The sequence below is a fragment of the Anolis carolinensis genome, chromosome 2, assembly GCF_035594765.1.
Source record: "Anolis carolinensis isolate JA03-04 chromosome 2, rAnoCar3.1.pri, whole genome shotgun sequence".
NCBI classification, from domain to species: Eukaryota; Metazoa; Chordata; class Lepidosauria; order Squamata; family Dactyloidae; genus Anolis; species Anolis carolinensis.
In genome coordinates this window covers 1158069-1428797 of record NC_085842.1, presented here as the reverse complement: position 1 = coordinate 1428797, position 270729 = coordinate 1158069, and the positions used below count along the sequence as shown (strand labels likewise).

Sequence of the window (270729 nt, the reverse complement as noted above, 5' to 3'; positions counted from 1 at the left end):
CCGGACGGTAATTGTTTGGGTCGTTCTATTTTCCCTTTTTGAAGATAGGGACAACATTCGCCCTCCTCCAATCTTCTGGGACTTCTCCTGTTCTCCAAGAACTTTCGAAGATAATTGTCAGTGGTTCTGAAATAACCTCAGCTAGTTCCTTCAATACTCTTGGATGTAGCTGATCTGGCCCTGGGGACTTGAATTCGTTTAGAGAGGCCAAGTGTTCCTGGGCAACTTGTTTCCCTATTTGGAGTTGGATTTCCCCCAATCCTTCATCTTTTCCATGTTGCTGAGGTTGAGGATGGCTTTCTTTTTGTGAGAAGACCGAGGCAAAGAAGGCATTAAGTAGTTCTGCCTTTTCCCTGTCCCCTGTCGCCATCACCCCATCTTCTCCTTGCAGTGGCCCTATCGCCTCCTTGATCTTCCTTTTTCTACCAACATAAGCAAAAAAGCCTTTTTTGTTGTTTTTAATGTCCCTGGCAAGTCTAAGCTCATTTTGCGCTTTAGCCTTGCGAACCTTTTCCCTACAGGAGTTGGCTATACGTTTGAATTCTTCTTTGGTGATTTCTCCCCTTTTCCACTTCTTGCGCATGTCTCTTTTGAGTCCTAGCCTGGTTAGAAGTTCTTTGGACATGCATCCTGGCTTCTTTGCACTTGTCTTAATTTTTTTCTTTGTTGGCACTGTTTGCATTTGCGCCTTGAGTATTTCACTTTTTAAAAACTCCCATCCATCCTTAACTCCCTTGTCTTTTAATATTGGTGTCCATGGAATGCTGCACAGTATTTCCTTTATTTTTTGGAAGTCAGCTCTCTTAAAGTCCAGAATGCGTGTTTGACTTGTCTTAGTTTCAGCATTCCTTTGTATGGCAAACTGCAGGAGCACATGGTCACTTGCCCCTAAGGATCCAACCACTTCGACTGTATTGATCAGGTCTTCCACATTTGTTAAGATTAGATCTAGAGTAGCCAATCCCCTTGTTGCCTCTTCTACCTTCTGGACCATAAAATTGTCTGCAAGGCAAGTGAGGAATTTGTTGGACTTTGTACTCTTGGCCGAGTTTGTTTTCCAGCAGATATCGGGATAGTTGAAATCGCCCATGACTACTATATCTTTTCTTTGTGCCAGTTTGGTCAGCTGCTGACAGAAGGCTTCATCAAGTCCTTCATCCTGACTCGGAGGTCTGTAGTAGACACCCACGACGAGATCTTTTTGAGTCCCGGTTCCCTTGATTCTTATCCAGATGCTTTCAAGTATTACAGCCTTGCATTTCTTCTGCAACGTAACTGTTTTTGACATACAAAGCTATTTCCCCTACTTTCCCCTTTGTTCTATTTCTGTGAAAGAGGTTATAGCCCTCAATGGCTACATTCCAGAGATGGGAGTCATCCCACCAGGTTTCAGTGATGCCTATGACATCGTATGTGTGGTGCTGTGCTAAAAGTTGGAGTTCGTCTTGCTTATTTCCCATGCTCTGTGCATTAGTGTAAAGACATGTAAGCCCCTGTGACCTCCCCTCGAGCTGTTTATTTGTGATTATTGTGCTCTCCGTTCACTGTGCCAAATGCCTTTGGAAGGTCAATGAATGCCATGTACAGAGGTTGATTTTGTTCCCTGCATTTTTCTTGGAGCTGTCGTGCAGTGAAGATCATGTCCACTGTTCCTCTGGAGGGGCGGAAGCCATTCTGGGATTCTGGGAGGGTGTCTTGAGACAGGGAGAAGGCGGTTTGCAAGGATCCTTGCGAGGATTTTCCCAGCGGAGGTTAGAAGGGAGATACTGCGATAGTTCCCGCAGTCTGCTCTATCCCCTTTCTTGAAAATGGTGATGATGGTGGCATCCTTGAAGTCTGCTGGGATTTTCTTGGTCACCCACATCTTTTCATTGAGCTGGTGGAGTTGTTGTATCAGCTCAGGTCCACCCTCTTTGAAGATTTCAGCAGGGATCCCATCAGGTCCACTGGCTTTGTTGTTTTTTTGTTGGCTGATGGCATTGTTGTTGACTTCTTCCAAACTAGGCAGTGCTGCAAGCTCATCCCTTGTTTGTTGTTGCAGGATTTGTGAGAGGGCCTCTTCGGCCACATTGGAGCTGCGATTCAGCAGGTTTTGGTAGTGCTCTTTCCAACATAGTACAATTGATGTTTTGTCCTTTGGAAGTTTGGTTCCATCTGATGAGCGTAGAGGCTGTATGCCATGGTTTCTTGGTCTGTAGATTATCTTTGTGGCTTTGAAAAATCCCTGAGTATCATGGGTGTCTGCAAAGTGTTGGATTTCTTCAGCCTTCTTTGTCCAGCAGATGTTCTTGAGTTCTCTGGTCCTTCTTTGGACTTCAGCTTTTGCACTGGCATAGATCTTTTCGTAGCAGCACAGTTGGTGTCTCTCTGCCATGTTTGGAAGGCTTTCCTTTTGTTATCGATTGTTATCATTATCCAGACCAAGCACAGTCCGAAGACCCTAAGACCTCAACGGCGGAGCAGGCGGAGGATAACATGGTACATGTTACAACGGCTGTGAAGGCGGAAGAAGGCTGCAACACACTGAGAAGCCACTCTCGTTGTGTTAACCACACCACTGCTGGAACCTCACTCTGTGAAGACTGTGTGTTGACCGGCCGTGCACCGACCTCCACAAATTTAAAAAAATCACATACAGGCGTCTTCCAAGAAAAATAAAAACAAACCAACAAAAGTCCCATGGCGATCAGTGAATGTCTGAAATCTGGAAGCCACTAGTCACAGACTGACACATGGGCAGTGGATATGGACTCAGTCGTTCTACCTCAAGGACCGAGGCAGTTGAGTAGTCCGGCAGCTGTATCCATGACTGAGCAGCCCTTTTTAGGATCCGCTCTGCTCACCCCACACGGGGAAGGGGCTAGAAAAGGTGCCCTAAACATAGTCTGCCTCTCCTACCCTGACTGGGCTGCCGCGTCCAGAGGGGTCACCACTCTGTGGCCAAAAAAGAGAAATGAACTTTGGAACATGGAACGTACGGACACTGTTGGATAACTCTGACAGCGAACGCCCTGAACGCAGGACTGCTCTCATTGCAAGGGAGCTGGGACGCTTTAAGATCGACATAGCAGCCCTTCAGGAGACCCAGAGAGCAGGAGAGGGGCAGCTGAAGGAAGAAAAGGGAGGCTACACCTTCTTCTGGAAGGGACTGCCTGAGGAAGAGCGAAGAATACACGGAGTTGGCTTTGCTATCAGAAATGACCTGGTGAAGCACCTGACTGAAGCACCCACTGGCATTAATGAACGACTTTCAACCCTCCGAATTAACCTTGCCAAAAACCAACAGGCAACCATCATATGCGCCTATGCACCAACACTAGATGCTGACGAAGACATCAAGGAATTTTTTTTATTGTCATCTGGACACCATCCTATTGGAGATACCTAAGGAGGACAAAACCATCCTCCTGGGAGACTAATGCAAGGGTTGGATGGGACTCCAACCTGTGGCCAGGGATCATAGGAAAAGACGGGGTCAGAAACAGCAACTCAAATGGCATCTTGCTTCTCACCAAATGCGGAGAGCACAACCTTGTCATCACCAACACGCTCTTCCGCCAGAAAAACAAGCTCAAGACATCATGGAAGCACCCTCGGTCAAAGCATTGGCACCTCCTGGACTATGTTATCACACGTGCCAGAGACCGCCGCGATGTGCTTCTCACAAGAGCCATGACAGGTGCTGATGACTGCTGGACAGACCACAGGCTAATCTGATCCACGATGGCTATCAAGATCGTCCCCAAACGCAGACTCTGAGGAAGAAAAATAAGGTGCAAAATGAACACCTAAGCCCTTCAGGAGCCCTCCAAACAAGCCCTTCTCCAAACAACACTCAAGGATCATCTACCCACAGAACACCCCGAAAATGTTGAGGAACATTGGAACAAACTGAAGACCTCCATCATCATAGCCTGCGAAGAAAGCATTGGATACCTAACTAAGAAACATCAAGACTGGTTTGATGATAACGACAAAGAAATAGCAGTGAATAGCCTTTCAACCTCAAAGCCTGACCGTTTTCTTTATATGGGAATCCTTTTTTAGTGAGCTGGAATATAATGGAATAGGCTTGCTGCTTGGAAGGTTGGGTGCTTGCATTCTAGGGGAATGGTTGTTTGTGCTGCTAGAATTGCAATGAATAGCCTCGCTGCTTCAAAGCCTGGCTGCTTGCTACCTAGGGGAATCTTTAGTTGGTCAGCTTCAATAGTATAGAGTTGTATCGCTGTAGGGGAATCCTCCTTTGGCCTGTTTGAATTGCACAGAATAGTCTTGCAGCTTAAAAGAATCTCCTTTCCTGTACTTTGAAGCCATTGTTCCATTGCGTCCTGGTCCCCAGGGCAGCAGAAAACAAGCCTGCTTCCTCCTCCCTAGGACTTTCCCTCACATGTTTATACATGGCTAGCATGTCTCCTCTCAGCCTTCTCTTCTGCAGGCTCCTTTTAAGCCGCTCCTCATAGGGCTTGTTCTCCAGACCCTGGATCCTTTGAGTTGCCCTCCTCTGGACACATTCCAGCTTAGAGTCAACATCCCCCATCAGTTGTGGTGCCCAGACTGGGACAGAGTGTGATTCCAGGTAAAGTGGTCTCACCAAGGCAGAATAGAAGAGAGGGGGGCGGGGAGCAGGACTTCCCTGGATCTGGGCACTAGACTCCCCTTGATGCAGGCCAAAATCCCATTGACATGCATTCACTTTCACTTTATCCTAGCCGAGGTCCCCAGCGATGCTCGGGTTAGGTAATTTGTAATGCTATTCATCAGTCTTTGCTTATCTTTTTAATAAATACTCCCATTATAGAAAAGTGAGTGAACTACAAGTCCCAACATCATAGGTCAATTCCCCACAAACCCAGTCAAATTGGCCATGTTGGGTATGTGTGCCAAATTTGGTCCAGATTTATCGTTGGTTGGGTCCATAGTGCTCTCTCCTTGTGGGTGAATTACAGTTCCCAAAATCATGGGTCAATTCCCTCCACCCAAACCCAATCAGTATTCAAAGTTGGCCAGGCTGGGTCTATGTGCCAAGTTTGGTCTAGATCCATCATTGGTTGGGTTCAAAGTGCTCTTTGGATGCAGGGTGAACTACGACTTCCACTCTGGTGCCAGATTAGGTTCATATCGGTTATCAGTGGAATTCAGAGTGCTCCCTAGATGAGGGGTGAACTCAGGGCCGGCCCCACCATGGAGGCCACGTGAGGCGGCTGCCTCGGGCGCAGGTCCCCGGGGGGCGCCGTCAGGCTTTCCCCGCCCCAGCGGGGACCATGGGCTCGCTCGCCGGTGAACAAGAAGGCCTGTTCAGTGACGAGCAAGCTCCACATGGCTGCTGCCGGCTGGGCAAGGCCAGGGCGCATTGGGCGGGAGGCGGGGCACCATCAGGCCGGTGCCCCGCCTCCCGCCCAGCGTGCCCTGGCCCCGCCTCGCCCATCTGGCCTTTTCCAGCTGGAGGGACCTCCTGGAGGGACCTCCGCTGCAGACTGGCCAGCTGGAAAAGGCCAGCTGGGCGAGGGTGAGTAGCGCGGGAGGCGGGGTCAACCCTGGCCCCGCCTCCTGCGCTACTCACCCTGACCCCGCCTCCCACGCTGCAGCGTGGGAGGCGGGGCCCGCCGGCGCCGCGGGAGGCGTGGCCATGTTCCTCCTGCACATGGCCACGCCTCCTGCAGCGCCAGCGGGGGGGGGGCGCTTTCCCCCACCCCCGCTTAATATTTAAAATTATCTCCGTCTGGCCCTGGGTGAACTACTACTTCTACCATGATGTATCAGTGTCCCCCCCCCCCAAAAAAAACCCTCTATTACATTCTGTTGGGCATGTGGGGTCTGTGTGCCTTGTTTGGTCCAGATCTGTCAGTGGGGGGTCACAGAACCCCCACTGACAGTGCACTGTGGGTCTGGGTGAACCATAACTCCCAACTTCTAAGGCCAATCCCCTCCACACCCACTGGTATTCCAAGTTGGGCCTGTCAGGTCTGTGTGCCAAGACCCGTTACGTTGAGCCAGTCCTCCAAACCCCTCCAGTATGCTTTGTTGCTGATCAATTCCGGTCTGTTTAGGAAAGGGTTATGGAAGATGCAGTGGGTGGGATCATGCAAATTCCATTAAGGCAGGAATGAAGGGGTAGGAGGAAATGGCCATATAAGGAGGTACGAGCAGGCCAGGAACACAGCCGATGGGTTATCACATGATTTCCCCGAAATCATGTGTTTTGAGAGAAACGAAAGTAATGAAATGTAATACTGCACCACAAATATGCACCAATAGTTTGATATGTGGGCGGTCGTAAACTGAACCCACTGAATTGTATAAATAGACACTTGACCCTGTCTGCGGGGTTCTCCCTGTTCAGAAGCAATTCGGAAGCTGTAGATATTTTTTTTTTTGGAAAAAAAAATGGTCTTAGGCTTGAAGAAAAAAAAAATCCTTGTTTTGAAAGAACAATGCTTCAGTGTTTTTAGAGAACATGGTGATACAACAGATAAGAGCTGGACATCTGCCCAGAAATTGAATCTCAAAAAAATAAATAAAAAATGAGCCTGAACAAGTGCACTTTTGAAAACTCAAGCCTCTGTGGGCTACTCCCCTTTTTTTTCTGTTCTACAGATTTTAAACCCCTTACAGGTTATAGGGAAATGTTGGAGGTTCTTTTTTGCAGCACTTTGGAATACAGGTGATCTTGGTGAGTCAAGAAGAAGGAGAAGGAATGTGAATGAATGTTTTGGAAAGGAGATGGATGTTGAAGGGAGAGGACAAGGAGAGGAGTTATTGGATGTAGAGACTTTGTATGGAAAACTGTCACAAGGTGGCAGTGCAAAAAAAAATATTTTTGAAAAAAAAATAATAATATTTATTTTTGGAAAAAAAAAATTGATCCCATATTTCTGACACAGAAGGATTAAGAACTGACATTGATTTTTAAATTTTTGATTGACATTTTATTCAAAAAGGGAGCTAGTGCCCAAGTGATAAAAAGTTATCCTTTTGAGAACCAAAGACATGATATAATTGGCTACTTCTCATGTTGCTTCATAATAATTTTGTGAGATTTGGATTCTGGACTTTGTGATTTTGGCCCAACTCTTTCTAAAGGTTACGGAAAGGGAGGACTAAGACTTTTGTAAACGGGACATTAGATCATGCAAATAGGGGCATTTTTCCATCGCCCCCAGCCTGGATTTTGCCAGATTTGAGAAGCGGCAGGAGGCTTTTCAACGTGTGTTACTAACAAATTTTGATCTGTTCAACGAGTCGGTGTAAAAGGGGAATTGAGTAAGTTTAACACTGCAGCAGGACTGGAGTGGAAGATTGCATTGCAGCAAGTGGATAGACGATTGTTAAATCGTTTGCGGAAAAGAAAGAAAAAGATGTGGAGAAGAAAGATTTTGTTGGATTTCAAGACAGATGAGTGTGTTGTCAAAGGCACAACCTCTGAGGAGGCCTGCTGTGGATGTGAGCGAAACGACTAGAGAGAGTGCTTCAAGAGCCATACAGCCTGGAAGGATGAGTATTTCCCTCCCCTTCTTTTCCCTCTCATTGTTTTTTGCTACAGGTCCTGAACTCCTGTATGGGATAAACCCAGAAGTCTATGAGACATGTTTATTGAGAGGCCTGGGAGGGCCTATAGGTGTTGCTGAGTGCTAAGGCTGTGATGGAGTGTGGCATCAGGCTGGAGGCTGTAAGGGCTGACCAACTCAACAACATACAATTTTCTATTTTGACCCAACTCTCCTGGGTAGGACCGTTTGTAACGGGACATTGCAAATAATTCGGATTTTTGCCGGATTTGAGAGACAATGAGGGACTTTTTCATATGCCATCTAACAACCTTGCTTTTTAAGCCAAAAGGAGGATATAGCACGGAGGCAATGTGACAAAGAATAAAATAAGTTAACCATTGCAGCAGGACCAGAGTAAAAAGGATTACTGGATCGCGAAAGAAGGCCCATGGAGGAATCATTTCTCAAGAGGCCATGGAGGGGTCGTTTGGGAGCTGAATAGTGGCCTACCTGCCCCACCCGTGGAGAGACAAGGGATTTCAACAAGATTGGCTGAGACAAAAGTGATGCCGAACAGGATGATCGACAGATGGGTAATCCGTTCCCCCTCCCCCATTCTCTCTCACTGTCTTCCTGCTTTCTTTTTCAGCTTTTTGGACTCCTGTTCCTAAATTGGAGATCCATAAGGCATTGTTACTGAGAGGCCTGTTTTCCAAAATGGAGATCCATAAGGCATTATTACTGGAAGGCCTGTTTTGGAATCCAAAACAGTTTAAGTCTACCCCACGCCACACGCTGGGTATACTGGGTATGACAGCTAAAGCCCTGTGAGAGATGGAGATTTTCTTTACAGACTTTTCTTTACACAGAGACAATTCTTAGAGACTAGAGACTTGATTGGACAAAGAGACTTTCTTCAAATTAACTGAACATTATTCCTTTGATCAAGGAAGAGGAAACACACCCCCAGTTTGACTTTATGCCAAAGACTGAAAAGACCTGAAAGTTGGACATGTATGTGAATGGCCACCTCGGGCCATAGCAACAAATCCATCATCGGAAGAAGCCAAATGACTGGGCTAGATCAGAATTCTACTGTGGACTATGTCCTTTCTAAAACCTGATTAATATTTTTAATCCTCATGTGTTGTTTACCTCTGGTGATGAAACTATGTACAAATGCTATTCTGCGCTCATTTTCCACTGAAAAGATAGCTTGGCTGCAAGCTAGAAGGGATTGGAGGGACCCATAAGTCTGCTCATTTAGTTTGCTTCAGCTTTTGTATACACGCTTCGAAAAAAAAAAAATGGGGGAATAAGGCAGGAATGAAGGGGTAGGAGGAAATGGCCATATAAGGAGGTACGAGCAGGCCAGGAACACAGCCGATGGGTTATCACATGATTTCCCCGAAATCATGTGTTTTGAGAGAAACGAAAGTAATGAAATGTAATACTGCACCACAAATATGCACCAATGGTTTGATATGTGGGCGGTCGTAAACTGAACCCACTGAATTGTATAAATAGACACTTGACCCTGTCTGCGGGGTTCTCCCTTTTCAGCATCTAGTTGTGCGTGGGATGAACCTCTGCAGCTGCAGGAACTTTAGTAAACTGCTTTCTTTGGAAAAAAGCTCCAGTTGTCTGTCTCCTACTTCCACTGCGTCCGCTCAGACACACGACAAGCCGAGAAGAGGGGAAGTCTGGCTTCCGCTACATTTTCTGGTGACCCCGACGTGATTCCACAATAAGACGGGCCAGGAGATCGGAGACGGATCCCGTTGGCGGGACGGTCCCAACTCGGCGGTGGGGGCCAGAGGCAACTACCGTGAGACGAGAAGGGGCCCCTGAATATTGTAAGACCGGCTGCGGTACTTGCCTCTGATGCCAACGCCGGCCGACGGTGGGAGCCGCAACGACAGCGAGGTTCCAAAGAAACCAGCCAGGAGGAAAAGGATCCAGGGAAAAGTCCAGGGGCGAAGGTTGGTCCGACGTCTACAGCAATCTGGCAAGTATAGTGGTTAAATGAGACACTAAGGGAACACAGTTACCAGCGCCGGGAGGGACACAAAGGTTCCCAGGGAGGTATAAAGGGGTTCTGTCTTGTGATTCCTGACACACACCGTTGAGTGTCCAGGTGCCCAGTCCAAGGCAGTCCCCTCTATTAGGCAGGATGGGAGGCAGTGGGTTCAAATCCACCACCCCATTACAGTGTATGTTAGACAATTTCGGCTCAGTTGCAAGTAGAGCCGTAGAAGGAATTCCCCAGAGAACAAGACTTGTGAGGGTGCCCCAAGACCAAGTCGTGCAGGGCTCATGAGGAGTCGCAACTCCCGGGGAAAGGAAAAGAAAAAAAAAACTGTTTGATTTCTTTGTCATGTGTGGGGAATAATGAGTTTCAAGTTCTGCATGTTTCGTGGTAATATTGAAGTGAAAATGAAAAATGAGTCTATAGATTTACACAAAAAATGTTGAGCACAAATATCTAGAAATGTTTTATTACGGTTGAAAAAATCTGTCTGTGTTAGTTTGCTTTTGCTGACAAGCTGCAGAGAGGCGAGAAAAAGGGAGGGAGGCTGTTAAAGTGGTGTTGAGGCTCAGAAACTGTCTTTCAAAGGAGTTTTCCTTGTTATTTCTGAGGAACGAAGGCTGTTTTCTTAAAAAGTTTTCCTTTGCACCTGGGCCTCATGCCAAAAAAGATAGTGGGAAAATCTTGGCAGACAGTCCAAGGTAAAAACGCCCTGTCATTCTTGTTAAACTCAGGCGAAATGCCCAGAGAAAGATAATGGAATTCCAGTGGACAGCCAAGGTCAATGAAAGCCGCTGTGAACTAGTGAAGTTTTAAAAATGTAATGTGAATTTAATATGAAAAAAAAGAAAGAAAATGATGATGTAAATGTGTATATATATATATATTGGGGTTCTGTCTTTCACCTGGATCTTAAATCCTTGCTTTGGACTTATTTTGGGACAACTGGGTGAGAATGTTTCATGAGCTGAGAGAGAGTGTGTGACTTTATCTAAACAACTAACCACTAATCAGAATTCCTGTGGACCTTGTGTGAATGAGATGTATGTGTTGAATTCAAAATGCATAAAGAGTTATAAACAATGTTAGTAGATTTGTTCAGAAGCAATTCGGAAGCTGTAGATATTTTTTTTTTTGGAAAAAAAAATGGTCTTAGGCTTGAAGAAAAAAAAAATCCTTGTTTTGAAAGAACAATGCTTCAGTGTTTTTAGAGAACATGGTGATACAACAGATAAGAGCTGGACATCTGCCCAGAAATTGAATCTCAAAAAAAAAATAAAAAATGAGCCTGAACAAGTGCACTTTTGAAAACTCAAGCCTCTGTGGGCTACTCCCCTTTTTTTTCTGTTCTACAGATTTTAAACCCCTTACAGGTTATAGGGAAATGTTGGAGGTTCTTTTTTGCAGCACTTTGGAATACAGGTGATCTTGGTGAGTCAAGAAGAAGGAGAAGGAATGTGAATGAATGTTTTGGAAAGGAGATGGATGTTGAAGGGAGAGGACAAGGAGAGGAGTTATTGGATGTAGAGACTTTGTATGGAAAACTGTCACAAGGTGGCAGTGCAAAAAAAAATATTTTTGAAAAAAAAATAATAATATTTATTTTTGGAAAAAAAAAATTGATCCCATATTTCTGACACAGAAGGATTAAGAACTGACATTGATTTTTAAATTTTTGATTGACATTTTATTCAAAAAGGGAGCTAGTGCCCAAGTGATAAAAAGTTATCCTTTTGAGAACCAAAGACATGATATAATTGGCTACTTCTCATGTTGCTTCATAATAATTTTGTGAGATTTGGATTCTGGACTTTGTGATTTTGGCCCAACTCTTTCTAAAGGTTACGGAAAGGGAGGACTAAGACTTTTGTAAACAGGACATTAGATCATGCAAATAGGGGCATTTTTCCATCGCCCCCAGCCTGGATTTTGCCAGATTTGAGAAGCGGCAGGAGGCTTTTCAACGTGTGTTACTAACAAATTTTGATCTGTTCAACGAGTCGGTGTAAAAGGGGAATTGAGTAAGTTTAACACTGCAGCAGGACTGGAGTGGAAGATTGCATTGCAGCAAGTGGATAGACGATTGTTAAATCGTTTGCGGAAAAGAAAGAAAAAGATGTGGAGAAGAAAGATTTTGTTGGATTTCAAGACAGATGAGTGTGTTGTCAAAGGCACAACCTCTGAGGAGGCCTGCTGTGGATGTGAGCGAAACGACTAGAGAGAGTGCTTCAAGAGCCATACAGCCTGGAAGGATGAGTATTTCCCTCCCCTTCTTTTCCCTCTCATTGTTTTTTGCTACAGGTCCTGAACTCCTGTATGGGATAAACCCAGAAGTCTATGAGACATGTTTATTGAGAGGCCTGGGAGGGCCTATAGGTGTTGCTGAGTGCTAAGGCTGTGATGGAGTGTGGCATCAGGCTGGAGGCTGTAAGGGCTGACCAACTCAACAACATACAATTTTCTATTTTGACCCAACTCTCCTGGGTAGGACCGTTTGTAACGGGACATTGCAAATAATTCGGATTTTTGCCGGATTTGAGAGACAATGAGGGACTTTTTCATATGCCATCTAACAACCTTGCTTTTTAAGCCAAAAGGAGGATATAGCACGGAGGCAATGTGACAAAGAATAAAATAAGTTAACCATTGCAGCAGGACCAGAGTAAAAAGGATTACTGGATCGCGAAAGAAGGCCCATGGAGGAATCATTTCTCAAGAGGCCATGGAGGGGTCGTTTGGGAGCTGAATAGTGGCCTACCTGCCCCACCCGTGGAGAGACAAGGGATTTCAACAAGATTGGCTGAGACAAAAGTGATGCCGAACAGGATGATCGACAGATGGGTAATCCGTTCCCCCTCCCCCATTCTCTCTCACTGTCTTCCTGCTTTCTTTTTCAGCTTTTTGGACTCCTGTTCCTAAATTGGAGATCCATAAGGCATTGTTACTGAGAGGCCTGTTTTCCAAAATGGAGATCCATAAGGCATTATTACTGGAAGGCCTGTTTTGGAATCCAAAACAGTTTAAGTCTACCCCACGCCACACGCTGGGTATACTGGGTATGACAGCTAAAGCCCTGTGAGAGATGGAGATTTTCTTTACAGACTTTTCTTTACACAGAGACAATTCTTAGAGACTAGAGACTTGATTGGACAAAGAGACTTTCTTCAAATTAACTGAACATTATTCCTTTGATCAAGGAAGAGGAAACACACCCCCAGTTTGACTTTATGCCAAAGACTGAAAAGACCTGAAAGTTGGACATGTATGTGAATGGCCACCTCGGGCCATAGCAACAAATCCATCATCGGAAGAAGCCAAATGACTGGGCTAGATCAGAATTCTACTGTGGACTATGTCCTTTCTAAAACCTGATTAATATTTTTAATCCTCATGTGTTGTTTACCTCTGGTGATGAAACTATGTACAAATGCTATTCTGCGCTCATTTTCCACTGAAAAGATAGCTTGGCTGCAAGCTAGAAGGGATTGGAGGGACCCATAAGTCTGCTCATTTAGTTTGCTTCAGCTTTTGTATACACGCTTCGAAAAAAAAAAATGGGGGAATAAGGCAGGAATGAAGGGGTAGGAGGAAATGGCCATATAAGGAGGTACGAGCAGGCCAGGAACACAGCCGATGGGTTATCACATGATTTCCCCGAAATCATGTGTTTTGAGAGAAACGAAAGTAATGAAATGTAATACTGCACCACAAATATGCACCAATAGTTTGATATGTGGGCGGTCGTAAACTGAACCCACTGAATTGTATAAATAGACACTTGACCCTGTCTGCGGGGTTCTCCCTTTTCAGCATCTAGTTGTGCGTGGGATGAACCTCTGCAGCTGCAGGAACTTTAGTAAACTGCTTTCTTTGGAAAAAAGCTCCAGTTGTCTGTCTCCTACTTCCACTGCGTCCGCTCAGACACACGACAAGCCGAGAAGAGGGGAAGTCTGGCTTCCGCTACATTTTCTGGTGACCCCGACGTGATTCCACAATAAGACGGGCCAGGAGATCGGAGACGGATCCCGTTGGCGGGACGGTCCCAACTCGGCGGTGGGGGCCAGAGGCAACTACCGTGAGACGAGAAGGGGCCCCTGAATATTGTAAGACCGGCTGCGGTACTTGCCTCTGATGCCAACGCTGGCCGACGGTGGGAGCCGCAACGACAGCGAGGTTCCAAAGAAACCAGCCAGGAGGAAAAGGATCCAGGGAAAAGTCCAGGGGCGAAGGTTGGTCCGACGTCTACAGCAATCTGGCAAGTATAGTGGTTAAATGAGACACTAAGGGAACACAGTTACCAGCGCCGGGAGGGACACAAAGGTTCCCAGGGAGGTATAAAGGGGTTCTGTCTTGTGATTCCTGACACACACCGTTGAGTGTCCAGGTGCCCAGTCCAAGGCAGTCCCCTCTATTAGGCAGGATGGGAGGCAGTGGGTTCAAATCCACCACCCCATTACAGTGTATGTTAGACAATTTCGGCTCAGTTGCAAGTAGAGCCGTAGAAGGAATTCCCCAGAGAACAAGACTTGTGAGGGTGCCCCAAGACCAAGTCGTGCAGGGCTCATGAGGAGTCGCAACTCCCGGGGAAAGGAAAAGAAAAAAAAACTGTTTGATTTCTTTGTCATGTGTGGGGAATAATGAGTTTCAAGTTCTGCATGTTTCGTGGTAATATTGAAGTGAAAATGAAAAATGAGTCTATAGATTTACACAAAAAATGTTGAGCACAAATATCTAGAAATGTTTTATTACGGTTGAAAAAATCTGTCTGTGTTAGTTTGCTTTTGCTGACAAGCTGCAGAGAGGCGAGAAAAAGGGAGGGAGGCTGTTAAAGTGGTGTTGAGGCTCAGAAACTGTCTTTCAAAGGAGTTTTCCTTGTTATTTCTGAGGAACGAAGGCTGTTTTCTTAAAAAGTTTTCCTTTGCACCTGGGCCTCATGCCAAAAAAGATAGTGGGAAAATCTTGGCAGACAGTCCAAGGTAAAAACGCCCTGTCATTCTTGTTAAACTCAGGCGAAATGCCCAGAGAAAGATAATGGAATTCCAGTGGACAGCCAAGGTCAATGAAAGTCGCTGTGAACTAGTGAAGTTTTAAAAATGTAATGTGAATTTAATATGAAAAGAAAGAAAGAAAATGATGATGTAAATGTGTATATATATATATATTGGGGTTCTGTCTTTCACCTGGATCTTAAATCCTTGCTTTGGACTTATTTTGGGACAACTGGGTGAGAATGTTTCATGAGCTGAGAGAGAGTGTGTGACTTTATCTAAACAACTAACCACTAATCAGAATTCCTGTGGACCTTGTGTGAATGAGATGTATGTGTTGAATTCAAAATGCATAAAGAGTTATAAACAATGTTAGTAGATTTGTTCAGAAGCAATTCGGAAGCTGTAGATATTTTTTTTTTTGGAAAAAAAAATGGTCTTAGGCTTGAAGAAAAAAAAAATCCTTGTTTTGAAAGAACAATGCTTCAGTGTTTTTAGAGAACATGGTGATACAACAGATAAGAGCTGGACATCTGCCCAGAAATTGAATCTCAAAAAAAAAATAAAAAATGAGCCTGAACAAGTGCACTTTTGAAAACTCAAGCCTCTGTGGGCTACTCCCCTTTTTTTTCTGTTCTACAGATTTTAAACCCCTTACAGGTTATAGGGAAATGTTGGAGGTTCTTTTTTGCAGCACTTTGGAATACAGGTGATCTTGGTGAGTCAAGAAGAAGGAGAAGGAATGTGAATGAATGTTTTGGAAAGGAGATGGATGTTGAAGGGAGAGGACAAGGAGAGGAGTTATTGGATGTAGAGACTTTGTATGGAAAACTGTCACAAGGTGGCAGTGCAAAAAAAAATATTTTTGAAAAAAAAAATAATAATATTTATTTTTGGAAAAAAAAAAATTGATCCCATATTTCTGACACAGAAGGATTAAGAACTGACATTGATTTTTAAATTTTTGATTGACATTTTATTCAAAAAGGGAGCTAGTGCCCAAGTGATAAAAAGTTATCCTTTTGAGAACCAAAGACATGATATAATTGGCTACTTCTCATGTTGCTTCATAATAATTTTGTGAGATTTGGATTCTGGACTTTGTGATTTTGGCCCAACTCTTTCTAAAGGTTACGGAAAGGGAGGACTAAGACTTTTGTAAACAGGACATTAGATCATGCAAATAGGGGCATTTTTCCATCGCCCCCAGCCTGGATTTTGCCAGATTTGAGAAGCGGCAGGAGGCTTTTCAACGTGTGTTACTAACAAATTTTGATCTGTTCAACGAGTCGGTGTAAAAGGGGAATTGAGTAAGTTTAACACTGCAGCAGGACTGGAGTGGAAGATTGCATTGCAGCAAGTGGATAGACGATTGTTAAATCGTTTGCGGAAAAGAAAGAAAAAGATGTGGAGAAGAAAGATTTTGTTGGATTTCAAGACAGATGAGTGTGTTGTCAAAGGCACAACCTCTGAGGAGGCCTGCTGTGGATGTGAGCGAAACGACTAGAGAGAGTGCTTCAAGAGCCATACAGCCTGGAAGGATGAGTATTTCCCTCCCCTTCTTTTCCCTCTCATTGTTTTTTGCTACAGGTCCTGAACTCCTGTATGGGATAAACCCAGAAGTCTATGAGACATGTTTATTGAGAGGCCTGGGAGGGCCTATAGGTGTTGCTGAGTGCTAAGGCTGTGATGGAGTGTGGCATCAGGCTGGAGGCTGTAAGGGCTGACCAACTCAACAACATACAATTTTCTATTTTGACCCAACTCTCCTGGGTAGGACCGTTTGTAACGGGACATTGCAAATAATTCGGATTTTTGCCGGATTTGAGAGACAATGAGGGACTTTTTCATATGCCATCTAACAACCTTGCTTTTTAAGCCAAAAGGAGGATATAGCACGGAGGCAATGTGACAAAGAATAAAATAAGTTAACCATTGCAGCAGGACCAGAGTAAAAAGGATTACTGGATCGCGAAAGAAGGCCCATGGAGGAATCATTTCTCAAGAGGCCATGGAGGGGTCGTTTGGGAGCTGAATAGTGGCCTACCTGCCCCACCCGTGGAGAGACAAGGGATTTCAACAAGATTGGCTGAGACAAAAGTGATGCCGAACAGGATGATCGACAGATGGGTAATCCGTTCCCCCTCCCCCATTCTCTCTCACTGTCTTCCTGCTTTCTTTTTCAGCTTTTTGGACTCCTGTTCCTAAATTGGAGATCCATAAGGCATTGTTACTGAGAGGCCTGTTTTCCAAAATGGAGATCCATAAGGCATTATTACTGGAAGGCCTGTTTTGGAATCCAAAACAGTTTAAGTCTACCCCACGCCACACGCTGGGTATACTGGGTATGACAGCTAAAGCCCTGTGAGAGATGGAGATTTTCTTTACAGACTTTTCTTTACACAGAGACAATTCTTAGAGACTAGAGACTTGATTGGACAAAGAAACTTTCTTCAAATTAACTGAACATTATTCCTTTGATCAAGGAAGAGGAAACACACCCCCAGTTTGACTTTATGCCAAAGACTGAAAAGACCTGAAAGTTGGACATGTATGTGAATGGCCACCTCGGGCCATAGCAACAAATCCATCATCGGAAGAAGCCAAATGACTGGGCTAGATCAGAATTCTACTGTGGACTATGTCCTTTCTAAAACCTGATTAATATTTTTAATCCTCATGTGTTGTTTACCTCTGGTGATGAAACTATGTACAAATGCTATTCTGCGCTCATTTTCCACTGAAAAGATAGCTTGGCTGCAAGCTAGAAGGGATTGGAGGGACCCATAAGTCTGCTCATTTAGTTTGCTTCAGCTTTTGTATACACGCTTCGAAAAAAAAAAAATGGGGGAATAAGGCAGGAATGAAGGGGTAGGAGGAAATGGCCATATAAGGAGGTACGAGCAGGCCAGGAACACAGCCGATGGGTTATCACATGATTTCCCCGAAATCATGTGTTTTGAGAGAAACGAAAGTAATGAAATGTAATACTGCACCACAAATATGCACCAATAGTTTGATATGTGGGCGGTCGTAAACTGAACCCACTGAATTGTATAAATAGACACTTGACCCTGTCTGCGGGGTTCTCCCTTTTCAGCATCTAGTTGTGCGTGGGATGAACCTCTGCAGCTGCAGGAACTTTAGTAAACTGCTTTCTTTGGAAAAAAGCTCCAGTTGTCTGTCTCCTACTTCCACTGCGTCCGCTCAGACACACGACAAGCCGAGAAGAGGGGAAGTCTGGCTTCCGCTACACCATAGCAATTCAGAGAGTAAGAAACACTGGGATGTCTGTGGTGGAGGGAACACATAAACTCTAGGGTGAAATTGTCCCCATAGGAAAGCATTCCCTTGGATGGTGGGCAGAACTGTGTTTGTGGAGGACACGGGCCGGCTCTGGTACATGTTGGAGGCGCTCTCTATAACCTGCAATGGCATTAGAGGGAGGGAGGGCCTTTGGAGGCTCCCCATTGGTGGAAGTGGGAGACCCAGCAACATACATACATACATACAACTGCTCTGAGTCTCCTTGTGGAGATTGATGTGGGATAAAAATAAAGTTTTATTATATTATTATTACATAATTTCACTTTTATTATGGATAGGGAAGACAGATATAGGGACTAGCATAGGTACCCGGCGATGCCTGGGTTAGGACATTTGTGATGCTACTTATTAGAAAAAGCCTGCCTTTTATTTTCGATTCTATGCATGCTCTAAATGGAAAATGCATAATGATATGGGTGAACTACAATTCCCAAAATCGGGGGCCAATCCTCCCCAAAGCCTGCCAGTATTCAAAGATGGTCACATTGGGCCTCAATTTTGGTCTGGATCCATCGCCGGGTGGGTTCAGTGATCTCTGGATGCGGGTGAACTACAGCTCCCGGATTCCTAGGTCAATCACCCCCAAACTGCCATCAGTATTCAAAGTTGGATATGTTGGGTCTGTGTGTCATCATAGGCTGGGTTCACAGTGGTTTTTAGATGTAGAGAACTACAACTCCAAAAATCAAGGTCAATTCCCCCCCAAAAAACCCCGTCCAGTTTGCTGGTAATTACTATAGCACTGCAGACACTCTTGCAATGACTTCTGCACCTTCTGTCATGGGGTTGAATGTGGAACTCATAATAATACTAATAATAACCATAACTTCATTCTTCTATCCTGCCACCATCTCCCCAAAGGGACTCGGAGCACCTTACAAACGGCACAAAGTGCCTAAGGACATGCAAAAAAGTAAACACCATCTATATATATAAAAGAGTGATGGCATCAGGGCAGGGGACAAAACAACAAAACTACAGGCCCCCCAACCTCGAAATTTGACAACACAACCCATCATCCACGCCTCTAGGTTGATACAACAAAAAGAAAAGAAAAATAAAGTCCTAATTAGAGGGAGAGCAATAATTTTTTTTATCCAATTGCTGCCAGTTTAGAGGGCTAATCTCTGCCCACTTCGTTGCCTAGCAACCAAGGGACAGCCAGGGTTCAGTTAGGGGACAGGCTGATTTAGGCCTCACTGAGTCTTCTTCCACAGATTATCTAATTTGCACTGGATTATATGGCAGTGTAGACTCAAGGTCCTTCCACACAGCTATATAACCTATTTATAATCTTATATTATCTGCTTTGCACTGGATTATCTTGACTCCACACTGCCATATAATCCACTTCAGTGTGCATTTTATACAGCTGTGAAGAAGGGGCCTCATATAATCCAGTTCTGAGCAGATAATATAAGATTAGAAATATACACTAGAGTCTCACTTATCCAACGTAAACAGGCCGGCAGGATAAGTGAATATGTTGGATAATAAGAAGGGATTCAGGAAAAGCTGATTAAACATCAAATTAGGTAATCGTTATACAAATTAAGCACCAAAACATCATATTATACAACAAATTTGACAGAAAAGGTAGTTCCATGCGCAGTAATGCTATGTAGTAATTACAGTAGAGTCTCACTTATCCAACACTCGCTTATTCAATGTTCTGGATTATCCAACGCATTTTTGTAGTCAATGTTTTCAATATATCGTGATATTTTGGTGCTAAATTCATAAATACAGTAATTACTACATTGCATTACTGCGTATTGAACTACTTTTTCTGCCTAATTTGTTGTCTAACATGATGTTTTGGTGTTTCATTTGTAAAATCATAATTTGATATTTAATAGGCTTTTCCTTAACGCCTCCTTATTATCCAACATATTCGGTTATCCAACATTTTGCCAGCCCACTTATGTTGGATAAGTGAGACTCTACTGTACTGTATTTACAAATTTACCAGTAAAATATCACAATGAATTTGAAACACTGACTACAAAAACATTGATTATGAAAAGGCAGACTGTGTTGGATAATCCAGAACATTGTATAAGCGAATGTTGGATAAGTGAGATTCTACTTTGATATGAAATAATTTCTAGGATAGAATAATGCAGAACAATATAATCTCTAAAACCAGGACAGTAATAAAGAAATAAAGAAATAAAGAAAGTAGTCTGGCCAATCCTCTGTTTTCTCAGGGCCACAGACAGTAGAAGCATATAAAATATCGCAAACAACACCACTCTGAAAACAAGGTAATTCCAGACAGGAAACAATCAGGGCCAGCTAACACCTCCCAACAAACAAATCACTCAGGGAGGAAACAGCTAGGCTTTAAATCTGCAAGACCATTACATCCTAATCATTTTTCCTAATTGCAGCATTCATACTTGCCTCCAACAGACAAAAAAAAAACAATCAGAAATATTGCATATTCACAACCTTTAGGAAATAATGTCCCTTGATGGCACAGCATGTTAAAGCACTGCGCTGCTGAACTTCTGGACCGAAAGGCCGCAGGTTTGAATTGGGGGAACTGACAGAGCCCCCACTGTTAGCCCCAGCTTCTGCCAACCCAGAAGTTCAAAAACATGCAAATGTGAGTGCATCAATAGGTACTGCTCCGGTGGGAAGGTAACGCCGCTCCATGCAGTCATCCCACATGACCTTGGAGGAGTCTACGGACAACGCCGGCTCTTTGGCTTAGAAATGGAGATGAGCACCAACCTCCAGAGTCAGACACGACTGGACTTAATGTCTGGGGAAAACCTTTACCCTTGACCTTAACTACCACCAATTCCTCAATACTTTATTTCCCAGACCACCAGACTTCGCCACAGCAACGCGTGGCCGGGCACAGCTAGTAGAATATATAGTGAAATGAAACATACGTCTATATGAAAACATCAACTCAGACTCAGTCAAGCTGTGATCCTCTACCCGTGGCAGTACCTTATTTATTATTTATTTATTTCCATCATTTCTGTGCCGCCCTTCTCACCCGAAGGGACTCATTACTGGCACCACGGCCAGGCTGTAAACATAGGAGTAAAATCAGTGCCAGCATTTGTCGGCTGGGCTATTTGTTGGCTGAATTCAGAGCTCTCTGGTTAAGGGTGAACTACAACTCCTATATGCAAATGGCAGTCACCCCCAAACCCTGCCAGTATTCACAGTTGGCCATGTTGGGTCTGTGTGCCAATTTTGGTCGAGATCCAATGTCAGTGCTGTCTGGATAAGGGTGAGCTATGACTCCCCAAATCAAGGTCTATTCCCTCAAACCCCTGCAGTATGTTCAGTTGGTCATGGGGGTTCTGTGTGCCAAGTTGGTTCCAGGTCCATCGTTGGTGGAGCTCAGAATGCTCTTAGATTGCAGGTGGACTATACATCCCAGTCCCTAGAAGTCCTATAAATGATGGTGAATTCCCCCCCAAATCTCTCTCTCTAGTATGTTCAGTTGCTGATCCATTCCTCTGTTTGCTGTGTGCCATGGAAAAGAGTAGGAAAGGGTTAAGGGAGAGGAAGAGGGTGGGGTCATGCAAATTTCACACCAATGGAGAGTCAGAAAAACTGGGGTGTCTGGTGGAGCTAAAACAGAAGATCTAAGAGGAAATTGTCCTCGTATGAAAGCTTTCCCTTGGGTGGAGGGCAGGGTGGTGTTCGTGGAGGACATTGGCAGGGCGCTTGGACATGTTCATGGCGCTCGCTATAACCTGCAGTGTCATTGGAGGGAGGGCCACTGGTTTATCCTGCGTAGTGGGAGCTATAGCTATTTCTGGACGTGGGAGACTGTCTGTGTAAATGGGCGCCCCTGCCATATACATACATACATACATATATAGAGATGTTCACTTTTATTATGTGTATAGATAAGAAAAATAGTAACAATAACGACAACAACTTTATTCTTACATCCTGCCACCATCTCTCCGAAGAGACGGGGTGGCTTAAGTGGGGACTACGCCCAACAAAAAAGAATAAAATATAGCATAATGGATATACAATTGTATTTTCAATCATTAAACCATCATAACAACACCATAACAACATAAGACCAACAATAACCATCAACCAGTAGCTGAGAACTGTGGGCATGCTCACATCTAAGAGGGTGGGCAAGGGCTAGTCCAAGAACAGTTGGAAGGGAAGGGAAGAGAAAAAGGAAGGAAGGAAGGGCGTGAGAAAAGGCAAAGGAAGGAAAGAGAAGAGAAAAAGGAAGGAAGGAAGGGCAAGGGAAAAGAGGGTAAAGGAAAGGAAGGCAAGAGAAAAAGGAAGGGCAAGAGAAAAGAAGACAAAGGAAGGGAAGGAAGGAAGGGGAAGAGAAAATAAGGCAAAGGAAAATATGGGAAGAGAAGAGAAAAAGGAAGGAAGGACAAGAGAAAAGAAGACAAAGGTAGGGAAAGCAAAGAAAGAAGGAAGGAAAGGCAAGAGAAAAGAAGACAAGGGAAGGGAAGGAAGGAAGGGGAAGAGAAAAGAAGGCAAAGGAATATATGGGAAGAGAAGAGAAAAAGGAAGGAAGGACAAGAGAAAAGAAGGCAAAGGAAGGGAAGGAAGGGGAAGAGAAAATAAGGCAAAGGAAAATATGGGAAGAGAAGAGAAAAAGGAAGGAAGGACAAGAGAAAAGAAGACAAAGGAAGAGAAGGGAAGGAAGGAAGGGGAAGAGAAAATAAGGCAAAGGAAAATATGGGAAGAGAAGAGAAAAAGGAAGGAAGGACAAGAGAAAAGAAGACAAAGGAAGGGAAAGCAAAGAAAGAAGGAAGGAAAGGCAAGAGAAAAGAAGACAAGGGAAGGGAAGGAAGGAAGGGGAAGAGAAAATAAGGCAAAGGAAGGGAAGGGAAGGGAAGGAAGGAAAGGGAAGAGAAAAGAAGGCAAAGGAATATATGGGAAGAGAAGAGAAAAAGGAAGGAAGGACAAGAGAAAAGAAGGCAAAGGAAGGGAAGGAAGGAAGGGGAAGAGAAAATAAGGCAAAGGAAAATATGGGAAGAGAAGAGAAAAAGGAAGGAAGGACAAGAGAAAAGAAGGGAAGGAAGGGGAAGAGAAAATAAGGCAAAGGAAAATATGGGAAGAGAAGAGAAAAAGGAAGGAAGGACAAGAGAAAAGAAGACAAAGGAAGGGAAAGCAAAGAAAGAAGGAAGGAAAGGCAAGAGAAAAGAAGACAAGGGAAGGGAAGGAAGGAAGGGGAAGAGAAAATAAGGCAAAGGAAAATATGGGAAGAGAAGAGAAAAGGGAAGGAAGGGCAAGAGAAAAGAGGGTAAAGGAAAGGAAGGCAAGAGAAAAAGGAAGGGCAAGAGAAAAGAAGGCAAAGGAAGGGACAAGAAGACAAGGATAAAAGGAAAGAAGGAAAAGACAAGAATAGAAGGAAAGAAGGAAGAAAAGGGAAGGAAGGGCAAGAGGAAAGACAAAGGAAGGGAAGGAAGGAAGGGGAAGAGAAAATAAGGCAAAGGAAAATATGGGAAGAGAAGAGAAAAGGGAAGGAAGGGCAAGAGAAAAGAAGGCAAAGGAAGGGAAAGCAAAGAAAGAAGGAAGGAAAGGCAAGAGAAAAGAAGACAAAGGAAGGGAAGGAAGGAAGGGGAAGAGAAAATAAGGCAAAGGAAAATATGGGAAGGGAAGAGAAAAGAAGACAAAGGAAGGGAAGGTTAGAAGGCAGACCGTATTTTAGTTCCTGAAAACCACTGGTGGTTCATGGTTGGGAACCACTGTCTTAAAGGGAAGGGGCCAACTCTGGATCCCTCCCATAACGGCTATTTACAATATGCAAACTAACCACTCCCGACTAAAGAGGAAAACAGAGGATGTTTCTGTAGGGGCACAACGTTCACAAACTGGACATTTGCAACCAAGGTGGAAATGGAGCTGGAAACTAAGCCCAGAGGAACAACAGATGGAATTACATTTGGTTTATTTCTTTTCAGGCGAGGTGATAAGACAATCGTATTTAACCCTCTGAAGCAGTGGTCCTCAACCTGTGGGTCCCCAGTTGTTTTGGCCTACAACTCCCAGAAATCCCAGTCACTTTACCAGCTGTTAGGATTTATGGGAGTTGAAGGCCAAAACATCTGGGGACCCACAGGTTGAGGACCACTGCTCTGAAGGATTGTCACACACAGCTTGCTTTCTGCTGCTCCAGAGAACAGGACCTCCAACTTACAGGTTCAAATGACAAGAACGGGACTCCACCAAATCTGACGCAGAACTTCTCAAAGGGTCCTGTTTGAAATCAGACATTTACACACAATGGCTGTTTTTTAGCCTGTATGTGTTTTCTGGTGCCGGTCAAGGGACGAACTATGAGTAAAACATTTTCCACATGAATGGCATTACGGTTTCTCTCCTGTGTTGAATCTTTTGTGTCTCGCCAAGGCTGAACTGGAAGCAAAACATTTCCCACACTCCTGGCATTGGTATGGCTTCTCTCCTGTGTGGAGTCTTTTGTGCCTCGCCAAGTGTGAACTGTAAGCAAAACATTTCCCACACTCCTGGCATTTGTATGGCTTCTCTCCTGTGTGGAGTCTTTTGTGCCTCGCCAAGTGTGAACTGTAAGCAAAACATTTCCCACACTCCTGGCATTGGTATGGCTTCTCTCCTGTGTGGACTTTTTTGTGACTCACCAAGTATGAACTGGAAGTAAAACATTTCCCACACTCCTGGCATTGGTATGGCTTCTCTCCTGTGTGGACTTTTTTGTGACTCACCAAGTATGAACTGGAAGTAAAACATTTCCCACACTCCTGGCATTGGTGTGGCTTCTCTCCTGTGTGGACTTTTTTGTGACTCACCAAGTATGAACTGGAAGTAAAACATTTCCCACACTCCTGGCATTGGTATGGCTTCTCTCCTGTGTGGACTTTTTTGTGACTCACCAAGTATGAACTGGAAGTAAAACATTTCCCACACTCCTGGCATTGGTGTGGCTTCTCTCCTGTGTGGACTTTTTTGTGACTCACCAAGTATGAACTGGAAGTAAAACATTTCCCACACTCCTGGCATTGGTATGGCTTCTCTCCTGTGTGGACTTTTTTGTGACTCACCAAGGCTGAACTGTCAGCAAAACATTTCCCACACTCCTGGCATTTGTATGGCTTCTCCCTGGTGTGGAGTCTTTTGTGTTTCACCAAGGCTGAACTGTAAGCAAAACACTTCCCACACTCCTGGCATTGGTGTGGCTTCTCTACTGTGTGGAGTCTTTTGTGGCTCACCAAGGCTGACCTGGAAGCAAAACATTTCCCACACTCCTGGCATTGGTATGGCTTCTCTCCTGTGTGGACTTTTTTGTGACTCACCAAGTATGAACTGTAAGCAAAACATTTCCCACACTCCTGGCATTGGTATGGTTTCTCACCTGTGTGGACTTTTTTGTGACTCACCAAGTATGAACTGTAAGCAAAACATTTCCCACACTCCTGGCATTGGTATGGTTGCTCTCCTGTGTGGACTTTTTTGTGACTCACCACGTATGAACTGGAAGTAAAACATTTCCCACACTCCTGGCATTGGTATGGCTTCTCTCCTGTGTGGACTTTTTTGTGACTCACCAAGTATGAACTGGAAGTAAAACATTTCCCACACTCCTGACATTGGTATGGCTTCTCTCCTGTGTGGAGTCTTTTGTGCCTCGCCAAGTGTGAACTGGAGGCAAAACATTTCCCACAGTCCTGGCATTGGTATGGCTTCTCTCCTGTGTGGAGTCTTTTGTGTTTCACCAAGGCTGAACTGTCAGCAAAACATTTCCCACACTCCTGGCATTGGTATGGCTTCTCTCCTGTGTGGAGTCTTTTGTGGCTCACCAAGGTTGAACTGTAAGCAAAACACTTCCCACACTCCTGGCATTGATACGGCTTCTCTCCTGTGTGACATCTTTTGTGCCTCACCAATTGTGAACTGGAGGCAAAACATTTCCCACAGTCCTGGCATTGGTATGGCTTCTCTCCTGTGTGGACTTTTTTGTGACTCACCAAGTATGAACTGTAAGCAAAACATTTCCCACACTCCTGGCATTGGTATGGCTGCTCTCCTGTGTGGACTTTTTTGTGACTCACCAAGTATGAACTGGAAGTAAAACATTTCCCACACTCCTGGCATTGGTATGGCTTCTCTCCTGTGTGGACTTTTTTGTGACTCACCAAGTATGAACTGGAAGTAAAACATTTCCCACACTCCTGACATTGGTATGGCTTCTCTCCTGTGTGGAGTCTTTTGTGCCTCGCCAAGTGTGAACTGGAGGCAAAACATTTCCCACAGTCCTGGCATTGGTATGGCTTCTCTCCTGTGTGGAGTCTTTTGTGGCTCACCAAGGCTGAACTGTAAGCAAAACATTTCCCACACTCCTGGCATTGGTATGGCTGCTCTCCTGTGTGGACTTTTTTGTGACTCACCAAGTATGAACTGTAAGCAAAACATTTCCCACACTCCTGGCATTGGTATGGCTTCTCTCCTGTGTGGACTTTTTTGTGACTCACCAAGTATGAACTGTAAGCAAAACATTTCCCACACTCCTGGCATTGGTATGGTTGCTCTCCTGTGTGGACTTTTTTGTGACTCACCACGTATGAACTGGAAGTAAAACATTTCCCACACTCCTGGCATTGGTATGGCTTCTCTCCTGTGTGGACTTTTTTGTGACTCACCAAGTATGAACTGGAAGTAAAACATTTCCCACACTCCTGACATTGGTATGGCTTCTCTCCTGTGTGGAGTCTTTTGTGCCTCGCCAAGTGTGAACTGGAGGCAAAACATTTCCCACAGTCCTGGCATTGGTATGGCTGCTCTCCTGTGTGGACTTTTTTGTGACTCACCAAGTATGAACTGTAAGCAAAACATTTCCCACACTCCTGGCATTGGTATGGCTTCTCTCCTGTGTGGACTTTTTTGTGACTCACCAAGTATGAACTGTAAGCAAAACATTTCCCACACTCCTGGCATTGGTATGGCTTCTCTCCTGTGTGGAGTCTTTTGTGCCTCGCCAAGTGTGAACTGGAGGCAAAACATTTCCCACAGTCCTGGCATTGGTATGGCTTCTCTCCTGTGTGGAGTCTTTTGTGTTTCACCAAGGCTGAACTGTCAGCAAAACATTTCCCACACTCCTGGCATTGGTATGGCTTCTCTCCTGTGTGGAGTCTCTTGTGCCTCACCAATTGTGAACTGTAAGCAAAATACTTCCCACACTCCTGGCATCTGTATGGTTCCTGACCTGTGTGAAATTTCTCATGTTTCACTACACATTTTGCTGATACTTTCCCTTTAAGATGGCTTTTCCCAGCATCAAGTGTCTTGTGAAGCACAAGTGCCACATTTTGGGTAAAACAGTGCCCACATACATTGCATTTGTCTGGCCATTCTCTCACAGAACCTCCATCTTCTCTGTGGGCTTGCTGGTGTCGACGAAGTCCCCTGTTGTGTCCCAAATGCTTCCTGCACTTAGCGCATACATGGTTCTTCTCCCCGTTATCTACTGTGAAGAAGAAGAACAGAAACAATCATTCCTCAGCGTGCGTGATAAGGACTCTAAGGATGTGGAATAAGAAGCGGATTTAGATGATCATTAAAACAACATAGACATGGAGGAAAAGAAGAAATACATGTTGTCCTTTCCCCACCCCTTGTTCTGTAAAGATGGACCCTGGTTGACTGCCTGGAGCCTCTAAGAGAGAGATGAGTAACATACGCTCCAGAGGCTCCCTGTTGCTCATTCCAGCCCGGTTTTTTATTCCGTCTCCTTCTCTCTGGGGAATGGATGCCTTTTCCCTTCACATCCAAATGCTTGCCTTTTTCTCTAGCTTTAATAATGATAATAATAATAAAACTTTATTTATACCCCGCCACCATCTCCCCGCGGGAACTCGGGGCGGCTTACATGGGGCAGAGGCCCAAACAACATAGAACAAAACATAGGCAACATAATACAAATCACTTTACCTAGCTATCACCCATTTCACCATCGTTCCCTCCTTTTTATTTCTCTCCCCCAATCCCAGTTCTCTTTTCCCATGCTCCCTTAAGGTTGGATTTTTCCACTCCAACGTAGAAGTTTCCATACCTAATTTCAGAGTAAGGCAGAGTCTCACTTATCCAACATAAACTGGCTGGCTGATAAGCAGCAATAATAATAATAATAATAATAATAATAATAATAATAATATAAGGAGGAATTAAGGAAAAGCCTATTAAACATCAAATTAGGTTATGATTTTACAAATTAAGCACCAAAACATCATGTTTAAAACAAATAGAAAAAGCAGGTCAATACACGGTAACATTATGGAGTAATTACTGTATTTACGAATTTAGCACCAAAACATTGCAATGTATTGAAAACATTGACTTCAAAAACCACTGACTACTAAAATTTTGACTATAAATAAAGATAGAATTGCATAAAATGAACTTACAGTAACAACATTGTTGGAAGTTAAATACGTAAAAAGTTCAGTAATGTGAAGATTTTCCGCCGATTGCCGTTTCTTCACTGCCAAGTCTCGCCATCTTTGCAGCCTCATTATGTCGATCCCCGGAGCTTCTTCCTGTTGCTTGATGTGTGTGATTGCGGTTTCTAGAACCCTAACCCTATCCTTGAGCGAGATCCTGAGAGGCTCGACAGTTGGTGCTTGATCATCACTTTCATCGCCATCGTTATTGATCAGAGCGACAATTCCTTCATCCGTTATTTCATAATGATTGTCTTCGTTCATCCAACTTCCAACTTCTTGCGAAGTCGCATTCTCACACCCAGGGACACGCTGTACTAAGGGTAGAATGCTTTCTTTGGTTTCACCTGTGCTTTCCCTTCCCATAATCTCATCCTTACCTTCGCCTAACAACTTCTTCCAAGACCTGGCAATTGTTGGAGCCCTAATGTTAGTCCATGCCCTTGCAACCCAAGAGGCAACTTCCTTTACATGGATGCATTTCCATTTTTCAATCTTTTCTTGCCCTTATTCCATTTCTTCTATCATTGCCAACAATAGCTTCCTGCGATAGTTCCTTCTGATCATTTCCAAAATGCCCTGATCCATTGGTTGGCATATGGCGGTTACATTAGGTGGCAGAAACATCGCCTTCATCTCCTACCATAAACCTGCCCGAGCCCTTCGTTCATCTGGGGAGGCCCTCCTGTCTCCACTGCCTTTATCACAGGCCCGCCTTGTGGGAACAAGGGAGAGGGCCTTTTCTGCTGTGGCCCCCCGTTTGTGGAACTCACTGCCCATTGAGATCAGGCTAGCCCCCACTCTTTTAGCCTTTAGGAAAGTTTTAAAAACATGGCTCTTCCGGTGTGCTTTCGGAGAGTAATTGTATATACCTCCTGTGTTTCTCTCCCCAACATGTATTCTGTAGACCCTGTTCCCCATGGTTTTATTCTTATCTCTTCTTACCCCGAGTTTTTAACCTTGTGTCCATGCGGCCCGCCCTGCTTTTTTGTTCTGTATTGTGTAGTGTTATTGTTGCATTGTTTAATTGCATTCTGATATGTTGTTTTTATATTTTGTCTATTGTATTGTCTTGGGCATGGCCCCATGTGAGCCGCCCCGAGTCCCCGTTGGGGAGATGGTGGCGGGGTATAAATAAAGTTTTATTATTATTATTATTATTATTCATGTCCCCATCTTGAAGCTCCTCTGCATCAGGGTGCGTCGGGGGATTGTCTAGCAACAAAACCGCTTTTCTGGGCAGGTTATTTTCTTTCAGACATTTCTCCATAGAAGGAACAAATTTCTTAGGGCTGGGCTGTGGCACAGCTGGTAAATCACCAGCAGTAATAAGATCTACCAACTGAAAGGTGGCCAGTTTGAAGACCGGTCGGGGTGAACGCTCAACCTCAAGCCCAGCTCACTGTTTACCAAAAGCAGTTCGAAAACAGTTTATAACCTGTAAGTAGAGAAATTAGGTACCGCAAATTGCGGGGGAGATATTTTACGACACCGTAAATAATGCTGGGTGAGGTCATCCAGAATTTTGGAGTTGGGTGCCATCTCTACGCAGATGACACTTAACTCTACTACTCTTTTCCACTAACTCCAAGGAAGTTCCCCGGGTCCTGGACCAGTGTCTGGCAGCTGTGATGGACAGGATGAGGACCAACAAGCTGAAACATAATCCTGACAAGACAGAGATCCTCCAGGTCAGTCATGTTGCTGATCAGGGCATAAGGTGGCAACCTGTGCTCGACAGGGTTGCACTCCCACTGAGGACACAGGTCCGCAGTCCGTGGGTCCTCCTGGACTCAGCGCTGACGCTTGATGCTCAGGTGTCGGCGGGGGCCGGGAGGGCATCTGCACAGTTAAAGCTCATGCGCTAGCTGCAACCATACGTAGTGAAGTCTGACTTGGCCACGGTGGTCCACACCTTAGTTACCTCCACAGACTGGATTACTGCAATGCGCTCTACGTGGGGCTGCCTCGGAAACCACAGTTGGTACACAGATCAGCAGCCAGATTGATAACTGGAGCAGGCTACAGAGAGTGGTCAACCCAATTGTTCAAGAAGCTCCACTGGCTACTGATAAGTTTCCGGGCCCAATTCAAGGTGCAGGTTATCACCTATAAAGCCCTGAACGGTTCAGGTCCTGCTGATCTCCATGATCACCTCCTCCCTATGAACCCATGCGGGCCTTGAGATCTTCCGGGGAGGCCCTTCTCTCGCTCCCACCTCTGTCTCAGGCGCAGTTGGTGGGGACGAGGGAGAGGGCCTTCTCGGTGGTGGCCCCTCGGCTCTGGAACCCCCTCCCCAGGGAGATCAGACTGGCACCTTCCCTGCCCATCTTTCGTAAGGACCTTAAAATGTGGCTGTTCCGATGTGCTTTTGAATGAATAGTCCACTCACATACACAACTTGTTTATAATCATGGCACTTTATCATTGTGCCTCCTCCTTATTGGTTGTTAATATTTTTAATAAGACTTCTCCCTGCTTCTCCCGATTGCCCCTATATTATCCTCGAGCCACGCTCAGAGTTCTGCACAAGTACACCCCTGCTCACATTGTACTTATGCCCAGGTTTATAATAATATAAATATAATATAATAATACTGCATTTTGAAACAGAAATCCCCATCAATGAGGGAGCCTTACCAAGAGAGTCCACAATCCCATTCATCTCCTCCATGATCTGCTTGTGCAAGGCTTTCTGATCCGGATTCAGGAGAACCCACTCCTCCAGGGAGAAATCCACAGCCACATCCTCAAAGATGATTGGGCCCTGGCGGAAGAAGAAAAGATTCCCTTCCCACGTGAGAGCTAGCAAGAAAAATGATGACAATAAATTCTTTAAAATAGATTTATTTATTTATTTATGTATTTATTTATTTATTTATTTATTTATTATTTACTAGATTTATATCCTGCTCTTCTCACCCCGAAGGGGACTTACAAATCAAATGTACATACAATATTTTATTAGCATAGCACAATATAAACATTAATTTATTACATTGTACTATATCATTATACTGTAATATTACTAATATTACATGTAATATATAATATAAATTTACATAATATAGATTTACATTCCTGTTGATTGTTTGGAAGGGATAGGGCCAAGGCCTCCCTGCCACAGTTGTAAGCTTTGTAGAGACGACGGGTTGGTCACAGTCAGAACCATTTCTTAATTGATATGTAGAATCAGAAATGGAATCTGAGCATGTTCCAGCCTTTATTGTGGTGCCCAGAACTGGACACAGTGTTGTTCCAGGTGAGGTCTCCCCAAAGCAGAAAGAAGGTTGCCATGACTTCCCTTAAGCTAGACACGATATTCCTTGGGATGCAGCCCAAAATCCCATAGTCCTTTCAGCTGCTGCATCGCATTGTTGGCTCATGTTCAACTTGTAGTCCTCTAACACTCCAAGATCCCATCATATTAATTGTCAAGCCAGGTGTCGCTCACCCTGTACCCGTGCATGGCATTTTTCTCATAAGTGTACTACTCTACATATATTCTTGTTGACATTAATTGGGTTAGTTTTGGCCCAGCTCTCTATCATGTTCAGGCCATTTTGACTTCTGATCCTATCTTCTAGACTGTCAGCTATCCCTGCTAATTTGGTGTCATCTGAAAATATGATACGCATGTTGAGCAGTACTGGGCCCAGGACAGAACCCTGCGGCACTCCACCCTTTGTCTCCCAAACCATTTCAAATCCATCGAACAGGAGTATTATCCAGCCCACTTTTTACTAGTTGTTTGTACAACCATGGGAGGCCTTTCCAAAGGTTTTGCTGAAAGCAAGATGTGCTACATCCACTGCATTTCCTTCATCTACCAAGCATGGAACTCTACTGAAAAACAGATTATTCTGGCGTGACTTGTTTTGGAGAAACCCATTTTGCCCTTCAGTGATTACAGCATTTTTTCCAAGTAATTCCAGACTGCCTTCTTCATTATCTGCTTCAACATCTTCCCTGTTGTTTAGGTCAAGATAATGGGCGGCTTCAATGCAAGGGTAGGGTCTAGTTTGGTAAATGTGTTGAGAGAAGACGGCCTGGATGAAGATCCCTTCAAGTCTCTCTTGACACCAGAAGCCCGACACTCTTAAGGACCAAGCTGGAAAGTGACTGACCAAAATGGCCACGCAGCTCAACCTGTCCCAGCTAAATGGACTTATTCGGTTTCCCAACTCTGGAGAACATACATTGGTCTCATCAAGGGGCTCTAGTGTCATAGACTATCTTCTGACTTCACCCTCCATAGCTAGCGACATTGATTCATTTGCTAGAGACAATTCCTTGCTTAGAAATCATCTCCCACTTATCCTTACTCTAGTCTTGAAGAGAAGCAGCACTTCCCCACCTGGACAAGCCTACCCACAATACATTAGGCTGAAGTGGGACGTTAAGGCGAAGGGGGTGTGCCTAAATATCTTGACCTCTTATGAAGTGCTGTCCATGGAAGCTATGATAGTTGAAAACCTAGATTTCGAGGAGGCGATCACCAGGTTTGAATCCCTTATGTGATTGGCAAAGAACGCCGAGGCAGCCCAGGGTCAGATCCAAAAATTGGTTTGATAAAGAGTGCATAATACCCTGTTTCCCCTAAAATAAGACATCCCCTGAAAATAAGTCCTAGTAGAGGTTTTGCTGCACTGCAAAATATAAGGCCTCCCCTGAAAGTAAGACCTAGCAAAGTTTTTGTTTGGAAGCATGCCCGCCAAACAGAGCACCAGAGTCATAGAATCATAGAATCGTAGAGTTGGAAGTGACCTCATGGGCCATCCAGTCCAACCCCCTGCTAAGAAGCAGGAAATCGCATTCAAAGCACCCCCGACAGATGGCCATCCAGCCTCTGTTTAAAAGCCTCCAAGGAAGTAGCCTCCACCACAGCCCGGGGGAGAGAGTTCCACTGTCGAACAGCCCTCACTGTGAGGAAGTTCTTCCTAATGTTCAGGTGGAATCTCCTTTCCTGTAGTTTGAAGCCATTGTTCCGTGTCCTAGTCTGCAGGGTCGGTAAATGTATGTACCAGAGATTGTTGTACATAGAAATAATGGTAGTAGCAAGAAATTCTTGATAGGGTTGTTGTATGTCTTTCGGGCTGTGTGGCCATGTTCCAGAAGTATTCTCTCCTGACGTTTCGCCCACATCTATGGCAGGCATCCTCAGAGGTTGTGAGGTAGGGTGGGACACTGGATTCTATGAACAGAAGGATGGAGTGGCCATGGGGAGCCCTCTCAGCCCAGTAGTAGCAAATTTCTATATGGAATACTTTGAAAAACAGGCCCTAGAAACAGCACCAAAAAGCCAACTCTTTGGTTCAGATACGTAGATGACACCTTCACAATTTGGAGCCATGGAGAGGAAGAACTCAGCAAGTTCCTGGACCATCTTAACAGCATCCACCCAAACATCAAATTCACCATAGAAAAAGAAAAGGAAGGAAAACTGCCATTTCTAGATGTTCTGGTCATCCGCAAACCCCATCAACAATTGGGCCACACAGTTTACAGAAAACCTACACACACCGACAGATACCTTCATAAAAACTCCAGCCATCACCCAAGTCAAAAAAGGAGCACAATCAAAGCCCTGACAGACCGTGCACAAAGAATCTGCGAACCTCACCTCCTCCAAGGTGAACTCAACCACCTAAACTGGGCTCTACAGGCCAATGGAGACTCCACCACAGACATCAGAAGAGCTGCAAGGCCAAGAACAAGCCATAATAATAATAATAATAATAATAATAATAATAATAATAATAATAATAATAATAATAGAACTTTATTTATACCCCCCCACCATCTCCCCAACGGGGACTCGGGGTGGCTTACATGGGGCCATGCCCAAAACCATACAATATGACAAAATATAAAACAACATATCACAACACAATTTAACAATACAATAAATAATAACATACATTACAATCCAAAATTTAAAAAAAACAATAAAAACCAGGGCAGGCCACATGAACACTAAATTAAAACTTGGTGAGAAAGACATATGAATAAAAGCAGCCATGAGAGTCAAGACCCAGAGGAAAAGTGTTCTTACCATACATCAAGGGAACCACTGACCACATAGGCAAACTGATGAAGAATCACAACCTACAAACTATCTACACACCCACAAAGAAAATCCAACAAATGCTACAGTCAGCGAAGGACAAGGGGGATCCTCTCTCCTCTGCAGGAGTCTGTAGCTGTGGACAAGTCTACACAGGGACCACCAAACACGAGTCAAAGAACATGAAAGGCACTGCAGACTAATTCAACCAGAGAAATCAGCCATAGCAGAGCACTTGATGAACCAGCCTGGACACAGTATATTATTTGAGAACACAAAAATGCTGGACCATTCCAACAATGATCATGTCAGACTACACAGAGAAGCCATTGAAATCCACAAGCATGTGGACAACTTCAACAGAAAGGAAGAAACCATGAAAATGAACAAAATCTGGCTACCAGTATTACAAAACTTTAAAATCAAAACAGTAGATGGGAACCAACACTCTGAGGGCAGAGGACAGCTAATGACTGAAAAAAGGATGCCCCCAGGCAAGAGACAAAACCTTTCCAATGCTAATTAGGGTGATTAACTGAAACATTAATGCTGGCTTCCCAGTGACAAAGGACTCTTGCCACACCCTGGACTCTACAGAGATATATATTCTTTCCTTTCCTTACTTAGTTTATCCATACCTCACAACCTCTGAGGATGCCTGCCATAGATGTGGGCGAAACGTCAGGAAAGAATACTTCTGGAACAAGGCCACACAGCCCGAAAGACATACAACAATCCTGTGATCCCGGCCATGAAAGCCTTCGACAACAAATTCTTGATAGGATTCAGTTTGTCTGGTTATGCTGGTTTGTGATGATAACCACTGTACAGTATATAATAAATGTTCATTTTTTTGTTCAACAATAAATGTGAATTCTTCTTCATGGAAAAATAAGACATCCCCTGAAAATAAGACCTAGGGCATCTTTGGGAGCAAAAATTAATATAAGACACTGTCTTATTTTCGGGGAAACAACAAACAGATCAGCTCCTAGATTATCGATCCACATCAAACGATCTCCTCCTTTTAAAAATTCAAGAGTCTAAACAGCTGCTCCAACTGCTTACTGGCCAGGTCAAGGTAACTGGATGGTCATTGTTAGGGGACCTCTTTTTGGTCCATTCTTGGAGATAGAGACAACCTTTGCCTCCTCCAACCTGCTGAGATTTCTCCTGTTCCCAAAAATGAACAAAGATTATTGCCAGTGGTTCTGGGATTACTGCTGTTAGTTCAATACTCTTGGGTGTAGTTCATCTGGCCCAGGAGACATGGATTCATTGAGAGTGGCCAGGTATTCCTGGACTCCTTCTTTACCTATTTTGGGTTGCATTTCCCTGTTGCTCCATCTTGCTCAGGTAGAATACCCATTTCCTTTTGGGAAAAGACTGAGGCCATGTTCTACCTCTTCCCTATCCCTGGTTAGCATCTCACCACCTTCTCCAGGCACAGACCCTACTCTTGGCTCATTTCGTCTTCTGACCTCATTTTCTGATTTAGATTGTTAGACCTTTTCCCTACTTACGCTGGTTAGTCCTTTACATTCCTTGGTGATTCCCCCCCCCCCCTTTCCATTTCTTGAATCTTAACTCCGTTGAAAGTTCTTTGAACATCCATTCTGGTTTATTTAGGTTTCTCTTCATTTTTCCCCCCTCCTTGTTGCAAATGTTTGCAATTGTGCCTTCAATATTTCACTTCTAAGGAAACGCATTCAATCATGTCAGTTTCAACAAATGTTTGATAGTTAAGCCTGGAGCAAAAGGCACCCCGGCAGGCCCAGTCCTCCTCCCAGTCCTCCCCAGTCCTCCAGGAATCCTTCTGCTTACCTGACTCAGTCCCACTCCATCGCAAAGGGGGAGAAACGGCTGAGGATTCGGCAACAGCATCATTCCAGACCCTGGAGAGAGAGCAAGGGGTGGGAAGCTGGTCACATAAACAGGCCTCAGAGGTGACCATTGCAGTCCTATAAAGAGACCGATGAGGAAACAACCCTAAGAACACAAGCGCATTCAACAGCCCAAGAAGATGTACAATGTGAGGGTTTAGGACTTTATCTCGCAAGCAGTGCTATGAGGATGTTCGAGTGAAACTAACACTGGGCTTGGTGTTTCAATTGACTAAAGTGATTCTTTACTGTCTGTTTGTCTTCCAGCTCAGTTTCAGGACTCAGCTCAGCTTAGGGTCCCACCTGGGAAGACACTGAAGGGCTGAATATTCAGTCCTATTGCAAGAAAGAAACCTACAAACTGAAGTTACACCTCTAGCAACCCTATGCTTACATATAACAATAACAATACTAATAATGATAATAATAATAATAATCATAATCATAATCATAAACTGGACACAGGCGGAACTGGACAATTTGGACAGAAAAACAAGAAAACTCATGACCATTCATCATTCACTGCACCCTCGCAGTGATGTTGACCGGCTATATCTGCCTAGAAGATCAGGGGGCAGAGGACTCTTACAAGTAAAACAAGCAGTCAAAGAAGAACAACATGCCCTGGCAGAATATGTCAAGCAAAGTGAAGAACCTGCTTTGATTGAAGTCAAAAATCAGAAACTCCTCAAAGCACAGCGGACAAAGAATCAGTACAAGAAAACTGCACTACAAACTAGGGCTGACAGCTGGCACAACAAAACATTGCATGGAAAGTCCCTTGACAAAATTGAAGGAAAAGCTGATAAGGAGAAGACCTGGCTCTGGCTCACGAATGGGACCCTGAAGAAGGAGACAGAAGACCTGATCCTCGCAGCCCAGGAGCAAGCCATCAGGACAAAGGCAATTAAGGCCAAGATTGAAAAATCAGCCGCTGACCCAAAATACAGACTGTGCAAGGAAACTGATGAAATCATGGCTCATATCCTCAGCTGCTGTAAGAACAGACTGACTACAAACAGAGGCATAACTATGTGGCCCAAATGATTCATTGGAACTTATGCCTTAAGTACCACCTGCCAGCAGTAAAGAACTGGTGGGATCACAAACCTGCAAAAGTATTGGAAAATGAGCACGCAAAGATACTGTGGGACTTCCGAATCCAGACTGACAAAGTTCTGGAACACAACACACCAGACCTCACAGTTGTGGAAAAGAAAAAGGTTTGGATCATTGATGTTGCCATCCCAGGTGACAGTCGCATTGACGAAAAACAACAGGAAAAACTCAGCCGCTGTCAGGACCTCAAGACTGAACTTCAAAGACTCTGGCAGAAACCAGTGCAGGTGGTCCTGGTGGTGATCGGCACATTGAGTGAAATGCCAAAAGATCTCAGCCGGCATTTGAAAACAATAGACTTTGACAAAATTACGATCTGCCAACTGCAAAAAGCCACCCTACTGGGATCTGCACGCATCATCCGAAAATACATCACACAGTCCTAGACACTTGGGAAGTGTTCGACTTGTGATTTTGTGATACGAAATCCAGCATATCAAATAATAATAATAATTTTATTTTTTATTTGCCTTTCCTTGCAGTTCAAGGCGGGTTACCACACAATTTTAAAAGCAGAAACACTGTCCAAATTCAACAAAGATACATATTTCTATGAAAGATCCACATTGAAACTGTATTTCTATACATATCAAAGTATATAACACATCACACAAAGGACACGAGTTTAGGATATATACCCCTTTCAAAGCCAAATGATCCAGCATGTTCACCTTCTGAGGCTCAAACTGTGGGTGTGCAATCATCCCCCCAAAGCGGGATTTCCACTGGCACAAAACCCCAAAACTCCCAGAAGAGTTCCTTCTCACCCTGCAAGGCGGCAGCCCCGTCTCCTTCCCGCTTCAGCTCCTTCTGCCTGAGACTCTGAGTGGTGTCTGGTGGAGATTCCTCTGGTGCAGGGACTTCCATGGAGTTATTATTATGGGCCTGGAAGAGCACAGAGCATTCCAGAAGGAGTTTGGGAAAAGTTCAGAAATATCACAGACCTATAGACTTTCTTTTAGAAATAACTCTGAGATGGCAACCTAGTTTGGAACCAATGCCCCCCTCCCCCTCCCATCATTGTCTATGTTCTATCTTGAGCAGAGCATCAACCAAGCTGAGGGTAGAGATGGAGGGGCAGAGCAGGTGGGGAAAGAGGCTTAGGGAGCAGGGCCTTGCTTATCCCCCACATCGGTCCCATCTTGGAAGAAAGGCAGGATGCAAGCTTAACCTGTCCATCAGCCCCCAGGTTAGTGAAACCCAGAGGGAATGCTCTCACCTGTCCTTCCTGCTCCTTGTCCTCGGCCCGACTCAGGAGGAAGCCTTCCGCCAGGGCCACCGCCTGGGAACAGGTCTCTGCCCCACACTCTCGGACCCAGCTCCCCATCTCTGGGGGCAGGATGCTCAGGAACTGCTCCAGGGTCACCAGGTCCAGCACCTCGGCCTTGGTGTGCTGCTCTGGCTTCAGCCACTGGCGGCACAGATCGTGGAGACGACTGCAAACCCCTCTGGGTCCTTCACCCTCTTGGTAGGAGGACTGCCTGAAGCGCTGGCGCTGTGTGTCCGAGCTGTGAAGGTCCACACTCAGGGACTCATGTCTGGTTCTTTCCCAGGATTCCCCACTGCTCCCAGGTCCTGCTTCAGGTCCAGGTGAGTTGGGTCTCTCCATGTTGGAACCACTCTGGTGAAGAACCCAACCGTATCCAAGATGCTTTTCCTCCTCTTCTTTCTTTCAAGGGAAAGAAATCCCTCCACAGGCTCTACTCCGAAATTCTCAGCCCAAAATCACAGTTCCTCTGTGAAAGAAAGGCAGAATGAAACAAACAGGCTTTGGGAGGCTTTTTCTTGGGGGGTTAAGAAACAGTAAAGTACACAGAAATCTATAAGAAGTATAAAGATACAGTAGTCCTATTACTAATATACAGAATAAAACAATGCTAACAGACAAATTATAATCCTTACAGGCGCATGAGTAATACACAAATACAAACTGTTTATAACATTACATCAAACATTATATTCATGTTTGTATGTTTTTTCAGTAACCAATAAGTCTGTTCAATAACTGAGTACAACACTTTAAATTCCAGTATTGTCCCACGTAGATAAACGTCTTAGAAATGCTTGGTCAATGGAGTAAACAACTATGTATTGTGGTTCACACTTTAGATAACTTTATCATAGTCCCATGTAAATTAATGTTTTGGAGATGCGCAAAAGGAATATAAACCATAAAGGAATGTAGAGCAAAAGAATGTAGAAACAACAAGGATTCCTGGGTATTTTTTAACCCTTGTTTCTGGATCAAAATCCCTTCTTCAGGTAGCTTCTGAAGGTTCTTTCAAGCGTTTGTTGTAGACTTTTCTGCAGCTTTCATAAACTATATTTAAAAAAGACAACATAATAGATTTGCTGTTGCCAGCACCCAGTAACATTAAACAATTACTCATTGGTTTAACACTCATTTAAACAAAGAAAAACACTTACTTCCACTAAGGAGTTTGTGGCTCTGCTGTAGCACTTCAGTTGTGGATAATGATCCTACTGCCTTCCATTTGTGAGCAATTAGCTCATGGAGGTAGCTCCCTTTTTAAGGAATGCTAGCTACTTGGAGCACTCATTAAGGGTAATTACAAAAAACAAGAGAGATCTAATTTATCATTTAATCCATGTGGATGGACTGTATGTAATTTAAATATCCAAAAGGCTTCCCTCTGTAGTAAAATCCTTTTTATGTCCCCATGGGGTTTTATGGTGATCCGTTCTAGAGCACAGAATCTAAAGCTTGTATGGGAGTGCAATTTCTCTAAAAAATGTGAATACAGAATGGAATCTGAAGTAAGTGTTTTTCTTTGTTTAAATGAGTGTTAAACCAATGAGTAAAATATAGTTTTAAATATAGTTTATGAAAGCTGCAGAAAAGTCTACAACAAACGCTTGAAAGAACCTTCAGAAGCTACCTGAGGAAGGGATTTTGATCCAGAAACAAGGGTTAAAAAATACCCGGGAATCCTTGTTGTTTCTACATTCTTTTGCTCTACATTCCTTTATGGCAGGTGTCCCCAAACTTTTTAAGCCGAGGGCCGGTCCACAATCCTTCAGACTGTTGAGGGGCCGGATTATCATTTGAAAAAGAAATAAAAACAAATTCCGATGCACACTGCATATGTCTTATTTGTAGTGCAAAAACAACAACAACAACAACAATGAAAGAACAATACAATATTTAAAAATAAAAACAATTTTAACCACATACATTGATCAGGATTTCAATGGGAAGTGTGGTCCTGCTTCTGGCCAATGAGATAGTCAAGTTAATTAGGGTTGTTGTTGTTGTTGTTGTTGTTGTGTGCCTTCAAGTCATTTCAGACTTTGGGTGAGCCTAAGTCTAAAATTTATTTATTTATGTATTTATTTATTATTTACTACATTTATTTACTACATTTGTATCACACCCTTATCACTCCAAAGGGGACTCAAGAGTGGCTTACAAATTATATGTGCATACAATATATTATATTATTAGCATAGCACAATATTAGCATTATATATTACTATATTGAACTATACCACAATACTGTAATATTATTAGTAATATTATATGTAATATAGAATATATAATTAATATTATTATATGGTATTATTATTAGTGTTATATTGTATTACATTATAATATTATTATCAATATTATATGTACATACAATATATTATATTATTAGCATCGCACAATATTAGCATTATATATTACTATATTGAACTATACCACTATACTGTAATATTATTAGTAATATTACATGTAATGTAGAATATATAATTAATATTATTATATGGTATTATTATTAGTGTTACATTGTATTACATTATAATATTATTATCAATATTATATGTATATACAATATATTATATTATAAAACTGAGGGCGGGGGCCAGGTAAATGACCTCGGAGGGCCGCATCCGCCCCCCGGGCCTTAGTTTGGGGACCCCTGCTTTATGGTTTATATTCCTTTTGCGCATCTCCAAAACATTAATTTACATGGGACTATGATAAAGTTATCTAAAGTGTGAACCACAATACATAGTTGTTTACTCCACTGACCAAGCATTTCTGAGACGTTTATCTTCGTGGGACAATACTGGAATTTAAAGTGTTGTACTCAGTTATTGAACAGACTTATTGGTTACTGAAAAAACATACAAACATGAATATAATGTTTGATGTAATGCTATAAACAGTTTGTATTTGTGTATTACTCATGCGCCTGTAAGGATTATAATTTGTCTGTTAGCATTGTTTTATTCTGTATATTAGTTAGTAATAGGGTTAAGAAACAGGCCCTTGATGTATTCCCGAGCCCTCCTTTCCCCTGGGCCTCTGCTTCTGGAGCCTCCAAACCCACCTGGCCTCACCTGGCCTTCCATTGAGCTCTCATTCAGTCCCAGTCCACACTCTCCACAAAGGTGGAAGAATATTAATACAGTAGAGTCTCACTTATCCAACGTTCTGGATTATCCAACGCATTTTTGTAGTCAATATTTTCAATACATCGTGATATTTTGGTGCTAAATTCGTTAATATAGTAATTACAACATAACATTACTGTGTATTGAACTACTTTTTCCTGTCAAATTTGTTGTATGACATGATGTTTTGGTGCTTAATTTGTAAAATCATAGCCTAAGGCTTCTCCTTAACCCCTCCTTATTATCCAACATATTCGCTTATCCAACATTCTGCCGTGCCGTTTATGTTGGATAAGCGAGACTCTACTGTAATAATAATAATAATAATAATATTGTTTCCCTTCCTCGCCCCCTCCCCACTCAAGGCCCCGCCCCCTCCCCACTCAAGGCCCCGCCCCCTCCCCTCACCCGGATGAGGCCGCGACGCTCCCAACGGCCCCTCAGCCCGTCACGTGACCCGCAGCCCCTCCTTCCCACTGCTTTGAGTCTCGAGAGAGAGGAGGGAACTCCCGACCCCGTCAGACCTATACTTCAGGTTCTCAAGCGACACATTATGAAGTAGGGAAACCTCGCCGAGCGGAGGCGGAGAGAGGAGGCTGCTTCCCCGACACGACCCGTCCATCCAGAGGCGCCTCCCGCTCCTTCCTCCCTGGCCTGAGGCTCCCTTCGCCGCTTCAGCCCGGCGCTTCCTCGGGCAGCCTGCCTGCGATGAGGAGCGGGCCAGGAGAGTCCGACCCAGAGACGGGAAGGCGAGGGCGAGTCTGCCCGGAGACAGGTGACGCGGCGAGACGAGGCCGATTCCCATTGGCCGATTTCTGGAATGACCGTTAACGGCAGAAGGGCGAAGGCAAGGGCCGGGGCCGTTCCTGCCCGGAGACCGATGACGCCGCTCTGAGAGGAAGGCGGATTCTCATTGGCGGACGCTGGGCGTTGGGAAGAAAGGAAAGAAGGGGCGTGTCTGTCCGCTTCTGCCTCTCTCTCTCTCTCGGGCCCCGCCCCTCTATGGGTCTTCTGCCCGCGGCCGCCATGTTTCTTGAGGGCGGAAGTGCAGCGAGAGGCGGGGAGACTCAGGATGGGAGGGGCCGGGCGGCGCTCTTTCCTGTCAGCGCCTTCGAGGGAAGGAAGGAGGAGGAGGAGGCCTTTCGGAGAGAGAGAGAGAGAGAGAGGAGGAGGTAAGGGGGGGAGGGATGGGGGGCTCCCCCTCTGCCCTCAGGCCTTCCTTCTTCCCGGCCCGGCCTTTGGGGAGGGAGCGGCCTGTCTGTCTATCTGTCCAGGGGACTTTGCGGCCTGCTCTCTCCTCTGCGCATGCGCCTTCCCCTCTCTCTCCTCCTCATTTCTGCCCTGCCAGAGGAGACCCAGGTGACCCCCCCCCCCCTGAACTGGACACTCTCTGGCCCTCTGGGTGGAGTGGCCACGGTGGTCCTTGCCTTAGTTGCATCCCGCCTGGACGACTGTAACGCGCTCTTGGTGGGGCTGCCCCTGAAGAAGGCTGTTTTCATGTTTGTATTGTTACATATTTTAAATGGTATCCTAATGCTTTCATGCCAAGCTGCTTTGAGTCCCTTTTGGGGAGATAAAGCGGGGTATAAATATCACAACAACAACCACAAACAGCCCTAAGCAGTTTTGGTACTTGCTCAATGGACTGAGCAATTCAAGCCCAACCTTCACCCTCAGTCTTAAATTATATGTTGCTTTGTTTTTATACGCATTCAAGGCGTCAAATTGTGCCCTTGTTGTCAGCCGACCGAAAGGATGTAAATAAATCTCTCCCTCAAACGGATATACAGTAGAGTCTCACTTATCCAACATAAACGGCACGGCAGAATGTTGGATAAGCGAATATGTTGGATAATAAGGAGGCACTAAGGAAAAGCCTATTAAACATCAAATGATGTTATGATTTTACAAATTAAGCACCAAAGCATCATGTTATACAACAAATTTGACAGAAAAAGCAGTTCAATACGCAGTAATGCTACGTAGTAATTCCTGTATTTACGAATTTAGCACCAAAATATCACGATGTATTGAAAACATTGACTACAAAAATGCGTTGGATAATCCAGAATGTTGGATAAGCGAGTGTTGGATAAGTGAGAGTCTACTGTAGTAATTTTTTCCAACCTCTTTTGGGCTGATGACTTAGAAACCCAGAGCTCAGGGGTAGATTTTGGAGCCTCTGATGGCCTAGGGGATAAAAGCCTTGTGACTTGAAGGTTGGGTTGCTGACCTGAAGGCTGCCAGGTTCGAATCCCACCCGGGGAGAGCGCGGGTGAGCTCCCTCTCTCAGCTCCATGCGGGGACATGAGAGAAAACTTGGCTCTGCACCCAGGCATTCAGCGAATAAGCTCATTGGCTGATGTAATCGGGTCACAAATCTGTAATTGTAGCAGTAGTGAATGACTGAGGATGGTGCAATATCGCTGCCTTGCAGCGGTTTAATTTTTGTATACTTTTTATCATGTTTTTATCATGTTTTATCATGTTTTAATTGTTTTGTTTTATAGTATATTTGTTGCTGGCCCTCGTGGCAGAATGTAAGCCCCTCGAGGAGAAGGGCGGGGTATAAATGCATGTAATAAATAAATAAATAAATAAGCCTCCCACAAGGATGGTAAAACATCAGAACATCCGGGCAATGTCCCCTGGGCAACGTCCTTGCAGACGGCCAATTCTCTCACTCCAGAAGCAACTCAGGTTGCTCCTGACACGAAAAAAAGCGATAGATTCTCCCCAATTGACTGACTGGCCCCCTGTTTCAGTAGGGAAGTAGCAGACCTGACCGTTGGTCTTAAAAATGGAAAAGCAGTTGGATCGGATTTAATTATCCCGGAGATTTTGACATCGGATCCTGAGTGGTGGACCCTCTTCTTGGTGGCAGTCTTCACCATCATTAACAACACTGTCAATTACCGGGTTAATTTAAACCCAATTCAGACCCAAGATGGTTTAAAACAGTAGTTATTCATCTATACAGTATTTTATATATAAGTTGATGTTACAATCGCAACATATAAGTGATTACATTACAATAGAAGTGTATAAAAACAACATAACTTTGTATTATATTATATACCATACTTTTCTTTTCTTTTTTGCTAAGAATGCAGTATGTCAAGGAACTTTGTGGCCTAATGTGCTCTCAATGTCTCCAGGCGCCTTGCTTTAGAAATGTGGGGCAGGGATCATGCTGCAGGGAAAGAGAGGATCAGGAAAATATCCTTTTCCTGAGCTGGGAGAAATCTACACAAGAAAATGAAGTATTTTTCTCCCCAAGACTGATCACTTGGGATGGTCTGTCCATACAGGTGGTCACTCAAGTTTTGAGTGGAGATGTGAGGAAGTGGGATCTAGGGAGGAAATGCTTTGCAACCTTAGCCCCTTTCTGTGTTGACCACATTATTAGAGGCCTTCCTTTACCCAAGGTTGGATTACACACAGAATCTTGGGCCATTATCCCCTTTGCAGGGATTGTTCTTTGTTGGGCAAGTGTTAAAGTCCTTCTCAGCAGGCAACGGGCTCTTACCAGTTGGGCCAGTCTTTCTCCCCTCTTCCCCTGTGATTGCTACAGCACTAGGCTATTGTTCTTCATGTTCAATGAGATCTTTCTGTACTCTGCTCCTGATAAGATTTTCCTCTCATTCGTCTCCCAGGTAACCTCTAAATGAACCTTATGAAGAAAACATTGCCCTTTGTCTTACGTCTGAAATGAAAGTACACAGGACTAACAAGAACAAGAAATAAGTTGGAGAAATTATATTTCAAGCTACATACCTTTGAATGTAAGGAAAGGAAGGATTGTGCTGTAAAAAGAGGGGTTGGTAAAGAGAAAATAAGGCTACAGCAATACAGAGACTGGGAAGAGGAAATGTCCTATTCAGGAGTCCATATCTGTGAACTACAAGCCATAATATTTGAATAATAAATGTTAAAGAATGGAAAATTCCTTGTCAAAATCACACGCAGGGGAGAAGCTACATATTTGTAAGGACTGTGGGAAATGTTTCATTTGGAGAAGTTCTCTTGCTAAACATCAACGAACTCACACAGGAGAGAAGCCATATAAATGTGTGGAATGTGGAAAGAGCTTCAGTCAGAGTGGACATTTGCGTACCCATCAAAAGACCCACACAGGAGAGAAACCACATAAATGCATGGAATGTGGAAAAATCTTCAGTCAGAGTCAACATTTGCGTTCCCATCAAAGGGCTCACACAGGAGAGAAGCCATATAAATGTGTGGAATGTGGAAAGAGTTTCAGTCACAATGGACATCTGCGTATCCACCAAAGGATGCACACAGGAGAGAAGCCACATACATGCATGGAATGTGGAAAGAGCTTCAGTCAGAGTGTTAATCTACGCACCCATCAAAGGACTCACACAGGGGAGAAGCCACATAAATGCATGGAATGTGGAAAGAGCTTCAGTCAGAGTGGAGATCTCCATATCCATCAAAGGATGCACACAGGAGAGAGACCACATAAATGTGTGGAATGTGGAAAGAGCTTCAGTCGGAGTGGGCCTCTGCGTATCCATCAAAGGATGCACACAGGAGAGAAGCCACATACATGCATGGATTGTGGAAAGAGCTTCAGTCAGAGTGAATATCTGCGCAGCCATCAAAGGACTCACAGAGAGGATAAACCACATAAATGCATGGAATGTGGAAAGAGCTTCAGTCAGAGTGGAGATCTCCATAACCATCAAAGGATGCACACAGGAGAGAAGCCACATAAATGCATGGAATGTGGAAAAAGCTTCACTCTGAGTCAACATCTGCATTCCCATCGAAGGACCCACACAGGGGAGAAGCCACATAAGTGCGTGGAATGTGGAAAGAGCTTTAGTCAGAGTGGAAATCTGCGCATCCATCAAAGGACTCACACAGGGGAGAAGCCACATAAATGCATGGAATGTGGAAAGAGCTTCAGTCAGCGTGGAAATTTGTGTTCCCATCAAAGGATGCACACACGGGAGAACCTACATGCATGAATGGAATGTGGAAAGAGCTTCACACAATGTTCCACATACATCCGACATCAAAGTACTTTCACACAGCTAGAGACTTGTCTTTATGTTCCTAGTTCTCCTCAAAAATTTCCTTAGACAAGGTTCTCAGGCAGACAAAAAAAATGGAAGAATGGTCAAAAAAAGTCTGTCACCTTGCTCTGGATCTGTCATGTACAGCAGTTTGTGTGTTTTGGCTTGACTGATTCTGGGGACAGGTCTCCAACAGAGGAGGACCTTTCTCAGTATTGCAGATAGTTTGGAAGGGGTTAACCCGACCTTTTCCTCCTAAAGAAAATAACTGCAGGCTTCTGGGATGATCAGTGAAAGGTTTCTGAAATAAACGGCAATTGAGCTGTCATGACAAAAAGGTTATGGAAAAGAATAGCTCTTTTGTAACAGATAATATCATACATCTTGTTCTGGATCTTTCCTTTGCTGCCCCTCAGATAGAATTCTGGACTCTGGTTTTGTTCCTATAATCCTATTCTGGACTCTACCTTGAGTCAATGACTTTAAATTCTGGACTGACTACTTGGCTTGATTTATGGACTTGGACTTCAGTTTGCACCCCTGCCTCTCTGGCTTGACTTTGGAATTCTGACTTCTGTTTGTACACTTGCATTCATGGTTATTTTATGAACTGTGGTGAATACATTCCTGACATGTGATTGTTGGACTGTGACCTTGGCAAATTTCTGTAAATCTGGTGGTCATACTTTTAATTGTAAGAAGCTTAACATAATAAACATGATAATGATAATGATAATGTCTGCATAGAGTAACCCCCCCTGTAGTAAAAAAGAAGCACAATCAAAGCCCTGACAGACCGTGCACAAAGAATCCGCAAATCTCACCTCCTTCAAGGTGAACTAAACTACCTCAGCTGGGCTCTCCAGGCCAATGGAGATTCCACCACAGACATCAGAAGAGCTGTAAGGCCAAGAACAAGCCATGAGAGTCAAGACAAAGACCCACCCAGAGGAAAAGTGTTCTTACCAGACATCAAGGGAACCACTGACCGCATAGGCAAACTGATGAAGAAACACAACCTACAAACTATCTACAGACCCACTAAGAAAATCCAACAGATGATATATTCAGCGGACAAGAGGGATTCTTTCTCTTCTGTAGGAGTCTACCGTATACCATGCAGCTGTGGACAAGTCTACATAGGGACCACCAAACGCATCAACATTGCCCAGGCATGAGTCAAAGAACATGAAAGGCACTGCAGACTCACTCAACCAGAGAAATCAGCCATAGCAGAGCATTTGATGAATCAACCTGGACACAGCATATTATTTGAGAACACAGAAATGCTGGACCACTCCAACAACTATCATGTCAGGTGACACAGAGAAGCCACTGAAATACACCAGCATGTGGACAACTTCAACAGAAAGGAGGAAACCATGAAAATGAACAACATCTGGCTACCAGTATTAAAAAACTCCAAAATCAGAACAGTAAATAAGGAACAACACTCTGAAAACAGAAGAATTCAAAGTTAGTTCCAGGTCCATCATTGGTGGAGCTCAGTATGCTCTTAGATTGCAGGTGGACTATACATCCCAGTCCCTACAAGTCGTATAAATGATGGTGAAGTCTCCCCAAAGCTTTCTCTCTAGTATGTTCAGTTGCTGATCAATTCCTCTGTGTGCAGTGTGCCATGGAAAGGAATAGGAAAGGGTTATGGGAGAGATAATGGGCAGGGTCATGCAAATTCCACACCAATGGAGAGTCAGAAACAATGGGTGTCTGGTGGAGGAAAAACAGAAGAACTAAGAGGAAATTGTCCTCGCATGAAAGCCTTCACTTGGGTGGTGGGCAGGATGGTGTTTGTGGAGGACATTGGCAGGGCTCTTGGACATTTTCACAGCGCTCGCTATAACCTGCAATGTCATTGGACAGAGGGCCACTCGTTTCTCTTGCGTAGTGAAAGCTGTAGCTATTTGTGGAAGTGGGAGTACGTCTGTGTAAATGGACACCCCTGCCACATACACATATTTTCACTTTTATTATGTGTATAGATAGTAATAATAACTTTATTCTTATATCCCGCTACCATCTCCCTGAAGGAACTCAGTGCGGCTTATTTGGGGACTACACCCAGCAAAAACAATAAAATGTAACAAAATTAATATACAATTGCATTTCAATCATTCAAACAATAAAACCAATCAACAAACATCATAACAACGTAAGAACAACAATAACCATCAACCAGTAGCTGAGAACAGTGGGCATGTTCAGATCTAAGAGGGTGGGCAAGGGCTAGTGCAGGAACAGTTGTAAGGGCAGTGCTGCAAGGCCGGACAATGAGTTAGGGCGAGCGGGCCTAGTCGACAAAGGAACTGATTAATCAAAGGCACATGGAAGCATCCAAGTCTATACGGAAGATGGACAGGGTGGGTGCTAATCTGATCTCCCTAGGGAAGAGTTTTAGAGCTGGGGGGCCACCACTGAGAAGGAAGGCCCTCTCCCCCCTCGTCTCCACCAGCTGTGCTTGTGATGGAAGTGGGAGCGAGAGAAGATCTTGAGGCCAGCGCAGGTTCATAGGGCAAAATGCAATCGCAAAGATAGGCAGGACCCGAACTGTTGTTTTTTATTGTTGTTATTGTTATAGCTGTAACCTGTGGGCCCCTGTCCAAAATTGTGTGCCCTGGGCATCCATGCAGGCGATAAAGATGCTGCAACAACCATTCATCCAGCTGTGCATGAAGTAGCCTCTTGGGAGGGATAACGGGGGGTTATTTAGAGACAGATACCTGACAGTCCATACTGCGTCAGAGCCCTTGTTCTCTGGTCATTCCACTATGGAGTCCATGGTTCTCTGCTTCCAGGGCTGTTAGGGATCTGCTCCTGGCTGCAACAGCCTTGCAGGCTTGCCTACGCTTTGGTTTGCCCGCTCACATGTCGGGCATTCCTGATATCCCTGATATCCCTCTGGACTCCTGGCCCCCAGAATTTTCGCCTGAGCAATTTCAGGCTTTTTGTCTAGTCAAAGTGTCCAGCTTGTTTATGGCCATGGACCTGTCCCAAAACTTTCACCCTAGGTTTCTGGGGAACATACAGTTTGCCACAAAAGTACCACAAGCCGGTTTTCCTCACCAGACTCCTTCTCCAAAAGCCATGGGTCAGCCTTCTTTTCCTCTTGCAGTTCCCTGGCCAGCCCCACAGCTTCCCTGTCCTCTGCAGGCCCCTTGGGATCATCCAACCTGCCCTGTGCCTGAGTCTGGACCACTAAGCCCAAGGGTTGAGGGCCCAATGCAGTGTTACTCTCCGCTTTGGGGCATCTGAGGCAGTGCATCAGCTAGGAAAGATTCCTTCCCCGGAAAGGAATGTAAAGTGAATTTGCTCAAAACTGGGCCCACCTTAGTTGTCTGGCATTCAGCCGTTGCGGGATCTGCAGATTTCTGTGTCCACCTGCACCGCAAGGGACTCCTTCTCCCACACACGCCAACGCCTTCAGTCTTCAAAATCTTCTTGGATAAGTAAGTGCAGGAGACCAGCTTCCCTTGGGCTGTCTTTTTGTAATAATATCACCTCCTAGGCTGCATCAGATCAATCAATCAATCCATTGTATTGATATCCCCTGCCATCTCCCCTTAGGGGACTTGGGGCGGCTTACAACAGGGATGGCAACTATTCAATGCCACACAAATACATGTGGCGCAATTGATTAGTAGCCAGCTGCAATAAATCACTACTGACCCGAGAGGTCCTGAGTTTGAGCCAACCTGGGTCGGAGAAAGCTTCTGGCCATTTAATAGTCCAGCTTGCTGTTGAGCTATGGAGCTGAAAAACAGTTGCAACAGTCAAATAGGAATTTAGGTACTGCTTATGCAGGGAGGCTAATTTAAGTAATGTATGTTGCCATAAAACTTTCCAGCAGCGTGCAGAAGGAGGACTCAGTGTCAAAAGTGGACGGTGAAGCAGCAGCTCCCCCCGCGGCTGGAATCAAGCAGACTCTCAAGAAGCCGGAAGCTGGAAAATGTTGAATTGCCTCTGTGTCTGTCTCTATATGTCGTATGTCTAATAATGGCATTGAATGTTTGCCATGTACACGTGCATTGGGATCCGCCTTGAGTCCCCTTTGGGGTGAGAAGAAAGGGCGGAATATAAATACTGTAAATAAGTAAATACATCATAAAAATACAAATAAGTCATAAATTAAAGCTCAAATAATTAATATAAACCATTTGACATAACTAAACATAACAAATCAACAAAACATGATGTATCCCAGTGAAGGTTTGGTCCAGATGGGGTGTGCTGGGATCGGCTGGCTGGTGGACATCACTGTGAATGGTTGAAATGTCCACAGGCGCCCAGGAAGGGGTCCAGCCCAGCCTTGCCCTGGAGGTCTTGCCCGTCTGAGTCTCCCTTGCCTTTGGTTTCTGACACGTCTGTGAATCGCAGTGTTGTGTACGCAAGGCCTTCAATACATGGTCCCTAAAAGCGTGCACACCCAAGGCATCCCTACGCCTGCAGCCTCGCACGAGGGTCCCCATCCCCGCAGGCCTTGTCCTTTGCTGGGTGCACGCCCACCCCATCCTGGGAGAGACAGGACCCAAAGAGCCCGGTTCCCTTGGAGGAGATTCCCCCCCGGAAGCAGAGAGCCACAGGCCTCCTTTTGTGCCTGGGGATGCTGGGCCTTGTGATCCCCAAAGGTGGCCTCCCCTGAGGCATGGGGCTCAGGATGGAGCCCATGGAACTGGTGGAGGGACCCTTCCTCCCAGTGGCTCCCAGCACAGAAGGTGGGGCAGGGAGATGTGTGTCCATTGGTGGGGGAGGGGTTTCTCTGTGTGTGTGACCTGTCAGGGGTGCTTTGAATGAGATTTTCCTGCTTCTTCCAGGGAGTTGGACGCTGAGGTGGTCCAACCGCCCGGGGAGGGAGGCATTTTGCCTGTGGTGTCATGGTCCCGGGGGCGCTGTCGAGCCCTAGGAGGATGGTGCCACCCCCCCCCCGCCTCCTTCTCCTTTGTGCCTGGGCCTTCCCACCGTGGCGGGAAGGCCCATCCAGGCCCGAAGGAGAAGGCCCATGCAGGCTGGCTGGGATTCCCCACTGTAGCCCACGTGCCCTGGCCCCGCCTCCTGTGCAGCCCTGGCCCTTCCCTCCCTCCCGGGATCTGGCCCCACATCGCCTGCCTTGAACATGAGATAATCCGGGATCAGATCCTGGGATACAGGGCATGGGGGCCTTGCCCCAGAGGCTCAGAAGGGAAGCTCTGAAATACTACTTGAGAGATACTGCCATTACTAGTGAAGGTAACAAGTTCTGCCAAGTTTCAGCCTCCAAAAAAGCCCTTTGAAATGAAACTGGGGAAGTCCAGGTAGAAATGCATGACCTGAGAGGTGACAGGGGGCGACGGTGGGGTGAGACCCTGGTTGCTGTGCAGAGTGGGTTCCAAAAATCATCATCCGGTCTCACCTCCTTCTCCAGGCTGTCTTCCCATGCTGAGAATCAGCACTGGTCAACAAACACTCCAGCAGGCGAAGGGTCAGTTGAAATCCAACTGTTGTTTAACTTTATTTACATAACTATTTACAGTTGCAGTTATTCACAATAAATCCCAGACACATGGCTGTGTCTCCTCGGCTTCAGAGCATAGCATTCATAGTCCATCTCCAGCGAATGCTCACGCCAAACACACTAAAGGACACTCCCCTGCATTCCACAGACCATGAAGAAAGTCCCAGTCAAACAGACTTGACCCCATTGGTCCTGTGACACATCAATCAAAGCAGGTTCTTATTAACTCCATAGTCACTGAAATGCCTTGCCGAAACTCACACAGAAGGCATTTCTAACAGCCTAGATTGATTTTAACATTTCACACAATTCACAATACCCTGACAAAAGGGGCTTCTCATCTTTGCCTCCCTCCCTCCAGCTCACCCCTTTATAGATCCACCCCCAGAAATGCCTTCTTGCTTCTGGTGCAAACTCAAATCACACCTCACCCTCTCCTGCCTCCTCGGCCACTTTATCTGGCCCTGAGAGACACTCTACTCAAGCTTAACAACAAAAATCCCAAAAATGCATACATGACCTGGCCTTAACAGACTGGGACCACTTCGGCATTGTAGTATTCTTCGTATGAAGGAAGCTCAACAGCCAGCAGAGTCTTGTAGGAAATATTTTATTCCAAACATTAGGAAGGCTACTGAGGCTTTGGGTGCACAAAAGCTATATATCCCAGCAATCAGTAGTTCTTACATTACAGCTGTAACAACCAGAGAGTGTGGCTTAAAGGCACAGTATACCACATCTCCCCTTCATACATAATAACTACACATCTGACAAGACAAAACAAAATACATTTTATAAAAGTGTTTAAAAAAATCATACATCAAGATTACAAAAGTCTCTCATTAAAACTTGGCAGCTTCATTACATCACTAGACAGGTAAGAAAATATGTCTTCTATGGGGCCAGAGGTCACTAGTACTTAGCCCACCGTTGAGGATGGTCTTCAGCACCATCCTTCTAAGGAGTGTACCTTACAGGTTCAAACACAGGCCTGCCATGCGATGTCACATACGTTGGCTTTCTATCTGCTATTACATGTGCGTCACTTTTGTTCACAAACATCCCTTTAGAACCATTATATGTTGTATTTCCTTGAATTGTAGTTTCGGGTGTTTGGTTCCGTTGTTTTAATTGACGCCTATTACGCCGATATACGCGACCGTCCTGATTCTTTATTAGATATGACCGAGGCTGTTTACATTTTTCTATCACAACGGCAGGAAGCCATCTTTCTTTGCAATTATTGGATTGCATCCATACCAAATCTCCCTCTCTTAGTGGTTTGAGGGGTCTTGCTGTTCGATCATAAAAATGTTTCTGTCTTTCCTGAGCTCTTTGTAGATCTTGACGCACGTTAATAGGAATCCTAGGACATAATAAGTCAGTTGTTATGGGAAGTTTACTTCTCAGCATTCTGCCCATCAATATTTGTGCAGGTGAATATGATAGTCCTGTCACAGGTGTATTCCGGTACTCCAACAATGCTGCATACAGATCACCCCTTGCCTTTCCTACTTTATGTGTAAGTTGTTTTATAGACTGGATGGCTCGTTCTACCATACCATTAGATTGTGGATACCCCGGACTACTAAAGCATTGTTCAAATCCCCATTCTTTCGCAAATACTTTGAATTCTTGACTCGCAAATGGCATATTATCACTCACCACAATTAATGGAGTTCCATGTCTTGCAAACACAGATTTCATCTTGACAATTACTGTTCTTGCAGTTTTATCAGGTAAACTTACTACTTCTGGGTATTTTGAGAAATAGTCAATTACCAACAGAAAAGAGCGATTGTCCTGTTCAAATATATCCACTCCCACCTTCTGCCATGGCCCTTCTGGGATCTCATGGGGTTTAAGTGGTTCCTTTTGATTATTTGGGGCAAAACAAGCACACACAAAACAACTGCCAACAGCTGACTCAATATCTTTGGACATACCAGGCCAGTACATCAACTGTCTTGCTCTTTCTTTGGTTCTTTGAATCCCTTGATGGGACTCATGCAGCTGTGCAAGAACATTTTGTCTTTGGCTTGCCGGAATGATTATTCTTTCTCCCATGAAAAGAACCCCATCCCTATACCTTAGGTGATCTTTAACCGGCCAAAAATATTTTGCTATTGGAGCCACCTTTCTCATGTACTTTGGCCATCCTTGGTTTAGGTATGTTTGAATCATCCTAAGCTGGGGATCACGTTTTGTTGCTTCTTGTATTAAACCCATTTTATCTGGGTGCATGGCTAATGTATTCACTTCGTATATCACTTTCTCATCTCCTATTGGATTTTCCTGACTTCCAGGGGGATCAACAGTAGCTCTTGACAAGGTATCAGCCAGATACATAAGTTTACCTGGAGTATATACAAAGTTAAGTTGATACTTCTGAAGCTGCAACAACATTCTTTGCAGACGAGCCGGGGCACTGCCTATTGGTTTTTTATAAATTGATTCTAAGGGCTTGTGATCAGTTTGAACTAGAACCATTTTACCAAACACATACTGATGGAACTTTTGTACTGCATATACAACAGCAAGCAATTCTTTCTCTATTTGAGCATAATTTTTCTCTGCAGAACTGAGTGCCCTTGAAGCATAAGACACTGGCTTATTATCCTGTAGGAGACATGCTCCTAAGCCATCTTTTGAAGCATCTGCTTGGATAACAACTGGTTTTGTCACATCAAAATACTGCAGTACAGGTGCATCGCACAACTTTTGCTTGATCGCCTCAAAAGCTTTCTGATGTTCTGGCATCCATTGAAAACTCATATTTTTCTTTAACAGACTTCTCAATGGCGCTGTTAACTCTGCCTCTTTTGGGATGTATTTTGCCAAATACTGTACTGACCCTAGAAATCTAAGCACTCCCTGCCTGTCATTGGGAGGTTTCATTTCTTGAATTGCCTTTACTTTCTCAGTGTCTGGCCTGACTCCCTCTGCAGTCACAATATGGCCCATATATCTAACAGAGTTTACCCTGAACTGGATCTTTTCTTTGTTAAACTTGATGTTTTTGACACGTGCTGTTTCCATTACCTGATGTAAAATCTCATCATGTTGTTTACTTGTCTCAGCTGCTATAATCATATCATCAGCAATCATATATACACCTTTTATATGCCCAAATGTTTCTTGATTTTTCTGTTGAAAAACTTCACTTGAGGATTTAAGCCCAAATGGTAAACGATTAAAACAATACCTTCCCCACGGCGTATTGAATGTACATAATCTGGATGATGCTTTATCTAGTTTTACCTGCCAATAGCCATCTTTCTCATCTATTATTGTGAAGATTTTCTTTCCAGCTAGGTGACTTAAAACTTCCTCAACTGTTGGGATGGTATAATGTTGTCTCCGCACTGCCTTATTTAGATCTCGCGGATCAAGACATATACGCAGAGACCCATTCTTTTTTTCAGTGATAACAAAACTGCTCACCCAATCTGTGGGTCCTACAACTTTTGTTATAACTCCCATATTTTCCATCTGATCAAGGGTATCCTTTAGCCTATCATGTATGGCAAAGGGCACTCTCCTACATCCTTGGATCACGGGAACCACTGTTGGATCAGTGTGAATGTGGTGATGTCCTTGAAACTCACCGAGACCCTGGAATACTTCTGGATATAAGCTGAGCAATTTTTCTTGTGTTAATAACCCCTCTGCCTGTATCAGATCTACCCTATAAATTAAACCCAAATTCTCACAAGCTGGTCTGCCTAATAATGGGGTTGTCGAGCAATCTGTCACATAAAACAACAGATTATACACTCCTTTTGCTGTTATACAATCAAACTCAACTGCTCCCATTGGTTGTATTTTTGTTCCCCCATATGCAACCAGCACTACTTTACTCTTAGACATTTGTTTTGCACCAGGTATTCTAGAAAATATACTAAATGGTAACACATTTGCTTCAGCTCCAGTATCTAATTTAAACTTAATTATACAGTCTCTTATGGAAATATCAGCATACCATCCTGCCTTGTTTGTTATCTGTGTATCCTTCATTTCTTCATCCAGCTTTCCTATCATTAAATTACTTACATTCAACTCATGAATGTGTTGTCTGGCTTGTATATTCACAGGATTGGTCACCCTTGACCTGCATAACCTGGTATAATGATTTTTCTTGCCACACTTGTTGCAGGTCTTTCCAAATGCTGGACATCTCCGAGGTTCATGAGCTGTACCACAATAACCACACTTATTCTGATTTTTCCAATTGTCTCTGTGTCTTGACTCCCTGGTTCCCAGAGCTTGAGTTATAATCTCTTTGTTTTCTCCATGGCTGTCTTGTAATTCAAACACTCCTTCTTCCGATGTTATTGCCATGGTTCTCAGCTGAGCTCTCATTGTCTCATCAACCCGGCATATCTCCACGGCCTTCTCAAGTGTAAGATCGGCTTCTTGTAACAACTTTTGTTTCAGTTTCTCTTGCTGTAAACTAAAAACAACTTTATCTCTTATCATCTCATTAACTGCCATTCCAAATTCACAGCTGGCTGCTTTCAGTTTTAGCTCAGCAATAAATTGCACATTTGTAACTCCAGGACTCTGCATATGGTTCCAGAAACAAAACCTTTCAAACACAATGTTCTTCCGAGGTAAAAAATAAGTCCTAAACTGTTCCAGAACCTCTGCAATATCTTTCGGGTTCTCCTCGGCAAAAACAAATGTATTATATAAAGAAACTCCTTCCTCTCCCACACAATGTAGCAGGATAGCTATCTGCCGCTTCTTTGACACATTCTCAAGTCCCGCTGCAGCAAGATACAACTGAAAGGCCTGTTCCCACCGTCTCCAGTTCTCAGCCAAATTACCTTGCATAGCAAGGGGAGGAGGAGGACGAAATGACTCCATGTCTAAACACTCCTTTTTCGGGGGACGCCAGCTTCCAGGTTGTAGCACAGGAGAGGTTTGTATCCCACTTCTGACACCATGTAGTATTCTTCGTATGAAGGAAGCTCAACAGCCAGCAGAGTCTTGTAGGAAAGATTTTATTCCAAACATTAGGAAGGCTACTGAGGCTTTGGGTGCACAAAAGCTATATATCCCAGCAATCAGTAGTTCTTACATTACAGCTGTAACAACCAGAGAGTGTGGCTTAAAGGCACAGTATACCACAGGCATAGCCAGGTATTCCTGTGGTGCCTCTTTATGTCTTTTCTGCTGCCTTTCCCATTTTGGTCCAATATCTTGTTTATGAGACTAAGGTCCTTTTGGAATAGCCAGATATTCCTCTGCTGCCCCTTTACCTCTTCTGTGCTGCATTATTAGATTAGTAATAGGGTTTTTTTTTAAATTTCTTGCCCGCCTATCCTGATGGCTCAAGGCGGGTTACAACATTGCTAAAACACACATTCATCTAAAAGCATTCTTTAAAATATATACTTATTAAACACATTTCAACAAAATTCACATTAAATACATAAAACAGACATTAAACATAAAATGCAATTTTAAAATTCATTATTAAAACTGCCTGGGTAGGCCTGCTGGAAAAGATAGGTCTTTGCTTACATCTTAAATTGAGACAACTGATCTAGCTGTTGGAGCTCTTCCAGCAGGTCGTTCACTGTCTTGGGCAGCCAATGAAAAGGATAGTAAAGTTCTGGCAATCTGGAGCAGATGCCTCCCAGAGGACCTCAGTGTTGGGGGATGATTGTACAGGAGAGGGCAATCCTGTAATTAACCAGGACCCAAACCATGTTGGTCTAAACCAATACTTTATCCTTTGCCCCAGAAACTGATTGGCAGTCAGTGGATGACTTTAGGATAGGTGTAATAGGTTCACTCCTGGATGTGCCAAGGAAGCTGTCCTGAGCCTAAACCAGTGCCTGTCATCCATAATGGATTGGAGGAGTGCATTGTCACCTTGCCGTGGTGGTGGTGGTGGGGGGGGGGGGGGGGGCCTTGCATGTTCCAATGAACCTGAGGGCACAACCACTGTCATGCACTCCCAGGAGTGGCCACAGGGGAGGATCCAGACCAAGAACAATCCAAAGACCCAAAGAGCAGGCGGAGGATAACATGGTACATGTTACAACGGCTGTGAAGGCGGAAGAAGGCTGCAACAGACTGAGAAGCCACTCTTGTGTTAATCACACCACTGCTGGGACCTCAATCTGTGAAGACTGTGTGTTGACCGGCCTCCACACATTTAAAAAAATCACACACAGGCGTCTTCCAAGAAATGGAGGACCATCATCCTCGAACTACGAGGGATGACCTAAGTAAGTAAGGAGGAGTGCAAACAGGTTGATACTTAATCCAGACAAGACAAAGGTGCTCCTGGTCAGTTGGAAAGAGGATCAAGAAATAGGGATCCGGCCTGTGCTGGATGGGGTCACACTCCCCCTGAAAACACAGGTTCACAGTTGGGAGGGGGGGTCCTCCTGGACTTGGCGCTGAACCTGGAGGCCCAGGTGTTGGCAGTAGCCAGGAGGGCGTTTGCACAATTAAAACTTGTGTCCCAACTGCACCTGTTCCTTGAGAAGCCAGATCTGGCCACAGTGGTCCATGCCATAGTTACATCCTGCCTAGATGATTATAATGCACTCTACTTGGAGTTGCCTCTGAGGAATGCTCGGAAACTTCACCTGGTCCAAAGAACCGCTTGCCATTCTCCTTTTCCTCTTGTCTTCCAAAGCGACTGGCAGGGGCGGGATTTTAGGAGCCCACTCGACGTTCTCCTCCTATTCCTATTCTTCTCCTGCTTTCTTTTCCAAAGCAACGGGCGGAGGCTGCTTTGGAAGAAGAGGAAGGAAGGCGAGGAAAAGGAGAGCGAGCAGGTCCTAAAGTCCTTCCCCCGCTCGCCTGCTGCCGAGCCAGCCGAAGCAGCACTGCTTAAGAAGCAGTAGCAGCAGCAGCCTTCCTCCTCTTGGCTGTTCCTCCCTCCCGCCCAGGACCAGTCGGCTGCTTAGAGGACAGGCTGGGGGCCGGATAGATGGCCTCAGGGGCCCCATGTGGCCTGCGGGCCATAGTTTGGGGACCCCTGCCTTAGACAAATTGATTATACTAGTTGGGAGAGTAGAATGCGACAAGGAGCAGATGCCATGTCAATCCTGTCGATGTGAGAGGTCAATTGAGACATAATCACTTTCTTCGCCTCAATTGCTCTCCTTCCGAAGAGAGTTCAGTCCAGTCCCATGGAAAAATAAGCTGTCAGTCAATCTCGGCGGTTCAAAGCTTTTATTGACATTATCTACAGCTATATACATAAAGAGAAGATAACACACACATCTAATCTACAAGCAGAGCATAATGGCGACTGACAAAGCACACTATCAGTAAAGTTGTCTCCTCCCACATTCCAATCTAGTGATTTATTTCCTGCTATACAGAGGAAGCCGAAATATGTCACTCTAGGCAGTAAATCTACTTCTATGCACTTAACCATACCTCTGTTGGAATGCTTACCGGAACATTTCTCTACCTTTCACAATGAGTTAACATTTCACTACATTAACCATTACTCTGACAGATGCAGGGAAAGCAACCAAGCCTGGCACCCGGCAACAGCCCATTCCGGAGGAATATGCCGTTCTTCTCACCGGGGCAGATCGTCCAGCAGAGAGAGGAAGGGGAGATGGGGAGCGTGCTTCATGTAGAATCATAGAATAGTAGAGTTGGAAGAGACCTCATGGGCCATCCAGTCCAACCCCCCGCTAAGAAGCCGGAAATCGCATTCAAAGCACCCCCGGCAGATGGCCATCCAGCCTTTGCTTAAAAGCCTCCAAAGAAGGAGCCTCCACCACAGTCCGGGGGAGAGAGTTCCACTGTCGAACAGCCCTCACAGTGAGGAAGTTCTTCCTGATGTTCAGGTGGAATCTCCTTTCCTGTAGTTTGAAGCCATGTGTTGCCACCAGGAGCACCGAGCAGCTGATTGCCCAAAAAGAGTGAGCCAGCAGAAAGGAGACAAGCCTCCTCCTCAGAAAGCACCTCTTTCTCCAAAAGAGATCAAGGGGAAAGCATCCACAGCAACTGAGAGGGTGCTGGCCCCCGGCCAACTCCCTGCCGAAGAGGTAGAGTTGGAGGGGGAAGGAGAAGCTGTGTGGCTGCTGGGAAACAACAATCTGCTGTAGACGCCTGACGGCAGATCAGACACCCAGGGTGGAAAGACATCAGTGAGTCTCAATTGTGACATTGTGAGGATTAGAGTGGAGCTGCTAACCCTTGAGTAGAAGCAGGCGCTATGTGGATGTACCAGATGCCTGATCACTCCAACACTAGCAAATCAGTTGGGAGTAAAGCCCCAACTTTAAAAACGCCTGTTGCTTTTTCACAATTAGATGGGTCCACAGCTAGTGGAGCCCCAGTAAGAGAGAAGACATTTTCTAGAAATGAGAGTAGGGTCCCACAAGGAGTCATTACAATTTGTGATATCTTCCATGGCCCATTAGCCAGTCATATTGGGAGTCCCCTGGTTGAGATGGCAAAACCTCCAGATAAATGGCAAAGATGGGACGTTTACCTTCCATGATGGGAGCTGTAGTTTCAAGAAGGCTCCACAGCCAACACGCACAGTGGAAGAAGAGGGGGTGGTAGCCACAACGTCACAGGATGTCCCGTCACATAGCATACCTAGTGTCTATCATGATTTTGCGGAGGTGTTCAGTGAAAAAGAAAGTTACCAGTTGCCACCACATAGAAATGACTGTGCCATTAAAATTGAACCCAATGTTAAACTGCCAAACCCCAAGCTATATGCCATGCCAGAACCTGAAAAAGGAGCCCCGAGGGAATTTATTGACAAGAATCTAGCCAGAGGCTTTATTGAGCCAGCAAAGTTGCCGATGACCACCCCTGTTTTGTTCCATCCAAAGGCGGACAGTTCTCTGAGACTGTGTGTTGACTATTGGGGTCTGAACACAATTTGCACCTCCAACAAATATCCCCTCCCGTTAATATCCGACATGTTGGCTCAACTGGGGAAGGTACGGATATTTATCAAGTTGGGTCTTAGGGAAGCGTTTTTTAGAATATGGGTCCAGCCAGATCAGTGGAAGACAGCTTTCAATTGTCATCTAGGAACATACATTTTCCATGCCATGCCATTCGGTTTAAAAGGCTCACCAAGGGCTTTCATGCAATTTATCAATGAGATCTTCCATGAGTGGCTATATAGAGGTGTGATTGTTTACCTGGATGACATCCTGATTTCTTCGAAAGATACTGATGAATATATAAAAATGACCCGGAGGGTCCTGCAGATACTACAGAAGAATCAGCTATATGCAAAACTTTCAAAGTGTGAATTTCATAAGACTGAGTTACATTATTTGGGTTTCCACATCTCCCCTGGAAGCTTAGGCATGGACAAAGTCTCCTCTCCTGTATGAAGTCTTTTGTGGCTCACCAAGGCTGAACGGGAAGCAAAACATTTTTCACACTCCTGGCATTGGTATGGCTTCTCTCCTGTGTGGAGTCTTTTGTGGCTCACCAAGTTTGAACTGGAAGCAAAAGATTTCCCACACTCCTGGCATTGGTATGGCTTCTCTCCTGTGTGAAGTCGTTTGTGTCTCACCAAGACTGAACTCTCAGCAAAACATTTTCCACACTCCTGGCATCTGTATGGCTTCTCTCCTGTATGGTGTCTTTTGTGCTTCAACAAGTCTGAACTGGAAGCAAAACATTTTCCACACTCCTGGCATCTGTATGGCTTCTCCCCGGTGTGCAGTCTTTTGTGCCTCACCAAGGCTGAACTGGAAGCAAAACATTTCCCACACTGCTGGCATGGGTATGGTTTCTCTCCTGCGTGGAGTGTTTTGTGGCTCACCAAGGCTGAACAGGAAACAAAACATTTTCCACACTGCTCGCATGGGTATGGTTTCTCTCCTGTGTGGTGCCTTTTGTGGCTCACCAAAGCTGAACGGGAAGCAAAACTTTTCCCACACTCCTGGCATTGGTGTGGCTTCTCTCCTGTGTGAAGTCTTTTGTGGCTCACCAAGGCTGAACTGGAAGCAAAACATTTCCCACACTCCTGGCATTGGTATGGTTTCTCTCCTGTGTGCTGTCTTTGGTGCTTCAGCAAATCTGACCTGGAAGCAAAACATTTCCCACACTCCTGGCATTGGTATGGTTTCTCTCCTGTGTGGAGTCTTTTGTGCCTTACCAAGGCTGAATTGGAAGCAAAACGTTTTCCACACTCCTGGCATTGGTATGGCTTCTCTCCTGTGTGGAGCCTTTCGTGGCTCACCAAGCCTGAAGAGGAAGCAAAACATTTCCCACACTCCTGGCATTCGTATGGCTTCTCTCCTGTGTGGAGTCTCTTGTGCCTCACCAATTGTGAACTGTAAGCAAAATACTTCCCACACTCCTGGCATCTGTATGGTTCCTGACCTGTGTGAAATTTCTCATGTTTCACCACACATTTTGCAGATACGTTCCCTTTAAGATGGCTTTTCCCAACATCAAGTGTCCTGTGATGCATAAGTGCCAAATTATGGGTAAAACATTGCCCACATACATTGCATTTTTCGGGTCTTTCTCTGGCAGAACCTCCATCTTCTGTGTGGGCTTGCTGGTCTCGACAAAGGCCCGCGTTGTGCCCCAAATGCTTCCTGCATTCAGTGCATACTGGGCTCTTCTCCCCGTTATCTACTGTGAAGAAGAACAGAAAGAATCATTCCTCAGCGTGAGTGATAAGGACTCTAAGGAAGTGGGATAAGAAGTGGATTGAAATTATCCTCAAAACAACATAGACATGGAGGAAAAGAAGATATACATGTTGTCCTTTCCCCACCCCTTGTTCAGCAAAGATGCCTAGAGCCTCTAAGAGAGAGATGAGTAACATATGCTCCAGAGGCTTCCTATTGCTCATTCCAGCCCGGTTTTTTATTCCGTCTCCTTCTCTCTGGGGAATGGATGCCTTTTCCCTTCACATCCAAATGCTGGCCTTTTTCTCTGTCTTTAGACTTTACCTAGCTACCACCCATTTCATCATCGTTCCCTCCTTTTTCTTTCTCTCCCCCAATCCCAGTTCTCTCTCTCCATGATCCCTTAAGGCTGGATTTTTCCATTCCAACGTAGAAGGTCCCATACCTAATTTCAGAGTACAGCAGTCTCATTTATCCAACATAAACTGGCCAGCAGAATGTTCGATAATCAAAAATGTTGGATAATAAGGAGGGATTAAGGAAAAGCCTATTAAACATCAAATTACTTTATGATTTTACAAATTAAGCACCAAAGCATCATGTTTTACAACAAATCAATAGAAAAAGCAGTTCGATACACAGTAACATTATGGATTAATTACTGTATTTATGAATTTATCACCAAAACATCACAATGTATTGGAAACATTGACTTCAAAAACATTGACTACTAAAAATTGACTACAAATAAAGAATGAGTTGCATAAAACAACACTGTCGGAATTTAAGTACATAAAAAGTTCAGTCCTGGGAAGACTTTTACAGTCCTGTAAATATGAGTTCCAAAGGGATAGATTTGCCTGACAAAGTTGTGAATGTGCAAAACCGTGATTGTAAAGATAAAGTGGAGAACAATGATGAAGGTAGAGAAGGGAACAAAAAAGGGATGTCTGTAGGACTCAGCCAGATAGAGTGGAATCCGCATAACATCCCACGTGAGAGAGAAGAGACTGCCTCCACACCATCCCAGTTTGGGAGGAAGGACAAGACTGTGTCCCAGAGGAAAGAGCTGCTGATACATTTGTTGTGATTCAACCCCACGCTGCTCAAGTCTGCAGTCCCCAATGAGAAACAGTGAGCTAGTTTCACAATAGGCTGAGGGAATCCCTTCCCTTTGTCTCCTGATTGACAGTTGGGATGTGTTTTTACTTCTTGGGAGCAGAGCAAGGACCAATCTTGATGACAAAATGTGATGTCTCATGGGCCTTGTAGTCCCGCTCCTAGTGTCACTGTGGCAGATGAGGATGAAAACATAGGGTTTTCTCCGGATCAACAACAGCTGGAATCTTTCCAGATGCCTGATGTTGATGTTCTCGCCCCAGAACCAATTAAGACAGACCTTGAGCAGCTCTCACCTCCCTTCGCTAGGAGACAGTCCTTTGCTGCAGACAGGGGAGTGAAAGAGCGGGTTCGCAGGAGCTTGAGAACTGCAGCCAAACAAGACACTGATTATTTATTTACAGTATTTATATTCCGCCCTTCTCACCCCGAAGGGGACTCAGGGCGGATCACATTATAACACACATAGGGCAAACATTCAATGCCCATAAACACATCAAACAGAGACAGAGAGACACACGCAGAGGCAAGTTAACGTTCTTCTGAGGGGATGTTCGATTCTGGCCACAGGGGGGAGCAGCTGCTTCATCATCCACACTGACGGCACTTCCTCATTCCAGGTCGTAAATTAGTTAATCTTGCCTCCCCACTTTATAAGTGGTACCTTATCTCCTACTTGATAGATGCAACTATCTTTCAGGTTGCTAGGTCAGCAACGAGCAGGGGCTATTTTTTATTTTTAATTGACGGGTGCTCACCCCGCCACGGGCTGGCCTCGAACTCATGACCTCATGGTCAGAGTGATTTAAGGCAGCTGCTCAACAGCTGCGCCACAGCCTGATTAGCCATGTTTCCCCTGGGAAAATCCAGGGAGTCTCACATCTGGAGAAAGCTGGGTTTTGTTTCCCGTTCTCTAGGGAAAGAGAACGCTGGACACCTGCTTGGCGGGAAAACGAGACCCAGATATAGGTGCCTGGCACGGTTGGTCCGGTGCGGAGTCAACAGAGCAGCTTCAGGAGTGAAATCGTGTTCCAGCCTTGTGTGGACTTCGCAAAGTCTGCAAATCCAGTTTCCTTGCCTTGCTCATTCAAGTATTTCAAGATTTGCCTTGCCTCGTTCTTAGTCACGGACTTTATTCCTAGAACCAAGTTTTATTTCAGCTTGTTGTGAATCATACCTTGGACCTTTGAAAGACCCTGGACAATTCCCCACACTATTGCTTGGCAATAGTGTGTGTTTCGGTTTATTGGATTTTATCTTTGGACTCTAATATCATTTATTGGACAAACTATTTCTGGACTATATTTGACCTCCTTTGAAAGGTCTGCCTCTGGGCTATATTTTCTACTTGCTTTTATTATTCTTACATATTTCCTTAATAAAGATATTAGATAGTTTATTGGCCTCCGTGTATGGTTCTTGGTGCTCCGCTGCCTTGAGTGTGACACAAAACAGTAAAGAGTAGAGATGTCACACTGGCAATGAAGGTCCGCATGGTTAAAGCAATGGTACAGTAGAGTCTCACTTATCCAACGTTCTGGATTATCCAACGCATTTTTATAGTCAGTGTTTTCAAAACATCGTGATATTTTGGTGCTAAATTCATATATACACTAGTAATTACTACATAGCATTATTGCGTATTGAACTACTTTTTTGTCAGATTTGTTGTCTAACATGATATTTTGGTGCTTCATTTGTAAAATCATAATCTAACTTGATGTTTAATAGGCTTTTCCTTAATCTCTCCTTATTATCCAACATATTCGCTTATCCAACATTCTGCCGGCCCGTTTATGTTGGATAAGTGAGACTCTACTGTATATCCCATAGTAATTTATTTATTTATTTATTATTTATTTACAGCATTTATATTTCGCCCTTCTTTCTCACCCCGAAGGGGACTCAGGGCGGATCACATTACACATATAGGCAAACATGCAATGCCTTTTAACATAGAACAAAGACAGACAAACATAGGCTCCGAGCGGGCCTCGAACTCATGACCTCCTGATCAGAGTGATTCATTGCAGCTGCTCTCCAGCCTGCGCCACAGCCCGAGCCCTATGGATGTGTGAGAGAGCTGGACCATAAGGAAGGCTGAGCAAAGGAAGAGAGATACTTTTGAACTTTGGTGCTGGAGGAAAATCCTGAGAGTGCCTTGAGCCACAAGAAGCTCATACTCCAGGAAATAATGCCTGGCTGCTCACTGCAGGGAAGGATATGGTTGTGCATTTAAGTAAATCAGATCTAATTTGCCAAATAGTCACTGTTGAATGTTTTTATGTTGAATGTTTTTATATTGTGGAATGATATTTTAAATTGTAAGTCGCTCGGAGCACTCTGGTGGAGAACGACTAATTAAGAAATAAAGTGAAGTGAAGTGATATGAGGGGCAAAGAGGAACTATGTGTTGTCAAAGGCTTTCATGGCCGGAATCACAGGGTTGTTGTGTGTTTTCCAGGCTGTATGGCTATGTTCCAGAAGTATTCTATCCTGACCTTTCACCCACATCTGTGGCAGGCATCCTCAGAGGTTTATTTATTTATTTATTACATGCATTTATACCCCGCCCTTCTCCCCGAGGGGACTCAGAGCGGCTTACATTCTGCCACGAGGGCCAGCAACAAATATACTATAAAAACAGGTTGTCAGGTATGTGGGAAAGACAGATCTACAAACCTCACTAGCCTAGTTTCCAATATATCTCACACCTCTCAGGATGCCTGCCATAGATGTGGGTGAAACATCAAGAGAGAATACTTCTGGAAAAACAACCCCAAAGAGTACTTTGGCCACATTATGAGAAGACAGGAAAGCTTAGAGAAGAGAAAGATGCCGGGGAATAGGGAAGGCAAAAGGAAGGGGCCAAACAAAGGGCAAGATGGATGGATGGTATCCTTGAAGTGGCTGGCTTGACCTTGAAGGTGCTGAGGGAACTCTGGCATGGACTGGTCCATGAGGTCACAAAGAGTCAGAAGTGACTGAATGAATAAACAAAAACAGATTTCTGCCGATGTGAAACTACCATGAATGACACTCTTACTACTTGAAGGAAAGGGGCAGAGTGTTTGACGGCTGCTCTATGTCTCTCCCAGTGCACAAAAAACCCTGAGCCCCAATCATTCACAAGCACAGAACACATGATATTACAAGTCACCGAGTGAATGAGGCTAGGGCCTGTTTGTGTGCTGAGAGAGACAGCGTAGAGAGAGAGCTTAGTCTTCAGACACGCAAAGACTAGCCTGCCTGGTTGGGAGGAAAAACAAGGTTGAATACACCAATCGTAAGATGTATAGCTGCCTCTGCGTATCTGAAGCTAGGGGAAGTTTGTTTTTCTTCATGATCCATTCTCCGGCCCCTCTCCAGCCAATCTGCTCCTTCCCTCTCCTTGCCTCTCACACAAACACTCAGAGAGAGAGAGAGAGAGAGAGAGAGAGAGAGAGAGAGAGAGAGAGAGAGAGAATATGCTTCGACTTGATTCGTTATGGAAATCTTCCCACTTGAGTCTGAATTGGTACTAATGTTATTATTATTATTATTATTATTATTATTATTACGCTTATGTCATACATTCCTAACATAAGCCCTGCCTTGTGGACCCTCAGTGACTGTGATGATTTAGGATAATACTGCCTTTTGAAACAGAAATCCCCATCAGTGAGGGAGCCTTACCAAGAGAGTCCACAATCCCATTCATCTCCTCCATGATCTGCTTGTGCAAGGCTTTCTGATCCGGATTCAGGAGAACCCACTCCTCCAGGGAGAAATCCTTAGCCACGTCCACAAAGGCGATTGGGCCCTGGCGGAAGAAGAAAAGATTCCCTCCTCACATGAGAGCTGTCAAGAAAAATAATGAGAAAATCTTTAAAGCAGATTTACATTCCTGTTGGTTGTTTGAAAGGGAAAGGGCTAATAATAATAATAATAATAATAATAATAATAATAATAATAATAATAAAACTTTATTTATACCCCGCCACCATCTCCCCAATGGGGACTCGGGGCAGCTTACATGGGGCCATGCCCAGGACAATACAATATAACCATATCATAATGCAATTAAATAATACAATACATAAAATAAACAGTACAACATAAGGCCAAGGCCTCCATGCCACAGTTGTAAGCTTTGTAGAGACGTCCAGTTGGTCACAGGTAAGAACAATTTCTTAATTGATACGTAGAATCAGAAATGGAATCTGAGCATGTTCCCGCTTCTATCGTGGTGCCCAGAACTGGACACAGTGTTATTTCAGGTGAGGTCTCACCAAAGGAGAAAGGTGGTCGCCATGACTTCCCTGAATCTAGACACGATACTCCTTTGGATGCAGCCCAAAATCCCATAGTCTTTTCAGCTGCTGCCTCACATTGTTTATTTATTTATTTATTTACAGCATTTATACCCTGCCCTTCTCACCCGAGGGGACTCGGGGCTGCTTACAAAAATTGGCAAAATTTAATGCCCAAAATGCAATCATAAAAACAAAACAATATAAACAGATCTATTAATAACATTCGTAAAACACATTATAAAAACCTTAAAAACATATATATAATCAATTCCATTCGTCCAAGATCCTCATGCTTCATCCTTAATTGTTGGCTCATGTTCCACTTGTAGTCCTCTAACACTCCAAGACCCCATCATATGAATGATTGTCAAGCCAGGTATCGCCCACCCTGTTCCTGTGCATGGCATTTTTCTCCTGCCTAAGTGCACTACTCTACATATATTCTTGTTGACATTATTTGGGTTAGTTTTGGCCCAGCTCTCTACCATGTTCAGGCCATTTTGAATTCTGATCCTATCTTCTAGACTGTCAGCTATCCCTGCTAATTTGTTGTCATCTGAAAATATGATATGCATGTTGAGCAGTACTGGGCCCAGGACAGAACCCTGCGGCACTCTGGTCGCTCAAACCATTACAAATCCACTGAACAGGAGTATTATCCAGCCCACTTTTACTTGTTGTTTGTAAAACCATGGGAGGCCTTTCCAGAGGTCTTACTGAAAGCAAGATGTGCTACATCCTCTGCATTTACTTCATCTACCAAGCTTGGAACTCTGTTATTAGAATACTTTTTTCCTGTTTTGAAAACATACGGCACTTTATCATTGCTACTTATTTCCATGATACAGCACTTTATGAAACCTGTCCCCACTGGGTTGCTTTTAATATGACCCTGTTCGCTGTGGTTTTTATTTTTATGTCTTTCTCACCCCGAGATTTAACTTAATGTTCATGTGGTCTGCCCTTGTTTTCACTGTCTCCTTGTTTTATTTTGTAATGGATATTATTATTTATTGTATTGCTTATTGTATTGTGATGTGCTGTTCTTTTATATGCTGTTTACATTGTATTGTTTTGGGCATGGCCCCATGTAAGCCACCCAGAGTCCCCGTTGGGGAGATGGTGGTGGGGTATAAATAAAGTTTTATTATTATTATTATTAATGTATTTGTCTATTATTTTATTTTGTGTATTGTTGGAATGTTTTAGGTTATGTTAAATATGTTGTTGTTGTTCGGGCTTGTCCCTGTTGTGAGCCGCCCCGAGTCCCTTCGGGGAGATGGGGCGGGATATAAAAATAAAGTTTATTATTATTATTTATTATTGAAAAACAGATTATATATCCCATACCACCGTGCTGCCCCCCCCCCTCCCTGGCGGTGTTTTGGACTCCAACTCCCAGAATTCCTGGCCTCAGGCTCCTCCCTTTCTCCCCTCAGCCGCTTCATGGACTCTGGGAGTTGGAGTCCAAAACACCTGGAAGCCTCAGGCCCTTTCCTCAGTTGAAGTGGCTGAAGGGGAAAAGGAAGGGCTTGAGGGGAGGGATTCTGGCCCAGGCCTGGCTGAGGGAGCGGCGGTGGTGATTGAGGCCTGGTTTCCCAGGAAGAGGGCGGGAGAGAAAGGCCCGCCCGGGAGGGGAACAGGCCCGGGCCCTCTCCGGCCTTCCCTCCCTCCCTCCGGGGGGTTTGGAAACGAAACTCACCGGGAGAGAGAGGCAGGCAGGCAGCCCGGGCGGGCGGGCGGGCGGGAGAGAGAACCTTCACTGGGCCTCTTCACCGGCAGCAGCACCAGCAGCGAGGTTTAGGCCTCCACGTTCCCAACGGTCACTCAGCCAGTCATGCCAGGATCTGCCCGGAGACTGATGACGCCGCGAGCAGAGGACGATTCCTATTGGCCGGTCCCGGGAATGACCGTTAGTGGCAGAAGGGCGGAGGAAAGGGCCGGGGGAGATTCTGCCCGGAGACCGATGACGCCGCGAGCAGAGGACGATTCCCATTGGCCGGTCCCGGGAATGACCGTTAGTGGCAGAAGGGCGGAGGAAAGGGCCGGGGGAGATTCTGCCCGGAGACCGATGACGCCGCGAGCAGAGGACGATTCCTATTGGCCGGTCCCGGGAATGACCGTTAGTGGCAGAAGGGCGGAGGAAAGGGCCGGGGGAGATGCTGCCCGGAGACAGATGACGCCGGAGAGGAAGACGGGTTCCCATTGGCGGATCTTGGACCTTTGGAGGCAAAGAAAGGAGGAGCGTCAGTCTCTCGCTGGGGTCGCAGTGCCGTTGAACTACCGCGAAGCCCCGCCTCTCTATGGGTTTCCTGCCCGCAGCCGCCATTTTTGTTCCGGGCGGAAGTACAGCGAGAGGGGGAGGCCTCCGTTTCCTAGACGGTCGATTGCCGCCTATTCCTGTGAGCTCACTTGCGGAGGAGGAGGCGAAGGGTGAGAAAGAGAACGAACGTGGGAAGAAGGGAGAGGCAACGGGGGGGGGGGGGGTGCTGGTCCCCTTGGTTCGTGCCCCCCCCCGGCCGTGCTGACAGGCCTTCCTTCCTTCCTTACCGGTCCGGCCTTGAAAGGGAGCGGGAGACTCTGAGGCCTGTGGTGCCCTCAGGGACCATGGCAGCGGCGCCTCTGCGCATGCGCCTGACAGACAGACAACATATTCATTATGTTGTGGGCTAAGCTGTCGCCCCGAGCCTTTGTGCCGGGAGCCTTATATACCCTACTTGTTTATCACCTAAAGTTCCTCTTTTCTAGTACAAAGCCTTACAAAATTTAGCAAGCATCTCACCGCAAAGTTTCCAAAGTTTGAGCTATATCCTTTGGAGTAAACAACACCTGTAGCATAATGTATATTGCATATATTTTCCAGTAAGTAGCTGACCACATCGGCCAACCACAAATGTTCTCTGGAACTTCTTACCCTGTTTCCCCTAAAACAAGACATCCCCAGAAAATAAGACCTAGTAGAGGTTTTGCTGAATTGCTAAATATAAGGCCTCCCCCGAAAGTAAGACCTAGCAAAGTTTTTGTTTGGAAGCATGCCCAACAAACAGAACACCAGAACAGATCAGTAAATGTACGTACCATAGAGTGTTGTAAATGGAAATATCGGTAGTAACAAGAAATTCTTCATAGGATTCAGAGTTTGTCTGGTTATGCTGGTTTGTGATGACAACTACTGCACAGTATATAATAAATGTTCATTTTTTTGTTCAACAATAAATGTGAATTTTTCTTCATGGAAAAATAAGACATCCCCTGAAAATAAGACCTAGTGCATCTTTGGGAGCAAAAATTAATATAAGACACAGTCCTATTTTCGGGGAAACACGGTATGACACTTATTTGTTTGTTTATTTATTTACAGCATTTATATTCCGCCCTTCTCACCCCGAAGGGGACTCAGGGCAGATCACATTGCACACATAAAGGCAAACATTCAATGCCGTGACATAGAACAGACAGAGACAAGACGCAGGCACTGGGCTGGCCTTGAACTCATGACCTCTTTGGTCAGAGTGATTTGTTGATTTGTTGCAGCTGACTTGCTTTCCAGCCTGCGCCACAGCCCGGCACTTGCCTTTCCTCTGGAGAGGCAGGGTGCAACTTTTAATATCAGACTTTTAATATTAGTTAAAACAGACACTCTAATGTTCAAGCTGACAGCAATAGACAAAATGGAGACACTCTGGTTCACTGTTCCTCTCAGTTCCTTATTTTTTACTCCAGTCACTCCTTTTTAGATCCGCCCTCAACAACACCTTCTTGCTTCTGGGTCAGACTCACAGCAAACCTCACACCCAACTCGAGTTGATCCCCAATAATCTCAAAAAAAACTCCATCTCTTCTGTGCTTCTCTGCTCTTCTGTTCATCTTGAAAAATATATACATTACCTGGCCTGAACACACTGGGATCCCTTTGGCATAGCCAGGTATTCCTGTGTTATCTCTTGATGTTATTTCTGCTACCTTAATCCTTATGCTTCCTCATTCTGGTCCAATCTCTTCTTTATGAGACTTGGACCTTTTTGGAATAGCCACATATTCCTCTGCTGCCCCTTTATCTCTTCTGTGCTGCATTATTAGATTAGTAATACAGTAGAGTCTCACGTATCCAACATAAAAGGGCCGGCAGAACATTGGATAAGTGAATATGTTGGATAATAAGGAGGGATTAAGGAAAAGCCTATTAAACATCATTACAAATTAAGCACCAAAATATCATGTTATACAACAAATTTGACAGAAAAAGTAGTTCAATACGCAGTAATGCTATGTAGTAATTACTGTATTTACAAATTTAGCACCAAAATATCACGATGTTTTGAAAACATTGACTACTAAAAGGGAGCCTGTGTTGGATAATCCAGAATGTTGGATAAGCGAGTCTCTACTGTACAAGAATAAAGTTGTTTGTCATGCAGCCAGATCCCAGGGCTGAATTTCCAAGCCCTGAATCTGACTTCATAACATAAACATGCGAGCACCTGGCGGGAGAAGATAAAATGAGCCTGGGAACTCAGGGGTGAAAGTATAAACAATTATAATTGCTGTAGTGTGGGGGGGATAGAAACCTTGGTGGAAATGTGATCCAGAAGGTGGGGTTTGATGATGATATTTGCGTGTGATATTACGTTGCATCAGAAGTGATAAAATCAGATGTATGTAAACATTAGGTCATTCTCGACTTTTCCAAAGTCATGTATTCTTCAATAAAGATTGTGTTTGAGAGCAGCTGTCTTTGATCTGCGTTCAGACTGGTCCTTTGAAGTAAGCCTGACATTAAAGTCGAGAATGACCTAATGTTTACATACATCTGATTTTATCACTTCTGATGCAACGTAATATCACACGCAAATATCATCATCAAACCCCACCTTCTGGATCACATTTCCACCAAGGTTTCTATCCCCCCCCACACTACAGCAATTATAATTGTTTATACTTTCACCCCTGAGTTCCCAGGCTCATTTTATCTTCTCCCGCCAGGTGCTCGCATGTTTATGTTATGAAGTCAGATTCAGGGCTTGGAAATTCAGCCCTGGGATCTGGCTGCATGACATGAACATGCAGCCAGATCCCAGGGCTGAATTTCCAAGCCCTGAATCTGACTTCATAACATAAACATGCGAGCACCTGGCGGGAGAAGATAAAATGAGCCTGGGAACTCAGGGGTGAAAGTATAAACAATTATAATTGCTGTAGTGTGGGGGGGATAGAAACCTTGGTGGAAATGTGATCCAGAAGGTGGGGTTTGATGATGATATTTGCGTGTGATATTACGTTGCATCAGAAGTGATAAAATCAGATGTATGTAAACATTAGGTCATTCTCGACTTTTCCAAAGTCATGTATTCTTCAATAAAGATTGTGTTTGAGAGCAGCTGTCTTTGATCTGCGTTCAGACTGGTCCTTTGAAGTAAGCCTGACATTAAAGTCGAGAATCCCATTTCTCACCCTCCTGCGGAATTCGCAGTGAAGTGATAATGAGCGAGGAAGAAGATCAAAGCCCAAATGAGGCAGAGAGGCCTTTGCAAGGGGCCCGGCCGAAGAGAGAAGAGACGCTGCAAGCCATAGCTTCCTCTACGGGGTACCCCAAGCCGAACGGCGTGACCCAGAGAATTCCCAGGCTCGGAAGAGGCGTCTCTGCGGCTGCAGAAACCAGTTGGGGATCTGGAGGAAGTATGCCGGAGACCGTGGCCCTGCGGTTATCCATCCTGGAAACTAATTTATCCAGGCTATCGGAAACCGTGGAGAGATTGGTGCCATTATTGGAAGAGAATCTCCAGAAGGAGGCCAGCCGATATGGCGCCGAGAGAGAACCAAGCAAAGAAGGAGATTGGAGCCAGAGGGGCCAGCGGGCGTCAACGCAGAGCCCCGTGGCGGCAAGGGACGAGGGAGATGAGGAATACTGGCAGGAGCTGCAGTTCCGGGACAGAATGGCGCGAGAAGTGGAGCGTCAGCGAGCCCTGGGGACCCTGAGGCCGCCGTCTCCAACAGAGCTCCCAACCCCCAGAATGGGCGTCGGGGTGGAAAGGCCACTGGGGCCAGGGATCGGGTCCAGTGGATTCGCAGACGAAGGCGGAGAGGAGCGGGGGGTCCAGGAAGAGGAGGAGGATGTGCCGTACGACGAGGAAAGGCGAGATGAGGGGGCTACAGCTAGGCCAGTATGCGGATGGGCGGAAGAGCCGACAGCGGCGGCAGACTTCCAGGAGCCGCGCAGAATGACCACCGGAGTGGGGCGCGGCGTGTTCCAAGGAGCCGCCCGAGGAAACCTGATGCAACCCTTCCCCATGCCGCCCAGACAACATCAAAGGGCTGCGGAATGGATGCCTAGAAGGGAAGATCTCAAGCTGGAATACGGAGGGGAATCAGATGAACTGAACTTTTTTCTAATTAGCATTAGAGGATACATGGAAGACAACGCACACACATTTCCCTCCGAAGCAAGCAGGGTTCGAGCCATCGGCAACACACTAAAGCGAGGAGCGGCCAGCTGGTATGTGCAATTGCATGCCAGACGCGACCCATGCCTGAGGTCAGTGCCCCGCTTCCTCGCCGCACTGGAGAACCGGTTCAGAGACCGGCTAGAGCAATTGAGGGCTCGAGACCAGCTGAAAGGAATAAAACAAAGGGACAAAACGGTGCCCGAGTACGCAGAGGAATTCCTCCACCTCGCGGAAAGGGTACCGGAGTGGTCTGAAGTAACCAAAGTGGAACTATTTAAAGAGGGACTACGCCCCGAGATTTTCAGCTGGGCCGCGCACAGAGACGACCCCGAGACGCTCCAGGGATGGATTCAACTAGCGGGGCGCGTCGAATCCACCCTGGCCCAAGTAAAGCGCTTCAGGAGCAGCAGCGGCCAGCAAAGACCGGTGGCGAGAGGTCGAGGAGAAACGAGGAAGCAAGAAAGACCCGGAGGGAGGCCGGGGATTCCCTCCAGAGGAGACGACAACAAACCTAAACCAGGATGCTTTGTATGTGGGAAGACGGGCCACCGAGCAGCGGAATGCTGGGCCCGGAAGGGGGAGCCGCCAAAAGCCCCAAAGCCCTCGAAGGAAGCGGAATCCCATTCGAAATTTGGTCTGACCATAAGAATCTCCAGTATTTAAAGTCTCCTAGAAAATTGTCCCCCAAACAAATCAGATGGGCGCAATACTTCAGCAGATTCGATTTCCAATTAAAGTTTTTTCAAGGGAAACAGAATGTCTTGGCAGATGCTCTTTCACGCATGCCTCAACACGAAGGCCTAACCACAGCAAAGGAGGGGACAATATTCTCTGACAAACAATGGGGCTTAGCTGTCAGGACAAGAGCACAAACCCAAAAGGAGGACACGGCTTTTGTCGAACTCGGCGGGGAAGATAACTGGGGGAATGAACTAAAACAGTCTTATAAAGGAGATCAATGGATCGCGTCCAACGCAGAAAAGGGGGACCAGAAGGGGGGATTTTGGTTTGTAAACAAGAAACTGTATATCCCAGCGATATTAAGGATTAAGATTCTGCATCGTTTTCACAACAACCAGAGCGCTGGTCATACAGGAATTACCAAAACAACAAAGGCAATAGCAAAACATTGTTGGTGGCCAGGAATGAGGAAGGACATAAAGAATCATGTTGTCCAATGTGATGATTGTGCCAGAAATAAATCGGGAGGAGGGAAGCCTATGGGATTGTTACAGACAGTAGCGGAACCTACCAGGCCTTGGGAATGTGTAGCTATGGACTTTGTGGGAGAACTGCCAGTCAGCAAAGGACATCGTTATATTTGGACAGTATTAGACCTGTTTTCTAAACAGGCCCACTTTATAGCACTGACGAAGCTACCATCGGCTGAGAAACTAGCTGAATTGTACATAAACCATATTTACAAATTACATGGATGTCCAAGTAGAGTAGTCAGTGACAGAGGAGTACAATTCACAGCAAAATTTTGGGAAAAATTCTTGGAAATGCTAGGAGCAGAAAGGAGTTTAAGTTCTGCTTTTCACCCCATGACAAACGGGGCGGTAGAACGTACTCAGCAAACGCTTGGGCAGTTCCTTCGAATATACTCTAACATGAGACAAAATGACTGGTCTAGGTGGTTGGCATTTGCGGAACTAGCCTTTAATTCAACTATACATTCAGCAACAAATAAAACCCCCTTTGAAGTAGTTTACGGGTATGAAATACAACCTTTACCCCAATTGCCGAGGTGGACAGAAAATGAAGGAACAGAGGCAGGGAAATGGAAAACGCAAATGATGGAATGTTGGAATCAAGTGACTGCATCGTTAAAAGAAGCACACAAAAAGTATAAAACGTTCGCAGACAGAAAGAGGGTGGAAGGCGATAAATTAGATAAAGGAGATCTAGTGTGGTTAAGTACCCAAAACATCAAATTGGGGTTACCTTCAAGAAAACTGGGCCCCAAATATATTGGACCATTCAGAATACAGGGTGTTATCAATGAAGTGACTTTCCAATTGGCATTGCCAAAAAGTTTAGGGAAAATACACCCAGTCTTCCATCGCAGCTTGCTGAAAAAATATATGGGGACTTTAGACAAAATGGACCCATAGAGTTATTGTTTGATTTGTTTCAGGGCTATGGTGAAAGAAGAACCGAAGAGGAGGACGAAGAAAACGGGGGCGCCATGTCATGCAGCCAGATCCCAGGGCTGAATTTCCAAGCCCTGAATCTGACTTCATAACATAAACATGCGAGCACCTGGCGGGAGAAGATAAAATGAGCCTGGGAACTCAGGGGTGAAAGTATAAACAATTATAATTGCTGTAGTGTGGGGGGGATAGAAACCTTGGTGGAAATGTGATCCAGAAGGTGGGGTTTGATGATGATATTTGCGTGTGATATTACGTTGCATCAGAAGTGATAAAATCAGATGTATGTAAACATTAGGTCATTCTCGACTTTTCCAAAGTCATGTATTCTTCAATAAAGATTGTGTTTGAGAGCAGCTGTCTTTGATCTGCGTTCAGACTGGTCCTTTGAAGTAAGCCTGACAGTTGTTGTTATTATTATTAATATGTTCCATGAGATTTTTCTCTGTTCAACTCCTGGAGAGATTTTCCTCTCATTTCTCTGGCAGGCAACTTCTGAACAAGTTCTGTGAAGAATACCTTGTGAGAGGTTTGCCTGAAGAGTGCTGGAAGTCTATGAAGTGACTTCAAGATACACAGCAATGACAACAAGAAGAAATAAGTGGTAGAATAATATATTTCAAGCTGCGTACTAGTGCAATTATGGAGGGGGGGGGGAATAAGATTGTGTGGAAGAAAGAGGCTTTTGAAAGCGAGCAGAAGGCTACAGCAGTACAAAAACTTTGCTGTTCAGAAGGTTATATCTGTGAACCCCTGGCATGGTATTTGAATTATCATTGTAAAAGGATGGCAAGTCCTCTACCTCCCTATCCCAGATCACACACAGAGAAGTTACATCAGTGTATGGAATGTGGGAAACAATTTGATAGAAAAAGTTATCTTACTGTACATGAACGGACCCACACAGGGGAGAAGGCGTATCAATGCATGGAATGTGGGAAAAGCTTCAGTCAGAGTGCACATCTGCGTTCCCATCAAAGGACCCACACAGGGGAGAAGCCATACAAATGCATGGAATGTGGAGAAAGCTTCAGTCGGAGTGACAATCTACGTTCCCATCAAAGGACGCACACAGGGGAGAAGCCACATAAATGCTTAGAATGTGGAAAAAGCTTCAGTCGTAGTGGCACACTGCGTATCCATCAAAAGATCCACACAGGGGAGAAGCCACATAAATGCATGGAATGTGGTCAAAGCTTCAGTCGTAGTGGCACTCTGCGTATTCATCAAAGGACGCACACAGGGGAGAAGCCATACAAATGCATGGAATGTGGACAAAGCTTCAGCCAGAGTTGGAATCTGCGTTCCCATCAAAGGAAGCACACAGGGGAGAAGCCACATAAATGCCTAGAATGTGGAAAAAAGTTCCTTCAGAGTGGACATTTACGTTCCCATCAAAGGACCCACACAGGCGAGAAGCCACATAAATGCATGGAATGTGGACAAAGCTTCAGTCGTAGTGGCACTCTGCGTATCCATCAAAGGACCCACACAGGGGAGAAGCCACATAAATGCTTAGAATGTGGACAAAGCTTCAGTCGTAGTGGCACACTGCATATTCATCAAAAGATCCACACAGGGGAGAAGCCACATAAATGCTTAGAATGTGGAAAAAGCTTCAGTTGTAGTGGCACTCTGCGTATCCATCAAAAGATCCACACAGGGGAGAAGCCACATAAATGCATGGAATGTGGAAAAACCTTCCTTCAGAGTGGACATTTACGTTCCCATCAAAGGACCCACACAGGGGAGAAGCCATATAAATGCATGGAATGTGGACAAAGCTTCAGTCGTAGTGGCAATCTACATTCCCATCAAAGGACCCACACAGGGGAGAAGCCACATAAATGCATAGAATGTGGAAAAAGCTTCAGTCTCAGTGACCGTCTACGTTCCCATCAAAGGACCCACCCAGAGATGCAGTATTTCCAATAGTCTGAGCCCAAAACGCTTAGGGCTTTATAGGTAACTAGCTGTGCCCGGCCACGCGTTGCTGTGGCTTAGTCTGGTGGTGTTGGTCAGTCTACATTAGGTTGTATTGATGCTGTGACCTCCACCTTCTTTATACTCACATTAGTCGTAGTATTTGAAGTCTGTTACCTTCTTCTATTTTTGTGTTGATTGATAATTGCTTGAGATCCCTGTTGTCTTTGGTTTGTTGTTAGTTGTAATGTCTGATTCTGCTGAGTGCGGTTTATATTTTCATTGTGCTACAATAGTCTTTTTTTTGTTTTGCCTGTGTAGGTGTTTATTATTATTGTTGTTGTTGTGGTCATGAAGGTTGGATAAGTTAGATGCTACTGTATTGTTTTTTGGAGGCCCAGTTTAGCACTGACTGGCCTCTCAGCCTCAGTGCCTGGCTGTTTCTTGCCTGTGATGGTGTTGATTCTTATTGTTGTTGTTGTTGTCATTGTTATTATTGTAATTGTTTTTTGGAGGCCAAGTGTGAATGTAGGGATTTGGGAGGTGGATGAGTTGTGTTGTCAAATTTTGTATTTGTTATAGTCACAATGCGTTGTTGTGAGTTTTGTGGGTCTGGATTGTGGTTTTGTGGTGTGGTTGTGTTGTTACAACCGGGAGGGAAGGTTTTTGCGTTGTGTTGTCAAGTTTTATATTTCTGGGGCGTTTAGTTGTGTGCCACGTTTCGTATTTCTGGGGCATTTAGTTGTGTTGTTATAGTCACGATGCGTTGTTGTGAGTTTTATGGGTCCGGATTGTGGTTTTGTGGTGTGGTTGTGTTGTTACAACCTGGAGGGAAGGCTTTTGCGTTGTGTTGCCAAGTTTCGTATTTCTGGGGCGTTTAGTTGTGTTGTTATAGTCACGATGTGTTGTTGTGAGTTTTGTGGGTCCTGTGTGATTTTGTGGTGTGGCTGTGTTGTTACAACTGGGAGACAAGGCTTTTGCATTGTGTTGCCAAGTTTTGTATTTCTGGGACGTTTAGTTGTGTTGTTATCGCATGATGCGTTGTTGTGAGTTTTGTGGGTCTGGATTGTGGTTTTGTGGTGTGGTTGTGTTGTTGTAACCTGGAGGCAAGCCTTTTTCATTGTGTTGCCAAATTTCGTATTTCTGGGATGTTTAGTTTTGTTGTTATAGTCACTGCGCAAACAACTTTATCATTTTATATATATAGATAATCAGCAATTTGTATTTAGCCCAGGAGCGGACTGGCAGCCAGTGGTTCTCTCCCTTTCCGGTGCTCCAATAATTAACCTGGCTGCTGATCTCTGGACCAACTGAAGCTTCCAAACGTATCTTCAAAGGCAGCCCCACATAAAAAGCCCTGGCCTTCCACCTCCTGGGAACTCCATGTCCCAGAATCCCTGATCTTGGGCCAGGGCAGCTGAGGCTTCTGGGTGTTGAAGTCCAAGAAATCCCGGAGGAATCGAGATTGAAAATCCCTGCTCCAGAAGTGTGGAGGGAAGGCCTCTCTTGGACTGCAATCACCCCTACAGAAAGGCCTGGCATAAACATTGGAGGAGTCTGGGAGTTGTAGTCCATGAGAAATATGTCTCACAAGATCTTTAAAGTAAAGGCTTTTTTACTCATGGGATCGCATGTGTTTGTGTTCATCCATGTAGATGAGGATTTAGAAAGAAATAAGGAGAATGTGCATTGATTATCTGCCACCTCTTTAATGTTTACTTGCCTTTTCTGGTGGCAGTGGTTGATCAGGTATATATTAATCCAAAGTTCTAAATGAAATAAAGATTCCTGCATTATTACATGATTAGTCCAAAGGCACTTATTTGGACTCCAACTCCCATCATCTTTCTCCTCAGAAAGACCTAAAAGTCTTGGAGGGAGGCCAGGTAAAGAGAGACCCTGGTTATTTATAGATTTGGGGAATTGGGGATGTTTTGGGTCTTAGGGCTCCTGAGAAGGGAGGGCCCCAGATACCCTTCTCATCGGATTCCCAGCCTCCTCTCCTTTTGCAGTGATTTCAGAAATAGATCCTCTTCCTTGTCCAAATGTGCCTGTTTTTATGTACTTTTATGCCTCACCCCATACGTCTCACATACCTTCCCCTTTATGCCTATGCCTATATGCCTATCCATATCTGCTTCTCAATAAAATATAACTAATATGATCTGCTTCCACTGTACCCTATCCCTCCCCATATCCCTGTTTATGAAATGTATTAATGGGATAGGATTTCTGCACAGAGCCAGCTACAGAGGTCATCGCCACTAGTGGACCTTGCTGAGGAATTTCCTGGGAAATCGAGGATGGGCTGGACGCGAGACAACGGTGACCATCAAGATCCATTGTGCACATATGCTGGACAACAGGTGGTTTCTTTTGCAAGATTAGGTAATCGCCAGCTGACACTCTTTTAGCTGATTGTTTCCATTGAGCTGACCCTGGAAACAGGAACTTCAAATGTACTTACTTAGGCGATCCCTCCTTGTCTGAGTATGATGGCCTTCCAAGTGTAGTGTCTTGGTGGTGGTTACGTAGGTGACTGTGGAGCCCTATTTTTGACCCGCATGTTCTTCCACAGTGAAGACATAGGTTTCCAGGAGGAAAGCGGTCCTGGGCAGGATTGGCTTGATGTGCCTTCCTCTTGGAACGTTCTTCCCTTTCGCCCTCCATTTGTGCTTCAAACTCCACAGCACTGCAGGTCACAGTTGACCTCAAGCTAGAACGCTCAAAGGCCAGGGCTTTGCAGTTCTCAGTGTCTATGCCACATCTTTTAAGGTTAGCTTTGAGCCCATCTTTAAATCTCTTTTTTCTGTCCACCAGCATTCCATTTTCCATTCTTGAAATGGGAATAGAGAGACTGCTTTGGGAGACAGCATTCAGTCCACATTATATTTGTCACGTATTGACCCAACTGGGGTGATGTGATGATTCTCCTGGGTGTCCTTTTAACTGGCAAGGAGAAGTGTAGGAGGCGATGAGGGGGAATCCCAAGGGAGGAACAGATACTGTAGTGCCACGTTGTCCGAATGCCCAATCACCGTCTCCCAAAGCAGCTACTCTACTCTGAACTCAAGAACGGGAAACGTAATGTTGGTGGGCAGGAAAAGAGATTTAAAGATGGGCTTAAAGTCAACCTTAAAAACTGTGGCAAAGACACTGAGAACTGGGAAGCCCTGACCCTTGAGCACTCTTAATTGGAGGTCAGCTGTGACCAGCAGTGCTGCGGAGTTCGAAGAGGCACGAATGGAGGGCTTAAGGGAGAAACGTGCCAACAGGAAGGCCCATCAAGCCAACCCTGACCGAGACTGCCTTCCACCTGCGGGAGAACATGCAAATCAAGAATAGGTATCTTTAGCCATCTACGGATCCATCCCCAAGACAGCGAAGATGGAGGACCATCATCCTCGAACTATGAGGGGTCGCCTAAGTAAAGGCCTTGGATTGGGATTCCAACTCCAAGTCGGGGAATTTAGCCCTGGGTGGCTTCTGGAGGGCAATCCTAGCCAGCTTTCCTTGTGTCTACCCTAGAGCACTTTATCTTAACAAGCTCTATGAGGTCCAACAGGAGCCCAATGAGAGCCCAGCTGGGTTCTACGAGAGGATCTGCCACGTTGCCCACCAGTGGACTGCCCTTGACCCTGCTTCCCCAGATAACCAGAAGATGTTATCTTCATAGGAAGGTCCACTGTGGACATCTAGACCAAGTTCCAGAAGCTTGATGGGGCTGAGGACATGCCCAACTCCCAGCTAAATGATGTTGCCTTTGAGGTCTACAATAACAGAGAAACCACCAAGGAAGAGGAGCAACCAAAGGAGAAAGCTTGCTCACAGTTCTATACCCCAGTCTTGGCTGGGCCTTATTAATAGGGAGAGAGAAGGGAACAACTGGAAAGAGGGACAAGGAGAGACAGCAGAAGGGAGAGGAGAGGGTGAGAGAGGGAAGAGAAGGAATGACAGGGAAAAGGCAGAGGGGTTGAAAAGAGAGAAAGGGAATGGGAAGAGGGAGAAAGGAAAAGAGAACGGCAAGAAAAAGAGAGACAGTGAGAGAACAGAGGGAGAGGGACAGACACAGGTGGCAACCAGAAAGATCTCGGGAGCGGGGACCCCTCAGCCGAGACCAATGTGTCCTGTGCCGCAAGCCTGGGCATAAGAAGAAAGATTGCCCCAGAGAAAGGAGACCGGGGGTTGGGGGTTCCAGAGAATGGGATTGCAGGCCAAACCGGGGGAAGTTCATGTGTGAGGACTCAGACTGACTGGGCTCAGGGCAAGCTGTAGAGCTGCCCCCCTTGGATCCCATGGTACCAATGAAGTTGGGTGGGAAAACCACTGACTTCTTGCTGGACAGTGGTGTTATTCTCTTGGTGGTCACTGAGGGATTCCAGGGAGTTTTGTGAGAGGTGTGGTTGCCAATTGTGGGGCTCTTGGGTCAGAGAGCTGTCAGCATGGAAGGTCAGGGTGCGAGTTGAGGGTGGAGAATCGTCTTCTCCAGCACCCTGATGAATTGGTTGCAATCGTCTGCCTCACCAATTCCTGTTCAATGTCAGACTCAAACACATCTGTAGTCTGAAGTCCAAACATTTATTTAATATCTACAAACATATTTACAAAGCATAACAAAAGCCATCGCTCTGAGCTGGCATTTTCTCTATTACCTCTTCGCTCCGGCAAGCACAGCTCAACACTCAGAGATAAGAAGCACATTCCTCAGTTCGAAGGAAGTTCCCAGCTGAAGAACAAGAGCAGCGAGACAGAGCCTTTTGCAAGTAGGAAGGTCTCAGCTACCTGGGGGTGTCTGGGAGGAGAATGTGACAAGAGTCTTCTGAGAGACTGTAAATATTCCTTGTATAGAGCCTTATCATACTACGAAGACAAGTTGTGAATGTATTCTCCTTAACCAGAGGGGGAGTCACTCTGGGGTTGGTGCTCATCTCCATTTCTCAGCTGAAGAGCCTGTGTTGTTCATAGAAACCTCCAAGGCCATGTGGCCCCTGGCATGACTGCATGGAGCGCTGTTACCTTCCCACCGGAGTGGTACCTATTGATCTACTCACTTTTGCATGTTTTCGAATTGCAGAAGCTGGGGCTAACAACGGTAGCTCACCTAGCTTCCTGGATTCAAACCACCGACCTTTTGGTTAGCAAGTTCAGCAGCTCAGTGGTTTAACCCGCTGCGTTACTGGAGGCTCCAAATTAAACCTAAACATCAATAAATTAAAACTACGCCTAGTCAAATAAAATTATGTAACAACATAAAATCTAAACAAACATCCGCATTAATTTACAACAGCCAACTAGAGTTCACAAAACAGTGTGGCTTGGTTGTATATGCAAACGATGGTGATTGGGCTGGCGTGGATGAGGAGAGTCCAAACACGACATGGTTCCCAACCAAGGGCTCAGGACTGACCTCTCATTAACTAATCCTCCTCCTCCTCTCCATATGCTAGTGAGCATAAGTTGAAGGAGAGGAGGGAGGGGCCAGCTTCATTTCTTGAGGGAGGGGGTTCCAGAGGTGGGGGCGGCCACAGAGAAGGCCCTCTCTTCTCTCTCTCTCTTGTTCCCACCAGCCGTACTTGGGATGGGGTGGGACTGAGAGCAGGACCTCCTCCTCTGCTGACCGCACTTCCCGGCCTGGTTTGTAAGAGGAGATGCAATCGGTCAAGTAACCTCGACCCAAACCATTTAGGGCTTTAAAGGGAATGACCAGGACTTTGTATTTAGCCCGGAAGCAGACCATCAGCCAGTGGAGCTGCCACAACATGGGAGTGGATCTCTTAGAATCATAGAATAGTAGAGTTGGAAGAGACCTCAGGGGCCATCCAGTCCAACCCCATTCTGCCAAGAAGCAGGAAATTGCATTCAAAGCACCCCCGACAGATGGCCATCCAGCCTCTGCTTAAAAGCCTCCAAGGAAGAAGCCTCCACCACAGTCTGGGGGAGAGAGTTCCACTGCCAAACAGCCCTTCTCACCGTGAGGAAGTTCTTCCTGATGTTCAGGTCGAATCTCCTTTCTTTCCTGTAGTTTGAAGCCATTGTTCCGCGTCCTAGTCTGCAGGGCAGCAGAAACAAGCTTGCTCCCTCCTCCCTATGACTTGAAACTCACATATTTATACATGGCTATCATGTCTCCTCTCAGCCTTCTCTTTTGCAGGCTAAACATGCCCAGCTCTTTAAGCCGCTCCTCATAGGGCTTCCTGAACGGGGTTCTTGTTAGCAGTCTGGCCTCCAATGGAAGGCTCTGAACTGTCTCCAAAGGCAACCCCCGGGGGGGAGCGTGGCAGTAGTCCAAGCGGGGTGCAACTGAGGCGTGGACGCCCATGGCCGGATCTGGCGTCTCAAGGTATGGGCGCAGAAGTTTCAATGATGGGAGTTGTAGTCCGCAACCCTGGTGCTAGGCCCTTCTGCAGGAATCATGGTGGGAGTTGTAGACGGCCTTGAAACTACAATTGGTCCAACGCTCGGCTGCCAGATTAATAACGGGGGCAAGTTACAGGGAGAGATCCACTCCCTTGTTTAAGGAGCTCCACTGGCTGCCGTTCATTTTCCGGTCCCAATTCAAGGTGCAGACCATCATCTATAAAGCCCTAAACGGATTGGGACCCACCTACCCTGTTTCCCTGAAAATAAGACATCCCCAGAAAATAAGACCTAGTAGAGATTTTGCTGAGTTGCTAAATATAAGTCCTCCCCCGAAAGTAAGACCTAGTAAAGTTTTTGTTTGGAAGCATGCAGGATCGGTAAATGTACATACCATAGATCGTTGTACATGGAAATAAAGGTAGTAACAAGAAATAATAATAATAATGTAATAATAACTTTATTGTTGTATTCCACCTCCATCTCCCAGAAGGGACTCAGGGCAGCTTGCACAGGGACAAGCCCAACAACAACATAAATTTACATGCGAACAGAAATTTAAAACAGTAATTAACATCTTGGGAAACCTTTACCTTTACCTTTTAATTTAAAAACAGTATAGCAATATAGCAATAAAATCTATATATATAAAAGAGTGATGGCATCACGGCAACCCACAAAACAACAAAACTACAGGCCCCCCAACCTTGACATTTGACGACACAACCCATCATCCACGGCTCTAGGTTGATACAACAAAAAGAAAAGAAAAATAAAGTCCTAATTAGAGAGAGAAGAATAATTGCTTTTATCCAATTGCTGCCAGTTAGAAGGCTAAGCTCCTCCAACTTGGTCTCCTAGCAACCCAATAAAAAATAATAAAAAACACTAAAAAATAATTAAAAACACTAAAAAAATTAATACAATAAAATACTATAATAACAGAAAATAACTAAAAATAATACAAGAAAATAATAAAATATAATAAATGAAAAGATAACTTACAATAAAACTAATTTAAAAATACAAATAACGTCAAATAAAAATTACACAACAATTTTTAACCAATATCACCACCACTTTGCCACAGCAACGCGTGGCCGGGCACAGCCAGTAAAATATAATATAGAAATTCTTGAAAGGATTCACAGTTTGGTTATTCTGGTTTGTGATGACAACTACTGTACAGTAGATAATAAATTTTAATTTTTTAAAAATTCAACCATAAATGAGAATTCTTCTTTGTGGAAAAATAAGACATCCCCTGAAAATAAGACCTGGCGCATCTTTGGCAGCAAAAATTAATATAAGACACTGTCTTATTTTCGGGGAAACAGGGTACCTCCGTGACCGTATCTCCTACCATAAACCTGCCCGATCTTTATGATAATCCGGGGAGGCCCTTTTATCACCACTGTCTATATCCCAGGCCCGCCTTGTGAGTACAAGGGAGAGGGCCTTTTCCGCTGTGGCCCCCCGACTATGGAACTCACTACCTACTGAGATCAGGCAAGCTCCCACTCTTTTAGCTTTTAGGAAAGACCTGAAAACATGGCTCTTCCGCTGTGCTTTCGGTGAGTAATTTCTGTTATATATTTCTGTGTTACTCCCCCCTCAGCATTTATCCTCTAGACTGCCCCACTTTCATGTGTCCCTGCCCACAATGGAGTATCCCCTCTGTCCCTCTCACTCCGAGTTTTATCCTTGTGTCCATGCGGCCTGCCCTTGTTTTACTGGGGGGTTTTTTATTATTATTTCTTGATGTAATGTCTATTATCATCTATTTTTATTGCTTTTAATTGTGTTATGATATGTTGTTTTTATATGTTGTTATATTGTATTGCTCTGGGCGTGGCCCCATGTTAGCCGCCCCGAGTCCCCGTTGGGGAGATGGTGGCGGGGTATAAATAAAGTTTTATTATTATTATTATTATTATCAACACAACGACGTTGTATGGCACAGCAAACAAGATAGATATGCTGGATTTCGTTTCGCAAAACCACAAGTCAAGCACTTCCCAAGTGTCTAGGACTGTGTGATGTATTTTCTGATGATGTGTGCAGATCCCAGTAGGGTGGCCTTTTGCAGTTGGCAGATGGTGATTTTGTCAATGTCTATTGTTTCCAAATGCCGGCTGAGATCTTTTGGCACGGCACCCAGTGTGCCCATCACCACCGGGACCACCTGTACTGGTTTCTGCCAGAGTCTTTGAAGTTCAATCTTGAGGTCCTGATAGCGGCTGAGTTTTTCCTGTTGTTTTTCATCTATGCGACTGTCACCTGGGATGGCAACATCAATGATCCAAACCTTGTTCTTTTCCACAACTGTGATGTCTGGTGTGTTGTGTTCCAGAACTTTGTCAGTCTGGATTCGGAAGTCCCACAGTATCTTTGCATGTTCATTTTCCAATACTTTTGCAGGTTTGTGATCCCACCAGTTCTTTGCTGCTGGGAGGTGGTACTTGAGGCATAAGTTCCAATGAATCATTTGGGCCACATAGTTGTGCCTCTGTTTGTAGTCTGTCTGTGCGATTTTCTTACAGCAGCTGAGGATATGATCCATGGTTTTGTCGGTTTCCTTGCACAGCCTGCATTATTATTATTATTATTATTATTATTATTATTATTATTATTATTATTATAGACCAAGGGAGGCCTTCCCTCCACTCTTTTCAGCAGGGACTCCCAGGCTCCACTCCTTACCATTTCTAGCTTCAACTCCCAGAAGCCTCTGCTGCCTTGAGCCAAGGGCGGGGGTTCTGGGTGATGGAGTCCCAGGAGATGGGAGGGAAGGAAGCCAGCCCAAGAAGCCTCTTCTCCGTCTGCCTGTTTGGCTCTCCCTTTGCAGCCTCAGCCCTGTTCTTTGGAGGCTCAGCCCCAGTCCTTTCTAAGGGCGCCTCCTCGTGGCCGCCATGTTCAGTCCGGGCGGAAGTAGAGCGAGAGGGAGGCTTCTGCTTCCCAGAGAGGCCGGAGGAAGTGCTCAGGAGGGGAGGATATGGTGACGCCCTTCCCTCTGAGCTCACTTCCGGAGGAGTGGGGCCTTGTCTTGGGCGTCCTCTATTCCAGGCCTGGGCCTCGCGTGGGCCTCCTCTCCCGCCCTGCCTGCCTTCATCCGGGTGTTTGGGCCTGGCCTCCCTCAGGGACTCCGGTGAGTGTGGCCAGGCCTGGGGCGGAGGGGAGTGGGGTCTCCCGGGGGTCTTCCTCCCCCTCCCCCCTCCACAAATAATTGTGACCACTCCATTTCATTGATTTTCATTCCTACATCTTCCAAAATCCCCTTGTTATTTACTTTTTCTTCATTTATTTCGATTAATATTTTATATATTTTACTTATTCCTTTCACATTTTTTGTTCCTCTCTATCCCTTCCATTTTGTATTATTTGTTCAAACTGATTAAGCTTACTTCTATGTTTATTATTCTTCACCCACTTTTTGAAACATTGTTCTAATTGTATATAATGGAACCATGTCAATTTTATTTCTCTAAATTCATCCATAATCCTTTCCTTCTTCATTCCAACCTTTGTCCAATTCCCTATTTTATCTAAGTTTTTTCCCCTTAATTTTTTATCCATTACAGTAGAGTCTCACTCATCCAAGCCTCACTTATCCAAGCATCTGGATAATCCAAGTAAACATTCCTCTTATCAGTCACAGTTCTTATCACAGTTTACCAGGCAGGTCAACTATTTCAGCTCTCATTAGCAGGTTTTATTTACAATGGAGCAAACAGGTAGTTTGAATGGTGTCTTCAAAATTCAGCTGTCATTCATTCATCTTCCATTCAATTCATTCATACCCACACATAATATATTCATATTTTTGTCACAAGATCTTTCTCTGTTCAACTCCTGAAGAGATTTTCCTCTCTTTCTCTGGCAGGTAACTTCTGAACAAGTTCTGTGAAGAACACTGCGTGAGAGCTTTGCCCGAGGAGTGCCCTAACTCTAAAGTGACTTCAAGATACACAGCAATGACAACAAGAAAAAAAGTAGTAGAAAAATATATTTCAAGCTACAAACCTATGCAGTTGGGAGAAGGAAATAAGATTGTGCTGAAAAAAGAGAGGCTTGGGAAAGCGAGCAGAAGGCTACAGCAATACAAAGACTGTGCTATTCAGGAGGTTATATCTGTGAACCCCTGGCGTAATATTTGAATTATAAATATAAAAGAATGGCAAATCCTGTACCTCCCTATCCTAGATCACACACAGGGGAGAAGTCACATCAGTGTATGGAATTGAGGAGAGAATTTGATAGGAAACGCTTTCTTAATGTACATGAACGGACCCACACAGGAGAGAAGCCCTATAAATGCATAGAATGTGGAGAAAGCTTCAGCTGCAGTGGCAGTCTACGTTCCCATCAAAGCACCCACACAGGGGAGAAACCATATAAATGTATGGAATGTGGAAAAAGCTTCAGACTCAGTGGCAATCTACATTCCCATCAAAGGACCCACACAGGGGAGAAGCCACATAAATGCATGGAATGTGGACAAAGCTTCAGTCACAGCGGCAATCTACGTTCCCATCAAAGGAAGCACACAGGGGAGAAGCCATACAAATGCATGGCATGTGGAGAAAGCTTCAGTCGGAATGGAAGTCTGCAGTCCCATGAAAGGACCCACACAGGGGGAAAGCCATATAAATGCATAGAATGTGGAAAATTCTTCAATCAGAGTGGTAATCTACGTTCCCATCAAAGGACCCACACAGGGGAGAAGCCACATAAATGCATGAATTGTGGAAAGAGCTTCAGTCGCAGTGACAGTCTACGTTACCATCAAAGGACCCACACAGGTGAAAAGCCATATACATGTGTGGAATGTGGAAAGAGCTTCAGTCAGAGTGGAAATCTGAAGGCCCATCAAAGGAGCCACACAGGGGAGAAGCCACATAAATGCATAGAATGTGGAAAGAGCTTCAGTCACAGTAACGCTCTACGTTCCCATCAAAAGACCCACACAGGGGAGAAGTCACATAAATGCATGGAATGTGGAAAGAGCTTCAGTGAGAGAAGCAATCTGTGTACCCATCAAAGGACCCATACAGGGGAGAAGCCCTATAAATGCGTGGAATGTGGAAAGAGCTTCAGGTATAGTAAAAATCTGCGTAACCATCAAAAGACCCACACAGGGGAGAAGCCATAGAAATGCATAGAATATGGAGAAAGTTTCAGTCAGAGTAACAATCTGCATTCCTATCAAAGGACCCAAATAGGGAAGAAGCCATAGAAATTCATGGAATGGGGAAAGAGCTTCAGTCACAGTGGAAATTCGCATTCCCATCAGAGGACCCACACGGGGGAAGCCACATAAATACACGGAATATGGAAAGAGCTTTAGAGAGTTCAGCATACATTAGACATCACAGAACTCATGCGCCGCTCGAGGGTACGTGCCTTTGAATTTCCAAGCTTTCTCCAAAAAAAAATTGGGTGGAAAGAGGAAGGCCAGCACCTTGCTCTCTCTCTCCACCATGATTCGCAGTTTGTGGCCTTGGTCGAAGGCTACTGGGAGCAGATGTCACTCAGAGGGGCGCTTTTCACCTTACCCAGTTCGTTCTATCCTCTTTTCTTGGGTGCCAAATCCATGTTTTTCTGATGTTTATTATTTTTATATTTTAAAATGTTCATTTTAATTCTTGTGTTTTGTATTTTCTGATGTTATTTTATTTTGGTTTGTTTGTTTTATCCGGGCTTGGCCCCATGTAAGCCGCCCCGAGTCCCCTCGGGGAGATGGAGTCAGGGTATAAAAATAAAGTATTATTATTATTATTATTATTATTATTATTATTATTATTATTATTTTCTCATCTCTGGATAAAAGGGTTCTGAAAAAAGAATAGCTCTTTGATAACAGATAGCGTCATATCTTCATACTCCTGTCTCTACTGCATTCAACGGCATTGTATGTTTGCCCTGTATGTGTATTGTGTGTACTGTGATCCGTCCTGAGTCCCTTTGGGGAGATAGGGCGGAATATAAAGTGTTATTATTATTACTGCCCCTTGGTTAACATTTTGGACTCTACCCCTGCACCCGTAACCCTCTTCTGGATTTTGTTGTATCCTGAATCGTTGCCTTTAAGTTCTGGACTGATGTGCTGGTTTCGTTTATGGACTTGGACTTTGTTTGTATCCCTGACTTTCTGGCTTGACTTTGGGACTCTACATTCGGTTTGTACTTTTGATTTTTTGGTTGTTATAATAAATAATAATAATAATAATAATAATAATAATAATAATAATAATAATAAAATAATATTTGATGGATTCTGCTGAATGAACTCCTGGCATGTGACTATTGGACTGTAACCTTGGCCCTTGTTTATTTTTGCTCCTGACCTGGATTTGCAGAATTGTCTGCATTAATTGGACTCTTGACCTGCACTTGTGTTCATTGTTCCTTTGACTGTGTCGCTCCAATTGTATTATTTTAGCTCAGTGGTTCCCAACATTTTTTAAACTAGGGATCAGTTGAACAGGGACCACTTTGACCAGGGACCACTCTCCAAAATTAGTACCAAAAGGGTTACGAATCAATTTTTGGTCAACTTTAGATTTTTTTAAAAATAGTTTTTATTGTGATTATTCTGATAATTACAGCGAAAGTGGGGGAAAATATTGGTTGTGGAGGTATAAGAAAGTAGGAAAAAATAGGTTTTTTAAAAAAGGAACCCACATACATCCCGTGAGTTAAAACTATGACTTCCCATTGTCCTCTTTAGGGTAATTGTTTTTCCTTGCATTTTTCAACTGTTGTTTGTTCCAGTTTTTATTCCATTATTACCGTTTATACATCAGATAGATTTATAATGAGTGGTGTTCCTCTACTCTGAATAAATTCTTTAAAGCCCGACCAGTCTGTTTTGTTTTTGTTTTGTTTTGTTTTTTGCATTTCTTAGTTTTTGTGTCAGACAGCCCATCTGTATTAAGTCAAACATTTTCAAGGTCCAGTCATTTGGGAATGGTATTTTCTCCAGTTTCCACACTTTGGCTAAGACAAGTCTTGCCGCCGTACACATAAGGAAAAACATTTTGTCTTGATTTACATTTAGTTTTACATTTGTTAAGCCGAGCAGGTACATGTCTGGCGTTAAGGCGAAATTGACTTTTAATATTTTTGTGAAATCTTCTGTATGTCTTTCCAGAACTTTTTAACTATTTTACATGTCCACCATTGATGGAAGAAAGTGCCAATTTCCTTTTTGCATTTCCAACATTTATTGGACATTATTTTGTTAAATTCTGCAATCTTGGCAGGTGTATGGTACCACCGAAATTGCATTTTGTACCAAGTTTCACATATGTCAATTGCTGTGGAGAATTTTAGTTTTTTGTTCCAGATTTCTTCCCACTGATTTATTCTAATATTGTGTCCAAAGTCCTGTGCCCATTTTATTTGACAGTCTTTGATCTGTTCATCTTCTGTGTTCCATTGAAGTAGTTGTTGGTATATTGTTCTTATAATTTTTTTTCCTTTTTTATTACTAGTTCCCATAGACTTTGTTCTTGTTTAAAGCCTGTTTTTGCATCTTCTTTATAACATTGTTTTATTTGGAAGTATTGGAACCATGTTAATTTTTTTAATTCCTGCATCATTTCTTCTTGTGATTTGATTACTAATTCTTGATTATCGGGTTTTTTAAGTAATTGTTGGTAAGTAAGCCAATTTTCCGTGGCCAATTCTCTTTTGTGTCTCGCCTCTATAGGAGAAATCCATAATGGGGTTTTGTATTTTTCCCATATTCTAATTAGGGAGGCCCTAATAAAATGACTTCCGAAATCTTTTTCGATTTTCCTTTTGTTATACCATAGATAGTCATGCTACCCAGATCTTAAATCATGGCCTTCTAGTATTAATAATTTAGTTTGGTTCAAAGTAGTCCAATCCTTCAACCATACCAGACTACAGGCTTTATAGTACAACTTGAGATCAGGTAAACCGAGTCCTCCTCTCTTTTTGTCATCCATTAGTATCTTTAGTTTTATCCTTGGTTTTTTGTTTTTCCATATAAATTTCGTTGTGTCCTGTGAACTGGCCTTAAAATATGGAGGGAAAATATGTCTGGAGGGAGTATATATATCAGGAGGATTTGGAGGATAAGGAAGGATAACAGAACTGAGGAATTTATATGAATAAATATGGTAACTTATATAAGAAGGTAAGGTAACTGCCACCAACATGAGGTAATGTCTTTTAACGTAAATGATAAATGGTAAATGGTAATGGCTTTCCCTTAGGCACAGAGTGAGGCAAGGAGACTGATCTTTATGAACAACAACGAAGTTCAAGTTTATTTGTACATAAGCTTGTGGTTGCAATATATAGACGTTTCAGGATCTTGAGTTATAGTGCAATCTTATTTGTATGAATACTTCTTAAACAACTTCTCTTCAAAGAGCAGTGATCTAACTATCACTTTAACAATCAAGCCGTGGATTGATCTTTTTTTTTTTTTTAATTGACCAAATCCCTCTTGACTAAACTCCCGGTCAGCTTATATCCTCAGCCTTTCCCTGAATGACAATAAGCTGCCGTCTGCTTGTGTGAACAAGCCTCAATTTCCCAGCTTTTCTAAGCTGTCAAAGAGCAACCTCTCTTCAGCTGATTCAAACAGCCACTAACTTCTTCAAAAGTCGAACAGCAACAACTTTTTAAAAGGGTTTAAGCTTTAACTGCCAACTAAGCCACACCCCCTTCTCCTCCAGAGAGAGGCTATGTTGCTATGGCAACCTGTTGTATACTGTTTCCAGCTGGCTTCTATGCGAGGCCTGCCTTCATTAATATATAACTCCTTCCTTTTTTTTAACAAACAAATAAAATCATATTAATAATAATTTCTGTTAACTCATAACATCCTTACATGTCCGAATTCCATTTTTTGAAGAGATGCTCATTTCTAATTATTGGCAACGTTTGGAATAGAAATAGTAACTGAGATAAGATGGCCATTTTAATTATCGCAATGCGTCTTAGAAGGGAGAAATTTTGGTATTTCCATTTTTCTAAATCTCTTTGTATCTTTGTCCACAATTGTTCATAGTTATTTTTCAACAACTTAGCATTACTAGAGATCAATATCACTTCCAGATATTTTATTTTATTCTCTGTTTTGATCTCTAGCTGCTCCTTTGCCTTACCATCCATATTTTTAGTTAATATTTTGGTTTTTTGTTTGTTTAATTTGAAGCCCGCTATTTTCCCAAATTTTTCAATTTTTTCCAGCCAAGCGTTAATATTTTTAAGCGGGTTTTCAACAATGCAGACCACATCGTCTGCATATACTCTCAATTTAAATTTATAATTCCTTATTTTCAATCCTTCCAAGATTTGTTCTTCATTTATGTCTCTTACCAAAGTTTCCATCATTAGAATGAACAGTAATGGCGATAGTGGACATCCCTGTCTCGTTCCTCGGTTGATTTGGATAGGTTTTTTGCATTCTTGTCTATTACTAATGTTGCTTCTTGGTTGGTGTAGATGGCTTCTATCGCATTTTTAAATTTGTATCCTATATCCAATTCTTTCAACAACAATTTTAGATAGTCCCAATTAATTTTGTCAAATGCCTTTTCAGCGTCTATAAATAATAAGGCCAGTTGTTTTTCATTATGTTTTTCATAATAATCAATCGTGTTAATTAAAATTCTGATGTTATCTTTGATTTGCCTATTAGTTTTTGGTCAACTTTAGATTTCGTTTGGTTATTTGGGGTGATGATTCAGAAAACTGCATTGGAGAGACCACATCAGCTCTAGTTCCTGATACAGAACATATGCCACCCAGTAGTCGCCATCTGCTCGCCCACAGAAAACCATATTCAATAAGCCTCGGCACTATAAGAGGGTTTTGCGAGACTACTCGCTCTCATTGCAACAGTGCAGTAACGGTGAGGCCGTGGACCCTATTTTAGTTCTTGTGGACCACTGGCGGTCCACGGACCAAAGTTTGAGAATCACTGTTTTAGCCGGACTGAAGATTTTAGTTTTCCTATAAGTTAATATGGTCTTGGCTTGACTTGTGTTTGTTTAATAAACCTCAGACTTTATACCAAGAGAGCCCTAGAACAGGAGGCCATTAGAGTGAAACCCTTTCTGGATATGAGACTGTTTAATCCCCACCTTTGGCAAAGGGTCCATTAGGATACACAGCATATCTCCCCAACTGCAGAGAATGGAAGACAATGATGGCAATGACTGATGAAGATTCATGAATCCGTTGATTCATGAATCATATACTTCATCACATTAACTACATTGATGAAGTATAGAGTATAGAACAGCATTGAAAGGAAATCGAGTAAATAGAGCTACAAATCATATAGTGAGCGAGAGTTTCGTAGACTAGTATTTGTTGTCAGTTTTGTTCTTATTCTGCAGGTGTGTGTCCTTGTTCCCTTTATAATTATTATGTAGTTGCTTTTTTAAAAAATGTACCAAAATTATTATTTGTTTAAAAATACTGTTTTTAAATACCAAAATTGTAATTTGTGTAAACATGCTTGGGTTTGTTTTTCTTTTCTTTTTTTTGTATTTCAATAAATATATTTTTTAAAAAGAATGTGATACAGCAGCTTTAAAAAGCCAATGTGATTTTAGCCTGTACCAACGGGAGCATGATGTTTAGATCCCAGTAAGTTTTAGTTGACTCTCTTCTACACTTTGATCAGACCTCCCCTGGGATAATGCTACAAGAATGGTATCAACAGAGAAAACTTAAATATATATGTTCTCATACAGATTTAAGTGTGTATATTCATAAGACAGTATGCTTGTATTGCTGAGTATTTTCTTTACAGTCCCAACTGGGTACTATCTTATTATGTACGCATAAAGCAAAACATACATCAATCTCAAATGGAAAACAGTCCAAGAATATGGTGTATATATAAACACAACTATACAACAAGTCATCCCGGGTACAATGTCTCGTTCCGAGGGATCCTTCTTCAGGTGGTGTATATTTGTAATAGATCTTTAACAGTCTTTTGATGTATGATTATAGTCCTATTCAAACTGTGTTCTCTGAATCTTCTCATAGTTGACTACGGTAAGTTGTGGATACAGTACTGTCTCTCTTAATCTTAATTACACTTGCTCAGTCTTGCTTAAATTCAAGGCCTTTCCATGTTAATATTCTAAACATAGGCACATACTTATAGTAACTGTAATTGTTGTACCTAAATAGATATGTGTAAACACCCCATATGTTGTTCAATTCTTAGTCTAGTATATACAGAAATATAAAGGCGCTCCATGCAGTCATGCCGGCCACATGACCTTGGAGGTGTCTACGGACAACGCCGGCTCTTCGGCTTAGAAATGGAGATGAGCACCAACCCCCAGAGTCGGTCACGACTGGACTTAACGTCAGGGGAAACCTTTACCTTTTATACAGAAATGTACAGAAATAAAATTGACTTTCATGTTGTTGCGCATGCAGGGCTCTATGCGTTTTTTCAAGTTGCAAGTGCCGTCTGGCTTGCGTCATGACCTAAAATACTCTGCTTAACTACAGATAGCAGGTGAAGTCAAGCCTCTCATTCAGTCCTTTAGGGAATACAGAATTTAATATAAAGGTCCAGAAAGTCTCCTTTGTACAAGAAGTCTTTTTCTATCTCCAGTAGGTTTTACTTTCTCTATTGCAAAGAATGTAAAACTCTCATCAGAACGAGAGTTTTCTTGAAAGTGGGTATATAAAGTGGAGTCTGTGTATCAGTGTTCCTGTATCTGTGTTCGCGATGCCCTAGAAGTCATACCCGCATATAACAATTTACATGGACATACATTACATTTTTGGATGCACATGTAGTGAAATGTCTCAATGTGATGTGAAGATGTAATTCAGGGTATGTATCTTGTTGAATTCTTAAGAATCGTGTACAACAATTACAATGGGATAACCCTGTGTCCAGTTATGGGCAGCACAATTCAAGCAAAAATTTGAGATGCTAGAATGTGTGCAGAGAAGGGCTCTAGGGAATGGCTGAGGGAGTGGGGTGTGTTTAATTCGGAGGAGGAAAAAGGCCAGGGGACAAGAGAGCCAATATTTGAAAGGATGTCCCATTGAGGAGAAAAGAGCATTTTTTTCCTGCTTCTCTGGAGACTAAAATACAAAGCAACTGATTCACATTGCGGGAAAGAAGCTTCCACCTAAACATTAGGAATCATTTCCGGATGGTAAGAGCTGTTTAGCCGTGGAAGCCTTGTCCCTTCTCGGGAGCCTCCCTTCCCAAGCCCTGGCCTTCCACCTCCTGGGGACTCCATGTCCCAGAATCCCTGACCTTGGACCAAGGCAGCTGGGAGTTCTGGGTGAGTTCTGGAGGAATAGAGTTTGGGAGTCCCTGCTCCAGAGAGTGGAGGGAAGGCCTCTCTTGGACTATTGTGCATGTTTAAACGGGAGCCCCGGTGGTGACGTGTGTTAAAGTACTGAGCTGCTGAACTTTCAGACCGAAAGGTCCCAGGTTCAAATCCCGGGAGCGGAGTGAGCACCCGCTGTTGCTCCAGCTTCTGCCAACCTAGCATTTCGAAAACATGTCAATGTGAGTAGATCAATAGGTGGGAAGGTAATGGCGCTCCATGCAGTCATGCCGGCCACATGACCTTGGAGGTGTCTACGGACAACGCCGGCTCTTCAGGTCAGAGTCGGACATTTCAGGGGAAACCTTTACCTATTGTGCCAAGGGGAGAAATCGATAGATGTGTTCTGTGGAAATGTACAAGGGAAAACAGCTTTGAAGCAGTGCTTTCTGATCAAGGTATTTTAGAATCTTTATAATTCTAATTTTGATCTTAATTGTGAAATTAATATTATATTTTCCCAACTGCCCTCACACTTCATGGCAGGAAGAAGAGCCAATTTTTGGAGGGTTTGAGGGTCCATTCAGTTGCGAAGAGACCCTGCGGAGGGCACAGAACTGATGAGGGCGATGGCGTGGGAAGGCAGGTGAGTCCTTGGCTGACTTAAAGTCTAAATCTGAAGAAGACAAAAGTGCCGGGCACGGAAGACACAAGGTGATGATGCTACATATCCCGAGGGTCGGGTACGCATTCGAAAGGCTAATTTATTTATCCTTACTTGGCCATGCCTTTCGTGGGAATCATAAACCACTCGACACATCTGGCTAGGTAAACAGTGCCAAAGAGCCCTCCTGATGAAAGGATTGTCTGCCTGTCACTCTCACACAGAAGGGATCGGAGCCTCCGGTGGCTTAGGGGATAAAAGCCTCCTGACTTGAAGGTTGGGTTGCTGACCTGAACACTGCCAGGTTCGAATCCCACCCGGGGAGAGTGCGGATGAGCTCCCTCTCTCAGCTCCAGCTCCATGCGGGGACATGAGAGAAGCCTCCCACAAGGATGGTAAAACATCAAAACATCCGGGCAATGTCCCCTGGGCAACGTCCTTGCAGATGGCTAATTCTCTCACTCCAGAAGCAACTCTGGTTTCTCCTGACACAAAAAAAAAACCACCCCCCCCCAAAAAAAAACCCCAGAAAGGATTACATGTCCAGGTTTGGGAGATCGCTAGAGGGACATTTGCGATTGGTTTTTTTATTGTTGTATTGGGCCTGGCCCCATGTGAGCCGCCCCGAGTCCCTTTGGGGAGATGGGGCGGGGTATAAAAATAAAGTTATTATTATTATTATTATTATTATTTACAAAGGGCACAGAAAGCCCTTCCTTCCTTCCTCCAACTACAGGTCTTATTTGCACTTTATTGAGAAACTACCTCTCCCATTTGATATACTTTGCACTTTGGCCCAGATCCTTGTTTTACTCTTCTGCTTTTAATATTTTATGCTATATGTTGATTACTATGATGGTTTTATTGATATTGATGTTTTATTTTTGGTATAACTGTTTCAGCATTTTATTGTTGTATGTTTTCGGGCTTGGTCCCCATGTAAGCCGCTCCGAGTCCCCATTGGGGAGATGGGGCCGGGTATAAAAATAAAGTTATTATTATTATTATTATTATTCCTCTCTCTTCCTCTTCCCCTTCCTTCCTTCCTTCCTTCCTTCCTTCCTTCCTTCCTTCCTTCCTTCCTTCCTTCCTTCCTTCCTTCCTTCCTTCCTTCCTTCCTTCCTTCCTTCCTTCCTTCCTTCCTTCCTTCTATTCCCTTGTGTCTCCCGCTCTCTCTCTCTGTCTCCTTGCTGCGCTCCTGCTCCTTTAAGGCCAAGCCCCGCCTCTCTTTGGGCGCCTGCCTCCGCCCGCCATGACGGGGCCGGGCGGAAGTAGGCCTACGGGGTGACGTCACGGCCAGGCCGGCCGCGCCCCGTTCCCTTGGAGACAGGCAGACAGACAGGCCGAGGGCGGGAAGGCCTCCGCGGGCTTCAGGTTGGGCCCTGTCGTGGGAGAGGCGCCGACCCTGCCCAGGTTCGTGACTGGAGGGAGGCCTTGTGGGCGGAGTGCGTGTGAGGGCGTGAGGAGAGTCGGAAGAAGGCCTTCATCCATGACTGTGAGGAGATCGAGATCGATCTCCACACGCACACCCCCTGCCCGCTTCTCCGGGCCTTCGGTGTGGCTCACGCCTCCAACCCCCACCTGGGCTCAAAGGGGGTCCCGAAGGGGTCTCCTAGGCTTGGAAGAGACCTCGCGGCCATCCAGCCCAACCCCATTCTGGCCACATTCAAAGCACCCCCGACAGATGGCCATCCAGAGAAGGAGCCTCCGCCGCACTCCCTCCGCCGGGGCAGAGAGTTCCACTGCTGAACAGCTCGCACAGTCAGGAAGTTCTTCCTCAGGTTCAGGTGGCATCTCCTTTCTTTCCTGTATCATTTATTTATTTTATTTGCAGTACTAGCTGTGCCCGGCCATGCGTTGCTGTGGCGAAGTATGAGGCCCCTTCTACACAGCTGGATAAAATGCACACTGAAGTGGATGATATGGCAGTGTGGAGTCAAGATAATCCAGTGCAAAGCAGATAATATAAGATTATAAATGGGTTATAGAGCTGTGTGGAAAGGCCTTGAGTCTACACTGCCGTATAATCCAGTTAAAATCTGATAATCTGTATTTTATAGGCAGTGTGGAAGAGGCCATAGTGAGGCCTAACTCTGCCTGTCCCCTGGGCTGAGTGGGTTGCTAGGAGACCAAGTTGGCGGAGCTTAGCCTCCTGTCAGCAATTGGATAAAAACAATTATTCCTCTCCCTCTAATTAGGACTTTATTTTTCTTTTCTTTTTGTTGTATGAACGTAGAGGCATGAATGAGGGGTTGTGCTGCCAAGTTTAGTGTTTCTGGGATGTGTAGTTTTGTTGTTTTGTCCTAGGCCGAAATTTCATTACCCTTTTATATATATAGATTTATATTCCGCCCTTCTTTCTCACCCTGAAGGGGACTCAGGGCGGATCCCATTGTACACATACAGTAGAGTCTCACTTATCCAACGTTCTGGATTATCCAACTCATTTTTGTAGTCAGTGTTTTCAATACATCGTGATATTTTGTTGCTAAATTCGTAAATACAGTAATTACTACATAGCATTAATGTGTAATGAACTACACATTCGTGGCCCCCCCGGCTCTGGAACTCGGTCCCCGGGGAGATTAGGCAGGCCCCTACGCTCCTCTCCTTTCAGACGAGCCTGAAGACTTGGCTTTTCCGGGAGGCTTTTGGTGACTGATCTCTGTATCATCGACCGGTTGTCCATTTCAGTGAATGCCTTCTCCAGCATTATAATGGCACTTTATAGCCATTATAGCTGAGTAACCTCTTTCCCTTGATGATATGATTTATTTGCACTCTTAGCACTTTGGCCTAGATTCTTTGAACCTAATCCATGATTTTAACATTTTATCTTGTATGTGGTTTTTATGACTTGTTTTTATGGTTTGATTATTGGTTTCATTGGTTTTCTTGTCTTGTTTTTATTGTTCTGTTTGGGCTTGGCCCCATGTAAGCCACCCCAAGTCCCTTCGGGGAGATGGGGTATAAGAATAAAATTATAATAATAAAATTATTATTATTATTATTATTCTGTCAAATTTGTTGTATAACATGATGTTTTGGTGCTTAATTTGTAAAATCATAGCCTATTTTGATGTTTAATAGGCTTTTTCTTAATCTCTCCTTATTAGCCACCATATTCACTTATCCAACATTCTGCCGGCCTGTTTATGTTGGATAAGTGAGACTCTGCTGTACAAGGCAAACATTTAACCAATAATGTACTAATTATATTTAATGGGCCCCTGGTGGTGGCGCAGTGCTGAGCTGCTGAACTTGCAGACTGAAAGGTCCCAGGTTCAAATTCCGGAAGCAGTGTGAGCGCCCGCTGTTAGCCCCAGCTCCTGCCAACCTAGCAGTTCGAAAACATGCAAATGTGAGTAGATCAATAGGTACCTCTCCGGCAGGAAGGTAACAGCGCTCCAAGCAGTCATGCCCATGGCCACATGACCTTGGAGGTGTCTACAGATAGCTCTTCGGCTTAGAAATGGAGATGAGCACCAACCCCCAGAGTCGGTCACAACTGGACTTAACGTCAGGGGAAAACCTTTACCTTTACCTATCTTTAATATTATCTATTAATACTAATATTATTATATTTAATATTATTTATTTATTGTAAATACATAATATAAAATATAATAATACAATAATTAATACGCTCACGACCTATACTACACGGGGTCCCCCTCCCCCTGAAGGCGCAGGTCCATGGCAGTCTGGAAGTCCTCCTCAGCTCATCACTGCACCTCAACCCCAGGTCTCCACACAACACGGAGGTCCACAATTTGCCACAACATCGCATGGCTGGGCACAGCTAGTGCCTTATAACATACGTAGGACAGAGACAGACACAGAGGCAATTTAAACCTTCTCCAGCTTCCTGAGGGTATGCTTGATTCCGGCCACAGGGGGAGCAGCTGCTTCATCACCCACTGCGATGGCAACTTCCTCATGGCAACTTCCTCATTCCAACGGCCGCTGGATGATTTTTATGGTGTTGTAAATTAGCCTCACCACATCTAAGTGGTACCTAAATTTCCTACTTGATAGATGCAACTATCTTTCGGGTTGCTTAGGTCAGCAACAAGCAGGGGTTATATTTTATTTTTAATTGTCAGGTGCTCACCCTGACACGGGCTGGCCTTGAACTCATGACCTCTTGGTCAGAGTGATTTATTGCAGCTGGCTGGCTGGCTGCTAACCAGCCTGCGCCACAGCCCGGCCCCCTGTAGTTCCTGTAGTTCGAGGCCATTGTTCCATTGCGTCCTAGTCTCCAGGGCAGCAGAAAGGAAGCTTGCTCCCTCCTCCCTAGGACTTCCCCTCACATATTTATACATGGCTATCATGTATATCCCTCGCCCACAAACACACCCAGACATATATGCATACAAACATATACATGGATGGATGGATGTGCCAAGGAAGACAGATAGATAGATGTGTGTGTCAAGGAAAATCAGGGCACTTGGTGGGGCTGGTCACACCTATGTTTTGTTTCTTGTTTAGATTCATGATTTGGTTTTATTTATTAATTAATTATTTTTAAAGCATTTATATTCCACCCGCCCTTCTCACCCCAAAGGGGACTCAAGATGGAGCGCAACATATATACGGCAAACATTTAAAGGCCGGAACATAAAGTAACTATAAATGCACAAACACTAAAATCAGATTATTTAGACTTTAAAATCAGTTGTTTAAAACCATCTCAGATCAGCCTTGTTGTTGTCTTATTTTATATGTATGTTAGGCATTGAATTTTTCCCATTATTGTGTTGTAAACCGCTTTGAGTCCCGTTCCCCCCTGGTGAGAAGTGTGGGACATAAATACAGTAAATAAATAAATACAGACAGACAGACAGAGGGATACATAGATAGAAAGATGTGTGTGTAAAGGAAAATCGGGGCACTTGGATGGGGCTGGTCACACGCTATGTTTTGAAATGTGCTTGTTTCCTTCATAAGCGTGCTTTAGGGATGCCGGCTGCACTGGGAGTGAGGCTTGCGCTGCTCATATCATTAGCATCTCCCTTCACACCTCCTTTCCTTCATCCATGGGGGTCGCAGTGATCTCTGGATGGGGGTGAAGGCACTGCAGATCCCATCCTCTCGGGCTCACGCCTCCAAACCCAACCCGGGCACAAAGAGGGTCCCAAGGGGTCTGTGTGTCAGACTGGGTCCAGGTCCGTCATCAGTGGGGGTCACAGTGGTCTCTGCAAGAGGCGGCCAAGAGGGAATCCGTCACCCACAAACACAGATACATACATATGCATACAATGTAATGCAGTGCAAGAAATAAATATGGAATATGTGCAAGTGACCATTGGAATGGCCCCGGTCTATGACTTTGAATCATGTGATCCATGTTTGGATCATGTGATCCATGTTTATATGTAGTGTTTATAATTCTATGCCCTCATGTCTAAATGTGGTTTATATCTTATGTGTAATGGTCCTATTGATTTTCATGCATAGTTACTGTATTTTTCGCTTTATAAGACGCACCTGATGATAAGACGCAGATCGCCAGGAAGGGAGAATGGGGCGATCTGTGCCGTCCGCGCGTGCGCACGGCACAGATCGCCCCATTCTCCCTTCCTGGACGCAGATCGCTAGGAAGGGAGAATAGAGCGATCTGGTAAACAGCTGGTAAACAGCTGCTGCAATAAATTACTCTGACCATGAGGTCATGAGTTCAAGGCCAGCCCGTGGTGGGGTGAGCACCCGTCAATTAAAAATAAAATATAGCCCCTGCTCGTTGCTGACCTAGCAACCTGAAAGATAGTTGCATCTATCAAGTAGGAAATAAGGTACCACTTATAAAAGTGGGGAGGCAAGTTTAACTAATTTACAACATTGGAGTGAGGAAGTGAGGAAGTGCCATCAGAGTGGATGATGAAGCAGCTGCTCCCCCCTGTGGCCAGAATCGAACATCCCCTCAGGAGAAGGTTAAATTGCCTCTGCGTCTGTCTGTCTGTTGTCTCTGTCTCGGTTCGATGTGTTTATGGGCATTGAATGTTTGCCCTATATGTACGTAATGTGATCCACCCTGAGTCCCCTTCAGGGTGAGAAGGGTGGAATATAAATACTGTAAATAAAATAAATAAATAAATCATATGGTGTCATGGTTTGCAAAGGCATTGTGCTGTGTGTGTTAACTGGAAAATGAAGTGCATGAAGCCGTGGTATAACATGATTTTTTGGTGCTTAATTTGTAAAATCATAATCTAATTTGATGTTTAATAGGCTTTTCCTTAATCCCTCCTTATTATCCAACATATTTGCTTATCCAGCGTTCTGCCAGCACGTTTATGTTGGATAAGTGAGACTCTATTGTACTACTGTTTTTTGATCTTTTGGAATCAGTAAAGTTCCTGTATTTTGGCTCTGCAAACCTGAGTAGCATGTTATTGTTCTGAAGGACTCTGGATCATGGGTAGACGTAAGAGCTTCAATTTATCATCATCAGTCTGGTACACATGGTACCAATGAAGTTGGGTGGAAAAACCACAGACTTCTTGCTGGAGAGTGTTGCCATTCACTTAGTGGTCATTGATGGATTCCAGGGAGTTTTGTTAAAGGTGTGGGTGCCAATTGTGGGCCTCTTGCATCAGAGGACTCACAGTTGTTTCCTGCAGCGGATGGGTTGCACCTTAAAGACAAAACATTAACTTACTAGTTCCTTTACATGCCAGAGTGCCCTGTTGCCTTGCTGGGCAGAGACCTTCTCTGCAAATTGTGGGCCCAGGTCTCCTTTGGGGAGGATAAGTTCATCCTCCCCGTCCCTCCCAAGGAGAGTTGGAGGACAGAAGCCTTACTTTTATTCCAACAGGCAGAAGCAGCTGATCTCATCCCAGCTGCGACCCTGAGATCAGTGAATCTCCAGTTCTGGACAGAGTTGTGTCCAAACGCATCTCCCTCTATGAGCCAGCTAGGAGGTTAAGATCTTCGGGCAAGGCCCTGCTCTCGATCCCGCCTCCTTTGCAGGTTAGGTTCGTGGGGACGAGAGACAGGGCCTTCTCTGTAATGGCCCCTTAGGCTTTGGAACTCCCTAGTTAAATTAGTTCAGCGCCCTCCCTCCTGACCTTCAGGAAAAGGCTAAGGACGTGGATGTGGGACCAAGTGTTTGATTAGTAACCCATCAGTGCAATAAGAGAATATGGAATAGTGCAATGATAGTGGACTATGATATTGGATTGCGTGATTTTAAATACCGTACATACTCGAGTGTAAGCCGACCCAAATATAAGCTGAGGTACCTAATTTTACCACAAAAACAGGGAAAACTTACTGACTCGGGTATAAGACGAGGGTGGGAAATACAGCGGCTATGGGTAAATTTCAAAAATAAAAATAGATACCAATACAATTACATTAATTAAGGCATCAGTAGGTTAAATGTTGTAAAGAATTAATAACGCTGCCACCAAATTTGTAAGGAATTAATAACCACTGCCACCAATTTGGAAAGATGTAAACATCAAAGACTCAGAGAGGAGACCTTTTAAATTTTTTCTTTCTTTCTCCTTCTTATTCACTTTAGATGGTAACGCAACTTGGTTTATAATACATGCGACAGAGGCTTAGATGTTGGAGGAACAATAACAAGTTTATTCAGGCACAGAGCTTAGTGGTTGCAAAAGATGTTTCTCAGAGGCACTTTTATTAACAGTTACAATACTAGAATGAAGTGAGTCAAACTCCCTAAAATTTCACTTCTTTTACTTAAATTAGTTAGAACTTCTTCCTCTGCTACTTTTAAACCACAGTCACCCTGTGATACACGATCACAGATTCTCTGTTCCTTACCAGACACAGACTACATCAAATAAGTCACCAAACTTATTTTAAACCGACTCAAAATGAACAATTGAGTCTCCCTGATCCCCTCAGCCTAGGATCAGTCTTCCCTGTGCCTCATCAGAGCACAGACTGAACAGCAGTTGGCTCTGCCTACTTCTCCATGGCAACCAGCCTCTGAGTGCTGAGATGCAATAACTGTAATTCTTACCCTTTTAAAACACAAACACACAATTAAACATAACATCTGTAAACCAAAAATTCATACTTCATTACAAATGTGTTTGAATATTTACATAAAACTGTAAATTAAGATAATAAGACTTTAATAAGATAAGACTGTCCAGCTCTGATTACCTATATCCTTGAGAATAAGCCGACCCAAATATAAGCCGACCAGGACCCTCACTTGAGTATAAGCCGAGAAGGGGGGGGGCTTTTGCATCCCTTAAAAAAGGCTGAAAAACTCGGCTTATACATGAGTATATACAGTAGTGGTTTTAAGGTTTGATATTTTTTAATATTTTTTAAAATATATATTTATTTTTATGTGTGTTCGCATAACATCAAATCACTGCATATATCTGTAAGCCACCTTGAGTCCCCAATGGGATGAGAAGGGTGAGGTATAAATATGGTAAATATATAAACATACGCACATAAATGGGAAAGTACAACAATACCAACAACGGAAGAACGGATGATAAAAACAATAGACTTGGCTGAAATGGACAAATTAACATGTCTACTAAATGAAGGGACATTGAAAACATTTTAGAAAGACTTGAAACCTTTTATTCCCTTTTGGCATGAAGAGGAGCAATTCTGGCCAATTCTGAGTTTGGAAGAATAAATTTAAGTTTTTTGTTGATGTGGTTATGTAAGTAAGGAGTTAGGATTTCTAGAAGTTGAAGGCCAAAACATCTGGGGATCCACAGGTTGAGAATCACTGGTCTAGAGCATGAAGCATATGATATTAGCTTTCTTTCTGACCAGATTGGGATAGATCGGAGGTCACCTATCTCACTCCCCCCACTTCCCCTTCTATTTTTCTTTTTCCCTCCCCCCCTTTTTTAAAAAAGGGATGTATAAAAAGAGAGGGTTCCGATAAAAGCAACGTTACATGGAAATGAAACAGAGACATCACACTGCGGAGCTGAAGGTAACATGTGAAGCCTGGGTTGGCTGCAGCACGTCTACTGCTTCCCATTCCTGAGCAAAGAAGGGGACGGGAAGGATGTAAGCCCCTCTGGAGGCAGGAAGAGGAGGGCAGAGGGGCCTGCAAAGAAAGGAGAAGAGGGTAGACTCAAAAGGAGAAGACTCAAAAAGCCACACAGAGGAAGAATCCCTGAAGACTCAGAAAAGTTCATGCCTGGCCTTCCAAGTAGAAGAGCATGCATCCCCTTTAAAATCCTGTGGCTGTTTCCGGACTTCTGGTGTGCGAGCATGGTGGAGAGACAGGCACACTAGAGAGCTCTTAAGTGTCTCAGCCTTTACCGAGCAACAGGGAAGAGCAAAAGCTCCCTTCCCCACACGGATCGAAGTGAGAGGAACCGCAAAATCAGGGGTGCCAGCCGATGGTCTGAAAGGGGATCCCTTAAGAGCAAAAGCTCCCTTTTTCACATGGATCAAAGTGAGAGGAACTGCGAAATCAGGGGTGCCAGCCGATGGTCTGAAAGGGGATCCCTTAAGAGCAAAAGCTCCCTTTTCCACATGGATCAAAGTGAGAGGCACCGTGAAATCAGGGGTGCCAGCCGATGGTCTGAAAGGGGATGCCTTAAGAGCAAAAGCTCCCTTTTCCACATGGATCAAAATGAGAGGAACCGCGAAATCAGGGGTGCCAGCCGATGGTCTGAAAGAGGAGCCCTTAAGAGCAAAAGCTCCCTTTTCCACATGGATCAAAGTGAGAGGAACCGCAAAATCAGGGGTGCCAGCCGATGGTCTGAAAGGGGATCCCTTAAGAGCAAAAGCTCCCTTTTCCACATGGATCGAAGTGAGAGGAACTGCGAAATCAGGGGTGCCAGCCGATGGTCTGAAAGGGGATCCCTTAAGAGCAAAAGCTCCCTTTTCCACATGGATCAAAGTGAGAGGAACCGCGAAATCAGGGGTGCCAGCCGATGGTCCGAAAGGGGATCCCTTAAAGGGGATCCATTGAAGATCACTTGAACAATATTAAGCTTTGGCTGCAAAAACTTGAAGAATTTGGGAAAATATCAGGATTTAAAATAAATAAGGAAAAATCGATGATTCTAACTAAAAATATTACGAGAACAAAACAAGAAAAACTTCAAGAACTCACTGGACTGCAAATTGTAAAGAAAATCCATTACCTAGGGATAAATATAACACCTAAAAATTCACAATTACTACAAAATAATTATGAAAGTAAATGGAAAGAAATAAGTACAATGTTCCCTCACTTATCGTGGGGGTTACGTTCCAGGACCACCCACAGTAAGTGAAAATCTGTGAAGTAGGGGCACTATTTTTATTTTAATATTTATGCATTTTAATATTTATGCAATGGAAAACATATAGAGAACCCTAGCTTCCAAGCCAAGACAGCTGACATACATAGAGAGACCACAAAGCCCAGATATACATAAAGACAAAAGGGAAGAAGAGAAAAGGACAGAAGAAGTCAGAAAGAATGAGTGAGCCCAAAAATAAGATGAAAGGTAAACAAATAAATAAAAGGAGAAATACAAATATAAGAGGGACATTATAAATAACAAACAAATACAAAAGGTGAGGGAAAGAGAATGGAAGAGGGCTGTTAGAAAAAAAATTAAGGTGGGGGAGACTCTAAAGAAACAGAAAGAAAGAACTACAAAATGGGAAAAGACAGGATGGCAGCCTTCAAAATAAAAAAAATGTCAGAGAGAGCAAAGACACAAGAAGCCTAACAAGAAGATGGTGTACAGGTGGTACATGATGCCACATAAATTGGGAAAAGTTATAAAGATACAAACTCAAAGTGTTGGAAATGTGGAGAAGTGGAAGGAACATTCTGCCACATGTGGTGGTCGTGAAAGAATCAAAAGCTTTTTGGAACAAAATACACAAGGAGCCACAAAAGATATTGAAGATAAAAATACCATTTAAACCAGAAATATTTTTATTAGGCATGGTTGAACAAAAACTTCACATAAATACAGACAAATTACTTTTCTTGCTGACTACAGCTGCAAGGATATGTTTTGCGAGACTATGGAGGAAAGCTGAAACCATGAAAATGGAAGACTAATTAAGGACGATTAAGGAAATAAGAAATATGGACAGACTAAACTATTTGATATCAAAAGTTAACGAGAAGACAAAGAAAGAAACAGACTGATAACAAAGTATTTGAAACAGAAAAATAATAGCATAATAATATGACTGATAGAACATATCCCAAAACCATTGGATAATAGAAGAAAGGGAGAAATAAAAGGAAAGGGAAAAACTACAAATGAAAAGGAAGAAAGGGTTGTGGTGTATTTTGCGGGCTGTATGGCCATGTTCCAGAAGTATTCTCTCCTGACGTTTCGCCCACATAGAATACTTCTAGAAAATGGCCATACAGCCCGGAAAACGCACAACCCTGTGATCCCGGCCATGAAAGCCTTTGACAAAACAAAAGGAAAAAACCTCAAGGAAGTGGCCCGGGAGCCAACTTAAAATCAAGGACATTTTTTTTTCAAACCAGCATTATCTTATGCTTTCTCTCTTCCTTTTGCTTCTCCCTTTCATCATCTCTTACCCGTTCTCTCTTTCTCCCTTCTCTCTCTCTCTCTCTCTTTCCCTCTTTCTCTTCTCTTCTGCTTTCCCCTGTCTTCTTGATATTTTTCTACTCTTCTTGACATGTTTCTACTCTTTTTATTTCAAAATGTATGATTTATAAGATTTTAGAAAATATTCAATCTTTATATATAAAAGAGTGATGGAATCCTGGCGACCAACAAAACAAAACTAAACACCCCACAACCTCGAAAATTGATAGCACAACCTCTCATCCATGCCTCTAGGTTGATACAACAAAAAGAAAAGAAAAATAAAGTCCTAATTAGAGGGAGAGGAATAATTGTTTTTATCCAATTGCTGCCAGTTAGAAGGCTAAGCTCTGCCCACTTGGTCTCCTAGCAACCCACTCAGCCCAGGGGACAGGCAAAGTTAGGCCTCACTTAGGCCTCTTCCACACTGCCTATAAAATACAGACACCACCAGACAACGCCGCAGCAACGCGTGGCCGGGCACAGCTAGTAAAGATTATATTTTTAAAATCCTGTGGCTGTTTCCTGCAGGATTCTAGAGTTTGTAGTTTAGAGAGGCCCAGGACTTCCCTGGCTGAGAACTATATAGGGCCCTCCCTAAACACCTTGCAGTGTAAGAAATTATACACAGCGAATCTTTCGGTCCCGTCCCCTTTGTACCTGAGGAGAGATTGTTCGTTGCTGGGCAAGTGTTAAAGTATTTGTCACCATGCCGTGGGCACCTTCCCTCTTCCCCTGGGTTTGTTACAGCGCTGGACGTGTTCTTCATGTTCCACGAGATTGTCATGAATACTTTTAAAACAAAGGTTAAAACATCCTGCTCAGACTGAACAGAATATCCCACTTCTGATACCAAAAATGTTATGAATAACTTTTCAATAACTTTAAAGCAGGGGTCCCTAAACTAAGGCCCGGGGCCACATGCGGCCCACTGAAGCCATTTATCCTGCCCCTGTGGCAGCAGCTCCATCCTCCTCCGGCGAGGAAGGTGTGTGCGGTGCGAGGTAGGAGGGAAGGGCGCGCACCTTCCCCGTCTCCTCCCTCGCCCAGTGCGTGCCTTCCAAAGCTTTGCTTGTTTATAATGGTATTTTAATTATTATTTAATTAATAATTAATTATTAAGGGGTGCTTTGCTAGTGCTTTTGGTGCACAAAGGCAGAAGCAGGTTGGACTAAATGTCCCATGGGGTCTCATCCAACACTCTTTATTATTTTTATTATGATTATGATTAACATTGAGGCTGTATTTATTCCTGTGTTTTTTTTTTACTTCCAAATGAGATACGTGCAGTGTTCACTGCATAGGAATTTTTTCATAGTTTTTTAAAAAAAAATTGTCCGGCCCTCCAATGGTCTAGGGCAGGGGTCCCCAAACTAAGGCCCGGGGGCCGGATGCGGCCCATCGAAGCCATTTATCCGGCCCCCACGGCACAAGGGCAGAAGGGGGTTGGGCTAAATGACCCAAGAGGCCCCTTCTTCTCTTACAACCATTATTATTATTATTATTAGTATTATTATTAGTATTATTAACAACATTGAGGCTGGGTGGCCATCTGTCAGGGATGCTTTGCTTGTGCTTATGGTGCACAGAGGCAGAAGGGGGTTGGACTAAATGGCCCAAGAGGTCTCTTCCAACCCTCTTTACTATTATTATTATTATTATTATTATTATTATTATCATCATCATCATCATCATTGATTCTGGGTGGCCATCTGTCAGGGGTGCTTTGCTTGTGCTTTCGGTGCACAAAGGCAAAGGGGAATTGGACTCAATAGCCCAAAGGGTCTCTTCCAACCCTCTTATTTATTGTTATTGTTGTTGTTGTTGTTGTTGTTATTATTATCATTATTGCTCCAGCCCTCCAATGATCCGAAGGATCGTGAACTGGCCCCCTGTTTAAAAAGTTTGGGGACCCCTGCTTTAAAGCATCAGTTCTTTTACTGCAATTTCAGTGTGAGAGGTATATCAGAACTTTTACAGAACAACAAAGAATGACGTTAGACATACAGACATATAGATTCTAGGCAATTACATTGGATTCACAAACAACCTACAGTTACATTGGCTAACAAACAAACAAAGGGGGGGGGGGTTACATTTTCACTCAGCATTCACACGCATGTACATGTCTCCATCTTCATGCATGACTCCTTAAGATTTCCCAAGGGAAACAGGCTTAATCAGCTAATTGTCTGGCAGCAATCCTGGCGCTTCTGCGAATCACCTCCCTAGCGCCTCTATCTTGATTATAATAATCCCGGCGAGAAAATGGGGGAGATTTCTGCTCAAGGCTTGTTTGGCTGACTTCTTGTGGGCAAACATCTTGCAGGTGCAAGGGCTCCAATTCTGGCTGAAACGGTGGAAAACCCAAGTTTTCCTCTTCATCTGCCACAATAGTACTAGGAATGGGACTACATGGCCCATGAGTCATCACATGACGTTTCGCCCACATCTATGGCAGGCATCATCAGAGGTTGTGAGGTATTGCTTAGTTTTCTCCATACCTCACAACCTCTGAGGATGCCTGCCATAGATGTGGGCGAAACGTCAGGAGAGAATACTTCTGGAACATGGCCACACAGCCCGAAAGACATACAATAACCCTGTGATCCCGGCCATGAAAGCCTTCGACAACACTGTGATAAGAACTGTGACTGATAAGAGGAATGTTTACAGCAAGTAAACATTCCTCTTATCAGTCACAGTTCTTATCACAGTTTACCAGGCAGGTCAACTATTTCAACTCTCATTAGCAGGTTTTATTTACAATAGAGCAAACAGGTAGTTTGAATGGTGTCTTCAAAATTCAGCTGTCATTCATTCATCTTCCATTCAATTCATTCGTACCCACACATAATATATTCATATTTTTGTCACAAGATCTTTCTCTGTTCAACTCCTGAAGAGATTGTCCTCTCTTTCTCTGGCAGGTGACTTCTGAACAAGTTATATGAAGAACACCTTGTGAGACCTTTGCCCGAGGAGTGCTCTAAGTCTAAAGTGACGTCAAATTACTCAGCAATGACAACAAGAAGAAATAAGTAGTAGAAAGATATATTTCAAGCGACATACCAGTGGAATTAACGGGGAGATAAGATTGTGCTAAAGAAAGAGAGGCTTGGGAAAGCGAGCAGAAGGCTACAGCAATACAAACACTGTTCAGGAGGTTATATCTGTGAACCTCTGGCATAATATTTGAATTATAATTGTAAAAGAATGGCAAGTCCTCCACCTCCCTATCCTAGATCACACACAGGGGAGAAGTTACATCAGTGTACGGAATGTGGAAAACAATTTGTTAGGAAAAGTTCCCTTACTGTACATGAACGGACCCACACAGGGGAGAAGCCGTATAAATGCATGGAATGTGGAGAAAGCTTCAGTCAGAGTAGCAGTCTACGTTCCCATGAACGGGCTCATACAGGGGAGAAGCCATATAAATGCATGGAATGTGGAGAAAGCTTCAGTCAGAGTGGAAATCTGCATTCCCATCAAAGGACCCACACAGGGGAGCATCCCTATAAATGCATGGAATGTGGAAAAAGCTTCAGTCTGAAAAGAAATCTGGAATCCCATCTAAGGACCCACACAGGGGAGAAGCCATATGAATGCATGGAATGTGGAAAGAGCTTCAGTAACAGTAATAATCTGCGTTCCCATCAAAAGATCCACACAGGGGAGAAGCCACATAAATGCGTGGAATGTGGAGAAAGCTTCAGTCGGAGTGGCAGCCTACGTTCCCATTTAAGGAACCATACAGGGGAGAAGCCATATACATGCATGGAATGTGGAAAGAGCTTCAGGCAGAGTAGCAATCTGCGTACCCATCAAAGGACCCACACAGGGGAGAAGCCACATGAGTGCTTGGAATGTGGGGAGAGCTTCCGTCAGATTGGACATTTGCGTTCGCATGAAAGGACCCACACTGGGGAGAAGCCATATAAATGCATGGGATGTGGAGAAGGCTTCTGTCAGAGTGGCACTCTACGTTCCCATCAAAGGACCCACATAGGGGAGAAGCCATATACATGCATAAAATGTGGGGAAAGTTTCAGTCAGAGTAACAATCTGCATTCATAGAATCATAAAATTGGAAGTGACCTCATGGGCCAAGAAGCAGGAAATTCACATCTAAGTCATAAAGATGTTAAACAGAACTAGGCCCAGGACGGTACCCTGCTGATGGCACTCCGCTCGTCACTTCTTTCCAGGATGAAGAGGCAACATTGGGGAGCACCCTTTGGGTTCATTGTTTAACCAGTTATAGATCCACCCAACCATAATTTTGCCTCACCCACATTGGACTAGTTTCCTTGCCACGAAGTCATAGGGACCTTGTCAGACGCCTTACTGAAATCCACGGCGTTCCCCGCATCTACCCAGCTCGTAACTCTATCAAAAAAAAAGATCAGATTAGTCTGGCATGATTTGTTTTTTATAAATCCATGTTGACTATTAGCAATGACCACATTTGTTTCTAAGTGTTTGCAGACCACTTCCTTAATGATCTTTTCCAGAATCTTGCCTGGTATCGACGTGAGGCTGAATGGACGGTAATTGTTCGGGTCATCCTTTTTTCCCTTCTTGAAGATAGGGACCACATTTGGCCTCCTCCAATCTGCTGGGGCTTCACCTGTTCTCCACGAACTCTCAAAGAAGATTGCCAGGGGTTCCGAAATAACTTCTGCTAGTTCCTTCAATACTCTTGTATGTAGTTGATCTGGCCCTGGGGACTTAAATTCGTTTAAAGCGGCCAGGTATTCCTGGGTGACTTGTTTCCCTATTTGGGGTCCTCCTCTGCAGGAGTCTACCGGATACCATGCAGCTGTGGACAAGTATACATAGGGACCACCAAACGCAGCATTGCCCAAACACGAGTCAAAGAACATGAAAGGCACTGCAGACTCACTCAACCAGAGAAATCAGCCATAGCAGAGCACCTGATGAACCAACCTGGACACAGCATATTATTTGAGAACACAAAAATGCTGGACCATTCCAACAACTATCATGTCAGACTACACAGAGAAGCCATTGAAATCCACAAGCATGTGGACAATTTCAACAGAAAGGAAGAAACCATGAAAATGAACAAAATCTGGCTACCAGTATTACAAAACTCCAAAATCAAAACAGTAGATGGGAACCAAAACTCTGAGGGCTTGACTGACAAAGGATGCCCCCAGGCAAGAGACAAAAAACATCTCCAATGCTGATTAGGGTGATTAACTGAAACATTAATGCTGGCTCCCAGTGACAAAGGACCCTTGCCACACCCCAGACTCTACACAGATATATATATTCTTTCCTTTCCTTACTTAGTTTATCCATACCTCACATCCTCTGAGGATGCCTGCCATAGATGTGGGCGAAACGTCAGGAGAGAATGCTTCTGGAACATGGCCACACAGCCCGAAAGACATACAACAACTCTGTGATCCCGGCCATGAAAGCCTTCGACAACACATGTGTTCATGTAATTACAGTATATTATTTTAGCAGGACTCAAGACTTTAAAGGTAAAGGATGTAAGGTTTAAAGGTAAAGGACTCAATACTTTAAAGGTATGGTCTTGGCTTATCTTGTGTTCCTCCGACTTTATACGGGCTTAGGGCTTTATAGGTAATAACCAGCACTTTGTGTTTAGCCCAGGAGCGGATGGACAGACAGTGGTTCTCTGCCTTTATGGTGCTCCAGAAATTAACTTGGCTGCGGATCTCTGAACAGTTGAAGCTTCCGAACTATCTTCAAAGGCAGCCCCACGTAGAGAGCGTGGCAGTGGTCCAGGCTGGATGTAACCGGACTCATTAATCAGTTGAGATGGACAAATTAACTAAGTTGATGAAGAATAAAACAGCATTTAGAGGAATAGAGGTAAAAATCATATAGTGAATGAGATGTTTATAGACTAGTGTTCATTGTCCGTTAGTTTTGATCTTATTGTACAAGACGTGTGTCCTTGTTCGCTTTATATTTGTTAAGTAGTACTTCTAAAATTGGACCAAAATGATAATTTGTGTAAAAAAATTCAATACCAAAATTGTAATTTACATAAGCATGCTTTATTTTGTTTCTGTTGTTTTTTTGTCTTTGAATAAAAATGGTTTATTCTATGAAGTGTGATACATCAGCTTTAAAAAGCCAATGTGATTCTAGGCTGTACCAATGGGAGGGTGATGTCTAGATCCGGGTCAGTTTTAGTCGACTCTCTTCTACACTTTGGTCAGACCTGCCCTGGAATAACCCTGTGTCCAGATCTGAGCAGCGCAATTCAAGCAAGAGTTCGAGATGCTAGAATGTCTCCAGAGAAGGGCTCCAGGGAATGGCCGAGGGTGATGAGTGTGTTTAGTGCGGAGGGGGAAAAAGGCCGAGGGAACAAGAGAGCCAACATTTGGAAGGATGTCCCATTGAGGAGAAAAGGGCAAGGTTTTCCTGCTCCTCTGGGATCGCTTGTGTTTGTGTGAATCCATGTAGACAAGGATTTAGAAAGAAACAAGGGAAATGTGCCTTGATTATCTCCCACCGCTTTAACATTTACTGGTCACTTCTGATGGCAGTGGTTGATCAGGTATATATTAATCCAATGTCCAAAATGCAAAAAAGATTCCTGTGTTATTACATTATTCATCCAAAGCTACTTATTTGGACTCTAGCTCCCATAATCCTTCCCTTGCTCACCAGAAACAGCCATTGATATTATGCATTGTGTTGTCGAAGGCTTTCATCACTGGGTTGCTGTGAGTTTTCTGGGCTGTCCGGACATGTTCCAGAAGCATTCTCTCCTGACGTTTCGCCCACATTTATGGCAGGCATCCTCAGAGGTTGGGAGGTGTATTTGAAACTAGGCAAGAGGGGATTATCTATCTGCGGAAAGTCAGGCAGGAAGCAGCCAGGCTTTGAATCTGCAAGGCCATTCAATGCTATTCTCAGGATTACACTTAGCACTTTAAGTACTACACCTGCTGTGTAAACCCCTCCCTGATGACTTGACATTTTTACTGCACCTTGGCCCAGATCTTTTGATCCAACTCATGATTTTAACGTTGTTTTGTATATTGACTTTTTACGATTGTTTTTATCCATGTTGATGTTTTATTGTTGCTGATTTGTTTATTGTTTTTGTTTTGATTTTGTGCTGTTGTGTCCGGGCATGGCCCCATGTAAGCCGCCCCGAGTCCCTTCGGGGCGGTAGGGCGGGTTATAAGAATAAAGTTATTATTATTACAGTAGAGTCTCACTTATCCAACACTCGCTTATCCAACATTCTGGATTATCCAACGCATTTTTGTAGTCAATGTTTTCAATATACAGTAGAGTCTCACTTATCCAACATAAACTGGCCAGCAGAAGCTTGGATAAGCGAATATCTTGGATAATAAGGAGGGATTAAGGAAAAGCCTATTAAACATCAAATTAGGTTATGATTTTACAAATTAAGCACCAATATGTCATGTTATACAACAAATTTGACAGAAAAAGTAGTTCAATACGCAGTAATGCTATGTAGTAATTACTGTATTTACGAATTTAGCACCAAAATATCATGATATATTGAAAACATTGACTACAAAAATGCGTTGGATAATCCAGAATGTTGGCTAAGCGAGTGTTGGATAAGTGAGACTCTACTGTATTGTGATATTTTGGTGCTAAATTCGTAACGTCAGGAGAGAGTGCTTCTGGAACATGGCCAGGCAGCTGGAAAACACAGCAACCCAATATGATGCATTTTGTTCCTAGGATAGTTTCTTAGCCCTCTCTTCGTCTCCTTCCCGCGGTCCTGCTCCTTTAAGGCCAAGCCCCGCCTCTCTTTGGGCGCCTGCCTCCGCCCGCCATGACGGGGCCGGGCGGAAGTAGGGCTCCAGGGTGACGTCACGGCATGGCCAGCCCCGCCCCGTTCCCTTGGAGACAGACAGACAGGGGGCGGAAGTGAGGTGGCGCTTCCGGTGGGGCCCAGCCGAGGGAGAGGCGCCAGCCCTTGGCGTGTTCGTCGGAATCTTCGCGCGCGTGAGTGGAAGGAGAGTCCTAATGAGGCCTAGTTCCGTGATGGTGAGGAGACGGAGACACACACGGGCCCGTCTAGTCAGACTTCCACGCCCCGCCTGTCCCTCCGAGGGAGACGAGGGGGACCAGTCCCCGCCCACAGACACGCCCACGGACAGACACGGGTGCACACAACAGGAGGCGGGCAAGGAGTAAACACGGGAGACCGGCCAGGGACCATGGCTTTGGCCCCGGCCTACGAATTTGGACCACGTGATTCTAATATTTCTTGCAGGTGGTTTCAGTTCTGTCTCCTCTTGTCTAAGTGTTGTTTACGTTTCGTGCCTTATCGATTTTAATGCATAGTTACGTGTTTCTTGTTTAGATTTTACGATTTGGTTTTACAGTCGAGTCTCACTTATCCAACGTGGCCTTTAGGGGTCTCTCCTAACTGTCTGGTGCTATGATTCGATGTGTATTATTATTGTGCAGATCTTGGATGGCCATCTGTCAGGAGTGGTTGGATTGTGTCCTCCTGCACGATATAAGGAAGTTGAACTGGATGATCCTTAGTTATTACAGTAGAGTCTCACTTATAATAATAATAATAAAACTTTATTTATACCCCGCCACCATCTCCCCAACGGGGACTCGGGGTGGCTTACACGGGGCCATGCCCAAGACAGTACAATATAACAAAATATAAAAACAACATATCAAAATACAATTAAACAATACAAGAATAACAATGCACAGTACAGAACAAAATCAAAGCAAAAGCAACATAACAAGGGCGGGCCGCATGGACACAAAGTTAAAACTCGGGGTAAGAAGAGATAAGAATAAAACCATGGGGAACAGGGACATGAGATAGTGAAAACAGTCTAGAGGATAGATGTTGGGGGGAGTAACAAAGGAGGGACAAACTTATCCAAGCTAAACGGGCCAGCAGAAGCTTCGATAAGCGAATATCTTGGATAATAAGGCGGGATTAAGGAAAAGCCTATTAAACATCAAAATAGGTTATGATTTTACAAATTAAGCACCAAAACATCATGTTATACAACAAATTTGACAGAAAGGGTAGTTCAATACACAGTAATGTTATATTGTAATTACTGTATTTATGAATTTAGCACCAAAATATCACGATTTATTGAAAACATTGACTACAAGGCTTGGATTAGTGAGACCCTACTGTATTATTATTGAGAGGCTGGCTGACCATCTATTGGGAGTGCTTGGATTGTGTCCTGCATGGCAGAATTGGGTTGGACTGGATGGCCTTTAGGGACGTCTCCTAACTGTCTGATGCTATGATTCGATGTGTATTATTATTGTGCAGATATTGGATGACAATCTGTCAGGAGTGGTTGGATTGTGTCCTCCTGCATGATATAAGGAAGTTGAACTGGATGATCCTTAGGGGTATCTGCTAACCTTAGGATTGTATATTATTATTATTTTAACCGCTGCCACCAATTGTGGAGATGTCAGGCAGAGGGGAATTTATTTTCTTTATTCTTCTTATTTACTTTAGATGGTATCGTAACTTAGTTTTGAATATATGTGACAGAGACTTGGATATGGAAAGAACAAAAAAAAATAAGTTTATTTCAGGCACAGAGCTTGGTGGTTACAATATTGCTTCTCAGAATTAAACTTTCTTAATCAGTTGCAAATATAACTTATGATGAATACTCTTTCAAATACTTTCCCCTTTCCTTTCCCAACCAAAACTACTAACTGATCACTTTGGATCTAACTGGGATTACTTCCCCTTACTACTCAGACTCTACCAATAAACCTAAACAAGTTCCTAACTTTCTTAATTCAACACCACTAGAGATCTGAGTTTCCCTGGTATCCCTAACCTGGAACCAGTGTCTTCCCTGTGACTAAAATCACAGACTAAACTGTTTTTTAAAACATTCCCTCCTTTTCCTTCAAACGGCGGTTGGCTCCGCCCTCGTTTCTATGGTAACCTGCCTCAGAATGCTGAGCTGGTTACCATCCCCCCACACACTGGTAACTAATACCCTTTTAAACATAGCCAAACATGACTTTTAAAACGAAATTAAACATGACATCTATAAATCAAAATAAAAACACACTTCTTTACAGACTGGATGGCCTTTAGAGGTGTCTCCTAACTGTCTGATTCTATGATTCAATTTGTATTATTATTGTGCAGATCTTGGATGGCCATCTGTCAAGAGTCCTTGGTTTGTGTCGTCCTGCATGATATAAGGAAGTAGAACTGGATGATCCTTAGGGGTGTCTGCTAACCTTATGATTGTATGATCTTCTTATTCTTATTATTGAGAGGCTGGGTGGCCATCTGTTGGGCGTGCTTGGATTGTGTCCTCCATGGCAGAATTGGGTTGGACTGGATTACCACAGTAATTATTTCATATTACATTACAGTAGAATCTCACTTATCCAACATTCTCTTATCCAGTGTTCTGGATTATCCAACGCAGTCTGCCTTTTAGTAGTCAATGTTTTAAATTCACTGTGATATTTTGGTGCTAAATTTGTAAATACAGTAATTACAACATAGCATTACTGAGCACTGAACTACTTTTTCTGTCAAATTTGTTGTATAACATGATGTTTGGTGCTTAATTTGTATAATCATTACCTAATTTGATGTTTAGTAGGCTTTTTCTGAATCCCTTCTTATTATCCAACATATTCACTTATCCAACATTTTGCCAGCCTGTTTATGTTGGATAAGAGTGACTCTGCTGTATATTTATAATCTTATATTATCTGTTTAGAACTGGATTATATGAGGCCCCTTCTACACAGCTGTATAAAATGCACACTGAAGTGAATTATCTGGCAGTGTGGATTCAAGATAATCCAGTTGAAAGCAGATAATTTAAGATTATAAGTGGGTAATATAGCTGTGTGGAAGGGCCTTGAGTCTACACTGCCATATAATCCAGTTCAAATCAGATAATCTGTAATTTATAGGCAGTTTGGAAGAGGCCTAATTCTGCCTTTCTCCTGGGCTGATAGGTTGCTAGGAGACCAAGTTGGCAGAGCTTAGCCTTCTAACTGGCAGCAATTGGATAAAAAACAATTATTCCTCTCCCTCTAATTAGGACTTTATTTTTCTTTTCTTTTTGTTGTATGAACCTAGAGGCATGAATGAGGGCTTGTGCTGCCAAGTTTAGTTTTTCTGGGATGTGTAGTTTTGTTGTTTTGTCCTAGGCTGAAATTTCATTACCTTTATATATATATAGATATAGATTATTTTCTTAAAAACCTCTATATTTGAATATACCATATACATGAGGGTCCACAAAGGTTGGGGTTTTTCCGTCTGAGCGGAGGCCCGCCTTTGTGGAGATCTGGGGTACATGTACGCAAATAGCCCCATCGACAGTCTGGGAACCCATGCTTCACGAAAGTCAGACTGCTCACAGAGGAAAAGAGGATTTTTTTGGGGTACCCCATGGCTCCTTGTAAGGAAGGAGCTTCTGGGGACCCCTGACACTTAAGGAGAGAGGCCCAAGGATGATTTTGGGGTGCATACAGGGTGGGGGAAGGGAGTCCCAAGGACAGGAAATTCATGAAAGACATTTGTGGTTCAGCAAGGCAAAAGATCTGCTAATGTCCATTCATAAAAAGCCAGAGTTCATTCATAAAAAAGGGGATCCAATTCATAAAAATAGTAAAAACAACTCGCTGAAAGTCGGGGTCAAAAGAGGAAGCACAAAGGAAGGTCTCAAGGGTCCATGGTGCCATTCAGGCACCCCCCCCCCCCCCCCGGATGATCCTTCCATTGACAGAAAAAGAGGCACCAAAAAGAATCACAGAACCTCAAAGCGTTCCTTCAGTTTGAATAGGGGTTTCCAATTGAACGAAAATGTGGATTTGAGAGGGTTAGAAGCAAAAGCAGCAAAATCCGAGATAGCAGTTAGTCTTACAATTAGCATCGGGTTAGAATGTCGTTGGTCCGATGAAGATTGGCGAACCCCGGTTACAGAAGTTCAAAGCAGAGAACCGGAATACGCAATTTGAAAGACTGCATTTCCCCGCTCCGGGGATACTAGTCCCCGAGGAGCCTGCGGGGATCCGCGGAGTCAGGAAAGATACAGTGTTGCCAGATAGGATTAGGAAAGGTAGATACACTTCGTTAGGGGGTTTGTTACAAAGTGGCCAAGGGAAGTTAGAGGAGTGAGAGTTAGCGATCTGTGCTTCTGCTGGGGCTGTTGCTGGCATCCCTCAGCCCAGTACCAATTCCAAGTTGAGGCTGTTACTGTGGGATCTGTGAAACGCCTTGCTGCAGCATGCTGTGTCAAATGAATATGAAAATGTGTGATGGCACACCAGGGTTAAAAGGAAAACTATGATATCTGCCTGTACCCGGTGGCTATCGGTTTACCCTCTGATGTACTTCAGTTCTTTAAAATAAAGACTCTTGAGGCAGGGTAAAGTTAGCCAAAATAAGTTTACTGGGAACAAAAAGCAAAGTTAACTTCAGTCAGGGTTCTTGAAAGACGAATCAAAATAATATATTACAAAGACGAAGTTTGTTGGTTGAACTTAGTTACACTGGTAATAAATACTTGACTATACTTGGTAAAATACTCGGCTATTGAAGGTAAAATACTGGATTATATTGTTGGTAAATACTTGTTTATATTGATATAATACAGAACTAAGATGGTAAAGTACAAAACTATGGTGAAGTACACTATGCTATAATAGTAAATACTAGGCTATGCTGATGGTATAGTACTAGGCTATAGGTAAAGTACTAGCTATAATGGTTAATACTAGCTTTAGTGTCTATATGGTAAATACTAGACTATGGGTAAATACTACACTATGGGTAAATACTTGCTATAGAATGCCTGTCTGGATTGCCAAGGCCAAGGAACCCAGACAATTTCTGGCCTTCTCCTCTAAAACTCTGACACAGAATAAAAAGGAGGGAAAAGCCTTTGAGGCAAGCTCTGGGTCAAAAGGGCTAAACCAACTGAGCCAGGCCTCTGGGGGGTTTTAAGCTCCACCCCTAAAACTAAGTACAAATGGAAAATTCCACACAAGGGAGAACTAAACAAGAAAGTGAAGCAGAAGAGGGAAAAAGCTAGGCCAAAACATCACAACATGGTTTTCATTTCTGCCATCAGAGAGAGACAAGATGTCTGCAGTTACTTAGATAGCCAGGTTCTGCTAACTTTCCTGTCTAGTTGCAGTAGAGTTCCGATAATCTGACATAAACGGGTGGGTGGAATGTCGGATAACTGGAAATTTCGGATAATAGTCTCGTCCCTCTGGCAAGCACCCGCGCTTTAGGGAAGCCAGGTGTGTGATGCTAGGCTTCTCCACAGTGCGGGTGCTTGCCGGATGGATGGGCCTCATTCCTCCGGTGAGCACCCAGTTTAGGGAAGTCCAGTGCGTGTTGCTGCCTAACAACACACACCAGGCTTCCCCAAACCGGGTGCTTGCTGAAGGGAAGAGTCTCATTCCGCCGGCAAGCATGTCAGATAATACGGTAGGTCGGATAACTGGAATTCGGATAACTAGAACTCTACTGTATATAGCTCTTTGAATAAAGTCTTGTGGAACTTTTCAGGCTGGACTCTGCTCCCTGAATTGCAGAAACATCATTGTTCCACTGCTGGCATTAGCAGTTCCTATTTGCTGAACTGCTATTGTGTGCTGCTTTCCCTTTTTGAAAATGGCCCCAGACCCATAACTCGGATTCTTCCCTCGGCAGAGAAGGCCGTCCTGTGGCGGAGGCCCTGCAGAAGGAGAAGGACCAGCAGGTGCAGAAAGGTGAGGCGGACTTGAGAGTATGAGTATGTTTAGCTTTGAGAGAAAGAAAGGCTGAGGGGACAGGAGAGCCGACATTTGGAAGGATGTCCCACTGAGGAGAAAAGGGCAAGTTATTCCTGCTGTTCTGGAGACTAAGATATAAGAGACTAAGATTTTCCTGCTTCTCTAGCAACTAAAATATAAAGCCATTGATTCACATCGCGGGAAAGAAGCTTCCAACTAAACATTGGGAATCATTTCTGGATGGTAAGAGCTGTTCAGCCGTGGAAGCCTTGTCCCCTCTCAGGAGCCTCCCTTCCCAAGCCCTGGCCTTCCACCTCCTGGGGACTCCATGTCCCAGAATCCCTGATCTTGGGCCAAGGCAGCTGAGGCTTCTGGGTGTTGAAGCCCAAGAAATCCCAGAGGAATAGAGTTTGGGAGTCCCTGCTCCAGAGAGTGGAGGGAATAATGATTATAATTAAATAGTAATAGTAATAACTTTATTTTTAACCCTGCCTCTCTCCCTGAAGGGAATTTCTCTCTTGGACTACAACTCCCATAAACCCTACAAAAGGTCTTGGCATGAGTGCTGGAGGAACCTGGGAGTTGTATTCCAAGACAAATATGTCTCCCAAGTCCTGGAGGAGGAGGAGGAGGAGGAGGAGGAGGAGGCGGCGGCAGCCTTGGCCTAGGACTGAGACACGAGGAATCCCAGAAGCCAGAGAGTTGAGAGAGGCCCCAAGGGCCACCCAGCCCCACCCCCTTCTGCCAGGCAGGGAAACACAGGCAGAGCCCTCCCGACAGATGGCCATCCAGCCTCTGACTAAATCCTCCGGACTCAGAGCCAGAGAGTTCCCCTGCCAAACGGCTCTTCCTCTTACCCTCAGGAAGTCCTTCCTCATGTTTAGGAGGAATCCTTTTTCCTGTCCTGCTGACAGAGCCCAGCTGAGAGCCAAATGAGGATGCCTGCCATAGATGTGGGCAAAACGTCAGGAGATAATGCTTCTGGACCATGGCCATACAGCCCGGAAAACTCACAGCAACAAAGTTATCAGACCTCCATGATGAAAACTGGTGCCTTATGGGAGATTGGAATGGAGTGACTTCACCAAAGAAAGACAAACTCTTGGGTGGGATGCTAAAGAATATAAAGAATGCCCTCCCCCCCCCCCCCAGCTTATACTCGGGTGAGGGTCACGCTGGGAAAGTATTGGGCTGAAAGAAGGTCTTCATCTTTCCGCACAGCAACCCAGCTCCTTCCTGTCCTGCACCTTCCTCTCCTCCTTTCTCATGCAGCACACGCCTTCCTCTCCTCCTCTCTCGCCACAGTGCACACCTTCCTCTCCTGGGACCTCGTCTTTCCCACTTTTCTTTATTCATACACACACTGCATTTCCCTCAAAATGTATAGTTAAAATAAACTACGGTGATTAATGGAAGGATATGTAAGCACATTTACATTAAAGAAGGTTAGAATAATGATTTAATCAGAGTTGGACAGTCTAAAAGCTAAATTACAGTTGTATGTAAATATTCAAAACATTTAACCTACTGATGCCTCAATTAATATAATTGTATTGCTATCTATTTTTATTTTGAAATTTACCAGTAGCTGCTGCATTTCTCACCCTTTCCTTATACTCGAGTGAATAATTTTTTCCAGTTTTTTTGTGGTAAAATTAGGTGCCTCAGCTTTTACTCGAGTATATACGGTACACATTTTTCAGAAAGACAAAAGACTTTCTCTAGAATTGATATGATACGGATATCTGCCAAACTTACAACCTATGTTCAAAAGACAGAAATCCTACTCAAAACTATCTCAGATCATAATCCTGTGACTCTAGTAATTACACTTAGATGGCAACTGAATGAATCACTACTGCAAAAAGAGGACATAATTGAGAATTGTAAAGAAAAACTGAAAGAAAAAGGAATTTAATTTAAATTAAGTTACAGATTTTCGAACAGTATGGGATGCCAGTACGGCTTATATTAGAGGATACTTTATAAAACGCAACACTGAAATGAGAAAGAATAGACAGGAAAATGTTCCGATAATTTCAGATGAAATTAAAAATAAAGAAGAGGAGTTAAAGAAAAATCCTTTGAATTCAAACATTCTAACTCAGATATAACTCGTACAAATGCCATTATCGATGTTACTAGTTAATGAATTGGAAACTAAAATGAAGAATGCAAAACAAAAATACTTTGAATCAGCTAACAAACCAGGGAAATGGTTAGCATATACATTGAGGAAAGAAATGCCAAATAATGTGTTAATTTATTATTTATTTATTCACGACATTTCTACCCCGCCTTTCTCTACCCCAAAAGGGACTCATTGTTAAGATACAACATGAGGATAAAATATTAACGGATGGTATCAATATTCAGGCTTTTAAATATTATTATAGTAATTTATATAAGCCAGACCATATATGAGAATCATTTAATTCAGCGAAAGATGCCAAAATAAATGTTCACAGTTCACAGCCTGTTATACCTGCACTTTTGCTGCAGTTTTGGATTTTAATTTGTAGGGTTGTATTTTATTTTGTGCAGAGAACCTTTGTGCACCGTCCCCTTTGTCCCTGAGGAGGGATTGTTTGTTGTTGGGCAAGTATTGAAGCATTTCTCACCAGGCAATGGGCACCTTCCCTCTTCCCCTGGGTTTGCTACAACACGAGACTTGTTTTTCATGTTCCATGAGATCTTTCTCTGTTCAACTCCTGAAGAGATTTTCCCCTCATTTGTCTGCAGGTAACTTCTGAAAAATCTCTGCGAAGAACACGTGAGAGCTTTGCCCGAGGAGTGCTCTAAGTCTAAAGTGACTTCAAGATACACAGCAATGAAAACAAGAAAAAATAAGTAGTAAAAAATATATTTCAAGCTACAAACCTATGCAGTTAAGAGGAGGAAATAAGATTATGCTGAAAAAAGACAGTCTTGGGAAAGCGAGCAGAAGGCTACAGCAATACAAAGACTGCTGTTCAGGAGGTTATATCTGTGAACCCCTGGCATAATATTTGAATTATAAATATAAAAGAATGGCAAGTCCTCTACCTCCCTATCCTAGATCACACACAGGGGAGAAGTTACATCAGTGTGTGGAATGTGGGAAACAATTTGATTGGAAAAGTTCTCTTACTCTACATGAACGGACCCACACAGGGGAGAAGCCCTATAAATGCATGGAATGTGGAGAAAGCTTCAGTCACAGTGGCAATCTACATTCCCATGAACGGACTCATACAGGGAAGAAGCCATATGAATGCATAGAATGTGGAGAAAGCTTCAGTCAGAGTGGCAATCTACGTTCCCATCAAAGGACCCACACAGGGGAGAAGCCCTATAAATGCATGGAATGTGGAAAGAGCTTCAGTCGGAGTGACAGTCTACGTACCCATCAAAGGACCCACACAGGGGAGAAGCCACATAAATGCATAGAATGTGGAGGAAGCTTCAGTCAGAGTGGCCGTCTACGTTCCCATCAAAGGACCCACACAGGGGAGAAGCCATATAAATGCATAGAATGTGGAGAAAGCTTCAGTTGCAGTGGCAATCTACGTACCCATCAAAGGACCCACACAGGGGAGAAGCCCTATAAATGCATGGAATGTGGGAAGAGCTTCAGTCGGAGTGACAGTCTACGTACCCATCAAAGGACCCACACAGGGGAGAAGCCACATAAATGCATAGAATGTGGAGGAAGCTTCAGTCAGAGTGGCCGTCTACGTTCCCATCAAAGGACCCACACAGGGGAGAAGCCACATAAATGCATAGAATGTGGAGAAAGCTTCAGTTGCAGTGGCAATCTACGTACCCATCAAAGGACCCACACAGGGGAGAAGCCCTATAAATGCATGGAATGTGGGAAGAGCTTCAGTCGGAGTGACAAATTACGTTCCCATCAAAGGACCCACACAGGGGAGAAGCCATATAAATGCATGGAATGTGGGAAGAGCTTCAGTCACAGTGATAAACTACGTTCCCATCAAAGGACCCACACAGGGAAGAAGCCACATAAATGCATGGAATGTGGGAAGAGCTTCAGTCACAGTGATAAACTACGTTCCCATCAAAGGACCCACACTGGGGAGAAGCCACATAAATGCATGGAATGTGGAAAGAGCTTCAGTCGGAGTCACCATCTACGTTCCCATCAAAGGACCCACACAGGGGAGAAGCCCTATAAATGCATGGACTGTGGAAAGAGCTTCAGTCGGAGTGACAGTCTACGTACCCATCAAAGGACCCACACAGGGGAGAAGCCACTTAAATGCATAGAATGTGGAAAGAGCTTCAGTCGGAGTGACAGTCTACGTAGCCATCAAAGGACGCACACAGGGGAGAAGCCACATAAATGCATAGAATGTGGAAAAAGCTTCAGTCAGAGTGGACATCTACGTTCCCATCAAAGGACCCACACAGGAGAAACCACATAAATGCATAGAATGTGGAGAAAGCTTCAGTCGGAGTGGCAGTCTACGTTCCCATGAAAGAATTCATACAGGGGAGAAGCCACATAAATGCATGGAATGTGGAAAGAGCTTCAGTCAGAGTGGACATCTACGGTCCCATCAAAGGACCCACACGGGGGAGAAGCCACATGAATGCATGGAATGTGGAAAGAGCTTCAATCACAGTAAAAGTCTGCGTATCCATCAAAAGCCCCATGCCTGGCCAGCCACCAGAGTTAACCCAGTCACTGCCTGATCTCGATGGGGAAGTTCTGGTTCCGTCTGCTACTGTTAAATGCCTTGGGGTTGTGTTGGACTCATCGCTGACGATGGAGGCCCAGATCACTGCCATAAGTAAGCAGGCCTTTTTTCATCTTCGCCAGGCAAGGAAATTGGCATCCTAACTCTTGACAGAAGCATTGGCAACGGTCATCCATGTAACAGTCACCATAGAATCATAGAATCATAGAATCATAGAATCATAGAATAGTAGAGTTGGAAGAGACCTCAAGGGCCATCTAGTCCAACCCCCCGCTAAGAAGCAGGAAATCGCATTCAAAGCACCCCCGACAGATGGCCATCCAGCCTCTGCTTAAAAGCCTCCAAAGAAGGAGCCTCCACCACGGCCCGGGGGAGAGAGTTCCACTGCCGAACAGCCCTCACAGTGAGGAAGTTCTTCCTGATGTTCAGGTGGAATCTCCTTTCCTGTAGTTTGAAGCCATTGTTCCGTGTCCTAGTCTGCAGGGCAGCAGAAAATAAGCTTGCTCCCTCCTCCCTATGACTTCCCCTCACATATTTGTACATGGCTATCATGTCTCCTCTCAGCCTTCTCTTCTGCAGGCTAAACATGCCCAGCTCTTTAAGCCTCTCCTCATAGGGCTTGTTCTCCAGACCCTTAATCATTTTAGTTGCCCTCCTCTGGACGCTTTCCAGCTTGTCAGCATCTCCCTTCATCTGCGGTGCCCAAAACTGGACACAGTATTCCAGGTGTGGTCTGACCAAGGCAGAATAGAGGGGGAGCATGACTTCCCTGGATCTAGACGTTATTCCCCTATTGATGCAGGCCAAAATCCCATTGGCTTTTTTAGCTGCCGCATCACATTGTAGGCTCATGTTTAACTTGTTGTCCACGAGGACTCCAAGATCTTTTTCGCACACACTGCTGTCAAGCCAGGCGTCCCCCATTCTGTATCTTTGATTTCCATTTTTTCTGCCGAAGTGAAGTATCTTGCATTTGTCCCTGTTGAACTTCATTTTGTTAGTTTCGGCCCATCTCTCTAGTCTGTCAAGATCGTTTTGAATTCTGCTCCTGTCTTCTGGAGTGTTAGCTATCCCTCCGAGTTTGGTGTCATCTGCAAACTTGATGATCGTGCCTTCTAACCCTTCGTCTAAGTCGTTAATAAAGATGTTGAACAGAACCGGGCCCAGGACGGAGCCCTGCGGCACTCCACTTGTCACTTCTTTCCATGATGAAGACGACGCATTGGTGAGCACCCTTTGGGTTCGTTCGCTTAGCCAATTACAGATCCACCTAACCGTAGTTTTGTCTAGCCCACATTTTACTAGTTTGTTTGCCAGAAGGTCGTGGGGGACTTTGTCGAAGGCCTTACTGAAATCTAGATATGCTACATCCACGGCATTCCCTGTATCGACCCAACTCGTAACTCTATCGAAAAAAGAGATCAGATTAGTCTGGCATGACTTGTTTTTGGTAAATCCGTGTTGGATTATTGTAACGCCTTATATGCCGGCCTTCCGAAGATAAAAACCCAGAAGATCCGAATGGTCCAAAATGCGGCGGCCAGGCTGCTAGCGGGATCATCTATAAGATCCCATATTACACCGATTCTGAAACAACTGCATTGGCTACCAATAGAACATCGGATCTCTTACAAGATACTGATCCTGACATTTAGAGCTCGAAATGGCCAAGGACCATTATATCTTAGGGACCGCCTCCTTCCTTTCTTCCATCAGTGGTCACTCCGATCCTCCCAGAAAAATCTCCTATACGTACTGGGCCCTAGGGAGGTACACCTGGAAGCTACAAGGCGTAGAGCCTTTTCGGCCTCTGCTCCAATTCTGTGGAACTCATGGCCTCCATATCTTACAGCAATGTTGGAGTTGCGACCTTTTGGAAAAGCGCTCAAGACTTGGCTGTTTGGTTGTGCATTTAAGTAAATCAGATCTAATTTGCCAAATAGTCACTGCTGAATGTTTTTAGGTTGAATGTTTTTATGATGAATGTTTTTTATATTGTGGAATGATATTTTAAATTGTAAGTCGCTCGGAGCACTCTGGTGGAGAGTGACTAATTAAGAAATAAAGTGAAGTGAAGTGAAGTGAAAAGGAGGGGGGCCTAGGAAAAGAAAAGATAGTTAATGGTTTAAATAAAATAAAAATAGGCAAATATAAGGAATTAGAACTGAAAATAATTACGAAATGGTACAGAACACCAATTCAGCTGGCACACATGATTCAGGGGTTAAATCCCAAATGTTGGCATTGTGGGAGTCGGGAGTCATGGTACTCTCATCTATGGTGGGAGTGTGAAGAGATAAAAAATAAATTGGAACCAAACTCTAACCCAGATTGAATTACATACTAAAACCAAATTTGATATAAATATGCAAATTCTGTTAATAGGGATATATGGAGACAGAAGAATTAAGGACCAAGACCAGAATTAATGATGATAATGTTTAGAGCCGTACATGCAGTAATAGTGTGGGGGTGGAAGGATAAAAAGAAATGGACACTTGAAAAATGGTATGAATATATGTGGGATCAAATACAACTGGATATTATGGACATTATAAGAAGCAAAAAAAACCATGGTCAGACAAAGAGAAGAAAATTAAAGAAATATGGAATCCATTTAGCAGATGGCTACAGATTGTTAAACCATATGACGAAAGTTCGAAGAAAAAATTGGAAAGAATGGAAAGAAGGCTCATGTAACAAGAAAATAAGGTTTAAGTTGTCAACAGGGAAGAGGGTGGGGTGGGAGAAGGGAATGGAAAAGGAAAATGTAACTATGATTATGTATTATAAAATAATGATTAATAAAAATTCCCTTTGGGGAGGAAAAAAACAGAAAAAAAACTTAAAATATACATGTTCTCATACAAATTTAAATGTATGTATTCATAAGACAGTATGCTTGTACAGTAGAGTCTCACTTATCCAAGCCTCGTTTATCCAAGCCTCTGGATAATCCAAGCCATTTTTGTAGTTCATGTTTTCAATATATCGTAATATTTTGGTGCTAAATTCATAAATACAGTAATTACAACATAACATTACTGCGTATTGAACTACTTTTTCTGTCAAATTTGTTGTATAACATGAAGTTTTGGTGCTTAATTTGTAAAATCATAACCTAATTTGATGTTTAATAAGCTTTTTCTTAATCCTTCCTTATTATCCAACATATTCACTTATCCAAGCTTCTGCCGGCCCGTTTAGCTTGGATAAGTGAGACTCTACTGTATTGATAAGTATTTTATTTACAGTCCCAACTGGGTACTATCTTATTATGTAACACATGAAACAAAACATACATCAATCTCAAATGGAAAACAGTCCAAGGATATGGTGTATATACATGACTATGCAACAACAAGTAAACCTGGTTACAATGTCAAAAAAATATATAGAACAGCATTGAAAGGAAATAGAGTAGAGATACAAATCATATAGCGAGTGAGAGTTTTGGTGACTAGTGTTTGTTGTCAGTTTTGTTCTTATTGTGCAGGTGTGTGCCTTTGTTCCCTTTATATTTGTTAAGAAGTTCTTTAAAAAAATATTAGTGTAAAAATATTGTTTTTAAATACCAAAACTGTAATTTGTGTAAACAGACTTGGGTTTCTTTTTCTTTTCTTTTTTTGTCTTTGAATAAATAAAAGAGTGTGATACAGCAGCTTTGAAAAGCCAATGTGATTCTAGGTTGTACGGATGGGAGGGTGATGTCTAGATCCAGGTCAGTTTTAGTCGACTCTCTTCTACGCTTTGATCAGACCTGACCTGGAATAACCCTGTGTCCACTTCTGGGCAGCACAATTCAAGCAAGAGTTTGAGGTGCTAGAATGTCTCCGAGGGAGCTGGGTGTGTTTAGTTCGGAGGGGGAAAAAGGCCGAGGGGACAAGAGAGCCAATATTTGGAAGGATGTCCCTTTGAGGAGAACAGGGAAAGGTTTTCCTGCTGTTCTGGAGACTGAAATATAAAGCAACAGATTCACCTTGCGGGAAAGAAGCTTCCACCTAAACATTAGGAAGCATTTCCTGATGGTAAGAGCTGTTCAGCCGTGGAAGCCTGGTCCCTTCTCAGGAGGCTTCCTTCCCAAGTCCTGGCCTTCCACCTCCTGGGGACTCCATGTCCCAGAATCCCTGATCTTGGACCAAGGTAGCTGAAGCTTCTGGGTGTTGAAGTCCACGGGTTGTGGCGCAACTGGTTATGTAGCCAGCTGCAGTAAATCACTATGACCAAGTGGTCATAAGTTCGAGGCCAGCCCATGCCGGAGTGAGCACCCAACCACTAAGAAATAGCCCCTGCTCGTTGTTGACCCAAACAACCGAAAGATAGGAATTTAGATACCTCTTATGCACGGAGGCTAATTTATGACACCATAAAAATCGTCCAGCAGCCTTTTGGAATGAGGAAGTATCCATCAAGGTGTCACAGTGGATGATGAAGCAGCTGTTCCCGCCGTGGCCAAAATCGAGCATCTCTGGAAGTTGGAGAAGGTTAAATTGCCTCTGCTTCTCTGTCTCTATGTTCATATGGCATGGAATGTTTGCCATGTATGTGCACATTGTGATCCACCCTGAGTCCCCTTCCGGGTGAGAAAGAAGGGCGGAATAGAAATACTGTAAATAAATAAATGTCCCAGAATCCCTGATCTTGGGCCAAGGCAGCTGGGGCTTCTGGGTGTTGAAGTCCAGGAAATCCCGGAGGAATAGAGTTTGGGAATCCTTGCTCCCGAGAGTGGAGGGAAGGCCTCTCTTGGACTACAATTCCCATAAATGCTATAAAAAGTCCTGGGAGTTGTAGTCCTAGTCAAAGATGTCTCCCAAGTCCTTGCAATTAAAGGCTTTCTTCTGTCAGAGTATTAGCAGCGCAGCAGTAGTTGGATGGAATCAGTGGAACGCAGAACGAAGAGACAATCAGAGACGTTGGTAAAACTATATACAAGTTTTACTGTAAGCAGTAATAATCAAGATAAACAGACTTACAGACAATAGACGAACACAGGACTTGACTCTCACTCTAGGCAGACAGAACTCAACTCAACGGACACAATCAGTAATGCACAAACACTTGTGTCTGGATACTCCCTGGTTCCAGCCGCACATCAAGGTCATCATAGCTTCTTGGCAATTAACTCTTTCCACACTATGGAACACTCTGGATGATGCAATCAGTATGCAATACAGGCAAGACACAAATTGCATTTAAATTAAGGCTCTTGTATAAGGTCTGGTGGATGAATGGCATAAGCACTTTGCATTGTTTCAAACTTTGTATATTGTATTTTATGACTCCTTTAACTGTTTTAACGTTTTAGTTTATTGTATATCAGTGTAACGGCATCAATTGCCACTTGCAAGCCGCCCTGAGTCCCCTTGGGTGAGAAGGGCGGGGTATAAATAATTGAAATAAATAAAGAAATAAAACACTATCAATACACAAATCCCACATTAACATCTTCCTCGTGGGACCTCATGCGTTTGTGTTCATCCATGTGGACAAGGGTTTAGAAAGAAAGCAGGACAATGTGCCTTGATTATCTGCCCCTGCTTTAACATCTATTTACTGGTCACTTCTGATGGCAGCGGTTGATCCAAGTATATACGAGGGCTATCCAGAAAGTACATGACGTTTTGGAATTAAAAAAGAACAAAATATAGGATAAACCACTTACGATATGCAGTTGAAAGCCACACTGAAATAGTACATTTCAACATAGTTCTCATTCAGATTTAGGCACTTATCACAGTGAGAATGACTTTGGAAGTTTCATAGCCTCTGTGACCCGCATTATTGCAACGCTGAAACTCAGCCAGGTGAGTCCATACCTGGTGAGGTTCCATTAAAGCAGATCGGTCAGGACAGAGAACAAAGTTATCTGAGTTTGAAAGCAAACAACCGAGATGTGTTGCAATTTGTCCAAAAGGGATGCAAGTGCCGAGTTACCACTTGAAGATGTCCCAGCATACCTTGGCTGAAAAAACCATGACTTTCAAGACACTTTGACAGCGATTCAGACCTCCTGTGCCTCCCTCCTGATTGGCTGAAATGAGGGAGATCATGAGGAGAGGGATCTTGACTAAGGGTACATCAATCTCCATTCCCGGGGGTGGTGGTGGTGGTGTAAATAGAGAGGGTGGGAAGAGGGGCCTTCCCAAGACATTTCATTCTAACCACCCACAATATGGATGAACACCGCATACCCCAAAATATCAATCAATACATTAATTACAGGGTTTAGTTTGATAAAGTTTGGGGTAGACTTGCTAGGTCCTCCTGAGGCTTTGAGCTGCTTCGAAATACAGTAGAGTCTCACTTATCCAACACTCACTTATCCAACGTTCTGGATTATCCTGTCAGGGGTGACGAGGCTGGGGTGAGACCCTGGTAGCCGTGCAGAGTGGGTTCCAAAAACATCATCCCGGTCTCACCTCCTTCTCCAGACTGTCTTCCCATGTGGAGAAACAGCACTGGTCAAGAAACACTTCAGCAGGCGAAGGGTTCAGTTAAAATCCAACTGTTGTAAAGCTTTGTTTACATAACTATTTACAGTTTCATTTCTCGGCTTCAGAGCATGGCATTCATAGTCCATCTCCAGAGAATGCTCACGCTGAACACACTCTAACAGACGACACTCCCCTGCATTCCACAGACCAAGAAGGAAGTCCCGGTCAAACAAACTTGACCCCATTGGTCTTGTGATACGTCAATCATAGCAGATTCTTATTAACTCCATAACTACTGAAATGCCTTGCCAAAAACTAACACAGAAGGCATTTCTAACAACCCAGATTGATTTTAACATTTCACAATACACAATACCCTGACATATCCAACGTATTTTTGTAGTCAATGTTTTCAATGCATCGTGATATTTTGGTGCTAAATTCATAAATACAGTAATTACTACATAGCATTACTGTGTATTGAACTACTTTTTCTGTCAAATTTGTTGTATAACATGATGTTTTGGTGCTTAGTTTGTAAAATCATAACCTAATTTGATGTTTAATAGGCTGTTCCTTAGTCTCTCCTTTATTATCCAACATATTCGCTTATCCAACATTCTGCCGGCCCGTTTACGTTGGATAAGTGAGACTCTACTGTAGCCAAACTCCACTTCAGTGGAAAGGTAAATAAGAATTATAAAATCAATATCTATTTATTTATTTCTTTATTTGCGCCATTTATATCCCGCCTTTCTCACCCCGAAGGGGACTCGGGGCGGTTTACAAGTATATATACATACAATATATTATATTATACGACTATACTGCAATATTATTAGTAATACTGCATGTAATATAAATATACAATTATAATAGTGAATTATAATTATTATTACATTGTATTACATCATAATATCTTTATTAATATTGCATGCATATACAGTAGAGTCTCGCTTATCCAAGCTAAACGGGCTGGCAGAAGCTTGGATAAGCGAATATCTTGGATAATAAGGAGGGATTAAGGAAAAGCCTATTAAACATCAAATTAGGTTATGATTTTACAAATTAAGCACCAAAACATCATGTTATACAACAAATTTGACAGAAAAAGTAGTTCAATACACAGTAATGCTATGTAGAAATTACTGTATTTACGAATTGAGCACCAAAATATATTGAAAACATTGACTACAAAAATGCATTGGATAATCCAGAAACTTGGATAAGCGAGTCTTGGACAAGTGAGACTCTACTGTACAATATATTATAATATTAGCATAGTATATTATTATTATTATTATTATTATTATTATACAGGAGACACGGAGGAGTGTTCTTTTGGTCCTGATTGACTTGCGACACTTCCACTCCCTTGAGCCGCATTTCCATCCACTGTTCATTTATTGCAGTTAAGCTCTATGTGTGGTCGAAGGCTTTCATGGCTGGAATCACTGGGCTGCGGTGAGTTTTCCGGGCTGCCTGGCCATGTCCCAGAAGCATTCTCTCCTGACGTTTCCCCCACATCTATGGCAGGCATCCTCAGAGGTTGGAAAGGAGGCAAGTGAGGTTTCTGTATCTGTGGGATAATGTCCAGGGTGGGAGAAAGAACTGGGTTGTTGTATGTCTTTCGGGCTGCCTGGCCATGTCCCAGAAGCATTCTCTCCTGACGTTTCCCCCACATCTATGGCAGGCATCCTCAGAGGTTGGAAAGGAGGCAAGTGAGGTTTCTGTATCTGTGGGATGATGTCAAAGGTGGGAGAAAGAACTGGGTTGTTGTATGTCTTTCGGGCTGCCTGGCCATGTCCCAGAAGCATTCTCTCCTGACGTTTCCCCCACATCTATGGCAGGCATCCTCAGAGGTTGGAAAGGAGGCAAGTGAGGTTTCTGTATCTGTGGGATGATGTCAAAGGTGGGAGAAAGAACTGGGTTGTTGTATGTCTTTTGGGCTGCCTGGCCATGTCCCAGAAGCATTCTCTCCTGACGTTTCCCCCACATCTATGGCAGGCATCCTCAGAGGTTGGAAAGGAGGCAAGTGAGGTTTCTGTATCTGTGGGATGATGTCAAAGGTGGGAGAAAGAACTGGGTTGTTGTATGTCTTTTGGGCTGCCTGGCCATGTCCCAGAAGCATTCTCTCCTGACGTTTCCCCCACATCTATGGCAGGCATCCTCAGAGGTTGGAAAGGAGGCAAGTGAGGTTTCTGTATCTGTGGGATGATGTCAAAGGTGGGAGAAAGAACTGGGTTGTTGTATGTCTTTCGGGCTGCCTGGCCATGTCCCAGAAGCATTCTCTCCTGACGTTTCCCCCACATCTATGGCAGGCATCCTCAGAGGTTGGAAAGGAGGCAAGTGAGGTTTCTGTATCTGTGGGATGATGTCAAAGGTGGGAGAAAGAACTGGGTTGTTGTATGTCTTTCGGGCTGCCTGGCCATGTCCCAGAAGCATTCTCTCCTGACGTTTCCCCCACATCTATGGCAGGCATCCTCAGAGGTTGGAAAGGAGGCAAGTGAGGTTTCTGTATCTGTGGGATGATGTCAAAGGTGGGAGAAAGAACTGGGTTGTTGTATGTCTTTTGGGCTGCCTGGCCATGTCCCAGAAGCATTCTCTCCTGACGTTTCCCCCACATCTATGGCAGGCATCCTCAGAGGTTGGAAAGGAGGCAAGTGAGGTTTCTGTATCTGTGGGATGATGTCAAAGGTGGGAGAAAGAACTGGGTTGTTGTATGTCTTTCGGGCTGCCTGGCCATGTCCCAGAAGCATTCTCTCCTGACGTTTCCCCCACATCTATGGCAGGCATCCTCAGAGGTTGTGGGGTATGGAGAAAACAAAGAGGTTAATATATATCTGTGGAAAGTCTAGGGTGAGAGAGGTCAGTGTGAATCTTGCAGTTAATCACCTTAATTAGCATTGAAAAGCTTATCTGCTGTCTCCTTCCTGCGTCTGGGGCATCCTTTGTTTAGAGTCGTTAGCTGCCCCTGGTTGATTCATGTCTGGAACTCCTCTGTTTGCAGAGTGTTGCTTCTTATTTACTGTTCTGATTTTGGAGTTTCTTTTTTTTAATACTGGCAGCCAGATTTTGTTCATTTCCATGGTTTCCTCCTTTCTATTGAAGTTGTCCACATGCTTGTGGATTTCAATGGCTTCAATGATAGTTGTTGGAGTGGTCCAGCATTTTTGTGTTCTCAAATAATAATATCCTGTGTCCAGGCTGGTTCCTCAGGTGCTCTGCTGTGGCTGACTTCTCTGGCTGAGCCAGTCTGCAGAGCCTCTCATGTGCTTTGACTCGTGTCTGGGCATCGCTGCTGCTGCGTTTGGGGGTCCCCGTGTAGACTTCGTGTCCACAGCTGCATGCCCGGCCACTCAGACTCAGCCAGAAAGCCTCTTTCTTCCGCAGCAGCGGGGATTCCCAACTGGGAAAGGGGGCTCTGTCCCTTTAAGGCCAAGCCCCGCCTCCCTTTGGGCGCCTCTCTGCCTGCGCCGGCCATGATGGCACCGGGCGGAAGGAGGGCTCCGGGTGACGTCACGGCAGGGCCGCCCCGCCCCGTTCCCTTGGAGACAGGCGGGCGCTTCCGGTTGGGCCTAGCCGAGGACGAGGCCTTTCAGCGCGTGAGTGGGAGAAGGGAGGGAAGGCGGCGGGAGCGAGGCCGGGGCCGGGGCGCCTGGAGGGAGGGAGGGAGGGAGAGGCAGGGGCGGCGTGCTTGTTGTCCCAGGGCCCCCGTGTTCTCCTCCACCCCGGTTCCCCCCGTGTTGCCCGAGAGAGGCCTGAGGGAATCCCCCGCCCACAAACACGCATGCGTACAATATCATACAGCGAGAGAGAGAGAGAGAGATAAATTGGCTTAAAGGCTTAAAGAACCCAGATTGAAAATAGTGGAGAACATGTAGAAAGAGCCATTCTATACGTTTTGAGTTACTGATAATAAGGTGTACCCAGTGTTAGAATTGTGTTGTCGAAGGCTTTCATGGCCGGGATCACAGGGTTGTTGTATGTTTTCCGGGCTGTGTGGCCATGTCCCAGAAGCATTCTCTCCTGACGTTTCGCCCACATCTATGGCAGGCAACATCTATGGCCTCACCACCTCTGAGGATGCCTGCCACAGATGTGGGCGAAACATCATGTTTGACAAGAAATGGACAGGAAAAGGAGTTCAGTGTTATGTAGTAATGACTGCATTTATGAATTTAGCACCAAAACATGGCAACATGGACTACAAAAACACCCGGGCTGTGGCGCAGGCGGGAGAGCAAGCCAGCTGCAACTAGCTGCAATGAATCACTCTGACCAGGAGGTCATGAGTTCGAGGCCCGCTCGGAGCCTATGTTTGTCTTGTCTTTGTTCTATGTTAAAAGGCATTGAATGTTTGCCTATATGTGTCATGTGATCCGCCCTGAGTCCCCTTCGGGGTGAGAAAGAAGGGCAGGATAGAAATCATAGAATCATAGAATCATAGAATAGTAGAGTTGGAAGAGACCTCATGGGCCATCCAGTCCAACCCCCCGCTAAGAAGCAGGAAATCGCATTCAAAGCACCCCCGACAGATGGCCATCCAGCCTCTGCTTAAAAGCCTCCGAGGAAGGAGCCTCCACCACGGCCCCGGGGAGAGAGTTCCACTGCCGAACAGCCTTTTTCACAGTGAGGAAGTTCTTCCTGATGTTCAGGTGGAATCTCCTTTCCTGTAGTTTGAAGCCATTGTTCCGTGTCCTAGTCTGCAGGGCAGCAGAAAACAAGCTTGCTCCCTCCTCCCTATGACTTCCCTTCACATATTTGTACAAATGCTGTAAGTAAATAAATAAATAAATAAATAAACAAAAACGATGACTACTAAAAGGCAGACTGCCATGGGATAATACAGAACCTTGGTTAAGTGAAGCTTGGATAAGTGAGACTCTGAGCACTCTGGTGGAGAGCGACTAATTAAGAAATAAAGTGAAGTGAAGTGAAGTACTGTATGTGTGTCAGGGAAAGTCGGCACTGGGATGGGGCTGTCACACGCTATGTTTTGAAATGTGCTCTTCCTTCAAAAGTGTGCTTCAGGGATGCCGGCTGCACCGGGAGGGAGGCTGGCCCTGGTTGTGTCACTGGCACCTCCCTCCCTCCATCCCTTCATCCCTTCTCTCCTTCCTCCCTTCACCCTTTCCTTCTTCATCCCTTTCTTCCTTCTCTCCTTCCTCTCTCCCTTCTTCCTTCCTTCCTTTCTTCTATCCTTTACAGCAGGGGTCCCCAAACTTTTTAAACAGGGGGCCAGTTCACGATCCTTCAGACCATTGGAGGGCCGGACTATAGTTGGCCACCGAGCAATAAATAATAATAATAATAACAACAATAATAATAAATAAGAGGCCCTTTGGGCCATTGAGTCCAATCCCCCTTTGCCTTTGTGCACCGAAAGCACAGGCAAAGCACCCCTGACAGATGGCCACCCAGCCTCAATGTTACTAATAATAATAAGGGTTGTAAGAGAAGAAGAGACCCCTTGGGTCATTTAGCCCAACCCCCTTCTGCCCTTGTGCCGTGGGGGCCGGATAAATGGCTTCAATGGGCCGCATTCGGCCCCCGGGCCTTAGTTTGGGGACCCCTGCTTTACAGCCTGTTCCCCGGTCGGTGCTTTGGATCCGATGTGTGTCGTGCGTCTTGTGCCTGTGTGAAACTGACCTCTGCAACATTCTCTCTAATCATGAATAATCATTAATAATTACTCTCTCTAACAATAAGAGCCGGTTTCCCAACACAAACAGCCTCAACGTGGGACCCAGGACCCCTTCCAGGGCAGGCTCAGCAAGGCCTCTCCGCTCTGATTCAAGCCAGTGCCTTCTATTTATTTCTCTGAGGTTGCAGCCCTCATCAATGGCTTACATAGGCAGGTGGGTTAATAGGAAGGGAAAGCCTTGGTCGACGGCTACCGGGAGCAGGTGTCACTCAGAGGGGCTCTTTTCTCAGGTTTGCAGCAAGCTTGGAAGGGGTTCACCTAACCTCCTCCCCAAGGAGACCCTTCGCAGGCTTCTAGGATGATCTGTGAATGTTTGCTGAAATGAGCAGCAGCTGAGATCTCGGGATAAAAGGTTCTGAAAAAGAATAGCTCTTTGGAAGCAGAAAACGTTATATCTTCATACTCCTGCCTTGGCTCTTCTGCATTCAATGGCGGTGAAACATCAGGAGAGAATGCTTTTGGAACATGGCCACACAGCCCGCAAAACACACAACAACCCATTGGTCTCTCTGTGTGCCTGCCTTCCTTTCTCCCCTCCTGTCCCCTTCCTTCTTAGACTGATACATCCCAGGGACACACTGCATTTTTGAGCACATGGCAAGCCCCTGCGTCCTCCTCCATATTTTTCTCCTATGAGTATGGAGAAAGACGTGATGCCTGCAGTTCCTTAGATCTACCAGGGAAGCCCTCCTCTCGGTCCCAAGTGTGCTTGGTGGGAATGAGAGAGGGGGCCTTCTCGGTGGTGGCCCCCGACCTTGGAATGCCCTCCCGAGGGAGATTGGGCATTGAAGGCGTGGCTTTTCCCACAAGCCTTGGACCATGTTCAGAATCCCTTCATGAATATATTTCAGGACCTAGAGATTATTTCACTGTGCACTTTATGAGACTGATATTGATTGTAGTTGTTTTATTCCTGCTGCTATTGTTGCATTTTACTGATCTTAACCAAAGGGTTTTGTGATGTTTATGTTGGTTATTATTGCTTTTGTGTTACTGTCTTTACATTTTGTGTATTTGTACCTTGAGTGCTTTGTGAGCTGCCCCAAGTACCTCTGGCGGGGTATCAATAACATTTTATTATTTACTAGCTGTGCCCGGCCACGCGTTGCTGTGGCTTTTTTTTTAGTGATGTTGGTCAATCTACATTGGGTTTTATTTTTGTTGTGACCGTCAACAAAAATTATACAGTATTATTTATTCATTTATTACATTAAAGACATGATAGGATATTACACTATAACATATAATAGTATACGACTATTTCACAATATTAGTAGTAATATATATATATATATATATATATATATATATATATATAATTATATAATTATATAATTATATTGTTTTGTTATTAGTATTATATTGTAGTGTATTATAATATTATTAGCAGTATTATATGTATATACAATGTATTGTATTATTATATATATTAATATATTGCAAATTGGCCCCAGAGTACGGAATGGCCTTGTAGTTTCAAAGCCTGGGTGGTTCCATGTGTTAGAGGGGGGGAATGCTTTTTTGGGAGGTGCTAGGTGGTCCTGATTGTTTCCTGGATGGAATTCCAGTGTTTTCAGAGTGTTGCTCTTTATTTACTGCCCTGAGATGAGAGAGTGATGAGTACGGAATGGCCTTGTACCTTCAAAGCCTGGCGGCTTCCATGCCTTGGGGGGGGGGGGGGAGAGAATCGTTTGGTGGGAGGTGTTAGCTGGGTGTGATTGTTTCCTGGATGGAATTTGTGTGTTTTCAGACGGTTGTTGTTTATTTACTGTGCTGAGATGAGAGAGTGATGAGTACGGAATGGCCTTGTAGGTTCAAAGCGTGGGTGGTTTCCTGTGTGAAGGGGGGAATCCTTTGGTGGGAGGTGTTAGATGGCCCTGATTGTTTCCTGGATGGAATAGCTGTGTTTTTAGAGTGTTGATCTTTATTTACTGTCCTGAGATGATATTGTTGTGTATTATTGTACCACAGTAATTATTTCATATTACAGTAGAATCTCACTTATCCAACATTTGTTTATGCATGTGAGCCGCCCCGAGTCCCTTCGGGGAGATGGGGCGGGATATAAAAATAAAGTTGTTTATTATTATTATTATTATTATTATTATTATTATTATTATTATTATTATTATGCAGTGTTCTGGATTATGCAGTGGAGTCTGCCTTTTAATAGTCAAATGTTTTTGGAGTGAGTGTTTTTAATGTATTGTGATATTTTGGTGGTAAATTTGTAAATACAGTAATTACTACATAGCATTACTGTGCATGGAACTACTTTTTGTTTCAAATTTGTTGTATAACATGATGTTTTGGTGTTTAATTTGTATAATGATTACCTAATTCGATGTGTAATTGCTTTTCCTGAATCCATACTTATTATCCAACATATTTACTTATGCAACGTTGTGCCGGCTTGTTTATGTTGGATAAGTGAGATTCTAGCGTATATTTATAATGTGATATTATTTGTTTAGAAGTGGATTATATGAGGCGCCTTCTGTTATAACAATAATAATTATTATAGTCTTGAATGATTATCATTGTGATAAAAATAATAACTTACCACTTATTATTAGTTGTTATTATATTGTTGAATGATTATCAATGTTATAATAATAATTATTAATTTGTGAATGATTATTACTATAATAATAATAATAATTTTCTATTATTACGATTTGTTAATACATTGTTGAATGATTGTCAGTGTTATAATAATAAGAATTGACTATTATTATGAATTATTATGTTTTCCAATGATTATCAGTATTATAATAATAATAAATTAGTATTATTATTGGTGATTATTACATGATCAGTTATTATTATATTAATAATTATTACAGGGAAGGGAAAGGTGAGGGCGATAGTGTTTGAGAGGGAAAAAAGGGGGGCTTCTGAGGCATTGGAGGGGTTCTAATTTGTAGGTGAGAACAACAACAACAACAACAACAGAAAAGGGGGAAGCTCAGCCTGGGCCAACTTGGGCCTTCCCTTGACTTGTTTTGGGCGCCAACTTCCACCCTTCCTGGCCTGAGGCTCTTGACTTTTCCCCCCGTCAGCCGTTTAACCGGGTGAGGGGGAAAAGGAAGGGTCCTGAGGCCGGGAAGGGCGGGGGTTGGCGCCCCAAACAACTTGAGGGGAGGTCCAGGCCTGCTCGAGGGCCATGCCCCCCTCTTCCCCCCTCACCTTGAAGAGCTTGAAGACCTCCGAGAAGAACCGAGAAGGGATAAGGAGAGAGCTTGAGGCGGGGGCTCTGCGGGGCCTTCCTCGTGCTGAGGGAGGGGGGGGAGGGGCGGGAGGAGGGGGCCTGAACGGCAACCGGGGCCCTCCATGGGCCCTGAGGGGGGAGGAGATCGAGGGGGAGAGGGCAGAGAGCGACGTGAGGCCCGCACGCCTCCCAGCGCGGCCTCCTCCATCCCGCGCCCAGCAAGGAATCGGCCTCCCTGCCTTCCTTCCTTCAGCTCTGAGGCGAGGTGTGTGTGTGCGCGCAGGAAAGGATGGGAGGGGTGAGCGCAGGCGCACATCGCCTGTTGCGGTTTTTGGCCGTTTGTGGCCCTGTGATTGTGTTTGTCATATAAATGTGTTGTATCTTACTGGAGCCGTGGAGGATGGGTTGTGTTGTCAAATTTCGAGGTTGGGGGGCCTGTAGTTTTGTTGTTTTGTGGGTCGCCGTGATGCCATCACTCTTTTATATATATAGATTGTTACTTAGATGGCCAGGTCCTGTTGACTTTCCTGCCTAGTTATGTAGCTCTTTGAATGAAGTTTTGTGTAACTTGCCAAAGACTGGCTCTGCTCCCTGAATTGCAGAAGCACCATTGTTCCCTTGCCGGTACCAGGAGCTCCTGTTCTGCTGAACTGCGGTTGTTGCTGCCTTCCCCCTTTGACTGCCTTTTCCTTTCCTGGGAAAGACCCCAGACCCATAACCCAGGTCCTGCGGAAAGAGAGAGGCTCCCGGGCGGGAATGGCGGAGCCCCTGCAGAAGAAGCTCCAGGCCGAAGTGGAGAAGTACCAGCAGCTGCAGAAAGGTGAGGCCGAGGGAGGAAGACGAGGAGGAGGAGGAGGCCTTGGCCTAGGACTGAGACACGAGGAGTCCCAGAAGCCACAGGGTTGGGAGGGACCCCAAGGGCCACCCAGGGCCACCTCCTTCTGCCAGGCAAGGAGACACAACCCAAGCCCTCACAACAGATGGCCATCCAGCCTCTGACCAAATCCTCCAAAGAAGGAGTTCCCACCGGACTCCGAGGCAGAGAGTTCCCCTGCTGAACAGCTCTTCTTCTTAACCCCAGGAAGTCCTTCCTCATGTTTAGGAGGAATCCCGTTCCCTGCCGTTTCACCTCCTGGCTCCATTGTCTCTTAGTCTCCAGAGCAGCAGGAAGGAAGCCTTTCCCCCTCCTCTTCCTTACCAATGGGACGTCTTTTCGGATATTGAAACATGGCTGCAGTACAGCCTTTAAAGCCCTAAACAGCTCTGGTCCAGACTATTTGACAAACCCCATCTTTCACTATAGACCAACTCGGACACTATGGTTATCAGGGGAGGCCCTGCTCTCAATCCCACCCCGTCCCAAGCGTGGTTGGTGGGAACGAGGGAAAGGACCTTTTCCATGGCCGCCCCTCACCTCTGGAGCCCCGTTCCTAAGGAGGTAAAGGTGGCCCCCTCCCTCCCCGCCTTCAAGAAACAGGTGAACAGGTATTAAATCATATTAAGACGTACCTTTGCTCACTGGCTTATGAGGAGGAGGACTAGATGGCAATGCCCCCATTATACCTCGGATTAATAGCAACCATCCGTATCCGTGCCCTGATCGACCAACCAGCTCAATAGACATCTTGAGCAATGATCAATCAATTTGCCCCCAAGGAACTGGGAAGGCTTCTGTTCCATGTTCAATGTTTTGTTTTATATCTGAAATAACAGGCTGCATTTCTAATTAAATTTTAGCTAAGTCATAATTTGTTTTTATATATTGGGTTGTCAATTTTCGTTATTATGGGTGTATTGTTGTTGTGTTTGAGCATTGAATATTTCCCTTTTATGTTTGGAACCCGCCCTGAGTCCCTCCAGGGAGATAGATAGGGTGGAATATAAATATTATTATTATTATTATTATCATTACAGCCTGAATGATTGATAGAGCTTGGAGGACGTTTGGGCTGTAAATTGCATAAACAACATGCAGAATAATTTCTTGCATGTTTCAATATCCAAACAAAGGCAGTAAGCCTGGTTTGCAGTCTGCTCTGGGAAAAAACTCCTTTCCTTGAGTTCCTTAAATTTGTAAACAATTCTGAGCCATTTGATGAGGGGAGAGACCCATGTTCAACCGATTTGTATTTCACAATTCTGTGTCTAATTCAGTTTAGTATTTATATCTTGTGAGTTTTTAAAATGGTTTTTTTTTTTGCTGTTGAGAGCCACCTTGAGCCTCGTTTTAAGAGGGGAAATTGGGATATCACTATAGTAGTAGTAGTAGTAGTAGTAGTAATAATAAATGCATTAAAGTAGCTGCAATATGGGAAAAAACTGTTTCCATCCCAGGCCAGGGATAAGATTGTTTCTGCCCTCATTAGATATTTGTAATGATGGGAACTGTTTTGAGAAGTTAGCAGCTTTGCTGGCACTTAAGAAACAAAACTGGAGCATATGATTAGAATAGATGAAGATATCTCTCAAAGCAAAGGCAGAGAGATGCAGTGGGTTGGACTGGGTGGCCATTGGGGTCCCTTCCAGCCGAGGTCCCACAGAACCGGGCTTTGGGTTGTCCCAAGGGGTCTTTGGGGTCCCTCCTGACCCATTTCCTGGGCCGCCCTCTCCTCTTCCAGATATCAGCAAATGCATGTCATCCCGGCAGAAGCTGGAGGCCCAGCTGACCGAGAACAACATTGTGCAGGAGGTGAGTCCGGAGGTCTCCTGGGCCTCTCTCTGCGCTTCTTTGCGGAAACAGTTCTATCCCGAGTCCCCAGGGTGGCCGGCAAAGGCACCCGTTTCCAACATCAAAGGACAAAATGACCATGGGTTGTTTCTTGCTTAAGACCAGGGCTGAAACCTGGGCCCAGAGGCCTCCCTTGGTGCCCCAAAGGTCCCAGTGGCCAAGGCTCTGTGCGGAAGGAAGGAGCCCTCTCGCACAATGGGGCACGGAGGAGGGCTGCTCTCACACACCACGCTTCCTTTGTGGTGGTGGTGTTGTTGCTGGTGTGTGCCTTCAACTTGTTTCCTTTGATGTTTCTTGCCTCCAAGAGGTTCCCGACTTCTCCTTCCTGGGGTTTCCTTGGCCAATCTTCCTCTGGGGCTCAGAGAGAGGGGCGTCTCCCCCAGGACCCCCACCCCAGGGCCCCTGAGTCCCAACCCCATGCCCAGGCCTGACCCTCCCCTTCCTTCTCTAGGAGCTGGGCTTCCTGGACGCCTCGAACTCCGTCTTCAAGCTGATTGGGCCCGTCTTGGTGAAGCAGGACATGGAGGAGGCAAAGGCCACGGTGGGGAAGAGGCTGGAGTACATTGCGGGGGAGATGTGAGTGAATCTGGGAAGGCAGGTGGGGGGGGGGGCAGAGGTGGAGGGAGGGGCCCTGGCCGCAGACACAGCCCCTTTCCTTGGGCCCCCCAGGGTCAGCATCAGAGGAACGGAGGGAGGGAGGGAAGGAATGGAGGGAGGGCAGAGGGAGCTCCGGACTGGCTCAGGGGGTCCTGCACCACCTTCACTCCCTTCCGCTCAAGGAGAGGCTTCCCTGCCCCACAGACTCTGCTCCTGAGGCAAAGATGGGGCAGCACCACGCTCTGGCCACTCCAGTCCCTTCCTCCATTAAGCTCTGCAGTGGAGCCCACAGTCCAAAGGGCCAAGAGACGAGGAAAGACCTCTCTGACCACTGGTCCCTCGCAGTTGGAAGGGACCCCAAGGGACATCTAGTCCAGCCCTGACGTATGGCCCCCCCGTTATTGCTGAAAGGCCTCCAGAGGAGACCCCACCGGACTCCCAGGCTGTCCATGTCCCACTAGATTGGGAAGGGACCCCAAGGGATGTCCAGTCCATCCCCTCTGGCCAGGCAGGAAAGGCACAATCCAAGCCCTGCTGTCTCTGAGTCGGAGAGAGGCCTCGTGGTGCTCCTTTCTCAATTGAAAGGGAATAAGGTGCACAAAAGACTTCTGGGAAGAAGGAGGAGAAGGAGAAAGGGCAGGAAGCAGAGACACCTTGAGCTACACAGATCTGGGAAACGGGTGCAAAACAAGGCAGCAGGCGTGCGCCCCACGGCTCCCTTCATCCCATACATACAAGTGTTGAGGCCTCTTCCCTTCTGGGACGCAGAGACATGGAGCTCTGGTTTCAAACCCCAGGAAAGAGAGACTCCGTCTCAGTGTATTAGGAAGGCCTTCCTGGCACTCAGAGCTGTCCTGCGGGGGAATCTGCTGCAGGGGAATCAAGCGGAGCCTCCTTTTGAGCAGAGGCAGGATGGCCCTCTGTCGGGAGGGCTTGGGTTGTGTTCTCCTGAGGGGGTGGGCTGGCTGTTCCCTGGGATCCCCGCTGGAGGGAGGACTTGGGAGCAATGCACCCCCCCCCTCCCCTTGACTGGCTCTTCTCTTGCAGCAAGCGCTATGAGGCCCAGATGCAGGACCTGGAGAGGAAGTCGGAGCAGCAGCGGGACCTGCTGGGGAGGCTGCAGCAGGACTTCCAGAAGGCCCAGGCCCCGGGCAAGGCAGCCGCCCTCAAGGCCTGAAGGAGGAAGGAAGGAGAGAAGGAAAGAAAAGAAACGGAGGGCCAGCTGCTGGCTCCTCCGGTCACAATAAAACCAAGCCACACCTGTGTCCCTCCCTCTCTCAGTCTCTTACTGTTGCACCCAGGGGTGATTTGTGTTACCCAGGAGGGTTTGTGTCTGTAGGATCCTTGCTGTCTGCAGCAGAGCAGCCGGTGCTGGAGTATGAGCAGGTGGCAGGGAACAGGAGAGAAACACACAGGGAAGGTTTTTGTAAAAAGGTAGAAACTCACTTTTATTGTTGCAGGTGGTGCATCTCTGATAAAAGAGGAGACAGACAAAAAGAGAAGTTGCCTAACTTTGCTGGAAGTGCCCCTCATGTTGCCTCTTCTATATCTCAAGTGCTAAGGCTTCTCTGCTTGCAACTAGGCCGAGTCCCGAAACCCCTTGAAATGGGCACAAGCGGTTGGGGAAACAAAGGCACGCGGAGGAGACGTGTTCCTTGGTGTCGTCTTGTAGGGCTTCCCCCTGGAACGAGGTTCAGTCCCTTTCTCTAAGTGTTGCCTATTTCTCTATTTCTGTCTCCCTCCCTCTTTTGCTTTGGAGACCACCTGCCAGGCCACCAATCCCATCCTCATAATGAAATAAATGGATTGAATGAATTATACGTCTGGGGTCTGACTATGGAAGCTACCATCCTGAAAATGGTGACCTGAAAGCCGCATTACGGGAAAGCAATGAGGTGAAGAATTATGAAGTCCAGACACTTTTAGCAAGAAAGGTGCTGATCAGAACTGAGCAAAACACATTTACAGGGTCAAAGACAATGACTCTTTACGTGAAATTAAAATTAAAAGGAACCCATGAGGTTCCAGCAGGTCTGAGCTGAATGATGGAGATGATCTAAACAACCAAATACCCTGTTTCCCCCCAAAATAAGACCTACCCTGAAAATAAGACCTATCGTGATTTTTCAGCATTTCCGAGGATGATAGAAAAATAAGCCCTATTTCAAAAATAAGCTGTATATAGAGTTCATTTAAACGCTCAATTTGGAAAAATAAGACTGCCCCTGAAAACAAGCTCTTAAAGCATCTTTTGTAGCAAAAATTAATATAAGACCCTTTCTTATTTTGGGGAAAACAGGGTAACAGATAACCAAAAGCTCACTTTCTTATTGACCGTGTGCCAGATCTGCAAGAGAGCAACGTCTGTCCACCCGCCTCTCTTCTCCCAGCAGCATTCGGCCTGAGAGGAGGAGGGATGGTGAGTATGAATTATGAATGTATGTGAGTGAGTGAGTGAGTGAGTGAGTGAGTGAGGTCCAACCAGGCCATGGATTGAACTGTTTCTGTTAGGGAAGAAACTAGGGATACACATCCAAGAAAGAAGGGAGGGAGGGAAGCCCTGGCTGCACCCCTGGCTCCTTTAAAGGTTGCCTGCAGTTGTGAATGCCCTCTACATGTTCTCAGAGGCACTCTTAGCCCTGCAGTAAGAGTTAAGGGATGCTACCCATTGGGCCAGAAAGCAAGAGAACAGCTTCTCAGAACCCCCTTTGTGTCACAAAGCTACTTTCTTTGGATTGCGGTGAAATTTCCGGGCTGTATGGCCATGCTCCAGAAGCATTCTCTCCTGACGTTTCGCCCACATCTATGGCAGGCATCCCCAGAGGTTGTGAGGTCTGCTGGAAGCTAGGTGTTTTTTGTGTCAGGAGCAACTTGAGAAACTGCAAACCCAGGGGACATTGCCTGGATGTTTTGATGTTTTGTGGGAGGCTTCTCTCATGTCCCCGCATGGAGCTGGAGCTGGTAGAGGGAGCTCATCCACGCTCTCCCCGGCTGAATTCAAACCGGCAACCTTCAGGTCAGCAACCTAACGTTCAAGTCAGCAGTCCTGCCAGCACAAGGGTTTAACCCACTGTGCCACACTGGGGGGAATAAGTGAGGTTTATAGTTCCCAAGAGACCTCACAACCTCTGAGGATGCCTGCCATAGATGTGGGTGAAATGTCAGGAGACAATACTTCTGGAACATGGCCACACAGCCCAGAAAACTCACAGCAACCCAGTGATTCTGGCCATGAAAGCCTTCGACAAGTTATTTCTTTGTTTCCTATAAATAGGATTCATTCCCACTCTCTTCTTACAAAAGGAGGTAGCCACAGAATGCCCTCCTCCATTCCCTTGGCCCTGAGTTGGCTTCCCAGTCTTTGTCCCTCTGAATTAATAGCTCCCAAACAGTGCATTTGGACTCCCGCTCCCATAATCCCTGATCACTGGACAAAGCTGGCTGGGGCTTCTGGGAATCGGAATCCAAAAGCCTGGCAGACCCCCATGGACTGATGCCTTTCCCCGTCCGGCAGCCTCTCTTTTCCCACACACGTACAGTAGTGTCTTTCTTTTAATTAAAAAAATAGTGTGTAATTGCACCAAGGAGCAAAGAGAAGCTGAGGCCGAGTTTGGCATAATAAGGACTTTGGCTGAGACTCCCTGAGAAAAGGCTCCCATCCTCTTCCGATCCAGTTTTGGTTTTGCATTAGCTTCAAAGGCAAAAGGGTGGCAGCTCTTGCTTTGCAAAAAGAAATGCCAACACGCAAAGATTCTGAGCAAGGCGGCCGCCTCCGTAAACAGCTGCGATGGCACTCCCTGTCCGCAAGAAGCGGGGTCCCCGGGCAGCACCGTCGTTCGGCCAGTACAGTCCAGACAGTCACTCCATTAAGGCACGGGCCATGCAAAAGCAGAGATGAACTCGGTAGCAATGCTGAAGTGCATAGCAGGCGCTGCAAACGGAATTTGGCTCTGAACCCCAAATGCATCTGGTTCCTCGATACTCATCCGGTGTCGGCACAGTCGACTTCTCCTTCGGCCAGAGCAGATGCCCGATTTGGGGTCTTGGCAGAGCCCTCTTCGGCCCGTTAGGAGCAGGTCCCGGCTCCCGGCTGCCCTTCCTTCCAAGGTGGATCAGAAGAGGGCCCTGGCGATCTTGCGCCCGGTGGCCTTGATCTTTGGGAAGGTGGCGCTGATTTCCATGCGCCTGGGGGTGGGGCTCTTGGGGGGCGGCGGAGGGGGGGGAGGCGGCAGCACCGGAGTCCCAGGGAGAGGCTTCTCGTGCACCCCCTTCGCCCGGAGCATGAAGTCCTGGCAGGCGCCGTTCATGGCGTAGAAGACGTTGGCCGTCGGAGGGAAGGCCAGCTCTGCAGGGAGAGAACGACAAAGAGTAAATAAAGGGGCCTGGAAACACTCCCTGGGACACGGACCTGGGAGTCTCATAAGCTGGACATAAGTCAGGAGTGCGCTGCGGCAGCTAAAAAGGCCAATGCGATTCTAAGGAGGCCGGGCTGTGGCGCAGGCTGGTGAGCAGCCTGCTGCAATAAATCACTCTGACCATGAGGTCATGAGTTCGAGGCCAGCCCATGGCAGGGTGAGCACCCGTCAATTAAAAATAAAAAATAGCCCCTGCTCGTTGCTGACCTAGTAACCCGAAAGATAGTTGCATCTATCAAGTAGGAAATAAGGTACCACTTATAAAAGTGGGGAGGCAAGTTTAACTAATTTACGATGTTGGAATGAGGAAGTGCCGTCAGAGTGGATGATGAAGCAGCTGCTCCCCCCTGTGGCCAGAATCGAACATACCATCAGGAGAAGGTTAAATTGCCTCTGCGTCTGTCTCGGTCTCAGTTCTATGTGTATATGGGCATTGAATGTTTGCCCTGTGTGTGTATAATGTGATCTGCCCTGAGTCCCCTTTGGGGTGAGAAAGAAGGGTGGAATATAAATACTGTAAATAAATAAATAAGCTGCATCAAGAAGATTGTGTCCAGATCAAGGGAAGTCTAGGACGAGATCACACTGACGTTAAAGGACTGAGGCCTTCATCTCGCAATCTCCTAGTTTGCTCCTGCAGAATTCTGCAAAATTTATTATTATTTATTATCTACAGTATTTACCATATATACTCGAGTATAAGCCTTAGGGCTGAAAAAGCTCCCCATGGCTTATACTCGAGAGGGTCCTGGCCGGCTTATATTCAGGTTGGCTTATACTCGAGTATATAGGTAATCAGAGCTGGACAGTCTTATCTTATTAAAGCCTTTTTGTTATCTTAAATTACGGTTTTATATAAATATTCAAAAACATTTAACCTACTGATGCCTCAATTAATGTAATTTTATGAATATCTATTTTTATTTTTGAAATGTACCAGTAGCGAGAATTGTCTTTGCAAGAAATTGGGGACAAGAAAAGATACCTGACGTAGATCACTGGATAACAAAATTAATGGAAATTAAGAATATGGATAAACTTTCATACTTACTTTCTAAACAACAAAGATTACCAAAAAAAGTACGGATTGGCAACCAGTACTAGACTTTTTGGTAAAGGAAAAGTATATAAAAACAACATAACTATAGAAGGAATGGGGTATGTTATTAAGAACAAAAAAAGGAATATAGGGAAGCTACGACAACAATGAACACGAGAAAGACCGGGGAAGACACCCCGAATAACTATTTTCCAATACAGAGAAAGATGGAAGTCAAGGAAACTTCACAACCTATTTTTATTTTTTATTATTATTATCTTTTTTCTCCTTTTTCTTCTTTTTCTCTCTCTTTATTTTCCTACTTTACTTTAACCCTATTGTTCCCCCACTTTCAATGTTTTTTCTTTTCAAAAAAGCACATAAATAAAATTAAAAAAAGAAAAAGAAATGTACCAGTAGCTGCTGCATTTCCCACCCTTGTCTTATACTCGAGTCAATAAGTTTTCCCAGCTTTTGTGGTAAAATTAGGTGCCTCAGCTTACTGCCAAAGTCAATGGAGCTTGCTCAAAACGCAGCAGGGCAGACTGCTATGGGTCGTATACGTCATTTCCCTCCAACTCCCCGACTCAGCAGGCACAGCCTCAGTGGATCTTTCACAGCAGTTTTAACAATGCCCCAATTTCTGGTCATCCGCAAACCCAATCAACAATTGGGCCACACAGTTTACAGAAAACCTACACACACAGATAGATACCTTCATAAAAACTCCAACCATCACCCAAGTCAAAAAAGGAGCACAATCAAAGCCCTGACAGACCGTGCACAAAGAATCTGCGAACCTCACCTCCTCCAAGGTGAACTCAACCACCTAAACTGGGCTCTCCAGGCCAATGGAGACTCCACCACAGACACCAGAAGAGAAGCAAGGCCAAGAACAAGCCATGAGAGTCAAGACAAAGATCCACCCAGAGGAAAGGTGTTCTTACCATACATCAAGGGAACTACTGACCGCATAGGGAAGCTGATGAAGAAGCACAACCTACAAACTATCTACAGACCCACAAAGAAAAAACAACAAATGCTACGGTCAGCGAAGGACAAGAGGGATCCTCTCTCCTCTGCAGGAGTCTACCGGATACCATGCAGCTGTGGACAAGTCTCCATAGGGACCACCAAACGCAGCACCCAAACAAGAGTCAAAGAACATGAAAGGCACTGCAGACTAATTCAACCAGAGAAATCAGCCACAGCAGAGCATTTGATGAACCAGCCTGGACACAGAATACTATTTGAGAACACAAAAATGCTGGACCATTCTAACAACTATCATGTCAGACTACACAGAGAAGCCATTGAAATCCACAAGCATGTGGACAACTTCAACAGAAAGGAAGAAACCATGAAAATGAACAAAATCTGGCTACCAGTATTACAAAACTCAAAAATCAGAACAGTAAATAAAAAGCAATACCCTGAAAACAGAGGATTTCCAGACATGAATCAACCAAGGGCAGTTAACGACTCTAAACAAAGGATGCCCCAGAGGCAGGAAGAAGACAGCAGATAAGCTTTTCAATGCTAATTAAAGTGATTAACTACACAACATTCACACTGACCTCTCTCACCCTAGACTTTCCACAGATATATATTAACCTCTTTGCTTAGTTTTCTCCATACCTCACAACCTCTGAGGATGCCTGCCATAGATGTGGGCGAAACGTCAGGAGAGAATGCTTCTGGAACATGGCCACACAGCCCGAAAGACATACAACAACTCTGTGATCCCGGCCATGAAAGCCTTCGACAACACAATGCCCCAATTTCCTCCCTCCTCCTCCTCCCTCCCTTTGTCCTGAAATGACTTTGGTTGCTGCTGCAAATGGCCTCTCCTGACCTTTCTGCCGGTCTCAGTTTTATGGGGCTGGCTCTTGATCTGTAAAGCTATTTATGTTTCACGCTTGGGATCCGCTGACGGGCAGCTTCTCCGGCGTGCAGTGCATTAAGGTCAGCATCAAGAGCGAGCGCTGTCCCCTATTTCTCTTATAGGCTCAGTTGTTGTGAGTTTTCTAGGCTGTCTGGACACGTTCCAGAAGCATTCTCTCCTGACTTTTTGCCTACACCTATGGCAGGCATTCTCAAGGGTGGTGAGGTCTGTTGGAAACTAGGCAAGGGAGGTTTAGATATCCCTGTGGAATGAGAAAGAAAGAACTCTTGTCTGCTTGAGGCAAGTGTGGAGCCATGGAGAAAAAGAATTCAACACGTTCCTGGACCACCTCAACAGCATCCACCCAAATATCAGAACAAGCCCTATGAGGAGCGGCTTAAAGAACTGGGCATGTTTAGCCTGCAGAAGAGAAGGCTGAGAGGAGACACGATAGCCATGTACAAATACGTGAAGGGAAGTCATAGGGAGGAGGGAGGGAGCTTGTTTTCTGCTGCCCTGCAGACTAGGACGCAAGGGAACAATGGCTTCAAACTACAGGAAAGGAGATTCCACCTGAACATCAGGAAGAACTTCCTCACTGTGAGAAGGGCTGTTCGACAGTGGAACTCTCTGCCGCAGAGTGTGGTGGAGGCTCCTTCTTTGGAGGCTTTTAAACAGAGGCTGGATGGCCATCTGTCAGGGATGCTTTGAATGCGATTTCCTGCTTCTTGGCAGGGGGTTGGACTGGATGGCCCATGAGGTCTCTTCCAAGTCTACTATTCTATGATTCTATGATCCAACTCACCATGGGGAAAGAAAACAAAGGGAAACTGCCATTTCTAGATGTTCTGGTCATCTGCAAACCCAATCCACAATTGGGCCACATAGTTGACAGAAAACCTACACAAATGGGTAGATATCTTCATAAAAACTCCAACCATCACTCCAGTCAAAAAAGAAGCACAATCAAAGCCCTGGAAGACCGTGCACAAAGAATCTGCGGAGCCCACCTCCTCCAAGGGGAACAGAACCACCTCAACTGGGCTCTCCAGGCCAATGGAGACTCCACCACAGACATCAGAAGAGCTGCAAGGCCAAGAACAAGCCAGGAGAGTCAAGACAAAGATCCACCCAGAGGAAAAGGGTTCGTATCAGACATCAAGGGAAGCACAGACTGCACAGGGAAGCTGATGAGGAAACACAACCTACAAACTATCTATTGATTCAGTAAGCAAATCCAACCAATGCTCCGTTCAGCAAAGGACAAGAAGGATCCTCTCACCTCTGCAGAAGTCTACCGTATCCCAGGCAGCTGTGGACAAGAAGTCTGCATAGGGACAAAATGCCCAGGCACGAATCAAGGAACACGAAAGGCATGCAGGCTGATTCAACCAGAGAAGTCAACCATAGCAGAGCACCTGGTGAACCAACCTGGACACAGAATATTATTGGAGAACAAGGAGCCCCCAATGGCGTAGTGGACTAAGTGACTTGAAGGTTGGGTTGCTGACCTGAAGGCTGCCGGGTTCGAATCCCACCCGGGGAGAGCGCGGATGAGCTCCCTCTATCAGCTCCAGCTCCATGCGGGGACATTTATTTATTTCTTTACAGTATTTATATTCCGCCCTTCTTTCTCACCCCGAAGGGGACTCAGGGCAGATCACATTATATACATATAGGGCAAACATTCAATGCCCATAAACACATCGAACCGAGACAGAGACAGACGCAGAGGCAATTTAACCTTCTCCTGGGGGGATGTTCGATTCTGGCCACAGGGGGGAGCAGCTGCTTCATCATCCACTCTGACCGCACTTCCTCATTCCGATGTCCCCACTTTTATGAATGGTACCTTATCTCCTACTTGATAGATGCAACTATCTTTCAGGTTGCTAGGTCAGCAACGAGCATGGGCTATTTTTTATTTTTTATTGACAGGTGCTCACCCCGCCACGGGCTGGCCTCGAACTCATGGCCTCATGGTCAGAGTGATTTATTGCAGCAGCTGCTCACCAGCCTGCGCCACAGCACGACCCGACATGACAGAAGCCTCCCACAAGGATGGTAAAAACATCAAAACATCCGGGCAATGTCCCCTGGGCAACGTCCTTGCAGACGGCCAATTCTCTCACTCCAGAAGAAACTCAAGTTGCTCCTGACATGAAAAAAAAATTGGAGAACACAGCAATGCCGGACCATTCTGGCAACCACTATGTCAGACGACACAGAAAAGCTATTGAAATCCACATGAAGCTTGTGGACAATTTTAACAGAAATGAGGAAACCATGAAAAGGAACACAATCTGGCTCCCAGTATTACAAAAAAAAAAAACCCTCTAAAATCAGGAGAGTAAATAAAGAGCAACACTCTGAAAATAGGAGAATTCCAGACAGGAAACAATCAGGGCCAACTAACACCATCCAACCAAGGATTCCCCCAGGCAGGAAGCAGCCAGGCTTTGAGGCTGTACGGCTATTCAATGCTAATCAAGGTGATTAACTGCAACATTCACACTTTCCTCAAGAAGATAAGAGTTCTTGCTTACTCCTACCCTGGGCATTCCACAGATATATAAACTCTGCTTGCCTCGTCCCCAACAGACCTCACGATCTCTGAGGATGCCTGCCATAGATGTGTGTGAAACATCAGGAGAGAATGCTTCTGGAACATGGCCAGACAGCCCAGAAAACTCACAGCAACCCAGTGATTCCAGCCATGGAAGCCTTTGACAACACATTCAATAGGCTCGTTATCAGGGAAGTGTGGTCATTCTCGCAGAGACCCAAAGGCTGCCATGTTCCAGCCCCCCAAATCCAGCATTGGCCCACCTGGTGAAGCCCCAAACGGGGCCACTTTTCGACACCCCGATAAGCCCTCCTGGACCCACCTCTTCCGCCCGGGAGGAGCTGCACCAGTTGGTACTGGGGGGCCAGGCCCCGGTCCTGGTTGTGCTTCTCCAGCGCCTTGGCAATGACGACAGGAGCCTTGTCTTGGCTGGTGACCTGCGGGAAGGAAGGAGACTCCGTCGGACCCCGTTGCCAACACTGGGAGACCCATAAGCCCCAGGCACGGATGGGGTGAAGCAATTTAATTCATTCAGGTGGAATCCTAAAGGACATCCAGCCACATCTAAACCACCATACTCAGTACACAGACATACAAATATAAAATATATAACATAGGTATAAAAATATTATATTAAATATATAAGAATGATAAAATTCCTAAAATGCAATAAAACCCGTGAATAAGTTAACTATCTAAATCTAATCTATCTAATCTAAATCTAATCTAAATCCATAATAAAAGTGAAAACCTGTATGTGTGTATGTGGCACACATGTCCGCTCACACAGACAGCCTCCGGCCTCCACAAACAGGCTACACTTCCCACTTGCTGAGAAGCCAGCAAGTCACTCCTTTGCACTGACATTGCGATTAGAGCGAGCACCTTGAACATGTAGCCCAACCCCTGCCAATGTCCTCCCCAAAACACTACAAACCACCACCCAAGGAATGCTTTCATTTGGGGACCATTTCATCCTACATTTTGCTTTTTCTTCCACCACAGGCAGGCATCCCAGGGTTCTCCATTGCTGTGGAATTTGCATGACCCCGCTGTAGAGAAGTTGTGTGTTAAACAGAGATTATTGATATGATTTTATTTGTTTGTTTGTTAAGGGAAAAGGGAGTTATATATTAGCAAGGAAAAGCCTAACATGGAAACTAGCTGGAAGCAGCATTTGGTAGGTTGCCATGGTAACACAGCTTCCCTTGGGAGAAAAGGGGGCGTGGCTAAGATGACAGTTGGAGGATATTCCCTTTTAAAAAGTTGAGTTGCTGTGAGGGTTTTAAAAGGAGTGGCTGTTAGGGGTTTGAGAAGAAGAGTTGCGGTTAGGTTTTGGAAAGATTAGGAGCTGGGGAAATCAGCTAAGGACGGCAGCTTATGGTCACTCAGGGGAAAGGCTGGGAATATAAGCTGACCAGGGGAGTTTAGTATACTGTGTTGAAGAGAAGTTATTTAAGAAATATCCATTCAAGAAAGACTACATTGTAACTTAAGATCCGGAACGTTTACTGATTGAAACCATACGCTTATGTACCAAAAATAAACTTGAATTTTGTTATTGTTCATAAAGATAAGTCTCCTTGCCTCTCTGTAAGCCTGTTACCTCGCGTTGGTGGCAGTTACCGTACCTATCTATATAAGTTACCGTACTTTCCTATATAAGTTACCATCTTTACTCATTTAAACCCAATCAGTTCTGTTATCCTTCCTTATCCACTAAATCATCCCTGTCATACATTCACACATCCTCCACCCCTCCCTCTCATACGCGCGCACATCACCTCAGTTCTCCTCAATTGGTGGCAGCGGTGGGATCAAAAGAGATTCCTTCCCTGCCTCACCTCTCTTCAATTGGTGGCAGCGGTGGGATCAAAAGGGATTCCTCCCTGCCACAGTATTCTTCAATTGGTGCCAAGCGGTGGGATACGTTTAACATCTCAAACTAAGTGCCTTGAGACCGCATAGGAAGAAATCGTGAGGTAAAATTTAAGGAAAATGGCTACTAGACTACAAAAGAAATTAGCAGGAGAGGCTGGTGAATACCAAGGAGATAGTTCGGACTCTGAGCAAACCCCTGAGACAAGGGAAACCCTTAAATATAAAATTGAATTGAGAAAATTAGAATTGGAGGATAAACAAAGAGAAAGGGAGGATAAGCAAAGAGAGAGAGAATGGGAGGAAAAACGATGGGAACAAGAGAAGGAATTGAAAATAATGCAGCTAGAGAAGGATAAGGAAATAGAACTGAGACGATTGGAATTGGAAAAAGAGAAATTGGCACTGTCTCAACCACACATTATTAACCAAGAAGGGAATGGTAGGACTGAAGCGTCTGATCTACTTCTGAAGAGATTCCCAAAGTTTAATAAAGATGATGATGTGGAAAAGTTTTTGATTTCTTTTGAGAGGTGCTGCAGAGATTTTGAAATTGATGAGGGAAAATGGATGCTTTATTTAAGACCCCAGATTTGTGGTAAATTGTTAGAAATATATGGTGATGTACCTGAAGAGTTACACCGAGATTATAACTTCTTTAAAAAACAGGTACAACAGAAATTGCAACTCACACCTGAATTTTATCGTTTAAAATTCAGATCCCTGAGGAAAGAAAAGGCCCAGAGCTTCTCAGAAGTAGCCTCAAAACAAGCCCAATTATTTGATAGTTGGCTCAGAACCTCAGAAGTGGAAACTTTTCAACAGCTGAGGGAATTAATTAAGTTGGAACAACTGTTTCAATTAGTGCCCTCAGATTATCGGTGGTTAGTTCAAGACAGAAAGCCATCAACTGCCAATGAAGCGGCTTCAATGACAGACCAATTAATCACTCTGAGGGAAGGATTTAGGAACGATGAGGGACTAAGTGAGAGAAGGCAGAATAAACCGCCATTTTACAATTATCAAACACACACACAATACAAAAAGACGCCTGCCATAGAAAACACCGCCTACAGGAGGCCTGAGGTAATTAATCAGACCAAACCTGAGGTAAAAGCAAGGTGCTATCAGTGTGGGAAGTCTGATCATCTAAAATACCAATGTCCTCTTTTAAGAAGAGATAAAACATCCTTCTTTATGAATAAAGAGCCCAAAGAAAATACTCTTAATAGGGATATTAAGTTGCTAAGCAGTACTGAAACAGTTCCTAGGGAGAAACAATGTTTATTTATTTTATCCGATGATTTTTCTGAAGATTATTTTGAGCCTATCACTATTGTGAACCAACAAAAACAAGGTTGGAGGGATACAGGATCCCAGGTGTGTGTTATCCACCCAAAATCGGTACCTCAGAAATATCAAAAGCCCACCTCTGAGATAAATCTAAAGGGTTTGGGACCAGCTGTACCAGCTGAGGTAGTATCTCTCCCAATTGAATACAATGGATGGAAAGGGATCTGGGACTTTGCAATTAGTTCAGATATCCCTCATGAATGTTTAATCGGCAATGACCTAGCTAGACAAGTTAAGAACTGGAAAAAGTTGTGTGAGGAGAAGGAAAATTACAACAGAAGCCCTATTCAGGAAGCAGTGTGCTTACCTATTCAGCCAGAATCTGAACAGGGTCCAGAATCCAGTTCCGCCATGATCGAAATTGTTAGTAAAACAGGGGGAGTGCAAGAAATTAAACAAGCTCAGGAGGAAGATGAATCCCTGAAGCCTTTGTTTAAGCAAGCCAAAAATATTCCGGAATCAGCAGAAGAACTACCCAATAAATTTGTCACAAAAGATGGTGTGCTTTACAGAGAAAGCAAAAGTTTGAAATCAGAAGAAAGGTCAGAAATACATAGTCAGAGTTTCACTGAAATTGAAAGGCAAGCGCAGGTGGCTGAGAAACTGAAGGAGCAACAGGCAGAGCAGTTGGGCATGGGCTTGGTGTCCAGGAGCTCTATTTCTCACTCTGTCCTCTCTGAGATGCAAGTGATAGAACAAGAAACGCCAGTGACTACAAAGTCCACACGGTCCCAGCTAGATCTCTTTGAAGACATCGGAAGCTTCGCATCTGGACCACCAAAGTACAAAGATAATCCTTTTTCATTAGGCGATGCCTTCAGCTCACAGTGGGAGACAGACAACTCCTCTTGGGAAATGGACAAAGGGGAAGAGGAGGCAGACATTGCCATCTCCAACATCCGGCCTATTGGTGACAGACCCATTAACAGAAGAGAGACAGAGAGCAAGATATCAGTAGTGGAGTCCAATGAAGCTCAGCAGAAGTTTGCAGGGGCCAAAGTCATCTCATCTGATATGTTCTTTGGACGGGAAGCTGATACAGTTCCAGTGGCTGAATATTTGACCGATCTTCAGTCAACAATGAGAGTGGCAAGAGACATTGCACAAGAACATCTAGCTGTAGCCCAGCAGAGACAGAAGAGCTACTATGACAGGTCAGCCAAACCAAGAAGCAAGCGGAGGTTATTTTTCGATGGAGAGAGTGGTAAAGACCCTGACGTGATGGGGATTGGTAGTTTTAACCATCAGCAGTTTACTTTCAAGATTTTACAAAAATGCTTGGACTATGTATCGCAAGACTTCTTAAATGACTCTTGGAAGTTTCGCAAAAAGACATTTTGGGACAGAGAGAGTTCATTGGGTTGCTGGGAAGGACGAGTGTAATTATCCCCAACAACATGTTAACCTCTGGAATGCTCCGCAGAGTGAAACATCGATGAATTGTGCCAGGTGGCATGAAGAAGATCCCTATGAAATGTACTGAGTATCGGAAGATGTTTGGTCCAGTGTATAAATAAAGACTTGGGGAATAACCCTGAATGAAAATTAAACTGTTAGAAAGATGATTTATGGAAAATGTGTTTTAAAATGTCTTTTAATTTAGGTTTGTGAATCTTAACACTGGGAAAGATGACCAATGGATTTAAGGTATATGTTGAATAGTAACAATCTCATAACTGAATGGTGAGATATGAATATGCTATGCGTATATACAACAGTGAAGGTTTGTATTTATGGTTTGTGCAATGTATTTAATCATAATAAGTTTGTGTTACAGTGATGTGTTTATGTATATGTATTGTATCTAACTTTGTGTTTTATTTCAGGAATACTGTTATATATGTATATATGTATATACTAATTATTTTTGCCATTCTAGGCATAGAAAATGCAAAAATAATCTTTCTAAGGGGGGAGGTGTAGAGAAGTTGTGTGTTAAACAGAGATTATTGATATGATTTTATTTGTTTGTTTGTTAAGGGAAAAGGGAGTTATATATTAGCAAGGAAAAGCCTAACATGGAAACTAGCTGGAAGCAGCATTTGGTAGGTTGCCATGGTAACACAGCTTCCCTTGGGAGAAAAGGGGGCGTGGCTAAGATGACAGTTGGAGGATATTCCCTTTTAAAAAGTTGAGTTGCTGTGAGGGTTTTAAAAGGAGTGGCTGTTAGGGGTTTGAGAAGAAGAGTTGCGGTTAGGTTTTGGAAAGATTAGGAGCTGGGGAAATCAGCTAAGGACGGCAGCTTATGGTCACTCAGGGGAAAGGCTGGGAATATAAGCTGACCAGGGGAGTTTAGTATACTGTGTTGAAGAGAAGTTATTTAAGAAATATCCATTCAAGAAAGACTACATTGTAACTTAAGATCCGGAACGTTTACTGATTGAAACCATACGCTTATGTACCAAAAATAAACTTGAATTTTGTTATTGTTCATAAAGATAAGTCTCCTTGCCTCTCTGTAAGCCTGTTACCTCACGTTGGTGGCAGTTACCGTACCTATCTATATAAGTTACCGTACTTTCCTATATAAGTTACCATCTTTACTCATTTAAACCCAATCAGTTCTGTTATCCTTCCTTATCCACTAAATCATCCCTGTCATACATTCACACATCCTCCACCCCTCCCTCTCATACGCGCGCACATCACCTCAGTTCTCCTCAATTGGTGGCAGCGGTGGGATCAAAAGAGATTCCTTCCCTGCCTCACCTCTCTTCAATTGGTGGCAGCGGTGGGATCAAAAGGGATTCCTCCCTGCCACAGTATTCTTCACCCGCCTACTCCCCTTCCCTTTCCAATCTGTCTGTATAGCAAACAGCAAAACTGAGCTGCAACTAAACTTACTGGAGGAGTTTGGGAGATTGAAGTTGTAGTTTACCCTGCATCAAGTCAGAGCATTGTGACTCTTACTGGGGAATTTATGGGAGTTGTAGTTCACCTACGCCCAGAACACAATGAAGCCAAACAATGATGGCTCTGGGCCAAATTTGCCATGCATACCTGATATGCCCAGCTTTGAACACTGGTGGGTTTGCAGGGGAATTGGCCTGGACATTTGGGAGCAGTAGGTACTAGGATTTATAGTTCACCTGCAATGAATGAGCACTTCGAACCCCACTGATGATAGACCAGGAACAAACGTGCCACACAGAGCCCCCATAACCAATACAATGTATTGAACAAGTTGGGGGAAAAGGGAGTTATAGTTCAGCTGCATTTGGCTCTGGGAGTTGTAGTTCACCCTTATCCAAACAACACTGAACCCAGCCAATGACGGATCTTGACCAAACTTGGCACACCGCCTCATCGTACCCAACTATGTATACAGGCAGGGTATCGGGGGGGGGGGGGGGGGGGTTGACCTTTCCTCTGTGAGTTGTAGTTCACCCTTATACAGACAACACTGAACCCAGACAACTTCGGATCTGGACTAAACTTGCCACACAAATTTCTCAAATGACCCGGGCACCGCCGGGTCCCCAAGCTAGTCAGCAATAAAGTGCAGAGTGGCACAATTGGGTCATCGGGTTCAAAGGCCTGCCAGAAGAGCCATGTTTTTAAACTTGTCTGAAAGGCTTGAAGGGTGGGGGCAAGTCTCATTTCATTATGGTAGGGAACTTCAGAGCCCTCTTGTCCGCACCAACTATATTTGAGGTGGAACCGAGAGGAGGGCCTCTCCAGCAGATTTCAATGCCTGTGCTGGTTCATTTGAGGAGAAGCAGTCTTGAGGATAGGTTGGACACGAGGCCTATATGGCTTTATATATAATCTCCTGCACTTGGGCCTGGAAACTTGTTAGAAGCCAGTGGAGCTGCTTGAGGAGGGGCAGAGTATGCTCTCTAAAGCTCGCCCCAGTTAAGAATCGGACCTTTGCCAACCTTGGCACTAACTGCAGTTTTTGAGTCATCTTCAGAGGCAGCCCCACGTAGAATGCATTACAGTAGTCCATTCTGGATGTAACTAAGGCGTGGACCACTGTGGCAAATTTAAGCTTCTCAAGGTACGGTCGCAGCTGCTGCCACATTTAACTGTGCAAAGGCCCTCTCGGCCACCACCGACACCCGAGCCTCAAGCGTCAGCACTGAATCCAGGGTGACCCCCAGACTGCGGACCTGTGTCCTCAGGGGGAATGGCCCAGGTTGCCACCCTAGGCCCTGATCGGCCTCGTGACTGACCAGGAGGACCTCTGTCTTGTGTGGATTCGGTCTCAGCTTGTTAGCCCTCAGTCAGCCCATCACACTGGTTTAGGATCCAGGGAGCTTCCTTGGAATTTGGTGGGAAAGAGTCGTAGAGTTGGGTGTCATCTGCGTAGAGATTGCATCCAACTCCAAAACTCCAATGACCTCGCCCAGCGGTTTCATGTAGATACTAAACAGTATATCCTGGACTCTCTGCTTTTAATGTTTTGAACTTCTGGTTTTAATATTTAACGTTTCATTGATGTTTGATTATTGTATATACTCGAGTATAAGCCGACCCGAATATACGCCGAGGCACCTAATTTTACCACAAAAAACTGGGATAACTTATTGACTCGAGTATAAGCCGAGGGTGGGAAATGCAGCAGCTATGGGTAAATTTCAAAATAAAAATAGATACCAATAAAATTTCATTAATCGAGGCATCAGTAGGTTAAATGTTTTTGGAAGATTTACCGTATTTCAAAGAAAAACAATAAACTAGCTCTATAAGTGGAAAAATAGGGGCAACAAAAACAATATGGTATCAACAATAACATAATAATACTAATAATACTAATAATAATAATAAAACTTCATTTGGATCCCACCCTATCTCCCCATGGGGACTCAGGCCGGTTTCCAACATAGTAACAGGCAAACATTCAATGCTTATGTAAACAATGCAGAGCTAGATATAGATCTATAATTATAGGCACTAATTTCACATATGCATTTCCCCCTGAAACGTTTGCAAATCCCTCTGTGTGTGTGTGTGCATTTCCCCAACAATATTTGCAAGCCATATATATATATATTCATATCTATCTAGACATGTCGATATATATTTGTGTATTCATTTCCCCCTGTAATATTTGCAAGCCCTACATATAGGTAGGTAAGAATATATTCATATCTATCCAGACATCTCTCTTTATATAGATAATTATATCTATATAGAATTTGCAGAGACTTGCAAACATATGAGGGTAAATTCATATATAAAAATAATGTGTATGTATGGCTAGATACACAGGTACATGGATCTATATGTATAAAGGATTTGCAAAGACCTGCAAACATATGAGGGGAAATTCATATATAAAATTAATGTATATAGTATATAGATAGATACACATATAATGGTACATAGATATGGCAAAAGCTTACAAGGGGTTAATGCCTATATATCTGTAGGAGAGTTTAATAAATATTTCAGGGGAAAATGCTTTCATAAGATTAATGAATATATATTTTTCTTGTTCCTGACTTGCAAGGGTATCTTTCTCTTATCAAAACATTCCCTTGATTAAGAGCGAGGGAGGCTTTGCAAAAGAAAACACACTGATAAGGGAGGAGAAGAGAGAAATAGATCACATATTGCAAGCTCATGTAACAAGTGCATACCTCAACACTAGGAAGAACTTCCTCATGGGAAGAGCTGTTTACAGCGGACTACGCTGCTGCCTGGGAGTCCAGAGCAGCCTCCTTCCCTGGAGGTTATTACGCAGAGGCTGGGTGGCCATCTGTGTCTCCCTGTCTGGCAGGAGGAGGTGGGACTGGATGGCCCTTGGAGTCCCTCCCAACTCTATGGTTCTAACACTCCTGACCTCTGGAAAATTGGGGAGAGGGTACATAGATATGTGTTTCCCCCCCTGCACTTGCCCCCCATTGCTGCTCACCAGGATGCTCTTGTAGAGGGTGCCGTCCTGCAGGGCCATGCTCACACGGATGATGCGGCACTCGGAGGCGGAAGCGCCCCCCAGCGCCTGTCCCGCAGGGTAGGCCGACCCACAGGACGCGGAGCGGCGGTGGCCCTTGACGAAGGTCCCCCCTTGGGGCGGCGGAGGGGCCAGACCCCCCAGGGAAGTGGGTGTGGTGCTTTCAGGGGCCGAGTCCAAGGCGGAGACGGAGGGCCACTTGGTGTGCTGGGGGAGGAAAGAGACGGTCAGCCGAGGAAGGGTTGTAGAGGCCATCCAGTCCAGCCCCCTTCTGCTAGGAAGGACACCACCCTCCTGACAGGGTTTGAATCCATGCTCAGCCATGGAAGGTGCACACACTCTCAACTCCAGAAACCCCATGATATATCCACCTTAGGGTCACCATAAGTCAGAAATGAGTTGAGAGCCACACAACAACAAAGGTAGAAGGGGTGGGCTCAGCTAAGGAAGCCATAGCTGCCCTGGCGTTGCAGTATTCCTGAGGGAGGATGGCTTGGAGGTCCCTCTTTCATGGGTTCTAAGACCTAAACTGGTCTGTGGATGATGGGATGTGATTTATATGACGGAATGAGACAAGACCTAAGCAGGTCTGTGGATGATGGGATGTGACTTGGAGGTCTCCCTTTCATAGGGTCACCATAAGATAAAGCCAACGTGAAGGCCCACCCAACCAAGAAGGTGGAGCATGAGGAGTCCAGCACCTATTTACATGATGGAATAAGACAAGACATAAGCAGGGTTGTGGATAATGGGAGGTCTCCCATTCATAGGGTCACCATAAGATAAAGCCAACTTGAAGGCCCACCCAACCAAGAAGGTGGAGCATGAGGAGTCATATTTATATGACGGAATGAGACAAGACCTAAGCAGGGCCTTGGATGATGGGATGTGACTTGGAGGTCTCCCATTCATGGGGTCACCATAAGATAAAGCCAACATGAAGGCCCATTCAACCAATTAGGTGGAGAATTAGGAGTCCCATCTATATTTATATGACGGAATGAGACAAGACCTAAGCAGGTCTGTGGATGATGGGATGTGACTTGGAGGTCTCCCTTTCATAGGGTCACCATAAGATAAAGCCAACGTGAAGGCCCACCCAACCAAGAAGGTGGAGCATGAGGAGTCCAGCACCTATTTACATGATGGAATAAGACAAGACATAAGCAGGGTTGTGGATAATGGGAGGTCTCCCATTCATAGGGTCACCATAAGATAAAGCCAACTTGAAGGCCCACCCAACCAAGAAGGTGGAGCATGAGGAGTCATATTTATATGACGGAATGAGACAAGACCTAAGCAGGGCCTTGGATGATGGGATGTGACTTGGAGGTCTCCCATTCATGGGGTCACCATAAGATAAAGCCAACTTGAAGGCTCATCCTATCAAGAAAGTGTAGCATGAGGAGTCTCACACATATTTATATGACAGAATAAGACAAGACCTAAGCAGGGTTTTGGATGATGGGATGTGACTTGGAGGTCTCCCTTTCATAGGGTCACCATAAGATAAAGCCAACATGAAGGCCCATTCAACCAATTAGGTGGAGAATTAGGAGTCCCATCTATATTTATATGACGGAATGAGACAAGACCTAAGCAGGTCTGTGGATGATGGGATGTGACTTGGAGGTCTCCCACTGATAGGATCTCCATAAGATAAAGCCAACTTGAAGGCTCATCCTATCAAGAAAGTGTAGCATGAGGAGTCTCACACATATTTATATGACAGAATAAGACAAGACCTAAGCAGGGTTTTGGATGATGGGATGTGACTTGGAGGTCTCTCATTCATAGGGTCTCCATAAGCCAACGTGACGGCCCATCTGACCAAGAAAGTCAGGCTTATATTTAGACAATAGAATGAGACAAGGTCTAAACAGGGCTTTGGATGATGGGATGTGACTTGGAGGTCTCCCATTCATAGGGTCTCCAGAAGTCAAGACCAACTTCAAGGCCCATCATCCCAATGAAGCTGAGGATTATGGATTGGGCTGATATGTCTATGTCAGATGGATCCAAGCTCTAACTTGGCAAGACCTGGGCAGGGCTGCAGATGATGATTGGATGTGACTTAGTCTAATCTTCAAAGGTTTGCCGTAAGTTAACTTGATGCCAGCTAAGAACAACAATAACAACACCACCACCAACCCCTCATTTCACCTGGTTGAGGCGCGTTTGTCCCTGGTCGGGCGAAGCAGGAGGCAGAAGCAGGTCCGGAGGCGGGTTCGAGGAGCAGGACCGGTCCCAGGGGACGAGGGTGTTCATGCTGAGGGAGGTGAGGAGGCTGCACCCCCAAAAGAGAGATGGAGAAGGCCTGTCAAATGGGGGCACCCCATAGCGCACCCCTCAACCCCAACGCTAGGACTCTCAAAGAGGTCCACTGCACTCCCATCTGCACTCCCATTGTGCCCAGAACCCAGTGGCCCCTCACTCGGTGCAGTGGGTGATGAGCACGGTGGGCTTCCCGGCCTTGGCGGGGGTCCCTCCTTCCACCGGCGGCTCGATGGCGCAGGAGAGCAGGTAGCTGGGGACAGGAAGGGAGAGTCACCATTTGATGATGTCATCACCATCCTACAGATCGTCCTTTATCCGAATTAGAAGTGGTGAGGATTTTGGAACATCTCCATATACATCATGAGACACATTGCAGAAGGGACACCCATGTCTCTAAACATGGGAGTCACCTCTGTTTCATAGGCACTTCATCTATATACCGTATTGATTCCAGTGCTCCATGGAAGCACATTTTCAAAACAGTGAAACCAAAACACATATTTACTGGTGAATGCAATGTGCAGCTGCAGAAAAGTGTCACTCTATTTATGTATGCAGTACACAGAATTGGCCACAAGAAGGAAGTATAGAGATAGAAAGGATCAGCTGCCGGCCTCTATGTTTCTATATAAGCAGTACTCAGAAGCAGCCACAAGAGGGAAGTATAGAGATAGAAAGGATCAGCCGCCGGCCTCTAGGGATGTATGTGTGCAGTGCTTGGCAGCAACCATAAGAGGGCAGTGTAGAGACAGTAAGGATCAGCTGCTGGCCTCTATGTTTCTATATAAGCAGTACTCAGAAGCAGCCACAAGAGGGAAATATGGAGATAGAAAGGATCAGCTGCTGGCCTCTATGTTTCTATATAAGCAGTACTCTGAAGCAGTCACAAGAGGGAAATATGGAGATAGAAAGGATCAGCTGCTGGCCTCTATGTTTCTATATAAGCAGTACTCTGAAGCAGCCACAAGAGGGAAATATGGAGATAAAAAGGATCAGCTGCTGGCCTCTATGTTTCTATATAAGCAGTACTCTGAAGCAGCCACAAGAGGGAAATATGGAGATAAAGAGGATCAGCTGCTGGCCTCTATGTTTCTATATAAGCAGTACTCAGAAGCAGCCACAAGAGGGAAATATGGAGATAAAAAGGATCAGCTGCCGGCCTCTAGGGATGTATGTGTGCAGTGCTTGGCAGCAACCATAAGAGGGCAGTATAGAGACAGTAAGGATCAGCTGCTGGCCTCTATGTTTCTATATAAGCAGTACTCAGAAGCAGCCACAAGAGGGAAATATGGAGATAAAAAGGATCAGCTGCTGGCCTCTATGTTTCTATATAAGCAGTACTCTGAAGCAGCCACAAGAGGGAAATATGGAGATAAAAAGGATCAGCTGCTGGCCTCTATGTTTCTATATAAGCAGTACTCAGAAGCAGCCACAAGAGGGAAATATGGAGATAGAAAGGATCAGCTGCTGGCCTCTATGTTTCTATATAAGCAGTACTCAGAAGCAGCCACAAGAGGGAAGTATAGAGATAGAAAGGATCAGCTGCTGGCCTCTATGTTTCTGTACAAGCAGTACTCAGAAGCAGCCACAAGAGGGAAATATGGAGATAGAAAGGATCAGCTGCTGGCCTCTATGTTTCTATATAAGCAGTGCTCAGAAGCAGCCACAAGAAGGAAATATGGAGATAGAAAGGATCAGCTGCTGGCCTTTATGTTTCTGTACAAGCAGTACTCAGAAGCAGCCACAAGAGGGAAATATGGAGATAGAAATGATCAGCTGCTGGCCTCTATGTTTCTGTACAAGCAGTACTCAGAAGCAGCCACAAGAGGGAAATATGGAGATAGAAAGGATCAGCTGCTGGCCTCTATGTTTCTATATAAGCAGTACTCAGAAGCAGCCACAAGAAGGAAATATGGAGATAGAAAGGATCAGCTGCTGGCCTTTATGTTTCTGTACAAGCAGTACTCAGAAGAAGCCACAAGAGGGAAATATGGAGATAGAAAGGATCAGCTGCTGGCCTCTATGTTTCTATATAAGCAGTACTCAGAAGCAGCCACAAGAAGGAAATATGGAGATAGAAAGGATCAGCTGCTGGCCTTTATGTTTCTGTACAAGCAGTACTCAGAAGCAACCACAAGAGGGAAATATGGAGATAGAAAGGATCAGCTGCTGGCCTCTATGTTTCTATATAAGCAGTACTCAGAAGCAGCCACAAGAGGGAAATATGGAGATAGAAAGGATCAGCTGCTGGCCTCTATGTTTCTATATAAGCAGTACTCAGAAGCAGCCACAAGAGGGAAATATGGAGATAGAAAGGATCAGCTGCTGGCCTCTATGTTTCTATATAAGCAGTACTCAGAAGCAGCCACAAGAGGGAAATATGGAGATAGAAAGGATCAGCTGCTGGCCTCTATGTTTCTATATAAGCAGTACTCAGAAGCAGCCACAAGAGGGAAATATGGAGATAGAAAGGATTAGTTGCTGGCCTCTATGTTTCTATATAAGCAGTACTTAGAAGCAGCCACAAGAGGGAAGTATAGAGATAGAAAGGATCAGCTGCTGGCCTCCACAGATGTATATATGCAGTAGAGTAGGGCCCGAATCCAGGTTCAGCTATTTCTTTTGTGGTTTTATATCGTTTCGTCCATCTGGATTTAACGGAATGGTACAACCCCATGGGAACAAAAGAAACAGTGAAACGAAAGGCAGAGGGAAACAGTTGCAATTTGGTCGACTGATTTTTGGCTCTTGGCTGTAGGCCCCGGCTTGTAGGACCTTCAGCTAAGCGCTGGGCGCCTGATGCTCATAGGCCCTGCCTGCCGGGCCTACGAGCACCGAGCACTCAATGTCTTATAGGCCTGACTCAATTGTAGGCCCTGCAAGCCAGGCCTATGAGCCATCAAGCGCTCAATTGCAGCATCAAGTGCTCGATGGCTCATAGTCCTGGCTCACAGGACCTGGCGCTTTGCCACCCAATGCCTGGAACGTTTTTGTTTTTTTCGGACCTTGGACGGAAAAGCCCATTTGTGTAGGCGCCTATTTCCATAAGTGTTGGATGGCACAGGAAATGGGGCCATATGAATGAAACAAACAGAAACAGTAAGTCATTCCATGCAAATGCACAAGTCCAATATTCAGTGCTTGGAAGCAACCATAACAGGGCTGTATAGAGATAGAAAGGATCAGCTGCTGGCCTCTATGTTTCTATGTATGCAGAGCTTGGAAGCAACCACAAGAGGGCAGTATGTAGTTTTCAAAACTGTGAAACCAAAAAACCCTGTATTTGCTGGCAAATATAATGCACAGCAGCAAAAAGTGCACTCTGTAATTTGGCCAAAAATGGTGAGCATTACAATAGCTGCCTGCTTAGGATTCCTACTTTGAAAACCAAAGCGTTAAGACAACAAATCTTCCATCTTTGGAGGTTGAACAGAATCTCTGATGATGCCAGCCACAGATGCAGGTGAAACGTTAGGAAAGAACATGGCCATACAGCCCAATAACCTCCCACCAACTATATGTATATAAGCATCGCTCAGAAGTAACAACAAAAGGGCAGTGTATAGACAACAAGGATCATCTGCTGGCCTCTAGGTATGTATGCATCGCTCAGAAGCAGTCACAAGAGGGCAGTATATAGAAAGGATCAGCTGCTTGGCCTCTATGTTTCTATGAATGCAGTGCTCAGATGTAACCACAAGAGGGCAGTGTATAGATAGAAAGGAATAGCTGATATAAATATGGGCCAGAGAGGAATTGCTTCAATCCCAAATGCATTATTGTTGTTATTTTCCATGTGATGACGCACCTTTGGGTCTCGCTGAGGCTGGGCAGGCCCTGGAACCAGCGCTGGAGAGAAGGGTCCGGGCTCAAGGCGTAGTTGCGGCAGTTGGCCTGCAGCAGGCGCAGCTGGGTCATGATCTCAAACTCCTGGGAGAAGGCATTTGGGGAAGAAGGGGAGAGGTTGGCCTTCTTGGCAGGAGCCCCACAGGAGGGTCAGGGGCTCCGAGTTCCCCCCGCTTTTCCCTTTACCTTTCGGTGCTTCTCAAAGTTGATGTAGCCGTTCTGAAGCAGAAAGAGAGAGACGGGCTTAGTAGGAGGGAAGGACACACGGAGATTCTGCATCCTGACCTCCCTTCTTGTCAAACTCCCACCTTGTATGCAATGGGACTTCTAAGAATAGTCTACAAAGATTTTAATGCATGACTTTGACCCTTGATAGTGATTGTCCTTCAATATCTTATTTTAGCTCTTACTGCTCTATTTAATCCATAGACTCTATACATTATTATTTATAGAAATAAAAATGTAATGTCCCTTTGTGAGGGACCTCATATCTCCCAAACTACTTCACCGATTGCGTCGAAATTTGGACACAACGTAGCATTCAAACTCGCGAGTGTTTTAAGGTATTCACATACCTACTATTACACACCTGTCAGACCTGAGATAGGTAAAACTATGCATTGGCTCACAAACAGTACCATCTGGTGGACAAATGAGCAATAGCAGCTGTACTACAAACTGTTTAAGGAAGGAGGAGAAGGGAGTGGGGAGATGGCGAGGGTTGAGGCAAAGCTAGAAGTGGTGGGGGAAAGGGAAGGGAGGAAGGTGGGGGGGGGGGGGGGGGAAGAAGGGCCTTTCCTTCCGCCTTGGAGACTGGCCCCAACGGGAATTGCTTCTGAAACAATGGCAAAGGCGGAAGAGGCCTCCAGGGAGGCTTGAGGATGAGTGACTGAGAGGAAAGGGAAGGGAAGTGAGGCGTTTAGGAGGACCCTCCTTACGCTTAGGGAGGGGGGCGTCTTTGGGGCCCCACCCACCCACTAACAAGACCTACAGCAGCAATAATAGAGAGGAGGGGGCATTTGGGTCGCTCTCTGGGAGGGACCTAGGGCCTCTCCCTTAGGGAGGGCAAAGAAAGAAAGAGGTCTATATCCATCCATCCATCCATCCATCTAATCACATATATGTGAAAAACCTGCTCTTTCTCAATCCTTTCTTTCCCATTAACCAGACTGGGCCACAGCAATGCGTGCCTGGGTACAGCTAGTCTAAATCATCATCATGATGACAGTAGAGTCTCAGTTAATGGGCACTGATGGGGATGGATAGATGCTGGATAAATGCAGTTTCTGGTTGCTTGAGACTTGCTATGAAAGACAGGCCTAACTCACATTGTATGTATCCCATTATCAACAACTATATGGACCTGATATTAATATCAAAACACAGCCATTAAAAGTAAATAGAGGCAGATAAAGACAAACTTAACAGAACACAGTTTCATTACAAACACAGCATTGTGGTGTCGTTTGTATTTAAAGTATTGTTTCTTTGGAGTTTTCTAGTTACAACAAATGTCTTTTGGTCCCCTCAAATCCTGATCTGTGTGTATATATTTTGTTCACAGAGCAATGAGTCAAGATTAAAAGCCTCCTGTGAGTTTGGATGAAAACTGACTCAGAGAGTTTTCCTAACAACGTCAGACAGCGCAGTTATGCACTGCAGACAACTGAAAAGCACTCTGCTGTGTAGGAGTTCATTTTCGCTGCTTGCCTTTGAGACGTTCAGTCTATTGAACTGAACGGGGCTGTGGTGCAGACGGGAGAGCAAGCCAGTGCAATTAAGTGCAATGAATCACTGACCAGGAGGTCATAAGTTCGAGGCCCGCTCGGAGCTATGTTGTTGTTTGTCTTTGTCCTGTGTTAAAAGGCATTGAATGTTTGCCTAATATGTGTAATGTGATCCGCCCTGAGTCCCCTTCGGGGTGAGAAAGAAGGGCAGAATATAAATGCTATAAATAAATAATTGTGCAGCAAACCCGGGAGGGGATGGAAAACTATAAATCATGACCTATCCCGCCTCAACAACCCTCTTTGGCAGAGAAGGCAGAAGACCTCGCAATGTAGTGTCTCCCAGGACCCCCAAGCATTGAGCCTGTCGCTACTAACAGTTTACTAAAACCTTTTTGCTAAATAACCATTTTATTACAGCAGGAAAACAGCTGTTATGGCTTAGCTGGGTGTGCTATCTGCTGACTGCATAAAACAAAGCCTTGCGTCTGCAGGTGGCTGCTTTGTTGCTGGGAGCTGACCTGCGGCGTTCAGAAGCTGGAAACAGAAGCTACAGTCAATGCCAAGAAAGGCTGCTTCTCTAAACTACAACTCAAGAGCATCTTATTTTCAACAAAGAAGACATACACTGAACTGTGTACTATTCTTGCTTCCTGCCATAGAAGGAGGAAGACTCCCTGAAGAAAGTGTTTGTTGTTCTACTCTGGTGAGATCAACTATTCTGATTTGCTTTGTATTATTGTTGAACTAAAGTGAATAAACTATTGTATTTTCTATTCAAAGCCATAACTGACTCATGTGTATTTTTGAGTTCAGGGTTGCACTGTATTAAAATGGGCTGAAATGTAACAGAATATGTGCTTGTTTCTGCGATCTGCTATCATGGGGTCAACCTGCATTAATTCTGCAGTGTGGATGCAGCACCCCATTTTGGGTGGGGGTCCTGCCCGTCAATCCAACCACCAACCCCCTCCCTTTCTGCTCACCTTCAGCCGGTTCTTTGTGGCCGCATCCAGCATCACCAGGTCCTTCAGGAATGTGCCCAGGTAAGGGACCACTCCCTGTGTGGTTGGGGGGAGAGAGAAAGAGGAGGGGTCAGCAGTGGAGGAAGCCACGCCCACTACGTCCCCTCCCCAGAATAGCATCCGAGTGTCTATAGCTCCCATTGTCCTTGGTTAGAAAGCCCCAAGGCTACCCCATGCTGTGGGGCGCTGTACCGTGGGGCGCTGCTCCAGGGACCGCCGGTGATGGTGATGGTGGTGCCGCCGCTGGGTGGGCTCCATGCCGGGGGATCCTCGGGGGGCTCCTTCCTGCAAGAGAAGCACAGAGAGGAAGATTAGACTCATAACAACAACAACATTTTATTTATATTCCACTCTACCTCCCCAAGGGGACTCAGCTTAAGCGGCTGAGGGGGAAAAGGAAAGGGCCTGAGGCCAGGAATGATGGGAGTTGAAGTCCAAAACACCTGCAGGGAGAGCCCAAGTTTGCCCATACTTGATCTATACGGTAGAACGAATGTTGTTGTTATTGGGCTTGGACTACCCGGGCTTAATGGGATCCTGGGAGTCGCAGTTCAGTGAGGCCCAAGCACCGTTTGCTAAAGGACTTGTGAAACTGCAACTCCCAGGACTGCATAGCATTGAATCAATGCTGCACTTGTTCTCAGCGCAGATGCACACAGATCTGGCCTGGGTTCCTCCCTCAAGTGGAGACTCCCTCTTCCAGACAAGGCCCGGTGGGACTCTGTAAAGGAGCTAATCACGACTGCCACCAATTGTGAAGATGTAACCACCAAAGACTCAGGGAGGAGACCTTTTACTTTTTATCTTTCTCGGGATAGAAAAATAAAATATTATTATTATTATTATTATTCACTTTAGATGGTAGCGTAACTTGGTTTATAATATATATGACAGAGGCTTCTATGTTGGAAAAACTAGAACAAGTTTATTCAGGCACAGAGCTTAGTGGTTACAATGATGTTTCTCACTTAGAGGTATTTTATTAACAGTTACAATACTAGAATGAGATGAGTCAAACTCTCTAAAGTGTCACTTCTTTTTCTGCTACTTTTAAACCACAGTCACTCCTGTGATATACGATCACAGATTCTTTGTTCCTTACCAGGACACAGACTACATTAAATAAGTCACCAAACTTATTTTAAAATGAACAATTGAGTCTCCCTGATCCCATCAACCTAGGATCAATCTTCCCTGTGCCTCATCGGAGCACAGACTGACTCTCTTTTTTAAACTCTGCACTTCTTCAACTAAACGGCAGTTGGCTCCACCTACTTCTCCATGGCAACCAGCCTCTGAGTGCTGAGATGCAATAACTGTAATACTTACCCCTTTAAAGCACAAACACACAATTAAACATAACATCTGTAAACCAAAAATTCGTACTTCATTACAGACTCCCTGTCACAAGAACCGAGGGCAACGTGGCCATGGAACAGCTCTGCACAAACCTGGAAGAGGAGCCTCCGGCTTTGGCTGTAGTTGTCCTCCTCGGAGCAGACAGCGCTCAGCTCCTCGTAGCAGCGAAGGCAGTCCCTGTAGATAAGGAGAATGGATCAAATGTATTATTATTATTATTACCTGCTCAGTTTCCAACAGTGGAAGCCAGCTAGGGACAAAGGGGGAGGAAAAGAGAGAAACCAAGACGTTGTAAAAGTAGCTCAAAAAGTGGGAAGGATTGTTAGTCCAACCAGTGGGTCGTCTAAAATCAGGACATTAAATAAAGAACAACATCCAGGAATTCCAGACAAGAAACATTCAGGGCCAGCTAATACCTCCTAACAAAGGATCCCCCCAGGCAGGAAGCAGCCAGGCCTTGAAGCTGCAAGGCTATTCAATGCTAATCAAGGTGGCCAATGGCAACATTCACACTTGCCTTCAACGGAAAAGGGTTATTTCTCCCACCCTGGACTTTCCGCAGATATTCAAACCCCACTTGACTGGTTTCCAACAGATGTCACAACCTCAGAGGATGCCTCCCATAGATGTAGGAGAAATGTCAGGAGAGAATGCTTCTGGAACATGGCCAGACAGCCTGGAAAACTCACAGCAACCAAGTGATTCTGGCCATGAAAGCCTTCGACAACACAATTCCCTATTTTTTTAGAAGGACGGAAGCTAAGGAATCTGTCCAAAACAGCGTGTCGGCAGCAGCAAAAGTGGTGAAGATAGAATCAGAGTTTGGAGGGACCCCCAAAGGCCATCTAGTGACAAAAATATGAATATATTATATGTGGGCATGAATGAATTGAATGGAAGATGAATGAATGAGAGTTAATAATTCTGGAGACACCGTTCAAAAATATTAAGGCCTACAATGATTAACTACCTACTTGCTGAATTGTAATTAAAAGTTCAATGTGTTGTCGAAGGCTTTCATGGCTGGGATCTTCTGGAACATGGCCATACAGCCCGGAAAACATACAACAACCCTGTAATTAAAAGTTGTTAATGAGATCTGAAATAGTTGACCTGCCTGGTAATCTGTGATAAGAACTGTGACAGTGATAAGAGAAATGTTTACATCAAGTTAAGGAAATGTTTGCAACTGTTAAGAAGGAAGTCAACACAAGGCCAACACCAATCAAGAAGAGTCAAGGAAGCTGAGATAGAGCCAAAATGGAAGATGTCTCTCATTCATGACAACTTTGGGACAGCATCAGCAAAATATTGCTCTATAAGTGACATTACGACAATCCAGAAATTGTGACAGACAGAGACGCTGTTCACCCGCCATGCTCAGTGGAGATGGTGTATGGGAGTGTCAGATCCGCAATGGAGCACAGAGTCTGGCCACTTTTGGGGCCTCCTTTTCTCAAGGGAAGAGGAAGGAGTGCATTTTGGAGTCATGGTATGTGTTGCAGGGAGTCCGTTCTGTTGTATGGAAACAGGAGTCTGATCCTTGGCATTGTTCTTGGGGAAAAATGGATGCATTTTGGAGTTTTGGCATTTTGTGTTGGCAGGCTGCAGAGGAAGCAGGGCCTGGCCTGAGCAGGTGCTTCTCCAAGGAGGGAGAAAAGATATGATAATCTTTGGATGCATGATGAATGTATGTACATGTGTGTGAATGTGGAGTGAAAATGTAATCCCCCCTTTGTTTGTTTGTTAGCCAATTTAACTGTAGAAATGCTGGACCATTCCAACAACTATCATGTCAGACTACACAGAGAAGCCATAGAAATCCACAAGCATGTGGACAATTTCAACAGAAAGGAGGAAACCATGGAAATGAACAAAATCTGGCTATCAGTATTTAAAAAACTCAAAAATCAGAATAGTAGATGGGAAACAACACTCTGAGGGCAGAGGAGCCCCAAGGACGGCTAATGACTCTGAACAAAGGATGCCCTCGAGGCAAGAGACAAACCTTTCCAATGCTAATTAGGGTGATTAATTGCAACATTAACTGGCTTCCAACTGACAAAGGACTCTTGTCACACCCTGGACTCTCCACAGATATATATTTACCTTCCTTGCTTAGTTTATCTATGCCTCACAACTTCTGAGGATGCCTGCCATAGATGTGGGTGAAACGTCAGGAGAGAATACTTCTGGAATATGGCCACACAACCCGAAAGACATACAACAACCCTGTGATCCCGGCCATGAAAGCCTTCGACAACACATCTAACTGTAGGTTGTTTGTGAATCCAATGTAGTTGCATAGAATCTGTATGTCTGTATGTCCAATGTTGTTCTTTGTTGTTCTGTAAAAGTTATTATCTACCTCTCACACTGAAACTGCAATAAAAAGAACAGATGCTTTTAAGTTATTGAAAAGTTATTCATAACAATCTAGTCTAACCTAATATAAATAATATAATAATACATAAATCTTTATTTATATCCCGCCACCATCTCCCAGAAGGGACTCGGAGAGGCTTATAAAAGCACTAGTAGTGCAGCAATTACACAAAATGCAATAAAGTAATTCTACCATCCAAGTCTTCTTGACAGATGGCCTTCCAGCCGCTGTTTGAAAACCTCCAGAGAAGGAAGGAGACTCTATTGTGGGTTCAGGAGAAAAATCTTGCTCTGGTTGAGCAGATCGGAGAAGGAAGTTCACAAGACTAAATTCTTCGCTTCCAGATAGATAGTTGTTATTAACACTGGTTGACACTGTGGGCATCAGCCAAGAAGACACCCCACTGAAGCTGAAGGCTGCAAATCAGCACAAACATCGCCCATTGTTATTTGTTTTATAACAAAGCTTATCTGGCAGCTGTCTGTTGTGTGTCAGAAGTCATTCCCTCCCAACAGCCCAAGAGGAAGTGCTTCCTAATCCTGAGCGGGAGCCTCTTTTCCTGCCATTTCAATCCACATTGTGTCCCAGCAGCGGAAACGAAGCTTGGCCTTCCTTCAACGTGACATCCGTTCCAAGATCTGCGTCTCTCTCAGCCTTCTCTTCCCTGAGATAAACATCCACAGCTCCTTAAGGAGCTCTTCAGAGGGATTCACAGATGAGAACTTTTACAGGACATTTAGACATACAGACATACAGATCCTATGTAACTATACTGAACTCCACAAACAACCTATTACATTGGCTAACAAACAGACAAAAGAGTTTACATTTTTACTCAGCATGCATGCACATGTTCATACATTTATCCTCATGCATACAGTATCATTTTTCCTTCGTCACCTCCTGGAGAAGAACACCTGTTAGGCCAGACCCTGCTTCAGCAGTTATATAATAATAATAATAATAATAATAATAATAATAATAATAATAATAATAATAATTTGGAAACAATAGACATTGATAAAATCACAATCTGCCAACTGCAAAAGGCCACCCAACTGGGATCTGCGTGCATCATCCGAAAATACATCACACAGTCCTAGACACTTGGGAAGTGTTCGACTTGTGATTTTGTGATACGAAATCCAGCATATCTATCTTGTTTGCTGTGTCATAATAAAATAATAATAATAATAATAATTTATTTTTCTATATTGCCTCCATCTCCCCAAGGGGACTTGGGGCGGCTAACATGGGGCCAAGCCCAAAAGACAAAACATGAACAAGATTAAAAGCATATATAAACAACTGTCTTAATGCCACGACCCCTTCACACAGCTCCTTATGTTGTGGAGACCCCCAACCATACAATTGTTTTCGTTGCTATTTCATTACTGTCATTTTGCTACTGTTATGAATCGTAATATCTGATATGCAGGATATATTTTCATTCATCTGGACCAAATTTGGCACAAATACCCAATAAGCCCAAATTTGAATACTGAGAGGGGGGAGGGGTTGATTTTGCCATTTGGGAGTTGTAGTTGCTGGGATTTATAGTTTACCTACAATCAAAGTGCATTCTGAACTCCACCAACGATGGAATTGAACCAATCTGGCACACAGAACTCCCATGACCAAATATTGGGAGGGTTTGGTGGGCACTGACCTTGAGTTTTGGAGTTGTAGTTCACCTACATCCAGAGAGCACTGTGGACTCCAAACTATGATGGATCTGGACCAAACTTGGCACCAATACTCAATGTGCCAAAATTTGAACACTGGTGGAGTTTGGAGAAAACAGACCTTGACATTTGGGAGTTGTAGTTGCTGGGATGTATAGTTCACCTACTATAGCCCCTTGAACCCCACCAACAATAGAATAGATAGAACTTCCCACACAGAACCCCCCAGGACCAACAGAAAATACTGGTCTTTGCAGAACCCCCCCCCCCCCCCCCACACACACACAAGGGGTCCCGACCCCCAGGTTGAGAAACGCTGCCCTGCTTCCTTGCAGCCTGCCACACATAATTCCAAAACTTCCAAAACTCAAAATGCATCTTTTCCCCCTAAGAACAATGCTAAGGATCAGAATCCCTGTTTCCTCTATAGCAGAACCTGACTCCGTGCAACATAAAATGACTCCAAAACGCACTCCTTCCTCTTCCCTTGAGAAAAGGAGGCAAAGTGACCAGATGCTTCTTTGCAAATCTGACACTCTCCAAAGTACTCCATCTCTTTCCATAGAGCATGGCGGCTGGACCAGACTCCTCCAATCTGCCACACTTTTTGAATTGTCATAAGGTCACTTATTATAGCAATATGTTGCAAAGCTGCAAATTAATGACATCCTGGAACACGTTGATTCCATATCAGTTTCCTGGCAGATGTTGACTCTTCTGGATTGGTGTTAGCAAACCAAGGCTTGTGTTGACTTCCTTCTAAATGTAAGGAATCTTGTAAACAGTTTCTTAATTTAAAAGAAAATGTCTCTGTCTTTGATTAATGTGAACATGTTATTTTTCCCCAAAAGTTTATCAAGTCAGTAATGTCAACAGTTAATCATTTGTCACAGTTGTTATCAGCAAAGGACCAGGCTGTGGTGCAGCTGATTAATCACCAGCAGCAATAGATCACTGCTGACCGAAAGGTCTACAGATCGAAGCCTGAGTCGGATTGAGCGCGCTACTGTTTAATAGCCTAGCTTACTGTCCACCTAAGCAGTTCAAAAACAGCTGTTGCTGTGAGTAGATAAATTAAAGGTAAAGGTTTCCCCTGATGTTAAGTCCAGTCGTGACCGACTCTGGGGGTTGGTGCTCATCTCCATTTCTAAGCCGAAGAGCCGGTGTTGTCCGTAGACACCTCCAAGGTCATGTGGCCACTGGCATGACTGCATGGAATGCCGTTACCTTCCTGCTGGAGCGGTATCTACTCACATTTGCATGTTTTGGAACTGCTAGGTTGGCAGGAGCTGGGGCTAACAGCGGGCACTCACTCCGATCCCGGGATTTGAACCTGGGACCTTTTGGTCTACAAGTTCAGCAGCTCAGCGCTTTAACACACTGTGCCATCAGGGCCCCCATAGATAAATTAGGGACCACTTAATGCGGGGAGGTTAATTTAATTTACGACACCATAAAACTGTCGGCGATCAAAGAGCAAGGAGGAAATATTACGATCAAAAGGACTCAGCGTCATAGTGGATGAAGCGACAGCTCCCCATGTGGCCGGAATCAAGCATAACCTCCTGAAGCCAGAAGTTGGAAAATGCTGAATTGTCTCTATTTGTGTTGTATGTCTAAGAATGGCATTGAATGTTTGCCATGTATATGTGCATTGTGATCCGCCCTGAGTCCCCTTTGGGGTGAGAAAGAAGGGCAGAACATAAATACAGTAGAGTCTCACTTATCCAATATTCTGGATTATCCAACGCATTTTTGTAGTCAATGTTTTCAATACATCGTGATATTTTGGTGCTAAATTCATAAATACAGTAATTACTACATAGCATTACTGCGTATTGAACTACTTTTTTCTGTCAAATTTGTTGTATAACATGATGTTTTGTTGCTTAGTTTGTAAAATCATAACCTAATTTGATGTTTAATAGGCTTTTCCTAAATCTCTCCTTATAATAATAATAATAATAATAATAATAATAATAATAATAATAATAATATTTTTGTATCCCGCCACCATCTCCCCAGAGGGACTCGGGGCGGCTTACAGATATAAAACCAGCATACAGTATACGGTTTTACAAAAACACACAAGTAAATTTAAAAGGCATTAAAAATCACGATCATTATAAAACACATGACAAACACAGCAATAAAAACATTATTATCCAACATATTCGCTTATCCAACGTTCTGCCGGCCCGTTTATGTTGGATAAGTGAGACTCTACTGTACTATAAATTTTAATTACAGCCCATGAATTGTAGTTGTTTTCCAGGCCTTGTTCCTTAGGATGATATCTTCAAAATTATGAGCTCTCACTTATTCATTCCTTTCATACAACATCACTGAAACCATACATCATAGATTTAAAAGGGTGGGGGGCATTTAAAGGGAAGGGGCTGTGTGTTCCCACCTGGAGGTCTCCTCCCACGTCCTCTTGAGCCGGTGGATGGGAGTCGAATGGAGAGCGGAGACCACAGCGTACAGGGAGGAGAAGTTCCGGAGGAGGAAGCACTCCTGAGGAGGAGAGAGAGGAAGCAAACGAGGGTGAGACTGACCAGTCCTGGACTCCACTTGCTGCACTGCAATTCAACTGCAAGGGGTGGCTGTGTCACACGGGCTCACCTCGGCCACGCGGATCCACTTCTCGAGGAGGCGAGCGCGCTGGGCGGCCCTCAGGGCGGTGTCGGCCAGGCAGGAGAAGACCACGGCCGTGGCCACGCGGTTGAACTGGGCCACCGTGGCCCGGACGGAGGGGCAGTCCCGCTCGTGGCCCTTCTTGTCCCGGCGCGACCACAGCGAGCCCAGGCACTCCTGCGGGACCACGCCCAGGAAGAGCGCCTGCGAGGAGAATAATAATAAGCACTTCATTTGTATTCTGCCCTATCACCCCGAAGGGACTCAGGGCGCATTCCAGCACACACAAACACCAAGGCAAACATTCAATGCCTGGAAACAACCATAACACAGATAAAGGTAAAGGCTTCCCCTTCTGGCTCTGAGGGATGGTGCTCAACTCTGGAGGTTGGTGCTCGACTCCATTTCTAAGATGCACTGTCCATAGACACCTCCTAGGTTATGTAGCCACAGGCATGACTGCATGGAGTGTTGTTACCTTCCTGCCAAAGTGGTACCTACTGATTTACTTGTCCTATTTTGTCTTTCAAGAACAGCCTTAGCACACTGTGGTAAGAATATGAAAACTGCTTTACTTCAGCAAAACATAAAGTACAGCTCACTCAGTGGAATAATGCCAAAGGAAGCAAGGAAGTCTTATGGCAAACACAATTCTTAGTCTCTGATAAATTCCCAAATCAAATAACAGTCTTACTTCAGACAAAGGAACAGCAATAAATCCTTAGGAGCAGTTTCCCAGATGCAGGCTCGAAGCAGGCACAAGGGGAGTGAAGACATTAGAGTCAGTTTGTTCCCAGCAAGAGCTGGCTGCACCTGCTTCTGCTTTATAGCCCTGACTCCCCTCACAGCTGCTAGGGCAGTTCCTAATTACTCAGCTGCATTTCTGGCAGCTAATCTAGCTGAACGACGTCTCTGCTCTGTTTCCTTTCGCCTCTCCTGAAAAGTGGGTACTTGTAAAATCTCCTCCTCAGATTCCAACTCACCCTCAGATTCATGAACACTTTCCTGCTCCCTTTCCTCTTCTGAAGAAGAGGAATCCCTAACACTACTCAAGATTGAACTTCAAAGACTGGCTGTTGGGAATTGTGGGAGTTGGAGTCCAAAACACCTGGAGGACCCAAGTTGGCCCATGCCTGATCTAGATTGAAAACATTAGAGAAAGGGGAGGACTGTATAGGTTGGTGGTGGTGCTGTAGGGGCCCCTTGGGGCCATCTAGACCACCCTGTTTGCTGGATCCGGAAGCAAAGGGGAGGGACTCACGGCATCGGTGGCGGTGAGGTGGGCGGCCACGTCCTCGGCCTGCAGCCCCAGGATGAAGTGGGGGTCCGGCTCCTCCCCTGCGTCGTCCTCCCTCGTGGGGGTCCCTGTGGGCGGAGGCCCCTTGTTGGGCCCCTCAGGGGCCGGGAGGAGCAGCAGGGCCTTCTCGGGGCCGGAGCCCCTGCCCAGGGCCCAGCGCAGCCAGGAGAGCAGCCGCCCTTGCAAGGCGGGCTCCAGGCGGGCAAAGTCCTCCGGGAAGCCCTCCAGCCAGGAGCAGAGCAGGGAGGCCAGGGAGCTGCAATGGGAAGGGGGAAGGAAGGAAGGAAAGAGGGGAAGAAGGGAGTGAGAGGGAGGGAGGAAAGGGAGAGAGGGAGGGTGGAAAAGAGAGGAAGGAAGAGGGAAAAAGAAGGAGGGAAGGAGGGAGAAAGATAAGAAGGGTGGGAAGGGAGAAAGGGAGGGAGGAAGAGAGAGAGAAGAGGAAGGACGAGAACAAAAAAGGAGGGAGGAAGAGGAGAATGAGAGAACAGAAGGGTGGGGAGGAGGAGGGAGAAAGGATGAGAGCAAAAGAAGAGGGGAGGGAGAGAGGAAGAGAGGAAGGGAGAGAGGGAAGGGGAGAGGGCAAAAGAAAAAGGGAAGGAGGGAGGGAGGAAAGGAAGAAGGAAGGGAGAGAGAGACAGAGAATGAAAGAGAGGAAGGGAAAGAGGGAGGGAATGAAAGGAAGGCAGAGTGGGAAGGAAGGAAGAAAAGAAGGGAGGGAGGAAGAGAGAGAGAAGGGAAGAGAGCAAAAAAAAGAAGGGAAGGAGGGAAGGAAGAAAAGAAGGAAAGGAAGAGGAAGGGAGGGAAGGGGAAGAGGGAGGAAAGAGGAAGGAAGAGAGCAAAAATGAGGGAGGGAGTGGGAGACAGAGAATGGAAGAGAGGAAGAAAAGGAGGGAGGAAAGAAAGAAAGGAAGGAAGGAAGAAAGAGGAGAATGACAGAAGGAAGGGAGGGAGAAGAAGGAAGGGTGGGAAAGAAGGAAGAAATGGAGGGAGCAAGACAGGGAAGGGAAGAGAGCAAAAAAAGAAGGGAGGGATGGAGGCAGAGAGGAAGGGGAAAAGGAAGAGAGGAAGGAAGGGTGAGAGCGAGAGAGGAAAAGAAAAGAAAGGGGAAAGGAAAGAGGTTAGGATGGGAGCAAGGAGGGAAGGGAAGAAGGAAAGGAAGAGGAAGGGAGGAGGGAGGGAGGGGGGGGAGAGAGAAAGTAAGAAAGAAAATGAAAGAAGGAGGAAGAGAGGAAGGAAGGAAGGAAGGAAGGAAGGAAGGAAGGAAGGAAGGAAGGAAGGAAGGAAGGGAGGAAGGAAAAAGGAAGAAAGGGAGTGAAGGAGAGAGGGAGGGGAGATGGAAGGAAGGACAGGAAGGGAGAGAGCAAAAAAGGAGGGAGGGGAAAAAAGGAGAGAGAGAATGGAAGAGAGGAAGAAATTGAGGGACGGAGGTAAGAAAGGAAGTGGGGAATGGAGGAGGAGAGGGAGCAAGAGGAAGGAAGGGTGGAGAGGAAGGAAGAGAGAGAGAAAGGAAGGAAGAAAGAACAAAGGAAGGGAGGGTGGGAAGGGACGGAGGGAGAGAAAAAGAAAAGAAAGAGGAAGGAAGGAAGGAAGGAAGGAAGGAAGGAAGGAAGGAAGGAAGGAAGGAAGGAAGGAAGGAAGGAAGGAAGAGAAGGAAGGAAGGAAGGAAGGAAGGAAGGAAGGAAGGAAGGAAGGAAGGAAGGAAGAGGTTAGGATGGGAGCAAGGAAGGAAGAGAAGAAGGAAAGGAAGGAAGGTCCATGATTCCGGAAGAGACACTGAGGCACACACACACTTTTTGCCCCAAATGCCGGGACATCAGGAAGCTTCTGGAAGGAGCCCTGTTCCAAGACGGGCTGCCCCTGGAGCTGGAGGCTCAGCTGAGGCCCAACCTCCTCCGTGGCCAAGGCAGCCTCCTTCGGGGAGTCAGCCCTCTTGAATGGGCAGCAATGCCCAGAATGCAGAGAGCGATGCCTCTGAGCATGCAAAGAGTGCACCCTGATCCCGCCCCATTCACTCACTCACTCACCGCTGGAGCCTGGCGTCTGCTGCTGTTTCCGGGGGAAGGCCATTTGGACCCGGAGCAGCACCGGTCACTTCCTCGAGCCTTCAGGGCAGATCGCATAGCGGGGAGAAGAACAGGATGAATTGAAATTGAAATAAATAAATAACATAATAATCCAGAAATAAACATCCTAAAATAACATAAAATAAACAGAATAAATAAATAACATAATAATAATAATAATAATACAGAAATAAACGTCCAAATTAACATAAAACAAATAGATTTTTAAAAAAACCAAAAAAAAAGTGACAGAAAAATGTAAACAAAGTAAATAAAAAAGATTTTTTTATTGTGTCAGTCACTGCAAGTCACTTTTGGTGTGAGAGAATTGGCAGTCTACAGAGACGTTGCCCAAAGGACATTGCCCAGATGGGTTGCTAAGAAGCTTCTCTCCTATCCCCACAAGCTAGAGCTGACAGACAGGAGCTCACCCCGTCTCGCGGATTCGAACTGCTAACCTTCAAGTCAGTCCTTCAGCCGGCACAAAGGTTAAACCACCGCGGCTCCAATAAAAATGATGTTAAACCACAAGTACCATAAGCAACACAGAGAATAAATAAATAAAAAATATAAATGATACATAATAAGTAAATAAAATTAAAAATAACATAAAATAAAATATGAAATATAATACAAATATGATAGAATATAATTAATATAAAATATAAATACAATATAATAAATTAAAGTAATAAGCAACACTATAATAAATCAGTGCCATAAACAACACAAACAAAGTAAATAAAAATATTAAACAAAACATACCATATGCAACATAAGTCAGGAGGATAAATAAATAATTAAATAAAATCAATGATATAAATGATAATATTATAAGTAAATAAGATAATAAAATAGAAAATAAAACAGAAAACAGAATATAATATTAATATAATTTTTTAAAATGTCCCTCTTCTGCCTTACATACAAATTCAACTTAAGAACAATCCTACAGAACTGATCTTGTCTTTAATGCCTTTTAGTCTAAGAATTCATCATGTGGTAAATGTGTGTGACATGTTATATTATGTTTATTTAATGTTTAACTTTCGGGGGGGGGGGGTTGTTAGTTTATTATTTTATATTGAGGTTGTTTTATCCACTGTTTTGGTTTGTTGTTTGTTTGTTTTCGGCACTGAAAACTTTGTCACTGTAATTGGAGTCCCCTTGGGGAGAGAGGTTATAAATAAAGTACTGTTGTTGTTGTTTTTCATAACTTGGGGGTTGCCTGTCATATGGTGTGATATACGAGATTTTTTTTCCATGTCAGGAGCGACTTGAGAAACTGCAAGTTGCTTCTGGTGTGAGAGAATTGGCCGTCTGCGAGGACGTTGCCCAGGGGACATCCGGATGTGTTACCATCCTGTGGGAGGCGTCTCTCATGTCCCTGCATGAGAAGCCGGAGCTGACAGACGGGAGCTCATCCCACTCCCTGGATTTGAACCGCTGACCTTTCAGTCAGCAGTCCTGCCAGCACAAGGGTTGAACCCATTGCGCCACCAGGGGCTCCACGATGTACAAGATGATACGATATACATATATATATATATATATATATGTGTGTGTGTGTATCTCTCTCTATGTAAATATAATGTGCATAATTAGGACCAAGTTAACAACAAAACTACTGGGCCAAATCACACCAAATTTGGCCAAAATACTCATTGCTTTCCAAGGAGTTATCTTATAGCTTCAAAGCCTGGCTGCTTCATACCTAGGGGACTCCATTGTTACCCGACTTGAATACCATTGAATACCCTTCCAGCTTCAAAGCCTGGCTGCTTCATACCTAGGAGACTCCATTGTTGTCCAACTTGAATACCATTGAATAGCCTTGCAGCTTCGAAGCCTGGCTGCTTCATACCTAGGGGAATCCTTTCTAGGCCACCTTGAATGCCACAAAGAAAACCCCACTTAGGACTATGCCACAGCAACGTGTTGCCGGGCACAGCTAGTACTGTATATGTATATAAATGTACTGTCCACTGCCTGACTCCTTCCAAGGGGAATCCTTTGCTGGTCAACTACAATAGTACAGAACAGCCATGCTGTTATGATTGAGCCTCATGGCTCTGTTACTGACAGACGTGGGCGTAAGACTCCTCGAGAGTCAGATACTCTCGAGGAGCGAGAGAGAAAAAGACTGCGAGACATATTTGCAGCACCATCTGACGAGGAGTCTTTCGAAGGGTTTACGGAGAGAATGGAGGAGGGGCTGGTTAGCTCAGAGGAGGATGAGATGGATTGGACTCGGGTAAGGGAGGAAGTGGGTGCCACTGGCCATGATGGGACAGAAGATGAATGGGGACCTTCAGGATTAGACCCATGGTTTAGCTGGAGGGATGGGACGGGATCCACAGCTGGAGATGCTGTTGGGCGTAGTCAGAGGTGTTCCAGCTCTGACGAGGAAAGTGATGAGGAAACGCCCGGGTTAAGGAGGACAGCTGACAGTGATGAAGATTTGTAACTGGCATAAAATGGGGCTTGAGAGCAATTGCAAATTGCGTTGGGCAAGGTAATCTGGGCAAACGCTTGGGATCCGTGTGTGTGTGGGACGCTTCCCTGAAGACTTGTGTGCTTTCCTGTGCTGTGACGTAAGTTGATTGGAATCCAGGGTCAGACGGCGGGAGGGATTGTGTGGGCATTTGTTTGTGCAAACCTGTGCTTACTCTTATTAGCTTGACCTTCCGTCGTCTTCTTGACGGACGCCATCTCCTGCTTTGAGAACTTGGACTGAACTGACCACGGCTTGTCTTCCCCCCTTCTTGGACTTGGAAAAACTACAAACGTCTGCTTCTGGCTTTGATCTACGGAACGGAACTGGTCTACTCAACTGCTACAATCCTTGGCTGATTTACTCGTGTTGGAGATCCTGTCTGCTGTGTGTGTGGGGGAGCGACGCAAGTTACTCTAAGCACAGTGTTGGCAGCAGAGAGGAATCTGCTGCCAATTAGTTGCATTCTTTGTATCTTTTGTTCCTTGGCTTTCGTTTCGTTTATACCCAGGCTGAAGCAAGCAGTTTGTTTTTACCCGGATTAAACTCCGGTTTAATCCGGTTTATCTTTTGAACATTTACTTTTGCCCCTTTTTGCTCCTAAAGGCAAAAACTGCCTGGCCCTTGTGTTTTACGGGCATTTTTGAGTTCTGTAATCTAATAAACTCTGTTACTTTGAATCTTGTGGCGTTCTGTCCTTGACAGATTGCCCAACGCCATTAAAAAGTTTATTGCAGCAATAAACCCGTCAGGAAGACGATGGATGAGTTAAGGGCCAAAGTAGACCAATTGCAAACGGCTTGTACCGTTATCCAAACAGCTCAGGCTGTGAAAGGACATGTTTTGACTCCTGAACGCTTTGACGGAACCAGGTGCAAGTTGCCAACCTTTTTGGCACAAGTGGAGCTTTATTTTTCTCAGCTCAGTGCTCATGCTTTTCCTACAGACACTAGCAAGGTGGCCTTTATTTTGAGTTTGTTGACCGGTCCCGCAGGACAATGGGCCACTAATTTAATTTTGGGAAATGACCCAGTCAAGGACAATTTGAATAATTTCAAAAAGTTGTTAACTGATACTTTTGGGGATCCTCTCCGCACGGAGAACGCTGGGTGGGCTCTGTATCGGTTGAAACAGGGAAAGGGGACTGTTTTGGATTACTTAAATAAGTTTAACCTGTATCGCCACCAGCTGGATTGGGGGGAAAATGCATTCATGCTTTTATTTACTGCCGGGTTAAGTGATATGCTCCAGGATGAATTAGCACGCTTGGAGCCGGCTGAAAGCTGGGACGCCTTAGTAGCTAAGGTGCTGCGTTTAGACGCAAGGTTCGAGGCTCGTAAACACTCAAAAGCAATGTGTGCGCCACCCATGCATGTAACCAGGGCACCTGTGGTGATGGGGGAAGAGCCCATGGAGCTTGGGGTCTTTAAAAAGCTGTCTACAGAGGAAAAGAGCCGTAGGAGGCAGCTGGGCTTGTGTTTGTACTGTGGGAATGCTGGGCATTTTGCCAAAAATTGTAATGTGAAACCTTCCCAGCTTTCGGGAAAAGGCCAGCCCTAGTGCGACGTGAGTCCAACGCACTAGGGCTCCTCAAGCAGTCAACTGAGGGGAGGAAGCATGTTTTCGTACCCATTACATTATCTGTTGGGGGAAGGGAACTTGTTTCTACTTTGGCACTGCTGGACTCAGGGGCTACGGTCTCCTATGTAGATATTGAGTTTGCTAAGAAGCATGGCATTCCTAGAGTGCGCAAGGCATGCGACGTGTGGGTGGAAGGAGCAGATGGGAGACTGCTGGAGACTGGGGTGGTTAACCATGAAACCTCAGCAGTAACGTGGGAGGTGCAGGGAGTAACGGGAACGTTTGTGTGGGATATTACGAGCTTGCCTAGATATGATGTGATCCTGGGGATGGATTGGCTAGCTGTAGTAAACCCACATGTAGATTGGGCAACACGTAAAGTGATCTTAAAGAGGCAGGATTGTTGCACTCTAAATGTTACTCATTCTGATATGGAGGGAGTGCCTGCTGAGTATGGGGAGTTCTCTGATGTATTTTGTAAAAGAGAAGCGGACAAATTACCACCGCACAGGCCATATGATTGCGCCATCAAGTTGGCAGAAGGTGCGAAACTGCCAGCAGGGAGGCTGTATGCCTTGACTGTACCGGAAAGGCAAGCTTTGCGGGAGTTTCTAGATGAAAATTTAGCCAAGGGGTTTATTCGCCCATCTAGTTCTCCAACTGCGGCACCGGTATTCTTTGTAGCCAAAAAGACTGGGGAACTTAGGTTGGTCTGCGATTATCGGATCCTAAACAAATACACCATTCGGGATAGGTACCCGCTGCCTTTAATCTCGGAACTGTTATCAAGGGTGCAAGGGGCTAAGGTCTTTACCAAGCTTGACCTGCGGGGGGCCTATAACTTAATCCGTATACGGGAAGGGGATGAATGGAAGACGGCATTTAACACGTGTTTCGGATGCCACGAGTTCCGAGTCATGCCTTTTGGGCTTTGTAATGCTCCTGCGGTATTCCAGAGGTTCATGAACGATGTGTTCAGGGACCTAATTGACCAATTTTTAGTGATTTATTTGGATGATATCTTGATTTTTTCTAAGGACGAGAAAGAACATCGTCAACATGTCAAGCAGGTTCTGCACCGACTGCGGGCTAATGGGCTTTTCGCCAAGGCTTCCAAGTGCGTCTTTCATGTGCCTGAAGTGGAGTTCCTAGGTCATGTAGTGTCAGGTAGGGAACTTAAAATGGACCCACATAAGGTTGACGCCGTCAACTCATGGCAGGAGCTGAAGACTAAGAAGGATGTACAAAGGTTCTTGGGTTTCGCTAATTACTACCGGGAGTTTATTCCGAATTTTGCAAAGCTCACGGTACCTTTGACGCAGCTTCTGCGCAAGAAACAGCCATTTGTGTGGGGGCGGGAAGCTCACGAGGCGTTTCTACAACTAAAGTCTAGTTTTCAATCGGACAACATACTAACCCATCCTGATGTTGACAGACCGTTCGTGGTAGAAGCGGACGCTTCTAGCTACGCGTTGGGGGCTGTATTGTCTCAGAAGGATTCCTCAGGGACCTTGCGTCCCTGTGGATTTTACTCGCGGCAACTAACACCCTTCGAGCAGAACTATACCATATGGGAGAAGGAGTTGTTGGCGATTAAGGTGGCGTTTGAGGTGTGGCGGCACTGGCTTGAAGGGGCACGGCACCAGATCGTGGTCAGATCTGATCACAAGAACTTAGAGCACTTGCAAACAGCAAAGAAGTTAAACCAGCGTCAAATCCGCTGGGCTTTGTTTTTCTCCAGGTTTAACTTCAAGGTGCAGTTCGTGGAGGGGAAGGCAAACTTGCGGGCCGATGCTTTATCCCGCAAGCCGGAATTTAAGACCAATGAGCAGGTAGTATGTCAGACCATCTTGCCTACTGCCTCTCTGTGTGTTGTAGATAATGAGCTTGGGTTACATGACCAGATCCTTGAGGCTCAGAAGGATGATGTGTGGACTCAGGAGCAACTGATGCTGCTCTCTGCAGGTAACCGTACCATACTGCCGCATCTCCAGGATCAAGACGGGGTATTGGTGCGTAGGGGGCAGGTTTACGTACCAGTAGGGACCCTCAGGTTGGAGGTGATTAGAGCCCACCATGACGAACCCATGGCTGGGCACTTTGGCAGGTTCAAGACCGTACAGCTTATCACCAGGAGCTACTGGTGGCCAAAGATGCGGCAAGACATTCTGCGCTTTTGTGACAGCTGCGCCGTTTGTCAGCAGAGTAAGACGCCTGTTGGGCGCCCTAGAGGGTTGTTATCGTCTTTACCTGTTCCGGAGAGGCCATGGCAAATCATTTCCATGGATTTTATTTCAGATTTGCCTAAGTCTGGGGGTTATACTTGTATTTGGGTGGTGGTGGATTTATTTAGTAAACTGGCTCATTTTATTCCTTGTTCAACCATTCCGGCGGCCCCTACGTTGGCCTTACTATTTACAAAGCACATCTATCGTTTGCACGGAGCACCCGAGGTGATTATTTCAGATAGGGCTCCGCAATTTGTGTCACGCTTTTGGAAACACTTCCATGAGTGTTTGGGGACTAAGTTAAACGTGTCTTCAGCTTTCCATCCGCAAACGGATGGACAGTCGGAACGGGTTAATGGGCTCTTAGAGCAGTATCTGCGTTGTTTTTGTTTAGATCAACCCACGGCTTGGGTAAAGTGGTTACCGGTGGCGGAATTTGCTTACAACAATGCGGTGCACACGTCTAGTCAGCATACGCCATTTGAGCTAACTTATGGTTTTCACCCACGGGGAGGTGTGGCGCCGTCGACCAATGTGGTCTCTTCGGACCCTGTGTACCGCTCTTCGGAAATGGCTGCATTGCATGATGTTGCCCGTCGCTTACTGTTGGAAGCTAAGGCAACGCAGAAGACTCAGGCTGACCGCCACAGGCAGGCAGGGGAGGAGTTGGAAGAAGGGGATTTGGTGTGGTTATCTTCCAAACATATTAAACAGGCTGGGGGAAAGTTTGCGCCTCGGTATTTGGGTCCCTTTCCTATCGTTAAAAAGATTTCTTCTGTTGCGTTTCGTTTGCGTTTACCGTCTAGTTTAAAGGTCCATCCAGTCTTTCATCGTTCGCTGTTGAAACTTGATACCTCTAGTCGTCGTGGTGCTATAGCGGAGGGTATCACTGCCACTTCTCCGCCATCGGGGGAGGAGGCCTTTGTGAGAGGGGATAGTGTTATGATTGAGCCTCATGGCTCTGTTACTGACAGACGTGGGCGTAAGACTCCTCGAGAGTCAGATACTCTCGAGGAGCGAGAGAGAAAAAGACTGCGAGACATATTTGCAGCACCATCTGACGAGGAGTCTTTCGAAGGGTTTACGGAGAGAATGGAGGAGGGGCTGGTTAGCTCAGAGGAGGATGAGATGGATTGGACTCGGGTAAGGGAGGAAGTGGGTGCCACTGGCCATGATGGGACAGAAGATGAATGGGGACCTTCAGGATTAGACCCATGGTTTAGCTGGAGGGATGGGACGGGATCCACAGCTGGAGATGCTGTTGGGCGTAGTCAGAGGTGTTCCAGCTCTGACGAGGAAAGTGATGAGGAAACGCCCGGGTTAAGGAGGACAGCTGACAGTGATGAAGATTTGTAACTGGCATAAAATGGGGCTTGAGAGCAATTGCAAATTGCGTTGGGCAAGGTAATCTGGGCAAACGCTTGGGATCCGTGTGTGTGTGGGACGCTTCCCTGAAGACTTGTGTGCTTTCCTGTGCTGTGACGTAAGTTGATTGGAATCCAGGGTCAGACGGCGGGAGGGATTGTGTGGGCATTTGTTTGTGCAAACCTGTGCTTACTCTTATTAGCTTGACCTTCCGTCGTCTTCTTGACGGACGCCATCTCCTGCTTTGAGAACTTGGACTGAACTGACCACGGCTTGTCTTCCCCCCTTCTTGGACTTGGAAAAACTACAAACGTCTGCTTCTGGCTTTGATCTACGGAACGGAACTGGTCTACTCAACTGCTACAATCCTTGGCTGATTTACTCGTGTTGGAGATCCTGTCTGCTGTGTGTGTGGGGGAGCGACGCAAGTTACTCTAAGCACAGTGTTGGCAGCAGAGAGGAATCTGCTGCCAATTAGTTGCATTCTTTGTATCTTTTGTTCCTTGGCTTTCGTTTCGTTTATACCCAGGCTGAAGCAAGCAGTTTGTTTTTACCCGGATTAAACTCCGGTTTAATCCGGTTTATCTTTTGAACATTTACTTTTGCCCCTTTTTGCTCCTAAAGGCAAAAACTGCCTGGCCCTTGTGTTTTACGGGCATTTTTGAGTTCTGTAATCTAATAAACTCTGTTACTTTGAATCTTGTGGCGTTCTGTCCTTGACACATGCAGATTCAAAGCCTGGCTGCTTCCTGCCTAAGGGAATCCTCTGTTGGCCAGGTTGAATAGTACATACTAAATACCAAAACTTTCTCATTACTTTATTTTCCATATCACCAGACTAGGCCACAGCAACGCGTGGTCGGGTACAGCTAGTACAATATAATATAATAAAATATAAATATGATATGATATAACATAACACTATGTAACAATAATGTTCTGTTCCTGGTTTGAAAGTATTATTTCCTTTTTAATTGTGCGGCCCTGACTTCGAAAGTTGACCAACTCCACAAAAATTGTTTTAGTGGCTGTCACAAACCAGGTTGAATTGGTTGAGACTCAGTGATGGGACATTCATTGAGTGCTGCAGGATAATATCCCTCCCTTCTGCAAAGACAAGGCACTTGCAAGTTTAATAAACTTTCCCCATGTTTTTATGATAAAACCAATTAGGATAGCGGTTCTCAATCTTCCTAATGCTGCGACCCCTTAAGCCAGTTCCTCTTGTTGTGACGACCCCCAACCATAACATGGTTTTTGTTGCTACAGTTCATAACTCTAGTTTTGCTACTGTTACGGATCATAATGTAAATATCTGATCTGCAGGATGTATTTTCATTCTCTGGACCACATTTGGCACAAATATCCGATACACCCAAATTTGAATACTGGGGGGTTGGGGGGGGGGGGCAGAATGATTTTGTCATTTGGGAGTTGTAGTTGCTGTGATCTATAGTTCACCTACAATCAAAGAGCATTCCGGACTCCACCAGCGACTGAACTGAACCAAATTTGGCACACAGAACTCCCAAGAGAACATACTGGAAGCGTTTGGTGGGCATTGGCCTTGAGTTTGGGAGTTATAGTTCACCTACACCCAGAGTGAACCTACACCTACATCCGGACCAAACTTGGCACGGATACTCAATATGCCCAAATGTGAACACTGGTGGAATTTGGGGGAAATAGACCATGGCATTTGGGAGTTGTAGTTGTTTTTTGTTTTTTTTCCCGTGTCAGGAGGAACCAGAGTTGCTTCTGGAGTGAGATAATTGGCCGTCTGCAAGGACGTTGCCCAGGGCACGCCCGGATGTTTTGATGTTTTTACCATCCTTGTGGGAGGCTTCTCTCATGTCCCCGCAAGAAGCTGGAGCTGATAGAGGGAGCTCATCCGCACTCTCCCCGGGTGGGATTCAAACCTGGCAGCCTTCAGGTCAGCAACCCAACCTTCAAGTCACAAGGCCACGGGGGCTCCTAGTTGTAGTTGCTGGGATGTATACTTAACTTACAATCAAAGAACCCCTTGAACCCCACCAACAATAGCATTGGGCCAACGTCCCACACAGACTTGAAGAAAAAATGGAATGCAAAGATACAGAATGGGGGACGATGCCTGGCTAGACAGCAGTGTGTGGGAAAAAGACCTTGGAGTCCTTGTGGTGAGGAAGATGAACATGAGCCAACAATGTGATGCGGCAGCTAAAAAAGCCAATGGGATTCTGTCCTGCATCAATAGGGGTATAGCGTCTAGATCCAGGGAAGTCCTGCTCCCCTTATTCTATTCTGCCTTGGTCAGACCACACCTGGAATCACACTGTGTCCAATTCTGGGCACCACAGTTGAAGGGAGATGTTGACAAGCTGGAAAGCGTCCGGAGGAGGGCGACTAAAATGATCAAAGGTCTGGAGAACAAGCCCTATGAGGAGCGGCTGAAAGAACTAGGCATGTTTAGCCTGCAGAAGAGAAGGCTGAGAGGAGACATGATTGCCCTGTACAAATACGTGAAGGGAAGTCATAGGGAGGAGGGAGCAAGCTTGTTTTCTGCTGCCCTGCAGACTAGGACGCAAGGGAACAAGGGCTTCAAACTACAGGAAAGAAGATTCCACCTGAACATCAGAAAGAACTTCCTCACGGTGAGAAGGGCTGTTCGGCAGTGGAACTCTCTCTGTGGTGGAGGCTCCTTCCTTGGAGGATTTTAAGCAGAGGCTGGATGGCCATCTGTCGGGGGTGCTTTGAATGCGATTTCCTGCTTCTTAGCGGGGGGTTGGACTAGATGGCCCATGAGGTCTCTTCCAACTCTACTATTCTATGATTCTATGATTCTAGAACCCCCAGGGCCAACAGAAAAGACTGGAAGGATTTGAGTTCCTAAGACCATCAGAAATCTGTGTTTTCTGGTGGTCTTTGGTGACCCGTCTGAAACCCCCCTCACGACCCGCCCAGAGGTCCCAGACCCCAGGTTGAGAGAACGCTGAATTAGGAAATGACATTGATAGCCCAGGAACAGAAATCGTGTGACATAGTGTAATGCAATGCAAGTGCCCTCCCGGTGCCCGGTGCCCTACCTGTGTAGGAGGAGCCCCAGGACCTCTTGGGGGGCGGCGAAGGTGCGGAAGGTGCCCAGGAAGGAGGGGACGAAGCCCAGGTCGCCCGCGGAAGGGGCCTCCAGCAGGTGGCGCACCAGAGCAGGAAGCGTCCCGGCCTTGAGGCTCCGGGACACTTGGGCCGGGACTCCCTCCGGGGAAAGGCCCGGGACAGCGGCCTCCTCCTCGCCCTGCAGACACAGATAGAATCAGATACCAATGGGGATGGAGGGAGACAAAAGACACCTGCAATGCTTGGGACTGCAACTTCCAACATTCTGGGAGTTGCAGTCCTAAAAGGGGAGGGGGGGGCAACACTTACCCTGGTGCCCGGTGCCAGCCGTGAACTGACCGTATAGATCGCCCCGTCCTCCGCTTCCTCCCACGACGTCACAGGAGCCTGGAAGGGTTGAGAAACTGCAAGTCAATTCTGATGTGAGAGAATTGGCTGTCTGCAAGGATGTTGCCCAGGGGACGTCCGGATGTTTGATGCTTTTACCATCCTTCTGGGAGGCTTCTCTCATGTCCCCACATGGGGAGCTGGAGCTGACAGAGGGAGCTCATCCAAGCTCTCCCCAGATTCGAAATGGCAACCATCAGGTCAGCAACCCAACCTTCAAGTCAGCAGTCCTGCCGACACAAGGGTTTAACCCACTGAGCCAATGGGACCTCTGTTTGCAAGAATAATAATACAAAATGTAGTCGAAGGCTTTCATGGCCGGAATCACTGTATTTCTGTGAGTTTTCCAGGCTGCCTGGCCATGTTCCAGAAGCATTATCTCCTGATGTTTCGCCCACATCTATGGCAGGTATCATCAGAGGTTGTGAGGTCTGTTGGAAACTAGGCAAGTGGGGTTTATATATCTGTAGAAGGTCCAGGGTGGGAGAAAGAACTCTTGTCTGTTTGAGGCAAGTGTGAATGCTTGATTAGCATTGAATAGCCTTGTCGCTTCAAAGCCTACCTGCTTCCTGCCTGCAGGTATCCTTTTTTGGGAGACATTAGCTGGCCCTGATTTGAACTCGCATGATTTTAATTGCTTTCTTAATAATTTATGTCTTAACCCTTGGTTTTAATTGTGAATTGTTATTTTTGGAATTGTAAATTATTATCTGCCTGCATCAAATTGTTGCCTGTTGTGAGGGCGCCCTGAGTCCCCTTCGGGGTGAGAAGGGCAGGAAATTAATATATAAATGGCCAGCTTGATTAGCATTTCATGGCTTTGCAGATCCAAAGCCTAGCTGCTTCTTGACTGAGGGAATCTTTTGTTGGGAGGTGTTAGCTCAGTGGCTGTCAACCTGTGGGTCCCTTGATGAACCAACCTGGACCCAGTATATTATTTGAGCAGACAGAAATGCTGGACCACTTTCACAACCACCACGTCAGACTACACAGAGATGCCACTGAAATCCACAAGAAGCATGTGGACAATTTCAACAGAAAGGAGAAAACCATGAACACAATCTGGCTCCCAATATTAAAAAACTCCAAAATCAGGACAGTAAATAAAGAGCAATACTTAGAAGATGGGAATTCCAGACAGGAAACAATCAGGGCCAGCTAATACATTGCAACAAAGAATGCCTCCAGGCAGGAAGCAGCCAAGCTTTGAAGCTGCAGGGCTATTCAATGCTAATCTGCCATTCTGGGCCAGAGTGAAGAAGGGGGCCAGGAAGACATCATTCCACCATGTCTCCTGTGTCACTATAATATAATAATATATAATACTCATATTATGCTATACTACTAATATAATATATTGTATATACATATAATATTGATAATATTATAATTTAATACAGTATAATAATAACAACACACTATTATAATTGTATATTTATATTACATGCAATATTACTAATAATACTGCAATATAGTGGTATAGTACACTATAGTAATATATAATGCTTATATTCTGCTATACTAATAATATAATATATTGTGTGTACATATAACTTGTAAGCCACCTTGAGTCCCTTTCGGGGTGAGAAGCGCGGGGTATAAATGTCGCCAATAAATAAATAATAAATAAAGATATAAATAATCAAGGTGGTCAATGGCAACATTCACACTTGCCTCAGACAAGAGTTCTTTCACCCACCCTGGACATTATTCCGCAGATATATTATATAAACTCCACTTGCCTAGTTTCAGAGACTTCACAACCTCTGAGGATGCCTGCCATAGATGTGGGTGAAACATCAGGAAAGAATGCTTCTGGAACATGGCCAGACAGCCCGCAAAACTCACAGCAACTTAGTCCTTCTGGCCATGAAGGCTTCCAACAACACATTTTCTTAGGTGGTCTTGCCAGTTCCCTCCTCTGAAATGTATTCGTATCCATTCGTATCCATTGATGGTCTCCCATCTAGTTACTAACCATGGCTGACTCTGTGCAGATGGGATCCGGTATCTCTGGAATAATGGCCATGCAGCCCGAAACTCACAGCAATCCAATAATACAATGAATATAGGGTTGTTGTGTGTTTTCCGGGCTGTATGGCCATGTTCCAGAAGCATTCTCTCCTGGCGTTTCACCCACACCTATGGCAGGCATCCTCGGAGGTTGTGAGGTATAATCTATATATATATAAATGTAATGGGGATAATTAGGACAAAGTTAACATCAAAACCACTGGGCCAAATCACACCAAATTTGGTCACAAAACTAATCACTTTCCAAGGAGTGAACATTGGGGAAAAAAGGAAAAGAAAACACCATGTTCGTATGTAGAAAGCAGCCAGGCTTTTAAGCTGCAAGACTATTCAGTGTAAGTCGAGTTGGCCAAACAAGGATTCCCCTACAAAGGAAGTAGCCAGGCTTCTTTGATTGAGGGTGCTACTCCAGCCCGCCAAACAGGGATTCCTCTACCGTGTTTCCCCGAAAATAAGACAGTGTCTTATATTGATTTTAGCTCCCAAAGATGCTCTAGGTCTTATTTTCAGGGGATGTCTTATTTTTCCATGAAGAAGAATTCACATTTATTGTTGAACAAAAAAAAAGACCATTTATTATATACTGTACAGTAGTTGTCATCACAAACCAGCATAACCAGACAAACTGTGAATCCTATCAAGAATTTCTTGTTACTACCAATATTTCCATGTACAACACTTTATGGTATGTACATTTACCGATCCTGCATGCTCTGGTGTTCTGTTCATTGGGCATGCTTCCAAAGAAAACCTTTGCTAGGTCTTACTTTTGGGGGAGGCCTTATATTTAGCAATTCAGCAAAACCTCTTCTAGGTCTTATTTTCTGGGGATGTCTTATTTTAGGGGAAACAAGGTAGGTATAACACAGCCAGGCATTGAAACTGCAAGGCTATTCAGTGCAATTCAATCAGACCAACAAAGGCTTAACCAGTTACGGTCTTGCCTTTTATGTGTTTTTAATGTACTTTCTTATCCTATATTGTTGTTTTAATTGATATATTCCATTACTGTTTTACCTGTTTTATATTGTGATTGTATTATGTTGCTTATATTTTGCCCTTGTGTTGTTTGGGCCTCTGCCCCATGTAAGCCGCCCCGAGTCCCCATGGGGAGATGGTGGCGGGGTATAAAGTTTTATTATTATTATTATTATTATTATTATTATTATTATTAACCTTGGTAGAAGGTGGCCAGGCTTTGATGCAGCAATACTACTCTGGACTATTGAAGCTGACCAACCAAAGATTCCCCTAGGTAGCAAGCAGCCAGGCTTTAAAGCAGCCAGGCTATTCATTGCCCTAAAAACCATTCCCCTAGAACGCAAGTCTAGGTTCAAACCCCGGGAGCGGCGTGAGTAGCCGCTGTTCGCTCCAGCTCCTGCCAACCTAGCAGTTCGAAAACATGCCAATGTGAGTAGATCAATAGGTACCGCTCCGGCGGGAAGGTAACGGCGCTCCATGCAGTCATGCCAGTGGCCATATGACCTTGGAGGTGTCTACGGACAAAGCCGGCTCTTCGGCTTAGAAATGGAGATGAGCACCAACCCCCAGAGTCAGACATGGGGAAACCTTTACCTTTACGTAAACTAGAATGCAAGTACCCAGCCTTCCAAGCAGCAAGCCTATTCTATTGTATTCTAGCTCACCAAACAAAGATTTCCATAAGAAGAAAACGGCCAGGCTTTGAGGCTGCAAGGTTATTCACTGCTGTTCCACCTGGCCAACAAAGGATTCCCATATTCCACAGCAACGCGTGGCCGGGCACAGCTAGTGTATATATATATATATATATATATCCAACACAGGCTCTTTCCCCCCCCCTGTTGCCCCATAGCTCACCTTGGCAGGGAGGCAGTACCACCGGGTGCGGGTGAGAAATCCACCCTCGGAAGAAGAGGGGGAAGAAGGGCCCCCCGGCTCCAGGCAGCCCCCCAGGCGCAGGAAGACCTTCATGGGGGGTGCCCCAAATAATGAAGGCACCTCCAAAGGGGTCAAGGGAGAGGATCAGGATCTGGGGGTGCCCCCAATGGGCGCTCCCACTCCATCCTTTCGTCCGTTCTTTCTCTCTCGTCTCCCTTTCAGCGTCTCTCTCCTTGAGTCGCTCTCCCGACTTTGCCAAATAGTTGGAAGGAAAGTTTGGGGCAAAGGATGGAGGAGAAAGGAGGTCAAGTGTGCCCCATTCGCGTGGTTTCCGCCTCTCTCTCTCTCTCTCTCTCTCTCTCTCTCTCTCTCTCTCTCTGTCTCTTGTTTGTCTTTCGGTGTCTCTCTCTCTCGTTCTCTCGCTCTTCTCCTCCTTCCGCTTTGCCAAATTCCTCCCCTTCCGCACCCTTCAGGACTTCCCCAAAAACAGGCCGGACCAGATTCCGGAGTCCCTTCCCCATCACTGTGCAAAAACACACACACACATAATGTGCACAAATGCGCCTTTGTGTGGGCCATGCTCACCAGGAAACACACACGCAAGAGGCGCACAATGAGACACCGCACCTGGGAAAGAGTGTGCTGACACCACCATCACACCTCGAAGAGCGACACACACACACAAAGAGAGAGAGACACACACATAGAACACACTCAAAGAGTTGCTCAGAGACACATCTAGGTGAAAAGTGTTGTATGTTTTCCAGGTGAGACAAGCAGAAGGAGGAGCGAAACAAAGCCCTGTTGCACAACACACACTATACACACCAAGAGGTTGCTCAGCTCCTTGCAGACGGGAGGTAAACAAAGCCCTGGTGTGCATACATAAATATAAACAAACAGATATGCATGCATGCCAATGAATGGTGACACAACGAATACACACAAAGAGAGAGAGGGAGACACACAGAACACACACAAAGAGTTGCTCGGAGACACATCTAGGTCAAAAGTGTTTTATGTTTTCCAGGTAAGAAATGCAGGAGGAGGGGGAGGAATAAAGCCTTGTCAGGTGTGCGTACACAGGCACAATATACACAACACACACCAAGAGGTTGCTCAGCTCCTTGTAGACAGGAGGTAAACAAAGCCCTGGTGCGCATACGTAAATATAAACAAATAGATATGCATGCATGCCAATGAATGGTGACACAACGAATATTAAAGAAACCGAGCCCTGTTGCACATGTGCACACACCCAACACAAAACATACACACACAAAGGGGTGGCTAAGCTGTTCACAGACCCAACTGCAGCACCAGTGGGGCAAAGGTGCTCTACATCTCCCAGGATGGGCAATGAACAGGAGGGAACACAAAGTCTGGTTCCACAACAACACACAAAGGGCTGTCGAGTGGCTCACAGGTGTCACTGAAGCAGGTGGTCTAACAACAACAACAACAACAACAACAACAACAACTTGGGAAGTGTCCAACTTGTGGTCCAATACAACAGCCAGCAGAGTGTCTGCTGTACACTCATCTTGTTGTGTTTCTAATAATAATGATGATGATGATGATGATGATGATGATGTACTATGTCTCCCAGGCATGACAGCCAGCAGGATGTAAACAAAGCCCTGTTGCAGAAGCACAGATGCAATGTACACAGCATGCTTAAAGACGTTGCTCAGGCCTTTGCAGACAAGAGGAAAACAAAGCATTGTTGTGCATGTATGAGCACATATAAATGAACACCCACAAAAACAGAAATGGACAAACAAACATGAATGCTCTATGTCTCTCAGGTGGGACAACCCACAGGAGGGAAACAAAGCCCTCCTGCATTTTCACACACACACACACACACACACGGGCATGAAGAGTCACAAGGCTCTAAGATGCAGGTTGTGTCTCCCAGGTGAAACTCACAACAGAGACACAAAAAAGCGCACACGCTCCTTGCAGACGGGAGGCCAAAGGTGTGACGTGTCTCCCAGGTGAGGCAGCCAAACCAAGGAGGGGACACACAGCCCTGCCGCACAAACACACAGAACATACACAACACACGCCCAAAGCAGTTGCTCAGCTCTTTGCGGGCAGGGGGGGTAAATAAAGCTGCTTGGAGTCTGCCTTGAGTAGAGAAAAGTGGGGTACAAGTAGAAATAATAATAATAATAATAATAATAATAATAATAATAATCCAAAAATACATCACACAGTCCGAGACACTTGGGAAGTGTTCGACTTGTAATTTTGTGATACGAAATCCAGCATATCTATCTTGTTTGCTGTGTCATACAATATAATAATAATAATAATAATAATAATAATAATAATAATGTATTTCTTAACTTTGAATATGGATTTTAACTGTGAATATTTTTGTGCTCTTTGTGTTCAATTCTATTTTAATGTTTGCATATTCGTGTATTTTAACTTGCATACTAATGTATTAATGTCTTTGGGAGAGACACAGCGGGATATAAATACACCTAATAATAATAATAATAATAATAATAATAATAATAATAATGTCCTGCTGTGCATACACACACAGTCACACATAAATACAAACGCATGAAAAGAAAACACATAAATACCCCTACACAACTGGTGACACAATCCACACAAAGATGTTGCCAAGTTCCTTGCTGACAGGAAGTAAACAAGGACCTGTTGTGCCCACAGACATGCACACAAACACAAACAAGCAGCAATATAACCAACACAGGAGAACCAAAGCCTTGTTGCATTTGTACACACACACACACCAAGACGCACAAAGGAGTTCCTCTGCTGATGAGAGATAAAAAGTACAAGAGCAGAGCAAAGGGGCTCTACGTCTCCCAGGAGGGACACGCAACGGGAGGGAAACAAAGTACACATGCAAATACACAGAAATTCATATATATATATATATATATATCTCCACACACACACACACAGTGTTCCCCCACTACTTCGCGGTTCACTTTTTGCGGATTCACTGTTTTGCGGTTTTTCAATAAACTCTAAAAGACTATTATAAATAATAAAAAATTACAATTTACAGCCTAAGGAAGGGAGGAAGGAGAAGCCAAAGGGAGAGAAAAGGAGCCCAATCGGCAACAAGAGGAGAAGGAGGCGATTTATCAACACATGATTGGTTGATAAAGACTTAAAATAGTGTATAACTACTAAAATAATGTATAAATATTAAAATAAATATAGTGACCCTACTTCATGATTTTCACTTATTCTGGGTGGTCCTGGAACGTAACCCCTGCAATAAGTGAGGGAAAACTGTCTATCTATCTATCTATCTATCTATCTATCTATCTATCTATCTATCTATCTATCTACCCTGTTTCCCCGAAAATAAGACATCCCCGGAAAATAAGACCTAGTAGAGGTTTTGCTGAATTGCTAAATATAAGGCCTCCCCTGAAAGTAAGACCTAGCAAAGGTTTTCTTTGGAAGCATGCTCGCCGAACAGAACACCAGAGCATGCAGGATCGGTAAATGTATGTACCATAGAGTGCTGTACATGGAAATAATGGTAGTAACAAGAAATTCTTGATAGGATTCACAGTTTGTCTGGTTATGCTGGTTTGTGATGACAACTACTGTACAGTATATAATAAATGTTCAATTTTTTGTTCAACATTAAATGTGAATTCTTCTTCATGGAAAAATAAGACATCCCCTGAAAATAAGACCTAGGGAGCAAAAATTAATATAAGACACTGTCTTATTATCGGGGAAACACGCTATCATCTTCATTCACACAGTCATGAATACATATACAAATACACAAAGAGTTTATGGATTGCTCCCAGACACAACTTCAGGAAGAGCAACAGCAGGCCAAGGCTGCTCCGCGTCTCCCGGGCGACACAAACAACGGGGAGGTAAACAAAGCTCTTTAACACACATACACACACAAAGCACACACTCCTCCAACAAACGCACACAGAGAGGCAACGGTGGCAACAGCAGGCCAAAGGTGTGCTACGTCTCTCAGGCGGATGCACACAGAGCCCTGTGGCACAAGCACAGGCATAGAGAGATACACACCTGTCCCTTCGTGGATACACCACCCAAACTACACAATACACACACACCTTGATGGAGGCACTCCTCAATCCTCAGGCCTCTGTGCCGTGGACTCACCTGTTCTGGTGTCTGGAGGGGGATCTCCCGCGAGACCTCGTTGTTGTGGCTGCTGCTGCTGCAGTCGGGGCAGCGGGGGCGGAAGGCGCTGAGGGTCACCCCGGGGTCTCCTCCTCCGCCTCCGTCGAGCAGGTGGCGCAAGGAGCGGGCCAGCATCCGGACCCCTGGCCCCGGGCCCCTAGAGCGGCTGCGGACAGGGCAGGAGGGGGAGAAGGGAACGGGTCAGGGCTCCCGGTCTTCAAAACAGGACTGGGCCAACTTGTGCCCTCCCTCCAGGTGTTTTGGACTCCAACTCCCACAATTCCTAACAGCCGGCAGGCTGTTAGGAATTGTGGGAGTTGGAGTCCAAAACACCTGGAGGGAGGGCACAAGTTGGCCCAGGCCTGGAGTACACTCAACCCCAAGGTGTCGGGATTTGCAATGGGTTGACTGGAAAGGCATGTGTTGAGAGCTGATTGGCTGAGCCAGCCAGGAGCCAGAATTCCGATTTGCTGCTGTCTCAGTGTGAGATAAACGGTTTTAACTGCCACTTTCACCTCGGAGAGTGAAGAGAGCGCTGACTGGAAACAGTTGGGAAGGAAACGGCTGCCAACTCTCCGAAGCCTAATTATTTATATTTATTTATTTATTTATTTATTTGCTACATTTATATCCTGCTCTTCTCACTCCGAAGGGGACTCAGAGCGGCTTACAAGTCAAATGAACATACAATATATTATTAGCATAGTACAATATAAGCATTAAATTACTATATTGTACTATATCATTATATGGTAATATGATTAGTAACATTACATTTAATATATAATATAAAATTAATATTATTATATTGTATTATTAGTATAATATTGTATTCCATTATAATATTATTATCAATATTATATGTATATACAATATATTATATACAGTAGAGTCTCACTTATCCAAGTCTCGCTTATCCAAGTTTCATGGATAATCCAAGCCATTTTTCTAGTCAATGTTTTCAATATATCGTGATATTTTGGTGCTAAAGTCGTAAATACATTAATTACAACATAACATTACTGAGTATTGAACTGTTTTTTCTTTCAAATTTGTTGTATAACATGATGTTTTGGTGCTTAATTTGTAAAAACATAACCTAATTTGATGTTTAATAGGCTTTTCCTTAATCCCTTCTTATTATCCAAGATATTCGCTTATCCAACATTCTGCCAGCCCATTTAGCTTGGATAAGTGAGACTCTACTGTATATAATATAAAATAATAACGTAATATAGTATTTAGTATAAATATTAGATTATACCCTCGGCACTAATATTAAATAGGCATTAAATAAAATTATAAATAGTACTGTATATACTCGAGTATAAGCCTAGTTTTTCAGCCCTTTTTTTAGGCTTATACTCGAGTGAGGATCCTGGTTGGCTTATATTTGGGTCACCTTATACTCGAGAATATATGGTACATTTATTATTTTTCTCTATTATTATTGGTATTAGTACATTTATTATTTTACTCTATTATTATTACATTTATTATTGTACTCTATTATTGTTGCTACTATTGCATTTATTTTACTCTATTTTATTATTATTATTATTATTATTATTATTATTATTATTATTAATAGATTTATTATTTCACTCTGATCTTATTATTATTATTACATTTATTATTCTATTCTATTTATTATTACATGTATTATTTTCCTGTATTTATTTTATTATTTATTATTTATTTCTCACATTTATATCCCGCCCTTCTCACCCGACGAGACTCAGGGCAGCTTACAACAGTGGCAACAATTAGATGCCCATACAAACCAATATAAAACAGCACATAAAACAGTTAGAACTATTAAAATACATTATGAATTAAAAATATACATTTCAAACATAAAATAAGATCTGTTCTTCCTCATGCTTTGTCCATAGTTCAGTCCGTGTCATCTTCACCATTTATTATTATTTATTTATTATTATTTATTATTACATGTATTATTTTACACTATTATTATTAAAAGGATACATAAGCACATTTACATTGAAGATGATGAGAAGAATGATTGGATCAGCGTTGGGACAGTCTTATCTTAAATTTGAGCTTTATGTAAATATTCAAAAACATTTAACCTACCGATGCCTCAATTAATGTAATGTTATTGGTATCTATTTTTATTTCTGAAATCTACCACCCTCGGCTTATACTGGAGTCAATGATTTCCCACTTTTTTTGTGGTAAAATTAGGTGCCTCAGCTTATATTCGGGTCGGCTTATATTCGAGTATATACGGTATACCCTCGGCACTAATATTAAATAGACATTAAATAATATTATAAATACAGTAGAGTCACTTATCCAACACTCGCTTATCCAACGTTCTGGATTATACAACACATTTTTGTAGTCAATGTTTTCAATATATCATGATATTTTGGTGCGAAATTTGTAAATACAGTAATTACTACGTAGCATTACTGCCTGTTGAACTACTTTTTCTATCAAATTTGTTGTCTAACATGATGTTTTGGTGCTTAATTTGTAAAGTCATAACTTAATTTGATGTTTAATAGTCTTTTCCTTTATCCCTCCTTATTATCCAACATTTTTGCTTATCCAACGTTCTGCTGGCCCATTTATGTTGGATAAGTGAGACTCTACTGTATTAGATTATATCTTCAGCACTAATATAAAATAGGCAATCAATAATATTATAAATAATATATATACATATGTGTGTGTTAAATATTATATTATATACCCGGAAGCTAGTATTAAACAGGTATAAAATAATATTATAAATAATATAAAATACATATTACACCTTATAAATATAACATTATACCCTCAGCACTAATATAAAATAGGCAATCAATAATATTATAAATAATATATATACATATGTGTGTGTGTGTGTTAAATATTATATTATATACCCGGAAGCTAGTATTAAACAGGTATTAAATAATATTATACATAATATAAAATATATATTACACATCATAAATATAACATTATACCCTCAGCACTAATATAAAATAGGAATTAAATAATATTTTAAATCTATATATATAAAAGAGTGATGGCATCACGGCGACCGACAAAACAACGAAACTACAGGCCCCCCCGACCTCGAAATTTGACAACACAACCCATGCCTCTAGGTTGATACAACAAAAAGAAAACAAAAATAAAGTCCTAGTTAGAGGGAGAGGAATAATAGCTTTTATCCAATTCCTGCCAGTTAGAAGGCTAAGCTCCTCCAATTTGGTCTCCTAGCAACCCAATAAAAATAATAAAAAACACTAAAATTAATTAAAAACACTAAAAGATTAATACGATAAAATACTATAATAACAGAAAATAACTAAAAATAATACAAGAAAACAATAAAATATAATAAATAAAAAGATAACTTACAATAAAATTAATTAAAAATACAAATAACATCAAATAAAAATTACACAACAATTTTTAACCAATACCACCACCACTTTGCCACAGCAATGCGTGGCCGGGCACAGCTAGTTATATACAGTAGAGTCTCACTTATCCAACACTCGCTTATCCAACGTTCTGGATTATCCAACGCATTTTTGTAGTCAATGTTTTCAATATATCGTGATATTTTGGTGCTAAATTCGTAAATTCAGTAATTACTACATAGCATTACTGCGTATTGAACTACTTTTTCTGTCCAATTTGTTGTATAACATGATGTTTTGGTGCTTAATTTGTAAAATCATAACCTAATTTAATGTTTAATAGGCTTTTCCCTAATCTCTCCTTATTATCCAACATATTCGCTTATCCAACGTTCTGCCAGCCCGTTTATGTTGGATAAGTGGGACTCTACTGTATATATGTGTGTGTGTGTGTTTCATATTACAGTATGTTCTATATTGTAATATTACACAATATGGTATATTATGTATTATATTAAAATACCAGTGTTTGCTCTCCAGGGCCAGAGTGGTAGTAAATAAAATCCATGATGATGATGATGATGATGAAGAAATAGGCCAGTCAATGTGGGATCTGAGGGAGACCCTTCCTGAGGAGACAGGCTTTTCCTCCTCCCAAGGGCCGGGGCCAGGCTGGATGCCCTCTGGGTGCCCCTCTCTCCCTCCCTCCCCCCCTGGGACCCTTTTCTCCCCGTCCTTACCGTGGGGCCTGGGGGGCTCTCCATAGGGAGCGAGGCGGGAAAGGGCGACGCTGCCTCCGTCTGGATCAATAACTGCCCGCGGAGTTGGCTGGACGGAAAGCCCGGAAGTGGAGCAAGCCGGGCAGGCACAAGCAGCGGGGCAAACCCGGAGCGGAGCCCCAGGCAGAGAGGAACGGAGGGGGGGAAAGCCCGGAACTGGATCCCTGCCTCCCTCTGCGGCAGAGCAGAGCAGAGCCCTGGACGGGACGGCGCTTGCGTTTCTGCCCGGACTGGGGATCGGGGCAAAGCGGAAAACCCGGAGCGGATTCCATCCTTCCCTTGGGAGGAAGGAGCACAATGGAGCCCCCTTCCTTCCTTTCTTCCTTCCTTTTGCCTGGCTTTCCTGCCAAGGTGCATCCGGTGCAGGCTTCCTCCCAGGTTTTCCATGGGGCCAAGACTTCTCCATAGGGCAGGGGTCCCCAAACTAAGGCCCGGGGGCCGGATGCGGCCCATCGAAGCCATTTATCTGGCCCCCACGGCACAGGGGCAGAAGGGGGTTGGGCTAAATAATCCAAGGAGTCTCTTCTTCTCTTACAACCCTTATTATTATTATTATTATTATTATTATTATTATTATTATTATTATTATTATTATTATTATTATGTTATGGCACAGCAAACAAGATAGATATGCTGGATTTCGTTTCGCAAAACCACAAGTCGAACACTTCCCAAGTGTCTAGGACTGTGTGATGTATTTTCTGATGTGTGCAGATCCCAGTAGGGTGGCCTTTTGCAGTTGGCAGATGGCGATTTTGTCAATGTCTATTGTTTCCAAATGCCGGCTGAGATCTTTTGGCACAGCACCCAGTGTGCCCATCACCACTGGGACCACCTGCACTGGTTTCTGCCAGTCTTTGAAGTTCAATCTTGAGGTCCTGAGAGCGGCTGAGTTTTTCCTCTTGTTTTTCTTCAATGCGACTGTCACCTGGGATGGCAACATCAATGATCCAAACCTTGTTCTTTTCCACAACTGTGATGTCTGGTGTGTTGTGTTCCAGAACTTTGTCAGTCTGGATTCGGAAGTCCCACAGTATCTTTGCATGTTCATTTTCCAATACTTTTGCAGGTTTGTGATCCCACCAGTTCTTTCCTGCTGGGAGGTGATACTTGAGGCATAAGTTCCAATGAATCATTTGGGCCACATAGTTGTGCCTCTGTTTGTAGTCTGTCTGTGCAATTTTCTTACAGCAGCTGAGGATATGATCTATGGTTTCATCGGTTTCCTTGCACAGTCTGCACTTTGGGTCATCAGCTGATTTTTCGATCTTGGCCTTAATTGCATTTGTTCTGATGGCTTGCTCCTGGGCTGCAAGGATCAGGCCTTCTGTCTCCTTCTTCAGGGTCCCATTCGTGAGCCAGAGCCAGGTCTTCTCTTTATCAGCTTTTCCTTCAATTTTGTCAAGGAACTTTCCATGCAGTGTTTTGTTGTGCCAGCTGTCAGCTCTAGTTTGTAGTGCGGTTTTCTTGTACTGGTTTTTTGTCTGCTGTGCTTTGAGGAGTTTCTGATTTTTGACTTCAATCAAAGCAGGTTCTTCACTTTGCTTGACATATTCTGCCAGGGCATGTTCTTCTTCTTTGACTGCTTGCTTTACTTGTAAGAGTCCTCTGCCCCCTGATCTTCTAGGCAGATATAGTCGGTCAACATCACTGCGAGGGTGCAGTGAATGAGGAATGGTCATGAGTTTTCTTGTTTTTCTGTCCAAATTGTCCAGTTCCATCTGTGTCCAGTTTATGATGCCAGCAGTATATCTTATGACAGGTATGGCCCAGGTGTTTATGGCCTTGATGGTGTTGCCTCCATTGAGCTTATTATTATTATTATTATTATTATTATTGAAGCTGGGTGGCCATCTGTCAGGGATGCTTGGCTTGTGATTTTGGTGTGCAGAGGCAGAAGGGGGTTGGACTAAGAGTCTCTTCCAACCCTCTTTTTATTATTATTGTTATTGTTATTATTATTAATTATTATTGCTCAGTGGCCAACTATAGTCCGGCCCACCAACAGTCCGAAGGATCGTGAACTGGCCCCCTGTTTAAAAAGTTTGGGGACCCCTGCCATAGGGCCTTGGGGGTCTGGGATGTCAATGGGGAGAGGACCCGAGTGGGGCCAGGCAGGCCTCTCCTTGGGTGTATGGTTGTCAATTTCGAACAGGTCCTAATGGTTTTTCACTCTTTTAAGATTCTTTAAAATACTTTTTTTACCTTTAACCCGCTTTTAATGTTTGCAAAGTATTGTGTATACAGCGTTTTTAAATTGCATGCTGGTGCTTTTATGTGAAGCCGCCTTTGAGTCTCCAGCCGGGTGGAGAGATAAAGCGGGGTGTAATTAATATTAATATAATTAATATTAAAGAAATAAATATAATAGTTTTATATACAGTAGAGTCTCACTTATCCAACATAAACGGGCCGGCAGAACGTTGGATAAGCGAATATGTTGGATAATAAGGAGAGATGAAGGAAAAGCCTATTAAACATCAAATTAGGTTATGATTTTACAAATTAAGCACCAAAACATCATGTTATACAACAAATTTGACAGAAACAGTAGTTCAATATGCAGTAATGCTACGTAGTAATTACTGTATTTATGAATTTAGCACCAAAAAATCATGATATATTGAAAACATTGACTACAAAAATGCATTGGATAATCCAGAACGTTGGATAAGCGAATGTTGGATAAGTGAGACTCTACTGTATATGTATGTATATATATATATACACACACACACACACACATATATATATACAATATAATTTACAATAATATGTAATAATTATAACATATTGTATATACATATAATATTCATAATATTATATTGTAATACGATATAATACTAATAATACAATATAATAATATTAATTATATATCATATTTTACATGTAATATTACTAATATTACAATATGTTGATACAGTATAATATAGTAATTTGTTACCAGTATTGTACTATACTAATATAATATTGTATGTAAATTTAATTTGTAAGCCGCTCTGAGTCCCCTTCGGGGTGAGAAGGGCGGCATATAAATGTAGCAAATAAATAAATAAATAAATATATTTATATTATTTGTTTATATATATATATATATATATATATATATATATATAAATAAATAAACAAAGGGAGCCCCCAGTCTCACAGTGTGTTAAAGCGCTGAGCCGCTGAACTTGCAGACCGAAAGGTCGCAGGTTTGAATCCTGGGAGCGGAGTGAGCTCCTGCTGTTAGCCCCAGCTTCTACTAACGCAGCAGTTTGAAAACATGCAAATGTGAGTCGATCAATAGGTACCGCTCCTATTGGCGGAAAAGGTAACGGCACTCAATGCAGTCATGCCAGCGGCCACATGACCTTGGAGGCGTCTAGGGACAACGCCTGCTCTTTGGCTTAGAAATGGAGATGAGCACCAACCCCCAAAGTCGGGCATGACTGGACATTAAGTCAGGGGAAAACTTTTACCTTTACCTACTATAATTAATATAAATAAAAAAATATAAATGAATATAAATTAATAAATAGTTATAAATAAATAACTCCCACAAATGACAGACCTGGACCAAACCTGGCACACAACAGAACATACTGAGGATATTGACCTTGATGGGAGTTATAGTTCACCTGCGTCCAGAGAAACTGTGACCCAACACTGACCATGGACTGGGACCAAACTGGGCACAGAGAAGCCTCATGAACATACTGCAGGAGTTTGTGGGAATAGACCTTGATTTTGGGAGTTGTAGTTCACCTGCATCCAGAGAAACTGTGACCCAACACCGACAATCCATCAGGACCAAACTTTGCACAAGGAAGCCCCATGACCAACTGAACATATTGCAAGAGTTTGTGGGAATAGACCTTGCTTTTGGGAGTTGTAGTTCACTAACATGGCCAATTGCACAGGCATTTTCTAATGGGAGCACTTATTTAAAAAATCAGGAAAGACTGGCTTCTTACAAAGAAATAGTGCTATTAATTACCAAACTGATGATGACCTAACACCCCAAAACAAATAATGTATTTTTAAAATAACCCGGGGAACCGCCAGGTCCCGAGGCTAGTAAATGAATAAATGTCAACAGGACTCATGGATGCTAATACCGTGTTTCCCTGAAAATAAGACAGTGTCTTATATTAATTTTTGCTCCCAAAGATGCGCTAGGTCTTATTTTCAGGGGATGTCTAATTTTTCCATGAAGAAGAATTCACATTTATTGTTGAACAAAAAAAAAAAAAAAAAGAAAGACCATTTATTATATACTGTACAGTAGTTGTCATCACAAACCAGCATAACCAGACAAACTGTGAATCCTATCAAGAATTTCTTGTTACTACCAGTATTTCCATGGACAACAATGTATGGTACGTACATTGACCGATCCTGCATGCTCTGGTGTTCTGTTCAATGGGCATGCTTCCAAACAAAACCTTTGCTAGGTCTTACTTTCAAGGGAGGCCTTATATTTAGCAAATCAGCAAAACCTCTACTAGGTCTCATTTTCTGGGGATGTCTTATTTTAGGGGAAACAGGGTAGGACTCTAGGGTTTCATTAGGACCAGGACTCTCCTTGAGTTTCAACAGAACTCTTGGATGTCAATAGAGGCAAAGGCTGGGGCCCTTGGGTTGCAATAGGGCCAGGAGTCTTGGATTTAAATAGGGATCCGATTCGAGTAGAGCCAGGCAGTGCTCTTGAAGGTCCATGGGGCTCTTGGGTTCCCATGGGGCAGGGCCCCTCTCTTCCCTTCCTGGCCAGCAGCGATAAGGCCGGTAAAGGGGGGAAACGCCCCAAAGGCTGGGCTGGGAAGGGCCGCTTTGCTCCCCTTTGGCAGCAGAAGCAGGGCTTGGAAAGAGGCATATGCTGTCCTTGCAATTCAGGGCCCACCATTTCTGGTTTCTCTGGGGTTCCCTTGGCAGGATGCAGCAGGAGGTGACCACCACCACCACTACTACGGCTTTTCCGAGGAGGCTGAGAGAGTGTGACCTGCTTGGAGCTGCCATTGACAATACACTATTCAATACACTATCCAAGCCCTGGCCTCTCGGAGTCCGACATTCAGGCCACTCTGCATTTCTCTCATCACAGTTTGCCATTACTTACCTCTGAGGCTGAGAGTGTGTGACTTGCTTGCAAATCTGGGGGATTTATTAGCAGGATTATTTCCAATATCTTTTAAATGTGTTTAAAGTGATTTTAACAAATTCTATTTTAACTGCGGGTTTGTCCGGTCTGAAATTTTTCTTTAATGCCGCAAGTGACTTTGCATCTCAGTCAAGAGCTAACAGCAGGATATAATTATGGTAATAATAATAATAATAAGAAGAAGAAGAAAAAGGTTTGGATCATTGATGTTGCCATCCCAGGGGACAGTCGCATTGACGAAAAACAACAGGAAAAACTCAGCCGCTATCAGGACCTCAAGACTGAACTTCAAAGACTCTGGCAGAAACCAGTGCAGGTGGTCCCGGTGGTGATGGGCACACTGGGTGCCGTGCCAAAAGATCTCAGCCGGCATTTGGAAACAATAGACATTGACAAAACTACGATCTGCCAACTGCAAAAGGCCACCCTGCTGGGATCTGCGCGCATCACCCGAAAATACATCACACAGTCCTAGACACTTGGGAAGTGTTTGACTTGTGATAATAATAATAATAGAGACCCCCAAAGGCCACCCAGTTCATCTCCCTCCTTCCAGGCAATAAGGCACAATCTGAGCCCTCTGGACAGATGGCCATCCAGCCTCTGCTTTAAAATAATGACAGAGAACATTCCTAGAGTTAGAAGGGACCTCTAAAGGCCATTCAGTCCAACCCTCTTCTCTTTGCCAGGCAGGAAGAAACCAGGGCCGGGCTTTAGCACAGCAGGTTAAACCACCAGCTGCAGTAAATCTTCATCAGTTTAAAGACTGACAGTTTGAAGCCCAGGTCAGGGTGAACTCCTGGCCTTTAGCCCATTTTCTGCCTACCTGGCGGTCCAAAAGCAACCTGTGAGTAGATAAATAGGTACCAAGTGGTAACTATTTATCTACTCACAGGCACCCATAAGGAAATGCCAGGAACCAAACACAAGCCTCCAAGATGTTGAAGACCGGAAAGCCTATATATATATGTATATATAAATGGTCCCTCACTACTTCGCAGTTCACTTTTCACAGATTCGCTGTTTTTCAATAAACTCTAAGACTATTATAAATCATAAACAATTACAATTTACAGCCTAAGAAAGGGAGGAAGGAGAAGCCAAAGGGAGAGAAAAGGAGCCCAAGTGGCAACAGGAGGAGGAGAAGGGGATTTATCATCACACAATTGGTTGATAAAGACGTAAAACAGTGTACAACTACTAAAATAATGTATAAATATTAAAATAAATATAGTGCCCCTACTTTGCGGATTTTCACTTATTGCAGGTGGTCCTAGAACCTAACCCTTGCGGTAAGTGAGGGAACACTGTACACCTCTATCTATGTTCAATTGTCTGTCTTGTCAGTGTATAAATGGCACTGCATGTTTGCTGCATATGTATGTTCTGTAATCCACCCTGAGTCCCCCTTGGGATGAGAAGGGCGGAATATAAATACTGTAAATAAATACCTTCTAAATCCTCTTGACAGATGGCCATCCAACCTGTTTCAAAACCTCCACTGGAATGCAGAAGCAGATTCAACAGCTCTTAGGCTTAAGCAGAGTATTTTGATTTCCTGCCATTTGAATCATTATTATTATTATTATTATTATTATTATTATTATTATTATTATTATACTTTATTTGTACCCGCTAGCATCTCCCGAATGACTCGATGCGGCTTACAAAGGCCAAGGCCTCAACACACAATATAACAATACAAAACAAAAGGCAAATTAAAAACAATTAAAACAGTATAAACAACAAGCAATAAACAATACGCTAAAACACAATAAAACTGGGCCGGGCCAGGGTACAAGATTAAAAGTGCTGATGTGACAGGTGTTATATAAGGCTTCTAGGGCAAGTGCAGAGTGCGATATACGATCTTAGTTCTAATAAAGTGCTTATGGGACTTGGTATTGGAGATTTCCTATTAATCTGGGAAGGCACATTGGAACAGCCAGGTCTTCAAGTTCTTTCTGAAGACTGCCAATGTAGGGGCCTGTCTGAGATCCTTGGGGAGGGTGTTCCAGAGTCGGGGGGCCACCACGGAGAAGGCCCTGTCTCGTGTCCCCACCAACCGCGCTTGCGACGCAGGCGGGATCACGAGCAGGGCCTCTCCATGGCTCCGTAGTGTTGTCCCAGTCTCTGGAGCATCAGCAAACAAGCCTTGCCTCATTCCCCTCCTCAAATATTTAAACCTGGCTCTTCTTGTGTCCCCTTCTCTTCTCCAAGCAGAACATCCCCATCTCTCCAAACCACTCCTTTGTGGGATTCTTGGCTTCCAAACTTTTGACCACAGATATTTTCCTCCCTTCCTGCCCCTCTCCTTACTGAACTGCTTCAGCCCAGAACTGGACCCTGAGCCCCGAACGAGGCAGAAAAGGAAACGCAGACCAAGAGCCAAGGAGCCGAGTCCGGAGGGTCTGGAAAGGGTAAACTTTTATTGTTTTTATCGCGCGCAGGAAGGAGCCTCCTACTTCTTCTTGGAGACACCCACGGTTCTGCCCCTGCGGCCGGTGGTCTTGGTGTGCTGCCCTCGGACACGGAGGCTGCAGGAAGGAAAGAAGACAGAAGGGTCAGCGGATGGAGAGCATCACAGGGGAACTCTTGAGAGCTTAAGGCAGCCCTGGGCCGACTTCAGCCTTCCCTATCGGCTGTTAGGAATTGTGGGAGTCGAAGTCCAAAACACCTGCAGGGAAGGCTGAAGTTGGCCCAGGGCTGCCTTAAGGGAATTGTATTTCTGCATGGGACTCACCCCCAGAAGTGGCGCAGGCCCCGGTGGGCCCGGATCTTCTTCAGGCGCTCCAAATCCTCGCGGAGCTTGTTGTCCAGCCCATTGGCCAAGACCTGCGGCAGGGAGAGAAGGACCAGGTGTGAATAATGATGGAAAGGGCATCCTACTGCTGGGGACGGGTGGGGGGAGAAGGCAAGGCAAGGCCTGTATTCTGCTGCTGTGGAGACTGGGACACAATGGAGCCATGGGTTCAAATGGCAGGAAGAGAGGAAGATGGGAGTCCAGTGGAGCCTTTTGTCTCTGGAGGATGGTTTTCTGCCTCCTGTCTGGTAGAAGGGGGTCAGATTGGATTGTCTTTACGGGATCCTTTCCAACTTTAGGATTGTATGAGAAGTAGACAGAGACAGACACGTGTTTGGGAGAGGGAGAACTGGCATAGAGGCTGGATGGCCATTTGTGTAGAGCAGTGATGGCCAACCTATGACACGCGTGTCAGCAATGACACGCTGCCGCATACAGATTGATTGGATGACTAAGGTCTTTTGTGGTCAAATTTGGTGTGTACAATAGAGAGAAATCAGCATGGAAATTGCAAGAGGTACCATAGATTGTTGTACATGGAAATAATGGTAGTAAATAGTTTTTGATTTATTAATACAGTTATATAATTTTTTAAATTTAAACTATATATATTGTGAAATTATGTTTTTTTCTCTCAAAGTGACCCAAGTCATGCTAGGTTTTTTGGTGAATTTTGACACACCAAGTGCAAAAGGTTGCCCATCATTGGTGTAGAGGGTTGGATTATATAATAATAATAATAATTTATTAAATAATATTTTATGTAGATTTTCCCCATGCAGAACAAACTAATTCTAAATTAACAAATGCTAATTTCTGTGCAAAACATTCACATGAAAATTCTGCACAGAATAAATAGGTCCTGAACTTATTTTGCCAATTCTGGATTCTTGTCAATTTTCTCGACACTCTGAGAGTTCTGGAAAACAAGCATGCAACTAAAAAGAGTATGCTTTTGTGTTGAGTCTTCAATTGAGAATTCATGTTGATGGCTGTGTAGTTGATTTCCACGCCCTAATCTTAATAAACATAACATTCAAATTTCCTCGAATTTCTATTTACTCGGAGTATTCAAAACTATCTCCCCGAAGGGACTCAGGGTGGCTTATAACAAAATAAAAAACAGTGGCAAACATCCAATGCCAACATATAAACAAGGGAACTCAATAGATTATAAAAGCAACTTAAATAAGCAAGACAAGACTGTGTTCTCCTGCCTGTTCAAAGGGAGTCACACTCCCATCCTTGCATGAACTGTATTATAGACAAACAGACAAGAGACAGATGTGTGTGTTTGTGTGAGAAAGTGAGATATGTATACGGAGAGAGCTGAGAGACAGACAGAGGCTGGATATGGCCTTCTGCCAGGAGAGCTCTGATTGTGCCTTCCTCCCTGGCAGAATGGAATCAAGACTGAATTGTCTTTAGGGAGATCCCACCCATTTTAGGATTGTATGAGAAATAGAAAGACGGGCAAATAGATATGCACATATGTGTTTGTGAGAGTGGGGAGGTTATACAGGGGCTGGAGAGTTATCTGTGTGAGGAGGACTCCGACTGTGCTTTCCTCCCTGGCCAAGGGGGGTGGGACTGGATGGCCCGTTTTCCTCGGTGCCCACCTGGCTGTACTTCCCATCCTTGACGTCCTTCTGCCTGTTGAGGAACCAGTCGGGGATCTTGTACTGCCGGGGGTTCTGCATGATGGTGATCACGCGCTCCACCTGTTTGGAGACATAGAAAGAGAGGTTCCCCATCAGCACCCCTTCTGCTGCCCTTGGTGAAGACCCAGAACAGCCTGCATCCAAGCACAGCACAGGCAAAGGAGGGCTGGGACCCAAGAGCTCTGACCTTCATCCACAACAGAGGAAGAAGACTGCGTGGTTCCTGTGCCAGCACATGCCAACAGCTTCATGTTCCCTTATAATATATTATCATTATTAATAATAATATAATACAAGAAAATAATATAATACAGTACAAGAAAACCGCACTACAAACTAGAGCTGACAGCTGGCACAACAAAACATTGCATGGAAAGTTCCTTGACAAAATTGAAGGAAAAGCTGATAAGGAGAAGACCTGGCTATGACTCATGAATGGGACCCTGAAGGAGACAGAAGGCCTGATCCTTGCAGCCCAGGAGCAAGCCATCAGAACAAAGGCAATTAAGGCCAAGATCGAAAAATCAGCTGATGACCCAAAATGCAAACTGTGCAAGGAAACCGACAAAACCATTGATCATCTCCTCAGCTGCTGTAAGAAAATCGCACAGACAGACAACAAACAGAGGCACAACTATGTGGCCCAAATGATTCATTGGAACTTATGCCTCAAGTACCACCTCCCAGCAGTAAAGAACCGGTGGGATCACAACCTGTAAAAGTATCGGAGAATGAGCACGCAAAGATACTGTGGGACTTCCGAATCCGTACTGACAAAGTTCCGGAACACAACACACCAGACATCACAGTTGTGGAAAAGAAAAAGGTTTGGATCATTGATGTCACCATCCCAGGTGAATCGCATTGACGAAAAACAACAGGAAAAACTCAGCCGCTATCAGGACCTCAAGATTAACTGCAAAGACTCTGGCATAAACCAGTGCAGGTGGTCCCGGTGGTGATCGGCACATAGGGTGCTGTGCCAAAAGATCTCAGCCGGCATTTGGAAACAATAGACATCGACAAAATTACGATCTGCCAACTGTAAAAGACCACCCTACTGGGATCTGCACGCATCATCCGAAAATACATCACACAGTCCTAGACACTTGGGAAGTGTTTGACTTGTGATTTTGTGAAACGAAATCCAGCATATCTATCTTGTTTGCTGTGTCATAATAAAATAATAATAAAGTTCTAGACATCCTCTTTCCCTGAAGGGACTCAGGGCGGTTTGCAGACACAAAACAAAAAGGCAAACATTCAATGCCTCAAACTAGTAAAAATACATAAAAATACTACAATATAATGCACAATAATAATAAACTAACACTAAAAAATTAAGCACTGAGATGAAAATAATCAAAAACAATCCAATAAGACATAGTAAATTAAAAATGAGTAAAACATTACAACATATACCCTAAAATCAATTAAGATACAATTACACTGAAATGGCTTTAAAATGGCTAACACTGGCATCCATTTAAGACAGTGGTTCTCAACCTGTGGTTCCCCAGATGTTTTGGCCTTCAACTCTCAGAAATCCTAACAGCTGGTAAACTGGCTGGGATTTCTGGGAGTTGTAGGCCAAAGCACCTGGGGACTCACCAGTTGAGAAACACTGATTTAAGATGTATCATAGCAGCCATAAAATACAATAAAGTGCATAAGTGTGTTTTCAGAAGTTTCTTAAAGAGGAGGGTGGAGCTGTTTTCATTTCTTTAGGGATATAGTTCCAGAGACGGGGAGCGATCATGGAGAAGGCCCCCTCTCTTGTTCCCACCACCCAAGCTTGTGACAGGGTGGGACCGAGAGGAGGGCCTCTTTCGCTGACCGCAGTGAATGGGATGATCTGTATAGGGAGATGCAATTAGACAAACCATTTAGATTTGAACCGTTTGGATCTGAACCATTTAGGGCAGTGTTCCTCAAACTGTGGGTCCCCAAGCCAAAACATTTGGGGACCCACAGGTTGAGAACCACTGGTTTAGGGCTTAATAGGTAACAACCAGCAGTTTTTATTTAGCCTGGAAGTGGAGCAAGAGAGTCTCGTCCTCTCTCTTAGGAGTCAGAAGAATAAGGGTTTTGTGACAGCAGCTGCTAGTGCTCCAACTGCTCCCCACAAAGAGTTAAAGCAGAATGGGCAAACTTCAGAACCTCCAAATCTTTTGGACTTCCCACAATTCCTAACAGTCGGCAGGCCCATGCCCAAGCTAGAAGTTTATTCATGGTTGCAAAGCAGAAAAACAATAGGTTGCTTACAGGGGTATATTTAAAAGTCAAATGTTTCCTTTTCCTTTTCCTACTTGTAATTATATTTAAATGACCTTTTCAAAGCAGGAAATCAAGCAATTGTTCATAGGTTCATATTGAAAAGCATAATGTTTCTCTTCCCAAATTTTCTAGGCTTAAGAACTGGAATGAGGGAAGTGACGCAGCATTTCATAAGAGCGCCTGCCCTGAGGATTTGGCCTGAGGAAGAAGCCATGAAGAGTGCTGGGTTTTTTAAAAGATGTAATATTCATATCCTGTGTTTTGTTTCTTACGTCACTGTGTTTAAAGTTGTTTTGCTTTTTAAAAAAAAATTATGTTCCATATTCTTTTAGCTGATTGAAGTTATATAATTATCCACCCACGTTTCCAGGGTAAACATTTGTGCATAACTGGTTGCTGTGAGTTTTCTGGGCTGTATGGCCATGTCCCATAAGCATTCTCTCCTGATTTTTCGCCCACATCTATGGCAGGCATCCTCTGAGGATTTAATCACTTACTTTCAGCTGCTTCCTTAAAGCCATCAAGTATCCTTTTAAACCATTCATGGAACCTTTAGAACTACTTGCTGTTAGAATCCCAATGAACAGTTATTTTCCCTTGATGCAATCAGGTACAGCATGATTACTTATTGTATTATTGCTGGTAAATTGCTTGTTATATTATGTCTTTAGATGTGAATCATTTGAAGAAGGGGAGGTTTTTTTTCAAAGATTTTTTGTTTTGAGAGAAATGCCCCTTGCATATAGCTACGTGACCAATTGTCTGTTCACTTGTTTACTTCTTTTGGAAGAATTTCTCATCAAACTTGGGACCCCTGAAGCTTACATACATTGGAACTGATATCAGACTGAGATACTTCCTGTTTGAGAGCAGTTGCTCCTTTTTCATTGTATTTTTCATGCTACTGTATTGAGCTTTGTACTGGGGATTATGGTGTAACTATATGCTATTTGGTCATTACAGTTCTCCTTTTGCATAGACTATTTTGTGTTTGTTTAGATACCTTACAGGTATTCCGGGATATTGTTTAGTAACATGGCCAGACAGCCCGGAAAACTCACAGCAACCCAGTGATTCCAGCCATGGAAGCCTTCGACAACACATTTGTAGATCAAATTATTTGCAGACTGCAGCACTTATCACTATCTCTATTACATTAAAATATTATTGAAGTGGGAAAAAACATTTCATGAAACCAACATAACATCTCACAGCCACGTTTCTCTAAAAGATTTCTGTTTCAAAAGCCTTCCCAACAGGGAGGGCAAGTGTCCAGTCAAAGGCAGGTAAAGAGGATTCACAACCCTTGAAAACCAGGCACATTTCTTTCCTCCTTCCTTCCTTGCTCACCTCGTCCTCTGTGAGTTCACCGGCCCTCTTGGTCAGGTCAATGTCAGCCTTCCTCAGGACCACGTGGGCATAGCGCCGGCCCACTCCCTGCAGAGGAAAGGAGAGATTAAGGAGGGGATCAGAACCCTTTGGGCAGGAAACACATTCAGTTTGCAGGAAACCTTTCTCCAGAGAACTGCAACACAAGGCCTGGAGAAAGGGTGCACTGCTCTTTGTCTCATGACAAAGAGTCAAAAGGGACTTCTTGCCAGACATGAGCTTTTGGCCAGCGCGGGAACAGCTCTTTGGGAGAAACGGCACAAATTGTTCCTTCCTCAAACTTGGAAACAGCAAGAGGATGTCCAGCCAGAATGGCCTCCTCTGCATTAAGGTCCAGAAGCCAGTCTGTGGGTAAGGGCATTTTTCAAGGCAGGGGTGGGCAATGGGGAGTGTGTGGAAACTGACACGCCCTCTATGGACACAACAGCAAACCCTGTTGACAGTTTCTCATAAAATATGAAATTCACAGACCGCTGGCTTGAAAATTGTTCATGAGAAAGGGATTCTTGTATTAATAACGTGATGCAATGCTCAAAAATGCCAGTGATTTTAGGATGCATTAACAGGAGTCTACTGTCCGGATTGAAGTTGTAGTCCCACTCTTTGTTGCTTTGGACAGACTTCACCTGGAATAACAACCTTGTGCCCAGTTCTGGGTGAAGAAATGGATACGGACAGGATAGAAGGTGTCCTGAGAAGGGCCACCAAAATGGCCAAACGTCTGAAAGCCGAGAAACCCAATGAAGAGATTCATATTATCCATTATCCCCGGGACAATCTACAACAGGTCTGAGCAAACTTCGGCCTCCTTTCATGTGTTTTGGACTTCAACTCCCACAATTCCCAACACTCTTAGGAATTATTGTGGGAGTTGAAGTCCAAGACACCTGAAGGGAGGGCTGAAGTTTGCCCATCAGTCAGTTCTTCTCCAGGTTTTAACAGGAGCTCCTTTGCAAAAAGCCAAGGGTGGGTCCCACCAAGTCCTTTCTTCTGTTTCCTTTGGCTCTCAAAGGGGTGAGTCATCCCCAGCAATCAGTTAAGGACACTTTGGGCAGGAGGCCATTTCTCATTTTCTGAACAAAAGAGGTCACAAGCCAAGGAGAATTGCATATGGAGCTATCAGGGACAGAGGGAGATGCTATGGGACTGGTCTACTGTACTTGTGTCCTAGATCTGTGTCATTCCCATAAGGCTGAGCTGCGAGGAGAGCAGGGAAAGGGGACTGAATCTGCCCCCAGGACACAGCAACACAGGCTCAAAGGCTGCTTTGGGCAAGACCTCCCACCCCAAGCCACCCCAATGAGTTTCCCCACAGACCTTGATGGCGGTGATGGCAAAGGCGATCTTCCTCCGCCCATCAATGTTGGTGTTGAGGACACGAAGAATGTGTTGGAACTTCTCTGGGATCACGAGAGACTGAGAAGGGAAAGGTGGTGTCAGAGCCAAACGCCAGTGGAGTTTTACAAACAGACCAAAATCTACGTATGGCAGTAGAAAAAGAACTCAGATTCAGCAGAATGGAGGAAAGAGCCTGATTCGTTTTGCCCTATGGCTGGCTGGGAGGGAGGGAAGGGCGGGCAAGGGAGAAGATGTATAATGGAAAAGAAAACACAAACCAGGGCAAAGCCAGATAGAATGAATTTTTCATCCTCATGATAATAATAATAATTTTATTTTTATACCCCGCCCCATCTCCCCGAAGGGACTCGGGGCGGCTTACATGGGGCCTTGCCCGATAAAACAATCAAATATCAAAGCACAGCAATAAAACAGTTATCCAATAAAAACATCAATTACAGTAAAAACAATCGTTTTTATGATAGACCCCATAACAGTGACCATTATTTTATCTGATGCACTTTACTTTTTCCCATCAGTTGGAAATAGCTCCAGTGTCCACCTTATCCCAAATATCTTATTGATTGTAGCACTTTAGTCATCTACCTCATCCCCTGTGTTCACAACACTCACTCTGTGCACTTTGGCACAGCTCATTTTTATGACTTTTACTCTGGTGTCTAAACTATGTTTATACTATGGTCACCATTTTAATTTTACTATGTTAATGTGTATAATTTTGTATATTTATTTTGATGTGTTTTACTCTGTTTATTGTAATCACCCGGGTTGGCCCCATATAAGCCGCCCTGAGTCCCCTCGGGAAGATGGAGGCATGGTACAAAAATTAAGTTATTATTATTATTATTACACAATACACTACCTCCCAATATAAATTCTGCAGACTGAATGGACCAGAGATGTCACTAATGGATACATTTAACTGAGGTTTCTTACTGAAGAGAAAAACCCCTCCTAAACAGAGGCTTAGAGCAGCAGCATCTGCACCTTGAAGCTCTGCTCTTTTCCCCATAAACCACATCAGAACTGGATTAAAACCAACACAGGACCAGGCTAATGCAAAGCAGTTCCTCGCAAAGTTGCTACACCTTCCATCTCTATATTGAAAGAAACTAAAATAATCAGTTTTAAAGCCACAGACGTCGACCTCTCTTGCTCCCAAGGCCCAAACTTGTTCTGATTAGGGGAAGGAGACATCCAATTTCAATCCTATTTAGAACACCCCAGTTATTAGGATGGACAACCTGCCCTTCTCAAAATGCATTCATGCTTTTCAAGGAATACAGGTAAATCCTCTCTGACAAGACTTTAGACCTTGGCCTATTTGCATAAAGACAGGGCCCATGCCTGAATATGAAAATTCATTGCAGGTTCCACAGAAACCTTGTTCACATAGCCTGGAGGTAATGACGCCCACAATATTTTGAAAATTCTGTGCCTTCACTGAGACATCAAAAGCAGAGATGTGACTCTCTCACCCACCCAGCTGGACAGTTTCAGAATTTCATACAGAAATACCTAACCTGTAATATAAACTGATTTTTATATTTGGTGCATTTTTCTACCAACATTTTTTTGAAATTGTTCTAAGTTATGTTAAGAGTCTCAGACTCAACAAATGAAGATACTGTATAAGTAAACGTAACAACATAAACTACACAGGTAAACAGTTATAGAATATTCATCCACATATATCAATGCATACATTTTAATAAAGCATATACATTGGGCTACGGGCCTACAAGCAGACAGGTATTATAGCAGGTTCAGTTTTCTTTGTCCAGAAATCCAAAATGTTCCAAAATTGTCCTTCTGAGCAGCTGAGAGAGTGGCACCTTTATTTGGTTCAATGTGCACAAACTTTGCTTCAGACTCAAAATCATTAAACATACTGAGCCCAAAATGACCTTCAGACCAGGTATAGTTCAAGGGGACAATATGGAGCTTTTATTCTGTAGCTTTAATTATTTTGTTGTTTCCATTTCTATAAGCCTTTTAGTGCCTCTAATATTAAACTCTATAATAAATGTCTAATATTATTTTTACCCTGAAGTGTTGCACAACATCATAAGACTTGGAAGAGATCCCAAAGGCTATCCATTCACCTCCCAAAGGCTATCCATTCACCTCTTCTACCATGAAGACACCATCCAAGCCCTCCCAACAGATGGCCAGCCAGCCAGCCTCTGCTTAAAACCTCCAGCTTATTATTATATTGATGTATACCTTGCTTTATCTCCCCTGAAGGGGCTCAAAGTAGCCTGACATAAAAGCATTCGCATAATTATTTAAAATATACAGAGAATCCTATTCCATGCTGAACAGTATAACCAGGAGGTTCTTCCAAATTTTTCATACATTACAATAATCTATTATGTTGTTGGGTTTCTAGCTTCAAGTTGCATCTGACTTTTTATTGTGTTAGAAGCGACCTGAGAACATACTGTAAGTCGCTTCTGGTGTGAGAGAATTGGCCGTCTACAGAGATGTTGCCCAGGTGACGCCCTGATGTGTTACCATCCTGCTGGGAGGCTTCTCTCATGTCCCTGCAAACTAGAGCTGACAGACGGGAGCTCACCCTGTCTCACGGACACGAAATGGAAACCTTTAGGTCAGTAGTTCAGCTGGCACATTGCGCCACCGCGTCTCCTAGATTTACGGAGTGCATCTACACTGTAAAAGCAATCCAGTTTAATAGCCACAGCCCAATGCTATAGAGTCCTGGGAGCTGCAGTTTGCGCTCTTTGGCAGAAGAGGCAAAAGATGTTGTACAAACCTGCAAATCTCATGACCCCACCACAATAAGCAATGGCAGTAAAAACAGAATCCAACTACATTAATTCTATAGTATAGATCAGACATGGGCACATTTTGGATCTCTAGGTGTTTTGGACTCCAACTCCCACAATTCCTAACAGCCTATAAAATTTTATATACAGCAGTCTCTCACTTATTCAACATAAATGGGCCGGCAGAACATTGGATAAGCGAATATGTTGGATAATAAGGAGGGATTAAGAAAAAGCCTATTACACATCAAATTAGGTTATGATTTTACAAATTAAGCATCATGTTATACAACAAATTTGACAGAAAAAGTAGTTCAATACACAGTAATTCTATGTAGTAATTACTGTATTTACAAATTTAACACCAAAATATCACGATGTACTGAAAACATTGACTACAAAAATGCGTTGGATAATCCAGAAAGTTGGATAAGCGAGACTATACCGTATTATTATTTCTGGTAACTTTAAAAATTGAACTCTGTATCTTTGCCTGCTAAGCTCAGATAGCTCAACGGGTTAAACTGCTAGCTGCAGGACGGCTGCTGACCAGACAGAGGGTTGGGAGAACGAACCTGTAAGTCAGGATGAGCTCTCAACTGTTAGCCCTAGCTTCTGCCAAATTAGCAGTTCGAAAGCATGCAATGCGAGTAGATCAATAGGTACCGCCTTGGCGGGAAGGTAAAAGGGCGCCCCATGCAGCCATGCTGGCAAAACACAATCAGAGAGGTCTACAGACATCGGCATGGGAAATGGAACAAGAGCACCTCGCCATGACCAGAGTTCAGATGAAAAAGGGAAAGACCTTTACCTTTGTCTGTGTATTGTATATCCTTGTTGTGTAAAAAAGGCATTGAATGTTTGCCTATATACTGTATATGTACTGTAATCTGCTCTGAGTCTCTCCGGGGAGATAAAGCAGAGTATAAATAAAGTGTAGTATTATTATTATTATTGGGCTTGCTGTGAAGTGACTGCTCAATTAGGTATGCTCCACTATCTTTGGCACAATTACCTAACAGAGAGGAGGCACTAAGACCAGGAGCCATGGGTTCAAATATTGCTGTTCAGCAGTGGAACTCTCTGCCTCGGAGTCCAATGGAAGCTCCTGCCTTGGAGGCCTAGTTCCCAACAGAACTCCCAGCCTCTGAGGATGCCTGCCATAGATGTGGGTGAAACGTCAGGAGAGAATGCTTCTGGGACATGCCCAGGCAGCCCGGAAAACTCACAGCAACCCAGTGATTCTGGCCAGGAAAGCCTTCGACAACACGTGGAGCTCCATTATTATTATATTGAGGCTGGGGTAGGACTAGATCAGGCATGGGGGCGAACTTGGGCCCTCCATGTGTTTTGGACTTCAACTCCCACAATTCCTAACAGCCTCAGGCCCTTTCCTTTTTCCCCTCAGCCGCATAAGCGGCTGAGGGGAAAAAGGAAGGGGCCTGAGGCTGTTAGGAATTGTGGGAGTTGAAGTCCAAAACACCCGGAGGGCCCAAGTTTGCCCTCATGCCTGGACCGGATGGCCTAAGGGGGGTCTCTTTCGACTCCCTTCATCCGCGGCTCCTCCGCCAGCCCCGGCGGCCTCCCCGCCTTCGAGACCCGGCCCAAAAGAGACCCCCGGCGGCCAGCTCTCGTCTGGTCCACCCCCGGTCCCTCTCGGCCTCTTCCCCGCGGAGGATGGCGACGGATAAGAACGGCCCCCCATCCCCGGACCCACCATGGCTGCTCTGTGTGCTCCTTCTTCAGGCTCCGGCCGGAAAAGGAAGTCGCGCCTGCGCGGAAGCCTCCATATACAGGCCCCGCCCACCCGGCGAGGCCGGCTTCCGATGAGCGCATGCTCGAATGCTTCCTCTCAGCCTCGAAGTCGAAGACGTCCACTTCCGCATTTTCCTGTTGCCATGGTGACAGAGAGCCCGAGCGGAGCGTTAGAAATAGAAATGTGATAGAAGTGCGCCCCATAGAGATATCGCGAGGACCAAAATCTGAGTCTTCCAAAGGGCTGGAGAGGCATTCTGATATATTATTATGTTTACAGTATATTTTTTCCTGTGTATTTAAATATATATCTCTTAATATTTATTTATTTATATTTTATTTATTACATATTATTTATTTATTACATATTTTATTTATTAAATATATTTTATTTATTATTATTATTATTATTAAATAATTATTAATATTTATTATTTATTTATTTATTATTTATTTATTACTTCTATCCCGCCCTTCTCACCCATCAGGGGACTCAGGGCGGCTTACTATATATATATATATATATATATATATATATAATCCATCGAGATTAAAAATTACAATAAATGTGTTGTCGAAGGCATTCATGGCCGGGATCACAGGGTTGTTGTATGGTAACCTCACAACCTCTGAGGATGCCTGCCATAGATGTGGGCGAAACGTCAGGAGAGAATGCTTCTGGAACATGGCCACACAGCCCGAAAGACATACAACAACCCAATTACAATAAAATTAAGAATATACATTAAAAATATACATTAATTATACCAGGGGTCCCCAAACTAAGGCCCGGGGGCCGGATGCGGCCCTCCAAGGCCATTGACCTGGCCCCCGCCCTCCGTTTTAGACATAGGCTCTCCCAAAGTCTGAAATGACTTGAAGGCACAACAACAACAATCCTACTTGATGATCTCATTGGCCAGAAGCAGGCCCACACTTCCCACTGAAATCCTGATAAGTTTACAGTATGTTGGTTAAAATTATTTTTATTTTTAAATATTGTATTGTTCTTTCATTTACCAATATTGTAAATGAATGATATGGTAATAATATAATATACTGTGTATACATATAATATTGATAATAATATTATAATGTAATACAATATAATATTTATTTATTTATTACAGTATTTCTACCCCACCCTTCTCACCCAATAGGGGACTCAGGGCGGCTAATAATAATAATAATAATACAATATAATAATATTGTATAATATAATAATATTAATTATATATTATATACTAGCTGTGCCCGGCCACGCGTTGCTGTGTCTGAGTCTGGTGGTGTTGGTCAGTCTACATTAGGTTGTATTGATGCTGTGACCTCCACCCTTCTTTATACTCACATTAGTAGTAGTATTTGAAGTCTGTTACCTTCTTCAATTTTTGTGTTGATTGATAATTGCTTGAGATCCCTGTTGTCTTTGGTTTGTTGTTAATTGTAATGTCTGATTCTGCTGAGTGCGGTTTATATTTTTATTGTGGTACAATAGTCTTTTTTTTTTTGCCTGTGTAGGTGTTTATTATTATTGTTGTTGTAGTGATTATGAAGGTTGGATAAGTTAGATGCTACTGTATTGTTTTTTGGAGTCCCAGTGTAGCACTGACTGGCCTCTCAGCCTCAGTGCCTGGCTGTTTCTTGCCTGTGATGGTGTTGATTCTTATTGTTGTTGTTGTTGTTGTTGTTGTCATTGTTATTATTGTAATTGTTTTTTTGGAGGCCAAGTGTGAATGTAGGGATTGGGGAGGTGGATGAGTTGTGTTGTTAAATTTTGTATTTGTTATAGTCACAATGTGTTGTTGTGAGTTTTGTGGGTCCGGATTGTGGTTTTGTGGTGTGGTTGTGTTGTTACAACTGAGAGGCAAGGCTTTTGTGTTGTGTTGCCAAGTTTTGTATTTCTGGGGCATTTAGTTGTGTGCCAAGTTTTGTATTTCTGGGGCGTTTAGTTGTGTTGTTATAGTCACGATGCATTGTTGTGAGTTTTGTGGGTCCGGATTGTGGTTTTGTGGTGTGGTTGTGTTGTTACAATCAGGAGGGAAGGCTTTTGTGTTGTGTTGCCAAGTTTCGTATTTCTGGGGCATTTAGTTGTGTTGTTATAGTCATGATGCGTTGTTGTGAGTTTTGTGGGTCCGGTGTGGTTTTGTGGTGTGGTTGTGTTCTTACAACCGGGAGGCAAGGCTTTTGCATTGTTTTGCCAAGTTTTGTATTTCTGGGGCGTTTAGTTGTGTTGTTATAGTCATGATGCGTTGTTGTGAGTTTTGTGGGTCCGGATTGTGGTTTTGTGTTGTGGTTGTGTTCTTACAACTGGGAGGCAAGGCTTTTGCGTTGTGTTGTCAAATTTTGTATTTCTGGGGCGTTTAGTTGTGTTATAGTCACGATGCGTTGTTGTGAGTTTTGTGGGTCCGGATTGTGGTTTTGTGGTGTGGTTGTGTTGTTACAACCGGGAGGCAAGGCTTTTGCGTTGTGTTGTTAAGTTTTGTATTTCTGGGGCATTTAGTTGTGTGCCAAGTTTCGTATTTCTGGGGCGTTTAGTTGTGTTGTTATAGTCACGATGCGTTATTGTGAGTTTTATGGGTCCGGATTGTGGTTTTGTGGTGTGGTTGTGTTGTTACAACCTGGAGGGAAGGCTTTTGCATTGTGTTGCCAAGTTTCGTATTTCTGGGGCGTTTAGTTGTGTTGTTACAGTCACAATGCGTTGTTGTGAGTTTTGTGGGTCCTGTGTGGTTTTGTGGTGTGGTTGTGTTGTTACAACTGGGAGGCAAGGCTTTTGCATTGTGTTGCCAAGTTTTGTATTTCTGGGGCGTTTAGTTGTGTTGTTATTGCATGATGCGTTGTTGTGAGTTTTGTGGGTCTGGATTGTGGTTTTGTGGTGTGGTTGTGTTGTTGTAACCTGGAGGCAAGCCTTTTGCATTGTGTTGCCAAATTTCGTATTTCTGGGATGTTTAGTTTTGTTGTTATAGTCACTGCGCAAACAACTTTATCATTTTATATATATAGATTAAATGTAATATTACTAATAATATTACGGAATAATGGTATAGTACAATATAGTAGTATATAATGCTAATATTTTGCTATGCTAATAATATAATATATTGTATGTACATACAACTTGTAAGCCGCTCTGAGAGAGGGTGGGGCATAAATGTAGTAAATAAATAAATAAGTAATTCTTGCTGGGGTTTTTTTTTTTTTGCACTACAAATAAGACATATGCAGTGAGCATAGGAATTTGTTCATTTTTTTTCCAAATAATAATTCGGCCCCTCAACAATCTGAGGGACCATGAATCGGCCCTCCACTTAAAAAGTTTGAGGACCCCTGAATTATACCATTTAAGGCGCTTTCCATGTCCAGGTGGGGTCTGTCAGTAGGTCATATATTGATAATAATAGCGTTACTATATTTACTATTATTATGTTTTGTTCTAATAAAAATAACAACAGCCCAGTGGTGGTGCCCTCAAGCTCATGTCTCCGCCTAAACAACAATAACAGAACCATATGGAGCTGAGAAGTGTCAGTCTTCCTTTAGCTCAATCAGGCCCCGCCCTTTCCGTTCTGACGCGCGGTGCATGCCGGGCCTTGTAGTCTGGAGGGACCGAGCGCGTAGGAGAGACCGGAAGTGGCTTCCTTGGGAGACCCGGATGCGTCCAGAGCGTCGCAGGAGAAAGCAGGCAGGCAGGAGAGAGGCGTGATGTCTGCGGCGGAGGAGGACGGCGGGGGTCCCGGGCTGTTGCTGCTGGGGCGGCGCTCCAGGGACGCCGAGGAGGAAGAGGTGGGTGGGTGGGACACGGACCGGGCCCCACTTCCGGTCCCCCAGGGAGGCCCACTTCCGGCCTCTCCTGAAGGGAAGGCGCCTCGTCGCAGCCCCCTCTTTCCTTCTTTGGTTTACCCTATCAAGTCTTGATACAGGGCTCCTCTCGTGTCTCCTCTTTCTCAGCCTTCTCTTCTGCAAGCTAAACATGCCCAGCTCTTTCAGCCGCTCCTCATAGGGATTATTCATGGCCTCCAAACATTTGATCACCTTGGAACCGTTGGGGAGAAGAAAGCACCCTTTGGGTTCGATCACTTAACCAATTGCAGATCCACCTAATAGTAGCATTGCCTATAATAATAATAATACAGTAGAGTTTCGCTTAACCAAAGTAAACGGGCCAGCAGAATGTTGGATAAGCGAATATGTTGGATAATAAGGAGATATTAAGAAAAAGCCTATTAAACATCAAATTAGGTTATGATTTTACTAATTAAGTACCAAAACATCATGTTAGACAACAAATTTGACAGAAAAAGTAGTTCAATACACATTAATGCTGTGTAGTAATTACTGTATTTACGAATTTAGCACCAAAATATCACGATGTATTGAAAACATTGACTACAAAAATGCGTTGGATAATCCAGAACGTTGGATAAGCGAATGTTGGATAAGTGAGACTCTACTATAATAATAATAACTTTATTTTTATATCCTGCCTCCATCTCCCCGAAGGGACTCGGGACGGCTTACATGGGGCCAGGGCCAGGTGGTTATAGACAATGTAAAAGACGCAACAATATATAAACAATTCAATAAAACATATAAGAATCACAATTACAGTAAAACATAGTTAGATAAAAACCAGGGTAGGCTCCTAAAAATGAACTGGGCCAGAGAAAGTGCATATAGTGAAGAATGTAAACTGGGGGAGAGATAAATACCCGGAACTATTATCCTGATAAGGGGCTAGAGCAGGCGTAAGCATAGGAACTATTTCCAACTGAAGGAAAGGAATAAAGTGCAGCAGAGATACTGTTAAAACAACAAGGCAGACCCTAACCATAAGGGCCCAATCAGTCGCCAAACCAATCAGTCGCCAAAGGCCTGTTGGAAGAGCCAAGGTTTCAGGCTCTTCCGAAACTTTAGGAGGGTAGGGGCTTGCCTAATCTCCCTGGGGAGAGAGTTCCAGAGCTGGGGGGCCACCCACATTGGAATAGTTTGCTTGCAACAAGGTCATGGGGGGCTCTGTCGAAGGCCTTCCTGAAATGAAGATCCAGGGAAGTCATGCTCCCCCTCTATTCTATTCTGCCTTTACCTGGACCACTTTACCTGGAATCCCACTGTGTCCCATTCTGGGCACCACCATTGAAGGGAGAGGTTGACTCCTTAAGTTGGAACATGTCCAGAAAAGGGCCACACAAAGGATCAAGAGTCTGAACAAGCCCTATGAGGAGCGGCTTAAAGAGCTGGGCATGTTTAGCCTGCAGAAGAGAAGGCGGAGTGGAGACCTGATCAGGGCCATGGATAAATACCCTCAGGGAAGTCCTAGGGAGGAGGGAGCAGGCTTCCTTTCTGCTGCCCTGGAGACTAGGACGTGGAGCAAGGCTTAAAAGTACAGGAAAGGAGATTCCACTTGAACAGGAAGCAGAACTTCCTGATTGTGAAAATGAGCTGTTCAGCAGTGGAACTCTTCTGCTCCATTCAGTAGAGGTCACAAGATATGGCACATATACAATGCTTTCCTTGCCTCCAGTTTTGAATACACTCACTGCGGCTGGCTATTCGTTATTGGCTCTGAGTATGTTTTTAATGTATATTATATGCTCTGATTTCATGTCTCTATATTTTAAATGAACTTATATTTTATTGTGTATTGCTGGACTTTGTCCCCATGTGAGCTGCCCCGAGTCCCTTCGGGGAGATGGGGCAGGATATAAGAATAAAGTTGATGTTGTTGTTGTTGTTGTTATTATTATTATTACTCTCTCTCTCTGCCCCGGAGTGTGGTTGAGGCTCCTTCTTTGGAGGCTTTGAAGCAGAGCTTGAATGACCATCTGTCGGGGATGCTTTGAATGCGATTTTCCTGCTTGGCAGAATAGGGTTGGACTGGATGGTCCACCAGGTCGCTTTCAATTCTATGACTGTATGATTGTATGATTAAGATAGGCTACATTCACTGCATTCCCCAATGGACTGCAATCAGTGACACAGCACTGCATTTTCATCCCATGCCCTTGTTCCTTAGCTACAATTTGCACTATCCCATTCCCTTGCCTTGTTTACAGTCTGGACCTGTTCTACAATAGTTATCACCATAGGTTTTGCGTGTTGTTCTGAGTTTTAAACTGTTGTTTTATATGCTATATGTTTTACTTTATTGCATTGGAGTGTGTGTTTATTTTATGCTCTGTTTTAGGCACTTTGTGCTATATGTAAGCCACCCGAGTCCTTTCTGGGAGATGGAGGAAGCGTACAAGAATAAAGTTATTATTATTATTATTATTATTATTATTATTATCATTATTATTATTCCCTGCATCTATGGCAGGCATTCTCAGAGGTTGTAACGTCTGTAGGAAACTAGGCAAGTGGTGTGTATATATGTGTGAAAAGCTGTCCAGGGTGGAAGAACAAAATCTTATCTGTTTGATGCAAGTATGAATGTTGCAATCGGCCACCTTGATTAGCATTGAATGTCCTTGCAGTTTTAAGGCCTGACTGCTTCCTGCCTGGCAGAATCCTTTGTTGGAAGGTATGAGCTGGCCCTGATCGTTTCCTGCCTGGAATTCCCCTGTTTTCTTTATTTGCTCTCCTGATTATTTCAGAACACAGATATGCTGAACCACTCTAACAACCACCATGTCAGACTACACAGAGAAGCCATTGAAATCCACATGAAGCATGTGGATAAATTCAACATAAAGAAAGAAATCATGAAAATGAACAAAATCGGATGACCAGTGTTAAAACTCCAAGATTAGGACAATAAATAAAGAACAACACCTCAGAAAAGAGGGGAATTCCGGACATAAATTAGTCAGGCCAGCTAACACCTCCCAACAAAGGATCCCCCAGGCAAGAAGCAGCCAGGTTTTGAAGCTGCAAGGCTATTCAATGCTAATCAAGCTGGCCCATTGCAACATTCACACTTGGCGCAACCAGACAAGAGTTCTTTCTCCCATCATGGACATCATTCCACGGGGATATAAACCTCCCTTGCCTTGTTTCCAACAGACTTCACAACCTCTGGAGATGCCTGCCATAGATGTGAGTGAAACATCAGGAGAGAATGCTTCTAGAACATGGCCATACAGTCTGGAAAAGTCACAGCAACCCAGTGATTCTGGCCATGAATGCCTCCGACGATATATTACTATTATTATTCCTGCCGCTTTCCCTGTCTCCCTGGTGATCCTAATGGCCTCTCTCTGCTCCCTTCCCCCCAATTGCAGGGCCAAAGCGAGGAGCCCCTGCAGCTCAACCTGGGAGAGCTGGACCTCACCTCCGATGAGTTCATCCTGGATGAAGTGGACAGTGAGTGCAGAATGGCCAGAGGGGGGAGGGGTGTCCTGAACCTCACTTGCAGTCTCTGTAAGAGAGAGAGGGAACACATCAGTCTCCTCTCAGCAGGAAGGCAGGGCTGTTTCTGTCTGCTCTTTGTTGGACATCCTGCCTCTGAAGTTCCCTCTGCTTCCCATCCACATCATTTGCCCTTCTTTTGTGTGAAAACTTAGGCCCCATCTCCACTGACCACTTAATGCAGTTCAAAGCTAGCTTAATACTGGGGTGGCTAGACAACAAAAGTGCATAAAAGAAAGTCTTTAACATGCATCAGGGCTTGTGCCATCCCCATCTGGACCTATGTAACCACCTGCACAGCAAATCCACTTTCTTCAAAACCAGTTTGAAACTGCCAGTGTAGATGAGTCCTCTGTCTTTTCTGTGATTCTCTCCATCACTCTGTCACACTCCAGAGCAGGAACTTTCTGACTTGAAACAGCACACCAGGTTGGTAAAATCAGCAAGCAGTTTATTGTAGAATATATATAGGCAAAGCAATAAAAAAGTAATAAACTATCAATACAAAATCCAAGATTATCCGTAGAACTCCAGAAGGAAGTCAGCTCCAGTATTACATATAAATCCATGAAGCAAGGCACATGAAAAACAAGGAACCAAAACAACATAAACTTTCAGGCAAAAACTTAAACTTGACAACAGCTTGATACATGGAACATGAAGCCCTTGAGAACGAAACCAGCAAGGTTAAAAGATTTTTACTCGACTGAGATGCTAGACTCCCATTAGTCATTATAAACCCTTTCCAAAAGCTGAAACTGACAGGAAAGCATTCTTTTTTACTTTCCCACTAGATAATTAGTTGTTATATTTCCTTTCTTGTAAATGAGCAGAGCACCAGAGTTTCTGAAGGTTTTGCCTATGTTTACTAAAGCTTTGCTTTCTATCCAAGTTTTCACTATTGTGAACACCTGGCAAAGCAATCTCAGAATCACTTTCAGGCTGTTGCTCTAAGAAAAGTGGTGAAAGGTCTTTCCCGGAAATATGACCTTGCTCAGGCCTCTCATCTGAACTTAACTCCAGCCCAAGCCCATCATCAGGAACATCATCCCCATTCCCATTCTGCATATCAGTATGAACATCATTCTCATCACAGACATCACGCACAATCACAGGTTGGACAGGCTGGCATACAACACACACTGTCTACTCTGTGGCTCTTTCTACCTTCTCTGAATGAATCTCTCTTTCAATAATTACACCATGTAACAAAAATTTTTAAAAAATGTTCCTGGTTTGTAAGTGTTATTCCTGTTTAATTATGCGGAACTTAATTTAAAATTAGTTGTTACACTCCAGAAACTTGGTTTTTGTGGCTGCCACAAACTAGATTGAATTGGTTGATGGAAGCTTGTTCTTTGGAGGCTTATAAACAGAGGCTGGATGGCCATCTGTCAGGGATACTTTGTGCTTTTTCTCCATGGCAGGAGGTTGGACTAGATGTCCCCTGGGGTCTCTTCTATTATTTTATAATTCTGTGAGTCAGCAATTGGGAAAAATGTGCTGCAGGATTTCCTTCCTGCAAATACAAAGTTTTTTGCAATTTAATAAGCCTTTTCCATGCTTTTAGGAAAGAACCAATTAGGAAATGATATTTATGATCCAGAAACAAAATTTGTGTTGCATAGAGTTATCTGAGGCCCCATTCACATTGCCATATAATCCAGTTTCTGAATGCAGATTAACTGCATTGAACTGAATTATATGGCAGTGTCAACTCATATAATCCAGTTTAAAGCACTTAATACGCATTTTGAAACCGGATTATCTGGCAGTGTAGAAGGAGCCTGAGTGATTATCTGTCTTTGGATGATTTTGTCTTTGTTATTATCTGTTATTCTCTCTCTCTTATCTGAATGATTCTGTCTTTGAATTATTTTCTCTGTCTTCTCTGTGATTCCCAATCTTCTCTCAATGAGTCAATTTGAGTCAAACTTCCCTGAGTCCCCTCAGGGAATAGGGTGGGATAAAAATAAAGTTCTATTGTTATTATTGTTATTGTTATTATTTATTTATTTATTTGCTACATTTATATGCCGTCTTTCTCACCCCGAAGGGGACTCAGAGCGGCTTACAAATTAAATTTACATCAAGTATTATATTATTAGCATAGTACAATACTGGTAATAAATTACTATATTGTACTGTATCAATATATTGTAATATTATTAGTAATATTACATTTAAAATATAATATATAATTTATATTATTATATTGTATTATTAGTATTATATCGTATTACAATATAATATTATGAATGTTATATGTATATACAATATGCTCGGGCTGTGGCGCAGGCTGGAGAGCAGCTGCAATGAATCACTGCAATGAATCACTCTGACCAGGAGGTCATGAGTTCGAGGCCCGCTCGGAGCCATGTTTGTCTTGTCTTTGTTCTATGTTAAAAGGCATTGAATGTTTGCCTATATGTGTAATGTGATCTGCCCGGAGTCCACTTCGGGGTGAGAAGGGCGGAATATAAATGCTGTAAATAAATAAAAAATAAATAAATATGTTATAATTATTATATTATATGTTATTATTATTATATATTATTGTCTTCTCTGTGATTCATGCTACTTTCTCTGGATGATTCCCTCTGTCTTCTCTGTGGTTCATTCTGCCTTCCTTTCCAGGTCACATACAAGCCAACCTGGAGGATGCTCTGGTGCAGGAGGCCTTGAAAACGGTGAGAGGGGCTCCCGGTGGGGCTGGCAGAGCCTTGAATCAGGAACAAGGGGCTGTTGGGGGTGGGCTGTGGCCTTGCTGGGCCTTTCAACATCTCCCTTCCTTTGCTTTCCAGGGGGTGGACCTGAGGCAGTACTCCAAGCAAGTGGAGCTGGAGCTGCAGCAGATCGAGAATGCCTCCATCAAGGACTGCATCCTCTCATCCTGGGAGAAGGGCCTGCCAAGGAGGAGGCAGCAGAGGGGCCCATTTGGAGGCCGGGGTGGGAGGAGGGGGGTTGGAGACTCCCATTTGGGGGCCTCACATTCAGGTGCCTTTTTGTTGTCCTTAATGGCCTCCTCCAGACATCAAGGAGAGCAAGAACATTGCCTCGCTCCATACTCAGATCACGGCCTGTGACGCGGTCCTGGAGGTGAGTGCATTGGTTACTGGTATTGGAAATAACGGCACCCAGTCTCTGGGCACATTTCCCTTTGGAAATAAAAGGCAATCATAACCTTATTGAAAAGGGAAAATGATGTCACATCTGTTTGGCAAATGTGAATCTCCATGAACATGTGGTGACCACCTTTTGAAAACCACTAGTCAAGAAAAGCATGACCTTGTTAGACGTCAACACATTGAACAAGTGATACTGTATTCATAAGCATTCGTGTAATGGCACACAGGGAACTCAGCTGTTAGACTGAAGAACCATGTCTTTGAAGTGCCAAGGACAAAGACATACCACTACAAAAGTATTTGGTTAGCAGAGGATGGTTGTTTTTTGCAGTTGTAATTGTAATTGGCCAAGGATATGTCAGAGTATTTGCAGCGCAGCAGTAGTTGGATGGAAGCAGTGGAATGCAGAACGAAGAGACACTCAGAGACGTTGGTAAAACTATTTACAAAGTTTTACTGTATGCAGCAATAATCAACACAAACAGACTTGCAGACGACAGACGAACACAGGACTGCTCTGTTCTCCAACAGAACTTGACTTGAACTCTAGGCAGACAGAACTCAACTGAACTGATGCAATTGTTATGCACAAACACTTGTGTCTGGATACTCCCTAGTTCCAGCCACGCATCAAGGTCATCATAGCTTCTTGACAATTAACTCTTTCCACATTATGGTACAATCTGGATGATGCAATCAGTAGCAATACAAGCATGGCACAAATTGCATTTAAACACTATCAATACACAAATCCCACATTAACAGGATATACACTCCCTTGAAACCTCTAAGTTTAAAATATGCACTTGTTTACTCATAAACTCCAATATACAGGCACATTTCTTATTAGAGTTTCAGTACAGATAGGATGTAGCTTCTCTGTGTTGAGTACACAGGGTGGTATTATTAATCAGTAGTCCAAAGTCTTTAAGTATACTTATACTCACTGAAGTCCATAAGCATACTTCTATATGGAAGTCCAAACAGCAACATACATGCATCCACCTCCACTGAGCTGTAAAGGCAGACTGACTACAAAATGGAGTCCTGAGTCTGAACATGCTCAGTATAATCACATGTCTATAACCCCTCTCACACCAAAGAGGTACAGCCAAATGGCAGATACACATAGAATTCAGGTTAGCAAATATATACATTAACAAAAAAAATAGAGTCTTGGGAAGTTGCTATTTCCAAAAAGTGGGGATATACTCAGTTCCTGCTCAATTTAGGTTACAGTGTGGATCAGACATGGGCCAACTTCAGCCCTCCAGGAGTTTTGGACTTCAACTCCCCCAATTCCTAACAGCCGTAGTTGGCCCATGCCTGCCCTAATCCTTCTCTCTCTGTGTCCGTTGCTCCGATCAGCGCATGGAGGCCATGCTGAGCTCCTTCCAGTCGGACCTGAGCAGCATCAGCTGTGAGATCCAGACCCTGCAGGAGCAGTCGGTGGCCATGAACGTCCGGCTCCGCAACCGCCAGGCCGTCCGCGGGCGCCTCTCCCAGCTGGTGGACGAGCTGGTGGTGCCCAACGTCATGATCAGGTCTGCAACCCGGCCTTGCCTTTATCTTTCTCTAAACCAGTGGTCCACAACCTTGGGTCCCCAGATGTTTGGGCCTTCAACTCCCACAAATCCTAACAGCTGGTACACTGGCTGGGATTTCTGGGAGTTGTAGGCCAAAACACCTGGGGACCCACAGATAGAGAACCACTGCTCTAAATGCATTGCTCTGAACTGGGCGCAGGATAAAGGAGGGTCATCACTTGCCTTTCATGCAGGCTATAATAGCATTCACTTCACTTCACTTCATTTCTTAATTAGTCGCTCTCCACCAGAGTACTCCGAGCGACTTACAATTTAAAATATCATTCCACAATATAAAAAACATTCATCATAAAAACATTCAACATAAAAACATTCAACCTAAAAACATTCAGCCTAAAACATTCAACAGTGACTATTTGGCAAATTAGATCTGATTTACTTAAATGCACAACCAAACAGTCAAGTCTTGAGCGCTTTTCCAAAAGGTCGCAACTCCGACATTGCTGTAACACAGGGGTCCCCAAACTAAGGCCCGGGGGCCGAATGCGGCCCTCTGAGGTCATTTACCTGGCCCCCGCCCTCAGTTTTATAATATAATATATTGTATATACATATAATATTGATAATAATATTATAATGTAATACAATATAACACTAATAATAATCTATATATATATAAAAGGGTAATGAAATTTCGGCCTAGGACAAAACAACAAAACTACACATCCCAGAAGCACTAAACTTGGCAACACAACCCCTCATCCATGCCTCTACGTTCATACAACAAAAAGAAAAATAAAGTCCTAATTAGAGGTAGAGGAATAATTGTTTTTATCCAATTGCTGCCAGTTAGAAGGCTAAACTCCGCCCACTTGGTCTCCTAGCAACCCACTCAGCCCAGGGGACAGGCAGAGTTAGGCCTCACTTAGGCCTCTTCCACAGATTATCTAATTTGCACTGGATTATATGGCAGTGTAGACTCAAGGCCCTTCCACACAGCTATATAACCCATTTATAATGGACTTAATGTTACCCTTTACCTTAACTACCCTAATGTTACCCTTTACCTTAATTACCCTTTACCTTAACTACCACCAATTCCTCAATACTTTATTTCCCATACCACCATACTTCGCCATAGCAATGCGTGGCCGGGCACAGCTAGTACCATATAATAATATTATATTCTGTATTACATATAATATTACTAATAATATTACAGTATAGTGGTATAGTTCAATATAGTAATATATAATGCTAATATTGTGCTATGCTAATAATATAATACATTGTATGTACATATAATTTGTAAGCCACTCTGAGTCCCCTTTGGGGTGAGAAGGGTGTGATACAAATGTAGTAAATAAATGCAGTAAATAAATAAATAATAAATAAATACATTTTAGACTTAGGCTTGCCCAAAGTCTGAAATGACTTGAAGGCACACAACAACAACAACAACAACAACAACAACCCTAATTAACTTGACTATCTCATTGGCCAGAAGCAGGACCACACTTCCCATTGAAATCCTGATAAATGTATGTTGGTTAAGATTGTTTTCATTTTTAAATATTGTATTGTTCTTTCATTGTTGTTGTTGTTGTTGTTGTTGTTGTTTTTGCACTACAAATAAGACATATGCAGTGTGCATCAGAATTTGTATTTTTTTTTCAAATGATAATCCGGCCCCTCAACAGTCTGAAGGATTGTGGACCGGCCCTCGGCTTAAAAAGTTTGAGGACCCCTGCTCTAACATATGGAGGCCATGAGTTCCACAGAATTGGAGCAGAGGCCGAAAAGGCTCTATGCCTTGTAGCTTCCAGGCGTACCTCCCTAGGGCCCAGTACGTATAGGAGATTTTTCTGGGAGGATCGGGGTGACCACTGATGGAAGAAAGGAAGGAGGCGGTCCCTAAGATAGAATGGTCCTTGGCCATTTCGAGCTCTAAATGTCAGGATCAGTATCTTGGAAGAGATCCGATGTTCTATTGGTAGCCAATGCAGTTGTTTCAGAATCGGTGTAATATGGGATCTTATAGATGATCCCGCTAGCAGCCTGGCCGCCGCATTTTGAACCAACCTTATGCACTGTAACATCATCCATCTGGCTCATGTTCAGCAGTAACCCCAAGGTCCCGTTTTTGCCAAGCAAAACATCTACCATCTTATTTATTTATTTATTTATTTCTCACGTTTATATCCCGCCCTTTTCACCCGACGGGACTCAGGGCGGCTTACAACAGTGGCAACAATTAGATGCCCATACAAACCAATATAAAACAGCACATAAAACAGTTAAAACTATTAAAATACATTATGAATTAACAATATACATTTCAAACATAAAATCAGATTCTTATTCTTATTCTTCTGTGATTCTTTGTTTGTTTGCAACCTAAAATCAGACAATAATAACAAATGGATAACATTACAAAACATGGCCTGAGATTTTTCTCCGGTGCCCCTGATAAGAAAGTATATTTTCTGTTTTATTAATTTTTATTTAGAAATGAAGAAAACATAATAAAGGAACAGAAATAATACAACATTGCAGATATATATATACAGTAGAGTCTCACTTATCCAACATTCTGGATTATCCAACACATTTTTATAGTCAATGTTTTCAATACATCGTGATATTTTGGTGCTAAATTCGTAAATACAGTAATTACTACATAGCATTAATGTGTAATGAACTACTTTTTCTGTCAAATTTGTTGTATAACACGATGTTTTGGTGCTTAATTTGTAAAATCATAACCTATTTTGATGTTTAATAGGCTTTTTCTTAATCTCTCCTTATTATCCAACATATTCGCTTATCCAACGTTCTGCCGGCCCGTTTATGTTGGATAAGTGAGACTCTACTGTATATATATATCTGCAATTTTGTATTATTTCTGTTCACACACACACACACTCACAAAAGAGCTATGTAACTCAAGTCAAAAGCAAACACCCTCACCTCATGCACACCCTTTAATTCAGGCAGGCTTTGCCTCCAGGTTGGCTTGCTTGTATGTGGCCTGGAAAAAAATGGTTTTATTTCTGTTTATAATGTGTTTTTTATGCTGTAGATGTATTGTATGTGATATATTCATTGTTGGAAGAAACCGCCCTGAGTCTCTTTAGGGAGATAGAGCGATATATATTAATAAAGTTTTACTTACTTACCTGGCAAGGAAAGCAGAGAGAAGCAGAATGAATCACAGAGAAGACAGAGGGAGTCATTCCAATCACACTTGTTGTATTATGTGTTTTATTTGCTCATTTGTTTAGTGGTTTTTATCGTTTGATAGGGTGTGTTTATTTTTTTATTGATTTTATTGTTATGTCTATGACATGGCATTGAATTTTTGCCGGAGTTTGAAAGCCGCCTTGAGTCCCCTGCGGGGTGAGGAAGACGGGGTATAAATGAAGTAAATAAAATAATAATAAATAAGAAGGAGATTTTTAAGATCAAATTCGAAGGTGTTGTGGATTTTGCTGTAGGAATGGGTGCTTAATTTCTTTTTAATACCGATAATATTTGATTCTATTTTAATGTTTGTCCACCTTTAGGTTTTTAATCGTATTAGTTTACTGTAAGCCGCTTTGAGTATCTGTTTTAGAGAGAAATCAGGGTATAAATAACACTACATAACAGAATTTGAAAACAAATGTTCCTGGTTTGAAAGTGTTATCCTCTGTTTACTTTTGCAGTCCTTACTCTGAAAGTAGTTGTTCCACTCCAGACACTTTACTTTTGTGGCTGCCACAAACTAGGTTGAATATGTTGAGACTCAATGATGAGATATATTCAAAACTAAAGCAAAATGTGCTGCAGGATGTCCCTACCGCAAAAACAAAGTTTTGACAGTTTAATAAACTTTTTTCCATGTTTTTTGATAGAAACAACTAGCTGTGCCTGGCCACGTGTTGCTGTGGCTTAGGGGAATCCTTTGTTGGCCAGGTGAAATAGCAGTGAATAGCCTTGCAGCCTCCAAGCCTGGCCATTTTCTTCTTATGGGAATCCTTGTTTGATGAGCTGGAATACAAAGGAATAGGCTTGCTGCTTGGAAGGCTGGGTACTTGCGTTCTAGGGGCTGCTAGAATTGCAATGAATAGCCTCATTACTTCAAAGCCTGTCTGCTTGCAACCTAGGGGAATTTACCTAATTTGATGTTTAATCGGCTTTTCCTGAATCCCTTCTTATTATCCAACATATTCACTTATCCAACGTTCTGCCAGCCTGTTTATGTTGGATAAGTGAGACTACTGTATATTTATAATCTTATATTATCTGCTTAGAACTGGATTATATGAGGCCCCTTCTACACAGCTGGATAAAATGCACACTGAAGTGGATTATATGGCAGTGTGGACTCAAGATAATCCAGTTAAAATCAGATAATCTGTATTTTATAGGCAGTGTGGAAGAGTCCTAACTCTGCCTGTCCCCTGGGCTGAGTGGGTTGCTAGGAGACTAAGTGGGCGGAGCTTAGCATTCTAACTGGCAGCAATTGGATAAAAACAATTATTCCTCTCCCTCTAATTAGGACTGTTTTTCTTTTCTTTTTTGATCCCATGGATGAGGGGTTGTGCTGCCAAGTTTAGTGTTTCTGGGATGTGTAGTTTTATTATTTTGTCCTAGGCTGAAATTTCATTACTCTTTTATATATATAGATTAGGAAATGACAAGAAACAATAATCGTGTTTCATAGTATATTAATACCAACAACAACAACATTTTTCTCCATCTTAAACCGCACAGTGATTTTTCTGTCAGCAAACCATTGTATTAAGGAACCTCCATCCTTAACTAGGCTTTCCTTTTCAACCCATACACCCACCCCCCCTTCCTGCCCCTTCCTTCAGCACCATCCTGGAGACCCCCGTGACGGAGCAGGCCTTCCTGGAGCAGCTCCACGAGCTGAACAACAAGATCAACGCCGTCAAGGAGCAGGCCTTCCGTGAGACCACCGCCTGCGCAGACGTGGCCGACGTCCTGGACAAGCTCAAGGCCAAGGTGCCCGGGGGGGGGGGGGGAATCTTCCTGTTGGAGAGATCCAGGGGCTTTATTTGGGAAGGCAGGACACTTACTTTTAAAAATATATATATTGATTGACATCAGTTATTTACAATATCTATAAAAACTGGGGTATGGGAAACAAAAAGAGACCACAAGTGGGGATACACACACACACACACACACACATCATACATAGACACACCAAAAAACCCCTAAGCTAATTATGGATTTGAGATGGAAAAAAAGAGGGAAGGGACTTCCGATTTTCTTCCTTGTGGTTTCTAATGTCTTTGTTTAGTTTGTTTAAATCAGGAATGGGCCAATTTTGGCCCTCCTCCAAATGTTTTGGACTTCAACTGCCGACTGTTAGGAATTCTGAGAGTTGAAATCCAAAACACTTGGAGGAGAGTTGAAGTTTGCCCATGCCTGCTCTGGAGAGAGGGAAGATGTTTCTGCTCCTTGTCTCCATGGTTGCTTCTCCTCTTCCAGGCGGTGGCCAAGATCCGTGAGTTCATCCTGCAGAAGGTCTACTCCTTCCGGAAGCCGATGACCAACTACCAGATCCCCCAGAATGCCCTCCTCAAATACAGGTAGGAAGGTCAGCGGTCAAATTAACTTCGGGTCCCAGCTTGCATTGCTCAGCATCAAGGCAGGTGCAGGACAGTGGCCTGCTTCTTTGGGGCTCAGTCTCCTTAGCTCAGTATTTTCGGCTGTGGATGAAGCATCTCTTGGTTTCAGGGAGGCAGGCATGGGCCAACTCTGGCCCTCCCTCCAGGTGTTTGGACTTCAGTTTCCTTGTGCCCCCTTCCTCCTCAGGTTCTTCTACCAGTTTCTCCTGGGACACGAGCGCGCGGTAGCCAAGGAGGTCCGGGATGAGTACATGGAGACCATGAGCAAGATCTACCTCAGCTACTTCAAGTCCTACACCAGCCGCCTGATGAAGGTCCAGGTGAGAGGGATTTGGAGGGAGGAGGAGAGGAGGAGGATTGCTTGCTCACATGTGGGGAGTGCTCCTCTGGATCCTCAGACCCCGTAGTTGTGCCACTTATTTATTTCATTTATTTACTAGCTTGGGTCCCCAGCGTTGCCTGGGTTATTTGAAAAAGTCAGTGTTTTAATTGTACAAAATGCATATGGTTGTGGATTGACTACAACTGCCATCATGCCAGGTTAACCCTGAGACACTCCATCAAAGTTTGTGATGTTGGGCAAGTTTGCTCTGAGTGCATCATGGGTGGGTTTCAGTGTGCCCTCTGGCTCTGGGGTAAACTACAACTCCCACTCTGGTGAGTCAGGCCCCTCAAACCCCTCCAGTAGGTTGAGTTAGTCTTGGGGGTTCTGTGTGCCAAGTGTGATCCAGGTCCATCATTGGCAGAGGTCACAGTTTCCCTGCTTGTGGGTGAACTACAACTCCCAGAAAGGAAGGTCAGTTCCCCCAAACCCCTCCGGTAATCAAAATTTGGTCCAGATCCATTGGTGTTTGAGTTCACAGTGCTCTCCGGATCTAGGTGAACTACAACTCCCTCAAATCAAGGTGAATTTTCCCCAAAGACCTCTAGTATTTTTTGCTGGTCTTGAGGGCTCTGTGTGCCAAGTTTGGTCCAATTCCATCTTTGGTGGAGTTCAGAGTTCTCATTGATTGCAGGTGAACTATACATCCCAGTACCTACAACTCCAAAGTGTCCAGGCCAATTCAGATTTGGGCATATCGGATATGTATGCTAAATTTAGTCCAGATCCATCATTGTTTGGGTTCATAGTGGGCTCTGGATGTAGGTGAACTACAACTCCTACAAATCCCTCTAAAGACCACCAGTATTTTTGTTGATCATGGGGGTTCTATGTGCCAAGTTAGTTCCAGGTCCATCGTGGTTCCAGGTCCAGAGTGCTCTTAGATTGCAAGTGAACTATACGTCCCAGTCCCTACAACTCCTATGAATCATGGTGAATTCTCCCCAAATCTCTCCAGTATGTTCAATTGCTGCTCAATTTCTGTTTGCTGTGTGCCATAGAAAAGAATAGGAAAAGGTTATGGGAGAGGCAGTGGGCGGGGTCATGCAAATTCCCCACCAAAGGAGAGAATAAGGAACACTGGGATGTCTGTCTGTGGTGGAGGAAAAACAGAAAATCTAGGAGGAAATGGTCCCTGTCTGAAAGCCTTCACTTGGGTGTTGGGCAGGATGGTGTTTGTGGAGGACATGGGCAGCACTCGCTATAACCTGCAACATCATTGGAGGGAGGGCCATTGGTGTCTCCTAAGTAGTGGGAGCTATAGCTGTTTGTAGAAGTGGGGCTTGTCTGTGCAAGTTTACACCCCAGCCACACACACACACACACATGCATATTTTCATTTTTATTACGTGTATAGATTTGAGAAATTTAGATCCCGCTTTTCTCTGAGCACAGATCTGCCTCACTTCCTGTTGACTTACTCTCTGTGTCTCTGGCCTGCAGTACGAGGAAGTGGCCGAGAAGGACGACCTCATGGGAGTGGAGGACACGGCCAAGAAGGATATCCTTGTTGTGTTCTCTGGGGCGAATGTGGAGGGCTCTGTTCCTTTCCTTTGTTGTTATGATAAAACCCATTAGGAAATGACGATGATGATAATAATAATAATAATAATAATAATAATAATAATAATAATAATAATAATAATGCCTCAAGTACCACCTGCCAGCAGCAAAGAACTGGTGGGATCACAAACCTGCAAAAGTATTGGAAAATGAGCACGCAAAGATACTGTGGGACTTCCGAATCCAGACTGACAAAGTTCTGGAACACAATACACCAGACATCACAGTTGTGGAAAAGAACAAGGTTTGGATCATTGATGTTGCCATCCCAGGTGACAGTCGCATTGACGAAAAACAACAGGAAAAACTCAGCCGCTATCAGGACCTCAAGACTGAACTGCAAAGACTCTGGCAGAAACCAGTGCAGGTGGTCCCAGTGGTGATGGGCACACTGGGTGCCGTGCCGAAAGATCTCAGCCGGCATTTGGAAACAATAGGCATTGACAAAATTACGATCTGCCAACTGCAAAAGGCCACCCTGCTGGGATCTGCACGCATCATCCGAAAATACATCACACAGTCCTAGACACTTGGGAAGTGTTCGACTTGTGATTTTGTGAAACGAAACCCAGCATATCTATCTTGTTTGCTGTGTCATACAATGTCGTTGTGTCAATAATAATAATAATAATAATAATAATAATAATAATACTTTATTTATATACCACCCTATCTCCTGGATGGGACTCAGGGCGGTTTCCAGTCATAAAAACAACACAAACATTACATAACAACATAATAACACATTATTAAGCAAAATAAAATAATACAATTATAGCAATAAATTACACTTACATGACCAAGGGGACAGCAACCATGAACCCAATATATTAAAATGTATCATTTTAGGCTAGGGAAATCTTGTGCAATATATTCAGGCCCAGAAATCGGCGGTATTCGAATGTAATTACTCAAAAACCTGCCGACACCACCAGGTCTTCAGTTCCTTAGGAAATTGGATAATGTAGGGGATTGCCTGATATCTTTTGGCAGTGCATTCCAGAGCCGGGGGGCCACTGCCGAGAAGGTGTGTTCATTATCTAGGAACAAAAATTGTACTATATAGTGTCATCAAAACTTTGGAATTTGTTGACAATAATATTATAATGTAATACAATATAATACTAATAATAATACAATGCAGTAGAGTCTCGCTTATCCAACCTGCGCTCATCCAACGTTCTGTATTATCCAACGCAGTCCGCCTTTTTGTAGTCAATGTTTGGTAGTCAGTGTTTTCAATACATTGCAATGTTTTGGTACTAAATTTGTAAATACAGTGATTACTACCTAACATTACCTAGTATTGAATTGCTTTTTCTGTTGATTTGTTGGAAAATATGATGTTTTGGTACTTAATTTGTGAAATCATATCTTAATTTGACATTTAATAGGTTTTTCCTTAATCTAATCCAGCCTGCTTATGTTGGATAAGTGAGATGCTACTGTATAATATTAATTATATATTATATATTACATGTAATATTACTACTATTACAGTATGATAGTATAGTACAATATCTATATATATAAAAGAGTGATGGCATCACGGCAATTCACAAAACAACAAAAGTACAGGCCCCCCAACCTCAAAATTTGACAACACAACCCATCATCCACGCCTCAAGGTTGATACAACAAAAAGAAATGAAAAATAGTCCTAATTAGAGGGAGAGCAATAATTTTTTTTATCCAATTGCTGCCAGTTTAGAGGGCTAATCTCTGCCCACTTGGTTGCCTAGCAACCAAGGGACAGCCAGGTTTCAGTTAGGGGACAGGCAGACTTAGGCCTAAATTAGGCTTCTTCCACAGATTATATCTAATTTGCACTGGATTATATGGCAGTGTAGACTCAAGGCCCTTCAACACAGCTATATAACCCATTTATAATCTTATATTATCTGCTTTGAACTGGATTATCTTGACTCCACACTGCCATATAATCCACTTCAGTGTGCATTTTATACAACTGTGAAGAAAGGGCCTCATATAATCCAGTTCTGAGCAGAGAATATAAGATTATCAATATACAGTAGAGTCTCACTTATCCAACGTAAACAGGCCGACAGGATAAGTGAATATGTTGGATAATAAGAAGGGATTCAGGAAAAGCCAATTAAACATCAAATTAGGTAATCGTTATACAAATTAAGCACCAAAACATCATATTATACAACAAATTTGGCAGAAAAAGTAGTTCCATGCGCAGTAATGCTATGTAGTATTTACAGTAGAGTCTCACTTATCCAACACTCGCTTATCCAACGTTCTGGATTATCCAACGCATTTTTGTAGTCAATGCTTTCAATATATCATGATATTTTGGTGCTAAATTCATAAATACAGTAATTACTATATAGCATTACTGTGTACTGAACTACTTTTTCTGACAAATTTGTTGTCTAACATGATGTTTTGGTGCTTAATTTGTAAAATCATAACTTAATTTGATGTTTAATAGGGTTATCCTTAATTCCTCATTATCCAACATATTCGCTTATCCAACGTTCAGCCGGCCCGTTTATGTTGGATAAGTGAGACTCTACTGTACTGTATTTACAAGTTTACCACTAAAATATCACAATGAATTTAAAACACTGACTACAAAAACATTGATTATGAAAAGGCAGACTGCGTTGGATAATCCAGAACATTGTATAAGCGAATGTTGGATAAGTGAGATTCTTCTTTAATATGAAATAATTACTGGGATAGAATAATGCAGAACAATATAATCTCTAAAATCAGGACAGTAAATAAACAGGGGAATTCCACACAGGAAACAATCAGGGCCAGCTAACACCTCCCAACAAAGTATTCCCATCATCAAAGTCTGGCAAATCCTGTTTTCTCAGGGCCACAGACAGTAGAAGCACATAAAATATCGCAAACAACATCACTCTGAAAACAAGGGTATTCCAGACAGGAAACAATCAGGGCCAGCTAACACCTCCCAACAAAGTATTCCCATCATCAAAGTCTGGCAAATCCTGTTTTCTCAGGGCCACAGACAGTAGAAGCACATAAAATATCGCAAACAACATCACTCTGAAAACAAGGGTATTCCAGACAGGAAACAATCAGGGCCAGCTAACACCTCCCAACAAAGTATTCCCATCATCAAAGTCTGGAAAATCCTCTGTTTTCTCAGGGCCACAGACAGTAGAAGCACACAAAATATCGCAAACAACACCACTCTGAAAACAAGGGAATTCCAGACAGGAAAAAATCAGGGCCAGCTAACACCTCCCAACAAAAAATTCACTCAGGGTGGAAACAGCCAGGCTTTGAAGCTGCAAGGCCATTACATCCTAATCATTTTTCCTAATTGCAGGATTCATACTTGCCTCCAACAAACAAAAAAACCCAATCAGAAATATTGTATATTCACAACCTTTAGGAAATAATATCCCCTGATGGCGCAGCGTGTTAAAGCGCTGAGCTGCTGAACTTCTGGACCGAAAGGCCACAGGTTTGAATTGGGGGAGCGGAGAGAGCCCCCACTGTTAGCCCCAGCTTCTGCCAACCCAGAAGTTCGAAAACATGCAAATGTGAGTGCATCAATAGGTACTGCTCCGGCGGGAAGGTAACGCCGCTCCATGCAGTCATCCCACATGACTTTGGAGGAGTCTACGGACAACGCCAGCTCTTCGACTTAGAAATGGAGATGAGCACCAACCTCCAGAGTAAGACACGACTGGATTTAATGTCAGGGGAAAACGTTTACCCTTGACCTTAACTACCACCAATTCCTCAATACTTTATTTCCCAGACCACCAGACTTCGCCACAGCAACGCGTGGCCGGGCACAGCTAGTAGTAATATATAATGCTAATATTGTGCTATGCTAATAATATAATGTACTGTATTGTATGTACATATAATTTGTAAGCTGCACTGAGTCCCTTTCAGGGTGAGAAGGCAGGGATATAAATGTAGTAAATAAATAAATGAATAAATAAATTTAATAGCAAAGGACTTGCTCACACGTTCCACAAAGAGTCAGACCCCCCAGTGTCATATTAGGGCCCAGGCTGTGGCGCAGGCGGGAGAGCAAGCCAGCTGCAATTAACTGCAATGAATCACTCTGACTAGGAGGTCATGAGTTCGAGGCCCGCTCGGAGCCTATGTTTGTTTGTCTTTGTTCTATGTTAAAAGGCATTGAATGTTTGCCTATATGTGTAATGTGATCCGCCCTGAGTCCCCTTCGGGGTGAGAAAGAAGGGCGGAATAGAAATGCTGTAAATAAATAAATAAATAAATATTACAGTAGAGTCTCGCTTATCCAACGTAAACAGGCTGGCAGAACGTTGGATAAGCGAATATGTTGGATAATAAGGAGAGATTAAGGAAAAGCCTATTAAACATCAAATTAGGTTAAGATTTTACAAATGAAGCACCAAAACATCATGTTAGACAACAAATCTGACAGAAAAAGTAGTTCAATACGCAGTAATGCTATGTAGTAATTACTGTATTTACGAATTTAGCACCAAAATATCACGATGTATTGAAAACATGGACTACAAAAATGCGTTGGATAATCCAGAACGTTGGATAAGCGAGTGTTGGATAAGTGAGACTCTACTGTATTACATGTAATATTACTAATAATATTACACTATGATGGTATAGTACAATATAGTAATATATAATGCTAATATTCTGCTATTCTAATAATATATGACATATAATTTGTAAGCTGCACTGAGTCCCCTTCGGGGTGAGAAGGGCTGGATATAATGTAGTAAATAAATAAATTTAATAACAAAGGACTTGCTCACAAATTCTACAAAGAGTGAGCCCTCCAGCGTCGTATTATTAATAAATACTGCCCGTCCACCGGCTTACAGCATCCATAAGGTCAATGCATCATGAAGTTTTCTTGGTGGAATTTGAGAGATCGTGACCTGTGCAGGGTCAACAGCAGAGCCGGGATTCGAATCCTGGTCTCCCTGCGCCTTTGTCCAACAGCCCAATTAACTCTTATCGGCAACAGAATGAAGGGCCGGGGTGGGGGTGTTTATCCCAAAGCAGCAAACAGTGTATGTAGTCCTTGACTCCGGCCCCGGGGCCACGCTTCTTCTCCAAGCCCTCCCTCCGGAACCGCAACACGGTCTTCACGCTGGGGAACCGGGGCAGCGTCATCGGGGCGGCCGAGCTGGAGGGCCCCATCATCGTCCCCCATTCCGCCCAGAAGAGCGACGTCCGGGTAAGCGGATGGGCTTTGCAGTCCTTCTTCCCTTTGCGGCATCAAGCCCAAGCATGGGCCAACTTGGGCCCTCCCTCCAGGTGTTTTGGACTCCAACTCCCACCATTCCTAACAGCCTACCGGCTGTTAGGAATGGTGGGAGTTGGAGTCCAAAACACCTGGAGGGAGGGCCCAAGTTGGCCTATGCCTGATGTGTATGATGATGCCCACCTGACCCCTTCCTCTCCCTTTCTGCTCCTTCCCTCAGTACCCCTTTGAGTCCCTCTTCCGCAGCCAGCACTACGCCTTACTGGACAACAGCTGCCGGGAGTTCCTCTTCCTCTGCGACTTCTTCCTGGTGACCGGGACCCCCGCCCTGGACCTCTTCCACGCCGTCATGGGAAAGACCCTGGCCATGTTCCTGGTGGGTATGATTCCGATATTATCCACCTGTCTGTGGTCGTAGAGGGGCTGGAGGGGGGATAATCCCCAGGTTTGGGTTGGGGCAAGAAGAGGGTTATTTAGGCTTCTGTTGGGATTGGTTGCAATGGAGGAATTACTGTATATATTCGAGCATAAGCCTAGTTATTCAGCCCTTTTTGGGGGCTGAAAAAGCTCAGCTCGGCTTATACTTGAGTGAAGATCCTGGCTGGCTTATGTTCAGGTCGCTTATACTCACGTATATAGGTAATCAGACTTAGACAGTCTTAAATTATTAAAGTCTTATTATTATTATTATTATTATTATTGACACAACGACGTTGTATGACACAGCAAACAAGATAGATATGCTGGATTTCATATCACAAAATCATGAGTCGAACACTTCCCAAGTGTCTAGGACTGTGTGATGTATTTTCGGATGATGCGCGCAGATCCCAGTAGGGTGGCCTTTTGCAGTTGACAAATTATTATTATTATTATTATTATTGACACAACGACGTTGTATGACACAGCAAACAAGATAGATATGCTGGATTTCATATCACAAAATCATGAGTCGAACACTTCCCAAGTGTCTAGGACTGTGTGATGTATTTTCGGATGATGCGCGCAGATCCCAGTAGGGTGGCCTTTTGCAGTTGACAAATTATTATTATTATTATTATTATTATTGACACAACGACGTTGTATGACACAGCAAACAAGATAGATATGCTGGATTTCATATCACAAAATCATGAGTCGAACACTTCCCAAGTGTCGAGGACTGTGTGATGTATTTTCGGATGATGCGCGCAGATCCCAGTAGGGTGGCCTTTTGCAGTTGGCAAATTATTATTATTATTATTATTATTATTGACACAACGACGTTGTATGACACAGCAAACAAGATAGATATGCTGGATTTCATATCACAAAATCATGAGTCGAACACTTCCCAAGTGTCTAGGACTGTGTGATGTATTTTCGGATGATGTGTGCAGATCCCAGTAGGGTGGCCTTTTGCAGTTGACAAATTATTATTATTATTATTATTATTATTATTATTATTATTATTATTATTGACACAACGACGTTGTATGACACAGCAAACAAGATAGATATGCTGGATTTCATATCACAAAATCATGAGTCGAACACTTCCCAAGTGTCTAGGACTGTGTGATGTATTTTCGGATGATGCGTGCAGATCCCAGTAGGGTGGCCTTTTGCAGTTGGCAGATCGTAATTTTGTCAATGTCTATTGTTTCCAAATGCCGGCTGAGATCTTTTGGCATGGCACCCAGTGTGCCCATCACCACCGGGACCACCTGCACTATTATTATTATTATTATTATTATTATTATTATTATTATTATTAATTACAATTTTATGTAAACATTCAAAAACTTTTAACCTACTGATGCCTCAAATAATGTAATTTTATTAGTACAGTCGAGTCTTACTTATCCAAGCCTCACTTATCCAAGCTTCTGGATAATCCAAGCCATTTTTGTAGTCAATGTTTTCAATATATCGTGATATTTTGGTGCTAAATTCGTAAATACAGTAATTACTACATAGCATTATTGTTTATTGAACTACTTTTTCTGTCAAATTTGTTGTATAACATGATGTTTTGGTGCTTAATTTGTAAAATCATAACTTAATTTGATGTTTAATAGGCTTTTCCTTAATCCCTCCTTATTATCCAAGATATTCGCTTATCCAAGCTTCTGCTGGCCCGTTTAGCTTGGATAAGTGAGACTCTGCTGTATCTATATTTATTTTTATTTTTGAAATTTGCTAGTAGCTGCTGCTTTTCCCACTCTCATCTTATACTCGAGTCAATAGGTTTTCCCAGTTTTGTGATAAAATTAGGTGCCTCAGCTTATATTCAGGTCGGCTTATACTCGAGTATATACGGTAGATTATTTTGTCATAGGCGGATCAATAAAACTATGGATAACAGTCCTATGGATGTGAGGGCCACACTGTAGCTTCACTTGTATATGAATGTGGTATGAATGTGTTGTCGAAGGCATTCATGGCTGGAATCACTAGGTTGCTATGAGTTTTCCAGGCGGTCTGGCCATGTTCCAGAAGCATTCTCCCCTGACGTTTCACCCACATCTGAGGCAGGCATCCTCAGGTTGTGAGGTCTGTTGGAAACAAGGCCAGTGGGGTTTATATCTTTGTGGAATAATGTCCAGGTGGGAGAAAGAACTCTTGTTTGTTGGAGGCAAGTGGGAATGTTGCCATTGGCCAGCTTGATTAGCATTGGATACCCTTGCAGCTTCAAAGCCTGGCTGCTTCCTGCCTGGGGAATCCTTTGGTGGGAGGTATTAGCTGACCCTGATTATTTCCTGTCAGGCATTCCTGTTTTCTGGGTGTTGCTCTTTATTTACTTTCCTGATTTTAGAGTTTTCCACAGATCTATAAACTCTGTAAGTCAAATATAACAATACCACAGGTAAAGTAATTGCCGTGATATAGGTTGAGCCTCCCTTATCTGGAAACCTGAAATGCTTCCAAACCAGAAATTGCCCACTTCAGTGGCTGAGATAATGATGTTTTTGCTTTCGGATGCTTCGGTGTGCTTTGTTTCAGGCCCCAAATTATATTTTTAAAAGTATTGTGAGTTTAAGGTCTCTGTGAAACATAATTGAATTTTGCATTGAGACTTTGGTCCCATCTCCAAGACGCCTCTCTTATGTAGATGCAAGTATTCCAAAATCCCCTCCCACAAATGAAAAATAAATAAATTCCAAAACAGTTCTGGTCCCCAGAGAACAGCAAAAGCCATATATTTTGACCACACGTGGGCTAGAAGCATACCATGAAAAATTATTGTAGGGCCGTGATGAGCTCCAAAATACTTCCAAGCGGGCCAGATTATGTTTCGGAACAGGGGTCAGTGAAACTGTGAATATTGCATCTATATATATAAAAGGAGAATGGCATCGCTCCACCGGGCAAAATAACAAAAATAAAGGCCCCCCAACCTCAAAATTTGACAACAGAACCCATCATCCACGTCTCTAGGTTCATACAACAAAACTAGACATCCCCAACCTCCATGGGGCCTAAAAAACCCCAAAAACTGCATTTCTCCCTCAATTACTTTCACTTTCTCCTTCTCTTCCCCTCAATTTACCCCTCAATCATAATAAAAACCAAAACAACAATAACAATAAACAGCTTCACAGGCAAGAAGCAGCCAGGCACTGAACCTGCGAGACCATTCAGTGCTAATCAAGCTCACCAATGCCAACATTGGCACTTGCCCTCCAAACAGACAATACAATACAGTCTCACTTATCCAAGCTTCACTTATCTAATATTTATTAATATATAACATTACTCTATCTCATATGCAATAATTAACTCTGGTCAAATAAGACAACAGAACAATAGCAACAACACTCAGAAGACAGGGCAATTCCAGACAGGAAACAATCACACTCAGATAACAACTCCCAAAAAACCAGGAAACACCCAGGCCTCGAACCTGCAAGGCCATTCAATGCTAATCAAGGTAACTAATTGCAACATTCATACTTGCTACACTCAGACTATTCATTACTATTCCACCTCCCAACCAACAATTCCACAAAGTAGAAAGCGCCCAGGCTTCCAACCAGCAAGACTATTCAGTCCTCTTCAACCTGCCCAACCAAGATTTCCCCTACATCAAAAACCCTCACTTTTGGAAGTCATCATGGCACTCCGTCCCATTCAACCAGTCCAACCAAGGAGGCCCATATATAGAAAGCGCCCAGGCTTACAAGCAGCGAATCTACTCACTGCAATTCTAATTGGCCACAGCAACGCGTGGCAGGACACAGCTAGTCATATTATATTCCCGCTTTTCCCCTAATTTGGGGATCAGTGCAGCTTGCAAAGGTTGAAACAGCCCAAATATTCACCTCGCACAGAAGGGAGCATTACTATTAATTAACCAGTTGTAAACACAGCCCTACAAGTAACCCAAAAGGCATGGAAAGAGATCAAGGAGGACACCTATCTCACTCTCTCTCTCTCTCTCTCTCTGTCCCCAAACAGAAGCACATGAATGCCTATGTGAGCGACTGCTACGACAGCATTGCCATCTTCCTCTGTATCCACATCGTCCTGCGCTTCAAGGCCATCATGGCCAAGCGCAACGTCCCCGCCATCGACAAGTGAGTGAGACAGCGGCCAACGGGTCCACAGAGCGGCCACCTCTGTTTGCTGATGGAAGGCCCTGGCGTGGCCTCCTGGACCTCAAGTAGCCAATCTGCTAGGCTGTCAGAGGGGCTTCGGTGGTGTTGTCCTGCCTGGAAGAAGGGGGTGCACTGGATAGCCCGTGGGGTCCCTTCCAACTCTAGGATTCTATGCTTCTATATCATTATTATTATTATTATTATTATTATTATTATTATTATTATTATTTAGGCAGAGGTTGGATGGTCATCTGTTGGAAGGGCTTTGATTGTGTCTTGCCTGGCAGAAGGGGTCTGGACTGGATGGCCCTTTGGGTTCCTTCCAAATAGGATTCTATAGTTCCATATTATTATTATTTATTATAACACAGCAAACAAGATAGATCTGCTGGATTTCGTATCAAAAAATCACAAGTCGAACACTTCCCAAGTGTCTAGGACTGTGTGATGTATTTTTGGATGATGCGCGCAGATCCCAGAAGGGTGGCCTTTTGCAGTTGGCAGATTGTAATTTATTTATTTATTTATTTATTATTATTATTATTATTGATTTTAAGCAGAGACCAGATGGCCATCTGTTTGGAGGGCTTTGATGGTGTCTTCCTGCCTGGCAGAAGGGGGATGGACAATCTCTTGGAGTCCCTTTCAACCCAAGGATTCTATGCTTTCTGTAAATAGAGGCTGGATGGCCATCTGCTGAGAAGGATCGAAATGTATCTTCCTTCCTTGGATTGGATGGTTTTTGGGGTCTCTTCCAGCTCTAGGATTCTGTGATTCTATAAAGGGAGGCCGGCTGTCCATCTGGTGGGAGGGCTTTGATAGTGTATTCCTGCCTGGCAGGAGAGGATTGGATTGGATGTCGCTTGGGGTCGCTTCCAACTCTAGGATTGTATGCTTCTATATTATTATTATCAATATTATTATTATTGTGATTATTATTTATGCAGAGGCTGGATGGCCATCAGTTGGGATGGCTTTAATGGTGCCTTCCTGTCTGCCTTGGGGTCTCTTCCAACGCTTCTAGACCTTAAGTGAGCCACATTGTGGCCTGCCGGACCCCCAAGAATCCCCTTTCACCTCCCTTCTCTGCCCCACAGATATTGGGACACTCTGCTGGAGATGCTGTGGCCCCGTTTTGAGCACATCCTGGAGCTGAACATCCAGAGCATCCAGAACACAGACCCCCAGAAGCTGGGCTTCCTGGACACGAGGCCCCACTATGTAAGTCCCTAGAGTTGCCTCGAGAGGAGAAGGTGGAGCTGTGGTTTTCTAATACGGGGACATCAGACCCCAAGCTGAACGTGAGCCAGCAGGGTGGCGCAGCAGCTAAAAAAGCCAAAGCGATTCTTGGCTGCATCAAGAGGAGGATTGTGTCCAGGTCAAGGGAAGTCATTGTTCCATTCGGTTGTGTTTCAATGACCCTGCGTCCAGTTCTGAGTAAAGTCATTCAAGAAGAGAGACCAAAAATGGCCAAAGGTCTGGAAGCCCTGAATCTCTTTGAGGGCCAGTCGAATGATCTGGGGATGTTTAGCCTGGAGAAGATGGGGTTGAGAGAAGGGGGCTTGAGAGCCAGGCTTAAGTGTTTGGAAGGAGGCCAGGTCCTGGGTTCTGGTCCCAAGAAAGAAGAGATCACAGCCACACATCAGGGAGACCTTTACGGTTGTTAGAACTGTGGACGGTGGAATATGGACTGCCTTGGAAGGTGGTGGGTGGGCTGTCCTTCTTTGGAGGTCTATGGAGCAGAAGTTCAATGGGCCAAGAGCAGGAAGGGCCCTCAAGGGCCATCTAGCCCAGCCCTTTCCTCCCTCCACAATTAAAGCACTCCTGAGAGATGTCCGTCCAACTTCTCTTTAAAAGACCTCCAAAGCCCAACACCCTTCAAGACCATCCATATTTCACTGTCTAAAGTGAAACCACAGTGAGTTCTTCCTAATATTTAGTAGGGATTTCTTTCCTTGTGATGTGAACCCTTTGGGGTCTGGATGTCATTAATACTTTTTGAACCTTTAAAAGTGTTCTTTAATCTGTTTTCATTGGGACAGATTGCAATCAGGCACACAGGCTCCAATACTGGGTCTTATAATAGTTATATTGGTTACACAGACAAAGGGGAAACATTCACTCAGCATTCACTCCACACACATTCTTTCACATCCATACTCCCCACCTTCTTCATTCAGGTCGTCTTAGAAAGAGGCAACGGGTGGACAGGCCGCATTACTCACAGATCTGCCACAATTTTCCAAGAGGAAAGTGTCTCTTTATGTTGCATTTTGGCTGTTGTTGTTTTCTTGATTGATTCACAACTTGTTGTTCAGCTAAGACTTGTTGACAGTCCATCAATTCCAGAGAGATGTTTTCTTCCTTAACATAAGGGACCATTGTTTCTGACTTCCTTAACTTGCAAGAACTATTGTCTCTGACCATGTAAACATGTCATGTTTACCCCAGAAGTTCCTAGATCAGTTATTGTCTGTTCAGCAGTTTTCATGCCACGGGCAATCTTCACCTCCTCCATAATGTCATTTTACGCCTCGATCTTCTTAGGATGGTGTCTTCAGCCTTGGCAAGCCTTAATAGACCCTGAACTAGGCCCCATTCAGTGCACTTGTGACAGTTGTGTTGCTATTGTCTCTCCCTCCGCGCATAGATCACCCGTCGCTACGCAGAGTTCTCTTCGGCCATCGTCAGCATCAACCAGACCTTCCCCCATGACCGGACCCTCACGTTGCTGGGGCAGCTCCAGGTAGGGGCCATCCACGGAGGCCGGAGCCATATATGTGGGGGGCTTGGGTTTCTTGGTCGGGGGGGGGGGGGGGAATCAGCAAACTGGTTTCCAAGATTCCTTTTGAGGACTACACTCCTGTGGAACAGGTTCTGAGAAAGGGGTTCCCTTCATAACTGGGTGACCGTTGAAAAACTGGACTCCCTTGAGAGCTGGACTTCCATAGAACCAGAGTCCCTTAAGAGCTGGTCTGCTCTGGAAGAACTGGTCTCCCTTGAGGACCAGGGTGCATCAGAGGTTGATCACTGCCTTAGGCTTGTAGGAAAATGTAGGATTGGGACCACCATCAGCAATGGAGGATGGAGGTCAGGCATGTCAGAGCACGCGATTTGGATAAACACACATGCAGCGGAAGATCAATGAAGAATCACTGGCACCAATAAATAGGCTGAAGCCTGTTTGGCTTTCTACAAAAGATTTACTAACAAACGGAAAAACTCTCAAGACGATATATACAGACAGAGTGCATAGAGGCAGAGAGCAGAGGGCAGAGGGAGGAACAGATAACACAGGGAGCTATTTATAACCACCTCTGCTGTCTGATGCAATACACAGTTAACTCTTTACACACTCGCATAGTGGACAGCAGACAGTGCATGATGCAATCTCCAGCTCACATTGCAACACTATAACTCAATTACATTTAAACAACTCTATATACAATCATTCCCACTTCAACAAGGCAGGAGAGAGAGAGAGAGAGAGGCAAAAGCCCCGCACTGACAAACAGAAATCCTGAGGTTGGGTCCCAGCCAAAGAGATCAGCCCTGACTGGTGTGGCTGGGAATTAGGACTGGGTCACTGGCTCACATTCACTCTGCTGCCCTTCAGGGTTGGGGATACCAACATTGGGTTCACCCCTTGGTGGTTTCTCTCAAGGAAGAGCTACAGCAGGATAGATGTGGATCTTGGAGATTGCAGTTCCCACCACGCCTCATCATCTCTGCTGGGTTGATGGGAGTTGAAGCCCTGGTACATGTAGAGAACCACACTCCACTGTCAGCACTTTCAGATTGGTAGAAGAGGACACTTCCCCCTGGAGAAGAGAGTTGTGGTGGAGATGGCCTGCCTCCTTCCTTCCCTCCTTGTTTGCTTCCCAAAGTGAAGCTAAGGGGATCCACTTTGGATTTGGACCCCAGTGGCAGCAATTAGGGTAGGACTCCTAGAAGCAATCATGGGCGTCTCTGTGGTGGACCCCAAGGGCCATCTAGTCCTACCCTTTCTCCTTTCCAGACGGAGGTGGAGAACTTTGTCCTGCGGGTGGCGGCCGAGTTCTCCTCCCGCAAGGAGCAGCTCATCTTCCTCATCAACAACTACGACATGATGCTGGGCGTCCTGATGGTCAGTGGGGGGAATGGAGATGGGGGTCCTGGGGGGCATCCCTCTCTCCCTCTCCCTGCCCCCTTCTGAGCCTCTTTGGTGCCCTTTGCAGGAGCGGGCTGTGGAGGAGAGCAAGGAGGTGGAGGGCTTCCAGCAACTGCTGAATGCAAGGACGCAGGTGAGTGAGGGGCCCAGCAGCAGTAGGGGTGGGGGGTGGAGAGGTCAACCCACCCCACACTTCCCTTTGCCAGTAACTGGATTCCTTATCTTAGGAAGGAGGTGGGGATCTAGAGTTGCGATCCAGACTAGCAGATGATATGACGTAGAGCCATGGAATGCTAGAGGTGGAGGAGACCAGTCCAACCTCCTTCTGCCATAAAGGAAAACACCACCCAAGCAATGTGTTCTCATGTGCCATCTCTGTTTTAACCCAAATTATGTGGGGAATGGCTTCATCTCGAATCGGCTTAGACAGTGGTTCCCAACCTTCTTTTGACCAGGGACCACTCTCCAATATTAGTACCAAAAGGGTTATGAATTAGTTTTTGGTCAACTTTAGATTCAGTTTGTTTATTTGGGGTGCTGATTCAGAAAAATCTCATTGGACTGACCACATCAGCTCTAGTTTTTGATACAGAACATATGCCATCCAGTAGTCACCATCTGCTCGCCCATAGACAACCATAATCTAGAGTTCATTTTCCCCACATGTCTTGTGGACCTTATTTTAGATCTTGCGGCCCACAAGTTGGGAACCACTGGCTTAGAATGAGGGAGTCATAGACTCTGAGAGCTGGAAGAGACTCCTTAAAGGCCACCCCTTCAGCTATGTGGACATGCACAACTCTGCCAAGATGAAGGAGCACCTAGAGCTTCCCATGAAGATGTTCTTCCCCTTTCTTTGGTGGGATCTCCATGGGTTTGGGCATCCCATCTCCTCCCTTGCTCCCTCTTCTGCCTGCCCTCCCTGGTGGGTGTGGGGCCCCTCTGGGCTGAAACTCTCCCCTCTTTGCCTTCCCTTTGCAGGAGTTCATTGAGGAGCTCCTGGCCCCAGGTTTCGGGGGCATGATTGCTTTCGTGAAGGAGGCGGAGGCTCTGGCGGAGCGGGGACAGATGGAGCGCCTGCGCGGGGATGAAGGTGAGCCTGGCCTCTCTCTATGACAGAATTGATTGAGTGCAAAACCTGCAGGAAGAATACCATGTTGACTCAACTCTCATGCACTATCGAAGCTTAAGGCGCACACCTCAATTTCCAAAACTGAAACCCCAAAAAGTATTTGGTGCCAAACATGATGCGCATTGGCCAAAAGTGCCAATGTAATTTGGCCAAAAAAGGTGCACCTTGCAATGGCTGTATAATTAGGAAGTGTGAAGGCACCAAAGCTTCCAGCAATTGAAAAAAAAAAAACTTCGGGGTGCATCTATGCTGTACGACAGGCACGGGCCAAATTCGGTCCTCCAGATGTTTTGGATGACAACTCCCATAATTCCTAACAGCTGGTAGGAAGGCTGGGATTTCTGGGAGTTGAAGTCCAAAACACCTGGAGAACTGAAGTTTGCCCGTGCCTGGAGTATGCTCTCTCCACTCCTCCCTCCCTATGAGTGGCCTTTCTTTCCCTCTAATCTCCATGGTCACCAGCACACTTCCATGGATATTCTGATTTTAATTTTTAAAATGTGTATGTCACAATAAATATGGATATATATTTCCACCCTCCCTCCCTGCCTGCCTGCAGCCCGGGTGACGCAGCTGGTGCGTGGCTTTGCCGCCACCTGGAAGTCGGCCGTGGAGGCCCTGAGCCAAGACGTCATGCGCTCCTTCACCAACTTCAAGAACGGCACCACCATCATCCAGGTGAGTCTTTGGGGGAGGCCCATCGCCCTCCTCTGAAGCAGGGAGGGGCCAAGGGGAGCAGCCTCAATCTATCTGTGCCCTGGATCCTGAGGCTGGGAGAGGAAGGAGATGGATTTAGGTCCCAACGTCTCTATATGTGTTCTCTCTCCTCCAAATGTCCTGGGCCTCACCCCCCAGAATCCCCTGTAACAGTGGTCCTCAACCTGTGGGTCCCCAGGTGTTTTGGCCTATAACTCCCAGCCAGTTGACCAGCTGTTAGGATTTCTGGGAGTTGAAGGCCACAACATCTGGGGACCCACAGGTTGACAACCACTGCCATATAACCTTTAAGATCTGGGGATGGAGGTCCACCAAGAAGGTCTGCTCTGGAGACCAAAGGGCCCTGAGATGGCCGCCCTCTCCCTCTCTTTCATCCTGCCTACTTTCCCTCAAGCGAGGTGCCGGTCCCTTGAGACCTCTTTGTCTCCTCCCTTCCCTGGGGATTAGAGTGGGGCACCGTGCCCAATATCTTCAAGCTGGTGGATGGGAGCTGCAGTCCCGCCAGAGTAGAAGGGCTTCGTTTTTGGCCCCTTCAGGCATGTCTGCTTGGCCTTTCTGAAGGAAGGAAGGGAGGGAGGGAGGAAGGAAAGAGGGTGAGAGGGGTGGGGAAGATAGGGAGGGAGAAAGAAGGAGAAGAGGGATGAAGGGATAGGAAGGCAGGCATAGGAAGAGCCAGGGAGGGGGCTCAGTTGCAGAGACCCTGCATTGCCTGCTGAAGTTATTGGGTTCAAATCCTGGCACCTTTAACATAATTGTCTTCTCATAGCAGCTATGGCCTAAGCGAAATTATAGCAAAGACTGAACATTTTCAGCAACTTGGTCACTTAAATTGGTCAAGGTATACACTCGCTCTGTGCAATAATGATTTTTTACTGACTGTCACGTTTAAATTTATTGTTTTTTCTAATATGGAATTTTATTATAATGTGTATGTTATTGTCATTTTATACTTTTGATATTAATGAAGAAATTGTGGCATTGAATGTTTGCCATTTATATGTATGTTAACTGCCCTGAGTCCCTCTGGGGAGAGAGGGCGGTCTAGAAATAAAGTTTATTATTATTATTATTGACACAACGACGTTGTATGACACAGCAAACAAGATAGATATGCTGGATTTCGTTTCACAAAATCACAAGTCGAACACTTCCCAAGTGTCTTGGACTGTGTGATGTATTTTCGGATGATGCGTGCAGATCCCAGTAAGGTGGCCTTTTGCAGTTGGCAGATCGTAATTTTGTCAATGTCTATTGTTTCCAAATGCCGGCTGAGATCTTTTGGCACGGCACCCAGTGTGCCCATCACCACCGGGACCACCTGCACTGGTTTCTGCCAGAGTCTTTGAAGTTCAATCTTGAGGTCCTGATAGTGGCTGAGTTTTTCCTGTTGTTTTTCTTCAATGCGACTGTCACCTGGGATGGCAACATCAATGATCCAAACCTTGTTCTTTTCCACAACTGTGATGTCTGGTGTGTTGTGTTCCAGAACTTTGTCAGTCTGGATTCGGAAGTCCCACAGTATCTTTGCGTGTTCATTTTCCACAACCTTTATTATTATTATTATTATTATTACCACCTTCAAGTGGCCTATCCAGCCCTATATGACTGAATTCACAAGTACAGTAGAGTCTCACTTATCCAACGTAAACGGGCCGGCAGAATGTTGGATAAGCGAATATGTTGGATAATAAGGAGAGATTAAGGAAAAGCCTATTAAACATCAAATTAGCTTATGATTTTACAAATTAAGCACCAAAACATGTTATACAACAAATTTGACAGAAAAAGTAGTTCAATAAACATTAATGCTATGTAGTAATTCCTGTATTTATGAATTTAACACCAAAATATCGCGATGTATTGAAAACATTGGCTACAAAAATGCGTTGGATAATCCAGAACGTTGGATAAGCGAGTGTTGGATAAGTGAGACTCTACTGTAGCACATTTTACAGTCAACAGAAGGAGGGAGAGAAGGAAGGAAGAGGAAGGGAACGTAGGTGCAGAGTTTCACTGTGGTCCCAAGCTACAGACAATGCAGTCGCTGTTGCCCATTTTTGGTCAAATATTATTATACCGTTTGTGTTCCCTCTAATTTTATCAGTTTTATACTTACTTATGCAATGCTTTTGACACGAAATAATAATAACCGTAGACCCCCTTTGATACACCCGACACACCTGTGCCCTTGCCAGGGATGACACTACCTGTGTCTCCCTCCCACCCAAAATACCCTGTTTCCCCGAAAATAAGACATCCCCGAAAAATAAGACCTAGTAGAAGTTTTGCTGAATTGCTAAATATAAGGCCTCCCCTGAAAGTAAGACCTAGCAAAGTATTTGTTTAGAAGCATGCCCAGCGCCTGCCAAACAGAACACCAGAGCATGCAGGATTGGTAAATGTACATACCAGTTGTACATGGAAATAATGGTAGTAACAAGAAATTCTTGATAGGATTCACAGTTTGTCTGGTTATGCTGGTTTGTGATGACAACTACTGTACAGTATATAATAAATGTTCATTTTTTGTTAAACAATAAATGTGAATTCTTCTTCATGGAAAAATAAGACATCCCCTGGAAATAAGACCTAGCACATCTTTGGGAGCAAAAATTAATATAAGACACTGTCTTATTTTCGGGGAAACACGGTAGCAAGGCAGGCCACATCCTGGGGTGTCCTACTTTGGGGTTCCCCTATTTTCTCCCCTCCTCCCTTTGGTGGGTTTGTCTCCCTTGGGTCGTGAAGAGGGGGAGGGAAAGGGTTGGGACCACTTCAAGAAGAGAATGCCATGGGTGCCTGTGATGTGGGTGGGGTGTCCGTGGATCCCTTTTGGGAGGAGAGGGTTGCCCCGTCTACACTCACCGTGGCTCCTTTGACGCCTCTCCCTCCGTGCCTGCAGGGGGCGCTGACGCAGCTGATCCAGTACTACCACCGCTTCCACAAGGTGATGGCGCTGGCCCCGCTCAAGGCCCTGCCCGTCCGCTCCGAGCTCATCAACATCCACCACCTCATGGTCGAGGTCAAGAAGCACAAGCCCAACTTCTGAGGATGCGCTTCCTCTCTCGGCCGCCGCATCAGCCCCACATCCCAGGGCGGTGCCCAGAGCATGACCCCCCCCCCCCCACTGTATGTATGGTGTTCTGCTTTGTGTCGAGATAATAAATCCCAGTCCAACTCAAGGTTTGTTTGCAAGTTTGGTAGATGCTGCACGTCTCCATTTCAGTGAGGCCTGTAAATAGGTGGTGTTCGATATTGCCATTTTTTTTAGCTAAGCAGACCCCATCCCATTTGGGGGTGGGATCCACCATTTAAGAACGTGGACTAGACACGCCTCCTATGAGATAGATTTGTAATCCTAAGGGGGTTTCTGTCCATGGGCTCCTCTTCTGCTTCTTTCATTTGAGGGGGAAATTATTATTTGGGTGCCATATAGAGCTTGGTCCTGGGCCCAGGCTATTCTGTATCTTCATCAGTGTCTTCCTTGGATGACAAAATAGAAGGCATGCTGATCACTTTTGCAGATGGGAACAACAGTGTGATGCAGCAGCTACAAACGCCAATGCGATTCTAGGTGGCATCAATAGTGTCTGGACCAATCATGAGCAAACATGGACCCTCCAGATGTTTTGGACTGCAACTCCCACCATTCCTAACAGCCTCAGGCCCTTTCCTTTCCCCCCTCAGCCGCTTAAGCGGCTGAGGGGGGAAAGGAAGGGGCCTGAGGCTGTTAGGAATGGTGGGAGTTGCAGTCCATAACACTTGGAACAAAGGCAGAAGTTTGCCCATACCTGATCCAGATCAAGGAAAGTCACGATGACGACGATGGTGATAATATTTAATATTACATTAAATTTGTTATTACATTAAATATATATTAAGTTTCTGGAGGATGACCATGCCTTTCAAAGCAAGAACCACACAATTAAACAGGAAATAACACTTTCAAACCAGGAACAGAAGTGTGTGTTTTTTTTTTCAAATTTTGTTACATAGTGTAATTTGGTGGTGACTATTGGTGAGTTATAGGTAAACACATACCAACACTTGCAGACACAGAGCTTGTTGCACCGTTGCTCTTCTTGGCTTTCTGGAAAACACTCGTTAATTATTTTGCAGCACAAGCCTTTCCCAGAGCGATGGATCCAGTCATTACTGTGACTTGAGTTCATTATTCTGATTCTGACCTTGGACCATGTCTTGCAAATCTGGTTTGACTTCAAAGGACTACCTCACAGGGTGGAAGAGGTTTTTAAGCAGAGGCTGGATGGTTGTCTGTCAGAAGAGCTTGCATCACATGGCCTCTGGGCATCTCTTCTGACTCTATGATTGTATGACAGCCATGGAAGAAGAACCAGCTCCTCCACCAGTAAGAGGATCTCTTGATGGAAACAATGGGATATGTTTGTATATGTATGTATGGAGTCTCCTTCCTTCTGTGGAAGTTTTTCAGCAGAGGCTAGATGGCCAAATTCAAACGTTGACCATTTTCACTACTTTGGCAGCCACCTCTCCACAAAAGTCAACACTGACGCTGAAATACACCACCATCTGAGCTCTGCGAGTGCAGCATTCTTCCGAATGAAGCAGAGAGTGTTCGAGGATCGGGACATCTGTAGAGATACCAAGGTGCTTGTTTATAAAGTATTGTTCTCCCAACCCTGTTAGATGCCTTCAAAAAGTGGACCGTCTACTCAACTTCTGGAATGATTCCATCAGTGTTGTCTCCAAAAAATCCTGCAAATCTCTTGGGAAGACGGGCGGACAAATGCCAGCGTGCTGGAAGAACAAGCCAGGCTGGGGCCGGGCTGTGGTGCAGCTGGCTAGTAACCAGCTGCTATAAATCACTACTGACCGAGAGGTCATGAGTTCGAAGCCCGGGTCAGGTTAAGCCTCCGACCATTAATAGCCCCGGCTTGCTGTTGACCTATGCAGCCCTGAAAGACAGTTGCACCTGTCAATTAGGGAAATTTAGGGACGCTTTATGCGGGAGGCTAATTTACAACACCATAAAACTGCCAGCAAAACACGAGGAAAGGAATGAGGAAGTACAGCCACTACTGGACAGTGAAGCAACAGCTCCCCCTGTGGCCGGAATCGTGAAGCTGGAAAAATGTTAAAAATGCCTCTGAGTCTGTCTAATGTATGTTGTTTGTCTGTTGGCATTGAATGTTTGCCATATATGTGTTCATTGTAATCCACCCTGAGTCCCCTTCGGGGTGAGAAAGAAGGGCGGAATATAAATACTGTAAATAAATAAATAAGCCAAGACCACCAGCATTGAAGCCATGCTCCTACGCCATCAACTCCGCTGGACTGAAGGCCACGTTGTCCGAATGCCCAAAGATCACTGTCGCCCAAAGCAGTTGCTCTACTCCTAACTCAAGACCAGAAAATGTAATCTTGGTGGACAGGGAAAGAGATGGAAAGATGGTCGTGAAGCTATCCTTAAAAACTGGCCTAGACACCAAGCACTGGGAAGCCCTGGCCCTTGAGAGCTCTAACAGGAGAATGAGCTGTGACCAGCAGTGCTGTGGAATTGGAAGTGGAAACCATTTGTGCCACTTTGGAAACCAATGTCCTCACTGTGGAAGAACATGTGGGTCAAGAATAGGGCTCCACAGTCACCTACGTGTCCACCGCCAAGACACTACACTTGGAGGAACATCGTATTTGGACAATGAGGGATCGCCTATGTAAGGATGGCCATCTGTTTGGAAGGATTGGATGGGGCTTTTCCTGCCTAGAATGGGATTGGACTGGATAGGCCTTGAGGTCTCTTCCATGAGTATGAATACATATAATATACTAGCTGTGCCCGGCCACGTGTTGCTGTGGCAAAGTCTGGTGGTCTGGGAAATAAAGTATTGAGGAATTGTTGGTAGTTAAGGTACAGGGTAAAGGTTTTCCCGTGACATTAAGTCCAGACGTGTCTGACTCTGGGGGTTGGTGCTCATCTCCATTTCTAAGCCGAAGAGCCGGCGTTGTCCGTAGACTCCTCCAAGGTCATGTGGCTGCTGGCATGACTGCATGGAGCGCCGTTACCTTCCCACCAGATATTATATTATCTGGCCCTGATTGTTTCCCCTGTTTTCAGTGTGTTGCTCTTTATTTACTGCCCTGGTTTTAGAAATTAGATTATTCTGTATTGTTATACCACAGTAATTACTACATATTATATTTATAATCTTATATTATCTGCTTAGAACGGGATTATATGAGGCCCCTTCGACAAAGCTGTTTAAGATCCATACTGAACTGGAGTATATGGCAGTGTGGACTCAAGATAATCCAGTTCAAAGCAGATAATATAAGATTATAAATGGGTTATATAGCTGTGTGGAAGGGCCTTGAGTCTACACTGCCATATAATCCAGTTAAAATCTGATAATCTGTATTTTATAGGCAGTGTGAAGAGGCCTAAGTGAGGCCTTACTCTGCCTGTCCCCTGGGCTGCGTGGGTTGCTAGGAGACCAAGTGGGCGGAGCTTAGTCTTTTAACTGGCAGCAATTGGATAAAAACAATTATTAATCTCCCTCTA

General features: G+C 44.3%; 11 protein-coding genes across 17 annotated transcripts; 7 read left to right on the top strand and 4 right to left on the bottom strand.

Annotated features, from left to right (window-relative positions):
* Window positions 1-21682: 21682 nt before the first annotated feature.
* On the bottom strand, window positions 21683-40148 carry LOC103281324 (zinc finger protein 850-like). The gene is made up of 5 exons (XM_062972682.1): window positions 38553-40148; window positions 38101-38218; window positions 36156-36226; window positions 30905-31031; window positions 21683-27291 (listed from the first exon to the last, which is right to left on the bottom strand). The coding sequence occupies exons 1-5, from the start codon at window positions 38940-38942 to the stop codon at window positions 24161-24163; spliced, it is 3837 nt and encodes a 1278-aa protein (XP_062828752.1). The 5' UTR covers window positions 38943-40148; the 3' UTR covers window positions 21683-24160.
* Window positions 40149-42322: 2174 nt separating this feature from the next.
* On the top strand, window positions 42323-48890 carry LOC134296856 (zinc finger protein 239-like). Of its 2 annotated transcripts, none has more exons than XM_062972835.1 (2): window positions 42323-42509; window positions 45391-48890. In XM_062972835.1, exon 2 carries the CDS (start codon window positions 45673-45675, stop codon window positions 46729-46731), a length of 1059 nt encoding a protein of 352 aa, XP_062828905.1. In that variant the 5' UTR covers window positions 42323-42509; window positions 45391-45672; the 3' UTR covers window positions 46732-48890. The 2 variants fall into 2 exon arrangements, with proteins under 2 accessions (XP_062828905.1, XP_062828904.1); XM_062972834.1 differs by having other exon boundaries at window positions 42323-42906.
* A 10580-nt stretch (window positions 48891-59470) lies between these two features.
* On the bottom strand, window positions 59471-70147 carry LOC107982299 (zinc finger protein 93). 2 transcript variants are annotated; one of them, XM_062972805.1, is made up of 3 exons: window positions 70009-70147; window positions 67687-67851; window positions 59471-62893 (listed from the first exon to the last, which is right to left on the bottom strand). In XM_062972805.1, the coding sequence occupies exons 2-3, from the start codon at window positions 67718-67720 to the stop codon at window positions 61572-61574; spliced, it is 1356 nt and encodes a 451-aa protein (XP_062828875.1). In that variant the 5' UTR covers window positions 67721-67851; window positions 70009-70147; the 3' UTR covers window positions 59471-61571. The 2 variants fall into 2 exon arrangements, with proteins under 2 accessions (XP_062828875.1, XP_016853692.2); XM_016998203.2 differs by having other exon boundaries at window positions 59471-62896; window positions 70009-70146.
* A 453-nt stretch (window positions 70148-70600) lies between these two features.
* On the top strand, window positions 70601-78869 carry LOC103281323 (zinc finger protein 664). The gene is made up of 2 exons (XM_008122657.3): window positions 70601-70739; window positions 77394-78869. Exon 2 carries the CDS (start codon window positions 77548-77550, stop codon window positions 78838-78840), a length of 1293 nt encoding a protein of 430 aa, XP_008120864.2. The 5' UTR covers window positions 70601-70739; window positions 77394-77547; the 3' UTR covers window positions 78841-78869.
* A 9159-nt stretch (window positions 78870-88028) lies between these two features.
* Window positions 88029-91411, top strand: LOC103281322 (zinc finger protein 239-like). The gene is made up of 2 exons (XM_062972837.1): window positions 88029-88333; window positions 89069-91411. Exon 2 carries the CDS (start codon window positions 89360-89362, stop codon window positions 90335-90337), a length of 978 nt encoding a protein of 325 aa, XP_062828907.1. The 5' UTR covers window positions 88029-88333; window positions 89069-89359; the 3' UTR covers window positions 90338-91411.
* Window positions 91412-99427: 8016 nt separating this feature from the next.
* Window positions 99428-115810, top strand: LOC134296860 (zinc finger protein 239-like). 2 transcript variants are annotated; one of them, XM_062972840.1, is made up of 2 exons: window positions 99428-99567; window positions 112628-115810. In XM_062972840.1, exon 2 carries the CDS (start codon window positions 112914-112916, stop codon window positions 113775-113777), a length of 864 nt encoding a protein of 287 aa, XP_062828910.1. In that variant the 5' UTR covers window positions 99428-99567; window positions 112628-112913; the 3' UTR covers window positions 113778-115810. The 2 variants fall into 2 exon arrangements, with proteins under 2 accessions (XP_062828910.1, XP_062828909.1); XM_062972839.1 differs by having other exon boundaries at window positions 99452-99941.
* A 149-nt stretch (window positions 115811-115959) lies between these two features.
* Window positions 115960-128048, top strand: LOC107983680 (zinc finger protein 709-like). The gene is made up of 2 exons (XM_062972799.1): window positions 115960-117975; window positions 126225-128048. The coding sequence occupies exon 2, from the start codon at window positions 126512-126514 to the stop codon at window positions 127907-127909; it is 1398 nt and encodes a 465-aa protein (XP_062828869.1). The 5' UTR covers window positions 115960-117975; window positions 126225-126511; the 3' UTR covers window positions 127910-128048.
* A 10033-nt stretch (window positions 128049-138081) lies between these two features.
* On the top strand, window positions 138082-148127 carry pfdn6 (prefoldin subunit 6). 2 transcript variants are annotated; one of them, XM_003228828.4, is made up of 5 exons: window positions 138082-138224; window positions 144241-144357; window positions 146156-146226; window positions 146717-146841; window positions 147910-148127. In XM_003228828.4, exons 2-5 carry the CDS (start codon window positions 144294-144296, stop codon window positions 148037-148039), a joined length of 390 nt encoding a protein of 129 aa, XP_003228876.1. In that variant the 5' UTR covers window positions 138082-138224; window positions 144241-144293; the 3' UTR covers window positions 148040-148127. The 2 variants fall into 2 exon arrangements, with proteins under 2 accessions (XP_003228876.1, XP_062828948.1); XM_062972878.1 differs by lacking the exon at window positions 138082-138224 and having other exon boundaries at window positions 144137-144357.
* Window positions 148128-150401: 2274 nt separating this feature from the next.
* Window positions 150402-209700, bottom strand: rgl2 (ral guanine nucleotide dissociation stimulator like 2). 3 transcript variants are annotated; one of them, XM_062972710.1, is made up of 18 exons: window positions 209547-209700; window positions 205400-205586; window positions 197273-197350; window positions 196933-197141; window positions 186161-186238; window positions 184101-184392; window positions 182828-183043; window positions 182616-182719; window positions 176224-176308; window positions 174965-175057; window positions 174734-174808; window positions 172207-172239; window positions 171983-172104; window positions 168332-168424; window positions 168061-168184; window positions 165859-166104; window positions 157090-157204; window positions 150402-151207 (listed from the first exon to the last, which is right to left on the bottom strand). In XM_062972710.1, the coding sequence occupies exons 2-18, from the start codon at window positions 205553-205555 to the stop codon at window positions 150975-150977; spliced, it is 2352 nt and encodes a 783-aa protein (XP_062828780.1). In that variant the 5' UTR covers window positions 205556-205586; window positions 209547-209700; the 3' UTR covers window positions 150402-150974. The 3 variants fall into 3 exon arrangements, with proteins under 3 accessions (XP_062828780.1, XP_062828781.1, XP_062828782.1); XM_062972711.1 differs by lacking the exons at window positions 205400-205586; window positions 209547-209700 and adding an exon at window positions 201224-203370; XM_062972712.1 differs by lacking the exon at window positions 157090-157204 and having other exon boundaries at window positions 151015-151207.
* A 7438-nt stretch (window positions 209701-217138) lies between these two features.
* On the bottom strand, window positions 217139-228812 carry rps18 (ribosomal protein S18). Its single transcript, XM_062972874.1, has 6 exons — window positions 228724-228812; window positions 224176-224274; window positions 222820-222906; window positions 219151-219252; window positions 217472-217563; window positions 217139-217265 (listed from the first exon to the last, which is right to left on the bottom strand). Exons 1-6 carry the CDS (start codon window positions 228724-228726, stop codon window positions 217190-217192), a joined length of 459 nt encoding a protein of 152 aa, XP_062828944.1. The 5' UTR covers window positions 228727-228812; the 3' UTR covers window positions 217139-217189.
* A 3568-nt stretch (window positions 228813-232380) lies between these two features.
* Window positions 232381-267370, top strand: vps52 (VPS52 subunit of GARP complex). Its single transcript, XM_062972716.1, has 20 exons — window positions 232381-232541; window positions 235979-236060; window positions 238743-238795; window positions 238910-238985; window positions 239137-239204; window positions 240602-240777; window positions 245643-245793; window positions 246286-246386; window positions 246613-246745; window positions 248251-248308; window positions 253449-253582; window positions 253830-253985; window positions 258050-258168; window positions 259287-259410; window positions 260840-260935; window positions 262208-262315; window positions 262407-262472; window positions 263321-263432; window positions 264031-264149; window positions 267091-267370. The coding sequence occupies exons 1-20, from the start codon at window positions 232461-232463 to the stop codon at window positions 267235-267237; spliced, it is 2160 nt and encodes a 719-aa protein (XP_062828786.1). The 5' UTR covers window positions 232381-232460; the 3' UTR covers window positions 267238-267370.
* The last annotated feature ends 3359 nt before the right edge of the window (window positions 267371-270729 follow it).

What these genes read in the sequence shown, in the direction of transcription:
- LOC103281324 (XM_062972682.1), bottom strand. Translation starts at nt 38,942, where the DNA reads ATGGAGAGACCCAACTCACCTGGACCTGAAGCAGGACCTGGGAGCAGT. An exon ending in ATGGAGTGGGACTGAGTCAG is followed by an intron (nt 31,032 to 36,155) that starts GTAAGCAGAAGG and finishes TTCTTCCGCCAG; the next exon opens with GGCCCAATCATCTTTGAGGA. An exon ending in TGGGATTGTGGACTCTCTTG is followed by an intron (nt 27,292 to 30,904) that starts GTAAGGCTCCCT and finishes TCTTCTTCACAG; the next exon opens with TAGATAACGGGGAGAAGAAC.
- LOC134296856 (XM_062972835.1), top strand. Translation starts at nt 45,673, where the DNA reads ATGGAAAATTCCTTGTCAAAATCACACGCAGGGGAGAAGCTACATATT.
- LOC107982299 (XM_016998203.2), bottom strand. Translation starts at nt 67,720, where the DNA reads ATGGAGGAGATGAATGGGATTGTGGACTCTCTTG. An exon ending in TGGGATTGTGGACTCTCTTG is followed by an intron (nt 62,897 to 67,686) that starts GTAAGGCTCCCT and finishes TCTTCTTCACAG; the next exon opens with TAGATAACGGGGAGAAGAGC.
- LOC103281323 (XM_008122657.3), top strand. Translation starts at nt 77,548, where the DNA reads ATGGAGGGGGGGGGGAATAAGATTGTGTGGAAGAAAGAGGCTTTTGAA.
- LOC103281322 (XM_062972837.1), top strand. Translation starts at nt 89,360, where the DNA reads ATGGCAAATCCTGTACCTCCCTATCCTAGATCACACACAGGGGAGAAG.
- LOC134296860 (XM_062972840.1), top strand. Translation starts at nt 112,914, where the DNA reads ATGGCAAGTCCTCCACCTCCCTATCCTAGATCACACACAGGGGAGAAG.
- LOC107983680 (XM_062972799.1), top strand. Translation starts at nt 126,512, where the DNA reads ATGGCAAGTCCTCTACCTCCCTATCCTAGATCACACACAGGGGAGAAG.
- pfdn6 (XM_003228828.4), top strand. Translation starts at nt 144,294, where the DNA reads ATGGCGGAGCCCCTGCAGAAGAAGCTCCAGGCCGAAGTGGAGAAGTAC. An exon ending in AGAACAACATTGTGCAGGAG is followed by an intron (nt 146,227 to 146,716) that starts GTGAGTCCGGAG and finishes TTCCTTCTCTAG; the next exon opens with GAGCTGGGCTTCCTGGACGC. An exon ending in GAGTACATTGCGGGGGAGAT is followed by an intron (nt 146,842 to 147,909) that starts GTGAGTGAATCT and finishes CTTCTCTTGCAG; the next exon opens with CAAGCGCTATGAGGCCCAGA.
- rgl2 (XM_062972710.1), bottom strand. Translation starts at nt 205,555, where the DNA reads ATGCTGGCCCGCTCCTTGCGCCACCTGCTCGACGGAGGCGGAGGAGGA. An exon ending in ACCTCACCGCCACCGATGCC is followed by an intron (nt 183,044 to 184,100) that starts GTGAGTCCCTCC and finishes TTCTCCTCGCAG; the next exon opens with GCGCTCTTCCTGGGCGTGGT. An exon ending in GCCGGAGGCTCCTCTTCCAG is followed by an intron (nt 175,058 to 176,223) that starts GTTTGTGCAGAG and finishes CTTCTCTTGCAG; the next exon opens with GAAGGAGCCCCCCGAGGATC.
- rps18 (XM_062972874.1), bottom strand. An exon ending in TTGCCATCACCGCCATCAAG is followed by an intron (nt 222,907 to 224,175) that starts GTCTGTGGGGAA and finishes TTTCCTCTGCAG; the next exon opens with GGAGTGGGCCGGCGCTATGC. An exon ending in GTGAACTCACAGAGGACGAG is followed by an intron (nt 219,253 to 222,819) that starts GTGAGCAAGGAA and finishes GTCTCCAAACAG; the next exon opens with GTGGAGCGCGTGATCACCAT.
- vps52 (XM_062972716.1), top strand. Translation starts at nt 232,461, where the DNA reads ATGTCTGCGGCGGAGGAGGACGGCGGGGGTCCCGGGCTGTTGCTGCTG. An exon ending in CATCCTGGATGAAGTGGACA is followed by an intron (nt 236,061 to 238,742) that starts GTGAGTGCAGAA and finishes CTTCCTTTCCAG; the next exon opens with GTCACATACAAGCCAACCTG. An exon ending in GTGCCCAACGTCATGATCAG is followed by an intron (nt 240,778 to 245,642) that starts GTCTGCAACCCG and finishes CCCTTCCTTCAG; the next exon opens with CACCATCCTGGAGACCCCCG.